The 226,177-nt window shown below is 46.1% G+C and overlaps 2 protein-coding genes across 3 annotated transcripts in view; one reads left to right on the top strand and one right to left on the bottom strand.

Moving 5' to 3' along the window:
• alpk2 (alpha-kinase 2) overlaps positions 1–12,079 on the bottom strand; it is an 85,528-nt gene extending 73,449 nt beyond the window's left edge. The window contains exon 1 of the mRNA XM_085974336.1: positions 11,874–12,079. The gene's annotated coding sequence lies outside the window, so the exon portion shown is untranslated. The remainder of the gene's footprint in view (positions 1–11,873) is intronic.
• Positions 12,080–49,503: 37,424 nt separating this feature from the next.
• On the top strand, positions 49,504–188,961 carry malt1 (MALT paracaspase 1). 2 transcript variants are annotated; one of them, XM_085974308.1, is made up of 18 exons: positions 49,504–49,816; positions 49,917–50,169; positions 66,861–67,027; positions 69,935–70,059; positions 73,851–73,998; positions 96,973–97,151; positions 98,472–98,568; positions 102,377–102,403; positions 116,754–116,807; positions 118,773–118,976; positions 134,023–134,200; positions 135,168–135,242; positions 136,729–136,856; positions 156,319–156,468; positions 161,327–161,484; positions 171,864–171,989; positions 173,760–173,852; positions 187,669–188,961. In XM_085974308.1, the coding sequence occupies exons 2-18, from the start codon at positions 50,018–50,020 to the stop codon at positions 188,254–188,256; spliced, it is 2,649 nt and encodes an 882-aa protein (XP_085830434.1). In that variant the 5' UTR covers positions 49,504–49,816; positions 49,917–50,017; the 3' UTR covers positions 188,257–188,961. The 2 variants fall into 2 exon arrangements, with proteins under 2 accessions (XP_085830434.1, XP_085830439.1); XM_085974313.1 differs by lacking the exon at positions 173,760–173,852 and having other exon boundaries at positions 49,510–49,816.
• Positions 188,962–226,177: the final 37,216 nt, after the last annotated feature.

The raw sequence follows: 226,177 nt of genomic DNA, 5'->3' as shown, positions 1-226,177 counted from the left end.
GCATAAACACCAATGTGATAATGACCAGTTAATCTGTTTTTTTTAAGCAATGTTGGTTGAGGGATAAATATTGGCCAGGTCACCAGGGAGAACTCTCCTGCTCTTTTAAGAAAGTGTTAAAGTTAGTACAGGCATAAAAAGTGATGCTATTGCACAATCACATCACCAACTGTTCACTTTTACTTCTAAAGTTAGGGCAAAAATATTTTAGCAATCTGCTTATTTTTAAAAATTTGTTCTCTGGATGGGATGATGCTGGTATGGTCGCATTTATTGCCCATCCCTAGTTGCCCTGTGAATGTGGTGGGCCTTCTGCTTGAACCGCTTGTGGTGATGGCACTCCCACAATGGTGTTAGCGAGGAAATTCCATGATTCTGACCCAGCACAATGAAGGAAGAGTGATATATGTCCAGGTCAGGATGGTATGTGACTTGGCATTGAACTTGGAGGTGATGGTATTCCTATGACAATGCTGCACTTGTTGTTCTCCGTGGTAGAGGTGACGGGCTCCTTTACGTAGTTAATTTGGCAGAATTTCTAGCATTTTCTATAAATATCCAAGAACCAGAACACACATAATGGACTGAATGACGTCCTTTTGCACTGTAATCTTCTGTGATTCATTATCTTACTGGTGCTTCTCATCACTTTGTGTTCTATCTCCACACTTCAGCATCTCACTGAAAGGAACTGTGTATGTTTATGTCTTTCATTGTACCATTCATCACTTACAGAGCTGCTTGCACTGAGCTGGGAGGTATCGTCTTACCTGGAATAAGATTTTTAACTTTTGTCTAATTTAAATAAAATTAAGCAGCAAAGATAATTAGCTGTGTGATAATCTGGTGGGAGTCGATGTCAGCGCCGCGCCAGGTCGCAAAGCTATTAGCGCCCGCCCCGGGGCGCTAACGGGAGGCGCAAAGGCACCCAATTTCACCCCCAAAAGCTACTTGTATAGGTGGCCCTCATCAATTAATACAAATAAGTACTTGACCATTACTTAATATTTCTATACCATAATGATTTAAAAATCAAACCAAATTGTGATCTAGAAAACAAGTTTTTATTTGTATCTTAAGCAGTAAAGGTGTTTTTTCTTTATTGACAACCCTAGGCAAAAGTAATCCATAGTGTAGAATATCACTAAGGTTGAAAAAATGTGACAGAAGTGGGATAAATCAAGAAATGGGGATTCTGAAAGCTTATAGATTGTTGGAGGACATGAGAAATGAGTTCAAAATTTTTTTGTGAGTAAGCTTAGGGAGTTTGACCTGAAATTGAGTGTGTGACTTGGTAAGTGTTAAATTCTAAGGGGGAAAAATTCGATTGCTAACGGGGCACAAAACAACTAACGCCCAGGCACGGCGCCGCCAATGCCTCTCACGAAATTCAGTGGGAGGTTAACGGCGGGTGGTAACCGTTAGCACCCCGTGGCGCTGCGCTGCCGGTGATGACATCATCGCCGTGCGCAGCGCCCCGCTCGCGCCCCGGCCACGATCTTCGGTAGCGCCCCCTGACTTACTGCTGGACACTATGTCCGACGGGGTCAGGGGGGCCTACCTGCGGCCGGGGTGGCGCTAGTTAAAGGGGAGGTGGCGGGCAGCCATTTTTGTTGCTGGCCGCCAGCCAGCACCTGCCCTCGTTGCCGTCCCCGGCCCCCATGAAGCCCCCCCACGGGGTGCCGGCTGCACTCCGTGAGCCCGGCACTCCTCGAGTGCAGGGCTCGTTTGCCGGCACTCCCGATCCCTGGTGGCCCAGCTGGGCGCCGTGACGCGCTGCGCCAGGCCCCTCCCCTTTAATAAGGGTAGGAAGGCCTTCAGTACCACGGCACGCAGCGCCGCGATATTGCCTCGCAGCGCCCCAAGAGGGAGGAGGGGCGCTTCCAGTAGCGCCCCTCCTCCCTCTTGGGATGCTATCTGGGAAAATCAGTGGTGGGGGCGCTAAAAGTAGCACCCCGATGAAGTTAGCACCCCAAAGGAGGTGCGACCCCAATTTTCCCCCCGAAATTTTGGATAGCTAGCTGTTAACTGGGTAGGTTTTTCTGGAAGTACTACAGGTACACTATCCCTTATCCGAAAGCCTTGGGACCAGCTGAGTTTTGGTTTTCGGAATTTTTCGGATTTCAGAAGGTATTATTATAAGACTGGGAAATTTGTATTTAATATAAATTGTAAAAGTTCAGGCTACCTCTTGCGACTGTTCCGTGTCTCATTCCCCTTCCTGCTTCTCTGGAAAGCCGGATATCGGCTGACTCCTACTAAGCTGGCCCGCAAATCAGGTCGGGGATCGGGTGGGGGGGGAGAAAAGAATACCGGACGGGCCGCGGTTCAGGTCGGGGGGGGGGTCGGGTCGTGTCGGGGGGTCGGTGTTCGGGGGGGGTCGGGGTCGGGGTTCGGGCGGGTGTCGGGGGGGCTCGGGGTCGGGGGGGGGGGCGGGGTCGGGGGGGGAAGAAAAGAATATCGGGCGGGCCGGGTCGGGTCGGGTCGGCGGGGGAGAAAAAAATATCGGATGGGCCGCGGTTTGGGTCGGGTCGGGGGGAGAAAAGAATATCGGACGGGCCGCTGTATTGTTGGGTTCACTCTCCCGGTACCTCCTTCACACTGCCCGGCTCGGCCTGCAATCTCCTACCCAGGAGGGAACTCTGTGACCCTCTGCCCTGCTCAGCGTAAGTCGTGCGCCACTCTGGTCATGTCGTGCGCACGACTTACGCTGAACAAAAAAAACTTTCGGTTTTTAGAGGTTTTTGGTTTTCGGACGTTCGGATAAAGGATAGTCTACCTGTAATTGGGCTGGCTTAATTGGCAAATTAGCTATTAATTAGGTACAAATGTGCCAGTGTCTGGGTGTGATTTTTCATTGATTGGTTATTTTGAAAGTGGCACCTGTTTTTGAATTAACTGTTTGCTCTTCTTTCTCTGTTGTTCAAATGAATTTAAGTGGACCGTCCAAGTGAAAAGCAATTGAGTTTTGAGAGGCCAGTCAAGTGAAGCTACTTTCAATTATTTGAGTTTCTGTCCATTTATTATGACAGCACTGCTAAAATCTGTGTTTTTGCAGAATTTGCATGATTGTGGGTGTTTCTGGAAACCACGAGATGTCCAGAACAGCCACAAGCTATGGTAAAGCTGCTGAGCTTAAGAAACCTTTGGAGACACTCACACTGGTGTAACAATTGTACCTCTTATGATCTGAACTGTGATATCATGGGGGTCAAACTGGTCTACGGCAGTAGCGCAAAACAGCCTCATAGCCAATCAGCAGCCCGAAGTTCCATTGACTTCAATGGAAAAGAAAATTGGGCTGTCAATTTGCTATGGGCCTGTTTCTTGCTACTGGCATAGCCCAATTTCACCCCCATGCCTTCACAAGCAGTTCTATAATCTTGCAGTAGTTTGGGCTGAAAACAATTTAGTGAGACAAGACCAGATTAGAATCGTAATACTGTTTTATTTTACAGATAGAAAGTGAATGCGCAGAGCGATAGTTATAATTGGTATTATTAATTCACTTCATTTTAAACTTCTCCGAATGAATAAGAAAAATAATAAACCATGCCACAGTACAGAACCTTGGTTAGACCACACTTCAAGTATTGTGCACAGTTCTGGTTTCCATATTACCAAAAGGATATAGAAGCATGGGAGAAAGTGCAAAAAACATTTACAAGGATGATACCAGAACTGAGAGGGTACAGTTATCAGGAAAGACTGAACAGGATGGAGTTCTTTTCTCTAGAAAAGGGAAGACTGAGAGGTGACCTGATAGAGGGTTTTAAAATTATGGACGTGTTTGATGGGGTAGATGTAGAGAAAATGTTTTTACTTGTTGGGGAATCCAAAACTAGGGGCTATAAATATAAGATAGTCACTAATGAATCCAATAAGGATGAATGAATTGTGTCTTGCTCAGTTGGGCTTGCTTCCAAGACTAATCTTGAACATAGATTTTCCACTCCTTTTTGTTACTTCTAACCACAGGAAGTAGGTGAGCAGTCCCTCTGATTTCTTTCCAGTTTAGTGATTTACCAGTAGGGCTGTCAATACAACTGGCTATTTCCCCCACACGCGTGGCTTCTCGGCAAAGATGCCGGGCTGAAGTGAGCAGGCCATCCCAACCATAACAGGTGTGGATGTTCGTTGTAAGCCTAAGAAATGTTAATGAATTAACTATTGCCTTCAGTTATGGTATTAACAGATCTTCAATGCCTGGCTCATTTACATAGAAGACTTCTCTTTAACTCAGTGGCTGCAGCATATGGCTGTAAGAAGAATTTTTAAACCTGTGTGGACGTGCCTTCATTTAAAACACACCACTTCCAAATCTTTTCCATGGAAAAGTGGTCAAAAAATCCCAAAACTTGATACAAGCCCTGATTTTAACCTGACCCGCCCGGCAGGAACGAGGCAAGTTTAGGTTGGAGGCCTGATGTACCCCACCATCCCCGTCTGATTTTATTCTCTATTGAAGTTAATGATTAGGTTGAGTTTGTGATTCTAGTGTCAGGTGGTATAGAAGTAGGAGAGGGTGAAGTCAGAGGCATCCCAGAGTTCAGTCGCAGTGCCAGCCTTTTCATGTTCTTTCTTCTCACTCTACTCGCTCACTGCCCCACAGGCAGTGGCTACCAAGGAGCTAGCCCGTCATAGCACCATGTGTCACACACTCCTACTGGCGTAAACACTGGTACAGATATATTCACCCTATGGAATTCAGATATTGAGGTACAGCAGTGTGCACTGGGTGAATCATGGAACACAAGTGAGCAGGAGTGGGTACTGGAGGCAGTGGAGGTGCAGGAAACAGATGGATGAGGGCCAGCTTAAATCCTGCCTCAGCTACACAGTCCTAGTATCCTAAGCTCAAGGGAGCTGCACTGAAAATAGGGATGCTACCGGAGCACCAATCATTTCTATAGTCATTATAAGATGCACCAAACATTCTGCAAAGTGTGATGGCAAGTGTTGAAGTGACTGCTGACTGCTACTGTGTAGTTATGCATGATCATTCAGAGTCCCTAATAGAGCACTTGGCAACTCCAAGGCCATCTGTAGAGGAGCTCCTAAACCGAGTCAGAGTATCTCTTGTGAATGCTCAGACTCCTGCTATAGAGTTCCAATATATAAGAGGCTAACCTGTCTGCTGGAGGATCAATTGGAGCAAGCTACTGTGCAGGGTTCATTTCTGCTCATAGATCATGCTTCTGTTCAAACCACTGGAAATGCTGAGGCAGAGCCCAGGAGCAAGGGCATGCCTGGAGAGTGCATTTATGAAGCTGCTGTCTCTCAGTGCGATATTGTATATGCTCCCTCCAGCCCCTCCCCCTGCTGCTACATAAACTCAAATTAAAGATGTGCTAAAAGCAGACAGGACCAAGTAGCTACCACAGTCAGCATATGTGGCAGAATTATTCGCAAGATCATATCATGACGAGCACAAATCAGTGCAAATGAGATTCCTTGACACCAACCAACCATCTCACTCCTTCCAATGGGAAATGCCAAGATTAGTAACTAATACATATGCAACATGCACCATGTGCATGCAAGTTCACAGACCTGAAACATGAACTCTGTTTTTCTCTCCACAGATGCTGCCTGGCCTGCTGTGTATTTCAAGCATTTTCTGTTTATATTTCATCATACAGGTAGACTATCCTTTATCCGAAAACCTCGGGACCAGCCATGTTTCGGTTTTAGGAAAATTTCGGATTTCGGAAGGTGCGCGAAAACACTTCGGTTTTCAGAGGTAATTCGGTTTTCGGGAGTGCGGATAAAGGATACACTATCCCTTATCCGAAAGGGTGGGATAAATAACGACTATAAATACTGTAGTTACAGGGATAAATACTGTAGTACAGTTTATTTGTAAGGAAAACATTCAGTACACTTACGCTGAGCGATTTCGGTTTTCAGAAGTGCGGAAAAATGCTACACTATCCCTTATCCGGCTAGGCCTGTAAGTCGTGTGCCACTCTGGTCATGTCGTGCGCACGACTTACGCTGACCGAAAAAACCTTCGGTTTTTAGAGGGTTTCGGTTTTCGGAAGTCCGGATAAAGGGTAGTCTACCTGTATTAGTGACTGTGACCGTGGACCAGCCAACTGGGACTCTAGTTTCATGAATGTTTAACTAAACTTCAACTATAAACTTCAACAGTCTGTTGTCCTGTACAGGCAGCTTTGGTCTCATATCAGCACAAAATCTGTGGTACATTTTTTTTAAATTTGTTTATGGGATGTGGGCGTCGCTGGCAAGGCCAGCATTTATTGCCCATCCCTAGTTGCCCTTGAGAAGATGGTGGTGAGCTGCCTTCTTGAACCGCTGCAGTCCGTGTGGTGAAGGTACTCCCACATGTTGGGTGCAAATTTACCAAAACTGACAACACTTTGTATTTTAGCAAGTGGATTGAGACCAACTAGAGGAGGTAGTCTCATACCACTTTTGCTTCTTACTGGGTGCAATATAACTGCAACGTGATATTAAAAAAGTTCCCATGCAGCTGATATTTAGTTTTAAGTGAGCTAATTGTTAGATCTATATATTAACACTGAATGTTTAACCAACAATTGGATGTTAGTATTGTTACATCGATTGACAGAGTTTCATCTTTCTCTAACTCAAAAGCAACACAGGCAGCAGAATCAAGAGGGGAAACCTTAGTTGATTTGTTTTCCTCGGGCTGCTGAAGAAAATTGCAGTGTCCTGGCCAATATTTATCCCTCAACCAACATCACTGAAACAGATTATCTGGTCATTCTCTTCTTCTTCTTCTTAGGCAGTCCCTCGGAACCGAGGATGACTTGCTTCCACATTAAAAATGAGTTCTCAGGTGACTGATGAGTCCAATGCGGGACCTACAGTCTCTGTCACAGGTGGAGCAGATGGTGGTTGAAGGGGCGGGTGGGTGGGGTGCTTGGGTTGATGTGCGCTCCTTGCACTACCTGCGCTTGGCTTCCGCTAGCTCCCGGCGAAGAGACTCGAGGTGTTCAGCGCCTTCCCGGATGCTTCTCCTCCACTTTGTGCGGTCTTGGGCCAGGGATTCCCAGGTGTCGGTGGGAATGTTACACTTTTTCAAGGAGGCTTTGAGGGTGTCCTTGAAGCATTTCCTCTGCCCACCTGGGGCTCTCTTGCCGTGCCGGAGCGCCGAGTAGAGCGCTTGTTTTGGGAGTCTCGTATCGGGCATGTGGACAATGTGACCCGCCCATCGGAGCTGATCGAGTGTGGTCAAAGCTGCGATGCTGGGGATGTTGGCCTGAGCAAGAACACTGACATTGGTGCACCTATCCTGCCAATGGATTTGCAGGATCTTGCGGAGGCAGCGTTGCTGTTATCCCATTATCCCATTGCTGTTTGTGGTACCTTGCTGTGCGCAAATTAGCTGCCACAGTTCCTACTTTACAACAGTGACTACACTTCAGAAGTACTTAATTGGTTGTAAAGCACTTTGGGACATCCTGCGCACATGAAAGGCGCTATATAAATGCAAGAGTTTCTTTTTTCATGTGCTACCCTGGCAGAGATTAGCTAGCTCAGCGTAGGATAGGAATCAAACCAAGGACCTTTTAGTCTGTATGTCCTAGTGCTAAGCAGCTTGCTGCTCATACCCACTTGTGAGCTAGTGTTCCTTCTCCTTTAATCAGAACTGATTTGGGAAAAAACGAAAATCACAGGCAGCTAAAAGGGCAAAATACGACTGTCATTGCTCCCTTGTTGATGTTTATTATTGCTATGTATACCTACTAAGTTAATCATACAATTTCAACATCATGGAAGAGGAAGATTTTTTTTTGCTGAGAAGATTATAGCTTATGCCAGGATCGTTATGTTCAGCTGGCAGGAAGAGAGTACTCTGCAGAAAATACCCTGGCTTAGAAATTGGATGATGCCACACCCGTTTTACAGGCCCACTCTCCAGATCACTTTCCCCGCCTCCCTCTGAATGGCCTCGCTCTCCCTCCCGATCACTTTCCCTCTCCCTCCCGATCACTTCCCCCCTCCCTCCCATTCGCCTCGCTCTCCCTCCCGATCACTTTCCCTCCCGATCACTTCCCCCCTCCCTCCCATTCGCATCGCTCTCCCTCCCAATCACTTCCCCCCTCCCTCCCATTCACATCGCTCTCCCTCCCAATCACTTCCCCCCTCCCTCCCATTCGCATCGCTCTCCCTCCCGATCACTTCCCCCCTCCCTCCCATTCGCATCGCTCTCCCTCCCAATCACTTCCCCCCTCCCTCCCATTCGCATCACTCTCCCTCCCGATCACTTCCCCCCTCCCTCCCATTCGCATCGCTCTCCCTCCCAATCACTTCCCCCCTCCCTCCCTCCCATTCGCATCCCTCTCTCCCATTCGCATCGCTCTCCCTCCCGATCACTTTCCCTCTCCCTCCCGATCACTTCCCCCCTCCCTCCCATTCGCCCCTCCCTCCCATTCGCATCGCTCTCCCTCCCAATCACTTCCCCTCTTCCTCCCGATCACTTCCCCCCTCCCTCCCATTTGCATCGCTCTCCCTCCCGATCACCTCCCTCCCTCCCTGACACGTCATTCTCCCTCCCAATCACTACCCCTCTGCCTCCCGATCACCTCACTTTCCCTCCCTATGACTTTCCCCCTCCCTCCTAATCGCCTCGCTCTCTCTCCCGATCACTGCACAGACAGAGAGTAATGGGTATGTACTCAAAGTGACTAGTGATGTCCTACAAGGATCTGTGCTGGGGCCTCAACTATTGACTATATTTATTAATGACTTTGATAATGCAATAGAGCGCCATATATCCATGTTTGCCGATGACATTAAGATTGTTGCCATAATAAATAATATAGACAGGAGCATAAAATAACAACGAGACATTGATAGATTAAATAGGTGGGCAAACCCGTGGCAGATGGATTTCAACGTAGGTAAGTTTGAGGTCATCCATTTTGGACCAAAAAAGGATAAATCCGAATATTTTTTAAATGGTGAAAAGCAAGTAGAGGTCCAAAGAGATTTAGTGGTCTATATACACAGATCACTAAAATGTAGTAATCAGCTACAAAAAATAATCAAAAAGGCTAATGAAATATTAGCCTTTATAACTAGAGGGCTAGAATAAAAAGGGGAGGAAGTTTTGCTACAGCTACGCAAAGCCCTGGTTAGACCACATCTGGAGCACTGTGTACACTTCTGGGCACCGCACCTTAGAAAGGATATATTGGCCTTGGAAGGACTGCAGCGCAGATTCACCAGAATGTTATCGGGGCTCCAAGGATTAGATCATGAGGAGAGATTACATAAACTAGGCTTGTATTCCCTGGAATATCGAAGTTTAAGGGGTGATTTGATTGAGGTTTTTAGGATTTTGAAAGGAATTGATAGGGTAAATAGAGAGAAACTTTTTCTGCTGGTGGGTGAGTCTAGGACAAGGGCACATAACCTTAAAATCAGAGCCAGGCCATTCAGGAGAGAAGATAGAAAACACTTCATGCAAAGGGTGGTAGAAATGTGAAACTCTCTTCCACAAAAAGCAGTAATTGCTAGCTCAATTAATAATTTTCAATTTGCGATTGGTAGATTTTTGCTAGACAAGGGTATAAAGGGATGTGGAGCCAAAACGGGTGGAAGGAGTTAGGACACAAATCAGCCATGATCTCATTGAATGGCGGAAGAAGCTCGAGGGGCTGACTGGCCCACTCCTGTTCTAATGTTCCTATGTTCCCCCCTCCCTTGCGATCGCCTCGCTCTCCCTCTCAATTACTTCTGCCCATCATCCCGATCACTTCCCTCCTCCCTCACATCACTTCTTCCCTCCATCCCAATCACTTGCCCCTCCCTCCCGATCACTCCTTCCCCCATCACTTCCCCCCTCCCAATCACCTCGCTCTCCCTCCCAATCACTTGCCCCTCCCTCCCCATCACTCCCTCCCCATCACTTCCCCCTCCCTCCCTCCCTCCCAATCACCTCGCTCTCCCTCCCAATCACTTGCCCCTCCCTCCCGATCACTCCCTCCCCATCACTTCCCCCTCCCTCCCTCCCTCCCAATCACCTCGCTCTCCCTCCCAATCACTTGCCCCTCCCTCCCCATCACTCCCTCCCCATCACTTCCCCCTCCCTCCCTCCCAATCACCTCCCCCTCCCTCCCAATCACCTCGCTCTCCCTCCCAATCACTTGCCCCTCCCTCCCCATCACTTCCCCTTCCCTCCCTCCCAATCACCTCGCTCTCCCTCCCAATCACTTGCCCCTCCCTCCCCATCACTCCCTCCCCATCACTTCCCCATCACTCCCTCCCCATCACTTCCCCCTCCCTCCCTCCCTCCCAATCACCTCGCTCTCCCTCCCAATCACTTGCCCCTCCCTCCCCATCACTCCCTCCCCATCACTTCCCCCTCCCTCCCTCCCAATCACCTCCCCCTCCCTCCCAATCACCTCCCCCTCCCTCCCAATCACTTGCCCCTCCCTCCCCATCACTTCCCCTTCCCTCCCTCCCAATCACCTCGCTCTCCCTCCCAATCACTTGCCCCTCCCTCCCCATCACTCCCTCCCCATCACTTCCCCATCACTCCCTCCCCATCACTTCCCCCCTCCCTCCCTCCCACCCAATCACCTCGCTCTCCCTCCCAATCACTTGCCCCTCCCTCCCCATCACTCCCTCCCCATCACTTCCCCCTCCCTCCCAATCACCTCGCTCTCCCTCCCAATCACTTGCCCCTCCCTCCCCATCACTTCCCCCTCCCTCCCTCCCTCCCTCCCAATCACCTCGCTCTCCCTCCCAATCACTTGCCCCTCCCTCCCCATCACTCCCTCCCCATCACTTCCCCCTCCCTCCCTCCCAATCACCTCGCTCTCCCTCCCAATCACTTGCCCCTCCCTCCCCATCACTACCTCCCCATCACTTCCCCCCTCCCTCCCTCCCTCCCAATCACCTCGCTCTCCCTCCCAATCACTTGCCCCTCCCTCCCGAGCACTCCCTCCCGATCACTTGCCCCCCCCCCCTCCCCGCGTGATATTGTTAGAACAGTGAGATTAAGCTTTGTTCTGCATTTAACCTTACTGTATCTGACCTGGGTGTGCTTGGTGCTAATAGGGCCACTGAAATTGTTGTATTCCCAATTACAAGCAGCCCTGACCTTGAGGAGCACACATTTCTTGGGGTAAAAAGGCAAGGGAAAAATTGAAAACGAGTCCAGGCTGTTTGCTGGGATCGTGTTTCAGTTTCTAATTTTAGGAAAAAGCTGACATGACAGCCGGCCCTTTTCTCCCATTGGAAATTTCACCAGTGGTTGGCGGCTGATGAGACAAACTCAGCACATATATTGAGGTACACGGGGCTCTGCCTTCCCTCACTGGAGTGCAGTGCCAATGAGGAAGTATAACTGCGTGCCGGCTGCCCACATGGTTCCAAAGCCACGACCAATTATCAAACAGTAACTGATTCAACTGCTGCATAAATATGGAGGCAACTACTTTACACCCTGTTGGTCTGGTTAGATTTGTAATAACTTTATAATCATAATAAAATGATCTGAAAGTAAATTCTACTAATCCTGGTCTTTCTTCAAAATATTTAAAACTTGCTTATTTAATATTTAAAAGTTGCTTTCACAGGTGATCCCTCACATTTCCACACAAGCTCTTCGCTAAAACTACAAAATAAAACCAGGCTGACGAGAATCCATTACTTTATGTACGTTTCTCAATAATATCTGCCAACATAAAAGACCGGAAAGTTGAAAAAAAATGGTATGATATCATTACACAATAAAATAATGTTATCACGGGTTAAAACAGAGAACGAGATACACTCGTTAGATGCTGGATATCATCATTAAATATATTGCAAAGCGGAGTTGGCGGCGAATCCCCCACAAATGAAAGATTGATCCGAGGCTCTCTACATACCTTATTTTACTTTCTCGGCGATGAAAAGGAAGATTGCCGGTCACATTAATCACACACGATGTGCTGAAGTGCATTGATCTATTTTTGTGCCTTACCCGGAGTAACTTGTAATTGACACGCTGCACACGCGCTCTGGGATTGATCATATGGATCTAAAGTAATACCCAAAACTTGGGCAAGGTAAGGCGGGCGAGGGAGAACAAACTTCAAACTCCATCAATGTCAGTCCGGAGCCAGCTGTTAATTCTGAAGATGTCTTAATCGAACATACTATATCAAGCTGCAGCAAGTGATTACTGAACTCGGATCCCTCTCCTCCCAGTGTAAACTGTGATTTTATATTTCTGATAATGTACTACATAAATTTCCCTACATTCTGATCCCCCACACAAAAAGAGTGGCGTCACGACAGCACCAGTAATTTCATTTTTTTGCGAGCTAGAGTCCGTGTTCCATGTGTATATAGAATGTATGAGGTTGCAGCCCCTGCTCCTCGATTTTTGGTTGCACTTCAGTCCCACGCTCCTGATCTTCGGTCACCTGGTGCGGAGGGGAGCGGGCAGGTCGGAGGACCTCCTCGTAGGACTGCTCCTGGGCCTGGCCAAAGTGGCCATTAATAGGTCCAGGCAGCCGGCGGTGGAGGGGGTCGTCCAGCCCGATTGCCTGCCTCTCTTCCGCAGCTATGTTCGCGCCCGGGTGGCCCTGGAGATGGAGCACGCGGTGTCCGCCGGCACACTTGAGGTCTTCCGAGACCGGTGGGTGCCGCGGGGACTGGAGTGCATCATCACCCGGGCAAACCAAATTTTAATTTGATTTGATAAGTTTTATTTAAAGTTCTATTTAATTTACAGTTAAGTTACAGTTAATTGGGTCTAACCAAAAGAGGACCAGTAATTTCATGCGGTATACCTTGGGTCTGAACACACTTCTCTGTATTAATCTGTCACCTGTCAACTTCACGTCCCAATGACTGAAGAGCAATACCAAAAAAAATGACAGCAAGCAGCGCTGACCAGTCTAATGACCACCAAAAAGAGTCGGCCAACATGACTGGAGAGGTACAAGGTGGTAACTGAATCGCCAGGTACTGATAACGAAAATCCATTTTCACCCAATCCCACCATTTATAATCCCATCAGAACCTCTCGAACATTTTGTACAATACCTACTGGCTTTATTCAATATGCGCAGTTTATATAATAATTGCTGACTTTACACAATTTTTCAGAAGGTTTGGGTTTGTGAGCTGTTGACATGTTTCAATTCCACGAGTATATAAATAATACATTCATCCAGAACACTTCCCCCATTGAACTACACTTCAAAAGTACCTCATTGGCTGTCAAGCACTTTGGGACATCCGGTGGTCGTGAGAGGTGCAATATTTTTTAAATTAATTCATGGGATGTGGCCATCGCTGACAAGGCCAGCATTTATTGCCCATCCCTAGTTGCCCTTGAGAAAGTAGTGCTGGTGAGCCGCCTTCTTGAACCGCTGCAGTCTGTGTGGCGAAGGTACTCCCACAGTGCTGTTGGGGAGGGAGTTCCAGGATTTTGACCCGGCGACAATGAAGGAACGACGGTATATTTCCAAGTCAGGATGGTGTGTGACTTGGCGGGGAACTTGGAGGTGATGGTGTTCCCATGCATCTGCTGCCCTTGTCCTTCTAGGTGGAAGAGGTCACGGGTTTGGGAGGTGCTGCCGAAGAAGCCTTGGCAAACCTTTATTTTTTTATTGCTGCATATATTTTTTTGTTATATGATTCTAGGGTTTTCACCGCCAAAACTCTGCTCAAAAATAGATTGGAATGTGAGTTATAAAATGTGATTTGAGGATACCGAAATGATATTTTGATTATTCAAAATTAGAATAGGATAGGGAAGATGCGTGGGTGAGAAAGGGAAAGTTTATTTTGCAGTGTGTTCAGGACTGTTTTCACAGTTAATCCAACATGGAAGGAAGAATTGCTTGGCTTTGCTCTGGTAATGCAGAAAAACAAATAGGTGACCTAAAAGTATGGGGGCATTTGGGAAGCAGTGACCACAATATAATTAGTTTCAGTATAAGAATAAAAAAGAGAAAGAAGAGTTGAGGACAAGGATCCTTGACTGGGAAAAAAAACAAATTCCAGTAAGATTCCCCAAATTAAAGGGAAGGACCACTTAACAAATAGAACTGTAAAACTCCAATTTTTTTCATTCTTTCCTGGGATATGGGCGTCGCCGGCAAGGCCAGCATTTATTGCCCATCCTTAATTGTCCTTGAGAAGGTGGTGGTGAGCCGCATTCTTGAACCGCTGCAGCGCGTGTGGTGAAGGTACTCCCACAGTGCTGTTAGGGAGGGAATTCCAGGATTTTGACCCAGCAACGATGAAGGATCGGCGATATACTTTCAAGTCAGAATGGTGTGTGACTTGGAGGGGAACGTGGAGGTGGTGGTGTTCCCATGCACCTGCTGCCCTTGTCCTTCTAGGTGGAAGAGGGCGCGGGCTTGGGAGGTGCTGCTGAAGAAGCCTTGGTGAGTTGCTGAGGTGCATCTGAGGTACACACTGCAGCCATGGTACGCCAGTGGTGGAGGGAGTGAATGTTTAAGTTGACGGATGGGGTGCCAATCAAGCGGGCTGCTGTGTCTTGGATGGTGTCGAGCTTCTTGAGTGTTGTTGGAGCTGCACTCATCCAGGCAAGTGGAGAGTATTCCATCACATTCCTTACTTGTGCCTTGTAAATGGTGAAAAGGCTTTGGGGCGTCAAGAGGTGAGTCACTTGCCGCAGAATAGCTAGCCTCTGACCTGCTCTTGTTGCCACAGTATTTATGTGGCTGGTCCAGTTAAGTTTCTGGTCAATGGTAACCCCCAGGATGTTGATGGTGGGGGATTCGGTGATGGTAATGCCATTGAATGTCAAGGGGTGGTGGTTATACTCTCGCTTGTTGGAGATAGTCATTGCCTGGCACTTCTGTGGCGCAAATGTTACCTGCCACTTATCAGCCCAAGCCTGAACGTCGTCCAGGTCTTGTTGCATGCGGGCATGGACTGCTTCATTATCTGAGGAGTTGTGAATGGCACTGAACACTGTGCAGTCATCAGTGAATATCCCCATTGATGCCACACTCGGTCAAATGCTGCCTTGATGTCAAGGGCAGTCACTCTCACCCCACCTCTGGAATTCAGCTCCTTTGTCCATATTTGGACCAGGCCTGTAATGAGGTCGGGAGCTGAGTGGTCTTGGCAGACAAACTGGGCATCAGAGAACAGGTTATTGCTGAGCAAGTGCCGCTTGATAGCACTGTTGATGACATCTTCCATCACTTTGCTGATGATTGAGGGTAGACTGATGGAGTGATAATTGGTCGGATTGGATTTGTCCTGCTTTTTGTGGACAGGACATTCCTGGGCAGTTTTCCACATTGTCGGACAGATGCCAGTGTTGTAGTTGTACTGGAACAGCTTGGCTAGAGGCACGGCTAGTTCTGGAGCACATGTCTTCAGCACGACAGCCGGGATGTTGTCCGGGCCCATAGCCTTTGCTGTGTCCAGTGGGCTCAGCCATTTCTTGATATCACATGTGTAAGATTCTCAAAATTCACAGATCCTCCAAAGTTAGAAGAAAACCCTAAGGAAAATGACTTTGGACTCTTTCTAAACAAGTTTCAGGATGATAAAATAAAAAGGCATGTTTGGACCTGTACAGGGAGAAAAGGCTGCAACAGGAAATGGGATCAACCTCTGTAAAGACAGTTTGGATATTGGAGTAAAATCAAATTGTCTGGAGAACTGTGTAACCTCAAGAAAAGGCTGCAACAGGAAATGGGATCAACCTCTGTAAAGACAGTTTGGATATTGGAGTAAATCAAATTGGGGAACTGTGTAACCTCAATTCATCCTAACAATCGATCCACAAAGGAGCAGTCCCCACCCAAAACACAGGACCCATCCAAAACATGCATAATGCAAATCACCTCGCCAACCTACATAGAAATCTCAGGCTCAGACAGGATACTCGAAACCTGAATATAACTATGACAATGAACTAGGCGATCAACAACTCATTAACTAAACAGTACAACATCCCGAAACCATTTTTCACATTTTTAATCAAGTTACCTTAACAAGCCCACCCAAATCAAACAATAAACCGGGACTGATTTGGCGCGCAGATTAGGAGGCCCCAATTAGTATAATTAAAGGCCTGTTTTCTAAAGAAGGTCAACTCTCCAGAAGTTCGAGACAACTCAAGAAGTTCTCTCTCAGAAAGCTCACCCCAGAAGCAACACACAAGAGAAACCGAAGCATCGAAACGGGGCAGCATTCTACCGTACACCCAAGTTCAACAGCTTCAGTGACCCAGGACATCGTCGGACACCCCGTGGCAACAAGAGCCTTACGAAACTACCAACAAAATATTACCACCAACCAATCCGGTAATATTGAGCCACCGCGACCAAAGAAAAACAACTCGAGAAAAACCGAAGATTCAAAAGTTTCCACTCTACAATCTATTCCTGACTCACCCCGGGTAAGATTTTTACTTAAAAGGAACTCTAAACCCTATCTCTACTGAAGGAAAGTGGGTACTCACCCTATAGATCCAAAACGCACCCTACCGCACTGACCAGCAGATAGTTGAAGTCCTCTACCACGTATGGGGTACGGCAGACACCGACCAACACATCCAGCGAACCCCGAAACCGCGAACCAACTCAACTGTCAAGGATTCGTTTTGGTGAGCATTATCCCTGGTCCTCTAGAGCCCAACTTAGCTAGGAAGTGGGATTGGGAGGGGTGAGGTATTTTTCTACTTTATTTTCCCTCGTATGTATCGAAATGTTCCCCATTTTTATTAGAGTAGAAGATTGCTGTGTTATATTTTCTTTCTTGAATAAAGATCAAAGTTCCTTGCACCAAAACCAGTTGTCTGCTGCACTTTTGTCACAACCCCCAAATAAGCCCAAGGTCTAGAATCAAGGGAGTGGAAGCGATTCGAACTGCTCAGAAGTCAGAGGGGAAGCTGACCCACACACCACCCCCTACACATGGAGTGAATTGAATTGGCTGAAGACTGGCTTCTGTGATGGTGGGAACCTCAGGAGGAGGCCGATATGGATCATCCACTCGGCACTTCTGGCTGAAGATGTTTGCAAACACTTCAGCTTTGTCCTTTGCACTCACGTGCTGGGTTCCACCATCATTGAGGGTGGGGATATTCGTGGGGCCTCTTCCTTCCGTTAGTTGTTTAATGGTCCACCACCATTCATGACTGGATGTGGCAGGACTGCAGAGCTTTGATATGATCAGTTGATTGTGAGATCTCTTAGCCCTGTCTATAGCATGCTGCTTCTGCTTTTTAGCATGCATGTAGTCCTGTGTTGCAGCTTCCCCAGGTTGGCACCTCATTTTTAGGTACGCCTGGTGCTGCTCCTGGCATGCTCTTCTACACTCCTTATCGAACCAGGGTTGGTCTCCTGGCTTGATGATAATGGTAGAGTGAGAGATATGCCGGGCCATGAGGTTACAGATTGTGGTGGAATACAATTCTGCTGCTCCTGATGGCCCACAGTGCCTCATGGATGCCCAGTTTTGAGCTGCTAGGTCTGTTCTGAATCTATTCCATTTAGCACACTGGTAGTGCTACACAACATGATGGAGGGTGTCATCAGTGTGAAGATGGGACTTTGTCTCCACAATGACTGTGCGGTGGTCAGTGCTACCAATACTGTCATGGACAGATGCATCTGCAACAGGTAGATTGGTGCCCTTGTTTCTCTCAGTGCTTCTTCCAAGTGGTGTTCAACATGGCGGAGTATTGATTCATCAGCTGAGGGAGGGCAGTAGGTGGTAATCAGCAGGAGGTTCCCTTGCCCATGCTTGACCTGAAGCCATGAGACTTCATGGGGTCCGGAGTCAATGTTGAGGACTCCAAGGGCCACTCCTTCCCAAGGACCCCTGGTGGGTCTATCCTGCCGGTGGGACAGTACATACCCTGGGATGGTGATGGAGGCGTTTGGGACATTGGCTGAAAGGTATGATTCTGTGAGTATGACTATGTCAGGCTGTTGCTTGACTAGTCTGTGGGACAGCTCTCCCAATTTTGGCACAAGTCCCCAGATGTTGGTGAGGAGGACTCTTATGTTCATTAATAAATAGACATTCTTATTATGAACACAGCTAGCTTTTGCTAGACACTTTTATTGAGCACATGTGGACTAGGTACAGTATCTGTAGAGGCATCCATCTTGACTGCTACCTTGTGGGTAGCCTAGTGCCTCATGGGTAATGTAGTCTTAATATACATACAGCTGGGTAGTGTAGTCTTATATACATACAGCTATATACAGCTCTACGGCTCCACCTAGTGTCCACTATAGAATGACATGTTATTGATCATTACATCCTCCTTTCTTTGAGGTTTAACAAAATCAATATCAATCAACTTTCAAGAAAACAATAAAGATAATATCAGTAACACTTTTGTTAGTGCTGTATAAACATAAACATTTTCAAAACAGTCAACACATTTTCAAAGCTTTACATTGTGCTCAAAGACTAAGTCTATCAGGCTTTTTTACTTCACGTGTGGATCTTCTCAACACGGGTAAGTCTGATGTGTCTTCATGAGATTGTTCTGGCGGTGAATGACAAGATGCAGTTGCGGCATTGTCATCAATCTGGTCTTGAATAGTCTCTTGTGTTTTTAGGAGGGAACGGCGGTTCCTCCTGAGAATCTGTCCTTCCTCAGTTCTAACAGTGTATGACCTTGGTCCTACTTCCTCAAGAACTGTAGCTTTCCTGTTCCATGCATCTGGATCCTCAATCCTGACAACACCATCCCTTGTCAATGGTTTTAGAGTTTTGGATGACTTATCATAGTATGATTTCTGTTTCAGCTTTAACAGTTGAAGTCTCTGTCTCAGTTCCTCACTTTGCTGTTCTTTTGCACAGCAGGGTAGCGTGGTGCGCAACTTGCGACCCATTAGTAGTTCAGCAGGTGAAGAACCACAGTCTAAAGGTGAGGCTCGGTAGCTCAGCAGGGCGAGATAAGGATCAGACTTGCTTTCTGTCGCTTTCTTCAGTAGCTGCTTGAGAACTTGAACACCTTTCTCTGCCTTACCATTTGACTGAGCATACAAAGGACTGGATGTGATGTGCTGAAAGTCATACTGTGCTGCAAACTGTTGCCACTCCTTACAGTTGAAGCACGGACCATTGTCGCTAACGGCAATCCTGGGAATTCCATGTCTGGCGAAGATGGATTTCACATGCATTATGACACTGCTTGCTGATGTGCTTGAGAGCAGCGCCATCTCAGGATAGTTAGAATAGTAGTCAATCACTATTAGATATTCTTTACCATTTAAATGAAAGAGGTCCATACCAACCTTTTGCCATGGTGCTGTTGGTAAGTCAGCTACTATCATTGGTTCCTTTGTTTGTTTGTTTTGGTGTTTCTGACATGTCTCACATTTGCCTATCATGTTCTCAATGTCCTTATTTATGCCAGGCCAATAAACAGTGTCTCTTGCTCTCCTTTTGCATTTTTCAATTCCGAGGTGTCCCTCATGAATCCTTTTGAGTACGTCTTGACGTAGAGCCTGTGGAATGACTATTCTGTTCTGTTTTAGTAGTAGTCCACTTGCGACACTCAATTCTGACCTTATGTGAAAATATTTGGGACAGGAACCTTTTGGCCAACCATGATGAATGTTCTCTATTACTGTTTGTAATACTGTATCTTTTACTGTTTCTTCTGCTATTTGCTTTGATTTTGTGTCTGACACGGGCAGCGCAGCAGTGACCATACTCACATGAACATCCACGTTTTCTTCAGTAGAGCTCACATGACTCATTGTGGGTGCTCGGGATAGTGCATCTGCTAACACTATGTATTTGCCTGGTGTGTAGATCAGTTCAAAGTCATATCTTTGCAGCTTCATCATGAGTCGTTGAATCCTTGGAGACATCTCATTCAGGTTTTTTTTTATGATGGCAACCAGAGGGCTGTGGTCTGTCTCAACTGTGAAGGTGGGAAGTCCATATATGTAGCCATGAAACTTTTCTAGTCCAACTACCAAGCCTAGACATTCCTTTTCAATCTGGGCGTATCGACACTCAGTATCAGTTATAGACCTGGAGGCATAGGCAACAGGCTTCCAATCTTCACCCTCTGCTTGTAGCAAGACCACACCTAGGCCATCTTTTGATGCATCCGTTGACACTTTGATTCTTTTTGTTGGGTCAAAGAAGGTGAGTACAGGCGTGGTTGTCAGCACTGTTTTGAGGTTTATCCACTCTTGTTCATGTCTTTCTGTCCATGCAAACTCATTTGTTTTATGTAGCAGGTCTCGCAGACAGGCTGTCTTGGCTGACAAGTTAGGAATGAACTTTCCAATGAAGTTTATCATCCCCATGATGCGTAGCACTCCTTTTTTGTCAGTGGGTCGGGGCATTTTGAGTATGGCGTTTACTTTTTCCATTTCTGGCTCTATTCCTGTACCAGATAGATTATCTCCTAGGAAAGTGACTTCCTGGATGCCAAACTGACACTTGGCTTTGTTGAGCTTCAGTCCATTCCGGCGTATGCTCTGTAGCACTTTAGTCAGTCTCTCATTGTGTTCTTTCAGTGTGGAGCCCCAGATGATGATGTCATCAACATAGACCCGAACTCCTTCCAGACCTTCAATTATGTGTTCCATCGCTCTATGAAAGATTTCAGATGCAGATATAATCCCGAAAGGCATTCTGAGGAAACAATACCTGCCAAATGGTGTGTTGAAGGTACAGTATTTGGTGCTCTCTTCATCCAGTTTTAGTTGCCAAAATCCTTGTGAGGCATCGAGCTTTGTAAAGTATCTGGCACCTGACATTTCACTGGTGATTTCTTCTCGCTTGGGAATCTGGTAGTGTTGACGTTTTAAGTTTGCATTTAAGTCCTTTGGATCCATGCATATTCTTAGATCATTGTTCTTTTTCTTTACACATACCATGGAGTTAACCCAGTCTGTTGGCTCTTCGACTTTCCTGATGACTCCTAGTGTGGTCATTCTGTCCAGTTCATTCTTGAGCCGGTCACGCAGGGGTGCTGGAACTCTTCGTGGAGCATGTACCACTGGCTGAGCATTCTCCTTTAGCTGGATCTTGTAAGTGAATGGTAGAACTCCAAATCCTTTGAACACATCCTGGAAATTATTCACTACAGAATCCACCGAGTCATCTGGTCTGCTTATGGCACAGGTTATACGGTAGACTCTCTTGACCAGTTCTAAGTCCTCACAAGCTTTGTCACCCAGTAGTGAATCAAGTCTTTCAGCCACTGATGTAAGCCCCCAAAGTGTGGACTGAGTGATATACAAAGTCGACAACACTGGCTTGTTGTAAGAAAGACAGACCCAATAATTGAAGTAAAAACGGTTTATTCAGGCCTGGGGAGCTGTGGCTCTTGCGTCCCAACACAAGGCTCCAACTCCACCGAATCTCTTGAGGTTTACACAGTTATACACATATTCCGAGACCTCCTACTCCAGAGGTCCAATCGATTTAAAAGTCTATACATTAATCACTAACTAGGTGTGTCTAACTTCTACAAGGTAACCAATAACATAAGCTTCACTTTTCACTGCAGGGGCCTGTGGACCCTCTGATTTCTTGGAAATGAATCATCAGGTCATGTGATTTCTGAGAAACGAGACCCTCTCTCTCTTGACCACTACTAAGTTTCGTTTTTCCAGAAAAGGGTTATGTCAGTGTCTCTTTTTGTAAGTTTCATCTCTCTAAACTGGTATGGTCATTTCTGCAATTAAACATACGAATAATTAGTACATTTCATCTTTAAACATTTTGCTGCGCAATTGCGTTCTACTAAACGTGCCCTGTTACGCTCATTTTTAAATCTTACTTCAGTCCCTCCTTTTGACCTTTTGGACAATTGTTCCAAAACAGGTCAACATGTATTTCCACTGCCTGGTGTCTGCCAAAGAGTGCACTCCCTGGCCTTCTACCAGTCTAGGTTATACATGTATATGTCTTATTAATTTGGAGGCCGACTTCCCCCCCTGTGGTATGGTGATCTTTCCTTTACGGTGGTCTTTCCTTTAGGGTGGGCTTTCCTTTATGCACTCCTTCCGGTGTAACCATTCCCGGGGCCCCTTAGACCCTGCACTAATGGTTGAGGCTTTTCTGCTCAAGCCTGTCCCTCATTCCCACGTGGGGTGTGTGACGTGCCAATTTGAGACTGTCATCACACACCAATCCTCATTCACCACCCTCCTTCTGCCACCCTCCTTCTGCCACCTCCATCTTACGGTTGGCCGGCCCGGTCTTTAATTACCATGCCCAATTAATCCCATATAATTTCAGGGCTTCCCATCGCGTCTTACACCATTTGCCTTGGAGAGGCGGGGGAGTTGTCCATTCTTAACATCGCTACCTGCCCCTCCTCAGGCTCTACTCCTTTCACCGCACCAATTTCAGCCTTACTCACTCTGGCACAAAGGCACTGGAGAAATAAAAATACACAATATATCAGAATAACAATCAAGAGGAATATCATTATGCCTTGTATCACTGAGGCGCCCACAGTCCCCGACCATCCTGGTCCCCAATTATCAAAATATGAGGAAGTGGGTGAGTTTCCTCTAATACGATAGCAAATTTCATTCACTTTGCCTCCAATTTCCACCCTTCCCTCACCTTCACATGGTCCATCTCTGACTCTTCCCTTCCCTTCCTCGACTTCTCCGTCTCCATCTCTGGGGATAGGTTATCGACCAATATTTACTACAAGCCCACTGACTCCCACAGCTACCTGGACTACACTTCCTCCCACCCCGCTTCCTGTAAGGACTCTATTCCATTCTCCCAGTTTCTCCGCCTCCGCCGTATCTGCTCTGACGATGCCACCTTCCACACCAGTGCTTCAGACATGTCTTCCTTTTTCCGCAACCGAGGATTCCCCTCTACCGTGGTTGACACCGCCCTCGACCGTGTCAGTTCTATCTCCCGCACCTCTGCCCTCACCCCTGCCCCTCCCTCCCGGAACCACGATAGGGTTCCCCTTGTCCTCACCTTTCACCCCACCAGCCTCCACATTCAACGGATCATCCTCCGGCATTTCCGCTACCTCCAAAGTGATCCCACCACCAAACGTATCTTCCCCTCCCCTCCCCTTTCAGCATTCCGCAGGGACCGCTCTCTCCGAGACACCCTAGTCCACTCCTCTATCACCCCAAACAGCCCTTCCCCTTCGCCTGGCACCTTCCCGTGCAAGCGGAGGAGATGTAACACCTGCCCCTATACCTCCCCCCTCCCCACTGTCCAGGGCCCCAAACACCCCTTCCAGGTGAAACAGCGATTTACTTGTACTTCTCGCAATCTAGTATACTGTATTCGCTGCTCACGATGCGGTCTCCTCTACATTGGGGAGACCAAACGCAGACTGGGTGACCGCTTTGCGGAACACCTCCGTTCAGTCCGTAAGGGTGACCCTGAGCTTCCGGTCGCCTGTCATTTCAATTCACCGCTCCATTCCCACTCGGACCTCACCGTCCTTGGCCTCTTGTACTGTTCCACGGAAGCTCAACGTAAACTCGAGGAACAGCACCTCATCTTCCGATTAGGCACTCTGCAGCCTTCCGGTCTCAATATTGAGTTCAACAATTTCAGATCATAACCTCGGCCCCTATTTCATTTTCACTTATATTTTTCCACTCCTTTCCTTCCCCCCCCCTTTCCTTTTGTTTCTCTCTCACACCTGGCAGCTATCTTTTACCCTGCCAGTACACTTTACACCTAATCACAGCCTATTACCATCTCGTCTAGCTTCTAATCTCTTTTACTTCTTTTGGTTCTTTTATTCTTTTGTCCGATCGCAGCCCTGCCTTCGATCTAGTTCCTTTTCTCTCCAGTTTTGAAGAAGGGTCAAACCCGAAACGTCAACTCAAATTTCTCTCCACGGATGTTGCCTGACTTGCTGAGTTTTTCCAGCATTTTCTGTTGTTATTTCGAGTTTCCTCTAATGTTGTACTAATGTCTTTTTGTTGTTTCTTTAAGCCTTCTTCTATTTTATGATAGTACTTTAAAATTTCCTTTGTTTCCTGCCGTAACTTCTGCCAAGCTTCCTCTAACTTAGGAATTGCCTTGGGCTCTGGTATGACATAAGTTTCAACCCTTTTTAGTAAGTCCCATATTATCAAATGACCAGGTTTTCCTATCTGTGTAGGTATCTTTAGACCAAAACAACGGTTTGGTTGGGGAATGGTATAAGCCATATCTTGATATTCATATTTCTGTTCAATTGTGGTGACACAACAGGTCCCATTGTTCCTTGATGCTACCCAGGTCCGGTGTATCCCCTTGGGTGTACCTCGAGGGTGCAATTGGTAATTTACGCAAATCCGCACTCGGATGTGTCTCCCTCGGTGGGGGGGTGTGTGCACACCCATGTCCTTCCCTTGTGGTGGCACCCGTCCACTACCACCCCCCTTTAGGTTTCATTCTTCTGTTTATTATCTTCATCCCTTTCCCAAAGCACCTTGGTAGGGACATCAGGATATTTAACCCACTTTCCCTTTGTACTTCTCCTATATTAATCACATCGTATCGGGGTTGTCCCCCTTCTGGGAATTGTGGGATGGCCAGTACAAAGCCAATCATCTTAGTCCATGGGGTCAGACAATCACCTGCCTGGTGTACTTGTCCCATTTTACATTCCTTACATAGGCTTTTATTTGTGTCAATCCAAGGTTCCAGATCCTTATTAGTAATCCAATCAGGGATCTGTTCATTATTTATTTGCCTCATGTTATGCTGAGCATTCGACAATAGCCATGAGCCCTACGTGGCACATATTAGTTCCTTATCGGTTTGGCGAGAAGCATTATTAAGTCTATCAATAATTGTATTGATTGTTTCTGCATGGGGGGCTACTATCTCTTCCACCCCCGACAATTGCATTATTGTTTGGTTTCCCTGCCAGTGTCAATTGCTGGCTATTTCCAGTAGCTTGTTTTAGTAACTTCTCTATTTTTGCTTGTAATTCTTCTACTCCTTCGTTTACTCCTTCTATGTCCAAGCTATTAACTGTTGCTAACCCGGCCGCATACCCTGCTCCGGTCGTTTCCAATACTCCCCGTTTCTTACATCTTTGTAAGATAGATTTTTTCTGTGGATCCTCTAATTGTTTTACCCACAGGGAGTTCCAGGTTTGTTTTGTATCTCAAAAGTACTCATATTAATGGCAAGCTTAGTAACTCTATGTGCTACACTAAAATACACCTCATCCTGTGTTCTCCTTATTACTAATCCCCCTCGATAATGGCAATACTTATATTTATCCCTAGAATCAAGGCGAGGACGCTCCATCTCATTCCGGACGTCCAATGTTCCTGTAATTACAAAAAGGGGGCTGGTCGTCACCAGCCAGTTAGAATTATTCTGCTCTTATCCATTTTATCAGTTCAAAATGCCGTACACCTGGTTCATTTCTTGTTCTGTGGCTCTGTCCCCAGACATACCTGAAGATGCAAACTATGGCATATAATATTATCATCATACACAGCCTATTATCATTGATATATGTAGTAACTCCCCTTCCCATTCTTTATATCTTCTAGTATACTCCTCACTCTGTCAAAAAGGGCACCATCTCTGGTTTACTCATTGTCTTTCTTATATATTTTTAACTGGGTCCAGTGTTTCCACCTTCCTTTACCCGTTCCAGACCCATCTACATGAGCACGTGTCATTATTCATTAATACTTCATAAGGTCCTGACCATCTGGGTGCTAGCCCTGGTTTGGCTGGTATTATTTCTGCTATCACTTTGCTATCTATTGCTAAGACCTCCTTCTGGTCGTCCCGTGTATCCTGTTCTCAATCCCGTATAATCTGTTGGTCTTTGGCCTCATGTCTCTAACTATCTGTCCAGATTTATCTTTGGGTAACAGGACAGCCTCCCCAGCAGTCTCCCGGCCGTTTGAGACGGTGCTGCAATTAGTTTATAAGATAACTTCCATTTATCAAATCCTAATTTTCCTTCTATCACTGTGGGGAAATATCAGCTTAACATTAAGAAACTTAAATTTAATAATGTCCAATATCTTTAAATTCTATTCAGTAATACTGAAGTTGTTGCTTGGTGAACTCAAACAGCTGTCAGTGGAAAGGGTTAACTCCTTCACAGGCTTTTGAAGGTGGAGCTAAACATTATTGCGTCACTCCACGCAACCCAAAAAACATCCCTGACTGAAAGACAGTTATGGTTTCACACTTTGATTCAACATGAACATTTGGGCTTCATTGGTCAGATTCCCTCTCTCAGTTGATCGTTTAGCTGCCCATCCTCTTGTGTGCTTTAATTTATTACTACGGACTCTTTGGGTAGGAGAGAGGTTCCTACTAATTCTTTGATTATATTCTTGTCTCTTACGGGTCTTCTCCTGGTGTCATATATCCCTGCCTACTCCCGCTATCATGTAATCAGACACCACCCCAAAGGCATTCCGACTATCTATATAGGTTTACACATTTTCCTTTGGCTACCCCCCTTTGATCAAATCCTGTATAGGCTGGGCCATTTCTACTTTGTTTCCCGGGCCTGCCTGTTTGTTTGACTTATAATCTGGGGGCCAGTACACTTCATTCGCTTTAGGGTCGACTAAAGCTCCTACTTCTCGCAGTATATCTATCCCTAGGATTGTTCCTTCGGTGTTCTCGCATACCCACAACTGTGTAGTTATTATTATACAGCCAATTTCTAGTAAGACTGTTTCGCTCTTATAAGCCCTGATTCTTCGTCCACCGATTCCTGCTATACTAACTGAAAGTTTCGTTCGGGGTAAGGGTAAGTCTGTCAATGAGATTGTGGCTCCTGTGTCTATTAACATTTTGCACTGTCGGCCCCCTACCAATGCATCAACAAACATCCTCGGATCCCCCTCCCCTCTCTGGCGCGGTCCCTTCCTGCTGCCATCCCTAGAAGCTTGCGAGCAATCAAAGCACACAGCCAGTCCTAATGCCCCTCCCATCTGTTTTTGGGCATTTGTCTCTTCCCTTGTGTCACTATGTATCCTAGGTAGACTACTTCATCCTTCCCTACCTATACCTTTCTAAGGTTTAACTCTAGTCCCGCCTTCTATAAGGCTTCCAGTACCATAGTCAATTAAATATTGTAGAGGGACCTGCCACTATCGGATATTCTTGCGGAGTTGAGTTATCTTATTCAATTTGGACTACACCAATTTACATCAACCAGAATTTCACTGTGGCCACAATGAAAGTCTGGGTTTAATAGGTTAATTTACCTCATAACTCCAAGGTTAGATCTTAGACTGAAACTTAATCTTTCATTAAACAAACTTTTTGTTGCTCTTCTCAGTTTTTACACTTCAGCTTAACTCAAATTGTAATAGGTTTTTTTTTCATTCTGAGGGCACAATCTTATTTGCACATTCTTAAACTTCCAAAATCCCAGACAAGACAAAGGGGTTAAATGCTTTTACTTTAACACAGAGAAGTGGGTGGAGCTACAACACACAGCAGACATTTCTTTTTCTTAACGGACAGATTTTCAGACAAAGGAATATTGAATCCTCTTAAACATTCCTAATCAGGAAAACAGCCACACTCACACATTTTTATACAAACTGTAATTCCAGCATATGTCTAAGGTTCCTTTCACTCAGCAAATCTCGTGTTTTACTTGTCTTGGTACAGATGCTAATAACTTCCATGTTGGTAAAGCTTTAAGTTTATCTTTTCCTTCCTTTTTAAACCTGTGACTCAACAGCTTTCCCTAGTTTCCAAATCCCTGTTTGTTTGTTTTTGCTGGGGTTTCAAATTGGTTCGCCTGCAAATTAGATCTTTTTCCTTCTTTATCTCTCCCTTCTGTTTCAATTCCTTACATTATCTGTTGCCTCTTTATCTTTAGCTCCTCCCCACCAAGCCTTTGGCTCTCTGCACTGTTTCTTTTTATTTTCCAGGAGTCGGGTTATAGAATCCAGGTCCTTTGAGGATTCTTCTTCCACCCTCTTAGTCATAACTAACTGCTATGTTTCACGCGTAATTCACGATGTTGAGGAATTAGGTTTGTACGCTACGTTGTTCGCCCCTATAGCGTCACCTTCATTAGTTTCTTGCTTTCTATTAGTCACTTCGTTTCGTTAGACACACACCAACCCTTTAGTCCCGAGGTTTTGGTACTGTGGGGTCTGTAGCTCCCGGCGTCCTACTTGATCCTGGCCGTCACGTGGGACTACTGTCCTCTTAATTCAGGCTCAGGCTAGGTGCTGGGGACAGACCTCACCCTTGTCCGTTCTAACCTTTTTAAGACCGTAGGGTTTTATCTCATTCACTCACCACGGTGCACCCATTCATTCAATTGTTGAGATTTCGCCGTCTCACGGATAAAGAGGATTTCCCGCCTCCCAGGGTAGGGGTCTTTCCGCCCCTGTCGGTTTGCCGCCACACGGCTAAATGAGGATTTCCCGCCTCCCGGGGTAGGGGTCTTTCCGCCCCTGTCGGTTTGCCGCCACACGGCTAAATGAGGATTTCCCGCCTCCCGGGGTAGGGGTCTTTCCGCCCCTGTCGGTTTGCCGCTATACGGCTTAGGGAACACCTTATCCCTATCTTTTTAACCGCCTTCAATTAAGGGTGTCTTTCTCCTTATAGTTCTTTTATACGTCGATTCTGACTCAATGTCTCGCCAGCGATTAACCCCTAATTTTACAGGTGGTAATTAAAACATACTCACCCGTCTTAGGTTAACGCTGTCCGAGAGTCTGGTTCAGAATGCGCATCCCATCCTCGTCGCCAATTGATGTAAGCCCCCAAAGTGTGGACTGAGTGATATACAAAGTCGACAACACTGGCTTGTTGTAAGAAAGACAGACCCAATAATTGAAGTAAAAACGGTTTATTCAGGCCTGGGGAGCTGTGGCTCTTGCGTCCCAACACAAGGCTCCAACTCCACCGAATCTCTTGAGGTTTACACAGTTATACACATATTCCGAGACCTCCTACTCCAGAGGTCCAATCGATTTAAAAGTCTATACATTAATCACTAACTAGGTGTGTCTAACTTCTACAAGGTAACCAATAACATAAGCTTCACTTTTCACTGCAGGGGCCTGTGGACCCTCTGATTTCTTGGAAATGAATCATCAGGTCATGTGATTTCTGAGAAACGAGACCCTCTCTCTCTTGACCACTACTAAGTTTCGTTTTTCCAGAAAAGGGTTATGTCAGTGTCTCTTTTTGTAAGTTTCATCTCTCTAAACTGGTATGGTCATTTCTGCAATTAAACATACGAATAATTAGTACATTTCATCTTTAAACATTTTGCTGCGCAATTGCGTTCTACTAAACGTGCCCTGTTACGCTCATTTTTAAATCTTACTTCAGCCACAACAGAAAACATGAGATGATGCACTTTGTCTTTGACTGTCACTTTAAGTCTGCATACACCTAAGCTATCTATTTTCTGTCCATTATAGTCCTTCAGTAGTACTGACTTTTTCTGTATTTTGGGGCTTTTCTTTCATATTGTTAATGTCACTCATACTGATTAAGTTTGCTTTTGCCCCAGTGTCTAGTTTCAAGGTAACTAATGCTCCATTTACCTGCAGTGGGATCATCCATTTGTCCTCTTTTACTGCATTAACTTTATGTTCAGCATTGTCCATTTCTGAGGGCTGCACATTTTCTGTATCCTTTTTGATATTGTCACATGACACCATTCCTACAAAAAATGTCTCACTTAAATCGGTGTCCTCAATTACATTAACTCGTTGCCCTTTCTTAGTTTGTACTTTTGAAAAGCATTGTTTGGCAAAGTGATTCTTTCCATTACACTTTGTGCACATTTTTCCAAAAGCTGGGCATTGTCTTAACTGGTGTTTGTAACCACAGCGTTTACAATTAAAAATTTCATCCTCCGATTGCTTTTCATTTCTGTTCTGCCCACGTTTCTTCCCCTTGTAGGACACAGCACCGACAGCAGCACTATCACTTTCTACAAACGCATCATTATTGACTTCACTGAAAGTCTTTGCTTGCTGTCGAGCTAGCTCGCTGGCTTGGCAAATTTTAACAGCATTTTCCAATGTTAGTTCGGTTTCTCTCAACAGACGTTCCCTGACTTTTTTATCATGAATACCAAACACAATCTGGTCACGAATCATGGATGCTTTCAGCTCAGAGAAATTACATGTCTGTGCTTTCAGTTTCAGATCAGTTATAAAGCTGTCAAAAGTCTTATTTTGCTGCTGTGTCCTTGAACAGAACATGTATCTTTCATAGGTCTCATTCTGTTTGGGAGAACAATATGCATCAAATTTTTTTAGCACATCTTCTAATTGTTCTCTGTTCTCCTCTGGATTAAATACAAATGTATTAAATACCTCTATCGCCTGTGGGCCTGCAACCGTAAGCAGCAACGCTATCTTCCTTGCGTCTGGCTTCGTACCGAATCCGATAGCTGCAATGTAGAGTTCGAATTGTTGTTTAAGAGTTTGCCAATTGTAGTCGATATTTCCTGTGAGTTTCAAACGCTCTGGTGGCTTCAAATTCTCCATGTCGCTTTTCACAATTTTCAGCAGATCTTCACCATCCTGGTACCATCTTATGTTCATTAATAAATAAACATTCTTATTATGAACACAGCTAGCTTTTGCTAGACACTTTTATTGAGCACATGTGGACTAGGTACAGTATCTGTAGAGGCATCCATCTTGACTGCTGCCTTGTGGGTAGCATAGTGCCTCATGGGTAATGTAGTCTTAATATACATATAGCTGGGTAGTGTAGTCTTATATACATACAGCTATATACAGCTCTACACAGCTCTACGGCTCCACCTAGTGTCCACTATAGGATGACATGTTATTGATCAAGGTAGACTGGGCTGGGTGTGCCATTGTCTTGTCCGTAGCCGGTGCCAAGGTCGAGGTTGGGTGGTCCGGTTTTATTATTATTGTGTTTTGTAGCAGTTTGTTACAACTGAGTGACTTGCTAGGCCATTTCAGAGGGCAATTAAGAGTCAACCACATTGTTGTGGGTCTGGAGTCAGATCAGGTGAGGACGGCAGATTTCCTTCCCTAAAGAACATTAGCGAACCAGATGTGATTTTACAAAAATCCGATAGTTTCATGGTTACCATTACTGATACTAGCTTTTTATTCCAGATTTATTTAATTAACTGAAATTAAATTCCACAGCTGCCGTTGTGGGATTTGGACTCACGTCTCTGGATCATTAGTCCAGGCCTCTGGATTGGAAACATTTAGACCAGAGAATGGAATGGATAGAAATAAAGTAACAAAGAAAGGGTCTATATCAATGGCTGGGGTTCCATGAATGAATGTGGAGATTTAGATCAAGTTTGAAACTAAAGAAGTATTCAGCACTTGTAGGGACAAATATAAAGAATATATAAAATAACTACAAAAAGGAAGATTAGTAAAACTGGGAAGGAAAATTAGAAAAAAACATAAAGAATAATAAAAAGGCTTTCTATAAGACATATCGGTAGTAAAAGAATAATAATGGTTGGGATAGGGCTGTTAAGAGATGGAAGAGGCAAGCTGGAGAGTGAGAGATTGGCAAAGACACTAAATAAGTATTTTGCCTCAATTTTCACAGAGGAGGTGGTCATTAGGTTATGGAACTACCAGAGGTAGGTGAAGAGCAGTTGGTGAAGGTTACTATTCATAGAGAAATGGTACTGAAGAAGTTACTCAAACATAAGGCAGACAATTCACCAACTAGATGGTTTACCTTCAAGAATCCTGAAGGAAGCTTGCAAAGAAATAGTGGAAGCTCTAACTATAATTTTCAAAAATTCTGGGAAAGGAAAATTGTGCCAGTGGATTCAGGGTGGCATACCTGATAACCCTCTTCAAAAAGGGGAAACACGGAAAAGACAGATAATTTTAGGCTATCTGACATTACTTCGAGCATTGATAAACCACCAGAGTCTATAAAACAGGAAGAAATTCTGCCAGGACCACTCAGCTCCAGACCTCATTACAGCCTTTGGTCCAAACATGGACAAAAGAGCTGAATTCCAGAGGTGAAGTGAGAATGACTGCCCTTGACATCAAGGCAGCATTTGACCAAGTGTGGCATCAAGGAGCCTAGTAAAATTGAGGTCAATGGGAATCAGGGGGAAAACTTTCCACTGGCTGGAGTCATACCTAGCACAAAGGAAGATGGTTGTGGTTGGTGGAGGCCAATCATCACAGCCCGAGGACATCACTGCAGGAGTTCCACAGGGCAGTGACCTAGGCCCAACCATCTTCAGCTGCTTCATCATGACCTTCCCTCAATCATAAGATTAGAAGTGGGGATGTTCGCTGATGATTGCGCAGTGTTCAGTTCCATTTACAACTCCTCAGATAATAGAAACATAGAAGATAGGAGCAGGAGTAGGCCATTTGGTCCCTCGAGCCTGCTCCGCCATTCAATAAGATCATGGTTGATCATCCAAATTCAGTCTCTGTCTCTGCCTTCTCTCCATATCCCTTGATCCCTTTAGCCTTAAGAAATATATCCAACTCCTTCTTGAATATATTTAATGAATTGGCCTCTACTGCCTTCTTTGGCAGAGAATTCCACACTCTCTGGGTGAAGAAATTCCTCCTCATCTCTGTCCTAAATGGCTTACCCCTTATCCTTAGACTGTGACCCCTGGTTCTGGACTCCCTGACCATCGGAAACATCCTTCCAGCATCTAGTCTATCTAGTCCTGTTAGAATTTTATAAGTTTTGATGCGATCCCCTCTCATTTTTCTAAACTCCAGCGAGTACAAGCCCAATCGACCCAATCTCTCCTCATACATCATTCCTGCCATCCCAGGTATCAGCCTGGTGAATAATGAAGTAGTTCATGCCCACATGCAGCAAGACCTGGACGATGTTCAGGTTTGGCTGATAAGTGGCAAGTAACATTCGCGTCACATAAGTGCGAGCAATGAACATCCCCAACAAGAGAAAGTCTAACCACCTCCCCTTGATATTCAATGACATTACAATCATCCAATCCCCCACCATCAACCTCCCGGGGGTCACCATTGACCAGACACTTAACTAGACCAGCCACATAAATACTGTGGCTATAGCAGCAGGTCAAAGGCTGGATATTTTACGGAGAGTGACTCACCTCCTGACTCACCTCCTGACTTCCCAAAGACTTTCCACCAGCTACAAGGCACAAGTAAGGAGCGTGATAGAATATTTTCCACTTGCCTGGATGAGTGCAGCTCCAACACCACTCAAGAAGCTTAACACCATCCAGGACAAAGCAGCCTGCTTGATTGGCACCCCATCCAACACCATAAACAATCACTCCCTCCACCGCCGGTGCACCGTGTCTGCAGTGTGTTTCATCTACAAGATGCACTGCAGCAACTTGTCAAGGCTTCTTCGACAGCACCTCCCAAAGTGCAACATCTACCACCTAGAAGGACAAGGGCAGCAGGCACATGGGAACACCACCAGCTCCAAGTTCCCCTCCAAGTTACACACCATCCTGACTTGGAAATATATCGCCGTTCTTTCATCGACGCTGGTTCAAAATCCTGCAACTCCCTACCTAACAGTACTGTGGGAGTACCTTCACCACACGGACTGCAACGGTTCAAGAATGTAGCTCACCAATTACGGATGGGCAATAAATGTTGGTCTTGCCATCGATGCCCACATCCCGTGAATAAAAAAAAATTAATGAGTGATTAGAGAAACAGGAGTTAATCAAGGCCAGTCAGCATGGATATCTAAAAGGCAGGGTGTGCTTCAGTAACCTTATATAATTCTTTGAAGAAATAACATGAAACAATAGATGAAAGGAAATGCAATGATTTATATGGATTTTCACAGTGCAGTACGTGGATGGGAGCAGGAAGTTACAAAGGAACATATACAGACTAAGTGAGTGGGCAAAACTATGACAGATGGAGTTCAATGAGGGTAAGTGTGAAGTCATCCACTTTGGATCCGAAAAAGACAATCAGAATATTTTTTTAATGGTGAGCAACTAGGAGCTGTGGGGGAGCAAAGGGATTTATGCATCCATGTACACAAATCACTACAAGCTAGTGCACAGGTACAAAAATGAATCAAAAAGGCTCATGGAATGTGTAAGATTTGCAAAATTCCCACATTTCCCCCAAGGTTATTAATAAAGGGACCCTATGGACAATTTAACAAGGGTACCCGAAAGATGGCGTCCGCACCTCATGACCAAAAGCCTGTAAGATTTTAAAAGCTTGGACTCCGCAGCACAGAACAAGCTGTTTTGGGAAATCGAAACTTAAAATGCATTTCTGTGAAAAAGGACTTTTGTGTTTGAAAACCTAGACAGTTAAGCAAACACTGAATATGCATTTCGTCGGATTGGAACAGATCACCCCAGTTAGGCCTAAGCGCAAGGCCATTAGTTTGTCTGCATGCATAATCGAAACAGCTTATGGAAGCCATCAAGGCTGCACAGGCCGATTAAAATGCATTAATGACAATACAGCTCGGACCTCAGGCCATTAGGTGCGATAAACGGCCATCTAAAAACAGTGGCCTAGAAATTGGGTTGGGGCGCCAAAGTGGCGCAAAAGTCGCCTGAGCGCAGGATTTAGCGCAGCGATTGGAGTGATACCGATTGCCAGAAATTCAGTTTCAGTGCCCCTCGAGGGACATGGGGCGAGGCTCGAGGCGCTCCGCGTCCCTCTTAGGGCGCTGAAACTGAGTATCGCAGCACAACGTGCCGCAGCGCCACACGCTGCAGCACGGCACGCTGCGGTACTGCAGGCCTTCCCCCCACTGTTAAGGGGGAGGTGCCTGCAACAGCGCGATCCCCGATCGCGAGTGCCGGCAAATGAGCCCGGCACCAAGGAGAAGTGCCGGGCTCTTGGGAAACAGCCGGCAATGCCACGGGGGGGGGGGTTTAGGAGGCCGGGGACGGAGGTGCTGGCAGGCGGCCGCCTAAAAAGCGGCCGCCCCGCACCTCCACCTTAACTTGCGCCGCTGCCGGCACAGTAAGGCCCCGTGAACCAGGCACGGGTAGCGAGCGGCGTTCGCTACCAAATATCGCGAACGGGGCACGAATGGGGTGCTGCGCACACCGATGACGTCATCGGTGGCAGCGCAGCGCAAATTCCTAACGCCACCATTAGCGCCCCTACTGAATATCGCCGGAGACGCAGCCAGTGGCGCTACAGCCACTGACTGCCTCTTTAGGCGCTAACAGATGGCGCTACTCACCCAATTTCTCCCCCAGTTAGTTTAGATTGGTGTAATCATTTAAAACAGCCCGCCAAAGTGAAACAATGAACTGACTTGTTTTGGTGCACAGATTAAGGGCCATCTGAAGGAGTATAATTGTAGGCCCATCAGTACCAATTTCTCTCTTGACTCTTGTCTCTCTTGCTCTGCTCTGACCTCTTGGGCTGCTGCCGCCCGCACTCATGCCCTGGCCTCGTGGCAGGTTCTCTTCTCGCTCACTGCATTGGGTGAATACAGCCAAGGACATCCATACCAATCGCGGAGAGGGGAACGAGACCCGAGTCCAAAGTCACCCAGGACACCCGGGCCACGAAAGAGGGCAGAGGAAATGAGGCGAAACGAAACGAGACGAAGACGAAGAACAAGGTAGAGACCTGACAAGAGCAGAGAAGGGCAGCAAAAGACGTATTGATAAAAGCCAAACGCCTAGTTATAAGCTGGCATTTCGGGAAGAGTTCAGACGAATAATACCGGCGTTCCAAGAATGGGTAGAAAAATCTAAGCAGTGAAGACTGCCAACCGCTCCATAAACACGACGTTACTGCCGACGACCGCCCGAGGGAGAAGAAGAAGAGAACCCATTGCGACGAGATGACGACGGTAGCTGAGGAGAGGAAAGGTGTGCCGCAGCAACAGCTCCAGCACCGCGCCCTGAGACCACGTGGCGACGGAGTACCCCAAAGGACAGGAGACCAAACCTCAAAACTCGCAACCATTAAAGCAACAGGCCTTGGATTGGTGAGCATGAATTCCTGGCCCCTCATAGCTTAATCTAGTTAGGTACAGGGGGTGGGATAAGGATAAGGGGATTGTTAATGTAGTTGTTTTCCTTGATGTGCTGTGTGTTCCCCATTCCCTGTATAAGTATAGATATTTGTTTATGCCTGTAATTGTTTACCAGTAATCTCTCATAAGACTGTTTTTTATTCCTGTTTTAATAAAATCTTGGTTTTCTTGCACCAAACCACTTGTCTACTCGATTTTTCTGTATCGCCGCCTGCACCTAAGTCCGGTGTCTAGAACCCAGGGGTGTGGGAGCGATTTGAACCGCTCACAGGCAGCCAGGGGCATAACTGACTGGGCGCACGCACCACCTGCCACCCCCTACAAATGTTGGCCTTTAGCTCAAGGGTTTGGAATTCAGAAGGTGTATGTAGCCTTGGTCAAAGAGTTAGGTTTTAAGGAGTGTCTTAAAGGTGGAAGAGAGATAGAGAGGCGGCGAGGTTTTGGGAGGGAATTCGAGAATTTAGTGCCTTGGCAGCTGAAGGCACGGCCACCAATGGTGGAGCAACTGAAATCAGGAATGCTCACGAGGTCAGAATTAGAGGAGCGCAGAGATTTCAGAGGGTTGTGGGGCTGTAGGAAATTACAGAGTTAGGGAGGGGCGAGGCTATGGAGGGATTTGAAAACAAGGAGGAGAATTTTAAAGTCGAGGCATTGCTTAATCGCGAGCCAATGTAGGTCAGCAAGCACAGGGGTGATGGGTGAACAGGACTTGGTACGAGTTAGGACATAGGCAGCAGAGTTTTGGATTACATCAAGTTTACGGAGGGTAGAACATGAGAGGCCAGTCAGGAGTGCGTTGGAATAGTCAAGTCTAGAGGTAACAAAAGGCATGGATGAGGGTTTCAGCAGCTGATGATACAAAGCTAGGTGGGACAGTAAGCTGTGAGGAGAACACAGAGGCCTAGAAATTGGGTTCTGGTCTTGCCAGGGCTGTAGCGCCAGAAAGTTTGCGCCAGCGGTAATGCGGCAGCGCCCGACGAAAATTCGGGTGCGCCGGGCCCAGACGGCGGCGGGCGCTAAAACCCTCCTTTAGCGCCTCAAAACGGGCGTGAACTTGGGTTTCCCGGCGCTAATCCCCCGCTGCGGCACCCGATGCGGTGCGGCAGGCGGGGGAACTGCAGGCCTCCTCCTCCTGTTAAGGAGGAGCTGCCTGCAGCCGACAACTGTCCGGCGGATTGACCCGACATCTGAGCCCGGCACCTCGGGGAAGTGCCGGGCTCGCATGAGACACTGATCAGGGCCGCGGGGGGGGAATGCAGGAGTCCGGGAAGGGAGGTGCGGGCAGGCGGCCGCCGGGAACGCGGCCGGCCGCCGCTCCACCTTTATGCGCCGGCGCACACTGAGGGAAGACTCTGTTGCCAGAGTCTTAGTTGCGCCTGCCACGGGCGAGGCGGGCGCAACTGAATTTCGGCTTGGGGCCGGGTTACCACGGCAACCGGGACGCTGCGCACACCGATGACGTCATCGGTGCCGGCGCAGCGCTACCGGTGCAACGCCGATTTAGGGCCCCAGGGAATTTCTCAACTGGCCATAACTCCGGCGCTAGGCCCTCTAGCGCCTCAAATGCGGCGCTAAGCCTACCGAATTTCTAGGCCAGAGTCTGCAAAGGGATATAGATAGACTGAGTGAGTGGGCAGTAAGGTGGCAGATGGAGTATAATGTAGGGAAATGTGAGGTTATTCACCTTGGTAGGAAGAATAGAAAAACAGAATCTTTTTTAAATGGTGAGAAACTTTCAAATGTTGGTGTTCAGAGAGATTTGGGTGTCCTCGTGCAAGAAACACAGAAAGCTACTACGCAGGTACAACAAGCAATAAGGAAGGCAAATAGCATGTTAGCCTTTATTCCATGGGGGTTGGAATATAAAATTAAGGAAGTCTTGCTACAATTGTACAGGGCCTTGGTGAGACCACACCTGGAGTACTGTGCACAATTTTGGTCTCCTTATCTAAGGAATGATATACTTGCCTTGGAGGCGGTGCAACAAAGGTTCACTAGATTGATTCCTGGGATGAGAGGGCTGTCCTATGATGAGAGGTTGTGTAGAATGGGCCTATACTCTCTGGAGTTTAGAAGAATGAGAGGTGATCTCATTGAAACATACAAGATTCTGAAGGGGATTGACAGGGTAGATGCTGAGAGGTTGTTTCCCCTGGCTGGAGTGTCTAGAACTAGGGGGCATAGTCTCAGGAGAAGGGGTAGGCCATTTAAGACTGAGATGAGGAGGAATTTCTTCACTCAGAGGGTTGTAAACCTTTGGAATTCTTTGCCCCCGAGGGCTGCGAATGTTGAATCTTTGAGTATATTCAAGGCTGAGAGAGATAGATTTTTGGACTCTAGGGGAATCAAGGGATACGGAGATCAGGCGAGAAAGTGGAGTTGAGGTCGATGATCAGCCATGATCTGATTGAATGGCGGAGCAGGCTTGATGGGCCATATGGCCTACTCTTATTTCTTATGATGTTCCGGAGGTCAAAATAGGCGGTCTTAGTGATGGCGCGGATATGTGGTCGGAAACTCAACTCGGGGTCAAATACAACACCAAGGTTGTGAACAGTTTGGTTCAGCCTCAGACAGGGAGAGGGATTAATTGGTGGCTAGAGAATGGAGTTTGTGGCGGGGACCGAAGACAATGGTTTTGGTCTTCCCAATATTTAGTTGGAGGGAAGTTCTGCTCATCCAGTACTGGATGTCGAACAAGTAGTCTGACAATTTAGATACAGTGGAGGCGTCAAGAGAAGTGGTGGCGAGGTAGAGCTGGGTGTCGTCAGCATACACGTGGAAACTAATGCTATGTTTTCGGATGATATTGCCAAGGGGCAGTATGTAGATAAGAAATAGGAGGGGGCCAGGGATAGATCCTTGGGGGACACCAGAAGTAACGGTGTAGGAGCAGGAAAAGAAGCTGTTGCAGGTGATTCTCTGACTACGATTAGATAGATAACAATGGAACCATTGCGAGTGCAGTCCCACACAGCTGGACAACGGTGGAAAGGCGTTGGAGGAGGATGGTGTGGTCAACCGTGTCAAATCAGGAAACGTTTTTCCATACAAAGCGTGGTGGAAGTCTGGAACTCTATCCCCTAAAAGGCTGTTGATACTGGGTCAATTGAAATTTTCAACAGTGAGATCAGTAGATTTTTGTTGTGTAAGGGCATCAAGGGATATGGAACAAAGGTGGGTAAAGTGATTTAGAGTACAGATTAGCCATGATCTAATTGAATGATAGAACTGCCTCAAGGGGCTGAATGGTCTATTCCCGTTCCTATACAAGTACCAGACAATAGACTTATGGCAAAGATATTGCCACATGGAATTATGTTGAATGCGACCAAATAGAATAATTTTTGGAGGGTAGAAAGCAATGGGTTGGAGTAAAATTAAGTTTCTTAAGTGTGAGGAGTGGTGTTCCACAGAATCTATATTGAGGCTCTTATTTATTATACCAGAAATGCTTCCCTCCTCCTCTGCAAGTCAACTGTGACCATTAACAAAGGTCTGACGAAAGGTCATCGACCTGAAACATTGGGGTCAATTTTAACTCAGGTGCGGGGAATTGTCGGGTTCCCTGAATTTAGTGTTTCCAACATGAATCTAAATGGGTCTGTGAGATTCATGCAATTTTAACTCAATTGGCCAATTGATTTCCAACGTGTGGGAACCCTTGGCAATTGAGTATTTCCAGTCAGAAAGTCGCAGAATATGATGTCATCATTGCTGCTGCTTTTAAGGTCCACAGCAAGCCCTGCATCTTCTGCAGGCTTCCAAACTTTATCATTTGGCATGGGAGCCTGCAGGAGCAATGGCCAGTGGGAGGGCAAGAGCTGCCCCAAAATTTGACGAGGCTTCACTCCCCCAAAATTTGACGAGGCTTCACTCCGGGCATTGCTGGATGGTGCTAGGGCCCACAGGGAGGTCCTGTTCCCTTCTTCAGGGAGGAAGAGGCCTCCCAGTCAGACCAAGGCTGTGTGGCTACAGGTGGCTGGGGAAGTCAACTCCTTGGGGCTCACACGGCGCACCTGGATGCAGTGCAGGAAAAGATTCCATGACCTTCATCGCACTGGAAAAGTAAGTATGAAGTTTCTATCACCCTCAATCTGATCCCCATTGCCTTTCCTCACCAGCACTCAGCTTTAGCAATCTCTTCCTCCACATCCCACTTGACACTCACATCCATGCACCCTTAGCCATTCCTTCACTCTCTATGCTCACATTCACCTAACTATTCAACCATGCAGCCCTCACACTCCCTCTCACTCTGATGCTTTGAACACAACTGACAACACACAGGGAGGGCCCTTGGTCTTGCAACCTCACTCCATCTTTGTCTCCTTCTAAGTATCTATGCTATGCAATCTCTACACTCACTCCTTCATTCTCACTCAACCTCCACTTATCTCCCTCATTGCAGGAAAAGAGAGCTCACAACAGGAGAGCGAGAGCCAGGACAGGAGGAGGGCCACCCTCATTAGCCCAGCTCACCCTCTGGGAGGAAGCCGTCCTGGAGATTGTCGGGGCTGACAGAGATGCGGAAGTTGGGGAAGGACAGACAGGTGCATCCCCGCAAGCTGGTGACAGAATAATTTTTCATCTCATTGGCATTGCATGAGTCGCTGATAATGATTTTGAAGCTACATCATATGGACTTATGATCATCTGCAAAATGCAATGCGCATGTAACCTTGGCATCACATCTCTAACTTTTTCCTTGATTTCCCCACAGGACCATCGAGAACCCCCGTCCCCAGTGTGCAGGAGGAAGAGCCTGAGATGCCAGACTCCTCAGAGGAATCCGCAACCTCTGAGGGTGCAGCGTCAGCAGAAATAAGCGCACCCAGCACCAGCGCAGACACTCACACCTCGGTGGGACCTTCGGGACATAGAGTAGAGTTGTCACCTGGTGTATCACAGCTCACAAGTGAGCATCAGCAGATTGTGGAGACAGGGACAGCAGTGGAGAGTCCTTGTCGGAGGGCGCAGGACTCTGCCAGCTCGGCTCAGCTGCATGTCGACCCTCTGCCTCTGGGTCCATCCGTAAGATCAGAGGTGATGGAACTCCATGCACAGATGCAGGAGTCTCTGGCAGGTTTTGTCTCCAGGGTTGCTGCGAGTGTGGAGCGAATGGAGGAGTCCATAGCGAACATGAGCAGAACCTTTGTGGAGTCAGTGGCGCATGAACACATGGGAAGGATGGCTACCTACGTGGAAATGATTGCTGCCTCCGTGGTAAGGCTGGCTGGCGTAGAGAGGATGTCTACGGTAGAGGAGAGGAGGACTATGGCCATGGAGGAGGTTAGTCGCCAGGGTATGGAAAACATGGTGAGTCTTCAGAATATATATTTGTACTCCGAGATCCCTTTGCTCCTCTACCCCACCCAGTTTTGCACCATCCAAGTAATAAGTGACCTCTCTGTTCTTCCTACCAAAATGTAAAACCTCACATTTATCTGTGTTGATTATTTTGCTTTTGTGACCATTTACCTCCTCTGGACCCATCTTTTGTTTCTATACTTGCCCCAGTATCATTTAATTGTGCCTTGCACCATCATCACCATTTAATCACTGCTACCCTCCGCACTATCACAGACCTTTCCCTTTTGTTCTTTCTCTGCCCCCTTTCCCCAGGCTCCCAGGTTCATCCGTAACATCTTTCAGTTCTCATGAAAGGCCATCCACCTGAAATATTAACTCTGTTTCTCGCTCCAGAGATGGTACCTGACTTGCTAAGTGTTTCAGGCATTTTATGTTTTGATCAATTATGTCCCGATTGATGTGTAGCTGCGTGGAAAGAGGGCAGTTATTAGACAGTAATGAGCTCCTGAACGCCTCTCCCCCCAAGTTCCTGACCTTCTCCCCCCTCCCTGAGTTCCTGACTTCCCCCCACCCCCACTCCCTGAGTTCCTGACATTCTCCCCCATCGTGTTCTGGACCTTCTCCCAACGCCGCCCCCCCTCCCCCCCCCCCCCGAGTACCTGACCTCCTCTCCCCCTCTAGTTCCTGACCTCCCCTCCCCCCCGAGTTCCTCCCCTCCCCCCTCCCTGAGTTCCTGACATTCTCCCCCATCGTGTTCTGGACCTTCTCCCAACCCCCCGCCCCCCCCCCCACAGTACCTGACCTCCTCCCCCCCCCCCCCGAGTTCCTCCCCTCCCCCCTCCCTGAGTTCCTGACCTTCTCCCCCATCGTGTTCCGGACCTTCTCCCCTCCCCAAGTTCCAGACCACCCCCCCCCACCGAGTTCCTGACCCCCCCCCCCGAGTTGCTGACCCCCCCCCGAGTTCCTGACCTCCCCCCCCCCCGAGTTCCTGACCTCCCCCCCCCCGCCGAGTTCCTGACCTCCCCCCCCCCCCGAGTTCCTGACTTCCCCCCCCGAGTTCCTGACTTCCCCCCCCCCCCCCCGAGTTCCTGACCCCCCCCCCGAGTTCCTGACCCCCCCCCCCCGGGTTCCTGATCCCCCCCCCCCCGGGTTCCTGATCCCCCCCCCCCCGGGTTCCTGATCCCCCCCCCCGGGTTCCTGACACCCCCCCCGAGTTCCTGACACCCCCCCCGAGTTCCTGACACCCCCCCCGAGTCCCTGACCTTCTCTCACCCCCCCCGAGTTCCTGACCCCCACCGAGTTCATGACCTTCTCTCACCCCCCCCGAGTTCCTGACCCCCACCGAGTTCATGACCTTCCCCCCCCCACCCCGTGTTCCTGACCTCCCCCGCCCCCCCCGGAGTTCCTGACCTCCCCCCCCCCCACCCTGAGTTCCTGACCTCCCCCCCTCCCACCCTGAGTTCCTGACCTCCCCCCCCCGCTGAGTTCCTGACCCCCCCCCGAGTTCCTGACCCCCCCCCGAGTTCCTGACCTCCCCCCCCTCCCCCCAAGTTCCTGACCTCCCCCCCCCGAGTTCCTGGCCTCCCCCCCCCAAGTTCCTGACCTCCCCCCCGAGTTCCTGACCTCCCCCCCCCGAGTTCCTGACCTCCCCCCCAAGTTCCTGACCTCCCCCCCCGAGTTCCTGACCTCCCCCCCCCGAGTTCCTGACCTCCCCCCCCCCCGAGTTCCTGACCCCCCCCCCCCGAGTTCCTGACCTCCCCCCCCCCCCCCCCAACCCGAGTTCCTGACCTCCCCCCCCCGGAGTTCCTGACTTCACCCCCCTCGAGTTCCTGACCTACCCCCCCCACCGAGTTCCTGACCTCCCCCCCCCCCCCGAGTTCCTGAGCTCCACCCCCCCCCCCCGAGTTCCTGACTATTATGTCCGTGTATGATTGAGACACGGACAGCAGGAGTTGAACAAAACAAGTCTTTACTGAAAGGAGTCAATTCGGAAAACTGAAACTACAGAGGCTTACTAGCGCCTTTCATACAGGGGTGGTCACTGCCGGTACTGCAGTCTGAGACCAGTTATTCTCTTAAAGGTACATACACAACAATTCCTCCCCTTTTAGATAAACAGTACATAACATTCATTTAACAACTAAATGATAACTAATTACAATCACAATTACGGTTGCAAGATACATTGGTTAAGTCTAAGCAATTATAAGTTCAGTCTTTGAGGAGGCTTCCTGATTCTGTCTGGATAACGCCTCTTTGGGGTATCAGGTTCCTCTGGCAAGGTTGAGTCGGGATCAATGTCGTTGTTTGGTTCATCTGCTTCCAATATCACCGATTCTGCGGTAGCTGCAATTGGTACGTCGATTTCATTACCAGGTGTATCAGATTGTGGTGTGGAGTTGACGTTTTCCAGTGACTCTAGAATCTGGTCAGCATGGCGTCTTACAATGCTCTCTCCAACGTCTACGGTATATATGAGAGGTCCTTGCCGTGTACAAATCGTTCCTGGCTGCCATTTCTCAGTGTGGTAGTCCCGGGCCAAAACTGGTTGACCAATCTTAAAACTCCTGGTCGGCCTTTCATTCATATTCTGAAACTGCCTGTTCCCCACATCTCTTCGGACGTTTGGCTTAACCAAATCCAAGCGGCATCGTAGTCTTCGATTGAAGAACATCATGGCTGGAGTTTGGTTGGTAACCGCATGTGTCGCATTCCGGTAGGCAAACAAGAAGTTGTCCACCTTGTGTTGCAGGGGTATATCTTCATTACACATTGCCTTGATAGCCTTCTTGAATGTTTGAACAAACCTCTCGGCCAATCCATTAGTGGCTGGATGATATGGGGCAGATGTGTAATGCTTAACACCATTGTTCTTTAAGAACCTCCGGAACTCTTCAGACACAAACTGTGGTCCATTGTCAGAGCATATCTGTTCAGGCAGCCCATTCCTGGCGAATATGGTTTGTAAAACTGTGATAGTTTTTTCCGTGGTGGTTGAGGACATTTTTATTACCTCTGGCCAGTTTGAATGTGCATCCACCGCAATTAAAAACATCGAGTCCATGAAGGGACCAGCAAAATCAATGTGCACCCTTTGCCATGGAGATGAGGGCCACTCCCATGGATGTAGAGGAGCTTGTGGTGGGGCGTTTTGGACCTTCTGGCATCCTGCACAGCTCTTGGTCATCTCTTCGATTTCTCTCTCGATTCCCGGCCACCACACAAACGCTCTGGCTAAGTTCTTCATTTTTACCCCACCCAGATGACCCTCATGAAGCTCATTGAGCACTCTATCCGTCAACTTAGGTGGAATTACCACTCTGGATCCACACATCAAGGTTCCTCTGCACACTGACAGCTGTTCTCTTCTCGGCGAGAATGCTGGCAGCAGTGGTTCGCCATGTGCTGGCCATCCCTTCACTGTTAAATCATAGACCCGTGATAGTGTCGGGTCATTCCGTGTTTCCTTTTCTATGTTTGCATTCGTCACAGGGAGACATTCGACTATGGTCGAGTGGAATAACTCCATTGGATCCACTGCAAGGTCTTCTTCTTCCACCGTCGGCAATGGTAGGCGTGACAATCCATCAGCATTCCCATGCTGTTTAGTTCCTTTGTACTCGATGTCATATTGGTGTGCCCCTAGGAAAAGGGACCACCTCTGCAGCCGTTGTGCTGTCATTATCGGTACGCCCTTCTGAGGGTTGAAAATGGAGACAAGAGGTTGATGATCGGTTAGTAGAGTAAATTTTTGACTGTGCAGGTAGTGATTGAACTTCTTCACCCCCCACACTAGGCTGAGGGCCTCTCTATCAATCTGGGCATAGTTACGCTCGGCAGAAGTTAACGAGCGTGACGCAAAAGCTATCGGCCTCTCTAAACCATCAAGGAATTTATGTGACAGTACCGCCCCAATGCCGTAGGGAGACGCATCACACGCCAGTCTGATCGGCAGTGCTGGGTTGTAGTGAGCCAATACTTCTCTTGAAGTGATTAAGTCCTTACTCTTCTGAAAGGCCCGCTTACAGTCATTGCTCCATTTCCATGCTACTCCCGTTTGTAGCAGGGCGTTCAGTGGGTGCAGGGTTGTCGACAAATTCGGCAAAAACGTATGGTAGTAATTCACCAATCCGAGGAATGACCTCAGTTGCGACACATTTTCAGGCACTGGGGCCTTAACAACCGCTTCAATTTTGTCAGGGGACTTATGTAACCCCTCTTCATCAATCACGTGGCCATAATACGATATCTGTTTCTTAAAAAACTCGCACTTGGGGCGGTTGGCTCGCAGCCCATGTTCCCGTAGTCTAGTGAGCACCTGTTCTAGGTTGTTAAGGTGTTCACTGTCATCTTCACCTGTCACAAGGATGTCGTCCAAGTAACTCTGAGTCCCCGGAATCCCTTGCAGAACTTGTTCCATCGCTCTTTGCCATATTGCCGGAGCCGATGCTACTCCGAATACCAATCGATGATACTGGTAAAGACCTTTGTGAGTGTTTATCGTGAGATACTTCCTAGAGGATTCTTCAACCTCCATCTGCAAATATGCTTGTGCTAGGTCAATTTTTGTAAAACGCTTCCCTCCAGACAGTGAGGCGAAGATGTCTTCTATCCTTGGAAGAGGATATTGTACTGTGTAAAGGACTGGGTTCACCGTCACCTTGAAACCCCACAGATGCGAACCTTCCTTGGCTCCTCAGACTTATTGCTTAACGTTTTCTTCATGACAGGAATGATGGGTGTCGCCCACTCGCTCCAGTCGACCTTAGACAACACGCCTGCCTTCTCCAGATTCTCCAGCTCTGCCTCGATGGCTGGGCGAATTGCATATGGTACCGGTCTTGCTTTGAAAAACTTGGGAATTGCATTCTCTTCTATTTTTAATGAGGCGGTTACGCCTTTAAGCGTGCCCAGTTCTTGTTGAAATACCTCTTTGGCATTAGCTAAGATTGTTGACAATCGTCCAGGAGTGACGTCTTCATCTTTTTTACCGTCCACCGTCATTGCATGAATGGAGTGCCAATCTAAGCTTATCTTCCTGATCCATTCACATCCCAATAACGGTGGTCCACCATTTTGCAGTATGTAGAGATACAATTTCCGTATTTTCTTGCCATTGTATTCGACAGGCACCCTTATTTTTCCTCTGGGGTATACTTTTTGCCCCGTATACGTCGTCAAGACGATAGATGTCTCTCTCAAGGGTATGTGTGAGAATAGCCGCTCGTAGTCTCGTCAATTCATGACGGTTAGCGCTGATCCTGTATCCAATTCCATTTTAACTTGGGACCCTGCTATCGTGAGGGTGACCCAAATGGTTCGGTGATCCTCTTTTGCGATTACATTGTGAAGTTTAAGACTGCTTAGTCTCCTGTTTCCGGATTCACTATCGCTCATCTGGTCTTCGGAACTACTGTCCGTCATCTTTTGTACTTTCTTGTACGGTTCCTTAGTAGCCTTTTTGTTGTCGCTGGTCTTCTTCCCAGACCTGCAAACTCGTGCAATGTGTCCCATCTTTCCGCATTGCCTGCATATTTTGTCCTTGGACCAGCAGTCCTTCTGGTCATGGTTAGTTCTGCCGCAGCGATAACATTTTGCAAATCCCCGTGTCATTTCGTGGGTGCCGTATTCCTGTGGCTTTTGTTGAATTTCCGCAGCTCCCCTGGCTGCTGCTTCGTACGATACTGCCACGCTGAAAGCCTTATCTAGCGTCAGCTCTTTCTCTGAGAGTAACTTCTTCTGTGTTCCTTCACTCAGGAGTCCACAGACAAATTTGTCCCGTAGTGTATCTGCCAGTCCTGCTCCGAACTGGCAGTGCTTTGATAGCTTGCGTAGTTCCGTAAGGTACTCAGCATTGCTCTCATCTTTATGCTGAGTTCTCCTGTGGAATTTAAATCTTTCGGCTATCAACAGCGGTGCAGGGTTTAGGTGTTCCTGTAGGACAGCAACAATTCTGTTAAAACTCTTCGCCTTCGGTTTGGCTGGAGTAATCAGGTCCCGCAATAGGCCGTACGTTCTAGCGCCCATTAAGTTTAGCAATACCGATGCCTTTTTCTCATCGGCTATTTTGTTTGCCTCGCAACATACCTCGACTCTTTCCACATACGTGGTCCAGTCCTCTATTGTATTATCAAAGGCAGTGATACAGCCAGTCTTCGGCATCTTGAAAATCTAAAATGGCGCCTCCCGCGCTTTGCCTTCTTCCCCGATTTAACAAAATGGCGCCTCCCGCGCTTTGCCTTCTTCCCCGTTGTTGCTAGCTTTCCGCGGTTTCCGTTGCAACCTGCAGCTCCTCGCGGTTTCCTGCGCGTTTAATATTTTTTTTTTTAATATTATTTTCCTGTTGTGGAACAACCCTGTGGGACTCTTGCCTCCCTCGTCTCGGGTCTTTACGCAGCCCGGCTTCGTAGTACCGGCCGCGCCCTGTGTGCTCCACCCTCTCTCTCTCCTCTTCCCGACAACGCTGCTCGGCCCAGTTGCAAGCCACCCGCTCGAGTTCGCGACCGCCGCAGCCCAGGAAGGATCAGTGTACTACCTGCCACCAGCCCGATTAGCTGAAGCACCGTCGACAGGAACCAGGCCCCGCTTTCGACAGCTTCTCCAGCAATCTTCAACTCCGCTAACACAGGGGCGGATGCCCACGGTCGACGCCCGTTTCTACTGCTTTCTTCCTTCTGGCCTCGACCTCTGCTCAATTCGCTGCAGGAATGGATCCCAGGAGGTGGTGCAGACTGTAGGTAAGTTCGTATCTGCTCGTCGCCAGTATTATGTCCGTGTATGATTGAGACACGGACAGCAGGAGTTGAACAAAACAAGTCTTTACTGAAAGGAGTCCATCGGGAAAACTGAAACTACAGAGGCTTACTAGCGCCTTTTATACAGGGGTGGTCACTGCCGGTACTGCAGTCTGAGACCAGTTATTCTCTTAAAGGTACATACACAACACTGACCTCCCCTCCCCCCCCCGAGTTCCTGAACTCCCCCCCACCGAGTTCCTGAGCTCCCCCCGAGTTCCTGACCTCCCCTCCCCCCCCCGAGTCCCTGACCTCCCCCCCGAGTTCCTGACCTCCACCCCCCCCGAGTTCCTGACCTCCACCCCCCCCGAGTTCCTGACCTCCACCCCCCCCCCGAGTTCCTGACCTCCCACCCCCCGAGTTCCTGACCTTCCCCCCCCGAGTTCCTGAACTCCTCCCCCCAGTTCCTGACCTCACCTCCGAGTTCCTGACCTCCCCCCCCCGAGTTCCTGACCTCCCCCCCCCCCGAGTTCCTGAACTCCTCCCCCCAGTTCCTGACCTCACCTCCGAGTTCCTGACCTCCCCCCCCCGAGTTCCTGACCTCCCCCCCCCCCGAGTTCCTGACCTCCCCCCCCCCCCGAGTTCCTGACCTCCACCCCCCCCATGAGTTCCTGACCTCCCCCATCATGTTCCTGATGTATTATTGTGTAAGCTGAGCTATATAATAATATATAATTCACCTTAAAAAACAGCTTAACTGGTCATTTATCTCACTTCTGTTTGTGGGACCTTGATGGGCATTTCACAACTACACAGTTATGCTTCAAAAGCATTTCATTGCTGGTGAATTCGTGGCGCCCTGAGGCCATGAATGGCGCTAGATAAATGCAAGTTCCTTTGTTTCTTCTGGAAGCATTCCTGGCTGGCCTCCCACATTCTACCCTCCGTAAACTTGAGGTGATCCAAAACTCGGCTGCCCATGTCCTAACTCACACCAAGTCCCATTCGCCCATCACCCCTGTGCTCACTGATCTACATTGGCTCCTGGTTAAGCAACACCTCGATTTCAAAATTCTCATCCTGGTTTTCAAATCTCTCCATGGCCTCGACCTTCCCTATCTCTGTAATTCCTTCAGCCGCACAACCCCCGAGATATCTGCGCTCCTCAAATTCTGCCCTTTTGAGCAACCCTGATTTATAATTGCTCAACCATTGGTGGCCGTACCTTAAGCTGGCTAGGCCCTAAGCTCTGGAACTCCCTCCCTAAACCTCTCCGCCTCTCTACCTCTCTTTCTTCCTTTAACACGCTCCTTAAACCCTCCCTCTTTGACCAAGCTTTTGGTCATCTGCCCTAATTTCTCCTTATGTGGCTCAGTGTCAAATCTGTTGTCTTTTAATACTCCTGTGAAGCACCAGGGGACTTTTACTATGTTAAAGGCGCTATATAATACAGGTTGTTGTTGTTGTTGAAGCCCAGTTTACATGAAGTAAAAACTACAATTCCCAGAGGTCTTTGCATCGAGTTTTATGGGGTGTGCCAATACTTCCTGATTCAGCATTGTATCGCCAAAAATATCAGGAAGTACCACTACTTGTGTGTAGATCACCAGTAGTAGGCACTTTCACAGGTCTTTTAGTATGCGTCACTCTGTTATCTTTATAGTTAAGCGGAAAGAGGGCAGTTATTAGACAGAAATGAGATCGCTCCCTACTTTGTTACTGGGAGTTGACTGTTTAAGTACATCAGCAAGATCACGCGTGAGATAAGGGCTCCGGCACTTGTTCGATTTATATTTCGAATAACTTTGTGAAATTCTTTTGGAATCAGCAGTTTGAAATCTGCATTTCCAGTAAGTGTTGCACTCCCCCCCCTCCTCCCTCCCTGTGTTTAGAAAGGTGTTTGATCGAGGTGATCTTTTGAAAGCTGACTGGACATGTTTTATTTGATAGGTGTTGTCTCTCTCCTAGCTGGGTGGTGGGTGCAGGCGGCTGCAAGCTGAAGCTCCGAGCATTCAATGACCGCAGCAAGGTCCTTTGCACTGACTTGAGCAATGGCAGAGTCCATGCAGGTCACGCCGTTAAACATCAACAGCCTGAAGGAGCCCACGCTGATCAAAATAAGCGATCTGCTGGACAAGACCAACAACCGCGGATGGAGGAAACTGGCAGAAATCGTGGGAGCTGACAAGCGTTTCAGACTCAGGTACAGTGTGAAAAAAAGTGTTGGACTTTGTTTTATAAACTATGACTTCCCCCAAGAATCGTTTATTTTTAAAATTGGCCCCTTTTATCTGCTCTTCTACTGAAGCTGACTCATATTGGGGTACAAGTTTATGGGCACTCCTCTCATGTCTTACCCAAGCAGCCATTATTTAATAATGAACATGAGTGCTCATAGGCTAATCAACTGTGATGGGCATCACGGCCAAGCCTCATCCTGACTTTACAAGTGCAATTTACAACAGATGTTAATGGATAGTGATCAGGAGCAAGAAACCTGACTGATTTCCCTTCTGCCTTGCCCCACCTGTAAGATATCACATAATAGAATAAGGTCAGAGCGTGCGGAGTCAGGGGACAAGTAGCAGAATGGATAACTAGCTGGCTTCAAGACAGAAAGCAGAGAGTAGGGGTAAAGGGTAGCTATTCAGAGTGGCAGAAGGTGGGAAGTGATGTTTCACAAGGATCAGTGCTGGGACCACTGCTGTTCACAATTTATATTAATGATTTAGACTTTGGAATCAAAAGAACAATTTCTAAATTTGCGGATGACACCAAATTGTGGGGGGTGTTAGTCAATACTGAGGAAGACTGCAACATATTATCATAGAATCATAGAATGGTTACAGCACGGAAGAAGGCCATTCGGCCCGTTGAGCCCGTGCTGGCTCTCTGCAAGAGCACCTCAGCTAGTCCCGCTCCCCTGCCCTGTCCCTGTAGTCCTGCAATTTTTTTTCCTTCAGGTACTTATCCAACTCCCTTTTGAATGATAAGATTGAGTCTGCCTCCACCACCCTTTCAGGAAGTGCATTCAGATGTTAACCACTCGCTGCATAAAAAAAGTTTTTTCTTGCGTCTTTTGTCAATCACCTTAAATCTGTGTCCTCTGGTTCTTGACCCTTCTGCCAATGTGAACCATTTCTCTCTACTCTGTCCAGACCCCTCATGATTTTGAACACCTCTATCAAATCTTCTCTGCTCCAAGGAGAACAACCCCAGCTTCTGCAGTCTATCAACGTAACTGAAGTTCCTCATTCCTGGAATCGTTCTCGTAAATCTTTTCTGCACCCTCTCTAAGGCCTTCACAAGTGTGGTGCCCAGAATTAGACACTGTACTCCATTTGGGGCCGAACCAGTGTTTTATACAGGTTCATCATAATTTCCACACATTTGTACTCTGCACCTCTATTTATGAAGCCCAGGATCCCGTAAGCCATTTTAATTGCTTTCTCAACCTGCCCTGCCACCTTCAACAATTTGTGCACATATACCCCCAGGTCTCTCTGTTCATGCACCCACTTAGGATTGTACCTTTTAGTTTATATGTCCCCCCCTCATTCTTTCTACCAAAATGTATCACTTCACACTTTTCTGCGTGCAAAAATTACAAGAAGATATTAATAAACTTGAAGAATGGGCATGTAATTGGCAAATGAAATTCAACACACAGTGAGGTATTACATTTTGGTAGGAAAAAAAGGGACGTCACATATTACTTGGAAAATACGAATTTAACTGGGGTAGAAGAGCAAAGGGATCTTGGAGTACAAATACATAAATCACTAAAAGTGTCGACACAGGTTAACAAGGCCATAAAAAATGCAAACCAAGCACTAGGGTTTATTTCTAGAGGGATAGAATTGAAAAGTAGAGAAGTTGTGCTAAACTTGTATCGAACCTTGGTTAGACCACACTTGGAGTACTGTGTACAGTCCTGGCTGCCATATTATAAAAAGGATATAGCGGCATTGGAAAGGGTGCAGAGAAGGATGATACCAGAAATGCGAGGGTATACCTATCCGGAAATAATGAACAGGTTGGGGTGATCTAATAGAGTGTTTCCACTTGTGGGGAAGAGCAAAAACTAGAGGCTATCAATGTAAGATAGTCACCAAGAAATCAAATAGGGAATTCAGAAGGAACTTCTTTACCCAGAGAGTGGTGAGAATGTGCAACTCGCTACCACAGGGAGTGGTTGAAGTGAATAGTATAGATGCATTTAAGGGGCGGTTAGATAAGCATATGGGGGAGAAGGGAATAGAGGGTTCTGTTGATAGCGTTAGATGAGGAATGGCCTGTTTCTGTGCTGTATATTGAAGGTAAGTCGAGAGGCTAATTTGTATTGTCTCTAATGCCACTCCAGTTGAGATCAGTTAAGTCAGTAAAACGTTAATAGTTGTAGCAGAAGGAGAAGTGGTGTGGTGTAATCCATGCTTTGGTGACAATGCACGCACACGTTTCATGGTGAGTTGTGCTGCTCACCAAGGTACTTGTGAAGGAGAGGTGGTGTGGTGTAATCCATGCTTTGGTGACAATGCACGCACACGTTTCATGGTGGGTTGTGCTGCTCACCAAGGTACTTGTGAAGGAGAGGTGGTGTGGTGTAATCCAATGCTTTGGTGACAATGCACGCACACGTTTCATGGTGGGTTGTGCTGCTCACCAAGGTACTTGTGAAGGAGAGGTGGTGTGGTGTAATCCATGCTTTGGTGACAATGCACGCACACGTTTCATGGTGAGTTGTGCTGCTCACCAAGGTACTTGTGAAGGACTTCTGGTACTTGCTGTCCATCTAATGAGGGCTCAAACATGTGCTTGTCTAATGACCAGCTATTCTTGGTGGGTAAGATAAGGGGGCATATTTGGGGTTAAGGTGGCTATAAGATGACATGCCTTTTTTGGAACCAAATGAATCTGTTGTGGCACATTTCGTATTCTGATACCTGAGGCAGGCAGGTGTGCGGTAATGGAACTGCAGACCTGTCACTGACACTGGGATTCTTCCCGTAGTTCCAGATAAAACTGCAAAACATTGCTCTAAAGGGTAGGGTGGCCCTAATTGGACGGGCAGTGGGAAGCTTACCAATGCTCTGTTTTGGTAAACTGTGTGGTTTTGATTGGTTAAGCTCCAGCAATACCTCTGCACATTCTTGGAGATCCCTAAGTCTTGGCTCTGCCAATCTGCTCCTAAACTCTCAGGATTTATGGAGAAAAAGTGTGAACTCCGTATTGGGAAAACTGAAACTGTACAGATATAAATTTCTCCGCTTGCTTTGGAGATTTTTCATCATGGTAATGGGTGTCTGCACATGTTCGATAATTGGTTGACCAGCAAGAAAAACTCAGCAAAGACTGGGAATGGACTCTGGGAGCTTCATGGTCCATTTGGCTCCATCCAACACTATTATGTTTTTCAGACTATGCGAATGCTTGCTGATCTGCAGTGCATGCTGATAGCAGCCTAATCGGTTGGTTGGGACATCCTCCTTCCTACTGCTCTTTTTGTTGGGAATTCCCCCTTGTGAGCAATCTCTGTAGATTGGTACCTACCCAATTGCCTGTTTCAAAGTTTGTGTATTGCAATGGCTGGTGCTATTTCCCTATCCCCTCTTTAAGAGGCAACATGACAGAGAGTCAGAAGTTTTATGAGGTGCAGCTCGATCAGGAGATGACTGCAAAGGCTGCAAAACCAAGATCCTGAAAAAGCTGCTGGTGTATTGTAGTGGAATAGAGAAAGGCAGACAAGTACCATAAGAGGGGAGGGGGGGGGGTGCTGCAGGGGGAAGATAAAGGGTCAGACAGTAGAGCAGGCAAATTGTAAAAGCTGGTAAATAAAGGAAAAGACTGAGTTGAGAATCTGAGGGGTAAAGACAGAAAGAAAACTAAGAAATCGGGTTGAAGGAGAATATGTAAGAGAAAACAGGATGATGTCTAGCCTCCGAGAACACACAAGACGAACTTGACAGACATGCAGTGGAAAAAATTAATTTGCAACAGTGAAAAAGTCAAAACTTGGTGTTCAAGAAGTAACCCAATACCAGGATAACCAAACTAACAACAGAAACTAGAGCAAATTTGAGATTCTAAAGCTTAAACAAGTAAAAATGGTGCTAGTTGGTACTATAGCACAAAACCACTCCTTATTTTGTGTAAATTAGCACAAGAATTGGCAATTTTATGCGGGTTGACCATTATGATAGCTAGAGTATGGAGTGGAAAAATTCATGCTGGTGCAGAAGAGGTTATTTTTCTGAGGCTGAGATTAAGGTTCCAAGTAGAGGAAGTTTTACGTTACATTGAACTGTGCTAAAGCTGACTTCGAATGCTGATTAAGCGTGGGTGGGGGAGTGGCGGGAAGAGATTTGCTGTGTTATTTGTAACAGAATCATGAATGTGTTCTTTATAATGTATGTACAATTTTTCTACAGATACTGAACTAAGGAAATATTTTCCCAGAATAATAAAAGTTTAAAAACAATACCATTCACCAGAAACCTGAATCCAGCAAATTACTGAAAAGAAACAAAAATCCAAGCAAAATGGAGTTTAAGAAAGATGAATACATATTAAAATCTGGCATGTGAACTAGTTTATGATTCAATTACTTAATTGAAAGTACTTGTTCAGTCATTTATTTTTTGGCCCAAAAATTCAAGTTCTATTCAGAACTTACTTAAGGTATTAAAGGTGAAGGAAAGTCTAAAGTAAATGCTTTTTGTTCAAAGTGCTCCCCCATTTTACTGTATGTTCAAAAGTTTTATTTCATACTTCTAAATATATATGATCAATTTTCTCCCCCCCACAGAAACCCATCTGTGTCAATGTTAATTGGAATAAAATAGAAAAGGCAGCAGATCTTGATTTACAAGAGGTTTGGGATAAGATAGCAGAAGCATTAACCATAAGTTTCCAAAAAATCTTTGGAAATGGGAATACTGTAATGCTAAAGGACTTGAAGGTGCCAATGTTACACCTCTGTTCAGGAAAGGGGAAAAGGATAAGCTCAGAAATTATAGGCCTATTAGTCTTGCCCCGATTGTGGGTAAACTTCCAAAGCCCAGAGAGTCAATAATATGGGATGAAATTGGTGACTATTTAGAAAGACATGGTTAATCAGTAAGAGACAGCATGGATGTGTAAAGAAATTTAAGGTAATTGGCAAAAGAACCAGAGGTGAGATGAGAATTTGTTATATGCAGCAAGTTGTTGTGATCTGGAATGCACTGCCTGCAAGGGTGGTGGAAGCAGATTCAATAATAACTTTCAGAAGGGAATTGGATAAATACTTGAAGGAGAAAAATTTGCAGGGCTATGGGGAAAGGACAGGGGAATGGAAATAATTAGATAGCTCTTTCAAAGAGCCGGCATCGGTACAGTCAGCCAAATGGCCTCTTTCTGTGCTGTATAATTCTGTGATTCTATGAGGACAGATTGTGTGTGATTAATTTAATTGAATGTTTTGAGTAAATCACAGAATGTATAGGGGATGTAATGGATGTTGTATGTATGGATTTTCAAAAGGCATTTGATAAAGTGGCACATTATAGACTTGTTATGAAAATTAAAGGACTCCTAGCCAGAGGGTGGCTTAGGAACAGAAAGCAAAGAATAGAGGTAAACTGAAGCTTTTTGAATTGGGGTAGTTGTGTGCCCCAAGGATCTGTGCTAGAACCTCTCGTTTTACATTTATATAAATGATTTGGACAAAGTTTGCTCATACCACCAAATTGGGGAGCATAGCAAACTGCAAGGAAGAATGCAAATGATTGCAAAAGAACATAAACAGGTTAGTGGAATTGCCAGGGTGGTAGATATAATTCACTGCGGAGAAATGTAAAATAGTATCTCTTCTGTGGGGGGGGGGGGGGGTGCGCAAATAGTGTATGAAAGTAAACCCCTAAACAGTAAGACTCTTAATAGTCTGGAGGAACAGAGGGGCAAGTACATAGATCAGTAAAAATGAGAATCCAAGTAGAACATGAAATTTATTGCAGAAAATGTGAGGTGATACATTTTGGGAGAAAAATAAGACATTATGCACTAAATAGTAACATTTTAAAAGGAAATAAGAGTTCAGATGCACAAATGTTTAAAAGTCAAAAAACAAGTTGATAAAAGAAAAATGGCATCCCAGGTTTTGTAAGTAGCACCATAGAGCACAAAAGCAAAAAGGTAATGCTAAACCTATACAAAGCACGGTTTGTAGATCGTCACCAAAAGAACAAAAGGAGAGGTGTTTTTTTTTACACAATGAGTTGTTAGGATATTGAATGTCCTACCGGACAGTAGTGGAAGCAACATTTATGATGGCTTTTAAATGGGAAATTAATAAATATTTGAAGAAAATTTAAAAGGCAGGTGACTGGGACTAAGTGGATAGCTCTTTAAGAACCAGCATAGGCATGGTGGGCCAAATGGCTTCATTCTATGCTGTAAAATTCAGTAATACTAAAATGCCATAAAAAGGCAGATGGTCTCTGGGTTGTACTGAAAGGGATATTGAGTATAAAAACCTGGAAGTCATGTTGGGTTTGTACAAGACATTGGTTAGACCACAGCTGGAAAATTCTGGGTATAAGAAGAATATTAGAACTATGTAAAAAGTATAGCAAATATTCCAGTCATGAAATATTCTAAAAATTGGGGAATGTTCAGTGGAATAGAGGAAGGCTAAGGGGTATCAAATGGAGATTTTCAAAATTATGAAAAGTTTTGGAGGAGTAAATTTTTTTTAAATTCACTTATGGGATCTGGGCATCGCTGGCAAGGCCAACATTTATTGCCCATCCCTAGTTGCCCTTGAGAAGGTGGTGGTGGTGAGCCGCCTTCTTGAACCGCTGCAGTCCGTGAGGTGATGGTACTCCCACAGTGCTGTTAGGTAGGGAGTTGCAGGATTTTGACCCAACGATGCTGAAGGATCAGCGATATATTTCCAAGTCAGGCTGGTGTGTGACTTGGAGGGGAACTTGGAGGTGATGGTGTTCCCATGCGCCTGCTGCCCTTGTCCTTCTAGGTGGAAGAGGTTGCGGGTTTGGGAGGTGCTGCCGAAGAAGCCTTGGCGAGTTGCTGCAGTGCATCTTGTAGATGGTACACGCTGCAGCCACGGTGTGCTGGTGGTGGAGGGAGTGAATGCTTAAGGTGGTGGATGGGGTGCTAATCATAGTAGTGAAAGATTGTTTGCACTGGTTGATGAATCAGCAACAAAGGGGCATAGACACAAGATTATCTAGAGGAACAAATGGGGAAGTTAGAAAAAAATTCCCTGCTCAGCTTGATTAGAACTTGGAATGCTTTATAAGGAGTCAACATTGAGACAGAACCTGTAACATAATTTAATATTTGAAACCACAAAATATAAAAGTGTATGTGAAAAAGCAGGGAAGTTATGATCCAGCATCAAAGCAGGCACAATGGAATGAATGACCTCCCACTGTGCTGTCAATCCTCCCACTGCTGTCAATCCCTGTGCCCTTGCTGTTAGACCATCCATAGCATTACTAACTGGAAGGTGTCTCCGACAAACCCCACAAACATTAAAAAAAGCAACCCCTGCCACCCCCACCATGCACTAAAATTCCAAACCTTCTCCAATCACTAAAAATCCAAACACCCACAAATGAGTAATTCGTGTCTCCATACGCTAAAAATCTATCCTGCATATTTTAAAAATTCAGCTGTCTCCATGCACTCAAAATCCAAGCCTCCTTGCATGGAAGCTCCAAGTCCCACATCCCCAAACAATTCGCAAGAATCCAAGCCCCTCGCATACACTGGAAAGACTCTGTACCAAAGTTAGTTTTTTGCCATTCACTTCTTGGTCTGGTCTGCTCTCCACTGCCCATTTCTCCCCCTTGGCCTGGTTCACTTCCACCTGCTCCTTGATGTTGCCCTTTGATGTCATCATTGTTGCTGTTGCCACCATTGCCATTCCATCTTCAATCACAGCTGTTAATATTCACACTGCACCCGTTGGTGCTATGTGTTCCTTGTCCAGCGTGCAAACTGATGTGTTGTCCTTGTCTGTTGCACTTTCCAATGAAGTGTTCTCCTTATTAGCTGCTATTCAGAAGGTCTGTCATGAAAACCATTGTCAAGGACAAAATTAATTCTCACTTGGTGAACCATGGGTTAATAAGGGACAGCCAGTATGGATTTGTTAAAGGCAAATCATGTCTGACCAACCTGATTGAGTTCTTTGATTAAGTAATAGAGGGTTGATGAAGGTAGTACAGTAAATGTTGTGTATGTATGGACTTTCAAAAGGCATTTCATAAAGTACCACATAACAGACTTATTTGGAAAATAGAAGCACATGGTATTAAAGGGCCGGTGATAACTTGGGTTCATAATTGGCTAAGAGATAGGAGGCAGGAGATAGTAGTGAATGGATGTTTTTCTGAATGGAGAGAAGTATGCAGTAGCGTCCCCCAGTGGTCGGTATTGGGACCATTGCTTTTTTCTTGTATATAAATGGCCTTGACTTGGGTATAGGGAGTACAATTTCAAAGTTTGGGGAAGATACAAAACTTGTCAGTGTAGTAAATAGTGAGCAGGATAGTAGCAGACTTCAGGAGGACATAGATAGACTGGTGAAATGGGCAGACACATGGCAGATGCAATTTAATGCAGATAAGCATGAGGTGATGCACTTTGAGAGGACGTATAATCTAAATGGTACTATATTGAGGGAGGTGCAGGAGCAGTGACCTGGGGGTGCATGTTGAAGGTGGCAAGGCAAGTTGATGAGGCAGTTAAGAAAGTGTATGGGATACTTGGCTTTGTCAATAGAGGCAATGAAAACAAAAACAAGGAAGTCCATGCTAAACCCTTACAAATCACTGGTTAGGCCTGAGCTGGAGTATTGTGAACAATCCTGGGCAGCACACTTTAGGAAGGATGTCAAGGTCTTGGAGAGGGTACAGAGGAGGTATACCAGGGATGAGGGAATTCAGTTATGTGGAGAGATTGGAGAAGCTGGGATTACTTTCCTGAGTCCAGAGAAGTTTAAGGGGGGACCTAATAGAGGTATTCAAAATTATGAGGGGTTTTGGCAGAGCAAGTAGAGAGAAACTGTTTCCTCTGGCATGTAGGTTAGTAACCAAAGGTCAGAGATTTATAATAATTGGCTAATTAACTCAGTGGGTTGTTAAGATCTGGAACGCACTACCTGAAAGTGTGGGGGCATCAAACTCCATAGGCACTTTCGAAAGGCAATTGGACATGTATTTGAAGAGGACTAATTTGTAGGATTTATGGGGGAAAGCTGGAGTATGGAACTAAATTGGACAGCTTTCAAAGAGCCAGCACAGGCATGCTAGGCCGAATGGTTCCCTTTTGTGCTGTAAGATTCTATGATTCTAAGTGCACAGTGTTGACCAAAGGACTGGCAAAGGCTACTTCCTGATTGGTGAAAAAGACTACTCCCTAGGAGACAGGCTTCGGTGCACCCAGACGCAAAACTTGAATGTGTAAACTAATAACATTTATCAAATATATACTTCGTTATGTATCATATTGGTAAATACTATGGGAGTTTTTCTTACTGGTCATTATGTGTGATTAGATCATCTAAGTTGTGCAATATGTTTTTTTTTGATAGGCAGATGAACCAGGCAAATAGTGTGATATATTTTACTTTTGGAGTTCTCCCGATGTTTTAGTTTGTGAAAAATACCTTGGACCTGAGCTGTTCCAACCAATTAGATTTCTGGTTTGATCCTTTGTCCTGCATTATTGGAGGTGCTGTCTTACAGACGAGACATTAAACTAAAGTCCTATCTACTTGGTCTATTGTTGCAGGTGAATGTTACAATTTGTTTGCATTCGAAGAAGAACTAGGAGTTATCCTGGCCACCATTTTTCCCTCTGCCAAAACAACTGAAAACCCATTAAGTGGTCATTCATCTCATTCTCTGTTTATGGGATCTTATTGTGTGTGAATTGGCTGGCATATTTGCCTGCAAACAACAGTGACCCACTATTTTAAGTAGTGTGACCAGTCTTATTTTTCCATTCTGTGGCTAGATCAGATAAATAAAGAGAAATTGTTTTTAATTTTTTGGAGATACTGTTGCACTTTCTACAGTAACACAGGAATTTGGCAATAAAATGCCACTCTGATATGAAATAAAAACAGTGCAGTCTTCACGCTGAGGTGTATGAGGCACAAACTACGTTGTGAGTTGTAGTTCACTCATGGAGTGAGCCGTATGTTCCAATATTCCTCATTATATATTGTTTATACAGAAATTACAAACCTGTAAGCCAAATATTCATGTCCAAATTGAGTCTTAACCCATGTGAAGTGTTCACTGCGTATCTAATTTAATAAAACTGATTAGATTTCTTTTCTATGGTTATAGAATATTCTGGTAAGTAGGATTTATGATATTCCAGATAATGAAAGGGCCCTGGATGTAATTGATTGTTTGCTCAAATTACATCTGACTAAATGCTGGAAAGTCCCCACCGGAAAGTCCTTCAATATTTGTACGTGACAAAATATGGGAAAGTCCCTCCAAAAACAAATTGTATTTCAGACTGTATAATTGTTGTGTAGTCACCTTAAGGGACCTAACCACTCTCAACAGCTGGTATAAAGATGGTTATGGCCATGGAAGGTGCATCCACATTGCGGCCTGCCAGACTGTTAATTAGCCGGTGAATCCTTCCACTGCTTCACACTGTTCTCCAAAGGGGAAGAGTGTGAAAATATGAAAACAGTGACAACCTTAAGAGGCCAATGTGCATGGTTTTGGGGAAAGTTGCTGTAATGTAAGTAAGGAGGCTGAAAAAATGCAGGATACGATCTAGCAAGTAATGCAATAAGATCATGCCTAAGAAGAAGAAGAAGGTCATGCTGTTTAAAAGAACATGCCATGAAAAGGCACCGTGATGACATTACTTTTTGGAAGACTCAAAGGTAACCTCTTCCTCATATCTAATTGAAATATATTTCAAAGTTTTTTTTTAAAATCCCCACAATCCTGTGATGAATCTCCTGATTAAGGCTGTCATATTTTGCTCTTTCTGATAATGGGATGCTGGAATTGTGGTGCTCCGCCTTGTCCGTAGCCTCATTGCCCCTCCACACTCCCAGTGACTTTAGTGGAGCAGGAGGATTGGTGTCAGTGCTGAGACTCGAGAGCTAAAATGTCATGTCCAACACCACAGCCTTAGAAATTACAGGTCAGAAAAGAAGAATAATTTTTGCATGACTACTTTGGGATATAGGCTGGAATTTTCCAGGGTGGTAGCGGGCATGATTGGTGGCAGGTCAGGTGGCAAAGTTGTTTTTTTGACAGCGGGTCGGGAACCTGCTGTCATCTCGCTCCCATGCGCCTTTCCCCTGGCATGTCTCTCATTGCAGAGCCGACACGACCAGCAGCGGCGGAGGACCCAATTGAGATGATTATCAGGTAGTTGGCAGGTACTTAAGAGCCTTTTTTCACTTATTTTAAATTTCTCTGCATAGTCACGGGATTCACGCAGCTTGGGAACCATGTCTGTCAACCTGAGGCGGGAGTTCCATGGCCATTGCTCCAGCTGATTACTTGACAGCATCAAATGTACAGTAAAAGCTTCGACCTGACAGATGATCACTTTCCTCAAGCAGAAGCTGTTGCTCAGTCCATTTCCAGCACAGATTCTGCAGGCTGCAAATGTTTCCAGTCAAAGTCTCCATCCAGTCTCACCTCATTGGAAGAACACTCTCGCCATTGACGGATTGCTTCTGTCATCTGTTCTTCACCTGCCATCTATTCCAACAACATGGGTGCCATTTATACAGTCTCACCTTAGTCCTCAGAATCTGACCACGATGAGTCCAAACACCAGCAGCACCAGGCACACCAGCAACAACAACAACACCAACCTTCTCCACAATCACCTGATGCTGCACAGGACAGAGGGCATCTGCACCCAACCACATTGCTGCCAGGGATGGCCTCCTCATGGTCTGATTTAGTTAACTTTACGCTGTACACCCATATTGCTGCCAGGTTGGCACCACCCCAGCACCCCAGACCAACACCATAAAGCATCCCTACAATGCCCAAGCCATTCCTTTTACACTCACCACCATTGCAAGGGGTACCGTTATGTCTCACCATTCACTGCAACTCACTAAGCCACTTCCAAAGGTTCACACAAATCTGTCCAATTGTTGAAAATAAAGATTTTTATGTTTGACCCCACATTAACGGAAGCTTTACATAAACATTGGATAAAACACCCAAGTGTGTTGTTAGTTGGTATGATTGCACTAGGATGAGGGTGATTGTGAGGGGTGGCTAGTGAGATGGGGATGTGATAATGTAGATAGAGAGGGATGGGTGGAGGTGTAAGGTAAGTTGGTGTGAGTAAGGATGTGCAGGGGTAGGGTAGGGAAGGCCGACTGATGGGGATGTGATGAGAGGCACAGCAGGATGCAGTTGAGTGGCTTTGTACTAACATTTCCTGATCTAATGAGATAATTGAAATGTATGTGGCACTGCACCCAAGTTCTCCTGACCACATCCCTGCTTGTGATCTGCTCTGCAACCAGGCTGTCTTGGTCTCCTGGGGAGGGATTTTCTGCCCGTTGGAAGGGAAGAGGATATGGAGGGAGTCATGGGAGAACCTGGGTGCAGCCCTCTGCCTCTGTGCAATCATTGTCAGTATTTGCAGCACTCCAATGCTGTAGTGCACTAACAGCACAATGTTAGATTAAACTTCAAATGCTCTGTGGCCATGGTCCCTTTAAAGATCCCGACTGATGACGCATCATGAATGACGTCACCAGACCTGCTCCATCTCATTGGGCCGGGTAATGCGCTGGGTGGGCTTAATAGACCCCATTAAGGTAAGTTCATTTTCTACAGCGGGATGGCGCCAGCAGTGGGGTTGCGACCTGACATGGCCACCGCCCGCACTGCACCCGCCAAGATAAAGAAAATTCTGGCCAAAGTCTTGTCCTGTAATAATCTTTGTAGTGTATGGTTTTGTAGACCGGATTACAAACCACAGTTTTGTAGTGTGTTATGAAAGTTAAGGTGTAAAATTGATTTTTATGTATGTAAATTAAGGGGAAGTACTTGCTGTGATGCAACACATTGGTTCCTTCATTACTGCATAAACTATTCAAAACACACAGAGGTATATTTCTCTTGTGTACAAACTTAAAGAAAAACTCTTGCTAAAATACTGTCAAGAAGCAATGAGAGTTAAGTAAAATAATTTTATTTTTAATTTCAGTGATCCTGTGCTCTAAACCTTGAGCTTCTCTTAAAGGGAATGCTGGTCAGAGATGGGGCAAAAACACCGTAGCCCTAATTCTCTGATGCATGCTAGGAGCACTGAATTTACAATGGAATAACTACTGTTAGGGACATTTGGTCATAAACATCTAAAGGATTAAATACAACCAAGTGATGCATGAACTTTCACATAGTTGAGAAAAGTGAAGAGGTAAATGCAGCAGAAGTAGACTTGGTCTAGACTCAGGAAAACCACTTGTCTGCCTGTCTTCCACAGGCATAAATAACAGAGTACTGTGGTGTAACTAATGCTGTACCATCATTTAACTCAAACCCATGGTAATCGCATCAGCCATCTTGGTTGGATGCTTTTGTGTTTGGAATGTCTTTCAACATTCAGGAATAGAACCAGTTATTTCTGTTTTTGACAGCACTGTCGAAGATCATGACTGGGGAAACACTTTTGCAATCAAACCATATCCGAGGTGTTGCAGCTACATATCGACCTCCTGTCTTAGTGCTAAATATCTCCATGGAATGCCAGTGGGAAAGTTATACACTGCTTTACCTACTGTGCACATTGTGACAAGTAGGGAAATTTCCATCTGCATTTCATACAGTTTTGAAATATCTTGTAAAAATGGAAATTGTCTTCCTTATCCTGGTTTAAAATGAAGGATGGGAGATGAATTGTCTTCAGGAACACTCTTACGTTGCTTGATCTGGAAATTGGGACAAAGCGGGTTTGTTCTAAATGCGAAAAAATGTATATTTTAAGGCCCTAGCAGCTATTTGACATTTGGAAAATGTGTGATAAATTGCTCATCATAACTGAGAAGATTAATAGAGTTGTTTAAAATTATGGAGGGCTAGGACAGAATAGATAGAAGCAGACTGTTTCAGCAATTTGAGGGATCCTGAATGAGGGGATGTGTATTTATAAAATGGAAGAGATTTAGGACAGAGACCAGGAGAACCATTTTTACACAGAGGGTTGTGAGACTGTGGAATGCACTACCAGAGTTAGTGATTGCAGCAGTGACCGTGTCAACATTTAAGAATAGGTTAGATTGGTGGTTGAAGGAAAGGAGAATAAAGGGAAATAGAAACAGGGCAGGCACATGGGATTCGGACAACTGTACATAAGAACATAAGAATTAGAAGCAGGAGCTGGCCAAACGGCCCCTCGAGCCTGCTCCACCATTCAGTAAGATTATGGCTGATCTTTGACCTCAACTCCACTTTCCTGCCCGATCTCCATATCCCTTGACTCCCCATGAGTCCAAAAATCTGTCTATCTCAGCCTTGAATATACTTGACGACTGAGCATCCACAGCCCTCTGGGGTAGAGAATTCCAAAGATTCACAACCCTCTAAGTGAAGAAATTCCTCCTCATCTCGGTCTTAAATGGCCGACCCCTTATCCTGAGACTATGCCCCCTAGTCCTAGAATCTACAGCCAGGGGAAACAACCTTTCAGCATCTACCTTGTCAATCCTCCTCCAGAATTTTATGTTTCAATGAGATCACCTATCATTCTTCTAAACTCCAGAGAGTATAGGCCCAATCTACTCAATCTCTCATCATAGGACAACCCTCTCATCCCAGGGATCAATCTAGTGAACCTTCGTTGCACCGCCTCTAAGGCAAGTATGTCCTTTCTCAGGTAAGGAGACCAAAACTGTGCACAGTACTCCAGGTGTGGTCTCACCAAGGCCCTGTACAATTGTAGTAAGACTTCCTTACTCTTATACTCCAACCCCTTGCAGTAAAGGCCAACATGCCATTTGCCTTCCTAATTGCTTCCTGTACCTGCATGCTAACTGTCTGTGTTTCCTGTACGAGGACATCTAAATCTCTCTGAACACCAACATTTAATAGTTTCTCACCATTTAAAAAATATTCTGTTTTACTATTCTTCCTACCAATGTGAATAACTTCACATTTCCTCACATTATACTCCATCTGCCGCCTTATTGCCCACTCACTTAACCTGTCTATATCCATTTGCAGGCTCTTTGTGTCCTCACAGCTTACTTTCCCACCTAGCTTTATATTGTCAGCAAACTTGGCTACATTGCACTCGGTCCCTTCATCTAAGTCATTAATATAGATTGTAAATAGCTGAGGCCCAAGCACTAACCCTTGCGGCACCCCACTAGTTACAGCCTGCCAACTGGAACCCTACTCTGTTTTCTGTCCGTTAACCAATCCTCTATCCATGCTAATATATTACCCCCAACCCCATGAGCCCTTATCTTACGTAGCAACCTTTTATGCAGCACCTTATCGAATGCCTTTTGGAAATCCAATTATACTACATCCACTAGTTGCTCTTTATCTACCCTGCTCATTACATCCTCAGAAAACTCTAATAAATTGGTTAAACATGATTTCCCTTTCATAAAGCCATATTGACTCTGCCTATTTCATTTTATGATTTTCTAAGTATTCTGTTACCACTTCCTTAATAATGGATTCCAGCATTTTCCGGATGACTGCTGTCAGGCTAACTGGCCTATAGTTCCATGTTTTCTTTCTCCCTCCTTTCTTGAATAGTGGGGTTACATTTGCTACCTTCCAATCTACTGGGACCGATCTAGAATCTAGGGAATTTTGAAAGATCATGTGGAGATAAACGCCAACGTGGCCTAGTTTGGCTAAACAGCCTGTTTCTGTGTTGTAATATTTATGTCCTTCTTTGTAATTAGTACTCTGCAATACTCTCTTCCTATTGTGTTCATGGGTGTTTGACAGCACTATGATTCTTCTGTAACCTTTAGTTCTGGTAAAAGGTTCATGGGTGAACTGGGAATGTATCTACAACATTGTACAGTATCTTGAAGTTCTATCCAAAAGTACTGTTGCTTATCATATTTCAAGAAATCTCTGCTGGAAAAAGGTACATTAATCCCTAGTGGACTGATCCAGTTTTATTGTTTTTAAGTGTTTATGCTGTTTCAGTATCTAGCTATACCTTTTTGGCTTCTATATATTTTTTAACCAATAATTTTTTTTAGCATGTAGCCTTGGTTTGCCAACATGTTACTTTCCACATTTTAGATGATCCAGAGGATTGAGGTGAGCATCCCAGGTGATCTCTAGTGAGTGATCTTCTGAGGTTCATGCTTTACCATGACATGCTAACACATGCAAGGTACATATAAGGACATAGATTTTTGGTTCAGACAAGTCTTTGGCTGCTTATGGAAAACTATCTTTCAACCATGCGTACAAGTAGAAAAGCCTGAATTGTAACAGAACCCCCTCTGATGCAGTGCTTATGCCAACAACTCTTGAACTTAAAATGATGGGTAACAGGAAAAGACCATTCGGCCCAACAATTTACCCCCTTTTGGATTGATTTGAACCATACCTACCTGCTTCTCACCATATCCTTCAATCCATTATTCTTCTACAGAAGCACATAGGTTGCCTTCTGAACACATTTGTACTAATTACTTCACAGCCACTCACGGTGACTGACTTAAGTATATTACTTTTTGGGCTTAAAATGTTTGCCTACCTTCCCTTCTTGCTTCTAAGTTATTAATTTTTTGTTATTTAAACCCTTTTCAATGATTAACAACTTACTGGATCCACTTTTTGTCAATTGTATTCATGATCTCAAAGACATATGCAAACGTTTTTTTTGCAGCTCTGAGGACTTGGATAAATGCTCGCTGAAAGTACTGGATCCAGAAGGAAGCCCCAGCCGAAGTTTGCTCCATGTGATGGGTAACCGGGGCGTGACTGTGAAAGACCTGCTGGAGTTCCTTCAAGCTATGGGACAGACTGAAGCCTTTCAGCTTCTGAAATCTTCAGGTTAGTTTCAAAACCTTTGCAATCGTATGTTCACTGTGTATGTGGGGCGTTTGTTAAACATTTTATAATCGACCCATTGGCCTGATTATCGGGGCCTTCGACTGGCAGGAACGGGGCAGCTTGGGTTCCTGTTTCAGATTTTTGAATTTTAATCTCTGACCCGACCCCAACCCACCTGTTTTTGGGAGTTAAGGTTCAGCCCTCAACCTCCAACTTTGGGTTTCCTGCCACCCGCCCAAAGTCCATCCATCATTTCTCAGCATTTCAAATAGTAGCTGTTAGTTACTTAGCTCACGACTAGTTTCTCAGAATTCTCTTGCACAAAAGAATGTGAAGTGAATGTCGAGTCTGCACTTTTGGTCATGCCAATGTAGCTTAAAATTTGCATCTCACTGATTTGAGGAGTCTATCCCAGTAAATGTAATTCAGGTTTCAGGGTATTTAGAGGCGGATAGTGGGTGCCTAAAATAGGAAATATCCATTAGGTGATTACCATAAAAACCCTGGGATTTTCTTTGACTGTTACACCTGCTGAAGGTTGGTCTGCTGAGTCATTTATTACAAAGTATTTACAGCACAGAAACAGGCCATTCAACTCAACACGTCCATGCCGATGTTTATGCTTCACACGAGCCTCCTCCCTTCTTCATTTAACCCCATCCCTTCATCGAACCCCATCAACATATTCTTCTGTTCCTTTCTTCCTCATGTGCTTCCCTTGAATGCATCTGTGCTATTGACATCAACTACTCCCTGTGGTGGTGAGATCCACATTTTAACTACTCACTGGGTAAAGACATTTCTCCTGAATTCCCTATTGGATTTATTAGTAACTATCATATTTATGTCCCCTAGTTCTGATCTCACCTGCAAGTGGAAACATCTCTAAATCTATCCTATCAAACCCTTTCATAATCTTAAAGACCTCTATCAGGTCACCCCTCGGTCTTCTCTTTTCTAGAGAAGAGAGACCCAGCCTGTTCAATCTTTCCTCTCAGAACCTCTCAGTTCTGGTATCATTCTAGTAAATATTTTTTGCACCTTCTCCAGTGCCTCTAAATCCTTTTAATATTATGGAGACTCGAACTGTTCACAGTACGCCAAGTGTGGTCTAACCAAGGTTCTATACAAGTTTAACATCATTTCTCTGCTTTTCAATTCTATCCCTCTAAAAATGAACCCCAGTGCTTTGTTTGCTTTATTTATGGCCTTATTAACCTGCATCACTACTATTAGTGATCTGTGTATCTGTACCCCCAATCCCTCTGTTCCTCTACCCCATTTAGACACTATGGGCTGGATTTTCATTCAGAAGTCGGGATGGAGGCGGGACTACAACTTTCGGGTTGTAGTCCCGCCTCCATCGAGATGCAGCCAATCCACACGATTTTCACTTGATTGACCTTGTTGAGCCCGCCCAGCGGGCTCAGCAGGCCAATTAAGGGCCACCCGGCAACAGGTGACGTCACAGACTGAAATTTCATCTGTCAAGACATGTTGACAGATGAAATATCAGTGCTTCACAGCTGCTTGAAGCTGTCAAACACTGACAGTCTGACTTCTAACCTGAGTCCTTCTACGCAGACTCGGTTAGAAATCTCGCCGGCACTGAAAGCTGCAGGCTGTCACTTTTGACAGATCGCAGCCATTCTGCTTTCTGTGCCGGCTGGATGATGGACTCCCGAAACCTAGAGGAAGGAAGGCTGTAAAGGTAAGTACAGGTAATATAAACTTCTTTACACACTTTAGACACACCAAACACACTTACCGCTGCACTCATGCACCCATCACTCACCTGAACACCGACATCTCGACCCCTCCAAGTCCTTCAATCCGACGGCCCGACTCCTCTAACCTGGCGTGGTTTGGAGCCGTCGGGAACCCCACTCGACACCCTTCAAAATAGGGATTAGGCTAAAAACTGCCTGTTAACAGGCAGTTAATTGGCACTAATCGCTTCCCGCCTCGGGTCGGCGCGTCCCAGTGCGGGGCGGGTACCCGCCTCCATGTAAGTTTCAAAGGAGGTGGGTTTTGGGCGGGATGGTGTTGGGACCCCCGAATTCAGGATTTTGGCCCCCCTGCACGCCTAAACGCCCGCCTCACGGCACACTGAAAATCGACCCCTTGGTTTCCAAGGTGTATGTGGCCTCCTTATTCTTCCAACCAAAATGTACCACCTCTCACTTATCTATATTGAAGTTCATTTACACACCCATTCTACATGTTTATTAATTCAGAACCTGTGATTTGCACCAATTATATTGGAAAATAAAGGTGGAAATGAAGTAAACTTTAAAAGTAATCTTATTGGGCATTTACTGCCGATCTCTAGTTGTGCTGAGAAGGTAGTGAACAACTAAGTGCCTCCTGGATCACTTGAGAGGCCATTGAGAGTCAACCCTGTTGTGTGAACTAGAGTCACGTGGTAGCAAGATTGGGTAGGGTTGGTATGTTCCATTCCCTGAATGACATTAGTGAACCAGTTGGGCTATTTACAATAATGTGGCAGCTTTTCTGGTGTTAGCCCACAAATGAGCAGTTTTATTGAATTCAGTTTCACAGTTTGTCATAGTGAGAATTAAACTCGGCCTCAAGGTTGCTAACTCCGTACACTAACTACTACACAATCACACCCTAATTTTTGAGTGATTTTTCCTTTGTATGTCAGTATAGCTAGGACATAAGTTTCCCTGAACTCAACTGACAGAAATAAACTGCATGGAATGATTAAAACATGCTCCCACATGCTGAAAAATACTGCATCTGAAATGCATTCAGTTCTTTCCATGTGAATATTGATTTGTGTCACAGTAAAGTATGTTAGTTTAGGAGGCAGCTTGCTGTATGATAAATATCCTAATGATTTTTGAAACTTTGCTTTTTTTCTTTGATGCCTTTTCATTTCAGCTTCATTGAAGATCCTCATTCAGCCAGTTTCCCAGGCAGTACTGGCCGGTCAGGCAGTGAGACTCTATTGCCAAGCAGCAGGACATCCGAATGTTGAATATCAGTGGTTTAGAAAGAATACAGAGGTAATGGATACAGAACAACCTTCCCCAGAAATGGCATCATTTAATTTAACTTTGTATTTTTTCAGTTCTCTTCCCAATCCTCCCCTCTTCTTCTGATGGCACTGACTCCTGCTGGGGTATATTTCCACCAGGGCCCTATGCTGCTTCATTTTAGTGGTCATTCTTTATGTGTGATCCGTGATAGTCCGCAGACTGTTCAGCTACGGGGAGTTACAGAAAAGCCAGGTGCTATCCTCACACAATGTCTGCACTTTCTAGAAAGGGTCACTGGATGGCGATCAGGAGTAAGACTCCCAGCTGATTTTTAAAAAAAAATTCTCTTTCCAGTCAGTGAGCCTTGAGGCCAATTGTAGCATCTCTCCTGCCACCCGGCTGAGATCATCTAACCAAGTAGAGACCAAAATTGGAGCCTGCACCTTCCTTTTTATTTGAAAGCCGTCAAAAATGTGAACTTTTATTTTCAATGATTTCAGTAACCCCAAAATCATTTCTTGGATTTCCACTAAAGTTTGTAATTGTTTTTATTTCACTGGGCTTTGGGTTCAATTGTAAATGAAGTCTATTGGGAATGTGTGCCTTTCTCTCCACCCATACTTGAACTCTAATTTCCAGCAGAGTAATTCAAAATATGGTGACAGGTTTTCACCAGTGCCCTGACTGTGGACATGGCCTTCGCTGAGAGTTCTCAATTTAAAAAACAAATTCACTGCTTCTTAATGTCGTGCAAGTAAGAGAATACTACTGAAACACGTTCACAGGATGACGTCCTGGCTGTTTATGGAGCGGTCAGTTCAGTAGTTACGAATGGGAGATGTGAGTTCGCCATAAACTACTCTCTGCAGTGATACACCTACGATCAGGAATGTGGTGGAGTAAAGGACTGAGCATACATCCTACTGCATTGTGACAAGTTATATTGGTGCTATAATGCATGGAGTAACTGAATTTTAAAATGAGCTTACTGATTTTAAAACCTTGACTCTGACCCAGTTTTACTGTCATTTTTCCTCTTGCCTGTGTGCTGACTTTCCTTAATTTGGTTTTGGTGTCTGTCCTTACTCCTTTGTTCGATCCCAGGTTGTCCCTAGTAGGGCAAATTCGGAGCTCTCAAGTCGATAGCCTTGCATTAATTTAGATTCTGCAAAAGAAAGCCTGCAGCTGATGCCTATCTAGCATTACCTTCCTGCTTTGTGTATCAGTTCCTACTCATGCCCCACATTCTGTTTTCAACAGTTTTTTGTCTAACATGAACAGGAATGCTTTTTAGTTCATTCCCTTAACTTTTCACGTTTGAATGTGGAGAGTTTATGTTAATCACTCATTGAGAAATATAATTGGGCCCCGAGTCCACTTTTTTGCATCGCAGTAGTTTCCACTTGGTAATGATACAATAGTAATAGTTTAACTTGAGTCATGCCCTAAGCTGACTAGCAGTGTGAGACCCATTTGGGGAGGCCATTTTACTCTATTTGACCTTGACACATTTTACCAGCCTCTAGCAGAGCTCTGCACATGAGTGTTTCCACACAAATGCAGAGCTCTCTCTTGGCTGCGAGAGTTGGATTCATAGCCAAGCAGTATAAATCAGAAATAAAAAGAGAAAATGCTGGAAATACTCAGCAGGCCAGGCAGCATCTGTGGAGAGAGAAACCGAGTTAACGTTTCAGGCCGATGACCCTTCGTCGGGTGATCGACCTGAAAAGATAACTCTGTTTCTCTTTCCACGATATCAATCAGATACGGTTAGCTGCAAATCAATTCAGTAGCTGCCAACCTGATAATATAATTGCAGCTACTGATCTGAGATATATAATGTAGTATAACAGCAGCCAAATCCTCATGTATAGAATTGTATAACTGCAGTGTTCGTTAGTTGAATCTTACTCATCATTATATTACAGGAACCATTAACAGATGGTTATCTTGGAAAGCTGAGTTTTTGTTCACTAAATAGTTTCTTACTTTGTTAGGACTATAAATTAATTTTACATTTTCACTGTGTTTATCAAAAATTCTCCAGACCTTTTTCATTTAGTCATATCCTTTATATTGTGTTTGAGTGCCTTATGAGAATTCAGAATGGATTAAAATTGCAATAATCCTGAAAATCTGGGGTTTTATTTTGTCAAGTTACTGACGGACTCATTTGCTTTGTTTGAATATCCTGAATCCTAATTTGGAAATCTGGAAAGACCTGTAGAATGTCAGCACCTCCAGAATAATTAGTTTGTATCTTCTGGCCATTTTTGTTTTATATTTCAGCTCAGAAACCACGAAGCAGAAAAATTGCTTAATATAACTGGAATAATTCTATCAAGCTTGTGGAATTGATTTATCATTGTAATATAAAATATATTTGGTTCAGTTAAAAGTAAAACAGTTCTAAAAACATGACCTTCTTTATTCCCCTCTCTGGTTGCCAACCTACTATCTATTTTCAGAGTCAGGAACCTCATCACTTGAAGTTGGCCTGCATGCCTGTGCCAGCTCTTTACTAGAATGAACCAAAATTAATCCCACTGCTCCAATCTTTTCCCATAGCCCCGTATTCGTATTTGCTTAAAATGTTTATCTACTCTTCTCTTTAAAAAATGCAATGGTCCCTGTCACATTGACACCTTGTGACAAAGCATTCCGTGCTTCAACAAAGAAATAAGCATAAAGAAATTTTGATCAACCTATCTCCTCTCTGTCTTAGTGACAATTTTAAGTTGATGAATCCTCCTCAATCACGCCTACCCAGAGGAAATAATCTGCGGTTCCTGTAGTTCACAAGATCTGTATGGATCAAGAAGGCCATTCGGCCCATCTTAATTCATCCATCCAGAATAACCCTACACTACTTCCATTGCTACATCTAATTGTTTCTTAAATGACTCGAGGGTTTCACCTCTGCCAGGAAGTCCATTCCATGTGTTGATCATTCTCTATGTAAAGAACTTTCTGGTATCAGTCCTAAAATCACCTTGTATTAGTTTGAACCTGTGTCTCCTTGTCCTACTCCCACAGTTTAATTTAAAGTAGTATCCTGGATTAATATTTTCCATACCATTTACTATCATGCACCTCTATAGGATCACCTCTCTCACACCTCCTTTGCAGGTATAAAAGCCCAAATCTCTCCCATCTTTCCTTATAACCCAGACCCCTGACACTAGCCTTGTGGGTCTTCTGCACTGCCTCCGGTGTTTGAATGTCACATTGCAATGAAGAAATTCCCCAAAAATGCTCCTGGCATGATCGATCCTCGCCCATCCCAGTATTTACCCAGAAGAATATGTAACATTAAATAAATGAAACAATGGAGAAACCTGCCAACAGCACGGTGGCATAGTGGTTAGCACTGTTGCCTCACAGTGCCAGGGACCCAGGTTCGAATCCGGCCTCGGGCGACTGTCTGTGTGGAGTTTGCACATTCTCCCCGTGTTTGCGTGGGTTTCCTCCCACAGTCCAAAGATGTGCGGGTTAGGTTGATTGGCTATGATAAATTGACCCTTAGTGTTAGGGGGATTAAATGGGGATATGTGTTGGTGTAGGGGTTACGGGGATTGGGTGGGATATGTGTCGGTGCAGGCTCGATGGGCCGAAATGGCCTCTATCTGCACTGTGGGGTTTCTGTGATCTGTGAACTTAACCATTACAGAATGAGGAACAATGAAGGACAGTTACAGAAGTGACACACCTATAATTTTTTCCCATTAGCAGCAATTCATTATCTATAAAAGTGGATAGATATTTTTGGAATTGGATAAGTATTTAAAAAAATATTTTTTCTGTTTGTTGATACCTAGGTTCCAAATGGCAACACCCCAGATCTTGTGATTAATCCAGTCACTATAAATGATACAGGGTGGTACATCTGCAGAGTGAACAGTGGCTGCTCTTTTGAATTTAGTCTCTGGGCCCAACTGGAAGTTTATAATTTCAGTGCTGCCTACGGTAAGTCACAAGTTCTATCAAAAATTACACTGGCTGTAGAATATGCTGTGTAACATATGCTGTACCCTATGGTTGAAAAAAATTAGTTCATTCTCAATATGATTTGTTGCGGCTGTACATTGATAATGGGAAGGACCCGGAGGTTCCCCTAATGACTTAGTTTGTAAGTGCAGTGCCCCATGTGGAACTAAGACATACTGACCAGGAAGGTCTCGGTGGAGTTAACTAATCTTAGCTAGGCAGTACAGGAAACTCTTTATTATCCGGCACCAACGGGACCGGCGTGGTGCCGGTTTATCAAAAAGTCCGGATTACAGAGAGGTATAGTTTTAAAAGGTACGAGAGCTCCGTACACAGCAACAAATCCAGGCTTCCCTGTTGCTTAGCAACATGTGCAGGAACTCCGGCCACAGACCAAGCATCCCGGTTGCTTAGCAACAAGTGCACGAACCCCAATTACACAGCCACAGATCCAGGCACTGCCACTAATATGAAGTAAAACTTACCTGAACCTACTCCTGAATTTTGCCGGTTAACCGAGATTTCCGGTTATTTAGGTGTCGGTTAAAAGAGAGTTTCCTGTAGTAGTGGTGCTACAATTGCCCTCTGAGTGAGGTGGGGAAAAAAAATCAGCCAGGCTTCCCAATCTTCATTGTTCCCTAATGACCTTGCTGGAAGTTGCATGCTCGTGGACATTGAGTGAATAAACGGGGTACGGTAACACAGTGGTAATGTCACTGGGCTAGTAATCCAGAGGCCTGGACTAATAATGCAGAGACGGGAGTTCAAGTCCCACCATGGCAGCTGGGGGGAATTTAAGTTCAGCTAGTTAAATAAATTTGGAATTAAAAAGCTAGTATCTGAGATCTGGTCTGGCCTATATGTGACTCCAGACCCACAGCAATGTGGTTGACTCTTAACTGCCCTCTGCAATGGCCTAGCAAGCCACTCAGTTGTACCAAACTGCTACGACAAAGTCAACACTGTGGGAGTACCTTCACCACAAGGACTGCAGTGGTTCAAGAAGGCAGCTCACCACCACCTTAAGGGATGGGCAATAAATGCCGGCCTTGCCAGTGACGCCCACATCCTGTGAATACATTTTTTTTTATTTTTTAAAGGACAGACTCTACTGTGCTGCCCCAGAGAGATGAGCACTTGACAGTTGGTCCAGGCCTTGACAGCACTGGTCAGTTGGGCACTCTACAGGAGTGGTGCCAGAGGATTGGAGAACTGCTAACGTACCATTGTTTAAAAAGGGAGGAAGGGATAAACCGAGCAATTACAGGCCAGTTAGTTTAACCTGAGTGCGCAAATTACTGGAATCAATTCTGAGGGACAGTATTTAGAAAGATACAGATTAATCAAGGACAGTCAGCATGGTTTTGTTAAGGGAAGGTTGTGTCTGACTAACTTGATAGAATTCTTCGAGAAGGTAACAAGGAGGGTCGATGAGGGCAGTGTGTTTGATGTAGTCGACATGGATTTTAGCAAGGCTTTTTACAAGGTCCCACATGGACTGATCAAAAAAGTAAAAGCCCATGGGATCCAAGGGAGAGTGGCAAATTGGATCCAAAATTGGCTCCGAGGCAGGAAGCAAAGGGTAATAATGGTTGAGGGGCGTTATTGCGACTGGAAGGTTGTTTCCAGTGGGGTTCCACAGGGCTCCGTACTCCGTCCCTTACTTTTTGTAGTATATATTAATGATTTAGACTTAAATGTAGGGGGCATGATAAAGAAATTTGCAGATGATACAAAAATTGGCTGTGTGGTTGACGGTGAGGAGGAAAGCTTTAGACTGTAGGAAGATATCAGTGGACTGGTCAGTTGGACAGAAAAGTGGCAAATGGCATTCAATCCGGAAAAGTGTGAGGTAATGCATTTGGGGAGGGCTAACAAGGCAAGGGAATACACAATTAATGGAAGGATACTGAGGTGTGGAAGAACAGAGGGACCTTGGAGTGTATGTCCACAGATCCTTAAAGGTAGCAGGACAGGTCGATAAAGTAGTTAAAAAGGCATATGGAATGCTTTCCTTTATTAGCCGAGGCATAGAATATGATAGCAGGGAGGTTATGCTAGAACTGTATACAACACTGGTTAGGCCACAGCTAGAGTACTGCATGCAGTTCTGGTCACCACATTACAGGAAGGATGTGATTGCACTGGAGAGGGTACAGAGGATATTTACAAGGATGTTGCCAGGTTGCTAGTCTGTCTAATCTATACCCCAGCAAGAATCACATTGTTGCTATTCTATGGTTTAGACACCACACCTATTGCATAATCAAACAATAATAGTCGGGGGCTTCCCATGGGTGTAAGCCCCCGACCTGCACTTACCTAGCACGCCGGCAGTTGAGCTGTAGGGCCCCGTGGAATTCCGATCCGGGGCCTGGCCCAGCTGCCGGCGCGCAGTGCTTGCGTATCCCAGGGGCGCAGTTAGTTCGATGCGTCCCCTGGGATCACGTGGGCCATGGGCAGCCAATCGGAGGAGGGAAAAGCCCATTCATAAGATTGACAGGAAGACCTGTCAAAACTGATAAATACTACGGCTCCAAAATAGCAGTAAACCTTCAAATACATTTTTTTTTTAAATCACACTTTTTAAATAAACTATAAATTACATTAAATAACTATTTTAAACAATTTAAATTTTTGAAAAAAATAATTTTATATTCTAACGGGGCTAAAAATAAACTTACCTTGCTTTAAAGTATTTAAAAATAATAAACCTGTGGAAAAAATGTTTTAATTTTAATTAATTGACCACTTACCTTGTAAAAAGCAGGCCTTACGCCTGCTTTTTACATTTCTAAATCTTGCAGGATTACGATCCCGGGAAAACCTGCAAGGAAAACCTGCAAAAAAAAAACCTAAGTTCGATGCGCACACGCAGACTCCCCTGCGCGTGCGTTCGACCTCTGAACCTCTTTGTTCAGAGGATCGGAAGTGCCGGTTTCCCGCGCATGCGCAGTGCATGCAGAAAACCAGCACTTCCATTCGGCCTACGGGTGAGTACCCAGCGCGTACTCACCCGTGGAGACCCGAATTTCTGGGCCATTGTCTCCTCACTTCCTTTCCCTGAACTCTGTATAGCCACTCAGAACAAACTGGATGCCTGGATAAGTACTCATTCTAACTGCAATTCAAATCACATGCTATTATAGCAGTCCCTTTCAAATCATGTGATTCAATTGTAGGAGCAGTTGCTGGTAACTATGACAACAATAGTTGGCTTAGAAAAAGATACCACTGTGTTGTCACTAGGATTCCATTAAAGTTAATGGTGTGCATGTCCACATAAATTGTGAAAAAATACTGAGCAGTGCAATTATAGATTTTGTACTTCCAAATATGGGTTAGATCTAGAGAGAACAACTTGAGCTGTATTTGCCTAGGGTGATGTCCTGGTGATTGAAGGCCTGTCACCTGTTGCTGCTAATGGTGAGTGAAATTTGAGGTGATAAACTAAAAGAAGTGTATTAGGACTGACATTAAGGAGTATTGGTTTAAATTCTTATGGTACCAACCTACCTCTGTGGCAATACTATTGAGTTATCTTCCCTCTACCAAGAACTGCAACAGTATAGATTTGTGTTGGCACAGACTGGATGTGTTTCATGGATGTGAAATAAACCTAGGGGTTCAGCAGAATTTGACTTAAGAAAAAAACCTCTCGCTTCACACTTCTAGTTTATGATGGCATCAGAACCCCTGAATGTGTGGCTGAATTGTAATATGTTCCATCCATTGCAAATCCTTGTAGTTCAAGCAGCTGTGGCACTTGTTTCTGTATAAAACTAAAACGCACAAATGCAGAACTCTCCGAGATACAGCATGTCAATATTATTGCATTTCTGCATCATGAATAAAGTTGGATTTGTAAGCAGTTCAGATTTTATAAGAACTATGTTTCAGTGAATTCAGAAATGCATTGGAATTGAAACCGATCTTAATATTCATCGTTGCCATAAATTGGTGCTGCAGTCAGTTCATTTTGTTTTCTCAGTTTCCTTCCCGCCTCTCCTGAAAGCACTGACTCTTGCTAGCATAAGCTTCACGGACATTGACAATCCCTTGTTATTTTGCCTCAATGACCGTTCTTTTTCTATGTGAGCCTAGACACCGAGGTCTAGAAATTTGTCTGCACAGCACCTTTTTTCTGGGCGTTAAATGGCTTCCTAAGCCTCCAGTATGGTGGGCAGGACATGAAAGCTCATTAGGAGCCGGAAGTGCGCCACCCAACATATTGGTAAAGGCCCAAAAATTTGGCATGAAGGGTTAGGTCTTTTGCATATGCAAATAAAGGGCCTAATGCCTATTTGTGGCCCCCACTACAAGATTGTTTAGCCCAGAGGCAGCTGGCGCTGTTGCTGGCTGCACTCGGAATAATCAGGCCTACTTGCGGCCTAACGGGCCGTCCTTCAAGAGACGACCTGTTAGGCTGCAACCAACAAGATAAGATTTTAAAATATACTTACCTGAGTGTGGAGCTGGGAGGAGTAGGAGCAGGAGTGTGCCCCTCAAAAATGGGTGCACCTGATTTTCTTATCCCGAGTCTCAGTCGGCTGTTCATTTATGAAAGGCATCACAATTTATCCTGTCCTCACCCAGTATATATGCACACTTAGCCATAAGGGGTTTCTGAATACTGATAAGGAACAGGAACATTGGCTTTCCCCATTCTGTCTAGTCTAGGACCGCAGAGGTCAATTGTCGCACCTTAATTGCAACTCCAGCTCTTCTGTGACTCATTCATTCCGATTTGAAACCCTGTTGTGAGGAAACTAGGCACAGATCTTAATCTGCCAGTTACGACATTTCAAGGATAGCTTTTACATTTATCATATTGCAGACATGACATAACCTAGTGCAGTAGGAACATGCTAACATTTCATTTCCGAGGAAATATTTTGCTATCGGATGAAATGGGATAGTTTGCCAAAGTTTTATTTTTGAAATCAGTTTGGACCATAGCATGTATTGCCTGTTGATGAGAACAGACTTAATTAGTTGGAGCAGACTGTCCTGAGAAAGATGATTACCCATAGGCAAAACTTTCAAGCAAATAATGGCCTGTGAAAACTCCATGACTTCCCTAGGCAAATCTCCAGTCAAGTACTGTAAATGTAATATTAGTACTTGTATTACTCAACCTTGACAAGTTGTATTGAAGCATGACTTTTCTATGACCCTAACAACACAAGAGCCATTGCATTTCATAGGTTACTTGATCATCTATCGCTGTACTTGTACTTCGAACCTTCAATCCAATTCTTAAGCTGATTTTGCTTTTGCTGCATTTTTATCCTTTGTTAATTTCCCCATTTAACACACACACACACACACACACACACACACAGTGTGAGGTTATGCACTTTGGCAGGAAAAATCGTAGAGCAAGTTATTATCTTAATGGCAAGAAACTGGAAAGTACTGAAGTACAAAGGGATCTGGGGGTCCTGGTGCACGAAACTCAAAAGGTTAGTATGCAGGTGCAGCAAGTGATTAAGAAGGCCAATGGAATGTTGGCTTTCATTGCTAGGGGGATAGAATATAAAAATAGGGAGGTATTGCTTCAGTTGTACAAGGTATTGGTGAGACCGCACCTGGAATACTGCATACAGTTTTGGTGTCCATACTTAAGAAAAGACATACTTGCTCTCGAGTCAGTACAAAGAAGGTTCACTCGGTTAATCCCGGGGATGAGGGGATGGACATATGAGGAGAGGTTGAGTAGATTGGGACTCTACTCATTGGAGTTCAGAAGAATGAGAGGCGATCTTATTGAACCATATAAGATTGTGAAGGGGTTGGATCGGGTGGATGCGGGGAGGATGTTCCAGATGATGGGTGAAACTAGAACTAGGGGGCATAGTCTTAGAATAAGGGGCTGCTCTTTCAAAACTGAGATGAGGAGGAACTACTTCACTCAGAGGGTGGTAGGTCCATGGAATATGTTGCCCCAAAAAGCTGTCGAAGCTACATCATTACATAAATTTAAAACAGAAATAGTTTCCTAGAAGAAAAGGGAATTAAGGGTTACGGGGAGCGGGCAGGAATTTGGACATGAGTCTAGGTTCGGATAGGTCATGGCCCTGTGGGTAGCGGAGCGGGCCCAGGGGCCGTGTAGCCTGATCCTGCTCCTGTTTCGTGTGTCTAATTCTGTTAGATTCAGGAGATAGTCCTGTCATAGTGGATTGGCGGTTAGGATCAGATCAGCCATGATCTTATTGAATGGCGGAGCAGGCTCGAGGGGCCAATTGGCCTACTCCTGCTCCTATTTCTTATGTACACACACACACACACACACACACACACACACACACACACACACACACACACACACGTGGTGCGTCACAGCTGCAGTGAATACTAAGGGGAACAAACCATTAGTGGGAGTGGTATATAGACCTCCAAACAGTAAGGCAGAGGTTGGGGATGGCAGTAAAAGGGAAATTAAAGAAGCGTGCAATAAGGGCACAGCAGTCATCATGGGTGCCTTTAAGCTACATCTAGATTGGGCCAACCAAATTAGTAACAATACTGTGGAGGAGGAAGTCCTGGAGTGTTTACGGGATGGTTTCCTGGACCAATATGTCGAGGAACCAACCAGAGATCAGGCCATCTTAGACTGGGTATTATGTAACGAGAAAGGATTAATTAGCAATCTTGTTGTACGAGGCCCCTTGGGTCGGAGCGATCATAATATGATCGAATTCTTCATTAAGATGGAGAATGAAGTAGTTGACTCAGAAACTAGGGTCCTCAATTTAAATAAAGGAAACTACGATGGTCTGAGGAGCGAGTTGGGTAGGATTGATTGGGGAATGGCACTCAAAGGGTTGACAGTGGATAGGCAATGGCAAACATTCAAAGACCGAATGGATGAACTACAAAATTTGTTCATCCCAGTTTGGCATAAAAATAAAACAAAAAAGGTGACTCAACCGTGGCTAACAAGGGAAATTAGGGATAGCATAAGATCCAAGGAGAGGACATATAAATTGGCTAGAAAAAGCAATAATCCTGAGGATTGGGAGCAGTTTAGGAGTCAACAAAGGAGGACAAAGGGATTAATTAAGAAAGGGAAAATAGAATATGAGAGTAAGCTATCAGGGAACATAAAAACTGACTGTAAAAGCTTTTATAGATATGTGAAGAGAAAAAGATTGGTGAAGTCAAGCATAGGTCCCTTACAGTCAGAATCAGGGGAATTTATAATGGGAAACAAGGAAATGGCAGACCAACTAAATACATACTTTGGTTCTGTCTTCACAAAGGAGGACACAAATGACCTCCCAGAGATGTCGGGGAACATAGGGTCTGATGAAAGGGAGGAACTGAAAGAAATCAGTATTTGTAGGGAAATGGTGTTAGGAAAATTGATGGGACTGAAGGCCAATAAATCCCCAGGGCCTGATGGTCTACATCCCAGGGTACTTAAGGAAGTGGCCCTAGAGATAGTAGATGCATTGCTGGTCGTCTTCCAGAACTCAATAGACTCTGGAACGGTACCCATGGATTGGAGGGTAGCTAATGTTACCCCACTATTCAAAAAAGGTGGTAGAGAAAAAGCGGGAAATTATAGACCGGTAAGCCTGACATCGGTAGTGGGGAAAATGCTGGAGTCTATTATAAAAGATGTAATAGCAGAGCACTTGGAAAGCAGTGACAGGATCGGACAAAGTCAACATGGATTTACAAAAGATAAATCATGCTTGACTAATCTGCTGGAATTTTTTGAGGATGTAACTCTTAAAATAGATAAGGGAGAACCAGTGGATGTGGTGTATTTGGACTTTCAGAAGGCTTTCGATAAGGTCCCACATAAGAGATTAGTGTGCAAAATTAAGGCACATGGGATTGGGGGCAAGGTATTGACTTGGATCGAGAACTGGTTGGCGGACAGAAAGCAAAGAGTTGGAATAAACGGGTCGTTTTCCGAGTGGCAGGCAGTGACTAGTGGGGTACCGCAAGGATCGGTCCTAGGATCCCAGCTGTTCACAATATATATTAATGATCTGGACGAGGGAATTGAATGTAATATCTCCAAATTTGCAGACGACACAAAGCTGGGTGGGAGGGTAAGCTGTGAGGAGGATGTTGTGAAACTCCAGTACGATTTGGACAGGTTGGGTGATTGGGCAGAAACATGGCAAATGCACTATAATGTGAGATAAATGGTGGCAAAAACAGGAAGGCAGATTATTGTTTGAATGGCAATAGATTGGGAGAAGGGGAAGTGCAAAGAGACCTGGGTGTTATTGTGCACCAGTCGCTGAAGGTAAGCATGCAGGTGCAGCAGGCGGTTAAGAAGGCAAATGGTATGCTGGCCTTCGTAGCAAGAGGGTTCGAGTACAAGAACAAGGATGTCTTGCTGCAGTTGTACAGGGCCTTGGTGAGACCGCACCTTGAGTATTGTGTGCAGTTTTGGTCACCTTACCTGAGGAAGGACGTTCTTGCCATGGAGGGAGTGCAGCGAAGATTCACCAGGCTGATACCTGGGATGGCAGGAATGACGTATGAGGAGAGATTGTGTCGATTGGGCTTATACTCGCTGGAGTTTAGAAGATTGAGAGGGGATCTCATCGAAACCTATAAAATTCTGTCAGGTCTGGACAGACTAGATGCAGGAAGGATGTTTCGGATGGCAGGGGAGTCCAGAACCAGGGGTCACAGTGTAAGGATAAGGGGTAAGCCATTTAGCGCTGAAATGAGGAGGAATTTCTTCACCCAGAGAGTGGTGAACCTGTGGAATTCTCTGCCACAGAGGGCGGTGGAGGCCAGTTCATTAAATATATTCAAGAAAGAGTTGGATATATTTCTTGAGGCTAAAGGGATCAAGGGATATGGGGAGAAGGCAGGGACAGGGTACTGAATTTGGATGATCAGCCATGATCTCATTGAATGGCGGAGCAGGCTCGAAGGGGCGAATGGCCTACTCCTGCTCCTATCTTCTATGTTTCCACAGGTGGCAATGGCCAGTTGCTACCTTGCCCAATTGGCCATTCTTTACATTTTGGTTGGCAATTTGGTCATGGTGGATGATCACAACTGAGCCCAATCCTGTTCTTCCCTGCCATACACAAACTTGCGATTCCAGCCAGGGTTGCTATGTAGACATCAGGGCCTATAAATTCGGTGACGCCCCGCCAGCACGTTTGCGCCGGAAATTTAGCGCCTGCCGCCGAGCCAGTTGTGCCCGCCCCAAATTCACTTTCAGCGCCCCAAAGCGGAAGCGGGCGCTAGTACAGGGTGTGCCCGCCCCGCTTGGGGCGCTGAAAGTGAATTTCAGCGCTGCCGGTCCCGCTGCACCACCCGATGCGGAGCGGCAGGCTGCTGTACTGCAGGCCTCCCCCTTCTCTTAAGGGGGAGGTGCCTGCAACGGCCGGAGCCCCGTTGAAAGTGCCGGCAAAAGAGCCCGGCACAACGGCGAAGTGCCGGGCTCCACGGAAACCAGCCGGCAATGCCGCGGGGGGGGGGGTGGAGGAGGCCGGGGAAGGAGGTGCGGGCAGGCGGCCGCCGAAAAAGCGGCCGGCTGCACCTCCGCTTTAAATAGCGCCTCTAAGGCTGCAGCACGGCCAGGTTTTCAAAACGTTGTTAGCGGCCGCCAGGGAAGAGGCGGCCGCTACTGAAGATGGGGATCGGCGTGGTTTCGGTCGGTACCGGGGCGCTGCGCACACCGATGACGTCATCGGTGCCGACGCAGCGCTACCGGCTTACGCCGATTTAAAGGCCCACCTAATTTCAGCGGCGACGCAACTTCCGGCGCAACCCACTCTTGCGCCCCTAAATGGGCGCAAACCCAAGGGAATTTCTAGGCCCAGGACTACTAACCATGGCTGCTTCGGCCTCCAAATCCTGGCGCTCTCGGGCCAATTGTCGTGCTTCTACTGCTACTGGGCTAAGATTGACTAACCCAGGGCTGACCAGGGATTGAAGCTGCAGATTTCCTGATCTGTGTGGCCTGATACTACTCCTGCAATACATTCACCCACTGAATTTTCAAGATCTACCATTTTTTTTAAATGACTGAATCAGCATAGTATTGATTACTTTTGGATAGAACTAATTTTACATCTGAAACTGTATTTAAAAAAAAAAAGTCTTCTATTCTCTATATATGCTTGTTAATTTTGTACTTCTAGTTTTACAATCACTGCTGAAGTTAAATAACTTGCTTTAACCAACATTATGTATAGTAGCACCTTAAAGCATTTTAATGTGTGCTTCATGTTCCCTCACTATTATCTTTTTAACAAAACAGTTGTTTCCCAGAATTATGCCTCCTCCCCCACCCCCCGTCCACCACCCCCAACGCAACAATACCCTTTTGAAGATACGATAGCCAAAACCGCGTGGTTTTTAAATGTGCCTTCAGCCATGAGTTATACAGGGCTAAAAGGACATGTTTCAATTTGTAATTAAACGCTCCCAATATTTCTCTCTGCATTCAGTAAGGCATCTTGAGGTGGCGGGGTTCAGGAAGGGAATTCCATACAGTGGTACCTATGCAGCTGAATGCACAGCCACCAGTGGCGGGATGCACAAGAGGCCAAAGACAGAGGAACAGAGTGTGGGTTGTAGTATTTGAGGTTCCAGAGATGGATTTAAGTATGAGGGTGACCACTTTATCTTTGAGCCATTGGGGACCAAGAACCAATGTAGGTCAGCGAGAGTTGGAGTGCAGGATGGTAGTGCAGGATCGTATAAGGGCAGCAGACCCTTTGGATTATCTGAGGTTTACAGAGGGTGGAGGATGCTAGGCCAGCCAGGGGAGCATTGGAAGCGACAAAGGCATGGATGAGGATTTCAACAGCCAATGGGTTGAGACAGGGGCTGAGGTGGCCAACGTTATAGGGGTGAAAGTAGGCGGTTGTATGGTGGAGAGAATAGGAGGTCAGAAGCTCCACTCTGGGCCAAACAGAATACCAAGATTGTATTTAGTCTGGTTCAGCCTACGATGGTGGCCAGGGAGGGGGATGGAGTTAGTGACATGGGTATGGACTTTGTGGCAGGGGTTGAAATGATGGTTCTGGTTATCTAATCACCATTGTATTCAATCGTCCTAATCACCATTCACTGGCTCACCTTCACATTGTGTGAACATACACGCGCACACACACACACAATCAATCCTAACCCCTTCTTCCCATTCCCACACTCAACCCTATGTTTTCACAGGCGCACTCACACACTGTTAAACCTATGTTCTTATGCATGTCTGCATGCACGCACACACAGCTAAACCTATGTTCTTAAGCATGTGCACACACCTGAGCACATGCGTGCACACCCTGCTAACCACGTGTTCACACTTGCAGATAGATTTTCCAAAACATAGGGACTTGTTATCTGTAAGGGCTAAACCTTTGTGTAGTGGTCTGTAAAGAAAGTCACAACAGAACCTTCAATGCCTCGTGAACTATCAATTGCAGGTTATTTTTGTGATATTGTAGTACAGGTAGACTATCCTTTATCCGAAAACCTCGGGACCAGCCGTGTTTTGGTTTTCGGAAAATTTCGGATTTCGGAAGGTATTTTATAAGACTGGGAAATTTGTCGGGGGGGGTCGGGGGTGGGGGCCGGGGGTGGGGGTCGGGGGTGGGGGTCGGGGTCGTGCGCACGACTTACGCTGAATGAAAACACTTTCGGTTTTCAGAGGATTTCGGTTTTCGGAAGTGCGGATAAAGGATACACTATCCCTTATCCGAAAGGGTGGGGGTCGGCGGGGGGTCGGGGGGGGGAGAAAAGAATATCGGACAGGCCGCTGCAGCTATCGGACGGGCCGCTGTATTGTTGGGTTCACTCTCCCGGTATACCTCCTTCACACTGCCTGGCTCGGCCTACAATCTCCTACCCAGGAGGGAACTCAGTGACCCTCTGCCCTGCTCAGCGTAAGTCGTGCGCCACTCTGGTCATGTCGTGCGCACGACTTACGCTGAACGAAAACGCCTTCGGTTTTTAGAGGGTTTCGGTTTTCAGAAGTTCGGATAAAGGGTAGTCTACCTGCAATACACATGTTAGTTACACAGATATGGTGGATTTTGGGAAGGTGTCATTTTCTATAGTTACATGAAGTGCATCTTACAGACGTCAGAAATAAAAGGGTATAATATAATACGGGGGTGTGGGACTAAGCACGACTGCTCTTTCAAAGAGCCAGCACAGACACGACAGGCTGAATGGCCTCCGTCTGTGCTGCAAGCTTCTATGATTCTATGATGTGGAGCAAAGCTACAAAGAGCAGTAGACACACTGCAAATTCAAATTATGATTCCTCTTTTTTCCATTAAATACAGAAACTGGTATTGTGAGTATGACTAATACAATTATGCAAAATAGAAATCTCTGTGTGGCAATACCCTAGAATGTCAGCTGCTTGAGTAATGGTGACAGGAATGAAGATGAGGATCAGGAATGCTTGTTGGTAACTGTGTGGGCTGCATATACTTCCCTGTAAACTACCTGTTGAATAAGAAACTTTTCCACCGTGATGGTAAATAATACAGACAAATTCTCTCAATTTCTCCCATTGAAATAAAAGCCAACAATCTCATTAAACAACATCGCTAATTAACAATTAGAGATGATCAAGGAAACAAGACAAATTGCTCATTATGGTGACGAGTTCAAATACCAAGGGAATACTAAACTAAAATTAAGTTAGAAGGGAAGCTGAGCAAAGCTTTTATACCCAAAGGGTAATGGAGTTGGGTTGTGCGATAAGTTACCAAGAAGGATCATTGAAGCCGTTGGTATAAATGGGGTTCAAGAGATACTTTTGTGCATTTCTGGAAATTGAGGGGTGTGCTGAGTAAATCTGGCCTAACAACATTTTCCTGTGCTTAAAAGATCACATAGAAGAAAACTACAAATGCTGACAATCTAAACAAAACACTAAATTCTGGGAATACACAGTCGGTCAGTCAGCATCGGAAAAGACAAAAGGCAGGTCATGCAGGTTCAGCTGTGTACCCTTCATAAAAACTGAAGACCAAAAGAGGAGCAGTCATTTTAGTAAGGTTAGAAAAATAAGAGGAAAAAGTGGAGGGGAAGAGGGGAGTGAATCAACGGGTATGGCAATTACGTGGCAGAGACCAAACGCAGATTGGGTGACTGCTATGCGGAACACCTTCATTCAGTCCGCAAGCCTGACCCCGAGCTTCTGGTCGCCTGTCACTTTAATTCTCTGCTCCACTCCCACTCTAACCTCTCTGTCTTTGGCCTCCTACACTCTTCCAATGAAGCTCAATGAAAGCTCGAGGAACAGCACCTCCTCTTTCGATTAGGCACTTTACAGCATTCCAGACTCAATATTGAGTTCAGCAATTTCAGATTATAATCTCTGACCCTATTGTTTCAGATGTCAGCTGTTGATGATTCTGCTATTCCCATTTACACCTCATCTAGACTCAAGGGTGGTGCTGTTGTTGTTTGGCAAACCGACCTCTACCTAGCAGAAGCTGAACGGCAACTCTCCGACACCTCCTCCTACCTCCACCTGGACCGTGACCCCACTACCGAACATCAAACCACCGTTTCCAAGACTGTCACTGATCTCATCTCCTCTGGAGATCTTCCCTCCTGCAGCCACCAACTTCATAGTTCCCCAACCCTGCACAGCCCGCTTCTACCTCCTTCCCAAGATCCACAAACAGGACTGCCCTGGTAGACTCATCGTTTCAGCCTGTTCTTGCCCCACGGAGCTTATCTCTTCCTATCTCGACTCTATCTTTTCTCCTCTTGTCCAGTCTCTTCCCACCTACATCCGCGACTCTTTTGATGCCCTCCGTCACTTTAACAGTTTCCAGTTTCCTGGCCCCAACCGCTTCCTTTTCACTATGGACGTACAATCCCTCTACACCTCCATCCCCCACCAGGACGGCCTGAGGGCGCTCCGCTTCTTCCTTCAAAAGAGGCCCAACCACCACCCTCCTCCACCTGGCTGAACTTGTTCCCACATTAAACAACTTCTCCTTTGACTCCACTCATTTCCTCCAAATCAAAGGTGTTGCTATGGGTACCCGCATGGGTCCTAACTATGCCTGCCTTTTCGTGGGATATGTGGAACACTCTTTGTTCCAGTCCTACTTGGGTCCCCTCCCTCACCTCTTTTTCTGGTACATTGATGACTGTATCGGTGCCGTTTCCTGCTCCCGCCCTGAACTAGACAATTTCATTCACTTTGCCTTCAATTTCCACCCTTCCCTCACCTTCACATGGTCCATCTCTGACTCTTTCCTTCCCTTCCTCGACTTCTCCGTCTCCATCTCTGGGGATAGGTTATTGACCAACATTTGCTACAAGCCCACTGACTCCCACAGCTACCTGGACTACACTTCCTCCCACCCCGCCTCCTGTAAGGACTCTATTCCATTCTCCCAGTTTCTCCGTCTCTGCCGCATCTGCTCCGACGATGCCACCTTCCACACCAGTGCTTCCGACATGTCTTCCTTTTTCCTCAACTGAGGATTCCCCTCTACCATTGCTGACACGGCCCTCGACCGTGTCCGTTCTATCTCCCGCACTTCAGCCCTCGCCCCTGCCCCTCCCTCCCGGAACCACGATAGGGTTCCCCTTGTCCTCACCTTTCACCCCACTAGCCTCCACATTCAACGGATCATTTTCCGCCACCTCCAACGTGATCCCACTACCAAACGCATCTTCCCCTCCCCTTTCAGCATTCCGTAGGGACCGTTCCTCCGAGACGCCCTAGTCCACTCCTCTATCACCCCCAGCACCCCTTCCCCTTCGCCCGGCACCTTCCCGTGCAAGCACAGGGGATGCAACAGCTGCCCTTATACCTCCCCCCTTCCCATTGTCCAGGGCCCCAAACACCCCTGCCAGGTGAAACAGCGATTTACTTGTACTTCTTGCAATCTAGTATACCGTATTTGCTGCTCACAATGTGGTCTCCTCTACATTGGGGAGACCAAACGCAGATTGGGCGACCGCTTTGCAGAACACCTCCGTTCAGTCCGTAAGAGGGACCCCGAGATTCTGGTCGCCTGTCATTTTAATTCACCGCCCCATTCCCACTCAGACCTCACCGTACTCGGGCTCTTGCATTGTTCCACGGAAACCCAGCGTAAGCTCGAGGAACAGCACCTCATCTTCCGATTAGGCATTTTACAGCCTTCCGGACTCAATATCGAGTTCAACAATTTCAGATCATAACCTCTGCCCCTATTACATTTTTACATATATTTTTTATCCACACCTTTATTTTGGCCCTTCCCCCTTTTTTTTCTCTCCCACATGGCAGCTGTCTCTCATTCTGCCAGCGCATTTCACACCTAATCTAGAGCCGTCTTTTGTCTCTCCACTGGTCCTATCACCATCTCGTCTTGTTTTGAATACCTCTTAATGTCTCTTCACTTCTCTTTTGTTATCTCATCCCCATTTCCTAGTCCCCAAACTGGCCTTTTAATCTGTTTCATTTCCTGTGTTTTTTCAGTTCTGATGAAGAGTTTCGACCTGAAACGTTGACTCTATTTCTCTCTCCACGGATGTTGTCTGGCCTGCTGAGTTTTTCCAGCATTTTCTGTTATTTTTCATCTAGACTCCTCTTTTGTTTCTTTACTTGTCCCATTACCATCTCCTTCTGCTTTGCACCATCATCCCTTTTATCTTTGAATCTCCCCTGCCTTCCACCCTATCACAGACCTTCCCTTTCATTCTATCCTCCCCTCCCCCTGCCCCTGCACTTGCTTAAAACCTGTTATATCTCTAACTTTTTCCAGTTTAGATATAAGGCCATCAACCTGAAAGGTTAACTCTGTTTCTCTTTCCACAGATGCTGCCTGACCTGCTGAGTATTTCCAGCGTTTTCTGTTTATATTGCCAATTGCAAAGATGGAGTTAATGGGTTGAATGACCTGCAAACTATTAATCGAAAACTGATTAGATGATATAAAAGATCATCATCAGTGAGGTGATAGACAAACATAAAGGACAAAATAACATGCAAATAGTTAGAAGGGTGACGAGACATAGGAGAGACCCACACCAAAAAATGGGGGAAATTGAGAAACCAAAGGAAAAGCTGTAAGTGCAGCAGATCAAAAATTAAAACAGGAAGTACTAGCAAAAAATAGTGTATCTCAAAAAAAAAAATGGGCATCATGGGTCAACCCACTGTTTCTCATTCACGCTTTTCCCATTGCTGGTCCCAGCTCCATAGAAACATAGAAGATAGGAGCAGGAGTCGGCCATTCGGCCCTTCAAGCCTGCTCCGCCATTCAATGAGATCATGGCTGATCATCCAGTCCTACCTAATGTTCTCGCTTCACTCCAGAAACACACTTGTGCCCTACACTGCAAGTAGAAATTCTTATCTGGCAAAAGCTATTGTGAGATCATGACTTCCTACCCACAATACAAGGTATCTCACTGCCACAGCAAAGGAAACGTGTTGGGTAGGAATGGAGCTGGGCACAGCAGTGACCTCCCAGCCAGTTCTTTGGGGCAGCAAAATCAGTTGTTGCAGGACGAGATCGCACTGTGCTGCTAATCTGGTCACTTGGAACACACTCCCCAAACCCCCTCTGCCTTCCTTCAAAAGCTTCCTCAAAACCTATATTTTTTACCATACATTTTGCCAGCTCCCCAGTTCTTTTTCTACCACTGCTCAGAAGTCCATCTTCACTTCTGCGAACTGCTTTGGTTAATTTTATTACATCAGTGGGATTAGGCTGGATAGCTTTTTTTTGGCCGGCACACACATGATGGGCTGTATGGCCTCCTTCTGTGCTGTAAATTTCTATGATTAAAGCCACTGTATACAAATGAAGTACAATTAAGGTAGACTCGGAGAAAGCATCCCAAGGAAATTTGAAATGAAAATGAACTGAACTAATCCTGAAAACTGATGTAAAAAAAATTCCAGAGTTGGTTAGCCTCTCCCTCTTTCTGCTGACTTGTATTGTAAAGAATAAAGAACACGAGCTATAGGAATGTACCACATGCCACTACATGATCCAAGAGTGGACTAGATATGCACGTCTACCAAATCAAGAAGTAGGCTTTAGGTCAACAAGGGGTTTTATTTACATCAGGCAAGCAAATGATCAGTAACCAACACAGCGAAATGTACACTTCTCTGCAGTCTTCAAATACAAAAAATAATAAATATGTGAATTGCTTTCTTTCTTAACGTAGACCTTAAACAAAAGGCCAGTTACTGTAAACTCAATTTAGCCCAGCTAAGTGGCACTGACTTTAAAAGAAATAGCTCAATAGATGTCGACTCTGAAACTGAAGCTGATTGACTGACTCTGGTTGTGGACTGCCAAAATATTTTTTTAAGGAGCAGTCTCCGACCGCAGTCAAGGACTCGATCCCCTTCCTTAAAGGTCTCGAACAGCTGCCAGTGAAAGTCACTACCCCAGGCTGGGGCATAGCCTTTGCTCTGTGTCCAGAGGACTTGTGACCATCTCCTCAGCTATTCTGAAACAAAAGCAACAAATAAATGCACCACTCATCACCTCAGACCAACAACAGCTTGTATTTATATAGTGCCTTTAATTAATGTAGTAAAACGTCCCAAGGCACTTCACAGGAGCTTTATAAAACAAGATTTGATGCCGAGGAAATATTAGGACAGGCGACCAAAAGCTTGGTCAAAGAGGTAGGTTTTAAGGAGCGTCTTAAAGGAGGAGGGAGAGGTAGGGAGGCGGAGAGGTTTAGGGATGGAATTCCAGAGCTTATGGCCTTGGCAGCTGAAGGCACGGCCACCAATGGTGGAGCGATTTAAATTCGGGGATGCTGAAGAGGCCAGAATTAGAGGAGCGCAGATATCTTGTGGGGGGGGTGAGGGGGGTTGCGATCGGGGTGGGGGTTGTGGAGCTGGAGGAGATTAAAGAGATAGGGAGGGGCGAGGCGATGGAGGGATTTGAAAACTAGGATGAGAATTTTAAAATCGAGGCGTTGCTTAACTGGGAGCCAATGTAGGTCAGCGAGCACAGGGGTGATGGTGTGAACGGGACCAGCAGTTATTCACAGATTATCCATTGCTTGGAATGGTCTAGTGAAGAAGGAGATTTCTTGTTGTCTGACTGTGTGCATATTAACTAGATCACCAATTTACACAAAAAAAGTCTCAAAGTAATTCTGAGAAACAATATTTTAGGTAATCTGTCAATGGCAAAAGGTGTTTGGGCTTGTAAATAATGACCTCCCAGGTTGATTAACTGATTTAACATTTCAGACAACCATTGTGTGGATATGAGAAACTCACCTTGAAGAAAATCTAGCAGTCAATCTTTGGCTTGAGCTGATGGTTCTTTGTTGAAAAAGTACTTTGTGTGACCCTGGGAGTTAACCGCTTACATGTTTTTTCTTGCAATGCAAATGACAAGTTAAAACATTGAATATAGGCAACAAAAGAAACATTTTTGTCAGGGCAGGCATATTGTAATAACGTACATTCTGCACCTCTACTCCAGACGGGCAAGGGAGCCTGCCAAAATTATAAAAACAATCCTGAGGCCACGAGATCAGCAGGGGTTCGGGCAACAGACCCTTTCCTGGACTTTCCTTCTGCTGGAAGTCTTCTATTGATGCCACCGGGCTGCTTCCATGTCGCCTGATCTTTGCGTTCCCATCCCTGCCCCACCAGCCAGCTGTCACTTTCCGCCAAAACAGGCGAGCAGCTTGCCGGCAGCATTCAAATGAGGGCTGGCGGTAAAATCTGCCAGGCCTCTGACGAAGACTCCCACGTGGGATTGCCGCCCCCTCCCGCTGGTTTATCACTGCCTGGAATTTGTGCTCTCTTCCTCTGACTATATTTCCCAAGGTTCAGTTAGCTTTCCTTACTGCTGCTGCATACTGTACTGTGTGTTTAAATGAGCTATGCCCCAATACCCCCACATTCTTGTCCTGTATCCTGAAGCTATTTTGTTTATACTCTCGCTGTTTATTTCTCTTACCTTTTCTCAATGGCCCAAAAATTGTGGTCGGTGGCGTTGCTACAGGGTATATTGCCGACCTGCGAAAAGAATACGAACTTGCTTTGTGCGAGGCCCAGAACAGATACTGGCTCTTCTGCGCTGCGGAGTTGTGCTCTGCGTATTACATCATGAAGGCCAGGAGCGCAGCGCACAGCCTATGCGTAAGGGAAGACACACCCACAAAATCTGTCAAAACTAAGCCGTGCCCGCAGGAACTTCGTTCGCTCTCTTGCATTAAAGTTACCTGTTTTATGTTAAATGTAAGTGTATTTTAATCTTTTTAAAGACGTTTTAGGGACTTTTAGAGACTTTTAAGGTGTTTTCACACCTCAAATACCCTGTCTCCAAAGCAGCCAGCTTGTCTCTTAGCCAACGATGAAGTAAGAAGTTTAATTTCTGTAGTCACTTTGAAGTGTTTAACTTTTTATTATTAACCAATTTAACATTACAACTGTTTACAAAGTAGAAAATAGCTAGTTAACAATTTGTATTTAAAGTCTTGCTCTAAGAACATCAAATAACTATCTACTGCAAAGTCCCCCCCTGACCTGTCCAGGCACCGGAGGCGTGATTTTAGAACCCCAATTGTCCTCTCCACCACTTGGCAGGTGGACATGTGTGTGCGGTTATATCTCTCCTGTGCTTCATTATTGGTCCTGCGGTATGGTGTCATCAGCCACGGTTTTAGCGGGTAGCCCTTGTCGCCCAATATCCATGCAGATCCTGGATGCCATGTACTGAGTGTATCATGTAAGTCTGAGTGCCGGAGGACGAAGGCGCCATGAACACTTACCTGGTGATCTGTATTTGCATTAAGGATCTGCAGTTGGGCATCACAGACAATCATTACATTTAAGGAATGAAACCCTTTCCTGTTGATATATGTAACAGGTTGGTGCCTTCAATGTAATATGGGTTCCATCGACAGCCCCAATCACTTTGGAGAAGCCAGTAATCCTGTACAATGCAAGGGCCCTCTCCCTTTGCTGCCGAGGGGACAGGTCGAAGTCGATGAAGTCAGAAGCCCTATGGAATATGGCATCTGTGACCTGGTGAATGCAGGCCCTTGCAGAATGATGTTGGAAATGTCGCTGGTGCCTGACTGAAATGATCCGCATAGTAGTTCAGTGCTGTGATTACCTTCATGGCCTCAGACCAGGCAGTGCGGGTCTTGGAACATGGCTGAAGGTTGTCCTTTAACATATCACATAGACGGCCGATTGCCTCTTTGCTAAAGCGCTGCCTCCTCACACATCACTCCTCCGACATTATCTCAAAAGGCAGCCTCTCCCTATCCGCTCTCGGGTGGGTAAAAGTTCCTCCTGATCAGGGGACGGTCATGGTTCCTGACTCTGTTGTTCCCTCGCATGTTGGAGTCTCTGTACCAAAATTACTGTACCAAGATCGGGGAAAAGTCCTCAAAAGGCATGTTTCTCCCTCTCAGGCTGCCTCTTTATATAGAATGCAGTACCTGTGGGGCGGAAAAATGGAAAGAGTTGTAAAAGTCATATTAATAAAGTGAGTAGGTCGGAATTCATCTCGGGAGGTGGTGAAAACGGGCGATATCGGATCGGCCGCCCATTATAGGCAGCACCTGATATTCGTGCAATGGAACTGAATATCACAGCCCGAGACGAATTTCTAGGACAAAAATGTTTTACAAAGTCATACGGATGCAAAAATTTTAAACAGCATATAAATGTTAACAAAATTTAAAAGATTCATATATTCTGGAATAATTATTTTAAAAGTCATGTAAATGTGAAAAAAATCATTTTTAAACAGTCATTCCAGTTTTAAACTGAAATCGAATTTGAAAAAAGGCGTAGCTCTTTATTTAATAGTCCACAGTTTAAGACGGCGAAGGGCAAGGAGTGTAATTGTTTCTCTGTCTGTCCTGCGCTGTCGAGTCTCAGTGTGATTTCATACTGGAGAAAGAGTTCCAAAAGCCCGCCCGTTTATATCATAAGCCCTCACAGGTGGCTGCTGAGCGCTCTTTTTGAGATTGAGAGCCTTTTCCAAACGTTTTCAGCAACTTTCAAAGTAGACCCGCTGTCGGGAACCCCGGCAGAGAACCTCGAGGTCTCCCGGGTTCCTTTCACATCACAGTGAAGCAGGATCCTGTGCCCTGCTTTCATTAACCGTAAGAAAAACGTCTAATTTCTGGGCAGTTGGTGGGCAAACAGCCCAACTCTGCACCAGCAGTTGTGATTTACAAGGCGGCGCAGATGATCTGTCGAGGCGTACCTTGACGGATCATAACTTCGGGATTTAGCGCATGCGCAAGCGTATGTGGAAATCATGAACTTGCGGTGTATTTCAAAGGCGGGGGTATACCTACCGCAAAACCCGGGCCATTATCTTGCATTAAATGTCATTTTCCACGCTCCGCATACCTTCCCAACGCATCCAAATTGGCTTGCTTGTTCCCCATTGTTTGAACCCCATCGTTTGAACCCCATCCTCTTCCTATTTGGTGTTGTCTGCACACTTCGACAGTTTTGTTTCTGTATATTTAGTTTGGAGTTAAATTTGCTTTTTTCCACACTTCCCCTTCATAAATCCATTTTGACTCTCTCTTACCATACAAGCCCCATCTAGATCTTTCAATCTCTCTCCTTCCTTGATACCTCATAATAATTTACCCAAACTACCCCTTGACATTTAATGGCATTACCATTGCCGAATCCCCCACCATCAACATCCTGGGAGTTGCCATTGACCAGAAATTCAACTTTGACAAGCCACATAAATGCCATGGCTGCCAGAGCAGGGTGTTCTGCGGCAAGTGGCTTACCTCCTGACTCCCCAAAGCCCCTCTACCACCAATAAGACATAAGTCAGGAGTGTGATGGAATACTGTCCAGTTGCCTGGATGGGTGCAGCTGCAACAACACTCCAGAAGCTCTACATCATCCAGTATGCTTGATTGGCAGCCCACCGACCACCTTAAACATCCACTCCCTCCACCATCGCTGCACCATGGCTGTTGTGTATCTACAGGATGCACTGAAGCAACTCATCAAGGCTTCTTCGACAGCGCCTCCCAAACCCTCGACCTCCACTACGTTGAAGGAAAAGGGCTGAAGATGCATGGGAATGCCATCACCTCCAAGTTCCCATCCAAGTCAAACACCATCCTGATTTGGACACGCATTACCGTTTCTGCATTGTTGCAGGGTCATAATCCTGACAAGCCCTATCTAACAGCCCTGTGGGAGTACCTTCATCAGATGGACTGAAGCGATTCAAGCAAAAAGCTCACCACCGCCTTCTCACTGGCAACTAGGGATGGGCAATAAATGCTGGCCTTGCCAGTGCCACCCACATCCTGAGAATGAATTAACAAATATATGTTGGGCCCTCTGCCCCTTTTAAAAGTTGATGTTATATTAGCTACTTTCCAATTCTTGGGCACAGCTCCTGTTTCTATTATAACAACAGGAAATGCTGGAAAAACTCAGCAGGCTAGGGCAGCACCCGTGGAGAGAGAAACCGAGTTAACGTTTCAGGTCGAGAACCTTTCGTCTGACGTCTGAAACGTTAACTCTGTTTCTCGCTCCACGGATGCTGCCCTGGCCTGCTGAGTTTTTCCAGCGTTTTCTGTAGTTATTTCGGATTTCCAGCATCCGCAGTATTTTGCTATCGTATTCCTGTTTCTATGAATTCCCTTAGGATAGTGTCAAGGATGTGACCGATTTCACAACCCACTTCTTTACGTACGAAATCCATCTGAGCATGATGACTTGCCTTCCTTTATCTTCCTCCGCTTGCGAGTGGCAGTCTTATCTGTAATTTCTATTTCGCTTAGTATTCCCTCCCCCCCCCCCCCCCCCCCCCACTCCTCCTTCACCCATCCACGAAATTCAACGTCTGTGGTGTGCACACGGCCTTGGTCCTAAAACTGTTACTTTGTGCCTATAAAATAGGGCAAGCTCATATTCATGGCTTTATAGTTGAAAGTCTAAGAATATTTGGTGACCAACTGCTGAAAATAGAATTGTTTTCTTTCCAGGAAGAAGATTCTATACCACTGAGACCAGGCTTCAGATTATAAATCAGCCACAAGCCCAAGCACTGATGGTAGGAGACACACTGGTATTGGAATGTACTGCAATTGGCATACCAATGCCACGTTATCAATGGCTGAGAAATGGACTACCAGTCAGCAATGGCTGTGAAAGGCACTACAAGGTAATTTCCAGTGCAGTAAGGCTCTGTTTCTTTCTCCCATCCCCCTCCAGATATATTTCTCTGGAAACTTGTTCTGATTGATGCATAATAGCTATCTCTGAGTCAGAAGATTGTGGGCTTGAAACCCACACCAGGACACCATCTAGCCTGATACTACAGTGCAATGCTGAGGGAGTGCTGCATTCTTGGAGATGCCGAGGTCCCATCAGCTTGTGCAGGGCGATGTTGAGGATCCTATTGCAACGTTTACAGAAAACCAGCGAGTTATCCTGGAATATTTTCCTCTGAATCAATAGCAATTGTTCATCTATTTTATAACGTATAACTTGCCTAATACTATAACCTTGTTCACAGCTGCCCCGGCCCGATCTTGAGGCCTCAATCCGGCTCGCTGAATTGGGACGCCTGTTTGGCGCCCCGCAGTTCACCTGCCAAGTGAGGCAAGGGCCTCAAAAGTTGCAGGGGCCTCTTCGCTGCCGACCAGCGCACTCCACCAATCGGTCTCCCAAAAGTCAAAATCAACCTCAATATGTTTTGTGAATAGTGTGTCCATTTTGGCTCAGTGGTGGCATTCTCTCTTCTGAGTCAGAAGATCGTGGGTTCAAGCCCTACTGCAGAGACTTGAGCACATAATCCAGGCTGACACTCTAGTGCAGTACTGAGGGAGTGCTGCACAGTCGAAGGTGCCATCTTTTGGATGAGACGTTAAACCTATGCCCTGACTGTCCCCTCAGGTGGATGTAAAAGATCCCATGGCATTATTTGGAGAACAGCAGGGGCGTTCTCCCCGGTGTCCTGGCCAATATTAATCTCTCAACAAATATCACAAACAGATTATTTGGTCATTTATGTCATTGCTCTTTGTGGGACCTTGCTGTGTGCAAATTGGCTGCTGCATTTTCTATATTACAACAGTGATTACACTTCAAAAGTACTTAATTGGCTGTAAAGCTTTTGGGACATCCTGAAGTTGTGAAAGGCATAAAGCCTTAGATTACATGCTAAAACCGATTTCCTAAGTTCAAGCTGCCTTTTTCTAAGGTTTAAGTACAGTACTATTTACTTATTTTATATATTAAAATTAATATATTCATTAGAGCCAATTTTTCATATTCACGCTGCTTGTCGGAGCCTCGCTTACCAGAAATGCATATTGGGAAATCATAGGCAGCACTCCCACAATTTCCCAGTTTGCACACCTGTTGGGTCAAGCTCTTCTCCAGCAGTGTGAACTTGAAAAATTGCTCCTGATGCAGGTGTTGTACTTTACATTTTGTTCATATAAGTAACTTATCCAAACACACCTTTATTTGAAAATAGATAAGTAAAATAAATCTGGACAATCAGGGATATTATCGTTGCCATGTGTTCAATGACAAGGCAGAACAATGGAGTATGGAAGCAGACATTATTATAGGTAAGGAGTTAATCTTATTGGGATTTTTGAGGGTAGCACCCTTGCCTCTTAGTCAGAAGGTTTTGGGTTCAAATTTAATTCCAGATGTTTCAGCACAATAATCTAGGCTGACACTCCAGTGCAGTGCTGAGGGAGTGCTGCACTGTCGGAGGTGCTGTTATTCGGATGAGACATTGAACCAAGGTCCCTTCTGCTCTCTCAGGTGGATGTAAAAGATCCCATGACTATTTCAAAGAAGAACAGTGGAATTCTCCCCGGTGTCCTGGCCAATATTTATCCCTCAAACAACATCACCATAAAACAGATTATCTGGTCATTATCACATTGCTGTTTGTGGGAGCTTGCTTTGCGCAAATTGGCTGCTGCATTTCCTACATTACAACAGTGACTACACTTCAAAAAGTACTTAATTGGCTGTAAACGCTTTGGAACGTCTGGTGCTCGTGAAAGGCACTATATAAATGCAAGCCTTTTTTTCTTATTCAAAAATTTGATTGAGAGTTGACATTGCACAACAAATGCATATAATCAGTATGAGCCCAGGATCCATTGGAACGTGAAGCTGTGTTTACTATAACCTTTACTGTATAAAACTACAATTTTTTGAATAGTGGGGTGAGAGAAAATGTTATCTTTTCATATACTACTTTGGTCCAAAGAGTATGTCTAAGCTTGTACTGTAAGAAAGCCAGAAACGAGTAGTATGATGGTTAAGCTGATTTTTCTGGTAGCTCAACCAGTTGAACTCTTGACAGGAAACTAAGCTCGTGAGTTCATGTACCGGTGCTGCCTGCTGCTGAGATTACATGGCTGTTCTAGTGGACTCCCACTGTAACTCTGGTAGAATGGTTGCAAACTGTACTGGGACCTAGATATGTCAGGCCCCTGTCTTGGACCAGATTTCCTGCGGGGCTGGGAGGGTCCAGGCTGGAATTGGGGGACATGGATTCTCAAAAGGGAAGATTTCTTTTAATGTTTGAGCAACTTCCTTAAAAAGGATGCCTGGGGGATGGGTGGGGGGGATGGAGCAGTTGGGGCTACTCCTCATTGTGTTTCTGGGGACTGTTGAGGGGGTCAGAACCCTCGCACGCCCCCCCCCCCCCCGACAACTTACACTGCTCTGTGCAGCCTTCTGTGGTGGGGGCACCCCAGATGTGTCCTCAGGTGCCAAATGCCCACTTTTTGCAGCCCTGCTCCCTGACCCTGTGAACTTTAGTGGGTCAGTGCCCATTTCAGGCCCCACTAGTTTTACTGAGTTTTGTTAGCTCTCTGCATGGTAACTGGATCAGGCAAGATACTGGAGTGTGGCCTTTCATGTTATTGGAAAGAAAACAGCTTTTCAAAAGAAATTTACATCTTTTTCTCCCTTATCCTGAATGTGTTAACTGGATTGTGAAATATGTTTCCACAAGACGTAGTCACCTTGCAGTACCTTGCCCAAATGATCATTTTTTATGTGTGAGCGTTGCCAATGAGTGATACTAAGCAATGTGACTACATGAACCTCGTAGCTGAGCTGGATCCTGTCCTTCAAAGCCCACACAGGTGCACTTATGGCAGGTGTTGCCGGATAGTGATCTGAAGCAGCAACTCTGGTAAATTTTTCTCTTCCTAACCCAAGACAGTAGAGCCAATATCCTTCTGTTGTCCCAGCAAAGATCAGATAACTTTGTGCAGGCTGGGCATTGAGCCAGGGATCATCTTGGACTGTTTGGCTCAGCTATCTCACTGAATAAATTCACTGACAGATTGGTGGAACTGGAAAAATGGACACTGGCTTTCTTCCCTTACCAGAGTGGTGCATCATGCTTGTCAATCTTGGAGAAATAAATACAGACATCAATAGCCCAGGCCATCCCAATGGTCAGTTATAGAGCAGGAGTTGCAGAGATCCATTGGCCTTAGGCTGTTCCACTGCCCAGGTCGCAGGGCTCTGGGCAGTGGAACAGCCTAAGGCCAAACTGATCAAAGTGCATACAAAAGCAAAATACTGCAGATGCTGGAAATCTGAAATAAAAACAGAAAATGCTGGAAATACTCAGCAGGTCAGGCAGCATCTGTGGAGAGAGAAACAGAGTTAAAGTTTCAGGTCGAAGGGTCATCGACTTGAAACGTTAACTCTGTTTATCTCTCCACAGATGCTGCCTGACCTGATCAAAGTGCATACTGCTCTGGTCAGACTTCATCTTGAGAACTGCATCCAATTCTGGTTGTTGAGACATTCAAGTATTCGAGGCAGTGGAGAGATGGGTCACAAGGTTGATCCCTGGTGGCAGAAGCTGAGTTATGAGGAAAAATTTGGAGAATCTTTTGCTTTTCAACCTGCATGGAGGGATGGTTCTGCCTGCAGGCATTTCTAAAGAGAGTAGAGGTTAACATTGCAGCGTGATGTCTATTTGAAGGCTGTGAGAAAGCTAGTTCTGTCCAGATATTCATCCGTCAGATGAATAAACCATGAGACTTGGATGTGGGTCGATAAGCACAGAACTGACTCTAATTTAGCACTAAATTAGCATTGTCACTTTTGTAGATCACACGATGTTGTTGTGCATAATGGAAACAAGGTGTTCTTCTGAGATTGGGATGAGGTATATTGTTGGGTAGTGTAGAGAAATTTCAACCCCCTCATTCTGATGAGTACAAAATTCACAAGGGAGGGAGATGGAGAGAAGAGGGTATCACAGTTCACATTTTAGATCTATTCAGAAACATGTACAATTATACGTTACAAATACTACTTCGTGATTTTCTCTCATTCAAATGTACTCTAACTGTGAAGGCCCATTTACAGTGCAGCAATTGCTGTGGAATGTGATGATGGTAATGTGTATATGAGGCAGCTAATTCTAACGCATGCCGGTTACTTTGCGATCCGTTCCTTCTCAAATGATTTCTCCAGTAGGAAATAGGAATGGGCTATTCTTCTATCCAAAAGAAAAAACAAACAAACCTTGGCATAGAATTCACCATTGCAGGATTTATAACTGATTTTAAAATTGCCACCGTATGTTATCTCATAGAAAAGCAAAAATATGATCATAGTAACATCTCAAAACACAATAGTTGTTACAGTCAATCAGAGATGGAGGTGGAATATGAATTTAGTGGAATTTGAATAAAGAGGCTTGTTAGTGTATGTTTTGCATCATAACAGCATGGATTGTTAGGATGAATATTATGATCTGGGTGGATTAGACAGAGATTTCAAAGTCGGTGCGTGTTCATTGCATGGCCTGGTTTAGTTCTCCAAACCAAACCCCAACCTGAGATGATTTGAAAATAATGACAATCATCTTCATATCATTTCTGGGCCATAAGGTAGAAATGTGTTAATACACGTGGCTTGCCTGCACATCAGGTCAATCAGCATCTGAAAGGGTTAATATTACTCTTCATCAGAACTACACTCCAGTTCTGATGAAGGCTCCCAGCTAAAGGTCAATCCATTTTTCTCCTTTACTGTTTATTTCTATAATTTTCCGGTTTTATTTGATTTCCAGCACTTGGCAATTTTTTTAAAAATCCGCAAAAAGAATATTTTAGAGCCCTGGGAGCTTCCAAATTAGACGGTTAGAATGAATTCTGGAGTTTGTTATTTTTGGTGATTGGCTGCTTTCCATCTGATTCTTGAGGAAAAGATTAATGATGGCCAGGTCCACTTTGCTTTAGCTGCTGCTGTTTTTCCTTTTTGCACGTATCACTTTAGCCTCTAGGTCAGATGAGATTTCTGTTAGATTTTGAATGAATTGAAAATAGGGACTATATTTTTCACAGTTACCAAACATTTTCTTTGCTGAATCTCTTTCAGATGATTTGAAGTTCCCTGAAGAAACAAGTAAGTTTTTTTTTTACAATGTGTTCCAGTCTCTACAGAAATGAGTATTCATGTTGTCAGATGTTGTGTGTGGGGTCCACAGATTTGGACTTTGTGGATCGCCCCCACAGTGGTGCTGTTATTCTCGCCGACAGTCAAACAGCAAATTGTCACAGCTCTGTCCCATTCTAATCAATGGCCAGATGGAGTTTGCTGAATTAATGCCAATGTGATTGCCACAGCCACTTCGACCATTACAGAGATAGTTCTGAAGGGCTGAGAATCAGTAAATCGTTCAATTGCTCAGCAGGTTGCTTGAGGGTAGGACTTGTTCTAGGAACTTCACTGAAATCTTAAACCTCTATTAAGTAATAAAATAAGTGTTTAGACAGCCATACATGTTAACTTCCCCTGATTGATATTATTTTTGTATCAATATTTATTGAGCTTGTACACTAAGCAATGATTGCAACTAGTAATGAAATATAGCTAAGTTAGCATGCAGTTCGGGAGACAATCCTATGTATACGAGCATCTTCTTGATATCGATTTATTTATCTATTCTGTTCCAGTACAAACTCATCAATCACATTAAACCCAACCTGGACATTTTGTCCATACGGACTGCGACCCATCATGTTATCAGATCGGAGCCATTGCTCCTAAACACATTCCTGTTAAATAACTTGTTGCTCCATTCTGTGTCGGGCCCCAGTACCTTGGATGTGAATCGGATATTGGCCACGCTTCTCCCGATCCACCCTTCTGCTCGCTGCAGAGTATTCTAATTATTTTTCCAGCAAATTGTGGCATGAATTTGCCACTGGAGGCTAGGGGAGCAGAACGGTCTAACTTACAGCATTCTCGCCAAGATTGACATTGCAGTGAATTCCGGGCCAAAGCTTGTCAACTGACTGTGGAGCATCACAGCTGCGCTCTGTCACATCCTCAACTGAAGCTCACAAACGAGCATTTTCCAGCAGGAATGAATAGGAATGGGAACCCTGCTCATTTTCTCCCCTCCTCTTCACTAGCTCAAAGGCATTGGGGCCAATGATATCAATCTTAACACTGCACTGGATAATATAAGTTTAACTCAGCGATGCCTAGGGATCAATATTGGTTCAGTATGGTTCAATTATACACTGGGCTATGCATTTACCAAACAGGGACAGTACAAGGGCAGTCTGATGGGGCCAACATGTTGGACCTTCTCGTGTACAGTGCAGTGGAATGATGGGACACAATCTGAGTGAATCTGGTGAGTTTCCCATCTGAAACACATCACTGGGGGGATCTGTTTGGTGCTTCCCAAGAGAGCAGGGGGAGGGGAAGGAATAACCAGAAGTATTTTGTCTCTGGTTATTTTTCTCCAATTCAGCATTTTGGACCATTCCCATAGGTGAGTCCTTACTCTTATGATCTGGAGTGTGCCTTTTCCTGTTTAACAATTTGTAACCGGTCCAAGGACTTGACTGGAAACCCTGTCCTCATGGAGAGGAACAAAGTTGAAGCCCATGGAATAAAAGGGACAGTCGCAGCATGGATATGAAATTGCCTAAGTGACAGGAAACCGAGAGTAGTGGTGAACGGTTGTTTTTTAGACTGGAGGGAGGTATATAGTGGTGTTCCCCAGGGGTCAGTACTAGGACCACTGCTTTTCTTGATATATATTAATGACTTGGACTTGGATATACAGGGCACAATTTCAAAATTTGCAGATGCCACAAAACTTGGAAGTATAGTAAACAGTGAGGAGGATAGTGATCGACTTCAAGAGGACATAGACAGGCTGGTGGAATGGGCAGACACGTGGCAGATTAAATTTAATGGAGAAAAGTGCAAAGTGATACATTTTGGTAGGAAGAACGAGGAACGGCAATATAAACTAAAGGGTACAATTCTAAAGGGGGTGCATGAACAGAGAGACCTGGGGGGGTGTATGTGCACAAATCATGGAAGGTGGCAGGGCAGGTTCAGATAGCAGTTAAAAAAGCATATGGGATCCTGGGCTTCATAAATAGAGGCATAGAGTACAAAAACAAGGAAGTTATAAAACACTGGTCCGACCTCAAGAATCTTCTTGACAGATCGGAAGTTCTGGGTTTTCGCGCACGTATCCCCGGGAAAGGGGCAGCCGCGGGCGGAGAGTTGGGCTATTTGCCCAACTCCTGCCCAGCGAATGCCTGAGAAATTCTTGCGCCTGGTAAAACCTGGCATAAGGCCTGCTTTTACAAGCGTAAGAGTTTGATAAAAATGTATTTATGTTTTTTTAATCATTTATACATTAAAAACCTGTACAATAAGGTAAGTTTACTTTTAGCCCCTTTAAAACATTTAGGGGGAGAAATTCGGTTGGTAGCGCCAGCGATTAGCACCTAAAGAGGCCGAGAATTGGGGTGTTACCCAATTTTCGGGCGGGCGCAGTGAACCCAGCGCCTCTTGCCATATTGAGTGGGTTTTAGCACCGGCGCTAAATCTTAGCGCCCGCTCGCGGGCGCAGGCAGATCATGACGTCATTTCAGTGTGCAATGCCTTTTTGGCGCCCCGGACCGGAAATTCAGTGGCGCCCCCCTCCGTTCCGACCGGCACTAATAAGGACAGCTTCCTGGAATGTTCCCCAGTCGCTCTCGGGCTTAGGGGGGCACTCTTTAAAGGGGACAGCACTGGTATAAAAGCGGCAGCCATTTTGGGAGCGCAACTTCTTTGAGATTTACACAGAGTAGCAAAGTTGAACTCTGAGCCATATCACTAGTGACACAGCGCTGCCAGAGGACCTTCAGCCTTCATACCATCACCCTGCTGCTGGTGAGCGTTTACACCCTATTTAATTTCTGGTGACCTATTATTATGGGGGCTGCTTTGGAGGGGAACGTCCTGCTGCTCGACCATCTGGAAAGGGCACGGGGACGGAGGGAGAGAGGGCCAGGAATGGCCAGACGGAGGACGGAGGAGGGCCAACAGACGTCGCCACACCAGACCTTGCGCTGCCAGGGTATTCAGGCAGCAGTTCTCTTACCTCAACATGTCGGAGGAGCAGTGTGTTAGGAGGCTGCGATTCAGGAAGGAGGTGGTGACTGAGCTGTGCCACCTGCTTCAGGCAGATCTGCAGCCGCAGATAAGGTGCAGGACCTCTCTGTCGGTGGCTGTGAAGATAACAGTGGCATTGAATTTCTATGCGATCGACTCCTTTCAGTCAGCAACTGGGGACATTGCCAACATCTCCCAGTTTGCGGTGCACAGCTGCATCCAGCAGGTTACAGATGCCCTGTTTAAAAGGCGGCGGCAGTACATCTCCTTCAATGTGACACCGTAGAAGCAGCGGGAGCGCGCAGAGGGCTTCGCGGCAATAGCGGACTTCCCCATGGTGCAGGGCGCCATTGACTGCACGCACGTGGCTTTGCGGGCGCCTGTTTTGAATCCTGAGGAGTTCCGCAACCGCAAGGGGTCCCACTCCTTGAATGTGCAGCTGGTCTGTGACCACCGGCAGCTGATCCTGGCGGTCAATGCACAGTTCCCAGGCAGCAGCCACGACGCATTCATCCTGCGCCAGACTTCAGTCGCTGACCTTTTCGAGGCCCCGGCTCTCACAGAAGGCTGGCTTCTCGGCGACAAGGGCTATCCACTGTGCCCATGGCTGATGACCCTGCTCCGTACGCCCAGCACCCCTGCAGAAGAGCACTACAACGTCAGCCATCAGGCGACGAGGAACATTGTGGAGCACACAATCGGCGTGCTGAAGCAGCGGTTCCGCTGTTTGGACCATTCGGGAGGCGCCTTGCAGTACTCACCAGAGCGAGTCTCCCACTTCGTCGTAGTCTGTTGTATGCTGCATAACCTCGCCAGCCAATACCAGCAGACATTGCAGGAGGAGGAGGAGGACCAAGACGGGTGGGTCCGAGAAACTGGAAGGGCCGTCCATCAGAGGCTGATAAGGAGTCGGTTCTAGGCCCCTCTCACGGACTGCTTGGTGCCATTCGAAGACCAGGAATGGAACCATTCGGATAACCCTTAGCCGATGAAGGCCAGTGTAATGAAATCTGCTTGTCTTGCCTGTATTCGTTTTGCACTCATGTATATTACCCTCCCCCACACGGTGTATAGTTTCACTTCCTCTTCCCTGACTAACCTGGAAGGTTCCAGGTCTTGGCTCTTGGCTCCACCCCTGACTTCTCTTACTTAAAGATCCCAGGATCTGTATGACTCATTCCTGTGAGCCAGTCAGTGTGATCAGTGTGTTGAGATGTTAGCTCTGATCTTAGTGATTAAAAGCCAACTTGTTAAAGTCTATAACTTCTAGTTTGGTGGTTATTGAAGGCACATCAGCCAGAATGATTGTAAATAGCAGACATGGCCAATGACATTAAATTTTTTTGTTTATTTTGAAAACTGTGCTTCCTTCCAACATGACAAAGCAATGGCAACAGAAAGCTTAACTAACAAACTAACACATAAGTGCCTCGCACACCCGGGAGACTATCCAAAACATGACTAACATTCAGACCAGCATCCACGGCCTTGATTTCTAGAAATAGGACGTCTCAGCTGCACCTTCTACTCTTTCCCCTTTGATGGTGATCTACTTCTCTTGCGAGAACGGCCCCTTCCCTCCCTGCAGCTCCTCCGTAATGGGACCCCAGTGGCTGCATGAAGGCTGGGGGACGCCTGCTGACTGTCCGAAAGCGCAGATGCCCCTGAGGGACGGCCTGGACGGACTCTGGGCTTGGAGGGGCCGGATGCTGACTGCTCTAATTGGGCATGGGTGGAAGAAGTCTGTCCTGCAGGTGGTGGCAGCTGCAGTGGAGACGTGCCAGCATTGGCATCAGGAATGCTGACATCCTGAGAGCGGACACCTGCTCCGTGGTCGGCCGACACACTGGCACTCTGACGGGGCAGCACCGCAGCATGCGCACCAATCGGCTGGTCCACAGATTGCTGGCCTGCTGTGGTGCTGCAACGGCCCTGGGTAATCCTGCCTGATCCATCGAGGGTGGCAGCAGTCAGTGCTTGTGTGGCCTCAATCAGCCTCTGCATGAGGCCAGCGAGGGACTGCGTGGCAGCGCTCAGCACTTGCGTGGCAGGTGCCAGTGCTTCGGTGAAGCCCTGGACAGTCCTTTCCAGTGATGTAGCGACGCCCTGGACAGTCCTTTCCAGTGATGTAACAACGCCCTGGGCAGTCTTTTCCAGGGCTGCCCCGAAGCCCTGGGCACTCCTTTCCTGTGCTGCCCCGAAGTCTTGCACACTCCTTGCCAGTGTCTCGATGGATTCAGGCATCCTTGCAACTGCAGCCATCAGCTCAGTGTGCCTGAGTCAAGCCTGGGCGCTCATTTCTGCGAGGGAACGCACCTCTTCTGCGCTCTGTGCAGCAGTCATCGTGGCCTGATGCGCCCTCCGGGGAGACGGCTCCTGATCTTCCCTAGCCCCCTTGCATTGCTGGAGGCCGCTGGTTCCTGTAACTGGTTCCTCCTCTGAGCCATCCCCCCCTGCTCCCTTCCAGGGAAGCACAATCCCCAGTCTGCAGATGGGCTGGCTTGCCTGAGGGTGGCACGGATGGTCCGGCTTCCTCCTGGTCGTGGCCTCCGGAGTCACTGTCCCTGGCAGCTTGATGGCCTGGCTTCCGAGCTGGTGATGCAGCATCTGAAAGCAGGGAGGTTGCAGAGTGGCTTTAGCGAAAGGACAGGGTGGTAGCTCCAGACTGAAAAAGCATGCTGGTGGGGGGAACAAGTGGAAGGAGACAGTTCAAAAAGGCGATGTCCTTACCATCGCTGTGCACAATGGGGTCGGCAGCTCTAGTGGTGACAGGACCACTCATCCGGCCTCCAACAATCTGGTGGACTCTTTCCTCCAGGTCCGTGAGTTCCTGCAGCTGAGGAGGGCCTCCTCCGGTGCGAATCTGTTCCCTCCGGTTCCTGGCCAGCTTGGCCTGCAGGAGAAAGGACGGGAAGTTATGAAACATGCTGCCCTGAGTTGTCATCTCATGCCCCCCCATGGTGGATCAGCCCTTCCATTATGTCCTGAGTTGTCATTTCATGCCCCCCCCCCCATGGTGGATCAGCCCTTCCATTATGTCCTGAGTTGTCATTTCATGCCCCCCCCCCATGGTGGATCAGCCCTTACATCATGCCCTGAGTTGAATGTGTGTGTGCGTTCCCAGAAAGGGCCATGGGTGCTGGCTGACAGATGGCCATTGGTGCATCGCGCACCCTCTGGCCATAAAGTCAGGTGCAGATGGAGGGATGAAGAAGATTGCCAATAAGCCACTCACCCTAACGACCCGAGTGAGATCGTTGAACTTCTTCCTGCATTGCACAGGAGTCCTGGGCACCACGCTGCTGGAGTTGACTCTTTGACAAACTTCCCTCCAAGCTCTGCGGTACTCGTTCTGATGAGGCCTCCTGCCATTGTCAGGGTACAGCACTGCTCGCCAGTGCTCCACTGCGCCAGCCAAAGCATCCAATGCCCTTTCGGAAAAGCGCTCCGCTCTCTGCCTCACCCTCTCCATCTGGTCAAAGTTTGTAACGCCTCAGAATGCACACGCCGATTTTGAGGCCTACAGGGTGATGAGTGTGGCTGCTGAACCTAAATGACCCGTCCCTTTAAGAGCTGGCCAGCGCCAGCATGTCTTTGTCATCGATTATTGACAGCACCTGTGCTGCGCCCGTCCTCCCAGATATTGAGTAGTGCCGCCAGGTTAGCGCCTTAGTCCCGTGCAGCGCCTAATTTTACGCCGCAATCTCCTTCAGGGGCGATGCAACCCAATATCGCTGGAGGTGGCAATAAGTTGCGCATGGCGATAAAATTTGCGCACCGCCAATTCTAACGCCCCAAGCGGGGCTATACCCAATTTCTCCCCCTTAAATTTATTTTTCAAGCAATAAATTTTTGCTTTAAATATTTAATTAAATGGCATTTTAATTAATTTTAAGTATGTAATTTTTTTTAAATTTGATGTCTAGTTGTATTTTTTGGGGGTATTCCCATTCATGCTTATGGGGATTCTGTATATACAGAATCCGCATAAGTATGAATGGGGATTCCATTCGTTCGGCTCGCCCACGTGATTTCAGGCGATTGCGAACTGCCTGCGCCCCTGAGATACGTGGGTCTCTACCCGCAGGGGCCCAAGACCGCGAATCTCCGTATCTCCCAGACCACCAGGTACACGGGCATTTTATTTGCGGAATTGAGCCATTTCCCTGCGGGAAGCCTCCGACCGCAAATTCAGGGCCGTTGTGTCTAATTCTGGGCACCGCACTTTAGGAACGATGTGAAGGCCTTGGAGAGGATGCAGAAAAGATTTACGAGAATGGTTCCAGGGATGAAGGACTTCAGTTACGTGGATAGACTGGAGAAGCTGGGGTTGTTCTCCTTGGAGCAGAGAATGTTGAGAGGAGATTTGATAGAGGTGATCAAAATCATGAGGGGTCTGGACAGAGTAGATGGAGAGAAACTGTTCCCGTTGGCGGAAGGGTCGAGAACCAGAAGGCACAGATTTAAGGTGATTGGCAGAAGAACCAAAGGCGACATGAGGGAAAACTTTTTACGCATCGAGTGGTTAGGATCTGGAATGCACTGCCTGAGAGGGTGGTGGAGGCGGATTCAATCGTGGCTTTCAAAAGGGAATTAGATTAACTGAAGGAAAAAAAAATTGCGGGAGAGTGGGACCAGCTGAAGTGCTCTTGCAGAGCGCTGGCGGGGGAGGCAATTTAAAATCATTAGTGGTTTGTTTACAGCTACTTATCAACGATTTTTTTCCCCAGTTTTTTGGATTTGACCGGTCGCCCACCGGTTTCCCGCTGTGCCTCGACCTCGTCTGTGAAGCTGAGGCGGGAGGTCAGTGGCCATTGAATCGGCTGATGAGTTGACCGCTTCAAATGTCAAATCAAAGCTCCCAGCTAATTGCGAAATGGGCCCCGATTTTCCTGGAGCCGTCGGGCGGGGTTTCAGGCGGGCGGGGGCTGAAAATCGCAGAAATAGGGGGTCGCGACCCCCCCCCCCCGCCCGATTCCCCGCCCCGCCCGACTTTCGCCCCCGTGTTTCAGCGCGACCCGAATCAGTCCCGCCCGCAGCAGGCGTCTAATGATCAATAATTGTCATGTTTAATTCTATTTTCAGGGGCCCTTGGAATTTTCAGCCTTTCCCCACGTAAACCACGCCTGGTGGGAACACCGCTGATGAAACCTGGCGTGAACAATGTCGGCTTGCTTGCTTTCAGCTGCAGGTCAATCAGGCATGAAGAGATTTAATCAGCCAGCATTTGTAGGCTGCAGGACCTTGTTGCTCAAGGCTTGGGGCAACTTGTTGTAGGCTTAGGCACAGCTGTGGAAGGTTAGAGTCTCACACACTTCTCCAGTGTGAGCTCCTGGGAAGCCCCTCTCAGCACCCTAACTCAGCGCCTCCTCAACGGAGGCATCTGCCAGAAGCATGGGAGGCCTTTTATTCCTTCCCTTCTTGGCATTAGAGAATCTCCAACAGCAGAGGAGGCTGCAGCAGATCCAGCAACAACAGCAGATCCAGCAACAACAGCAGCAGCACCAGCAGGAGCGACAGGCTGCGGCTCAGCCACTTGAGGCAGCTCAGGCCAGAAGGGGCCAGCGCATGGAAGGCCGTCGGCGCAGGAGATACCCCCCAAACTGGGTCTACAGACACAGGGTGAGCTACCTCAACATGACTGAGCAGCAGTGCCAAAGGCGGCTCCGACTTTCGCGAGAGGTAGTGACTGACATCTGCGCAATGCTACAGCAAGACCTGGAGCCCAGAGCACCAGGTCGACACTCCTTACCAGTGGCCATCAAAGTCACCACCGCACTCCACTTTTATGCCTCAGGCTCCTTCCAGGGATCAGCAGCAGACATCAGCGGCATCTCCAAGGCGGCCGCAGCACGGTGGCATAGTGGTTAGCACTGTTGCCTCACAGCGCCAGGGACCCGGGTTCGAATCCAGCCTCGGGCGACTGTCTGTGTGGAGTTTGCACATTCTCCCCGTGTTTGCGTGGGTTTCCTCCGGGTGCTCCGGTTTCCTCCCACAGTCCAAAGATGTGCGGGTTAGGTTGATTGGCTATGATAAATTGACCCTTAGTGTTAGGGGGATTCAATACGTGGGGTTACGGGGATAGGGTGGGATATGTGTTGGTGTAGGGGTTACGGGGATCGGGTGGGATATGTGTCGGTGCAGGCTCGATGGGCCGAAATGGCCTCTATCTGCATTGTGGGGATTCTGTGATTCTGTGATCTGTGACTTGCATCAAACAGGTCACCGATGGCCTCTTTGCCCTCGCACACAATCACATCCATTTCACCCAGGATCACGCAAGTGTGAGGGCGCGAGCGCATGGATTAGCTCAGCTGGCAGACTTTCCAAGGGTGCAGGGCGTCATTGACTGCACCCCATCGCAATCCAGGAGTTTTTGTCAACTGCAAGGGCTTCCACTCCCTTAACGTTCAGCTGGTGTGTGACCACAAGAAGGAGATTTTGCATGTTTGTGCCAAGTACCCTGGCAGCTGCCATGACTCCCTCATACTGCGCCAGTCTACTGTGCCTCCGCTATTCAGTCCACCAAATGAACTTCAGGGATGGCTACTTGGAGACAAGGGATATCCCCTGCAGATTTGGCTAATGACGCCGGTGAGGAGACCAGCTAACGAAGCTGGGGAGCGCTACAACTCCAGCCACATTTCCACCAGATGCATTATCGAGCAAACCATCGGATTGCTAAAGATGCGCTTCAGATGCCTCGATAGATCAGGTGGAGCCCTACAGTACTCATCAGCCAGGGTCTCCAAAATCATTGTGGTATGCTGTGTGCTTCACAACATGGCACAGTGTCGTGACTTGCCGATTCCATAGGGCCAAGAGGCTCCTCACAGAGCCACCTCGGATGAGGATGAAGCTGAGGAGGAGGACGGAAACGAGCATCCTGCAGAGGCCCATCAACCAGTGGTACCAGTGCGCGAGAACATTGCTGGGCGGAATGCAAGGAACGCACTCATCCTGGGCCGATTTGCGTAGCCTGGTACTTCAAACACTGTAGCCGCGCTGCTTCTTAACTGACTATGGACAGTGGTCCATCCCTGTGCATTTCTGCCTATTGGACCAGCTTGCTGACATCTGCAAGTAATCCTAAGGCCTCAATGTCAAATCCCCATTTGCCAAATGACAGACGCCACAACTCCAGCAGTTGCCACCAGATTTTTTATGTACAACAAAGTGATGGCATTAAAACTACATACAAGACTTCTCACCCAAGTGACTACCCTTGTGATTAGTGGTGCTTTATTTTTCTCTTAGCGTGCTCCTACATAGTGGTACCCCTGTGGCTTCAGCAGATGTGGAGGCCCCTTGCTGACTTTGCTGCTGCTCCTGTCTCGACACATTTAGCAGGCGTCCTCTGGGGTGGCGAGCCTGTGAGGGCTCGCCAGCAGTCTGCTGCTCCTGTGGCTGTGCAGGGGTTGAGACTCCTATCTCACTTGGGTGTGGACTCCGGCGGGGCATGGAAGTGAGAGCGCGTGGAGAGGAGCCCCCACTTCCTTGAGGTGTGCCAACAACCTCCCTCTCATGGGTCAGCTCCCCCTCAGTGCCTGCAAGTGGCTGGAGAGCACCTTGCTGCACATCAGGGGGGCCATGGGGACCCGTCTCTGCACTGGAACTCCTGCTCAGAGGGACTTCCATGAAGGTCTGGTTTCGGTGCTCAATCGATGCCCATCGCTCCTCCAGAGATGTCATTCTATTCTGAGCACTCACCATGTTTTCGATAACCTGGCGACTAAGCTCCTCCTCGGCCACAGCCCTCCTCTCCTCGGCCGCAGCCATCCTTTCCGTGGTGATGCTTTCATGCGCCAATGACTCCAATAAGGCTGTGCTCATGCTCGCCATGGACTCCTCCATTCGCTCCACACTCGCAGTGACTCTGGAGACAAAACCTGCCAGAGACTCTGTGCATGGAGATCCATCACCTCCTCTCTTGCGGATGGACCCAGAGGCATAGGGTCGACATGCAGCTGAGCTGAGCTGGCAGAGGCCTGCGCCCTCCGACGAGGACTCTCCACTGCTGTCCCTGTCTCCACAATCTGCTGATGCTCACTTGTGAGCTGTGAAACACCAGGTGACAACACTATTCTATGTCCCGAAGGCCCCCCCGAGGTGTGAGTGTCTGCGCTGATGCTGGTGCACTTACTTCTGCTGACGCTGCGCCCTCAGAGGCTGGAGCTTCCTCTGAGGAGTCTGGCTGCAAAGCCTCTTTCTCCTCGGCAGTGGGGACGGGGGCTCTGGATGGTCCTGTGGGGGAGTAAAGGAAAGAGCTAGAGATGTGATGCCAAGGCTACTTGCACATTGGATTTGGCATATGCTCATAAGTCCAAATGATGCAGCTTCAGAATCATATCAGCGACTCATGCTATGTCAATGAGAGAGATGGGAAAGTATTCTGTCACCAGCTTGCGGGCTTGCTCCTGTCTCTCCTGCCCCAGCTTCCACAGGCACGTCAGCCCCAGCAATCTCCATCACTGCTTCCTCACAGGGGCTCAGGTGGGCGATTGAGGGTGATCCTCCTCCAGTCCCCGCACGCTCTCTCCTATTGTGAGCTCTCTTTTCCTGCAATGAGGGAGACAAGTGGAGTTTGAGTGAGAGTGCAGGCGTGAGCGTAGAGATTGCATAGCATAGATACTTAGAAGGAGACAAAGATGATATGAGGCTGCAAGACCAAGGGCCCTCACACTGTGTTGTCAGTTGTGTTCCAAGCATCAGAGTGAGACGCAGTGTGAGGGCTGCATGGTGGAATAGTTATGTGAAGGTGAGCAAAGAGAGAAGGAATGGGTAAGGGTGCATGGATGTGACTGTGAAGTGGGATGTGGAGGAAGAGATTGCTGAAGCTGAGTGCTGTTGGGGAAAGGCAATGGGGATCAGGTTGAGGGTGATGGAAACTTCGTACTTACTTTTCCTGTACGGTGAAGGTCATGGAAGCGCTTCCTGCACTGGATCCAGGTCCGTCGGGTGACTCCCTGAGAGTTGACCTCTGCAGCCACCTCCATCCAGGCAGCCCTGGTCTCTTTGGGAGGCCTCTTCCTCCCTGAGCTAGGGAAGAGGACCTCCCTGTGGGCCCTTACCCCATCCACCAATGTCTGGAGTGAGGTCTCATCAAATTTGGCGGCAGCTCGGCCTCTGCCGCTGGCAGCAGCTGGTGCAGGCTCCTCTGCCATTCTGCAAGACTGGTTGGGAAGCCTGCAGAGGTTGAAAAGCTTGCTGGACACTTTAAAAGCACTACGAATGATGACATCATACTGTGGGGCTTTCTGACTGGAAATGGACAATTAGCAAGGGTGCCCACATGCTGGAAATAAATTGGCCAATTGAGGGAAAATTGCATGCAGCAGGCTGACCCATTTCGATTCGGGTTGGAACCCGACATTCGGGGAACCCGACAATTCCCCGCACCTTCGGGAAAATCGGGGCCATGTTCCCTTAACCACTAGCTTCTCTAAACTGCATTTCCACTACAGATTCAGGATGCTGCAAGTCTTCACACATGTCTCCATCCAGTCTGACCTCATTACTTCTCCCACCATTGATAGCTCAACTTCACCTGCTATCTATTCCATCAGCATGGGTGCCCTTGAAAAACTCTCACTTTGGTCCTCAGAATCCCACCACAAGCAGCAGCAGGTACACCAGCAGCACCAACAACAACACCAACCTTCTCCGCAATCAACTGATGCTGCACAGGACGCAGGGCATCAGCACCCGATCACATTGCTGCCCAGGAATCCTCACTATGACCAGATTTACTTCACTTGATGCTGTACACTTTGGCTGCCACATGATGCGCCAGGTTGGCACCACCCCACACCAACACCATAAAGCATCCCTACAATGCCCAAGCCATTCTTTTCACTCATCACCATTGCGGGGGGGGGGGGTGGTACCATTATGCCTCATCATTCATTGCAACTCATTAAGCCACTTCCAAAGGTGCACACAAATCTGTCCAAGAACGCAAAGTGTTGAAAATAAAGGTTTCAATGTTTGACACTACATGAACATTGCATAAAACACCCAAGTGCCTACCCTTTTGTGTTGTTAGTTGGTATGATTGGACTAGGATGAGGGTGAGTGTGAGGGGTGGCTAGTGAGATGGAGATGGGGATGTGATAATATAGATAGAGAGAGAGAGAGAGGGATGGGTGGAAGTGCAAGGTAAGTTGGTGTGCATAAGGATGTGCAGGAGTAGGGTAGGGAAGGCAAAGTGATGGGGATGTGATGAGTGGCACAGCAGGATGAGGTTGAGTGTGGTTTTGCAGTAATGTTTCATGATCTACTGAGATCATTGAAATGTTTGCAGTCTCCTGGGGAGGTCTCATCTGCCCATGGGAAGGGAAGAGGACCTCCCTGCGTGCTGTGACTCCCTCCATAAGCATATGGAGAGAGTTATGGGAGAGCCTGGGTGTAGCCCTGCACCTCTGTGCATTGCTTGTCAGAGTTTGCAGCACCTCAATGCTGTAGAGCACTGAGAGCATAAATGTTAAAATCAATTTGGACATGGTCCCTTTTAAGGGAACTGGCTGATGACGTCACCAGACCCGCTTCTTCTAATTGGACGAGAAACGCGCTAGGCGGGCTTAACGAGCCCCATTAATGGAAAGTCATTCTACAGAGCTGGCTAGAGCCAGCAATGGGGCCGCGACCCTACACCGCCCGCCCCAGACCCGCCGAGGTTTATAATGTTTATGATAATGTCTGGAGACTAGAAGGGTTATGCTTACCACAGCAAGGCCACGGTATTTTACGTGCATCTAACGTCGTTGATGTATGTTGAAGAAAATTTAGACTTGTGACACTGGGTTATGCAGTAGCCAGAGACTACCATATTAGGCAAGGCCAGTTCCAGTTTGATAAAACAGTGTATAAATATAAGCTTTACCCTTTATTCCAGCAGCACAAGAAGGAACTCATGCCTAAGTTCGCATGCTCTACTGTGAATATACCTCGCTTGTAAATTGCTTTTTATGCTGATAAAGAATAAAATGATTATAACCAGAAGAATGAATTTGTTACTACTCAAGTGAACAACAGAAGACTGTTTTAAAACAACAGTTAGTAATCATGAATCTTGCTCTGTCCCACTTACAATTGGGCAAAAAAATCCAAGCTAGTATTTTCGCTAAGGAGTCGGAGTTAGCTGGATTTACATGAATAGAAGAAAAATGGATGGTTGTAATAGAAATCATAAAAGTTAGCTGTTAAATCTTTACTGTAGTTATAAATATTGCCTTGACCTGACTACGATTGTGTCAAGACACAGTCGCTATAAAGAGCAGGGCCTTGAACAAGATAGCACTGCGATTAAATATTTAAAAGTATTAACTTTTTCTGACATCAGGTAATCCAGTTGAGGTTGGACAGCTAGACCTAGGGTTTAACCAAAGACATTATGGTGAGTAACGTTTCCTTCTTCTTCTTCTGTTCTCTCTGTGTAGATGTGATGCAGCTACAATAAATCAAGCTAGTGTAAAGCTTTACATTTTCTCCCTCTTGGTTGCGTCATTAAAAAAAAACACCCAAATCTTATTGATTCAAGTACATAATGAATGAGCATAATCAGTGGTCAAAGTGAGCCAGAGTGGTTCGGTATGGCATTCTGACCTTTCAATTTTTACCTGGCTCCATTCTGACTGAGTCCCGGATGTGATGTTCCTCTTTTTTTCCCTACCTAACTAACCAAACTTGGGTGTCTTGGACATCAGTAAATTTTAGGTTATATATACTTCTATAGTTGCTGTTTCCGCTGCGTACTGACGCAAACATTTCTAGGAAGCATTAGGAAAATATTTAATTTTGACATTAAAAATGATGCATTTAGGTTCATTTTAAACATACTTTTACTTCACAATTGATACTTTTTCTATCATTTCTTCGAAAAAAAAGTGTTTTTTGGTTAATCCATATTGAGCAGGCCAACTAGAACACCAGTTCCCAAAAAGCTACCTCAAAAGCCACTTTCCCCTCTTCGCAAATAGGCTCTCCTCCCCTTCACAGAAGTACTCACTCCCTCTGACTTCCTCCCTGAAGTTCAGAGGGATCTCGGTCTCTTAAACACCACACCTCCAAAAACACTCTGCCTCCTTGTTGTGGGTCCCAGCTGACGCTCCTAATTGCCAACTTTGTTTCGTTTTGGCATCAGAGACCAGGATTTCTTTCTTGCAGCACAGATTGCTAGGGATGGGCAGCAGCCAGGACTAGCAGCATGCCATCTTCGGGAAAGAGTAAAAAATGACCAACTGTTTTAAAATAGGCCTATGACATGATGTAGTTACAATGAAAATGCAGTGGGCCACAGGCTTGCTTTAGTTGCGGCTGAACCAATATTTCACAATTTGTATAGTGGAAGGTTGTGGCAAGAATTTCAGTGATTTCCCGCATTGTGGGACATTGTGGATATATATTAGTACTTTCTATTTCTGAACATGGATGTTAAGTTGTTTTAAAATTGTTTATATGGTTGCCACAGTGACACGGAGGCACCCTTCTTCCCACTGCACCAAATTCAAGAAGGCATTACTCTTCTTCCCCCTCACCGCCAGTTCAAGCTGATGCACTTTATTCCCTTTTTTTGCTGGTATTCTTGTTTCTCTTTCACCTCAATTCACACTCCTCTCGCTCAGTTCTTGCTGTCACTTTCCTCCAGCTGTGGTTCATGCTACACCTCTTCCTTCTCTGCCCTCAAATTCCGATGACCTCCTTCCCACCATTCAACTGACACTCATCTTTTCCCAAATCATACTAAAATAAAAACAGAAAATGCTGGAAATACTCAGCAGGTAGGGCAGCATCTGTGGAGAGAGAAACGGAGTTAACGTTTCAGGTCGATGACCCTTTGTCAGAACGCAAATCTTACTGTTCCCCTTAGGAACATAGGAATGACGTAGGCCATTCAGCTCCTTTAGCCTGTTGCGCCATTCAATTAGATCATGGCTGATCAGTATCATAACTCCATTTACCCGCCTTAGTTCCGCAACCCTCAATACCCTAGCCTAACAAAAATCTTTGCAAATCTCAGTTTTGAAATTTAAAATTGACCTAGCCTCAAAGCCTGTTTGGGGGAGAAAGTTCCAGATTTCCACTGCCCTTGTGTGAGTAAGTGAATCCTGACATCACCCCTGAATGACCTAGCTCTAATTTGCAGGTTATTCCCCCCTTGTTCTGGACTCTTGTTTTGGGCTGGGAAAAAGATGGCAGTGTTAGATTACTATTTTTAACATCTTCCATTGAGTGTTAGCAGAATAAATGAAGGTTCAGAGAAAAAAAATACTGTTTCAGTACTGTAAATTTCACCCAGATAATTAAAAAGGGTACATTTTTGTGCTATTAAAGTGATATTCTAAAATCGTTATCTTTGTAGCTACAGACAAGGTGGCTCTTCTGATTGGCAACATGTCCTATTACAACCATCCTAAGCTAAAGGCACCAATGGTGGATGTATATGAACTGACCAATTTGCTGCGGCAGCTCGATTTTAAAGTGGTATCTCTGTTGGACCTCACCGAATCGGAGATGCGTAATGCAGTGTACGAATTCTTACTCTTGCTGGACAAGGGAGTGTATGGTATGTTTGTTTACAATACATTTCAGTGTGCTCTGGCAGTTAAATTGTGTTACTTCAAAATGGCAGTTTCTGGAGGGAGGGGACTGTTATATTGCAGTCATGATCAAATTACTTGACACACTAGGCTTTTGAGGGGTCAGATTTATACTGTTATTCATGCTGTAAAACAACTCTCTATACGGTCTTATTTTGAACAAGGAATAGAAGGACTGCAGTTCAGTCAAATGAATATCCTTGGGTATGCGGTGGCTGAGTTAATAAATAGTGTGTAATTGTGTTATACAGACCAGAAAAATTCCATAATTCAATTTTTTTGCCTGTACTAAATTAGTTGATCTCAATTCACTTCATTACCCCCGGGCTATGTGGATTTTGACTCGTCAGTTGTGAGACACTGGGTAATTTTGACTTTGGGCAATAATGCAACACAGGCAATATCGGATCAGCTGCCATTATCGTCCATTTTACACTATCAGCCAAAGTCAGAATTACCCCCACAGTGTGATCTATAGACATTAGATTAGATCAGCATGCGGGTTCCTCTGTGTGTCTTGCATTAAAAAGAAAAACATGGAATTTGTGGTTTCAGGACTGAGGCTCACTGGACAATCACAGGACAGCCTCACAGATAGAGTTGAGTATTGTGTGTGCATCAAATGGGGAAAGGTTGAGTGTGTGCTGCACAAGGAGACATTTGCTATTTGTGTGTTATCATCGAGGGGAGATGCTGAGGGTTTTGTGCATTCTCCAGAGAGTTGTTGGCTGGTGTTTGTGCCACAGGTGGAGATGTTAAGCGTGTTACATGATCTGTGCTGAATTAGCTGATCTTGGCTGGGGTGATGGTCAGGGAGGATTCCTGCTCCTCATCATTATCTAGTGGCCCCTGATGGAAAGTGTGCACATGCCAGGTGAGGACTAGAGGACTAGGATCCAGCTGTAATAGTTTCCACAGTTGAATAGCCTGCTAACACGGGCCTCAATATTAACTGCCCCAAGATGGGCAGGAGTGGGGCGGTTAAGAAGTGAAATGCGTGGAATGTGACACCAACCCACCGCTTATTAATATATTTAAATAGGGCTCCTACAGTGCAATTTGGAGCTCGATTTGAAGTTAATTGTTGCTGCACGAGTTTCCCAAGGGTTGGGAAACTTGGCAGTGAAACAGAGGTGGGAGCTGCCATCTCCCCAAGGTAAGTTGCTGTTTAAGCACTCCTAGTGGGCCAGGAGGAGCGAGGGTGCACCCCCGGGCCCTTCAAGGAAGCCTTCGGCCTCCCCCAGCCCTGATCTCCAGCCAGCCCTCCTGATCACAGGTCTCTTCCCCACACGCCCCCCCCCCCCCCCCCCCGCCCCGATTACTGACATCATACTGTGGGGCTTTCTGACTGGAAATAGTCAATTAGCAAGGGTTCCCACGCTGGAAATGAATTGGCCAATTGAAGGGAAATTGCATCGATGTGGCAGACCCATTTAGATTCGTGTCGGAACCCGACATTCGGGGAACCCGACAATTCCCCGCACCTGCGGGAAAATCGGCCCCAGTGTATCTTTGTATCTGGATTCGTGGTAGAAGACACAAAAAACATTCTGGAAATAATGGGGAACCAAGGGTCTAGAGAGAATGAGGAACTTAAAGAAATCAATATAAGTAAAGATATAGTAGTGGAGAAATTAATGGGACTAAGTGGCGACAAATCCCCTGGACCTGACGACCTGTACCCTAGGGTTTTAAAAGAGGTAGCTGCAGTGATAGTGGATGCCAAATCTATTCCCTAGATTCTAGAGCAGTCCCTAAGGATCGAAAGGTAGCAAACATAACCCTGCTATTTAAGAAAGGAGGAAGAGAAAAAGCAGGAAACGAGAGGCTAGTTAGCCCTGACGTCAGTAGTAAGCAAATTGCTAGAATCTATTATTAGGGACGTGGTAACAGGGCACTTAGAACATCATATGATTAGGCAGAGTCAGGTTTTATGAAAGGGAAATCATGTTTAACAAATCTGTTTTTTGAAGATGTAACTAGTAGGATGGATAAGGGGGAACCAGTGGATGATGTGTATTTGGATTTTCAAAAAGCATTTGATAAGGTGCCACACGAGATTATTACACAAAATTAGGACTCGTGGTATTGGAGGTAATATATTAGCATGGATTGAGGATTGGTTAATGGACAGAAAACAACAGAGTAGGAATAAATGGGACTTTTTCAGGTTGGCAGACTGTAACTAGTGAGGTACCGCAAGGATCAGTGTTTGGGCCTCAGCTATTTACAATCTATATTAATGGCTTAGATGAAGGGACTGAGTGTAATGTATCCAAGTTTACTGCTGATACAAAGTAAGGTGGGAAAGTAATCTGTGAGGAGGACGCAAAGAGGCTGCAGCGAGATATAGACAGGGTGACTGAGTGGGTAAGAACATGGCAAATGGATTACAATGTGGGGAAGTGTGAAGTTATCCACTTTGGTAGGAAAAACAAAAAATCAGAATATTTTTTGAATGATGAGAAACTGGAAAATGTTTGCACTCAGCGGTACCTGGGTGTCCTTGTACATGAATCACAGAAAGTTAACATACAGGTACAGCAAGCAATTAGGAAAGCAAATGTTATATTAGCATTTGTTATAAAGGGATTAGAGTATAAGAGTAAAGAAATCTTACTACAATTATACAGGGCATTGGTGAGGCCACACCTGGAGTACTGTGTACAGTTCTGGTCTGCTTTCCTAAGGAAAGACATACTTGCCTTGGAGGGAGTGCAGTGAAAGTTCATTTAGACTGGTTCCTGTGATGAGGGGGATTGCCCTATGAGGAGAGATTGCGTAGACTAGGCCTATATTCCTTAGAGTTTAGAAGAATGAGAGGTGATCTAATCAAAACATACAAAATTCTTAAGGGGCTTGACAGGGTTAATGCTGGGAAAATGTTTCCCCTGGCTGGGGAATTTAGAACACGGGGTCACAGTCTCAGAATAAGGGGTCGGCCATTTAGGACTGAGATGAGGAGAAATGTCTTCACTCAGCGGGTGGTGAATCTTTGGAATTCTCTACCCCAGAGGGCTGTGGATGCTCAGTCGTTGAGTATATTCAAGAGAGGTCAATACATTTTTGGGAATGAAGGGATATGGGGATAGTGCGGGAAGGTGGAGTTGAGGTGGAAGATCAGCCATGGTCTTGTTGAATGGCGGAGCAGGCTCGAAGGGCCAAATGGCCTACTGCAGCTCCTATTTCTTATGTTCTTAAATGAGCACTTGGTTGAAGTACCAAAGATCTGCTATTCTGTGATACCGTGCTCCAGAAGAGAGAGGAGGGGGGAAAAAGGTGTGAAAATTGGAAAAAATAAACTTCATTGATTGAAACAACACGAGGCTGACTGCATTTAAATTGTGTTTTTTTTGTCTTATTATTTGTAGAATTCATTTTAAAAGCTCGAGTTAGTTTTCTGATTTTATCACTTAGTCTGTGAATAATCCAGTTGTGGCCAGTGCATTCCAGAAATTGCATAAATTAGTCAACTTCAAATCGGCAACAAAAGTTTTGTACAGTGGAATCGTTTTTCAAGGGTTTTGCATAAACATGGCTGTCAAAAATTACCTTTGTTACTGTAAAAATGTTTTATGATCAGGGAATGGAAAGTGTCATAAAAAAAAATGCATAGTAACCATTTCTCTGCTCAAATTCTTTTCACCCTGGGTGCATTTTCCTCTTGAGATGATACCAGAGAAAAAAATAAGTCAGCCTCGGTTTCAGCGTGCATTTAAAAAGTGATGAACTCAGGACAAGCCAAACGTAACAATAATGGCATAAATGGTGCAACAGAAGTTCTTTCTGTGTCACTGTGATCTCTTTTAAGCAGGGGCATGCACAAACACCCTACTAAATGTGATTGCAAGCAAGATAGCTGAATGCATGAAGTTGTGAGTCTGAGGTTGCAAGTGCCCGCCAACGCATCCTGTAACTATTGCTGAAAAGTCTTTTCGGTTGCAGACGAAAGTGTGATAAAAATCAGTCTACTTTTGACAGCAGAAATGAATATTGCCTCATGGTAACATGCTTTTAAACATGCTTGTAGAGAGCAGTGCAGGAAACTCCTGTATTTAGCATACTTTAAGTGGCAGAATCGTTTTCCGTTTAACCCTTTCAGTGACCTTAATGCACTCTATAGCTTTCTGTACTAAATTCTCTCTCCAAAATTGTCTACTCCTGACTTTAGGAGTTGGATATTACAACCCAGGTCAGAGGTAGCAGCAGTCGGAGCATTGGTCGTCTTCTGTTTCTTATCCAGGGATCAAACAGGTTTTCACGGCAGTGACTACATTCTCTCCACACCAGCGTACAGTGGAGACAACAGTTGCTGCTGCACATTATGTATGTTGGAGATGGAAGGATATGTTTCTGAGCTGCGTGCCTTAATTCCTAAAAGCCTTTTTGTACATGATGGACAAAACATTGAACCAGTGCACACTTTGAAAGCACCCTTGCCAACCTCCATAACTCCCTAGTCCATCTCAATGGGCCTAGAAACTCCCACTGGTCCTCCCATTTTACCTTCAACCCATGCAAGTGGCTAATAAGAACATAAGAAACAGGAGCAGGAGTAGACCATTTGGCCCCTCGAGCCTGCTCTGCTATTCAATAAGATCAAGGCTGATCTTCTACCACAACTCCACTTTCCTGCACTACCTCCATATCCCTTGATTCCCTTAATATCCAAAAATCTATCGCTCTCTGTCTTGAATATACTCGACGACTGAGCCTCCACAGCCCTCTGGGGTAGAGAATTCCAAAGATTCACCACCCTCTGAGTGAAGAAATTTCTCCTCATCTCCGTCCTAAATGGCCGACCCCTTATTCCGAGAATGTGATCCCTGGTTCCAGACTCCCCAGCCAGGGGTAACATCCTCCCAGCATCTACCCTGTCAAGCCCTGTAAGAATTTTGAATGTTTCAATGAGATCACCTCTCATTCTTCTAAACTCTAGAGAATATAGGCCTAGTCTACTCAATCTGTCCTCCATAGGACAATCCCCCCATCCCAGGAATCAGTCTGGTGAACCTTTGTTGCACTCCCTCTATGGCAAGTAGGTAATGAGATCAAAACTGTACGTAATACTCCATGTGTGGTCTCACCGGGGCCCTATATAATTGCAGCAAGATGTCATTACTCTTATACTCAAATCCTCAAGTAATAAAGGCCAACATAGCATTTGCTTTCCTAATTGCTTGCTGTACCTGCATGTTAACTTTCAGTGATTCGTGTACAAGGACACCCAGGTCCCTCTGAACATTAACATTTCCCAATCTCTCACCATTTAAAAAATACTCTGCTTTTCTATTTTTCCGACCAAAGTGGATACCTTCACATTTCTCCACATTATATTCCATTTGCCATGTTCTTGCCCACTCACTTCACTTGTCTATATACATTTGGTCCCCTCATCCAAATCATTGATATAGATTGTGAATAATTGAGGCCCAAGCACTGATCCTTGCGGTACCCCATTAGTTTACAGCCTGCCAACCCGAAAATGACCCGTTTATTCCTACTCTCTGTTTTCTGTCCATTAACCAATCCTCAATCCATGCTAGTATATTACCCCCAATCCCATGAACCCTAATTTTTTTTAATAACCTCTTGTGTGGCACCTTATCGAATGCCTTCTGAAACTCCAATACATCACATCCACTGGTTCCGCCTTTATCTATGCTGCTAGTTACAACCTCAAAAAACTCTAACAGATTCGTCAAACATGATTTCCTTTTCATAAATCCGTGTTGACGCTGCCCAATCCTATTATTATTTTCTAAGTGCCCTGTAACCACATCCTTAATAATAGATTCTAGCATTTTCCCTACTACAGGTAGACTATCCTTTATCCGCACTTCTGAAAACCGAAAACCTCTGAAAACCGAAAGTTTTTTTGTGGAGCGTAAGTTGTGCGCACGACATAACCCGACTGGCGCCAAACATGACCCGACGCGGCCGATGCTTTTCTGACCTGATTTGTGGGCCAGCTTAGCATAGGAGTCAGCTGATATCCGACTTTCCCACAACTGGCGGCGGCAGTCGAGCCCCAGACCCCTGCTAAGTCGAGGAATTCAGATACGGAGCAGGGGGAGCTGTAAACAGACTGGGAGCGGCAGCACAGAGAAGCAGGAAGGGGAATGAGACACGGAACAGTCGCAAGAGGTAGCCTGAACTTTAAAAATTTATATTAAATACAAATACTAATTACCAAATTAATTTAATGTTCAGAGTTTCCCAGTCTGAAATAATACCTTCTGAAATCCGAAAATTTCCGAAAACCGAAACACAGCTGGTCCCAAGGTTTTCGGATAAGGGATAGTCAACCTGTACTGATGTTAGGCTAACTGGTCTGTAGTTCCCCGTTTTCTCTCTCCCTCCTTTCTTAAATAGTGGGGTTACATTTGCTACCTTCCAATCCGCGGGAACCGTTCTAGAATTTATGGAATTGTGGAAAATGAAAACCAATGCATCCACTATCTCTCTAGCCACCTCTCTCAAAACCCTAGGATGTAGGCCATCAGGTCCAGGGGATTTATCAGCTTTCAGTCCCATTAATTTCCCCACTGTAACACTAAACATCCATACGACAAAGGTCCTCTACCAACTTGCCCCCGCCACACAGTACTGCCCCCCAATTATCAAAATCCACGACAAGGCCTTGGACAACGTGGACCACTTTCCATACCTCGGGAACCTACTGTCAACAAGGGCAGATGTCGATGACTAAGTCCAACACCGCCTTCAGTGTGCCAGTACAGCCTTTGGTCGCTTGAGGAAGAGAGTGTTTGAAGGCCAGGACTTCAAACCCAGCACCAAGCTCATGGTCTACAGAGCAATAATGATACCCGCCCTCCTGTATGCCTCGGAGACATGGACCATGTACAGCAGGCACCTCAAAGCACTGGAGAGGTACCACCAATGCTGCCTCCGCAAGATCCTGCAAATCCATTGGCAGGATAGGCGCACCAACGTCAGTGTTCTCGCTCAGGCCAACATCCCCAGCATCGAAGCTTTGACCGCGCCCGATCAGCTCCGATGGACGGGTCACATCGTCCGCATGCCCGATACGAGACTCCAAAACAAGTGCTCTACTCGGAGCTCTGACATGGCAAGAGAGCCCCAGAAGGCAGAGGAAATGCTTCGAGGATACCCTCAAAACCTCCTTGAAAAAGTGCAACATCCCCACCAACACCTGGGAATCCCTGGCCCAAGACCGCACAAAGTGGAGGAGAAGCATCCAGGAAGGCGCCGAACACCTTGAGTCTCTTCGCTGGGAGCAAACAGAAGCCAAGCACAAGGAACGCACGTCAACACAAGCACCCCACCCACCCGCCCATTCAACCACCGTCTGCCCCACTTGTGACAGAGACTGTAGGTCCCGCATTGGACTCATCAGCCACCTGAGAACTTATTTTTAATGTGGAAGCAAGTCATCCTCGGTTCCGAGGGACTGCCTAAGAAGAAGTAATTTCTCCAGTACTATTTTTTTAAAACTAACACTAATTTATTTCAGTTCCTCATTCACGCTAGACCCTTGGTTCTCCACTATTTCCGGGGGGGTTTTTTGCGTCTTTTTCTGTAAATTTCTCTGCCATTTCCTTATTCCCCATTATAATTTCTCCTGTCTCTGCTTGTAAGGGACCCACATTTACTTTCGCTAATCTTTTCCTTTTTACGTACGTATAGAAGCTTTTATAGTCTGTCCTTGTCTTTGTCTCTCGCTAGTTTACTCTCATATTCTATTTTCCCTGTTCATGTACTGGTGATTCAATACTTTGAGGGAGACGCTGTATCTCATTGCTGGTATAGTTTTCAATAAGGATACTGAATTACGAAACCTCTAACCTGCTGAGTACATAAAATTTGATCTCGTGCCAACAAAAACACTGCTATCATTACCAGAACCTCCTGGTGAATGACGGTTAAATCTTTATTAAATCAGCTTTTCTTCCATTTTCTCATACTTCATGCTAAGGTGCTTAATCAGCATGTCTGGATGAATGAACATCTAATTCCTTATACTAGTGAAACTCCCATGGCATTGCTCACAGTGAGTTGGAGCAGATGCTGTTTTATGACATGAATGTGCAAGATAATCAGGGGCACTGTTTTATGGTGACTGAATAATGGAAATTGCATTTTATTACAGAGTATTATAGGAGTGGTAACAGAATTTTCAGTTTCAAGTTATATGATTATGTAAATATTTTCATGAAGATTGTAAATCAGTGACCTTGGTTATTGTATGTTGACTTTTGCTCAATTTTATGTTTTTAAAGTTGAGGATACACAGGAAAGAATTAACAAACTTGCATTAATATAGCGGCGTTTAACAGCCAATGAATTACTTTTGAAGTATAGTCACTTTTGAAGTGATTGAGCATGCTGATGCAGAAAGGTTCCACAAACAGCAATCGGATAAATGACCAGATAATCTGATTTAATGTTGTTGGTTGAGGGGTAAATGTTGGTCAGGACACTTGGGGAACTCCCCTGCTCTTCTTTGAATAGTGGCATGGGATCATTTTTTCAATTTATTCTCAGGATGTGGTGTCACTGCCAAGGCCAGCATTTAATACACCATTATGATAGCAAAATACTGCAGATGCTGGAAATCCGAAATAACAACAGAAAATGCTGGAAAAACTCAGCAGGCCAGGCAACATCCGTGGAGAGAAATTAGAGTAATGTTTCGGGTCGAACCCTTTTTCAAACTGGAAAGGAAATAAAATAGATCGAAGGCAGGGCTGCGATAGGACAAAAGAAGTAAAAGAGACATTAAGAGGTATTCAAAACCAGATGAGATGGTAATAGGACAGTGGAGACAAAAGATGGCAAGATTAGGTGTGAAGTGTACTGGCAGGATGGGAGACAGCTGCAAGAGGCCAAGGACGGTGAGGTTCCACGGAAGCTCAACGTAAACTCGAGGAACAGCACCTCATCTTCCGATTAGGCACTTTGCAGCCTTCCGGACTCAATATTGAGTTCAACAATTTCAGATCATAACCTCGGCCCCTATTACATTTTTACTTTTTTTTTCCACCCCTTTGTTTTGAGTTTTCCCTCCCCCCCCCCCCCCCCCCTTTTCCTTTTTTTTTCTCTCTCCCACATGGCAGCTGTCTCTCTGCCAGTACACTTCACACCTAATCTGAGCCGTCTTTTGTCTCCACTGTCCTATTACCATCTAGTCTGGTTTTGAATACCTCTTAATGTCTCTTTTACTTCTTTTGTTCTATCGCAGCCCTGCCTTCGATCTATTTTATTTCCTTTCCAGTTTGAAAAAAGGTTAGACCCAAAACGTCACTCTAATTTCTCTCCACGGATGTTGCCTGGCCTGCTGAGTTTTTCCAGCATTTTCTGTTGTTATTTAACACACCATCCCTAGTTGCCTTGACTGAGCGGTTTGCTCATCCACTTCAGAGGGCAGCTAAGAGTCAACCACGTTGGTGTGGGACTGGAGTCACGTATAGACCAGACCGGGTAAGGACAGCAGGTTTCCTTCCCTAAAGGACGTTGGTGAACCAGTTGGGCTTTTACAACAATCCAACAGCTCCATGGTCACTTACTGATGCTAGCTTTTTATTTCCAGATTTTTTAAACTGAATTGAAATTTTCAAACTGCCGCTCACCTAAGAGAACAGATGGGGCCTTGGTTTAACTCGTCACCTGAAAGACGGCACCTCTGACAGTGCAGCATTCCCTTAGTATTGGATCATATGCTGATGTAATGGATCGCCACCCTTTTTTCCTCCACTACACCTGGGAAATTCTGATTTCCTAAGTGCAGTGGAGAGGCAAATTTACCACCCTCTGTAGTGCCATTGTGACTCTCAATGCTCTTTCAAGTATGCCCTGTCATGATGTACATTTGGGGGCAGGGGTGAAACGGTTCCCAATCCAATGTTGTAGAAAAGATCTGTTGTGCTGTGGACAGAGTTGACCGCTTTTTTCCTGAGTCCAGAACCAGGTAGGTAGCAGGATAAGGATCATATCTTGAGTTCTAGGGGGTACTTTTCCCAAGTTCACATAGCCGGTGAGGAGCCTTGCCTGCCTGCCATGCATAGCAGTAAATTGCGGCCACAATTCCCCATCATTAAAGTTAATAGAATATCGTGCACAGTTTGCCCTCCATTTCCTGCTGTGCATGACAGGTGGGCGAGGCTCCCCACTGACCACATGAACTCGGAAGTTCGGACCTTTGATGTCTTATTTACTGCTGCTGCTTGTTGAAAACCTTAGTAACTCATCATAAGATATAGATAATAAAAACAGAAAATGCTGGAAATACTCAGCAGGTCAGGCAGCATCTTTGGAGCGAGAAACAGAGCAACGTTTCAGGGTCATCGATACCTCACTCAAAAATCAGTCTGTCAATCCTAAACCAGACACCTATTTTTGCAGTCTTCCTGTTGAAAATCTTTAGACTGCTTCTGAGGAGCGCTCCATAACAAGGGGAATGGTAGAATGAGGGTGGGGGGACAATGCTGATTTACTAAAATTCGGGTGCAAGATCTTATTTCCATTTCCCAAAAGATAGTAGGCTAGATTTTCTGATCTGTGTTATTTAACATCACGGTGAACCATTTAATTCAAATGGTTTACCACCAACTTATTTTAAATGGGAAACAGCGATAGGAAAATCTAGGCTGGTATCTCAATCATCAATCAAAAGAAAGTTAGAGCACAAAAACATTGCCTCCAACTTCTAGCCATCTTAAAGCAGCTCCTGACTCACTGAAGGATTGTTGAATGCCTGTATTTTAAACGCATGTGTGAAAACACTTCATGTTGACTCATACGCATCCTAGTGTGTATGCGCAATGTATAGCATTTACGAAAGAGCAAAATGTAAAGCAGTATTCCAACAAGCTAATTAATCACATAAACTAGCTCAGAGATAGGTTTTGCCTTTTAAATCAGGATAATTATAGACACAGTTCTAAGACCGTGGCGCCTCTAGTCTTGACCTTGATATTTCTGTTGAAGGAGTTTTGAACTCTTCACGTTGCCACATTCCAACCTGAACAGATGCAAAGATGAAGCACTGGGGCATAAATAGCAATGAATGACTCTGGGTGCAGACTATAAAGGCATTTTGTTCCTACATATTGATAGTCTGTCAAGAAGGTGAAAATTAGGCCTGCTCATTGACATCGACAACAGCTTAGAGTCACTTGTCAGCAACGAGCATGATTCACTTGCATATCATTTACATGTTCGTATTCCCAAGTTTCTATTGACGTGTGAAGCAACGGGAGGCTCCAGCTTTTCGTTAACTAAAGCAGTTCCTCAACAGCTAAATTATTTTTTGTTACAATACCATGTATTATTAGATGTAAAGTGTACAGCTCTTTTGATAGTGATTTATACCTTCTCACATGACTTTGCTACTTTTTTTAATAAGGGCTATTTAAATGTAGGTAAAGGTGGCAGCAAATTTTTGACACAGAAAGATCCCACAAACAACAATGAGATAGTAGCCAAAGAACCTGTTTTAGTGATGTTAGTTGAGAAGTACCTGTTGATCAGCATACCGGGAGAACTCCCCTTCTCTTCAAATACAGCCATGGGATCTTTCACATCCACCTGAGAGGGTAGGTGGGGCCTCAGTTTAACGTTTCATCCAAAAGACCGCACCTACAACAGTGCAGCATTCGCTCAGTGTTAGTGAAGTGTCAGACTAGATGGAGTGCTCAGTGTCTCTGGAATGGGGCTTGAACCCACGACCTTCTGCCTCGGAGGTGAACGTGCTACCACCGAGTCGAGGCTGACACTTTGGATACAGTTTCCACACATCCTTGGAGACTGACTTCAGAGCCTGCATATAGATATGTTCCTCGAACATCCTTCTTTTCAGGCACACTCCCATGAGTTTTGGATTCCACAACTCCTCAGCCTGTGTTGGACAGGTGCATGGGGGTGAGAACATAATTGATGTAGGGGGTGAATTTAAGGGTTTTGGGGAGAGGAACATGAAGCAGGAGGTCCCTGCAGGAAATTGGTGGGTGGGTGGGAGTCCAAATTTATCTTCCTCTTCATCGTCATAGTTCACAAGGAAGTAGATGTGTCTTTGTTTCTTTTATTTCTCCTCCTCATGATCTTCCTCTTGCTGTGGCGATCTCCAGGAAAGGAGAATACGAGCTAAGTATGTGTGAGCATTGTGCCTCTTGGGACTAAGGAGACACAGAAGGGGGTGTAACCTTGAGACTGTGTGGTGCTTCACAGGGATGCCACAATGACGCCACAACGGCAGTGTAGGTGTCTAGTCACGAACCCGATGCTGGCGTTATTCCCTTGACTTTAACAAGTGCATTGTGACTTCCCATGAGCTCCATGGCCTTCTGATTGTAGGCCGTGCGGTGCTTCAAGTTAGGGATGTCCACGCCAGTGGCCTGCTTCTTGCGGGCAATTTCTCCTCCGACATGATTGAGTACATGAAGGGAAGGCTTGCAGCTGAGTGTGTGCCAAGTGACATGGAAGAGCTGAAGTAAGAGATGTGGAGGAAGGAGTTTTAGAGTTGCTGTTAGGGGAGTTGGGTAACCCTGCTGCAAGATCCTGCGTTAGTGCCCCCCATAATCAGACTACATTGCGCAGGGTTAGTTGTACAGTTGTTACTTTTAGCAGGTGATGAGTGTGCTGGTGCCCAGGGTACCCAAGGAAGAAGAGTATGGCCAGTCTGTTACATTGCCTGCCCTGGTCAGGTCAATTAACTTTTTATGGCACTGGTCTGCAGTCCTGGAGGGTGAGAGGTTAGCACTCAGTGCCAGTGCCACCTCCCATCACAACTCTTTTGGCAGGTTTTCTGCCACAGACACACCACAGTTTCACGTGTTCTATTTCATTGCAGAGGGTTTGCAGGCAGACTCTGTGAAATTGTGGCATCTTTTTCTCTGCCTCTGCATGATGTCCTGCTGCCTTCTATGCCTGCCTCTGCCAGCTTCTCCTGTGTTAAACATTCTTATAAAGTGGCAGAAGAAATAGTTGGGAGACATCCAGTCAAGCTATTTGACAGTCAACTCATTGAGCCAGGCATTGTTCCTTACCTGCTACTGATCCAGCCTGCTGCTGTAATCTTCAGCCAGGACTAGCTTTTTAAAGGCTGCCTTCTAATTTCCATGCACCCCAACACATTGGCTCCTGTTTTACAAGGATTTTGCTCCAGTAACTACTCCAATGGATATGCAATTCTGGTGTAAATACCTGTCCAGATCATTGGTAGGCACAGTTCATCTTCCATTGAGTATTGAGTAGACTAGGCCTGTATTCCCTAGCGTTTAGAAGAATGAGAAGTGGTCTCTTTGAAACATATAAAATTCTTAAGGGGCTTGACAGGGTAGATGCAGGGAGGATGTTTTCCTTGGCTGGGGAGTCTAGAACCAGGGTTCACAGTCTCAGAATGAATTTAGGACTGAGATGAGGAAAAACTTCTTCACTCAAAGGATTGTGAATCTTTGGAATTCTCTACCCCAGAGGGCTGTGGATGCTCAGTCGTTGAGTATATTCAAGACCGAGATCAATAGATTTTTGGATGCTAAGGGAATCAAGGGATATGGGGACAGTGCGGGAAGGTGGAGTTGAGATAGAAGATCAGCCATGATCTTGTTGAATGGCGGAGTGGGATGAAACGGCCAAATGGCCGACTGCAGCTCCTATTTCTTATGTCCATTGACTTAAAAGCAGTGCAACTCGCTGTGTGGAATTTCTAGGGAAGTGTCATCAGAAGAAAAATGGAGGGGGAGAATTAGTGCCAGGAGAAAAGGCAGTGGTCATTTAATATTAATAATACTTCCATTGGCACACTGTCAGTGGGGGCTGGGACTCCTCCCAGTTAATTCCATGTGACCCTACAAGCCAAAGGCCTAATGGGTAACAAACAAGCAGCAGGAAGTTTGGCAGTGCTTTGATCTGGAAGATGCATGGTTTTAGTTGGTCAAACTCCAGCAGTACGCCTGCGATCCCTTGGAGGGTCCTCACTCCTGGCTGTTGCTAGCCTGTGCCTCCGTTCTCTCGGGTTAGATAAATGGTGTGTCCCCCAAAAGAATAAAGTGTGACTCCATATTAAACAATTGTGGAGATTTCTCCATGGTTTGCCTTGGAGACTCCCAAGTGTGGTGACAGGTTTGCACTTGTGACAGACAGCCAGTCAACTACAGAAAACGATGAAGCATCTCAAAGCACTTGACACAATGAATTATTTTTTGAAGCACGGTGATTGTTGTCATGTAGGCACACATGGCAGTCATTCTACATCAGTAGCGTCCCCAAACAGCAGTGAGATGAATGACAAGCTGATCTGTTTTACTACTGCCACTGATGTGAAGCAAAGTGAAGTGAGAACACATTTTCGATGTAATTTTATTTGGGCCAATTCCAGCTCATACTGCCAGCTTTGTTCCACAGTTCTGACAGTACAGGTTAAAGCATATGTATTTTTTTTTCCTTTCTCCATTTTTGTATTCTGTTATCTGCACTTACCATTCACCCGCTGGTATTTCACCCTTTGAGTGAATGCAGGTAGGCTTTTTGACTATGGGTCATCAAAGCTGAGCCTGATCCTGTTTTCACCTGGGTTTTCCAGCAGGAATCACTGGTAATTGATCAGAAGCAGGAGCTTGGGTCTCCGTGAGGATGAGGCATTCCAACTACTAACCTGGTTGAGATTAGCTAACAACATAGATCAGGGAGCAAACTTCGGACCTTCCTGGGCTTCCCCCAAGGTGGGGGGCAGAATGCTTGTATTTGGAGCAGGAGCAGACACAAGTATTGGTCAGCCATGAAAATGGGATGGGAGTGGGCTACTGGGGCATCCCAACCCATCTAATTTTCCTCCAGGTACACTGGGCTGGCACCCTTTTACAGGGGTGCGCAAAGATGTAGCCTCAGATCAGAGAACCTGAGAAGGCCAGGCAAAGCTAGGAAGGCCTCAAAGTATGTCGAGCTTTCTTTTCTGCCTGATGCCCAATGAAAGTGTCTTTTCATAGTGATCACTGTGTTTGACTTAATGTATGTCTGGGTTAATTATTGCAGGTTTATTGTACTATGCTGGACACGGATACGAAAACTATGGAAACAGTTTTATGGTGCCGATTAATGCTCCGAATCCCTATAGGTCAGCAAACTGCTTGTGTGTGCAGAGCATCCTAAAGCTCATGCAAGAGAAGGAGACGGGATTGAATGTCTTCCTGCTGGACATGTGCAGGAAAAGGTACAAACAACCAGAGAAACTTGCACCATATTTCATTTAATAGGACTAAATATACTGCTTTCATTGTAAGCTTCCATCTGTTGCTCTCCATCTTTGGAGCCATCCCAAGGTCAGTTAGACAGTGACAGCCAAACCGCTCTAATACTGAGTTAGTTGGGACTGGGATGGGGGTAAGAGACCTACCCTAATGGTTTAGATACAACAGTAATGTTAACAACCTTTCACAGTTTTATAGAAGTGTTAATCTATTTGCAAAGGAGAAAAAAGTTTTTTCTTTAAATAACAATTTTTGTTTCTTACAAATAGCTTTGCTCATTTTATTTCACATTTCTGTCAGCCAAACTTACCAGGCCATCAAGTGATAGGTTGTGCATTTGTATTTCCGGTAATCCATGTACTGAAGCCGCAGTCTCAGCCATGCTTCCACAAGGAGATGCTGTGTTGAGCAGAGGCCACGGGAGGAAAATTTAAAGTGAGAGTTATCCCAAGTGTCACATACCAGTGTCAGAGTAGCATTGCAGGAGCTGAGAGGAGATCACCCACCTTCCCTCTCAACTGAGGAGAATCTGTGGCACCGGGAGGCAAAAGAAGGGGAATGGAGAGTTCCCCAGGTAGTGAGTAAATGCATCACTGTGGTTTTGCACCATAAAGACCAGGAATGTCTCTCAATTCTTGGTCTGTACTGAATTAACTGATCCATAGTAAGACACTACAGTTAGCCTTAGCACCAGTGAGGTAGGGAAATGTGGGCATAATGCACTGTGAGGGGTTAATGTGGGTATAATAGTGTGAGGAATGAATGTGGGTATAATGTACTGTGAGTGATGAATGTGAGTTTAGTACAATGTGAGGGGTGAATGTAGGTATAATGTACTCTGACTGGTGAATGTGGGTATAATACAGTGTGAGGAATGAATGTGGCTATAGTGCACTGTGAGGAATGAACTACCTGATTCTGTGTTTGCAGGAATGTGCATGATGACACCATTCCAAGTATGGAGGCCTTAAGAGTTACAGCCAATATTGTGTTTGGATACGCAACGTAAGCATTTTGTCGTCCGTCCTGACGAAGGATTCCGTTCCATTAACTATGTAGAGATTCGTGCTGACTTGGTCATTAAAATTGCTAAATTTAGGCAAATCAAAGTCAAAGCATCCGAGCGCTAGATAAGTCTCAATTGTTTGGTTTTTCTTGGATTATTAAACATGACAAATTAGAAGCATTCATGGTCTGGATACAGACTTCCTGTCACCATTGTATTTTGCAAATGCTGTGATATTGTATTTATAAAATGTGATCATAGACATCTGTAGGGTGTGAAAGTAGTACACAAATCTGAAAAAAAGGTGGAGATGCTTGAAATTCAGTTATTAATATTTCTGTTTCTAGGAAAAACAATAGCCACTATCATGTTGTTGTATTTTGATAATATTTATGAGGATGGAGGTGTTGAACACATAAGGGCCTAGAAATTATGCTGTACCGCGCTCGTTTTTCAGGTGCTAAAGCCTCCAATATGGCGGGCAGGAAGCGCACCATATTGGTAAAAGCCAAAGAATCGGCTTGCAGTGCTTACACCTGAAATAGACGTTGGGCCTTTGCATATGCAAATTCTCTGACCGCACTCCCTGTGAGCTTGGCTCCCCACTGCAACCTTGGGATTGTAATGTACATTTTCTCCCTTGCATTGTGTATCATATTTGGTTGGGAGGTGAGCAAGAAATCTGCTTCCAGGCCTGTGTCAATGCTGCCCCATCACCAGCTACTATGGATGACAGGAGAATAGGATGAGTCTCCCTCTGATTTTTACTCTTTTTCTCCGAGGATGTGTAGAATGTCTACTGGCGCAACTAACAGCCGGGCGGTCAGGATAGTCTCGATTAACGTTTGACAGGAGTCAGCTTATCAATATTCTGCTGCTTTTAAAGATGTCACTGCATCCTCTGTTCTTTGAAAGTCCTTCCATTGCCTGTCCTTTGAAGGTCTTGCTCCAGTTCCCTGTTGTTTGAACGTCTTCACTGTTCCCTTTGAAGGGCTCACTCCATTCTCTCTGTCCTTTGTTCTCTTTGAGAGTCCTGCTCCCTGGCTTATTGAGAAGCCCAACCTTTCGGCTTCCTCACCTTCCCTATGCTGCTCTCAATCAAACAACTCCAGTACTTTAAGAAGTAGAGTGAAAAGAAAACAGACAGAATGACGTTAGAAAGAGAATGTGAAAGAGAAAAAAACCTGAGGGGAAGAGAGAGAAGAGAAATACAAAAATTGAGAAAAGAGGTAAAAGTGAGAGGGAAGAACAAGAAATAGAAGTGGAGGAGAGTCAGAGGAACAAAAGCACCAAAAGGAGAGAAACAACAACTTGTATTTATATAGCACCTTTAACGTCACACACCATTGCTAGACCAAGAGAGTGGGCAGAATACCGAGCTTTTGTCTCTGCCACTGCTTAACTGTCTGCTATAAGCGATGAAAGGGAAAGGAAGAATTTTAAAAGATTATACATGTAAAATGTTTCTCTTTTCTATGTTTTAAGATGTCAAGGGGCAGAAGCCTTTGAAATTCAGCATTTTGGATTAGCAAATGGTATTTTTATGAAATTTCTGAAGGAACGTCTGCTGGAGGATGAAAAGATCACGGTGTTGCTTGACAGAGTTGCAGAAGGTAATTGCTTTATTTTGATAATAACTAGACTAGGTGCGCTTCTTTTTTGTCAACTGCATATTTGATATACATGGAAACTGATTGCAATGCTTCCATCTCCAAACCACGCTAGTGAGAAATCCATGCAGTCGAGACCCCTCTTGCCTTCTGAGTCAGATGGTTGCGGGTTCAAGCCCCGCTATAGACTTGAGCACATAAGCTAGGCTGACACTTCAGGGGTCTGGTGCATTGTTAGAGATGCCATCTTTCAAATGATACACTAAACAGAGCCTCTATCTCCCTCCTCGGATGGAGGCATGGCACTACTCAGAGCCGACCAGGGCGTTATCTTGGCCAACATTCCTCATTCAACCAACACCAAAAACAGATTACGATAGCAAAATACTGCAGATGCTGGAAATCCGAAATAACAACAGAAAATGCTGGAAAAACTCAGCAGGCCAGGCAACATCCGTGGAGAGAAAATAGAGTCAATGTTTCGGGTGAAAACCCTTTGTCAAGACTGTACAAGGAAAGTGTACAAGAGTCTTGACAAAGGGTTTTCACCCGAAACGTTGACTCTATTTTCTCTCCACGGATGTTGCCTGGTCTGCTGAGTTTTTCCAGCATTTTCTGTTGTTACACCAAAAACAGATTGTTTAGTCATTCATTAACTTGTTGATTGTGGGACCATGCTGCATTTGCATAACACTTTCTTATCTACATCCGTGCGAACATTTCCATTTACCACACAAGCAATCCTAATGGTTTTCCTAAATAAAGTTCCCAATTTTGTGACAAAGTGTACAAGATTGTGGCTATCCATTAGAACAATGGTTGATACGGTCCAAGACTTTAACCTTCAGCAGAGAGAAGAAACTTTCATCCCATCAGAACGGGCTGTTTAAATGTATAATCCAGGCGTTGCAATGTTATTATGGCCACAGCTCCACCAAAAGAAACAATTGACTTTAATGACTGCACTGAAAAGATCATGGCCTAGAAATTCGGGGGTTTACTGCCAACCGTTACCACTAGATTCGGGGGGAAAAGATGGCAGCGCTTTCGCAGGCTGCTGGCAGGTTCTGCGGTAGCCGGCATTTTCAGATGGCCGGCTGCGCTGCCGATGTCGGCGCTCCCCAAAGTTATGTAGATGATGCAGATCGTGACGTCAAGGAGTGTGCAGCACTCGCTTGATGCCCAACCTGCGAGCTTCGACTTCGCCGCTCCACTTACCGGCATGTCTTAAGTGCGATGAGCTGGGCAAGCATTGAGAAGCAGGAAGGAGGCTCCAGCAGCGGTATTTAAAGGGATCATCAGCAACAACTTGCCCCTGATATGTTTCTGCAGTTTGACTGGCTCTGTGCAACTCCAGCAGCTTCATAAACTTGTTTCAAGATTCTACGGTAACGGGGCGTGTTGCTCTCAACAGGAGGCCTTACCCACCTAGGGACTTCTGAGAGCACTTCTCTTATATCCACTTAGCGAAGAGCAGTGTATTAGGAAATTCCACTTCACCAAGGAGGTGGTCGCAGAACTCTGCCACCTCCTGCAACCAGACCTCCAGCCTCAGACCAGGGTGACCACGGCTCTCCCAGTGGCTGTCAAGGTCACCATGGCCTCAATTTCTTTGCCAGCAGATCCTTCCAGTCTGCAACAGGAGACATAGCTCCCAGTTTGCCGTCCATCGCTGCATCTGGGAGGTCTCTGAGGCTCTCTACACCAGGAGAAGGAACTATATTTTCTTCTCTCTGAGCAGAGAGAAGCAGGACGAGTGGGTATGTGGCTTTGCCAGGATAGCGGGCTTCCCCGTGGTGCAAGGCGCCATCAACTGCACCCACGTGGCTTTATGAGCACCGCATACCAACCCGGAGATCTTCCATAACCGCAAAGACTACCACTCACTTAATGTGCAGTTGGTGTGCGACCACGCCCAATGCTTCCTGATAGTCAATGCCTGCTATCCTGGCAGTAGTCATGAAGTCTCCATCCTGTTGTAGGAGGTAGTGTGTGCCCAGTCAGCTTCGCCTCTGAGCAGTTCGAATCGCTCCCACACCCATTGGTTCTAGACACCGGGCTTAGGTACAGGCGGTGATACAGAAAATCGAGTAGACAAGTGGTTTGGTGCAAGAAAACCGCAAATTTTATTAAAGACAGAATAAAACACAATCTTACTGAGAATTACTGATATAGTTACAGGCATGAACAATTACACTTATATGGGAATGGGGAACACACGGCACATCGAGGGAACAAACATATTAAAATCCCCTTATCCTTATCCCACCCCCTATACCTAACTAGATTAAGCTGAGGGGCCAGGGATTTATGCTCACCAATTCGAAACCTGTTGACTTTTAATGGTTGTGAGCTTTGGGGTCCGTTCTTGCTGTCCTTTGGGGTACTTCGTCGCCACTGGTCACAGGGCATGGCGATGGAGTTGTTTATGCGCATCACCCTCCTTTTCCTCAGCTAACGTCGTCGTCGAGTCGCGATGGGTCTTCTTCCTCGGGCGGTTTAGGCGCTGACGGGTTTTTAAAACGGTTGGGGCTCGGTTGGCGGTTTATATTGTTAAACTGATTTTACTACCCATGCTTCGAATACCAGTTTATTCATTATGGACGCTGCTATCCATGCTTCAGACGCCAACTTATTCATCAAACGCCAGCTTATAACTAGGCGTTTGTCCCCCAACGTGTCTTTCCGCTGCCCTTCTCTGCCTTTATCGGTTTACCGTATTCTTCGTCTCGTTTCGTCTGCCCGTTTGTGGCCTGTGTGTCCTGTGTGTTTTCGAATTCGGGTCTCGTTCTCCTCCCGCGTTCGGCCCTCGGTGTAGTAATGGGCGTCCTTGGTGTTGAGCGGCACGGGGAGCGAGAAGAGAGCCCGCCATGAGACCAGGGCACGAGAGCGAGAGGCAGGAGGCAAAGGCCAAGAGATAAGAGGCAGGAGCAAGAGAGCGATCACTACCGATGAGCCTACAATTATACCCGGTTCTTCATTCCTTATCTGCGCGCCAAATCAGGTCAGTCCTTTGTCTAACTTTTGGCGGGCTCGTTTAAAATGATTACAGCTATTTACTTTAACGGCTTCTGGGGTGGTTGTCTCCTGGTTTAATGGCTTCGCTGTCCTGGCTGTTTGTCATTTATGAAACTTAATCGGGTTTCTTGGCTTGGCAGCTACCTGTGAGCTGTTACCGATTATTTATGCGAAGAGTTGATGGCTTTCAAATTAGAGCCATCCTGGCTTGATCTGTTCCAAGGTGAAGAATGCATATTCTGTGTTTACTTATCTGTCTGGCTTTACAAAGTCTTTTCACAGATTCCTGCATGTTAGGTTTCGTTTCGGGGCCTGCCTTTTTGCAGGGCCTTGCTTTTAAAATCCTGTTGGTTTTGGTCACGAGGTCTCAGAAGCCATTTTGGGTACCTTTTTTTAAAAATAACTTGTCCATACAGGGTCCCTTATCCATAACTTTGGGGAATGTGGGAATTTTGAGAACCCTACACTCCCCCTTGTTGATACTAAACTCGCTTTAAGTATCATCCTGATAAGGTGAGCAAAATTTCCAGCCCTCCATAGTCAATCTTCCCCCGTAATTACCTATCTAAGATACCCATGACACATGCATTTCCCATTCTGTAAAAATGTAGTGTACATAAGCATACATAGAATAATTACAGTCGTTTACACACATCCAAGCATGGAGGGGGTCCAACACCCCTGCACCACTTGGTACACATACATCTTTATTAAAACAACACGTCGAAAATCTTTATTGAAAACAACAAAAACACAAAAAAACAGTCTTATTCAGAAATACAAAAAACTCACAGGTGTATCTCCCTCCACCTTCACATAATGTTCCTTCCAGGTCCTTTGGTTTCGGAATTCTAGTATTTCAATTCAATTCAATTTTATTTGTCATATATGCAGCAGACGTGTGTACTGCACAATGAAATGTTGATTATTACGAGTCCTCCCTTTGACCCTTTCCCTTGCACTGAGTGCATGCTAGGTACAATACTATCCCCAGCTGGCAAACCACGAGGATGTGGGAAGCCAGTCTAATCCACGAAGGGACCTCTATATTCTTGAAAATGTCCCACCAAGGTGGAATCACAATGTCCAATATCTTAGCCCCTATCTCTACCGTCTTTTGCTCTAACGTGTAGAAATGTTTTGGCGAGACTATTACTGCTTTGAGTATTTTGGTAAGATGTTCAGGGAGAGGGGGAATTTCGTAGCTGAAATGCGCTACGTACTTCTGCAGGTTGGTGAAATTCTCTTTTACAGTGAGGTGAACAGTGGAGGGTTCAGGAATGGGGACAATTCGTTCCTGGGCCACTTGAACTTCTGCCTTGGGTTTAAAGCAGAAACTGCTGTCACTTACCGGACACCAGCTATGCTGTCCATGCTGGTAGTGGGGCGCACCTGTGGTGACACAATATGTCCCACCTCCTATATATGCTACCTGTGGGGGAACATGGCCTTGTGCCATTGCCTCCATGGTACAATTTATAGGTTTTGCGCCAGCAGCTCTAAACCTGCACTGTGGTTTTGAATAGGCGTTCAAGTGCTGGGGACACAGTATTATGTGTGCTCCCCAGCTCCGGCACCCCGAGAGGTCAGTACCTGTCATAGCGTGCTCCCACTTTATGACGTAAGGTGGGACCGCTGTGAAACAAATGTGTGCACCCCCTTGAATGACTCCAATGTTCTCTACCCTGTATACCGGCGCGGGTCGGGCTGTCCTTCCCATGACTGGCATCCTTACTACTATACCCATGCTGGTGTGGTTGGACCGTCCACAATCCACTGGGACTGGGTAGGCCTCCGAAGCTAGCCGGAGTTGACACGGGCTTAAGGCATTCTCAAACAGATGGAGGGCTGCGAGGTGTTTGTTGCTGATCCAGGAGGGGATTAAACCCTGTTTTAAATCACCCAGATTACTGCGGCCCTCGCCCAGCAACCGCGCCCTGTACAGCACGCACACCTCGTTCTGCGCAGCCTGATCCGAAGCATTTCTGTCCTCCCTTATGAGGGTATATACGGTCTTGGCGTATCTTTCCAGCTCTGCTATAATTTCTTTTAAATGGACCGTCATGGCCTGGTCCTCATGTAACTCCGAGCTTACTACCTTATTCTCATCCAGCAATATTTTCCTTAACTGTGTTTTTAAACCGTTTATCTGGGTCTGCAGCTCTATGTCATCCAGACCGTTGATGACAGAGGACCCTGTGTTAAACGCAATAAAAACATCATTCCATGCTCCCCGTCTTTGTCTCCCTGTATTACCAAAGTACTCGTGGTGTGTGGTGTACAGTTCGGTTTTGTCTACATTAGCGAACTCGAACTCGTAAAACTTCCTAAACATGTCCTTTAACAGGGCCTGGTATAGCTGTTCTGTCTCTTTGGGGCACCACTCAGGTAAGTGTACCTCGGTGAGGTTTAGAATCACGGAGGCTACCGCGTAGTGTACCCCCTGGTATAGCACCTGATCCGTAGGCACTAGTACCTGCCCATTCCCTGGTCCCTTGGTGGTGGCGGGGCACCCCTCCCTGTGTGTTCTTGCTGCCTGGGTCGTGGGCAGGGGCTTTCGGGGGCGGATCACAAGTTCAGTGGCATTCACTGGGATCGGGGAGTATGGGACTGCGCACGCCTTCAGGCTGGAATCTCACTCCACCCCCTCCCCGGCGTCCTGCCACTGCCGGTGGAAAATGATGGATATGCCTGAGGGGCAGGCCTCCTCTGACCCCCACATACAGACATAAATCCCCTGATCCGGTTCCCACCACTTGTCCCAGCACACACTCAATCCCCCGTGAGTCCCTGCAATCGTCCGATGGGTATTGTTCCCACCTGACTGCGGGGTTTCCCATGTTCTTGCTCAGTTTCCTGAGCCGCCACCACCTATCCAAAGGAATCCTTCCCTTGCATGTTAAACATACCCGTTTCCCTACGGTGACGCTGACCCTTGTGGCAATGACCTGTACCCTGGGGCACAGGAGGGAGGCCTCCCCGTACGTGAACCCGGTCTGGCTGGAGTACTGAGTCGAATTGGACCCCAGCCACCCTGGCCACCTTCCCTCGTGGAAGTAAGCGGCGAGCTCCTCCGCATCCCGTTCGCCACTTCCGTCGGTAACTATAGGTGCTCTCCCTCCCGAGCACCCATAGATGTGGGAGTCCTCCACGTCACCTCACTTTCCAATGCTCATCCCTATCAGGGCGAGTAGGAGTACACCCCCCTCCATTCTGAATCCATTCCTGCAAAGAAACACAAGAGCACATAGCCAGGTCCCGAGGAGATTCTCTGGCTTGGGTGAAGCATAGTCAAGTCTTGCAACCTCGACTCAAATACAAACATTCTTAAAAATACTACTACTTATTAAAACTAACCCATCACCTTATTTAAACTTAAATTAAACACCCAAACTTAACAATATAACTTACGTTACCTAAACTGTGTACATCCACCGCCTGTCTCCGGGCAGCCAGGTTAATCTGTTCGGGCTGCGGCACGCCGCTCCCTTCGGCGTGGCCGCACTGTCCTGTACTGTCGGCCCCTCGCAGCCTGTGGCTGCTGGCTGGGGACCTCAGTCCTTGGACTTCCCCCTAACTCGGGAGGCCGTCCCTTTTTAAAATGGGGAGCTGGTGACCATGGTTTCCTTGGCTGGGACGTCCGTGGGGACCTTCTGAGGACTTTGGCGGATGGGGTTTTCTTGGCTGGTGGGCCTTTAACCCGAATGCTGCCCCCTCCGGTGCGGTCTGTGGGCTTACCACTACCACTGGCTGGGGGTCCTCGCCCTCGGGTCCCAAATCTGGGTCCGGGGCGGGGTCTTCGATCTCGGGTCACTCCTCCTCTAAACCTGGGTTAGGGGCGGAGTCTTCACCCTCGGGTCCCTCCTCATCTGGATCCCAGAAGAGTAGGGGAGTGTCCCAATCGGTGGGCAGGATGGCTCCTCCCCTTAAGCAAGCCACAGTGCCTGCCTGTGCAGTCTGTGAACTCGCTCCCGCTGCAGGCTGAGGATTTCTATCCTCAGACCTTACCCCAACTGGCTGTTCTCTCGGGCTTAAACAGTTTACACTGATTAATATGGAACCATTTGGTGCGCCGAGGCATCTGAGTGGCGTATACCATGGGGCTTGCCCTATCTACAATGCTGTAGGGCCCCATGTATAATGGTTCCAGACTCCCTATCCGAGCAAAATTCCTCACCATGACCTGATCCCCTACCTCCCACTCGTGGTGTTTTCGGGGTTCTAACAGCAATCGGTTACTCCGATGCTGCTTTCCCATGTTCCCAGCCGCCTGCTCGTGGATCTGCTTAAGGTGCTCGAAGAGATTTCAGGCGAACCTGTCCTGGTTTACCTCCCTAAGCTGACCTTCCGTGAGCACCGGGGCTAGTACGTGGGTAGGGGTCCACATAACTCTGCCAGTCATCAGCTCGTACGGGGAGTACCCCATGCTTTTTGACTGGCTGGCCCGGATCCCCATCAGGACCAACGGTAGGACCTCCGCCCATTTTCTAGGCGAGTCCACCGTCTCTTTCCTCAACCTTTCTTTTAAGGTCCTATTCATTCTCTCCACAATCCCTGATGACTGTGGGTTGTGGGCAACGTGCCACTTCCCCTCGATGCCTAGCAGCATAAGGGTATTCTGTATTACCTGTCCAGTAAACTGACTCCCTTGGTCGGACTCCACATACTGTGGTAGCCCCCACCGCGAGAACACTTCCCGGACCAGGATCCTGGCTGTACCCAGAGCTGTGGCTGTTCTGCAGGGGAAGACTTCTACCCATTTCGTGAACACATCTACCAGGACTAGGCAGTACTTATAGCCTCCCTGGGCGGTGGGCAGGGGCCCGATGTAGTCGACCTGTATCGACTGCCATGGTCCCTCTACCCTCCTGATGTGTTCCATAGGTACCTTCCTTTTGTGGGGGTCAGGGTTGTTAGCAGCGCACACCAGACAGCCGGCGCAGAACTCGCGGACATCTTCCCTGAGTCCTGGCCACCATCCCGCCTGTTCCACCTGCTGCCAGGTGGTCTCGGGCCTGGGATGCCCCGCTCCTGGACCCTCATGGGCCAGTTGAAGGAATTCCCTCCGGTACTGCTGCAGCACAACCCACTGTTCCCCCCTGAACAGCATGCCTTCTTTCACGGAGATGGCTGCTGTGCCGTAAGGACCCTCTACCCTTTTTCCCTCAGTCACTGCACTGAGGACTGCCTTGAGGACGGCGTCTTGGGCTTGGACCATCTTAAGGTCTCGGGCTGAAGCTACCCCTGCACTCCATTGTGTCCTGTCCCTACCTCTGACTGCTGCCATAGGTCTGGACCCGTATGGGTCCCAGAAAGTGCCGGTGCAGGCACCCTCCTTAGCTAGCATGTCAGCCTGCTGGTTGCCTTGACTACGGGGTTCTGTGGAGGAATGGGCTTTCACCTTATGGATGAAAACCTCCCCTTCCTCCCCCACTGCTGCTAGGATCTTCTCCAGCAGGGGTTTCAGTGTGAGGGGTCTCCCGTCGGCAGAGGTGTATCCGCGGCGGGACCATATGGCCAGGTACTCTGTACACGAATTGCACGTGAACATGCTGTCCGAGCAAATCGTGTATGGGGTGGGGAAGATTTCGGGGTGTGTAATGACGTACACTACCGCGGACAGTTCAGCCTGCTGGGCGCTCATGGTGCTGGGGAGCTTAATTGCCAGGGCAGTGTTTGCCGCCGGGTCATAAACTCTACACCCCATGAGTCGCTTGCCAGCAGATACCGTGCTGGAGCCGTCCACATAGATTTCACGGCCTGTGGGGTGTATCCCGGCCCGTAAACCTATGTCCACTTCCCAAACCCCTTCTATGGAACACCGGTGGGCTGTTCCAGGATATACCAGGTTGGCTGTGAGCTTAGGCTCGCAGAGACCCTTCACCTTGAGGTCCATCTGTGAGAGGAGCAGGGTCCAGCGAGCACTGCTCACCGTCCCATCCTTCATCCTCCCATCCAGGAGCATCTGGCTGGGTGTGTGATGGGAGAGGTGCCTGTGAAAATCAGTGATCTTTTCACAGCCCAATGTGTGGCCAAGAGGTGCCTCTCACAATTGGAGTAGCTCCTTTCCACATCTGTGAGTATCCTGGAGGAGTAGACCACTGGCCTCAGCCTGCCATGCCGCTCTTGGAGCAGCACAGCACTCGGGCTGTCCCCGCTGGCTGCTACCTCCAGGAAAATCTCTTTTCCCCCCATCTATGGCCCCTAGAGCTGGTGCGGTCTGCAAGTCCTCCTTGAGCCTGACAAATGCTGCCTGGCAACCCTCATCCCAAGCCCACTCCACTCCCTTGTGTAGGAGTCGGAGCAGAGGGGCTGCTGTGGCTGCATAGACTTCAATAAAGTCCCTGCAGTACCCGGTTAGCCCTAGAAATGATCTCACACCCGTGACTGTGTTGGGGACTGGTAACTCCTGTATCGCTTCCCTCCTAGCCTTACCTATGACCCTTTCTCCAGCGCGTACGGTCAGGCTTAGGAATTTCACCTCCTGCTGGCTGATCTGCGCTTTCTTGGGATTTACCTTAAAACCCTTTTGTCTGAGCAGCTCCAGTAGTTCGGCCAGTTAGTGGGCCATGCTCCTCTCTCGAATTGGTGAACAGGAGCAGGTCATCCACATATTGTACCAACTGTCTGGGCTGACTGAAATCCTTTAAACTGTTTGCCGTGCACTGATGGAAAATGCTGGGGCTGTTGTGGAAGCCCTGAGGCAAACAGTTCCAGGTGTACTGTTGCCCTTTAAAGGTAAAGGCAAACTCGTACTGATCCTCCCTCCTTAAAGGGATGGACCAAAACCCGTTGGAAATATCCAGCACCGTGAAGGTGTTCGCCGATGCTGGGATACTTCTTATCAGGTTGGCAACTGCTGCTACCGTGGGTGCACAGGCTGGGATGTTACTGTAGAGCACCCAATAGTCCACCGTGGCCCTCCAGGAATTGTCCGGCTTTCTGACCGGCCACAGTGGAGAGTTTACGTGGGTAGCTATCGGTCTCAGGACTCCCTGCTGTACCAAGGAGGACATGGCTGCTTCCATGTCTGGCTCCGCTTCCCTAGGGAAGTTATACTGTTTCTGTGGTCGGGCCATGGGGTCCCCGTCTACGCTGACCTCAAACCCGTTGACCCTCCCGCAGTCGTGTTTGTGTGTGGCAAATGTGGCCAGGTGGGCTTGCACAAATGCCTGGAACTCCTTTGGGGTATTACTGACCATGAGCTCGAGGTTATAACCCTCTTTGGGTTTCATGGTGCACAGGGTCCCCTTCCCTTCTTTCCCTGGGATAACTACTACCTCGCTGTCCTTTCCTGTGCTTGCCCCCCATAGGCAATGATTTCTTAAATCGACCAGGATCCCGTGGCCTACAATAAAGTCGGCTCCCAGGACCCCTCTTCCACCCTCCACTTCCCATCTCATTAGGACACAGGTCCACTTGGAGCGGAGTGGTCCTAAACGAATGGCGAGCGGGATGGAAAACGAGCCGGCCTGTTCTTTGCCTGTGAATCCCGACACACTGTATGGGACCCCGTTAGATAGAGATGAGGTGGTGAGGTTAGCTGAATGGACCATGATGCACAATGCCCCCGTGTCCAACAGATAGGTCCCCTTCACCTTTTCTACCTCCATCTCCACGAGGGGTCTCTTCCATTCATCATACCGGAGAGAACACAGGTAAACAGGCTGCGCTGGCTCTAGTCAGGGCTGTGGGTTGGATGGGGCTGACTGGGTCAGAGCACCAGTAGCGGCTGCTACTCTCCCGTGGCCAGTCAATAAGGACCTCATGGTGTCCAAAAATGACTCGACCGCGGCGGGAGGGATTCCTGCCTCTGCCTTTTGGGCTGGGGCTGTGGAATTCTTTCCCTTGTTATCTTTCCACGGGTTTTTGCACTCCTCCCTCCAGTGTCCATCCTTCCCACACCCGTAGCAATTCATCTTCGTGCTGGAAGGGTTATTCCCTTCCTGATGCCACTCTTTCCTACCCTGTTCGGGTTTTACCTTATGCACCTTCCCCTTAGGTGGGTGGGCATCGGTTCCACTACCGTTCTTATAGTCTAGGGTCAACTGTCTGATCACCGTAAGTTCGGTGGTCTGGGGATTCTTGGGGTCGAACCAGACTTCCGCCTTGGCCCGGACCTGTGGCAAGCTGTTTGCCACCAGGCAACGGAGCCAATGGGCCAGCTGACCCTGGTTCAGGAATGCCCAGTTAGGCGCCCCAGGACAGGCGCTCCTATAAACCGGCCATAACCTGTCCGCGAAAGCCTGCAGGGTTTCCCCTGTGAGCTGGACCGTCTTCTCCACACGGGAGAAAGGACTTCCCTCATTCAGCCCCATGGCCTCCAGAACTTCATCCCTGAGCTCCTCATACCCGCTCTGCCCCCTCTTACACTCATCAGAGGGGGACTGGAGGAGCCTACTCTCCAGGGAGAATAGCAGCATTTTGGCCTGCTCAGCACCATCGCAGTCGTTGACGCTGGCTGCCTGCTCTACTTCCCTGAAGTGGATCGAGGAGTCCCCTTTTTCGGAGAGCTTTGGGATATGGCTCACCATAGCGCAATCCAGTCAGTCCCATTCCCCCGCTCTATCCCCGTAGCCCTGCAAGTTTATTTCCCTCAAGTGCCAATCCAGTCTCCCCTTGAAAACGTTGAGTGTCTCCGATTCTACCACTTCCGTCGGCAGCGAGTTCCAGGTCCTCGCCACTCGCTGCGTAAAAAAGTTTTTCCTCACATCCCTCCTGTATCTCTTGTCCAAAACCTTAAATCTGTGTCTCCTAGTCCTTGTACCATCAACTAGTGGGAACAGCCTATCCAAACCCGTCATAATCTTGTACACCTCTATCAAATCACTCTCAACCTCCTTTGCATTAATGAAAACAAATCCAGCTTCTCCAACCGGTCCTTGTAGCTAAAATCCCCCATCCCCGGAACCATTCTAGTAAATATCCTCTGCACCCTCTCAAGGGCCTTCACATCCTTCCTAAAGTGTGATGACCAGAACTGGAAGCAATACTCCAGTTGTGACCTAACCAGTGCTTTGTAAAAGTTAAGAATAACTTCTCTACTTTTGTACTCTACCTCTATTTATGAAACCCAAGATCCCATATGCTTTGTTAACCACTCTCTCTGTCCTGCAACCTCCAGGGACCTATGCACATTAACTCCCAGGTCCCTCTGTCCCTGCACACATTTTATAACTGTGCCATTAAGTATATATTGCCTCTCCCTGTTCCTTCTGCATCACCTCACACTTCTTTGTATTAAATTCCATCTGCCCATTCTGCTAGCCTTTCTATGTCCTGTTGCAGTCGATTGGTATCATCCTCACTGTTTTCCACACCCCCAAGTTTGGTGTCATCGACAAATTTAGCAATTCTACTTTGTATTCCAATATCCAAGTCATTTACATATATCAAAAAAAGCAGTGGCCCCAGCACTGACCCTTGGGAAACACCACTGTCTACCATCCTCCAGTCTGGAAAAACAGCCATTTACTACAACTCGCTATTTTCTATCCTTAAGCCAATTCCTTATCCAAGCTGCCATTGACCCACCTATTCCATGAGCCTCAATTTTGTTAACCAGCCTTCTATGTGGTACTTTGACAAACACCTTCCTAAAATCCATGTAGACAACATCCATTGCATTCCCTTCATCAATCATCCCTGTTACTTCATCAAAAAATTCAATTAGATTAATCAAACACGATCTGCCTTTTACAAATCCTTTTTGGCTCTCCTTAATTAGCTTAAACCTCTCCAAGTGCCTGTTAATTTTTTACTTGTTTATTGTTTCTAAATCTAGCAAGAAATATAAAAACTGACAGTAAGAGCCTCTACAAATATATAAAAAGGAAGAGAGTAGCTAAAGTAAACGTTGGTCCCTTAGAGGACGAGACTGGGGAAATAATAATGGGAAACAAGGAAATGGCAGAGACGTTGAACAAATATTTTGTGTCTCTCTTCACAGTAGAGGACACTAAAACATCCCAGTATTAGTAGAAAATCAAGGGTAAAAGGGAGGGAGGAACTTAAACAATCACTATCACTAGAGAAGAAGTGCAAGGCAAACTTATGGGTCTAAAGGCTGACAAGTCCCCTGGACCTGATGGCCTGCATCCTGAGGTCTTAAAAGAAGTGGCTACAGAGATAGTGGATGTATTGGTTATAATCTTCCAAAATTCCCTTGATTCTGTAAAAGTTCCAGCGGATTGGAAAACCGCAAATGGAGAGAGACAGAAAGCAGGAAACTATAGGCCAGTTAGCCTAACATCTGTCATTGGCAAAATGCTTGAATCCATTATTAGGAAGTAGTAGCAGGGCATTCAGAAAATCATAATACAATCAAACAGAGTCAACATGGTTTTGTGAAAGGGAAATAGTGTTTGATAAATCTATTAGAGTTCTTTGAGGAGGTAACGAGCAGGGTGGATAAAGGGAAACCAGTAGATGTAGTGTATTTGGATTTCCAAAAGGCATTTGACAAGGGGCCACATAAAAGGTTACTGCATAAGATAAGAGCTCATGGTGTTGGGGGTAATATATTAGATTGGATAGAGGATTGACTAACAGAAAACAGAGTTGGGATAAATGGGTCATTTTCAGATTGGCAAACTGTGGGGTGCCACAGGGATCAATGCTGGGGCCCAAACTATTTTCAATCTATATTAATGACTTGGATGAAGGAAGTGAGTGTATTGTAGCCAAATTTGCAGACGATACAAAGATAGGTGGGAAAGCAAGTTGTGAGGAGGACATAAAGGGCTGGATTTTCATTCAGAAGTCGGGAAGGAGGCGGGACTACAACTTTCGGGTTGTAGTCCCGCCTCCATCGCGATGCGGCCAATCCACACGATATTAACTTGATTGACCTTGTTGAGCCCGCCCAGTGGGCTCAGCAGGCCAATTAAGGGCCACCCGGCAACAGGTGATGTCACAGACTGAAATTTTATCTGTCAAGACGTGTTGACAGATGAAATATCAGTGTTTCACAGCTGCTTGAAGCTGTCAAACACTGACAGTCTGACTTCTAACCGGAGTCCTTCTACGCAGACTCAGTTAGAAATCTCGCCGGCACTGAAAGCTGCAGGCTGCCATTTTTGACAGATCGCAGCCATTCTGCTTTCTGTGCCGGCTGAATGATAGACTCCCGAAGCCTAGAGGAAGGAAGGCTGTTAAGGTAAGTACAGGTAATTTAAACTTCTTTACACACTTTAGACACACCAAACACACTTACCTTTGCACTCCTGCACCCATCACTCACCTGAACACCGACATCTCGACCCCTCCAAGTCCTTCAACCCGACGGCCCAACTCCTCTAACCTGGCGTGGTTTGGAGCCGTCGGGAATCCCACGGGACAACCTTCAAAATAGGGATTAGGCTAAAAACTGCCTGTTAACTACCTGTTAACAGGCAGTTAATTGGCACTAATCCCTTCCCGCCTCGGGTCGGCGGGCCCCAGTGCGGGGCGGGTACCCGCCTCCTTTGAAACTTACATGGAGGTGGGTTTTGGGCGGGATGATGTCAGGACCCCCGAACTCGGGATTTTAGCCCCCCGCACGCCTAAAAGCCCGCCTCACGGCACACTGAAAATCAACCCCAAAGAGACTACAAAGGGATATAGATAGTTTAAGTGAGTGGGCAAGAATTTGGCAAATGGAGTATAATGTGGGAAAATGTGAAGTTATCCACTTTGGTAGGAACAATAGAAAAGAAAAATATTATTTAAATAGAGAAAGTCTACAGAATGCGGCGGTACAGAGGGATTTGGGTGATCGTACATGAAACACAATAAGTTAGCATGCAGGCGCAGCAAGTAATTAGAAAGGCAGATGGAATGTTGGCCTTTATTTCAAGGGGGATGGAGTATAAAAGTAGGGAAGTCTTGCTGCAACTGTACAGGGCGCTGGTGAGACCACACCTAGAGTACTGCGTACAGTTTTGGTCCCCTTATTTAAGGAGGGATATACTTGCATTGGAGGCAGTTCAGAGAAGGTTCATTAGGTTGATTCCTGGGATGGAAGAGTTGTCTTATGAGGAAAGGTTGAGCAGGTTGGGCCTATACTCATTGGAGTTTAGAAGAATGAGAGGAGATCTTATTGAAACACATAAGATTCTGAAGGGGTTGGACAGGGTAGATGCTGAGAGGATGATTTCCCTCGTGGGGGAATCTAGAACGAGGGGGCATAGTCTCAGAATAAGGGCTCGCCCATTTAAGACAGAGATGAGGAGGAATTTCTTCTGAGGGTTGTGAATCTTTGGAAAGCTGAGTCATTGACTATATTCAAGGCTGAGATTGACAGATTTTTGAGCAACGGGAGTGAAGGGTTATGGGGAACAGGCAGGAAAGTGGCGTTGAGGCCAAAATCAGATCAGCCATGATCTCATCAAATGGCGGAGCAGGCTTGAGGGGCCGAATGACCTGCTCCTACTCCTATTTCTTATGTACCCACCACTGTTGTTAAACTGACTGGCTTGTAGTTACTAGGATTGCCCTTGCGCCCTTCCTTGAACAATGGTGTCACATTTGCCACTTTCCAATCCTCAAGCACCTCCCCGTATCTAGGGAAGATTGGAAAATTGTGGCAAGCCCTTCCGCTATCTCCTCCCCCAATTCCTTAGCAATCTAGGATGCAAGCCATCTGGACCAGGCAACTTATCCACTCTAAGCATACCCAGCCTTTCTAGTGCATCCTGTCTATCAATTTTCACCCCTTCCATTGCTTCTACCTTTTCCTCTGCTACCGATATTTTGTCAGCATCTACCTCCTTAGTAAACACTGATACAAAGTACTCATTGAGTATTCTAGCCTTGCCCTGCGCCTCTAAGCATATAATGCCTTCTTTGTCGTTAATAGGCTTCACCCCGCCTCTTACTACCCACTTACTGTTTACAAGCCAGTAGAAGATTTTTGGGTTCCCTTTTATGCTAACTGCAATTCTACTCTCATATTCTCTTTTTGCCAATCTTATTTTCATTTTCACATCCCCTCTCAACTTATTGTATTTGGTCTGGTTCTCCCTTGAAGAATTCACCTGACATGCATCATACACCCTCGTTTTTTTGTTTCATCATCTTCTCTATCTCCCTCGTCATCCCTTACCCTTCCTTCTTGTTGGAATGTACCTAGCCTGTACTTGGAATATCTCCTCCTTAAAGATCACCCATTGTTCCATTACAGTTTTTCCTGTCAGTCTTTGGTTCCATTTTACCCTGGCTAGATCCTTTTGCATCCCATTGAAGTCGGCCCTATTCCAGTTTAGAAGTTCCACTCTAGATTGTTCCTTGCTCCTCTCCATTGCTAATCTAAATCTTATGATACGATGATCACTCTTACGCAAGTGTTCTCCCATAGACACTTGGTCGACCTGGTCCGCCTCCTTCCTAGTTAGGCCAAGAACATATTGGTCAAGGAAATTCTCCTGAACACATTTCAGAAATTCCTCCCCCTCCTTTCCCTTTACCCTAGCATTATCCCAATCGGTATTTGGGTAATTAAAGTCCCCCAATATCACCACTCTATAGCTCTTGCATATCTCTGCGATTTCCCTGCAGATTTGCTCCTCTACCTCCCTCTTACTATTTGGAGGCCTATAGAATACCCCTAATAGCGTGATCATACCCTTTTTGCTCCTCAACTCTAACCAAATGGATTCTGCCCTTGTCCCCTCAAGAACATCCTCCCTTTCCAACACTAATCAATGTCTTCCTTAATCAGCGCTGCCACCCATCTCCCTTTATTCCTTCCCTATCTTTTCTGAACACTTTGTACCCTTGAATATTAAGTGCCCAGTCCACACCGTTTTTAAGCCATGTTTCCATTATTGCCACAACATCATATTGCCACATGGCTAATTATGCTTGTAGCTCACCAGCCTTATTCACCACACTTTGTGTGTTTATGTACATGCATTCTAAACCCATTTTTGAATTTTTCGTAGTCTTTCTTAGTCTGCTCATATCTAATGTGGTACAATTCTGCCTCTAGTACTACTTTCTTCTCTAGCTCTATCCAACACACTCACTCTTTTATGCACCTTAACCCTCTTTTCTACCTCTATGCTGGTGCCCAACCCCCTGCCAAGCTAGTTTAAAACCTCCCCAACAGCACTAGCAAACCTCCCTGTGAGAATATTGGTCCCGGCTCTGTGGAGGTGTAACTCATGCCCAGTACTCAAATAATGAGAGCCATGCTTCCACTAGGAACATCATCGCGCTGACAATCTGGCTACTGAAGCAACGGTTCCGCTGCCTTGACTGCTTGGGAGGAGCCCTCCAGTACTTGCAGAGCGGGTGTCCCATTTCGTGGTGGTCTGCTGCATGCTTCACAACTTGAGGGCGCAGCCCTTGCCACGAGGGATAGTGGGACCGCCTCAGGAGGAGGAGGAGGGAGAGAAGGAGGAGATGTAAGAGGAAGGGAGGAGGCAGGCAGCCAATTCCCCTTCCGGACGGGCTGTCCATGAACGCTGCATCAGACTCAGATTCCAGTGAATGAAACCCCAGATCTCCATTGCTCGCCACTTCCCCATCATACCATCCCTCTGTCACGGAACATCACAGCGTCCTCCTGCACACAAAGCTGAAATGAGGGACACCACAAAGGATTCCAAACAAATAAATAAATTTATCAAAAATCAGTTTACACATACAATATGAACTAATCACCCTTGTGCAATCCTTTAGTGCCTGTCATTCGTGTTCCTTTTCCTGATCATCTGCTCCTGTGAAGTGCTCCCCCAGTAGCTGCAGCAGGCTGGTGGAAGGCTGCTGAGTTTCCATGGGGAGACTTCAGATGGCCTTGACAGGGCAACATCGAGCAGCTCTGCTCCTAGAAGGCCCGTTTGTAGACTGCACCACCTCGGCATGGGCAACAGCAGTCTGGGCTGGCTGGATAAGGGCTATGGCGGAGTGGCAGTGGTGGGAACAGGAATGCTGTTGTGCTGAGAGGACAGCAGGATCCTGCTCCACTGACCCACTGCCAGCCCTAGCAATCTGTTGGAGCACAGATTGCTGGCCTGCTATAACATCCTGCAAGCCTCGGTCGACCATGGTAAACCCAGCCACAATAGCAGCAATCTGAGCTTGGGTGGCATCACACTGAGACTGCATGAGAGTAGTCTGTGCTTCCGCCGCAGCACTGAGCACTTTCCCAGGAACGTGGATTGGGGCAGAGGTGGATATGGAGGGTTGGGTGGAAGTCCTGCCTCGAAGAGTAGAATTTCCCCACCCCAGATCTCGGTGGCTACTGTAAGTGAGTGAGGAAGTTGTGATTAGATGACACCAAGTTTAGATTGTAGGAGAGAGGGAAGACATTCAACTACAACAACAACAGCTTGTATTTATATAGCACCTTTAACATAGTAAAACGTCACAAGGCACTTCACAGGAGTGTTATAAAACAAAATTTGACACTGAGCCACATAAGGCAGATGACCAGGTTTTTAGGAGCTTTTTAAAGGAGGAAAGAGAGGTAGAGCGGCGGAGAGGTTTAGGGAGGGAATTCTAGAGCTTGGGGCCTAGGCAGCTGAAGGCATGACCACCAAAGGTGGAGTGATTAAAATCAGGGATGCTGAAGAGGCCAGAATTAGAGGAGCGCAGATATCGCCAGGGCGGGGGGGGAATGGTTTGTGGGGCTGGAGGGACAGAGCTAGGGAGGGGCGAGGCCATGGAGGGATTTGAAAACAAGGATGAGAATTTTGAATCGAGGCATTGCTTAACCAGGAGCCAATGTAGGTCAGCGAGCTCAGGGGCGATGGGTGAATGGGACTTGGTGCGAGTTAGGACACGGGCAGCCGAGTTTTGGATGACCTCAAGTTTACATAGGGTGGAATGTGGGAGGCCAGCCAGGAGTGCGTTGGAATAGTCAAGTCTACAGGTAACAAAGGCATGGATGAGGGTTTCCGCAGCGGGTGAGCTGAGGCAGGGGCGGAGACACGCGATGAGGTGGAAATAGGTGGTCTTTGTTATGGCGCGGATATGTGGTGGGAAGTTCATTTCAGGGTCAAATATGACCCCAAGTTCCACTATTATGCGGTCCTGGCAAAGGAGTTACATTTTGCGATGGTGTGACGTGTCTTCATTTCAGCAGAGTGAGGCTGAAATAAATAGAGAAAACTTATTGGACTTGAAGCTTCAGCTGGTAGCGTTTAAAATACCGACCCTATTTTAAAATGACAGTAGCAACAGCTTCCTAAAGGTGATGAAACAAACAGGACCTTTCGAAAAATAATAGGTTTAAAACTGTGAAGTGGAGCTTATTTGAAGATTGTTGATTATTTTTTAATTATTAAACTCGCCTACCTCCTTTTTTCTAGTTCAAATGAGAGGTTTCTACCCAAAATGGTAACTTTTATCTTTTTAGATGCTGGCAGGTCTGCTGCTTATTTCCAGCATTTTAAGATTTTATTATAGATTTTTTTTTAGTGTTGGCAGTTTATTTAACGTAACACTGATCTTTTAATTGCAGATATGGGAAAATGCGACCTCACTAAAGGGAAGCAAGCTCTGGAGATTCGCAGCAGCCTGTGTGAGAAGAGAGCCTTGACCGACCCGATCCATTCATCGGGCTGCTCCGCTGAATCTCTGGCACGAAACCTGCAGTGGGCAAAGGCTCACGGTAAAGTATTCCTCCTATCTGGCAGGGGCTCAGGGTAGTTCGGGCTTGGCCTGTGGCCGCTCTAGTTGTTGTCCAGTGATTTCAAGTATGCAATAAACATGGAACCTGAGCCGGTGGAGGAATGCTGACAATCTGCATCAGTGATTGCGGGGGGCAGTGCGGTGGTTTCGATTTCACAAATCAGCTCTCCCAGAGCTTTGTGTGGCAAGAGTGCACGTCAAGTATTCGGGTGCAGGGTGAGCCTCGCATGATTTTCCTCCCATTAATTTTTCTGGATGGAAAATCACGTGAGGCACAACTAACCTTCGCAGCTAAATTCCCAACATGCACTCCTGCCGCACAAATGCTGCACTGCGAATGTTAATTTGTAAAACGTACCCCAAATATCATCAACTAAAGAGCTCGACTGAAGGTGTATGCAGATACAGCTCTGCAGTCGGCTCTTTATTGTTGATTTTTGTAAAAGTCAATTTAATCGATTTTGCCTCTTGTTGATGCAAGAATGGCAGTGCTAAAGCTGGGAATGTTTTCTACTATTGGAGTTGGGGTTAAGATGGATTGTGAAAATGCTTTACATTCCTCCAGCAATGCTTCTCAGTTCGGGGTCGAATTTCATCCGGGCCCGACTTAGCACTGTGGAAGCTGCACTCGGCCACTTGCCTCGCCAGCAGCGGCCCATAGGGAGGTTGGAGCGGACTACTGTGGGTGATGGGGGGGGGGGATAGTCGATCGTGACACATGTGGATTCAGGGGAGCACTCCTGGCCCTTGTGGCTGCACAGGAAAGTTGGTTTTTTAAATAGTTTAAAAAAAAACTTACTTAGGCCTGACGAACGCCTGCGCAGATAGAAAAATGGGCACAATGTGTACCAATTTCTACCCCGCCCTACCCGCAAATCTAGGGAATTGCTAAAGTCACTTGTAGATATATTGCTTAGCTTCCAGATCATGATCACTCTTTCCCCCATTATTCCTTTTGTGAATTTTTTTCTATTTTTCCCTGTATGCACACAAGAGTGGAAGTGTACCAAGAAAAAATGGAAACAATGATATTTTATGTGTCCTAATAAAAGAGTATTGCTAATATTGCTTTGAACGAAGCAACTGTAGAAATTTTAGCTAACATTAATGAGCTAAAAGTTGATAATACTGCTGGACCCAATTCCATTTTACACGGGGTGTTAAAGGAAATGTATGTGAGCTGCTGGCTCATATATTTAATAGCTGATTAAGTTCTGGATTGATTTCTGTAGACTGGAGGATGGCTTATGTTGTCTCATTATTCAATAAGAGTCAGAAATCAGATCCTCATATTTATAGGCCTGTGAGTTTGTTGCTGGTTAGAGGAACGCTGTTGGAAAGTATTATATGAGCTATGATTTATGATCACTTCTTCTTAGGCAGTCCCTTGGGACCGAGGATGACTTGCTTCCACATTAAAAATGAGTTCGCAGGTGACTGATGAGTCCAATGCGGGACCTACAGTCTCTGTCACAGATGGGGCAGACGGTGGTTGAAGGGGTGGGTGGGTGGGGTGCTTGGGTTGATGTGCGCTCCTTGCGCTGCCTGCGCTTGGCTTCCGCTTGCTCCTGGCGAAAAGACTCGAGATGTTCGGCGCCTTCCCGGATGCTTCTCCACCACTTTGTGCGGTCTTGGGCCAGGGACTCCCAAGTGTCGGTGGGGATGTTACACTTTTTCAAGGAGGCTTTGAGGGTGTCCTTGAAGCGTTTCCTCTGCCCACCTGGGGCTCTCTTGCCGTGTCGGAGCACCGAATAGAGCGCTTGTTTTGGGAATCTCGTATCGGGCATGCGGACAGTGTGACCCGTCCATCGGAGCTGATTGAGCGTGGTCAGAGCTTCAATGCTGGGGATGTTGGCCTGAGCGAGAACACTGATGTTGGTGCGCCTATCCTGCCAATGGATTTGCAGGATCTTGCGGATGCAGCATTGGTGGTACCTCTCCAGTGCTTTGAGGTGCCTGCTGTACATGGTCCATGTCTCTGAGGCATACAGCAGGGCAGGTATCACTGCTGCCCTGTAGACCATGAGCTTAGTGCCGGGTTTGAGGTCCTGGTCTTCAAACACACTCTTCCTCAGGTGACCGAAGGCTGCAGGCTGCACTGGCACACTGAAGGTGGTGTTGGACTTTGTCGTCGATGTCTGCCCTTGTTGACAGTAGGCTCCCGAGGTATGGAAAGTGGTCCACGTTGTCCAAGGCCTTGTCGTGGATTTTGATAATCGGGGGGCAGCACTGTGTGGCGGGGGCAGGTTGGTAGAGGACCTTTGTCTTACGGATGTTTAGTGTAAGGCCCATGCTCTCGTATGCTTCGGTGAAGGTGTTTACGATGGTTTGGAGTTCGACCTCCGAGTGAGCGCAGACGCAAGCATCGTCTGCATACTGTAATTCAATGACAGAGGATGGGACGACACTGGATCTGGACTGGAGGCGACGTTCAGTAGTTAATACTTGGACGTTCAGTAGTTATTAAGGATTCCCAGCATGACATTTGTTAATTTTGGTCCCATCTCACTAACCTGATTTGAATTCCGTGTAGAAGTTACTATACTAGAATGGTGGATGAAAATAATTCTGTTGCTGTCGTATACTTCAGATAGCAGATTATTTAGACAAGTGAATGGGCCCATATGCAATAAATGGCATTTAAAGCGGACAAGTTGCAGTGTTATGTACTTGAGGTTAACAAACTCCAGGCATATTTATACCATCCAGCTGTATTCGTTAAGTTAATGGAAAAAGAGGGTAATAGTTAATAGTTTGTTGAAGGTGCACAAGCTGTGTGTGATGGTTGTAGGGAAAGGAAATTGAGTATTGCATTGAGTACAAAGCGAAGAGTACTGTACTTAGACTATATAAGGTTCTTGTATGTTTGTCATTGAAGTGTTGTGTTCAGTTTTGGTCTCTGTGTATATGATGAATAATATTGAGGTTCTGGAGAAGGTTCAGAGGATAACACCTAATCTTTGAGTTGTGAGGACGGGCCCCATGAGAGTGGATTAATTACTTTGGAAAAATGTTGGCTTGGAAGAAATGAGGTTTTAAAATTATGACGAGATTGGATTTGGACTGGTTAGATAGGTCATTAGATGACATTCAGGCTTGGACTGATAAGTGGCAAGTAACATTCGCACCACACAAGTGCCAGGCAATGACTACCTCCAAGAGAGTCTAATCATCACCTCCTGACATTCAATGGCATTACCATTGCCGAATCCCCCACCACCAACATCCTGGGGGGTCACTATTGACCAGAAACTTAACTGGACCAGCCACATAAATACTGCGGCTACAAGAGCTGGGTATTCTGCGGCGAGTGTCTCCTGACTCCCCAAAGCCTTTCCACCATCTACAAGGCACAAGTCAGGAGTGTGATGGAATACTCTCCACTTGCTTGGATGAGTGCAGCTCCAACAACATTCAAGAAGCTCGACACCATCCAAGACATAGCAGCCCGCTTGATTAGCACGCCATCCACCACCACATTCACTCTCGACGTACCGTGGCTGCAGTGTGTACCATCTACAAAATGCACTGCAACAACTTGCCAAGGCTTCTTCGACAGCACCTCCCAAACCTGCGACCTCTACCACCTAGAAGGACAAGGGCAGCAGGTGCATGGAAACTCCAACAGCTCCAAGTTACACACCAACCTGATGTTGCTGGGTCAAAATCCTGGAAGTCCCTCCCTAACAGCACTATGGGAGTACTTTCACCACGTGGACTGCAGAGGTTCAAGAAGGCGGCTCATCACCACCTTTTCAAGGGCAATTAGGGATGGGCATTAAATGCTGGCTTTGCCAGCGTCGCCCACATCCCAGGAACAAATAAAAAAATGTATAGTGTTACTCTGTTGCCTGTATACTAACTCGCACCAAATCCCGTTCATCCATCACCCCTGTGCTTGCTGACCTACATTGGGTCCCAGTCCGGCAATGCCTCAGTTTTAAAATTCTCATCCTGGTTTTTAAATCTCTACATGGCCTCGCCCCTCCCTATCTCTGTAACCGCCTCCAGCCCTACAACCCTCCAAAATCTCGGCGCTCCTCCAATTCTGGCCTCTTGTGCATCCCTGATTTTTATCACTACACTATTGGCGACCATGCCTTCAGCTGCCTTGGCCCAGAGTTCTAGAATTCACTCCCTAAACCTCTCCACCTCTCTATCTCTCTCTCCTCCTTTAAGACGCTCCTTAAAACCTGCGTCTTTGAACAAGCTTTTTTGGTCACCTGTCCTTGGATCTCCTGCGAAGCGCCTTGGGATGTTTTATTACATTAAAAGTGCTATATAAATGCAAGTAGTTGCTGTTGCTGCTGTAGGACTGGAGATCCAGCATATAAATTCCAAAGGGAAATAGTTGGATTAGATTTCTGTTTTGCAAATCGTCATCGCCCTTTGGAACAAACTGCCAAAAACTGCGATGGAAAAGCAGTTGCTGGAACCCTTTTAAAAGGAAACTTGACAAGGGACAAATCATATAATGTTAGTTAGCTGTGATTATGAGGAATATAATGGGCTTTGACAGTGTCCTGGACATTTGTTTGATTGCTTAAGAGTTGGAGAGGAATTTCCCAGAGCTTTTCTTGAATTGCCGTGGCTTTTTTCTTTTTTTTTGTTTCTCCCAGGAGAGAACATGGTTAAGGGTTCGGCTAATGGTGTCCAAGGTAGCACTGCTCTCTGGGTGCGGTGGGTTTCGTGAGCCTGATGGTCCTTCCTCCCCATTTTGTTTTCATATTTTCACATACATTACTTACAATCTCATGTACTTTTGGGATAAGTAAATTGAAAAGCTGATGTGCTGTCTACGAGCCATTAACTGTCATCTGATATTCGTGTGTTTTCAGAGCTACCTGAAAGTATGTGGCTCGAGTTCGATTGTGGTGTCCAAATTCAACTTGGTTTTGCTGCTGAGTTCTCGAATGTCATGATAATTTACACATGGATTGTGAAGAAACCGAAAGAAATTATTATGTGCGAGGCATATGTCACGGATTTCCCACCGGTAAAATTTGTTTTCTTTCTCCTAAGAGTTTATTGTTGTACTTGATAGTTGGCTGCACTGACACAGTTTAAGTGATGATGAATCACAGAATGTTCTGTTCCAAAGGTAGTCAAGACAAATTCTTGATTTCAGTTTATGGAACTGAAGGGAAGTGGACAGGCAACATGTTAATGAGGCCTGGGAGTTAAAATAGCCTGGGCCTGTTTTCTGCGTATTTAAACTCGCACCAAGCCCCGTTCACCCATCACCCCTGTGCTCGCTGGCCTACATTGGCTCCCGGTTAAGCAGCGCCTCGATTTTTAAAATTCTCATCCTTGTTTTCAAATCCCTCCATGGCCCTGCCCCTCCCTATCTCTGGAGCCTCTTCCAGCCGTACAACCCTCAGATATCTGCACTCCTCCAATTCTGGCCTCTTGCACATCCCTGATTTTAATTGCTACACCATTGGCGGCCGTGCCTTCAGCTGTTGAGGCCCTAAGCTCTGGAATTCCCTCCCTAAACCTCTCTGCCTCTCTTTCCTCTTTTAAGATGCTCCTTAAAACCTACCTTTTTGACCAAGCTTTTGGTCATCTGCCTTAATATCCCCTTATGTGGCTCAGTGTCAAATTTTATTTGATAACGTTCCAGTGACGTGCCTTGGGGCATTTTACTACGTTAAAGGCACTATATAAATGCAAGTTGCTCTTGTTGCAGCAGCGGGTGAGTTTCTAACTCGCCTCACCACCCTTCCACCCAGAGTTAAAATCAGGCTCTTCATTTTGTTTTAGAAGGAAATTATTAGGAAAAATAGGATAGCATAGATTAGGTAATAATATGGAAATAGAACAAATGGGAAAAGGGGCATTGTACAAAAGTACCCAAAGGCACAAAAAGTTGTGTAGATGGAAGCAAGAAGTTACAGAGGGACATATACAGAATGAGTGGGCAAAACTGGCAGATGGACTTCAATAAGGGGAAGTGTGAAGTCATTGGGGTAGATTTTGCCGAACCTGTCGGGAAGAAGGCGGGACTTCCCCTTTCGGGTTTTTGACCCGCCTACTTCGACGTTCGGCCAATCCGCACGATTTTCCCTTGAGTGACCTTGTTGAGCCCGCTCAGCAGGCCAATTAAGGGCCACCCAGCAACAGGTGACGTCACAGACTGAAATTTCATCTGTCAAGAGTCCTTGACAGATGAAATATCAGCGTTTGACAGCTGTTTGAAGCTGTGAAACACTGACAGTCTGAGTTCTGACATGAGTCATTCTACACAGACTCAGTTAGAACTCACACCGGCACTCAAAGCTGAAGGCTGTCACTTTTGACAGATTGCAGCCATTCAGCTTTAAGTTCCGGCTGAGTGATGCGCTCCTGACGGCTACAGGAAGAAAGGCTGTTAAGGTAAGTACAGGTAAGTAAAAGTTCTTTATACACTTTAGACACACCAAACACACTTACCTTTGCACTCATGCACCCATCACTCACCTGAGCGCCAACATCGCGACCCCTCCAACTCCTTCAACCCGATGGCCCGCCTGCTCAACCTGGCGTGGTTTGGAGCCGTCGGGAAACCCACACGAAACCCCTCAAAATAGGGATTAGGCTAAAAACTGCTTGTTAACTGGTAGTTAATTGGCACTAATCCCTTCCCGCCTGGTTTCGGCGGGTCCCAGTGCGGGGCGGGTACCCGCCGCCCCTGAAACTTACGTAGGGCGGGGTTTTGGGCGGGATGGTGTTGGGACCCCCAAATTCGGGATTTCTCCCCCCACACGCCTGAAACCCCGCCTGACGGCTCCCCGAAAATCTAGCCCATTAACTTTGGATCTGAGAAAGATAAATTGGAACATTTTCTTAATGGTTAGATAGGAGCAAAAAGATTTAGGTGTCCATGTGCGCACGTCGCTGAAAGCTATTGGACAGGTAGACAAAACAATCACAAAGGCTAATGTAATGTTGGCCTTTATCGCAAGAGGGTTGGAAGTCAAAAGTGAGGAAGTGATGCTTCTCATGGATGCGCTGTCCAATATTTTTCATCCATTAAAATGAATGGCTGGAAAATTGTGAGCTGTGTGCCTGTGATTTCCCAGCATGTCCGGAGGGTGGGTGAGGTTTGATATACCTATCAATTCATTCCATGAAAAGCGACGAGTTAAGATAGTAACTATAGGTTTTTATTGGCTAAATAACAGAGCCCACCCTCGTGGGTGATCGGTTCCAACAAGGAAGAATACTAGCCAAGCGGTCACCTTTATACCTGGGCAAGCAGGCGGAGCCATGGGCGGAGTCAGCTGAGGTATGCCTAGGTATAACAGCGTGCGTGGCAAGAGGTAACCTTGTGTAGTGATAACAACAGTGTAAACAGTGATAACAACAGTGTAACAATAGTGAACGGTAACAGTGGTTTACCACAAGGTTCCCTGCTGATAACCTGGATTCAGAAATTTATCCCTATTGTACATTTTGTTCACGTAGTATTTGTCAGAGCATTCATTAATGCATGGGTCTGGCATGTACTTCAGTAATGCTTTATATCTAGGCTGACACTCCAGGGCAGTACTGAGGGAGTGCTGCACTGTCAGAGGTGCCATCTTTGGGATGAGACATTAAACCAAGACCCCGTCTGCGCTCTCGGGTGGACTTGAAAGATCCCGTGGCACTATTCAAAGAAGAGCAGGGGAGTTATCCCTGATGTTCTGGCCAATATTATTCTTCAATCAGCATCACTAAAAACAGATTATCTGCTCATTATCAAATTGCTGTTTGTGGGAACTTGCTGTGTGCAAATTGGCTGCCGCTTTTCCTACATTACAACAGCGACTACACTTTTATAAGTACTTCATTGGCTGTAAAGCGCTTTGGGACGTCCTGAGGTTGTGAAAAGCGCTATATAAATGCAAATCTTTCTTTTCTTTTTATACTAAAGATCGACTTATTTTGTGGGTAGGGGTACAGCAGGTATAATTGGATGGGGGTATTCAGGGTCCTCGTTACCCAGCCTTGGGCTAAGTGATCTTTCAAAACTACGGGACCAGCATTACAGTGTGACAGCAGAGACTTTCAACATGTAGCGAGCTGAATATATTTTGTAAATATAATCACGCACACTTGCTTTTGTATCTTCAGCATCTTAAAATAGCATAGATGGCATTTAAATCTGTAAAGAAGTCAAAACCGGTGGATGTACTGCACTTAGATTTCCAGAAGGCATTTGATAAGGTGCCACATCAAAGGTTATTGTGGAAAATAAAAGCTCATGGTGTAGGGGGTAACATATTGGCATGGATAGAAGATTGGCTAGCTAACAGGAAACAGAGAGTAGGCATAAATGGGTCATTTTCTGATTGGCAAGATGTAATGAGTGGTGTGCCACAGGGATCAGTGCTGGGGCCTCAACTTTTTACAATTTATATAAATGACTTGGATGAAGGGACCGAAGGTATGGTTGCTAAATTTGCTGATGACACAAAGATAGGTAGGAAAGTAAATTGTGAAGAGGACATAAGGAGGCTACAAAGGGATATAGATCAGTTAAGTGAGTGGGCAAAGATCTGGCAAATGAAGTATAATGTGGGAAAATGTGAAGTTGTCCATTTTGGCAGGAAGAATAAAACAAGATGCCTATTATCTAAATGGTGAAAGATTGCAGAGCTCTGAGATGCAGAGGGATCTGGGTGTCCTAGTGCATGAATTGCAAAAGGTTACTATACAGGTACAGCAAGTAATTAGGAAAGCTAATAGAATGTTATCGTTTATTGCGAGGGGAATTGAATACAAAAGTAGGGAGGTTATGCTTCAGTTATACAGGGCATTGGTGAGACCACATCTGGAGTACTGTGTACAGTATTGGTCTCCTTATTTAAGGAAGGATGTAAATGCATTGAAAGCAGTTCAGAGAAAGTTTACTAGACTAATACCTAGAATGGGCGGGTTGTCTTATGAGGAAAGGTTGGACAGACTAGGCTTGTATCCGCTGGAGTTTAGAAGAGTAAGAGGTGACTTGATTGAAACATATAAGATCCTGAGGGGTCTGGACAGGGTGGATGTGGAGAGGATGTTTCCTCTTGTGGGAGAATCTAGAACCAGGGGTCACTGTTTAAAAATAAGGGGTCGCCCATTTAAGACCGATGAGGAGACAGAGGGTTGTGAGTCTTTGGAACTCTTCCTCAGAGGGCGGTGGAAGCAGAGTCTTTGAATATTTTTAAGGTAGAAGTAGATAGATTCTTGGTAAGCAAGGGGGTGAAAAGTTATCGGGGATAGGTGGGAATGTGGAGTAATTGGATCAGCCATGATCTTATTGAATGGCGGAGCAGGCTTGAAGGGCCGAGTGGCCTACTCCTGCTCCTAATTCGTATGTTCGTAAATCTTGGGTCTCTTTTACATTCAGTGTCCCTCCACATGATGAGCTGTCGATCTCAACCGGACCCTCAGACTAAGTGCAGAGCAGAGCTGGCGTGCCTAGCTAGCGGGATTTGGCAATGAGCCCAGTTCTGTTCAGAATTCCCGCAGAGTGGAATGGATATTGTCCACAATATAAAACCATCTGTCAACCTGACCATTTTTTCAGTTGAAGTTCAGGGTGGGGAGAATGGAAAAGAAGTAAATTACATTAAATAAAATGAAAGTAAGATCTACAGAATATCTTTTTGAACATATGCCAGGCATCGGTAATACTATGGAAAAAACACAGAATCGGAAATCAAATCTTGAAAAATGAGCGAAGAGGTAAACCATAAAATAGTTCAGAATCTATATGATTTGGGAAATTGAAAGCCTTTCAGATTTTTCAGAGAACGTTGAGAACTGCTAGTGTTGTTTTATTGCTAAAAGCACAGATTAATCCAAGGTTTAAATAAGTGAGTGACATAATTTTACTTCAGTCATAACACATTTCTGACCAATGTTGCATTTGTACTAAATTCCTCTGACTTTTTTTCACAATCATTTACCCATTTAAAATAGCCAGGCTAATTAATGTCATTCAGTACGACTGTGTTAAAGTGTCCATATAAGAACAGCATGTCAGAAAATATACCCATTGAGGGCAGGAAATACTAAAATAGATGCCACTTACTCAAACCATTTACATAGAAACATAGAAGATAGGAGCAGGAGTAGGCCATTCGGCCCCTCGAGCCCGCTCTGCCATTTAATGAGATCATGGATAATCATCCAAATTCAGTACCCTGTCCCTGCTTTCTCCCCATATCCCTTGATCCCTTTAGCCTTAAGAAATATATCCAACTCCTTCTTGAATATATTTAATGAATTGGCCTCAACTGCCCTGTGTGGCAGAGAATTCCACAGGTTCACCACTCTCTGGGTGAAGAAATTCCTCCTGATCTCAGTCCTAAATGGCTTACCCCTTATCCTTAGACTGTGACCCCTGGTTCTGGACTCCCCTGCCATCGGGAACAGCCTTCCTGCATCTAGTCTGTCTAGTCCTGTTAGAATTTTATAAGTTTCAATGAGATCCCCTCTCATTCTTCTAAACTCTAGCAAATATAAGCCTAATCGACCTAATCTCTCCTCATATGTCATTCCTGCCATCCCAGGTATCAGTCTGGTGAATCTTCGCTGCACTCTCTCCATGGCAAGAACATCCTTCCTCAGATAAGGTGACCAAAACTGCACACAATACTCAAGGTGTGGTCTCACCAAGGCCCTGTACAATTGCAGCAAGACTTCCTTGCTCCTGCACTCAAATCCTCACGCTATGAAGCACGGTGGCATAGTGGTTAGCACTGTTGCCTCACAGCGCCAGGGACCCGGGTTCAAATCCAGCCTCGGGTGACTGTGCAAACTCCACACAGACATTCTCCCCGTGTTTGCGTGGGTTTTCTCCGGGTGCTCCGGTTTCCTCCCACAGTCCAAAGATGTGCGGGTTAGGTTGATTGGCCATAATAAAAATTGGCCCTTATTGTTAGGGGGGATTAAATACGTGGGGTTACGGGGATAGGTCTTGGGTGGGATGGCTGTCGGTGTAGGGACCGGGTGCTAGGGTTTGGATGATCAGCCATGATCTCGTCGAATGGCGGAGCAGGCTCGAAGGGCCGAATGGCCTACTCCTGCTCCTATCTTCTATGTTTCTATGTAACATACCATTTGCCTTCTTAACCGCCTGCTGTACCTGCATGCTTACCTTCAGTGACTGGTGCACAAGGATACCCAGATCTCGTTGCACTTCCCCTTTTCCCAATCTATTGCCGTTCAGATAATAATCTGTCTTCCTGTTTTTGCCACCGAAGTGGATAACCTCGCTTTTATCCACATTATACTGCATTTGCTATGCATCTGCCCAATCACCCAACCTGTCCAAATCATACTGGAGTTTCTCTGCATCCTCCTCACAGCACACATGCCCACCCAGCTTTGAGTCATCTGCAAACTTGGAGATATTACATCTAGTTCCCTCGTCTAGATCATTTATATATATATATTGTGAATAGCTGGGGTCCTAGCACCAAGCCCTGCGGTACCCCACTAGTCACTGCCTGCCATTCAGAAAAAGACCCGTTTATTCCAACTTTTTGCTTCCTGTCTGCCAACCAGTTCTCTATCCAAGACAGTACCTTACCCCCAATCCCATGTTTTTTAACTTTGCACGCTAATCTCTTATGCGGGACCTTATCGAAAGCCTTCTGAAAGTCCAAATACACCACTTCCACTGGTTCTCCCTTATCTATTCTACCAGTTACATCCTCAAAAAATTCCAGTAGATTAGTCAAGCATGATTTACCTTTTGTAAATCCATGTTGACTTTGTCCAATCCTGTCACTGTTTTCCAAGTGCTCTGCTATTACATCTTTTATAATGGACTCTAGCATTTTCCCCACTACCGATGTCAGGCTTACCGGTCTATAATTCCCCGTTTTCTCTCTACCACCCTTCTTAAATAGTGGGGTTACATTAGCTATCCTCCAATCCATGGGAACTATTCTAGAGTCCATAGAATTTTCGAAGATGACCAGCAATGCATCTACTATTTCTAGGGCCACTTCCTTAAGTACCCTAGGATGTAGATTATCAGGCCCTGGGGATTTATCGGCCTTCAATCCCATCAATTTCCCTAACACCATTTCCCTAGAAATACTGATTTCATTCAATTCCTCCCTCTCATTAGACCCTATGTTCCCTGACATCTCTGGGAGGTTATTTGTGTCCTCCTTTGTGAAGACAGAACCAAAGTATGTGGGCAATGCCATACAGTAATATTTTGTCTGATGAATTCTGTATCAATGTAATGGTGTAGTATGTTGAAGAAGTGTCACTATACGTCTGTGATAGGAACATGAATAATTAGCATTTAATTGTATTCCACTTGTACGTTGAAATACACTTCAAAGGGAAGCATATGTTGGACATGTATGATATTGAGGAAATGGGAATAACTGAAGTGATTGTGGAGACTTTGGTAAAATATTTAGGAGCTCTGCAAATACAGGAGCTCTACCCGAGGATGGAGAACAGCAAATGTTGTTACAGTATTCAAAAGAAAGAGAGATGAATCAGGGAATTGTAGACCAGTTAACCTAACATCTGTAGTGGGAACAATGTTCACTAGCACTGTGTGGCATGCTATTGATGCTCATCTCAAGAACACAAAAGCCATCACACTTCGAGTTCTGTGCACAGTTTTTGCTTTCCATGTTATAAAATTGATAGAGGCACTGGAGAAGGTTTACAAGAATGATTCCAGAACTGAGAGGTTATACCTATTGCAAAAGATTGAATGGGCTGAGGTTCTTTTATCTATAAAAGTGAAGGCTGAGGGGTGGCCTGGTAGAGATCTTAAAGATTATGAAAGGGTTTGATAGGGTAGATGTAGGGAAGATGTCTCCACTTGTGGGCAAGACCAGAACTAGGGGCCATAAATATAAGATAGTCACTAATAAATCCAAGCGGGAATTCAGGAGAAACTTCTTTACCCAGAGAGTGGTTAGAATGTGGAACTCACTGCCACAAGGAATAGTTGAGGTGAATAGCATTTAAGGGGAACCTAGATAAACACACGAAGGAGAAAGGAATAGAAAGTTATGCTGATAGAGTTAGATGAAGAGGGGTGGGAGGAGATTTGTGTGGAGCATAAACACCAGCATAGGCCAGTTGGGCCGAATGGCCTGTTTGTGCTGTACATTCTATATAATTCTATGTAATAAGTAAGGCAAATAATTTGCTGCTGTGAAATGTCTCACTACTTCCTGCAAATTCCTACATTTGCCAAATCGGAACATAGGAGTAGGAGTAAGCTATTCAGCCCTTTGAACCTGTTCTGCCATTCAATTAGATCATGGCTGATCCTCAATTCCATTTATCTGCCTTTGCCACATATTACCTAACAAAAATCAATCGATCTCAGTTTTGAAAATTTCTATTCACCCAGTATCCACAGCCTTTTGGAGAGAGATCCAGATTTCTACTACACTTTGTGTGGAGAAAGTGCTTCATGATTCCACGCTTAAATGGCCTACCTCTAATTTTAAGATTGTCCCCTCTTGTTCGTGATTCCTCCACCAGATAATAGTTTCTCTGTATCTACCCTGTTGAGTCTCTTAATCATTTTAAACACCTCGATTAGATCACCCCTCAACCTTCCAGGGAATACAAGCCAAGATCATGAAACCTCCTCATAATTTAACTCTTCAAGCCCTGGTATAATTGTGGTGAATCTGCACTGTAACCCCTCCAAGGCCAATATACCTTTCCTGAGGTGTGGTGCCCAAAACAGAACACTGCCAAGGCTGGGTACAGTTGAAGTGTCATTTCCTCAAGTTAAACAAGTGGGATTATCCAGTGGATATAGGGGTAGATTTTATGACATAATGCTCCAGGCACAGAGCTTCATGCAACATGAGTGAATGTTAGGAATTTGGGTGCAGAAGTCAGTGCCCTCATCATGATTGTCTACCCATTAATTTTAGTAGGCAGAAAATTGTGTAGATGCCCATTCAGTCTGAATGAAGCTGTAATGAATAAACCTGATCATGTAATCAGGTGGACCTCTAGGCCACTTCACTATAGGGTAAATTCAGCAATACTGCCCTCTCACTAGAAAGATTTGCTTAACGGGAGCACCCATGGAGATGAGGATACTATACTATAGAACTGATTATCTGCCCCACGGTCTCCTTGAGTGAGACGTCCAGCTGGGAGCAAAGGATTACTGAATGAACCCTTATAAGTCAGAACAAGATGTTCTAATTCATATAGATCATTTATGAGACCACTACTGGAATCACAGAAACCCCACAGTGCAGATAGAGGCCATTTCGGCCCATCGAGCCTGCACCGACACATATCCCACCCGATCCCCGTAACCCCTACACCAACACATATCCCACCCTATCCCCATAACCCCATAACCCCACGTATTTAATCCCCCCTAACACTAAGGGTCAATTTTTTATCATAGCCAATCATCCTAACCCGCACATCTTTGGACTGTGGGAGGAAACCGGAGCACCCGGAGGAAACCCACGCAAACACGGGGAGAATGTGCAAACTCCACACAGACAGTCACCCGAGACCAGATTCGAACCCGGGTCCCTGGCGCTGTGAGGCAACAGTGCTAACCACTATGCCACCGTGTGTTATGTGTAGCAAAATCGCAAACACATTCTTTGTAAATGGGCTTCGTTGCACATACTGTACAGAAGAAATAACTTCCCCTCCCCCATTGTGTGCAGTTTTTTCAAAAGGGCATTGATGCCTTGCTGATTAGTTTGGAGAAGAACAAATGGGGTTGATTCCTTAATCAGCACAAAAGTGCAGCTTAAACATTCTATGGCTATTCTGTTGAATTGAATTGAATTGCCTTTGATACAGAATGTTTTTGAGTTCTGTAACAATTTCAATGAAGAGGTTTTTAAGTGTTCTGGTGAAAATCAGGTGAAATCTGTTTTATGAAGCAGAAATGCAGTTTGTCAAAACATTTTGCTGAATCAGGCAGAGCATAATCTGATCACACCTTGTGAGTTTCTTTAAATCACAATTTCATCATAGGCAGCAGTCTGTTAATCTCAGATTTTCACTGTATTTGACAATGCCACCGCATAGAACATTCAGTTCATTGCTCTAAAGTTTCACTGTCAGCCCAACAAAGATCCTACCCACTTCCAGCTTTTCAGTGTTTTATCTGTAACACATACAGCAGCAAATGTGATCTTTTTCTTTATTTCTTAATGATCATAATAGACATCCACATTATAGACCATATTTAGACTTCAGGCAGATAAAGTAGTAATATTTTCATATCACCTCTTATTTATTTTTGAAATTGAAAGCTAACCTGCTGCACCTAAAACTGCGCGTAACCACATAGTGAATAATTGGCATTTATTTTCAACATGATGAGACAAGTAACCACAAACTACTTCTATTTATGATTTTTTGTTATGCAAACAGGACCTAGACATAGATCCTAAAAAGACAAACAAAGGAACGCCGGAAGAAACCGGCAGCTACCTACTCTCTAAGGATTTACCAGAGCAATGTCTATATACCAGACTGAGCGCCTTACAGAAACTGAAGGTAAGAGGTTCATACTTTGAATGCAGATACGAAACCATAGAACAGTAATAGATGATGTCTGATTCTTATTCCACACTATTTAAAACCAATCTGGTACAGTGTACTGCTCTTAATTTTAAGTCAGTTTGCTAGCCCACTTTACACCGTGATGGTAGTTCACTGGGGGTGGGAACCAACAGTGTAGGAAGTGCCTACCTCAAATAGGCGGTGCCTCATTTCAGCTTTCCTTTGGGGACAGGGATATGCTGCTACCATTTCCCGATGCTTTGGCATGCAGGCAATAATTTCTAATCCATGCCCATGGCGATACAGCGTTAATAGGAAATCAGCTGACTTAAAAGGCACAGGTAAACACATTGACATGCAATATTTCAGCCATATTTTCATTATTTTGGCTTTTTTCTTTCTATTGATACTTGGGTTCTCATGGGCCTTTGCGCCAATTGTTATAGTTCTTTTCCACCACAGCACCATTATTTTCACCAGTTAGCTTCCTAATGGAATTCCCCTAGTTGAAGTGTTAGAAAGAAGAAACTCCACAACAACATGCATTTATATAGCACCTCTAACTTAGTAAAACGTCCTAAGGCGTGTCTCAGAGCATTATCAGACAAAATTTGACATCCAGCCACATAGAGATATTGGGACAGGTGAGGTAGGTTTTAAGTAGCGTCTCAAAGGAGGAGAGAGAGGCAGAGAGGTTTAGGGATGGAATTCCAGGGCTTAGGGAGTTGAAGGCATGGACAGCAATGGTGGGACAATGGAAACGGGGATGCACAGGAGGCCAGAAATGAAAGAGTGCAGAGATCTCGGAAGTTTGTAAAACTGGAGGAGGTTAAAGAGATAGTGAGGGGCGAGGCCATGGAGGCATGAGAACACAAGGGTGAGAATTTTAAATTTGAGGCATTGTCGGACCGGGAGCTTAATGTAGGTCAGCAAGTCGGAATCTGTGCTCATCTACCAGTCTAGCTCCTCGAGCCTATTCCATTCAATCACATCATGGGTGATCTGTACCTCAACTCCATTTACTCCTTTGCTCCATATCTTTTGATACCTTACCCAACAAAAATCTATTGATCTCAGTCTTGAAAATACCAATTGACCCAACATCCACATCCTACTAAAGACGGCTGTGAGTGGGCTATCTAACTAGCCTATTGGAGAAGTGTCAAAGTGCAGAAAATAAAAAAATACTGAGATTCAATTTCTGGCCTTCACAATGGATCGCCCGAGCTGCTAAGTTGTCTCTGGTGTATTCCATACTTCAAACAAAACCGAGCACTTTTTGTCACACAGTTATTCTTCAGTTTGGATTCAGACATGCCAAGGGAAGAAACCGAGATGGGCTTACTAGGAAACAGCTTTAACTTTGCACCTGTTTGGCTTTCTCATTCATGTCAACTGGCATACTATCCATGATGATATGCTCCTGGCTGCAGCACTATAAACATGCTTTGAACTAGGTCACACAGAGACATATGAAACTAAAATATTACAAAAACAAAGTTCCTCTCATTCTCTAATAACATTGTTCAGTATTTGTAAATGTTTCGTTAACCAGGCGTAAACAAAAATAAAAGCTGACCTTTCCATTTATAGATTCAGAGATCTTGTACCAATGGAATATATGTAGCTGTGCATGTCACTCTTTTGCCAAAGCTTTTTTCTCTGGTGTTTTCCTAGGTTGCTGTTGCATTTAAAATATTTTAACCTTTCCAGTCTGAGGGAGAGGTTACATTCACCCTTCATACTTGTTGCCAATCTTCTCAGCCCGCAGGACATCGCTGCAGGAGTTCTTCAGGACAGCTTCCTTGCCCAACTATCTTCAGCTGCTTCATCAATGACCTTCCCTCCATCATAAAGGTCAGAACTGGGGCTGTTCGCTGATTATTGCACAGTTTTCAGTTCCATTCACAATTTGTCAGAAAATGAAGCAGTCCATGCCCGCATGCAGCAAGATCTGGACAACATTTAGGCTTGGGCTCATAAGTGGCAAGCAAAATTCGCGCCACACAAGTGTCAAGCAATGACCATCGACAACAAGAAAGAGCCTAACCACCTCCCCTTGATATTTAATGGCATTACCATTGCCAAATCCCCCACCATCAACATGCTGGGGATCACCATTGACCAGAAACTCAACTGGACCATCCACATAAATGCCATGGTTACTGGAGCAGGTCAGAGGCTGGGTATTTTGTGGCAAGTAGCTCACCTCCTGACTCTGCAAAGCCTCTCCACTACCTACAAGGCACAAGTCAGGAATGTGAGGGAATACTCTCCAGTTACCTGGATGGGTGCAGCTGTAACAACACTCAAAAAGCTTGACACTCCCTTGACATTCTGGCACTCCCTATCTAACAATATTGTAGAAGTACCTTCACCACACGGACTGCAGCAGTTGAAAAAGGTCCACCGCCACCTTCTCAAGGGCAACTAGGGATGGGCAATAAATGCTGGCATTGCCAACGATGCCCATATCCTGAGAATGAACAAAGAAAATGTTCTATGAGGATGTAAGAAACCATGACCCAACAGAACCTGTTCCTATCACAGGCCTGGTACAGTTTGTCCTGCCACAAACTCCATCCTATCTAATCAATGGCAGAAACAAATGTATACATAAATACACCCTAATTTGTCAAGATAATCAAACAAAACTCTAGAGTATTAATCCATCCCGATATCCGAACTGTGCAGACAACATACCCTCTGCTCCTAGTAGCACATTGTGGTAAACCACTGTTTGTATTCCTGTTTGTCCTGTTTGTATTCCACTGTGTACATGCCTGGACATGCCTCGGCTGACTCCTCCCACAGGTCCTAGTATAAAGGTGACTGCTCCCCAGCCCTTGGTATCCTGGACCGGTCGACCACTCGAGGCAGACCTCCATTCTGTTGTTAATAAAAGCCTTTAGTCACTCTTCTAACTCTGTCTTTTATGAGTAATTGATAGCGCATCACACATAAACTATTGATGCCCCGTGGCATATTTGATCATCTCAGTCCATAACTAAAGGAAGAAGAAGGAACTTTCATATATATCATTGCCTTTCACAACCTCACAATACTTTTTGAAGTATAGTCAGTTGTAATGTAAAGAAATTTGCAATGCAGCGAGGTCCCACAAACAAAAGCTATCTCTATAACCTTACCACCAGCTCTTTACACAGGATCGTTCACTAGAAGCACGTCCACATAGCCACCCTGTGATTGGCAGGGAGGAGAGGAGAATTCTTCCAATTTCTTGCCTTTCTGAAGCTATATTAGTTTTAAATCTGCCCTCCCAAAAACTGCTTACCATCATAAGCGTCACCACCTCCACATCATGAGCAAATGTTCCTGCTCGAAACTTTGTGCCCATCAAGCCAATTCCATCTCTCCTCTGGCTGCTTTCTAAGAATGAACCCAAAGGAGTGCAGTCCCAGCATCCTACCTGACCCTGGCCTGAGCTTCAAAAACCCCACATTTGGTCCATTGCCAAGAGCACTTACTTTAAACTCCATATCATTGCTCATCTACACCCTTAAACAACGACCACAACCACAAAGCTTCAATTGCAGGTTTGATTTCTCCAATGTTCTCCTTACTGGGATTCCAGTTATCCAGAATTCTGCAGTCATTTTCGGGTTCGGATCTCATTTTGAATGCTGCCGGCAAGGTGTGGGCACAGCTGCTGGGTTTGGGAGAGTGGGTAATCGGCCGTCCACTCTGAGCCGGCTAGCGGGTTGGGCCCATCTGAAAGTTGCAAAAGGAGGGCCTTTAGTGTCAGTGGGCTGGCCAAGGTTCACTCTGTCTCCCCCTCCCACCGCCGCCCGCTTTTGAGGTGTGAAATGGATGTCCGGCAATTGTAAATCACCCTCCTACTGTCTATCTTTTCCCACTGTACCAACTTCTAGAATTCTCATCCTTGTTTTCTGACCTTTCTCTGTACTTGCTTAACCCAATGTATGTTGTGCATGATTTTATGACCATCAAAACTAATATGCACTATTTGTGAGCAAGGCTTTCTGCCAGCAAAGTGAAGTTGGACATTTACCCTTTATATAAATGTAATTTGTTGCTGTTATTGCTGAAGAGAAAGCTTTAATGCAGGGAGGTCCATGGATTGGGGTCTCCTCAACCACTGAGAATAATATTCCATAGACAGCTGACACAAAAAACACTCCCATATGATTCTCCAATCAATGCCCTGAGGAAGGGTTGTCTGGCCTCATCCCAGCTGTGGCAGATGACCTTGATAAACAGCGTGGGTTTACTATAAATATTGGATTAGGGTATTATGGGGCAACCACTTCGCTTCACTAAAACTCAGGAGCCTAATGAGCCTAGCACCTGCTTGCACACGTGCTCCCAGCCCTTTGCACTTGTTGCCCATGTTGGGACATGCTGGGCACCTCAGGTATGTTGCAGGCTTCAGACACAGTGTCCAGGAGAATTTCTGCTGACGTGGTGGGACACCTAGAATTTTGGGCCCACTTTGGTTTGTAAGAAAAACATTGCCGCCTAGCTTTTCCAGTAGGTGAAGTTAGTCACAAATGGCTAGAAGCAATTATATGGGTTGAAGATATATATGTTGCCCATGCTACAATCTCAAAGGGCTGTGAATCCACATGTGATACAGGAGTCAGCGATTGGAAACCTATAGCCCATTGATTGTTTCAACTCTCCTAGACAAACCTGGGCTAGAGGATAAGAACATAAGAAATAGGAGCAGGAGTAGGCCATTTGGCTCTTCGAGCCTGCTCTGCCATTTAATAAGATCATGGCTGATCTTCTACCTCATCTCCACTTTCCTGCATTATCCCCATATCCCTTGATTCCCTTAATATTCAAAAATCTATCGATCTCTATCTTGAATATACTCAACGACTGAGCTAAATGGAAGACCGCACTATTCGGTCCCCAGAAAACAGCATGAAACTTCTCCCCTAGAGCAAGATATGGGGCAGGATTTTCCACTGCTTATCATTGCAGCATCAATCAGGCAGCTGGAGTAGCAAATGGTCACCAGTCTCACCCCAATGGAACTGCAATTCGCTGGTAAATTTTTATCAGAAAAGGGTTCCAAAGTGACCAAGGCTGAGAACTGAATATTCAGGGGTATTTGCCATTTCGTAAGGATAGGCAGAAAGGAAAAGGAGGTGGTTAATAAGGGATGAGATCAATGCAGTAATGATATTGGCTTAGAAGATGTTTGGGTGGAGATGAGAAATAATATGGGTAAGAAATCACTGGTGGGAGTGGTCTGCAGGCCCCCAAACAGTAGCCACACTGTAGGACAGAGTATAAATCAAAAAATAATAGAGGCTTGTAAGAAAGGTATGGCTATAATCATGGGAAATTTTAATCTTCATATTGATTGGACAAAGCAAATTGGCGAAGGTAGACTTGAGGAAGAGTTCTTAGAGTGTATACGGAATGGTTTCTTGGAACAATACGTTGTGGAACCAGCCACGGAGAAGACTATTTTAGATCTGGTAATGTGTAATGAGGCTGGATTAATTAATGATCTCGAAGTGAAAGATCCTATTGGGAAGAGTGATCGTAGCATGGTAGAATTTCAAATTCAGTTTGAGGGTGAGAAAGCTAGGTCTCAAACTAGTGTCCTGAGCTTAAATAAAGGTAATTACAAAAGGTATGGTTTCCTGGAGTGTTTACAGGATGGTTTCCTGGACCAATATGTCGAGGAACCAACCAGAGATCAGGCCATCTTAGACTGGGTATTATGTAACGAGAAAGGATTAATTAGCAATCTTGTTGTACGAGGCCCCTTGGGTCTGAGCGATCATAATATGATTGAATTCTTCATTAAGATGGAGAATGAAGTAGTTGACTCAGAGACTAGGGTCCTCAATTTAAATAAAGGAAACTACGATGGTCTGAGGAGCGAGTTGGGTAGGATTGATTGGGGAATGGCACTCAAAAGGTTGACGGTGGATAGGCAATGGCAAACATTCAAAGACCGAATGGATGAGCTACAGAATTTGTTCATCCCAGTTTGGCATAAAAATAAAACAAAAAAGGTGACTCAACCGTGGCTAACAAGGGAAATTGGGGATAGCATAAGATCCAAGGAGACGACATATAAATTGGCCAGAAAAAGCAATAATCCTGAGGATTGGGAGCAGTTTAGGATTCAACAAAGGAGGACAAAGGGATTAATTAAGAAAGGGAAAATAGAATATGAGAGTAAGCTTGCAGGGAACATAAAAACTGACTGTAAAAGCTTTTATAGATATGTGAAGAGAAAAAGATTGGTGAAGTCAAGCGTAGGTCCCTTGCAGTCAGAATCAGGGGAATTTATAATGGGAAACAAAGAAATGGCAGACCAACTAAATTTATACTTTGGTTCTGTCTTCACAAAGGAGGACACAAATAACCTCCCAGAGATGCCAGGGAACATAGGGCCTGATGAAAGGGTGGAACTGAAAGAAATCAGTATTTGTAGGGAAATGGTGTTAGGAATATTGATGGGACTGAAGGCCGATAAATCCCCAGGGCCTGATAATCTACATCCCAGGGTACTTAAGGAAGTGGCCCTAGAAATAGTAGATGCATTGCTGGTCATCTTCCAGAACTCGATAGACTCTGGAACAGTACCCATGGATTGGAGGGTAGCTAATTTTACCCCACTATTCAAAAATGATGGTAGAGAAAAAGCGGGGAATTATAGACCGGTAAACCTGACATTGGTAGTGGGGAAAATGCTAGAATCTATTATAAAAGATGTAATAGCAGAGCACTTGGTAAGCAGTGACAGGATCGGACAAAGTCAACATGGATTTACAAAAGGTAAATCATGCTTGACTAATCTACTGGAATTTTTTGAGGATGTAACTGGTAAAATAGATAAGGGAGAACCAGTGGATGTGGTGTATTTGGACTTTCAGAAGGCTTTCGATAAGGTCCCACATAAGAGATTAGCGTGCAAAATTAAGGCACATGGGATTGGGGGCAAGGTATTGACTTGGATAGAGAACTGGTTGGCGGACAGAAGGCAGAGAGTTGGAATAAACGGGTCATTTTCCGAGTGGCAGGCAGTGACTAGTGGGGTACCGCAAGGATCGGTCCTAGGACCCCAGCTGTTCACAACATATATTAATGATCTGGATGAGGGAATTGGATGTAATATCTCCAAATTTGCAGACGACACAAAGCTGGGTGGGAGGGTAAGCTGTGAGGAGGATGTCGAGAAACTCCAGTACGATTTGGACAGATTGGGTGATTGGGCAGAAACATGGCAAATGCACTATAATGTGGATAAATGTGAGGTTATCCACTTTGGTGGCAAAAACAGGAAGGCAGATTATTATTTGAATGGCAATAGATTGGGAGAAGGGGAAGTGCAAAGAGACCTGGGTGTTCTTGTGCACCAGTCGCTGAAGGTAAGCATGCAGGTGCAGCAGGCGGTTAAGAAGGCAAATGGTATGTTGGCCTTCGTAGCAAGAGGGTTCGAGTACAGGAACAAGGATGTCTTGCTACAGTTGTACAGGGCCTTGGTGAGACCGCACCTTGAGTATTGTGTGCAGTTTTGGTCGCCTTACCTGAGGAAGGATGTTCTTGCCATGGAGAGAGTGCAGCGAAGATTCACCAGGCTGATACCTGGGATGGCAGGAATGACGTATGAGGAGAGATTGTGTCGATTGGGCTTATACTCGCTGGAGTTTAGAAGATTGAGAGGGGATCTCATCGAAACCTATAAAATTCTGTCAGGCCTGGACAGACTAGATGCAGGAAGGATGTTTATGATGGCTGGGGAGTCCAGAACCAGGGGTCATAGTCTAAGGATAAGGGGTAAGCCATTTAGGACTGAAATGAGGAGGAATTTCTTCACCCGGAGAGTGGTGAACCTGTGAAATTCTCTGCCACAGAGGGCGGTGGAGGCCAGTTCATTAAATATATTCAAAAAGGAGTTGGATATATTTCTTACGGCTAAAGTGATCAAGGGATATGGGGAGAAGGCAGGGACAGGGTACTGAATTTGGATGATCAGCCATGATCTCATTGAATGGCGAAGCAGGCTCGAAGGGCCGAATGGCCTACTCCTGCTCCTATCTTCTATGTATGAAGGCAGACTTGGTTAAAGTGGACGAGGGAAATATATTATAGGGTAAGACTAGAAAAGCAGTGGCAAACATTTAAGGAGATATTTCATAACTCTCAAAGATATATTCCAGGGAGAAAGAAAGACTCTTGAGAAGGATGAACCATCCCTGACTAACTAAGGAAGTAAAGGATGGTATCAAATTGAAAACAAAAGCATACAATGTTGTGAAGAATAGTGGAAAGCCAGAGGATTAGGAAAAATTTTTAAACCAGCAAAGGACGACTAAAAAAATGATAGAGAGAAAATAGCTTATGAGAGTAAGCTGGCAAGAAATATAAAAACAGACAGTAGGAGTTTCTACAGGTATATAAAAAGGAAGAGAGTAGCTAAAGTAAATGTTGGTCCCCTAGAGGAAGAGTCTGGGGAATTAATGGGAAACAGGGAAATGGCGGAGACTTTGAACAAATATTTTGTATCGGTCTTCACAGTAGAAGACACTAAAAGCATCCCAATAATGGATAATCAAGGGGCTATTGGGGTGGGGTGGGGGGGATTAAAACAATCACTATCACTGGGGAGAAAGTACTAGGCAAACTAATGGGACTAAAAGTGGACAAGTCCCCTGGACCCAATGGCCTGTATCCTAGGGTCTTAAAAGAGGTGGCTGCAGAGATGATGGATGCATTGGTTGTAATCTACCAAAATTCCCTGGATTCTGGAGAGGTCTCAGCGGACTGGAAAACTGCAAATGTAACACCCCTATTTAAGAAAGGAAGAAGACAGAAAGCAGGCAACTATCAATCAGTTAGCCTAACATCTGTCATTGGGAAAATGCTGGAGTCCATCATTAAGGAAGTGGTAGCAGGACATTTAGAAAATCATCATGAAGTCAAGCAGAGTCAGCATGGTTTTATGAAAGGGAAATCATGTTTGACAAATTTGCTGGAGTTATTTGAGGATGTAACGAGCAGGGTGGATAAAGGGGGACCAGTGGATGTCGTGTCTTTGGATTTCCAGAAGGCATTTGATAAAGTGCCACATAAAAGGTTAATACACAAGATAAGAGCTCACGGGGTTGGGGGTAATATATTAGCATGGATAGAGGATTGGCTAACTAACAGAAAACAAACAGAGGGTTGGGATAAATGGGTCATTTTCAGATTGGCAAACTGTAACTAGTGGGGTGCCGCAGGGATCAGTGCTGGGGCCTCAAATATTTACAATCTATATTAATGACTTGGATGAAGGGACCAAGTGTAATGTAGCAAAATTTGCTGCTGATACAAAGATAGGTGGGAAAGCAAATTGTGTAGAGGACGCAAAGAATCTTCAAAGGGATATAGATAGGCTAAGTGAGTGGGCAGGAATCTGGCAAATGGAATATAATGTGGAAAAATGCGAGGTTATCCACTGTGGTAGGAAAACTAAAAAAGCAAATTATTGGCCCAGAAATTCGGGTCTCCACGGGTGAGTACACATGGGGTACTCCCCCGTAAGCCCAATGGAAGTGCCGGTTTTCTGCATGCGCTGCGCATGCGTGGGAAACTGGCACTTCCGTTCCCCTGAAAGAAGGTGTTCAGAGTTCGAACGCGTGCGCAGGAGAGGCTGCGCGTGCGCATAGAACTTATTTTTTTTTGCAGGTTTTCCCGGGAGGGTAAGTCTCCAGAAGTTAGACATTTAAAAAGCAGTCGCAAGGCCTGCTCTTTACAAGGTAAGTGGTGAATTAATTAAAATTAAAACATTTTTTCCACAGATTTATTATTTTTAAATACTTTAAAGAAAGGTAAGTTTATTTTTAGCCCCGTTAGAAAATTAAAAAAATTTCAAAAATTTAAGTTATTGTTTAAAATAGTTATTTCATGCAATTTATAGTTTATTTTAAAAATGTGATTTTTTTTTTAATTTATTTGAAGATTTAGTGATGTTTTGGGGCTTATAGTATTTATAAGTTTGACAGCCCTTCCTGTCAAACTTATGAATGAAGCATTCCCTGCTCCGGTTGGCTCTCCATGGCCCACGTGATCCCAGGGGACGCATCGAACTAACTGCGCCCCTGGGATACGCAAGCACTGCGCGCCGGCAGTTGGGGGAGGCCCAGGATTGCAATTCCACGCGGGCCCACAGCACAACGGCCAGCGCGCAAGGGAAGTGCAGGTCGGGGGCTTACACCCGCGGGAAGCCCTCGACCCGAATTTCTGGGCCATTATTTAAATGAGGAGAAATTACAAAATGGTGAGGTACAGAGGGATCTGAGGGTCCTTGTACATGAATCACAAAAAGTTAGCATGCAGGTGCAGCAAGTAATTAGGAAGGCAAATGGAGTGTTGGCCTTTATTGCAAGGGGGTTGGAGCATAAAAATTGGGAAGTCCTGTTACAACTGTACAGGGCGTTGGTGAGACCACACCTGGAGTACTGCGTACAGTTTTGATCTCCTTATTTAAGGAAGGATCTTCTTAGGCAGTCCCTCGGAACTAAAAATGTGTTCTCAGGTGACTGAAAAGTCCAATGTGGGACCTACAGTCTGTCACTGTTGGAGTTGTCCATGAGGGTCCTGATGTTTCAGGTCCCGAACTTCATTTTAAAGGGTGGAAGATGCCTGTGCGTGAATTCTTTTAATGTGGGGTGGCCGTTGCACACCAGCTACCACACGGGCTTGACAGAGCAAGGTCTTGGTCCAATGGCAAGGGGATCCAAGACGATTGGAGACCAGGCTCTGTTACAGTGGCCTAGCACACAACACACTCCTCCTGTCCTCCTCCCTCCTTCCCGCAGGTCCTCTCTGCCTGGGTTTCATAGGCTATAACCCTGTAGTAACAAAGGCATTAAACATTAAAAGATGCATCAAATGTTAAACTCAACCAGGTGCTTCCTGTGGAGTCCAGCAGATCTACCCTAGTATTGAGTATGAGGCTTCAGGAAAGGAGAAGAAAAGAAATTGGGGTTGGGAAGGGCAATTTTAACTAAAATATGGTTGCTGAGACCAATTTGAACATCCCTACTGCCGATGCCACATTTGAAAGCGGCAACCTCTGCAGAGACCAAACATTTTCAAAGGAATACATTCAACATTGGCCTTTATTGCAAGGGGGTTGGAGTACAAGAGAAAGGAAGTCTTGCTACAATTGTACAGGGCTTTGGTGAGACCACACCTGGAGTACTGTGCACAGTTTTGGTCTCCTTATCTGAAGAAGGATATACTTGCCTTAGAGGCAGTGCAACCAAGGTTCACTGGATTGATTCCTGAGATGAGAGGGTTGTCCGATGAGGGGAGATTGAGTAGATTGGGCCTATACTCTCCAGAGTTTAGAAGAATGAGGGGTGATCTCATTGAAACGTACAAAGTTTTGAAGGGGCATTGACAGCGTAGATGCCGAGAAGTTGCTTCCCTTGGCTGGAGAGTCTAGAACTAGGGGACACAGTCTCAGAATAAGGGGTCGGCCATTTATGACTGAGATGAGGAGGAATTTCTTCACTCAGAGGATTGTGAATCTTTAGAATTTTCTACCCCAAAGGGCTGTGGCTACTGAATCGTTGAGTATGTTCAAGGCTGAGAGATAGATAGATTTTTGGACTCTAGAGAAATCAAGGGATATGGAGATCGGGTGGGAAACTGGAGTTGAGGTCGAAGATCAGCCATGATCTTATTGAATGGTGGAGCTGGCTCGAGGGGCCGCACGGCCTACTCCTGCTCCTAATTCTTATGTTATGAGCACTGCTCAAGCCTTATCTGCATAATTAAGAAACTCTGAACCCGCCCTCAGATTACTTACATTTGCAATAATTTTCTATTGCTCCTTTGACAAATCCAACTACATAAGGAATAATCCTCGTTAAAAAACGAGGAAATACACAAGAATGAGACAATTATATAAAATACCTTGAAGTACCTATCTCACACAAAAAAGGACTGAATGACTCGCTGCTGTGACGACCTGCAGCATCGGAAATGCAGGTTGAGTACAGCTTTCCCTTCCTAACCACAAGCACTTCCTCAAAACCATGCCGCTGTATGACTAATAACTGCCCAGTGCTTCAATATCCTTTTAGTATGGAGACCAGAACTGCGCACAGTGCGCCAAGTGCGGTCGAACCAAGTTTCTGTATAAATTTAACATTAACTCCCTGCTTCTGTAGTCTAACCCTACAGAAATAAACCCCAGTACATTGTTCACACTCTTTGTGGACTTATCAACCTGTGTTGCTACTTCTAATAATTTATGTATCCGCATTCCCAGATCTCTCTGCTCCTCCACCTCATTTAGTTTCTTGCCTTCCAAGGAATAAGTGACCTCCTTATTCCTCCTACCAAAATGAACCATCTCACAGTTTGCTTTACTGAATTTCAGTTTGTCATTCATCTGCCCACTCTCCAAGCCCGTTTATGTCTTCCTGTATTTCGATGCAGTCCTCCAAGTCATTAACTATATACCCCCCCCCCCACCCCCCACTATTATCTTCAAATTTCAGCACTGTACCTCCAATTTCTGCATCCAAATCATTATAGTATATGATGAACAATAGTGATCCCAGCATGGATCCCTGTGGGACACCACTTCCCACTTTCTACCAGTTAGAGAAACGTCCCTCAACTCCTGCCCTTGGTTCTCTTTTTTCTTATAACCATCTTTCAATCCATTCTGCTATCTGGCCCCGACTCCTTGCTCCCCGACCTGTCAGGTGTCTCTAATGCGGCACTTTATTGAAGGCCTTCTGAAAGTCCATGTATACCATATCTGAAAGGGTGGTAGAAGCAGATTCAATAGTAACATTCAAAAGAGATTTGGATAAATACTTGAAGGGGAAAAAATTTAGAGCTTTGGGGAGAGAGCGGGGTAGTAGGATTAATTGGATAGCTCTACCAAAGAGCCGTCACAGACATGATGGGCCAAATGGCCTCCTTCTGTGCTGTATCATTCTATGATTCTATATCCACTGCATTGCCCGTGCCTAACCTTTCTGTTACTTCTTCAAAGAATTCAGTAAAGTTGGCTAAACACGATCTTCCTTTTAGAAATCCACGCTGACTTTTTTATTTATATCCTCCGTCTCTCGATGTTTGGTTATCTGATTTTAGCAAAGATTCTAGTGACTTGACGTCAAGCTAACTGATCTTTCATTCCCTGGATTAGTTCTACCTCCCTTTTTGAAAATAGGAATTACCAGTCCTCTGGCACTATTCCTTTTTCTATTGAATGTGTGTGTGTGAATACCAGTGCCTCCACTATCTCCTCCCTAGTGAGTATCCCGCAGGTGCAATCCATCTGGACCCGGGGCTTTGTCCCCCTTAAGTTAGTTGGTCTAGTATCTCCAATTGTTCCACCTTAACTGTTGTAATATCCCTCTTGACTTCCTCTACTATCATTTCCTCTTTGGTAGTCTCTTCAGTGAAACCGGAGGTTAATATCCCTGATATTTCAATATCATCTCCTGAGAGTTTCTCTCATTCATCCCTTAGCAGCCGTTTCTTAATTCTTCATTTGTTACTCATGTGCCTATTCAATATTTTTCCTACATCTTTTATATTCTTTGATATTTTCATTTTATATTTCCTCTTTGCCTCCCTAATTGTACTTTAACCTCTTTCCTCAGCTCATCATATGCCCTTCCGTTATCATCTCCTTTATTGTTTATGTACTTTACGTTCTTTAGATTCAATTTGATCCTCACCTCTTTATTTGTCCAGTGCATCTCATCCTTGACTAGTCTGTTCTTATCTGTAGTGGAACATATTTCTCCAGAACTCTATCGAGCTCCCCTTTAAATATTGCCCACTGTTGTTTTACTCCTTTGTCTGTCAATACTTTTCTCCTGTTTACCTTCCTTAGCTTCATCCTCATTTCCCTCATGGTTGGCTTTTTTCCAATCTATTTTACCTTTGCACGATGTACTACCTATCTCTCTCAATCATTATCTGACAGCACTCCCTAGATATTTGCCTATGCTTACTTCTTTTATCTGATCATAATCACAGGGGGTAGGGGGGTGGATTTCAGTTCCCCCCAAATAGACTGGCAGGGAGAAAGAGTGACTGACCTGAGGACAAGGGGATGGAGTTTTTGCGATGTGTACAAGATTTATTTCTGACCCACAGGGAGGGAGGTGGTTTTCCTACATTACAACAGTGATTGCACTTCAAAAAGTGCCTCATTGGCTGTAAAGCACTTTGGGAGGTCCGGTGGTCGTGAAAGGCGCTATATAAATGCAAGTCTGCCTTTCTTTCAATATGCAAGAACCCCAACAAGGGAGGAAGCGCTGCTTGACCTAGCAATGGGAAATGCAAAACTAATCCCATTGTCCTGCTCTATTCCCATAGCCCTGAATCTTGCTCCGCATCACAAATTCATCTTTTCCCCCCTATACGTGCATTGGAGGCAGTTCAGAGAAGGTTCACGAGGTTGATTCCAGAGATGAAAGGGTTGTCTTATGAAGAAAGGTTGTGCAGTTTGGGCCTATACTCGTTGGAGTTTAAAAGAATGAGAGGGGATCTTATTGAAAAATATAAGATTCTGAAGGGACTTGACAGGGTAGATGCAGAGAGGATGTTTCCCCTCATGGGGGAATCTATAACTAGGCGGCATAATTTCAGAATAAGGGGGCACCCATTTAAAACACAAATGAGGAGGAATTTCTTCTCTGAGGGTTGTGAATCTTTGGAATTCTCTTCCCCAGAGAGCTGTGGAGGCTCGGGCATTGAATATATTTAAGCTGGAGATAGACAGATTTTTGAATGGTAAGGGAGCCTAGGGTTACGGGGAGCGGGCAGGGAAGTGGAGTTGAGGCCAAGATCAGATCAGCCATGATCTTAATGAATGGCGGAGCAGGCTCGAGGGGCCAAATGACCTACTCCTGCGTCTTATGTTCTTATGGTATCCAGCGGGAAGGAGCAAAAATGGGTAAATGGAGTTGAGGGTACAGATCAGCCACAATCTAATTGAATGGCGGAATAGACTCCAGGGGCTGAATTACCTACTCCTGTTCCTCTATTCCTACAATTGTTTTGCACTATGATGCAGTTTCCTGTGGTGGGGGGACTAGGGCGGTGGAAATGCCCGTCTCAAACTAGTGGGCACTTCATTTATTCAAATTAATTTAGAGAATGCTAATCTTGCATGCTATTTCCCACCATTCTGACCAGCAGGAGATAAGACATTAATTACACCAATATGAAAAGGGTATCCCAGAGTTGCGAGGTAGTGGTAAGTACACTGGAGGTCATGGAAAGTAGACATTATTATTAAAGTGAGTTTATTTTGGGCACAAAGTCAAAATGACCCCCTTTGAATGCAGATCTAAATATATCAGAATTTAAACATTTGTTTTTCCTGACAGAATGTCCTTATTATAATATCACTTAATCTGTAACAACCACAACCTATAGTCATCTTTTGCAAGTTGAAAAACATGGCACAGGGTTATAATACTTCATTTGAACAATTCTCCATTTGGTAATATGACGTAATATCCTATTCACATAGCCTTTTCAGGAGGCCTGTATTCTCATTATTTCGTAACATTTGCAGGTTTACACCAGTTTCCTGCTTCAACTTGTAATCTGTTTGTAGTGTTTAGTTTCTTGAAATAAAATGATGGAGAAGAAAAAGATCTCAATTCATGTTCTTCTGTTGCAGGAGCGGCTGGTGTTCACAGCCTGCCTTCGATACCAGTACCAAGGACTCGATGAACCTGTAGAAGAAGCCAAGGAGGTAGATGTAGGCAAACCGCTCATCGCAAAGCTGGACATCCACCGTGCCATCAGGAGGAACAGCTGCCTTGTGACCTGTCCCATGCCTCACAGTCCATCGCACAGTCCAGTCCACAGCCCGTCTCACAGTCCAGTGCGAAGCATGGTTTATAGTCCAGAATTTGAGCATTACCACCACCATCACAACCAGCATTATCAAGATAACTCTCATCTCGGGGTCTACAACCCAAATTCGGCCATGATGGGTGCTACGGGATGCACCATTCCTTCTGATAGCTGTAACTACACCACATATACACACATGTCAGACTGGGGTCAAAGACCCCACTTCTGTAGTAACAACATAAGGCAGATCAATGTCCCTGTTGAGAATGATATCAATGATCTGCAGTCTGATTTCACTGACTGCCTGCAGTTCACTGAGCATAAATGCACAAATAGTTATTCTGAATATACTGAAGAGGATTTTCCAGTGGAGCAACGCTGGCTCCCCGCTGGAAGTAACAAGATGTAGAATACATCCACCCTAATGACACGCCAGTGATCGGAATACATCATCCAACGTATTCCCCATCATTTGCACACTAGTAACACTGGGTATTAGGAAAGCCAAGCATCCGGAGTTGCTAGGGATGTAGAGGAGAGTTTTTTAAAAGTTAAAGAGCTGCCTTAGTCGATGCAGCTGAACGCAGGCCGATCAACTGCATAGGTTAAGCGAGTTTTGGTCAATTTTTAAAAAAAATAATAAAAGGAGCAGCCTCATCAGCCATTTTTCATCCCTCCCCGGACAGACACCCCATTGGTGGCCAGGGTCAGGTGTGCAGGAAAGGGGCAGGCAGAAAGCCTACTTCCCCACCCCCCACCCCTCCCCTCCCCACTGTCCCCCTTCTCTCCTATATGCTTCTCTCATGCCAGTCAGGTAGAGTTACAAGTGGACCCTGTAATCTTTGTTCATTAATATTTAACCCAAACTGTTGTATAATTGTTTGAGCCTAACGCTTATGGAGAAAGCCAGAGCTATTAAATGTTAAAGCTGCAGTATTTAATGCTTAAAAGCTGTTTTGTGCACTGCATTATACTGAGGAATGTAAAGTTAGAAATTTCCACATGCAGTACTACCATACAAATGTGCTCATGTGGCTTTTCTTTGCCATTTTAATGGGGATTTAGATCTGTTTACAATAAAATGATTAATGCCTGTATTAAAATAGTAAACCAAGTCATGTTCTACTATTCCCATTAAGCATTTGTACACTAATATCACACACCATAATTTTTATGTTCTCACTCATGTTAATGAGCCTTTCTGGTAATATGTATTTTTTTGCATTTCTTCTATATCAAGTTATTCAGTAATGTACGTAAAGGCACCTACTTACCACCGTTCCCGTTAATTTTTGTTTGGGTGCACTGCCCCTTTAAGGGGCTGCACGGCCCATTCAAAATACCGCGCATGTATATTTTTTTTCCATTGAAGAGCCGGCTGTGCGGGAAGTCCAGCGAGCCGCACAGCTTAAAGGAAACATTGCTGCTTCGAGTCATAATGGTACAGAAGGAGGCCATTTGGCCCATCGCGTCCGTGCCCACTCTCTGTAGAGCAATCCAGTCAGTCCCATTCCCCCGGTCTATCCCCATAGCCCTGCAAGTTTATTTCCCTCAAGTGCCTATCCAGTCTCCCCTTGAAAACATTAAGTGTCTCCGCTTCCACCACTTCTGTCGGCAGCGAGTTCCAGGTCCTCGCCACTCGCTGCATCAATAAAGTTTTTCCTTTTTATAAAGTAATCATACCGAAGAAAAGTGCTACCAAATCAACTGCTGAGACTCTCGAGGACTGATACTTTATGAATAACAAATTAATTACTAACATTTGCTGCTAAATTCGCAGAGTAAGATAGAGAAAAGATGATTAGGTCTGAACATGTTCCTAATGCATATGCTTCACAGACTTCCTTCTTTTCTTGCAATGCTGATCAGTATCAGTAAGGAATGATTTGTTTGCTTAAGGCTCTGGCTTTGGCCTGTGGGTTTTGGCCTGTGGCTACTGGGTCCAAGTTAACATTTAATTACGCTCCAACTGACTGCCATAAAGAACTTTGATTATGGGTCAAGTTATTTAACTCTTACCTTCCTTATATTTAATATAAAATTTCCAAGATCCATGGACTGCAGCAGTTCAAGAAGGTGATTCACCACCACCTTCACAAGGGCAATTAGGAATGGGCAATAAATGCTGGCCTTGCCAGTGATGCCCATATCCCATGACTGAATTTAAAAAAAAGAAAATACTAGCTCTTTCATTATTTGTTTCTATTTCTCAATGGGTTTGCACAAAGTTTTCAAACATTGTCCCTGCTGCATTAATCAAATAGTTATTTTATTACACATTGCACTGATGTATTTTGTAAAAATGTACAAGCTGCATTATTGTTGCATACCCAATAGAAAAACGAAGGACTCGCAGCACTAGAAGCAATACTACTACTGATTTTTAACCACGTCAGAACTGTTGAAAATGTGCAAATTTACTTTTGTATTCTGAAATGTTTTCTATATACAATAGTTGTAATCTAGCATTCTTTAACCATATAATGACTCTGTAATAATGTGCCAGAAATTACTACAAAGGCACATCTTGCAATGAGTGATGTTAATTGGACTTTTTACAGAACAGCGAAGCGATTTCAATGTCACATCCGGGACCTCATGAACGCCGCACCCAATGGTCTTTCTCCTTAACCAATGAAAGAAAAGGATGGAGAAGGAAATAGGGTGAATTGGAATCAAACCAGATACGGAAAGAGAAATAAAGAGAGTGCATTAAGTGAGATAGAAGAAACAGCCAGAAATGAAAAGTAAAAAGAACAAACAGGAGCAGAGGGACATTGTAACCCAGTTGTGCTTGGGAACTGATGTATTTGGTCGTTAAGAAGTTAATGAGTGAATGGCAGGGTAGTTGTGCAAAATGTAGAAACATTGTTGAGCCATGAAGTATTGAACAGCAGCCCCGTCCAGCATGATCTGGAAGAGTGGAACTGCTTTCATAGGAATTGCTAGACGAAAAAAGACCACGGTTCATCTGGTTCATCTTCTACCATCCTGGTTATCGCATGATATAATGATAAAGTTGTTGACTAATCGTAGCAATTGATCTCTATCAATTAGTCTGCAGCAGACCCAGAAATGACACGAGGAAAACCACAGTGGGGAGAGCTTTGGAAACCGTAGTTCCTAAGCAAAGTTCCCATTATTTTTTTTTTTTAGGTGTGTGGCCCCTTTAAGGGGCCCATTCAAAATACAGCGCATAGGCAGTTTTCCCCATTGAAAAGCCACGAGTCGGGAGGGCCAGAGAGCTGCATGGTCACGCAGCTTAAAGGCAACATTGGTCCTAAGTCACCTTCCCCTCCCAAGCATGCTACACTTACCACATCATGACTCAAATTCTGTATCTACCATCATTGAGGATGGCGGTGTTCATGGAACTTCCAACTCCTGTTAATTGCTTAATTGTCCACCACCCTTGGATGTGGCAGGACGGCAGAGCTTTGATCTGCTCCATTGGTTGTGGCATTGCTTTGCACTGTCTATAGTAAACTGCTTCCACTGTTTTGCATGCATGCAGTCCTATATTGCAGCTGCACCAGGTTGGTACGTCATGTTCAGGTTTGCCTGGTGCTGCTCTGTGCATGCTCTTCTATACTCATTGAACCAGGGTTGGTCATCTGGCTTGATGATGATGGAGGAGTGAGAGATATGCCAGGCCATGAGGTTACAGATTGTGGGGAATGCAATTCTGCTGCTGATGGCCCACAGCACCTCCGATGCCCCATTTTGAGCTGCTATATCTGTTCTCTATCCCACTTAACACAGTGGTAGTGCCACACTAGACCGTGGCGTGTCTCCTCCGTGTGACAGTGGGACTGGGTCTCCACAAAGACTGTGCGGTGGTCACTCCTACCGTTGCTGTTGTGGACAGATGCATCTGCGACACGTAGATTGGTGAGGATGACGTCAAGTAGATTATTCCTTCGTGTTGGTTCTATCACCACCTGCTACCAGCCAAATCTGTCAGTTGGCTATGTCCTTCAGGACTCAAGACAGTTCGGTCAGTGGTGGTACTACCGAGATAACTCTTGGTGATGAGCAATATACTAGTGATGTAAATTCTGGTGATGTACCTGTGGCATAACTGCGGCTTAATAATGCAGTAATGTTGGGAATAGTAACTTCTGGTAGCGCAACACTGACATCAACAAGAGTTTAGTGGTACTGCTGCTAGTTGTGATATTATAGTCATAAAAATATGGTTACAAATTTATTTTAATTTTGGAAAAACAAAATATTCATTTTTGGGATGTCCCTGGGCTCGGACTCAATAAAAGGAGAGTTTTCATAGAATGATAGCCATTACACTGCAGGAGGGGGCCATTGTGCCACTGCGTTCTCTCCTGTAACCCCATCCCCACCACAGATCCTTTTATATTACTCCTTTTCAAATATTTATCCTATTACCTTTTAAATAATGTTCTAATCTCTACCTAGATAGGCGCTTGTGGTGAAGCATTCCATGGTCTGATAACCGTTAGTTTGGAGAACCTTCTCCCTTTCCCCATGGTTTTTCCAGTGAGATTCCTTGGTTTTTATCCCCTTGTTCCCCATTCACCCACCAGTGGAAACAATCTTTCACTATTTACCCACAATAAAACCCTAAGGTTTCACTCTTTCCTTAACTAGCTACTCCTCTCTCACTGCCAATCCCACTCACCATATTGCTTCTGCTCCTGGTTCTGCAGGAATTGAGGGGCCTCATGCCCACCCCATTTCCCAGGCCCCTCTCTTACTGACCTGAACCCAATCCCTTTGACACCATGTCCCTCTCTCCCTCCGAGCCCCCAACCCCAGTATGGCTCACCTTGACTCCCCAAAGCCTATCCACCACCTACAAGGGACAAGCCAGGAGTGTGATGGAATACACAAAGCTCAACACTATCCAGGACAAAGCAGTCCAGTTGACTGGCACCCCATCCGCCAGCTTAAACTTCCACTCCCTCCACCACTCGCATACCTTGGCCATAGTGTGTACCATTTACAGTTTGTATTGCGGCAATTCACCAAGTCTTCAGCAGCACATCCCAAACCAGTATCCTACAACACCTAGAAGGACAAGGGCAGCAGGTGCATGGGAACACCATCACTTCCAAGTTTCCCTTCAAGTCACACACCATTCTGACTTGGACATATTTCAGTGTTCCTTCATCATCATTGGGTCAGACTCCTTGAACTCCTGCACCACATGGACTGCAGTAGTTCTAGAGAAGGCTCACCACCCCCTTTTCACTGGCAACTAGGGATGGGCAATAAATGCTGGCGATGCCCAAATCCTGAGAATGAATTAATAAAAAACACCAGTAGCTATGTGATCTCTGGAGAAATGCAAAAAATCAGATTAAAAAAACCTGAGGCCAATTTAGGGTGAAAATAAATCTGGAAAATTCCTCTCCAAGCCCCTTAGGTGATCAAAATTAGTCCAGGAGAACCTATTGAGCATGATTTATATTACTTATTATTCCTCCTACCTTTTGTATGCTGTGATTTCCACCCCAGCCATAACTGGTCCAGATCTCTTATGACGGTATGCTGCGAATCTGCACTCACCGCACAAGCCGGCTGCTTGTTGCATTGGTCTACTATCCTCTGGGAAAAGAAGGACCTCCTGATAGCTAACCTAGTTCTACCCTTATATAAATGCAGAACACCTGGTCCTACCTAACCCATGTAACTGAAATTATTGATTATCTAACTGAAATAATTGATGTATGTGAACACCGTTTCGTCCCTTTATTATTTTAAACACCTATCAGATCCCCCAGAGTATACACTTTTCTAAAGTAAATAGACCCAGCTTTTTAAACTTATTTGGGTAACTAAGAGATTTTAAGTTGGGTATCCCTCGCCTGAACCTTTCCCGGAGCCTCTATATCACTCAAAGTTTCAGATGTGGCCAAGACAATCTCCAATACATTTTTAAGTGTCAAGGTATGAAGGGACTGTTGATGGAACAGCATGCTCACCAGCGGCCCACAGAAGAGGCCGCCCTTTGGATGAGTAAACCCAGCTGTGTTATGCAGAATGCTGAAAATGAAGTTTAGGTTATGTACCCTCAATGAGAAAAAAATTAGCCATGTCATTAGCACCTATGTTTCAGGTGTTAAAACTGTAATCGGCTATCTTTTCTTCTGTTTGCTAACGTTAGTGATATAACATGCGCGATTGTAAAGTGGGTTCTTAAAGTTTGTGTCAATTCTTTTTGCTAACATTAATGAATGGAGGGTATGGGGGTGATTTTAACCCTACCCGCACAGCAGAAACCTGGCGTGTGGGTAGTTAAAATCGCCCTGGCTCTTGCCTGTCCGAAAGCCGCCATGATCGCAACATCAGCAATTTTAACCTGCTCTCCTGAGCAGGCAGCAAGGACTCGCGCCCAGAGCCAACAGGGTCCTTCTTTACATATGCATGTTTCGGCCCGATGACATCATTGAGACCCGACTGTAATTTTAACTCGGGTCTGAGTGAGGAATCCACCTGGAGTGGTTTTAAAGAACAGCCCTGTAGCTATATTCCTGAAGTATTAGACTGTTGGCTGAGAGACCTGAATTTGAATCGTAGTCTTTGTACTTTGACTTCCGATTAGGGGCAAATATATCAGTTATGGAGAGAGAAGAGAAAATGATCGAGAGGGGCTCTTCCAATATTGCTTAAAAGCAAATTTTTTTTATTGAATTGCTGTGTAAGTGCCAATTAATGTAATCCCTGCAAAGAATGCCTTTGATTGGCATGTTAATCCTCCCATTTAATGTTTTCAAAATGTTGATCAAAAGTAACTGTACAGTAAGCATTTTGTGTAAAAATTCTTCTCCAGTAATCCATGGAGCGCTGTGGAGTAACAAGTGAGTGATATCACTGAACAGTGTCCTTGGTAGAAATATTGGCATCTCACTAGCAAGGCATCTTTCCCACTAGGTGGCAGCAATGTGCCAAAGTTGAGACAAATAAAGTTATCTTCGGGTTCCAAGGTTTGGTCAGCAGGATTGGAATGTCAGTACTGAGATTCCAGATTGAAGAGTCAGGGAACAATAACCTTTGGTTAAGTGATTATCTGAAGATTGTTCTTTACATTTCTTCATTATTAGTGATACATACCCTGTACTAAAAAGTTTTTAAATTTGTTCTCACGATGTGGGTGATGGTCGCATTTATTGCCCATCCCTAGTTTCCCTGAGAAGGTGGTCGTGGGCTGAAGATAAAAACTCTTTTCTGGGTGTGTCTCACATGTGATTCTACCCCTACCATGAATAATTAACATGCACTGAAAGGCAATATTTTTTTTATAGTGCTGTATATTTGATCACTATCTAATTCTGTTTGTGGTACTGGTGCTCCCACAATTATGTTAGGTAGGGAATTCCAGAATATTGCCCCAGCAAAAGGAATAGCAACATATGTCCACGTCAGGATGGTGTGTGACTTGTAGGGGAACTTGGAGGTGATGGTGTTTCCATTATATTGTTGCTCTTGTCCTTCTCAGTGATCATATCCTAACTCGCACCAAGTCCCGTTCACCCTTCACCCCTGTGTTCGATGACCTACATTGGCTCCCCGTTAAGCAATGCCTTGATTTCAAAATACTCATCCTTGTTTATAAATCCCTCCATAGCCTCGCCACTCCCTATCTCTGTAATCTCCTTCAGCCCCACAACCCCCCCAAGATATCTGCGCTCCTCTAATTCTGGCCTCTTGAGCATCCCTGATTATAATTGCTCAACCATTGGTGGCCGTGCCTTCTGTTGCCTAGGCCCTAAGCTCTGGAATTCTCTCCCTTAACCTCTCCGCCTCGCTACCTCTCTTTCCTCCTTTAAGATGCTCCTTAAAACCTACCTCTTTGACCAAGCTTTTGGTCACCTGCCCTAATTTCTCCTTATGTGGCTCGGTGTCAAATTTGTTGTCTTTTAATACTCCTATGAAGTGCCTTGGGCCGTTTTACTATGTTAAAGGCGCTATATAAATACAAGTTGTTGTTGTTGCCGTTGATAGAAGTAATGGTGCTGCTGAAATAAAAATAGAATATGTGGTTGCGTGGTGTGTAGTCATACAACTTGAACTAACCTCTGCGTCATATGATCACTCACTAAAGTAAGAATTCCTCATGAAGCAATAGCAAAGGGCGTTGAAACATCGTTGAATCTTAACTTTCTAATTGCAGTATGAAGAATATTAAGCTGTGAATCATTGAAGTGTGAATCATTATTGAGACAGTAACAGGACATTTGGATAATCATAATTTAACAGGACAAAGTCAGCATGGTTTTATGAAGGGGAAGTCATGTTTGACAAATTTGCTGGAGTTCTTTGAGGAAGTTACATATAGGGTGGATAAAGGGGAACCAGTGGACGTAGTGTATTTAGACTTCCAAAAGGCATCTGACAAGGTGCCACACAAAAGATTATTGCTTAAGATAAAAAATCACGGGATTGGGGGTAATATTCTGGCATGGATAGAGGATTGGCTATCTAACAGAAGGCAGAGAGTTGGGATAAATGGTTCATTCTCAGACTGGCAATCAGTAACTAGTGGTGTTCCGCAGGGGTCAGTGCTGGGTCCCCAACTCTTTACAATCTATATTAACGATTTGGAGGAGGGGACCGAGTGTAACATATCAAAGTTTGCAGATGATACTAAGATGGGAGGGAAAGTAGTGAGTGAGGAGGACATAAAAAACCTGCAAGGGGACATAGACAGGCTAAGTAAGTGGGCAGAGATGTGGCAGATGGAATACAATACTGGAAAGTGAGGGGTTATGCACTTTGGCAGGAAAAATCGTAGAGCAAGTTATTATCTTAATGGCAAGAAACTGGAAAGTACTGAAGTACAAAGGGATCTGGGGGTCCTGGTGCACGAAACTCAAAAGGTTAGTATGCAGGTGCAGCAAGTGATTAAGAAGGCCAATGGAATGTTGGCTTTCATTGCTAGGGGGATAGAATATAAAAATAGGGAGGTATTGCTTCAGTTGTACAAGGTATTGGTGAGACCGCACCTGGAATACTGCATACAGTTTTGGTGTCCATACTTAAGAAGACATACTTGCTCTCGAGTCAGTACAAAGAAGGTTCACTCGGTTAATCCCGGGGATGAGGGGATGGACATATGAGGAGAGGTTGAGTAGATTGGGACTCTACTCATTGGAGTTCAGAAGAACGAAAGGCGATCTTATTGAAACATATAAGATTGTGAAGGGGTTGGATCGGGTGGATGTTCCCGATGATGGGTGAAACTAGAACTAGGGGGCATAGTCTTAGAATAAGGGGCTGCTCTTTCAAAACTGATATGAGGAGGAACTACTTCACTCAGAGGGTGGTAGGTCCATGGAATATGCTGCCCCAAAAAGCTGTAGAAGCTACATCATTACATAAATTTAAAACAGAAATAGACAGTTTCCTAGAAGTAAAGGGAATTAAGGGTTACGGGGAGCGGGCAGGAATTTGGACATGAGTCTAGGTTCGGATCTGACACGGCCCTGTGGGTAGGGTAGCGGAGCGGGCCCAGGGGCTGTGTAGCCTGATCCTGCTCCTATTTCGTGTGTCTAATTCTGTTAGATTCAGGAGATGGTTCTGTGATAGTAGATTGGCGGTTAGGATCAGATCAGCCATGATCTTATTAAATGGCGGAGCAGGCTCGAGGGGCCGATTGGCCTACTCCTGCTCCTATTTCTTATGTTCTTATGTATAACTTTTGTTAAATGATATGTAACAGCTAACCAAACCATGAATGTATCATGGATGAATTATCTTGTCCAGACGTGATTGTGATACTGGCACTGAACAAGTTCACTGATCCACAGGTAGCGCAACTTTATTTGACACTGACAAATTTCTTCAGTGATTAACTTGGTGATGTCTTTGATGTAACGAGCTCCATCTTTGTACTTCTGGACATCAATTGGCAATTGGGAGTTTGTTTGCCAGGCAATTTTATGGCTGTTGCGCATACGTTCAAAATGGACAGCTGAAGCCAGTAGGCAGAAGCATAAAGGTAAATAAAGTTAAACTTATTGGCCTCAAAATTCCAATTACACTGGAGTTGCACCACTGAGTCTGGAGTCGCACCCGTCGATGATCTGCAGGGCTGAATTCTACAGAATTTTATGGGTTGGCACATTTGTATATCGAATGGTGCAAATCTCATGTGAAATGGGAGTACTCTACTGGGGTGTTTGGAAATCAAAGTACAGCCTATAAAAATTCAAGCCTTGCAGCAGCCAGCTGGAGCAGCAGCAAATAAGTAGGGAAATGCTTGGATCACTGAGTTCAGTCAGGTAATTGCACTGGAGGGCTAATGTGTGTTTTCATCCCACTTTTCAAGATTATCTTCCACAGGAGGATCTAGCTCAGACAGCCCAAAAGTGACAAAGGCATTGGAAAGAGCAACAGAAGTAGTCACGGGGTGAAATTCATTTTCGGCCAGGAATGGGCGCTAACTTCGGAAAAATTTGAGATTTAGCGCCAGGCGATAATGAATCTGGCTGCACGCAAAATTCAGTGCCATCGCTCAAAGAAAGGATGGGAGCGATAAATCAAGCACTAATGACCTAGCTCAGTGGTGTTAGACTCAAAGCACTAAGCAATTTCAGATGCAGTCTAATCGCTAGTCATCATTGCCACAGGTTCTTTCCAGTTCTTAAAGGGGAGGCTCAATCATGCTGCAGAACCTCATTCTCAGCATTGCTGGTTCTGCAGCTGTCTCAGCAAGCAGCAGAAGGCCAAGGAGAAGGGACCAGACCACTGAAGGAGGTGTCTTTATGGCAGATCAACAGCCCAGGGAGAGAGCTCGCAGATTCTGCGACCAAGAATTGGAGGCGTTGGTCTTCGCTGTGGAGAGACGGAGGGCAGTGCTCTATACGGCAAGTGGCAGGAGACCCTCACCACAAGTCATCCGCTCCTTGTGGATGGAGGTAGCACTGTAGTCCCCAGGACCCACACATAGTGCAGGAAGAAATTTAATGACCTCACTCGGCTGGTCAGCGTGAGTCAATGCCTCAACAAATGCTGCATACCACCGTCTGAACCACAGTCTGCACACACTGCCCAAAGCACCACGCCCCCAGCACTCACCCACCAACAATCTCTACCTACCAACACTCACACCCACATCTCACACCTTGCACACAATGACAGCTATTCAACTATGGCAGGCACATCACACAAACACATTGCTCCACACTCACTCACGCACTTTCCTTTCTCTTGCAGGCCAAGGTTGCTCACAACAAGAGGGAGCAGGAGCGCACAGGTGGGGGAAAAGCCAACAACCAACCACTTCCTGAGCTGAAGGAAAGAGTGCTGCAAATCATTGGGCACCAGGTAGTGGGCGCCGTGGCCACAGGCGACGTTGACCCCCTTGGGGACAACAACGATATGTTCATCTCTACTCCTTCTTCTCACATCCCACTTCCCCCATCTCCCACAAGCCTTTCCCATTTTCCAGCTAATCATGTTGTCTCCATACAGTTCTCCCTTCCTGCCCCCCTCCCCTCACCTTAACCTGACTCTTGTGCCTTTATGCTTTCAGATAATGAGCAAGCAGCTGAGCAGCCTGTCCCTGAGGGCACCGTAGAGAGCGAGGCAGGGGAAGAGGAGGAGGAAGAAGACACTGCGTCACTGCATCTCTCACCCACAGGCACCAGCTCAGATACTGGCACTATGCGTTCATTAGAGGCTAATATAGTAGCAGGATCTGCACAGGGCGATGCACCGGGGAACGGAGTGGGCTGCAGCAAGGCCAGGGGCAAAAGGTAGCTCGGGAGTCAGCTCCCTGGAGGGCGAGTTTATGAGCGAGTTCTGCTGCACAGGACTCAAATGAGGACTTCGATGGGGAGGCCTTTAGAAGAAGGGTGATAGGCATGCACACGATGATGATAATTGCAATGGCAAGGGTGCCTGAGAGCTTCTCAGCAATGGTAAGGAGCATGGAGGAGTCCACCTCCAACATTGCACAGAGCTCTGTGCACAACATGGAGCCCATCATTTCCAGTCTGCAAAGGATGGTGGACTCCCAGAGAGACCGTGGTGACCCAGACCTGATGCCGCATGTGACGGGCGATCTGGCAGCTTCCATTACAGCACAGGTAGAAGTGATGCAACATTTTAGTGCTGTAATGCAGTCTATTCTTGGTGGCATCCAATCTCAGACTGCTCTCATGCAGTCTCAGCTTGATGCCACGGAAGTTCTGACTGCTGCCATCGTGGCTGGGTCTACCACCGTCCACCGGGGTTTTCACGGTGTCGCAGCAGGCCAGTAATCTGTGCTCCAGCAGACTGGTAGTAATGCTGAGCTGCTGCCCCGGGGGAGTGGCATTGGCTCAGTGGAGCAGGAACCTGCTGTCCTCTCTCAGGATGACAGCATTCCTGCTCCCACCGCGGCCACTCCGCCATTGCCCTAGTCGTTGCCTGTCATCCAGCCAGTCCAGACTGCTGCTGCCCATGCTGAGGTGGTACAGCCTACAGCCGGGCCTTCCAGGCCCAGAGCTGGTGAAGGACATCTGCAAGGCCATCTGAAGTCTCCCGCATGGACACTCAGCAGCCTTCCACCAGCCCTGCTGCAGCCACTGGGCCAACACCTCATAGGAGCACTCGAGTAGTCAAAGGCACTGTAACGAGGGGCACTAAGGGATTGCACAAAGGTGAATAGTTAATATTGTTGTTGTAAATATGTGTTCACTGATTATTTATAAATGTATTAATTGGCTTTGGATGACTTTGTGGTGTCTCTCATTTCAGCTTTGCGCTGTGATGTAGCCTGCGACAGGGATGGAATGATGAAGATGTGGTGAGCAATGGGGATCTGGGGTTTAATTTATTGGAACCGCAGTCTGATGAGGTGGTCACGGGCTGCCCTTCCAGAAGGCCAATTGAGTGGCTGCCTCCTCCCTCACTCCTGTTCCTCCTCCTCCTCCTCCTCATATTCCTCGTCCTCATCCTCCTCCTCTTCCTCTTCCTCCTTCGGAGGTGATCCCACAATCCCTGGTGGCAAGGACTGGGCTGTAATGATGGCCAAATTGTGGAGCATGCAGCAGACCATCACGAAATGGGACACCCACTCTGGCGAGTACTAGAGGCCTCCTCCCGAGCGGTCAAGGTAGTGGAACCGTTGCTTGAGCAGCCCGATGGTCTGCTCGATGATGTTCCTGGTGGCAGCATGGCTCTCATTATATTAGTGCTGAGCAGGAGTGCTGGGGTTACGGAGGGGAGTCATGAGCCAGGTGGAGAGCGGATAGCCCTTGTCTCCGACCAGCCAGCCGCGAGCTTGATGTGGCGGCTGGAAGAGTGCTGGCATGCCGGTCTGGTGCAGGATGAAGGCATCGTGGCTGCTGACAGGATAGTGGGCATTCACATTGAGAATTCGCTGTCTGTGGTCACACACCAACTGCACATTAAGTGCAGTTACAGAAGACCTCAGGATTGTTATGCAGTGACCGCAAAGCCACATGGGTGTAGTCAATGGCGCCCTGCACCATGGGGAAGCCCGCTATCCTGGCAAAGCCACATGCACATTCATCCTGCTTCTCTCTGGTGATGGGGAAGGAAATATAGTCCTTCTCCTACTGTAAAGAGCCTCCGCAACCTCTCGGATGCAGCAATGGATGGCAAATATATCTCCTGTTGCAGACTGGAAGGAACCGCTGGCGAAGAAATTGAAGGCAATGGTGATCTTGACTGCCATTGGGAGAGCCATGGTTGACCTGATCTGAGGCTGGAGGTCTGGTTGCAGGTGATGGCAGAGTTCAGCGACCACACCCTTGCTGAAGCAGAGCCTTCTAATACACTGCTCCTCACTTAATTGCAGGTAGGAGAAGTGCTCTCGGAATACCCTGGGAGGTTAAAGCCTCCTGTTGAGAGCCCTGATGGCCCTCCTCCTCCCTCTGGCCACATCTTGCAATCTTCCTTGCTGCCTCCACTCCCTATGCAGTAGATCCTGGAGGGCGCGGTTGACTGCCAATACAGCCCCCATTAATGTAACGACGTGTAGCACTAAATTTTGTCAGAATAAATTTAACAAATTTTTAGTTGCCACAACACTCCTGATATTAAAGAACCTTTAAATGCCTGAATTAAACACTTGCACACTCGCAAACTGACAAGGAAGCAGTGAAACAGTACTAACCTGACAGCTGCGACTCATCCCTTTAAATATCGCCCTTGGAGCAACCATCCGCCTTCTTCATGCCTCCTCTTCCTGTCGTTGTCGGGGCAAGGTGCTAAGGCAGGGGGCAATAATCAATTTGGCAGATTGGGCGCTCAATGAGCGTTGCACGCTCACTGAAATCATGATCTGCCTGGCGCTAAAGCCCCAGGTGCTAACTGTTAGCAGCAGTGCTCAGGGTCGACTGGATTTGGTGTGCGGCGCTGGATTCGCCTCGCTACTTCATTAGTGCTCCATTAGTGCCCCTGCTAGGCGCTAACTGTGGTAAACCACTGTTATAGTTATCACTGTATATTGTTCTCACTGTTCTCACTGTCACATCACTACACGAGGTCGCCTCTTGTCGCACTGTTATACCTGGGCTGACCACCTCCGACTCCGCCCATTACCTGCCCAGGTATAAAGGTAGCTGACTGGCTAGTATTCCTCCCTGTTGGATCGGATCACCCACGAGGGTGGGCTCTGTTATTTAGCCAATAAAAACCTTCAGTTACGTTCTTAACTCGTCGCCTTTTATTGGACTAATTGATAGGCATATCAATTTTATTGACTAAATTTTAAAGATGTCTGATAATGAACAGCAACAGCAAGGAGCTCACCCAGCAGCACAGCAACAGCAGCCTCCAGACAACGGGCCACACCAGCCGGCTTGGCTGCAAGCCTTGAAACCACCATACCTGGATCTAAACCCACAGGCACCAAACGCAGCCCTCAACTTCAAACACTGGCTGGACTGCTTCGAATCCTACCTGGAAGAATCCGGCGCCCCGCAGAGATCCAAACTAAGACTTCTGAACGCCCAAGCGAGCCCGAGAGTATACGCACTCATACAGGACACGACTACGTACGAGGCCGCTATCAACCTACTGAAACAGCAGTACCGCAGCCCGGTAAATTACATGTACACCAGGCACCTCCTAAGATCCCGCCCGCAACAGCCAGGAGAGTCTGTAGCTGAATTTTTACGGGCGCTAAGAGCACTCGGCAGGAACTGTGACTTTAAAGCGGTGACGGCTGTTGAAAATACGGAAGATAATATCCGCGATGCCTTTGTGAAAGGCCTACGGTCCGACTACTCACGGCAAAGACTGCTTGAAGCTAAAGACCTCGACCTGGACAAAGCTGAAGCCCTCGCTCTCTCCCTGGAGGTGGCCCATCAGGACCAGGAGGCGTTTTCCAGGTACTGCTCGCGACCCTGGGACTCGGGCCCGACCCCTACCGCAATACCCTTCGCAGCGCCGCCCCCGGGACCTACCTCAGCGTCGGCGTCCCGGACCCGACCGGGCCCGCCACCCCCGGTACCGGCTCCGACATCGGGCACCCGCGATCGGGCCGCCGGCTGCTTCTTTTGCGGCCAGGAGAAGCACCCGAGGTCGCGCTGCCCAGCCAGGAACTCTACCTGCACAACCTGCAGGAAGAAAGGCCACTTCTCTAAGGCCTGCAGGAGCGGATCTTCAGAGGCCAGCAGTGCCTCATGCGAACTGTGGGGGCGGCCATCTTCTTTCACGGCAACTGAGGCCAGTATCCCCACACGTGAGTCATGGGGGCGGCCATCTTTGATCAAGGCAACCGACCCCAATAGTGCCTCATGTGAGTTATGGGGGCAGCCATCTTCTCCGCCATTTTGTCCTACCTCGTGGGAGATGCCATTTTACACACCACGCCCGACTGCCACCGGGCCCCCGGACCCGACGACCGCCTCGCCCGCAGACGACAACGACTCGCTTACCTACACGCTAGCCTCCGTCACTCTGGATCAAGCCCGCCCACACCACCTGTCCAAGTCGATGATGGACATCAAAGTAAACGGCCACGCCACGACCTGCCTGTTCGACAGCGGAAGCACGGAGAGCTTCATCCACCCAGACACGGTGAGCCACTACTCCCTCCCTGTCCTGCCAACGCGCAACCGAATCTCGATGGCATCGAGGTCCCACGCCACGGACATTAGCGGCTACTGTGCTGTGACCTTGTCGGTTAAGGGTACAGAGTATAAAAACTTTAAACTCCTCGTCCTCCCCCAGCTCTGCGCTGCCGTCCTACTAGGGCTGGACTTCCAATCCCACCTCCAAAGTGTAACCCTAGCATACGGTGGACCCCTCCCCCCACTCACAGTCGACAACCAGCGAAGGTTAAACCGCCCACCGCGTAACACCTGCAGCCTATCCACCCTCAAGGTGCCGCCACCTTCCCTGTTCGCTAACCTCACCCCCGACTGCAAACCCGTCGCTACCAAGAGCAGGCGGTACAGCGCTGGGGACAGAGCTTTCATTAGCTCTGAGGTGCAGCGTCTCCTGAAGGAGGGCATCATCGAGGGGAGCAACAGCCCCTGGCGTGCCCAGGTCGTGGTCGTTAAGACCGGCGATAAAAATCGCCTGGTCATCGACTACAGCCAGACCATAAACAGATACACCCAGCTGGACGCATACCCCCTTCCCCGCATATCTGACATGGTCAATCAGATTGCACAATACCGCGTATTCTCGACCATCGACCTTAAGTCGGCCTACCACCAACTCCCTATCCACCCCGAGGACCGCCAGTACACCGCCTTCGAGGCGAATGGGCGCCTATACCACTTCCTTAGGGTCCCCTTCGGTGTCACCAACGGGGTCTCGGTCTTCCAAAGGGAGATGGACCGGATGGTTGACCAGAACGGACTGCAGGCCACATTCCCCTACCTAGATAACGTCACCATCTGCGGCCGCGACCGGCAGGACCACGACGTGAATCTGGAGAAATTCCTCCGTACGGCCCAACGGCTGAACCTCACCTACAATAAGGAGAAATGCGTGTTTAACACAGCGCGCCTTGCCATCCTTGGCTGTGTAGTAGAGAACGGAGTCATCGGCCCCGACCCCGAAAGAATGCGCCCCCTCATGGAGCTACCCCTCCCCCACTGTCCAAAAGCACTTAGGAGAACCCTGGGGCTTTTCGCCTACTATGCCCAATGGGTACCCAATTATGCGGACAAAGCCAGACCCCTCCTGAAAACCACATCCTTCCCCCTCACGGAAGAGGCGTGCGCGGCCTTCTCCCTCATTAAGGGAGACATAGCCAAGGCCACAATGCACGCAGTGGATGAGTCAATCCCCTTCCAAGTGGAGAGCGATGCATCCGACTTCGCCCTAGCCGCTACCCTTAACCAGGAGGGTAGGCCGGTAGCCTTCTTCTCAAGGACCCTACAGGGCCCCGAGACCCGACACTCGTCGGTCGAGAAGGAAGCCCAGGCAATTGTGGAGGCAGTACGGCGCTGGAGGCACTACTTGGCAGGCAAACGATTTACCCTCCTCACCGACCAACGCTCGGTTGCCTTCATGTTTAATAACAAGCTGAGGGGCAAGATCAAGAACGACAAAATCTTGAGGTGGAGAATCGAGCTTTCCACCTATGATTATGAGATCTTGTACCGGCCCGGTAAACTGAACGACCCCCCTGATGCTCTTTCACGCATTACATGCGCCAGCGCGCAAAGTGATAGACTTCAGACCCTCCACAATGACCTCTGCCACCCCGGAGTCACCAGACTCTACCATTTCATTAAGGCCCGCAACCTGCCATACTCCATCGAGGAGGTCAGGACCATGACCAGGAACTGCCAGATCTGTGCTGAGTGCAAACCGCACTTCTATAAGCCGGACAGAGCAAGCCTGATCAAGGCCACCCGCCCCTTCGAGCGTCTGAGCATCGACTTCAAGGGGCCCCTACCGTCATCCGACCGTAATGTGTACTTCCTCAACATCGTTGATGAGTACTCCCGTTTCCCCTTTGCCTTCCCCTGCCCAGACATGACCAGTAACACGGTCATTAAATGCCTGAACAAACTCTTCGCCTTGTTCGGGTTCCCGAACTATATACATAGTGACCGGGGCGCCTCCTTCATGAGCGAGGAACTCCGTCAGTTCCTATTGGAGAGGGGTATTGCAGCAAGCAGGACCACCAGCTACAACCCCCGAGGGAACGGCCAGGTGGAAAGAGAGAACGCGACGGTATGGAAGGCCACCCTCTTAGCCTTAAAGTCTAAGGGCCTCCCAACCTCCCGCTGGCAAGAGGTCCTCCCGATTGCGCTGCACTCCATCCGGTCACTACTTTGCACTGCCATTAACACCACCCCCCATGCCCGAATGTTTGTCTTCCCCAGGAAGTCGACTACGGGAACCACCCTACCAACCTGGCTGACCTCTCCGGGACCCGTCTTGCTGCGAAAGCACGTGAGGGCCCATAAAACGGACCCCCTGGTCGAGAAGGTGAACCTCCTGCACGCCAACCCCCAGTACGCCTATGTGGCTTACCCAGACGGACGGGAGGACACTGTCTCCTTACGAGACCTCGCACCCTCACCCCCCCCTCCCAACCCCCCGAGTCCAGCCGAGGTAGACGGCATGCCGGAACCCCACGAGCCTTTGCCGACTACGCAGACACCAGCTTTAACACCGGATAATGTAACACCGCCGCTGCGACGATCGGAGAGGCTAACGAAGCCTCCGGACAGACTGACATACCAGAGCTGGTAATACACTTCACCCCGCCGGACTCTAATCTAAACAAGGGGTGAATGTGGTAAACCACTGTTATAGTTATCACTGTATATTGTTCTCACTGTTCTCACTGTCACATCACTACACGAGGTCGCCTCTTGTCGCACTGTTATACCTGGGCTGACCACCTCCGACTCCGCCCATTACCTGCCCAGGTATAAAGGTAGCTGACTGGCTAGTATTCCTCCCTGTTGGATCGGATCACCCACGAGGGTGGGCTCTGTTATTTAGCCAATAAAAACCTTCAGTTACGTTCTTAACTCGTCGCCTTTTATTGGACTAATTGATAGGCATATCACTAACCAACCACATTTCTCCCCCACAATTTTAGTGAAGCTGACCCCCAAACCCTCCTCATGAGGAGATAGAACACCGGCAGACTGTGTCTTGTTTTGCACACTTTGTACAAAAATAATAAATTGCAGGACAATGGAGTATTACAGTTTAAACTCTTTTAATGAAGCATCAGGTCTGTCTGACTCACAGCAGTACAGCACTGTGTGGACAAGATGGAGTCAGGACCCTGGGTCCTCCAAAACAATAGCAGTCCTTACAGATGCCTGCAGGCCAATGACAACTCAGCATGTGATCACGTGAATATAATAGGTATTCCTTACAGATGCCTGCGGGCCAATGATAAATCAATATGCAAATGTTGCAGACTGCTGGGTATCTGTGGGAAGAAACCTCAAAAAAATGTCTCTCGTGCCATTTGGAGGGAGGTGGCAGTGGTACTAAGTGCCAATTCTCTCACCACAAGAACACTGCCGCAAGCAGCACATTGATCTGACTCGAGATGATAAAGTAACACACTGGACTTCAGCCAGCCTGCTGATCAGTGGGGACACAGATCCAGGGTAGAGTGGAATGGTGATGGCTGGAAGTGACCTGCCTGTGGCTGCCATTTCTCAGAACAGCAGCATATCCCAGGCCTGTTGCCTTCTCCCTCAGAGTACCACACAAGTGACAATTAGGAGGTGACACCAGGCTGGCAAGTCACAAGTTGCGAAGATGCAGCCAGCAGCGGCTCCCTCCCAGGCACAAGCTGCCAAGAGAGGCGGCCCACCGCAGTCCAGTCCTCTTTCGTAGCAGAAGAGCAGCACTCACGATACAGGCCCTCAGGTTGCACAGAGAAGAAGCATTAGGATCGGTAAAAGAAAAGCACATTTACCCACCCAGGGGAAGCACGGCGTTAGGAGAGAGCAGGTAGTCTTTTGATCACTTTGAAGTTTATTGTTTTAAAAGAAAATGTGCACTTATTTATGGAGATTAGAGTCTTTTAGGAAAGGGTACATTTATTTTGTTAAGATTTATTCAATGAGCCGATTAATAATGGCATTGACATGTCGGGGCAAAGTGGTCTGATGTGTTGTCATGTTGTAGGATGGGTATGAAAGATTGGTCTTCTATTTGAAGGTGGGAGACAAGATAAGGCAGTGGTGACAAGGATAGACTGTGTTAAAGAGAAGCAAAGCCTTAAGTGATCAGTTGTGCTCTGATGTCCTTTGCAGCAGTTACTGAGGAGTCCTATAAATGACAGTTATCCTGATGCTCTCCTCCATGTACTTCTGCTTCCAAAATTGCCAGAGCCATTTACCCAAAAATGGCCAAAACCAGGCCTTTTTTATGGTGATGTTGTGCAGGGCAGAGCAGACTTCAACTATGTGTGGCACATGAGCTGGAGCATACTGTGGAGTCCCTCCTGTCAAGGCAGTGAAGTGTCACTTTAAGACTTTGATGGTCCCCTTGATAACCACTTTGGCGGAATATCAAAGGATGAATGCACTGTTACAACTTCTAGCAAACCTCTCCTTAATGTGTACAATCTGTACATTCAGGTGGTGGAAGCCCTTTCTACTAAAGAAGTTGAGGAGGTTTTATGTAGCCTTGCAATGCAACGTGGGTGTAATCTATTGCACCCCTGGGTCTTGAGAAAACCAGAAACTCTGTAAAACTGGATGGCCCCATCTCATTGCTGCCTTGTTGTGATGCCAAAGACGAAGAGTTCCCCAGCTTTCCCGTAAAGTGTGCCAGTCACTTGTCTAATGCATTCCCATACAGCAACCTGGCGGATATTACAGAGACCCCCTTTGGCTGCTTGAAATGACTCTATGCCATAAAATTTGAGCGTAATCGTCACCTTCATCGTCACAGAGAGAGCAGTGCAGGCAGATGGTCATGACTGCAGTTCCACATGCAGTAGGTGGCAGCCCTCTCCTATTGCCTCTTTGGTGAAACAATACAGAGCTACTCACTAAGGTCCTCATTGGACATGTATTGCCTGTATATTCTTCAGGGGAGGGGAGGGGGTAATATCGAGCGGGGTACATCTTGCTTAAATGCTGCCTCACGCTCCTTCATGCTTCTCCATGATAATGGCATGTAAAGCTATGTCAGTAGAGAATGCACTATTTGATCCCCACTGGAGTGGAGCTAATTTACAGAACAAACGGGAAACTGTTCAACCTCCGTCGCCTCTAGTCCAGATCCAAGGTCATCCCATCCTCTGTCGTCGAAATACAGTATGCAGACGACGCTTGCGTCTGCGCTCACTCGGAGGTCGAACTCCAAACCATCATCAACAGCTTCACCGAAGCATACGAGAGCATAGGCCTTACACTAAACATCTGTAAGACAAAGGTCCTCTACCAACCTGCCCCTGTCACACAGTACTGCCCCCCGATTATCAAAATCCATGACAAGGCCTTGGACAATGTGGACCACTTTCCATACCTCGGGAGCCTACTGTCAACAAGGGCAGACGTCGACGACGAAGTCCAACACCGCCTTCAGTGTGCCAGTGCAGCCTTCGGTTGCCTGAGAAAGAGAGTGTTTGAAGACCAGGACCTCAAACCCGGCACTAAGCTCATGGTCTACAGAGCAGCAGTGATACCCGCTCTGCTGTATGCCTCAGAGACATGGACCATGTACAGCAGGCACCTCAAAAGCACTGGAGAGGTACCACCAACGCTGCAAATCCATTGGCAGGATAGGCACACCAACGTCAGTGTTCTTGCTCAGGCCAACATCCCCAGCATCGAAGCTTTGACCATGCTCAATCAGCTCCGATGGACGGGTCACATTGTCCGCATGCCCGATACGAGACTCCCAAAACAAGCGCTCTACTCAGAGCTTCAGCGCAGAAAGAGAGCCCTAGGTGGGCAGAGGAAACGCTTCAAGGACACCCTCAAAGCCTCCTTGAAAAAGTGTAACATCCCCACTGACACCTGGGAATCCCTGGCCCAAGACTGCACAAAGTGGAGGAGAAGCATCCGGGAAGGTGCCGAACACCTCGAGTCTCTTCGCCGGGAGCAAGCGGAAGCCAAGTGCAGGCAGTGCAAAGAGCGCACGTCAACCCAAGCACCCCACCCACCCGCCCCTTCAACCACCGTCTGCCCCACCTGTGACAGAGACTGTAGGTCCCGCATTGGACTAATCAGTCACCTGAGAACTCATTTTTAATGTGGAAGCAAGTCATTCTTGTCCGAGGGACTGCCTAAGAGAGAGATTTGATCTGAGAAATCCTCACCGTGGGAGGGAGGAGGGGAGTCAAAATCTCACAATCCCAGAGGCAGTCCGAAACACGTCCAAGGGTGTGTAGACAGAATGCCAAAAAAAAAAAATCGCTACAAAATGTCATCCCTAGCTGCAGTAATCGCTGCTCAAACTTCCAGCAATCTTCAGGCACAAAAACACCTCACCTCCCCCCGCCTGTCTCAGCAGTTCCTGGTAACAGATGTGCCTTGTATTTTTCATCTTAACTTATACCTCGTGCATTGGAAGCGTGAAGTTAGGAAATTTTGGCCATCATCACTGTCCTCAATTCCAAATGTTAAAATAAGCTGGCTGGGGTCTCGACGGCAAGGGGGGGAGGGAGGGATCACAGGAAGAGCCAATTGTCATTAGGAAATTCAGGGCAACTGATATTGGGATGGATAGCTAGTGGAACTGGCTTCTGCCCCAAACTGCGGCCCAAGAAAAAAAGATGCCCCAGATTTTACACCGAGAAACACCGAAAAGTGTGCGGAATTTTGTGGCCATTTCTTTTAAGAAAAAAGGCTCAAGAATAGATCAAGTTGAAAGTAAAGTTATAATAACAGTAGAAGTGTGCACAAATGGGGCAGAAGAAAGAATGAGGGAACAATGTTGCTTTGATTTAAAATTGTAATTTAAAAAAAGAAAGAAAAGACTTGAATTTATATAGCGCCTTCCACGACCACCGGACGTCTCAAAGCGCTTTACAGCCAATGAAGTACTTTTGAAGTGGAGTCACTGTTGTAATGTGGGAAATGCGGCAGCCAATTTGCGCACAGCAAGCTCCCACAAACAGCAATGTGCTAATCTTTGTCACCGCTGCTATCACTTTCTTATTTCCAGATTTTTTAAACCTGCCATGGTGGGATTTGAACTCCCATCATTAGGATTATTAATCCAAGCCTCTGCAGTACTAGTCTAGTATTACAATGACTACAGTACCCCTACACCAGGTTATAAATTATAATATATATATAAATATATATATTCTGATATTTCAAGATTTAAAAAGTGATTTTTTTTCTAGTTTTCTATAATGACTGTTAAACTTCTCACCGTAATGACATTGAGCACATTACTTGCTGAACAATAATGCCACAAGATTGTGGGATTATTACACCACAAGTGGGTTTTGTTTCCACCGCTCCTATATCAGAGCTGTATTGTTTAAGTAAGAAATATTTTATTGGAGTCAGAACAAAAATAATTTACAGTTACAACGCACACGGTCAGATTACAATTTTTGTGTATGTCAATTTTGCTGAGAACTGACTACAAAAATGTTTTAAATTTAGATTGCCGATCTTCAACAATATATTTTTCTGTAAATACCAGCAGTATTTTACTGACTTCAGTTTTAAAAACTGGGGGGGGGGTGGGGGGTCAAGGTTAATAAACAACACTAATATCAATCATAATAACTGCTACCAATAACTTTATTACATGACGTTGTGTCCCAAAAGCGTGACTTTGAGATTAATGCCACTTCTGACGCACATTTACTGAAAGACCTCCTTTAATGACATTTTTTTGAAAATTGTCCTTTGCACAATTGATTATTTTGTCACAAGGGATACAATTGCAGTCTGAACTGACTGCTCTCTGCATATCACAGAGTATGAGAGGCTCCAAATTATTCTTAGCAGATTACTTTGTACCAATCCTTCAGAATCTTCTACACTTTCCACTGAAGTTACCTCAGTGCTACCATTTATTAATAAGAACATAAGAAATAGGAGCAGGAATAGGTCATTCGGCCCCTCGAGCCTGCTCTGCCATTCAATAAGATCATGGCTGATCTTCTACCTTATCTCCTCTTTCCTGCACTATCCCCATATCCCTTGATTCCCTTAATATTCAAAAATCTATCGATCTCTGTCTTGAATATACTCAACGACTGAGCCTCCACAGCCCTCTGGGGTAGAGAATTCCAAAGATTCACTACCCTCTGAGTGAAGAAATTTCTCCTCATCTCAGTGCTAAATGGCCGACCCCTTATTCTGAGACTGTGACCCCTGGTTCTAGACTCCCCAGCCAGGGGAAACATCCTCCCTGCATCTACCCTGTCAAGCCCTGTAAGAATTTTGTATGTTTCAATGAGATCAACTCTTAGTCTTCTAAACTCTAGAGAATATAGGCCTAGTCTACTCAATCTCTCCTCATAGGACAATCCCCCCATCCTAGGAATCAGTCTGGTGAACCTTTGTTGCACTTCCTCTATGGCAAGTACTGTATATCCCTCCTTAGGTAAGGAGACCAAACTGTACACATACTCCAGGTGTGGTCTCACCAGGGCCCTATATAATTGCAGTAAGACGTCTTTACTCTTATACTCAAATCCTCTTGTAATAAAGGCCAATGTAATAATTTGTTTATTTAAAATTCGATGTCTCCATTAATTCAGAACTACCAGGAATCCTGAAGTGGAATTGTGCTGTCTGTGGTTGCGGTTTCTGCTAATTGTTTCCAGCATTTTCTTTTGTCTGTTAGTGTACTTTGTACTGTCAAAGCTATCCCCTGTGGAGTATAAGCATTAAGATAGCTGTATTGAAAATGAAGGCAGTCAGGAAGATGCAATAACTTCTTTGGTTGGAAGGTGATAACGCTGAGAGGTTTATTTTTAAATGTTGGTATAAGCAATCATTATGACCCCAAGATTCCTCACTGTTTTCAACATTTCTGAAACCTAAAATCGAAGCAACTGATATTACTGGCCTGCAATTCGGGGCAGGAATGATTTCTGCTGGTTTGCAAGCCCGGAATTAATGGACGGGAATTTCCTGGAGACTTGCGCCATTGTAATCTATTTTGTAGGACCTGTTTTACAGCGTAAATAAACAATAACAACAACTTGCATTTATATAGCATCTTTGTCGTAGTGAAACATTCCAAAGCATTTTACAAGAGCGCCTTCGCGCGTCATAACTTACACTGCGCCATAATTTCCTGGGACTTTTGTACCACTCCGCTGATAACCTCGCTGAAACAGTGAGAAGTCAATTATCATAGTTCCATTGTCAATGCTGTTGTGTTTGTACCGCTATACACAACTACATAAAATAATAAAGTAGCAGAGACTGAGAGTAACTTCAAGTGATCTTTACTGGTTAACTGGAACTTCGGCTCTGATATACAAATCGATATGCGTCTGTTATACACGCTCGCAACTAAGGATGTACATCCACAAAACAAAGTAGTCCCTTCAATGTTGTATACATTACACTTCCTCCCCCTTTAGTTTAATAGTATATTAACGCAAAATTTCTATAATTAACATACAGAGCCTGTAGTGTCCGTGTGTAGATAAAGACACTGAAGACAGGAGTTGGTTCATAGGTATTTACTAAGCAAGTCTGGGGGGGGGGGGGGTTTCTAAAGGATATACACAATACACAGGCTTATATAGCCCAAGTGGCAATTACCGGCATTACGCACACCTGGGGCTCTTAAAGGCACATACACCACAATTCCTCCCCTTCTAGCTAACTAGTACATCATATTTTAAGTAATTATTAATTACATGTTATATGCAAAATAATATACATTGCTGTATTAATTCATTATAAGTTAGTCTCTCAGGAGGCTTCCTGACTCGGTCCGGATAATGCCTCGGGGGTGTAGTAGTTTCTGGTGGTGTAGTAGGTTCTTCTGGCAAGGCTGATTCGGCTTGAAGGCCAGTGTCGGGTTCATCGGGCTCCAGTATCACCGGGTCGGAGGTAGATATGGGTATCTCTACTTCATCGTTAGATGTATAGAGTGGTGGTGTAGGTTGTCCCTTTTCGGATGACTTGATGATTTGGTCAGCATGGCGCCTTATTATGCTGTCTCCGATGTCCACGGTATACATCAGTAGTCCTAATCGTGTGCAGATAGTTCCAGGCTGCCATTTCTCGGTACGGTAGTCCCGGGCCAAAACCGGTTGGCCTATCTGGAAGGCCCTAGTTGGCCTTTCATTCATGCCCTGAAACTGCCGGTTCTCCACGTCCCTTCGGATGTTGGGCTTGACCAAATCCAGCCGGCATCTTAGGTTTCTATTGTAGAACATCATGGCGGGAGTTTGGTTAGTAACCATATGCGTTGCATTCCTATATGCAAATAAGAAGTTATCCACCTTGTGCTGAAGTTTTATGTCTTCATTACCCATGGCCTTGATGGCCTTCTTGAAGGTCTGGACAAACCTGTCAGCCAATCCATTGGTGGCGGGATGGTATGGGGCGGACGTGTAGTGCTTTACCCCATTGTTCTTTAAGAACTTTCTGAATTCTTCGGACACAAATTGCGGTCCATTATCAGAACATATCTGCTCCGGCAGCCCATTCCTGGCAAATATGGTCCTTAATACTGTGATGGTTTTTTCCGTGGTGGTGGAGGACATCTTTATTACCTCCGGCCACTTGGAGTGTGCATCAACTGCGATTAAGAACATTGAGTCCATAAATGGACCAGCAAAGTCGATGTGCACCCTTTGCCAGGGAGATGAGGGCCACTCCCATGGATGTAGAGGGGCCTGTGGCGGAACATTTTGGACCTTCTGGCATCCTAGGCAGCTCTTGGTCATGTCTTCGATGTCTCCATCGATACCTGGCCACCATACAAACGCCCTAGCTAGGTTCTTCATTTTCACTCCACCCAGATGCCCCTCGTGAAGCTCCTTTAGCACTTTATCCTGGAGTTGGGGTGGAATCACCACTCTGGATCCACACATCAAGGTTCCTCGGCACACTGACAGCTGTTCTCTTCTTTGCGAGAATGCTGGCAACAGTGGTTCGCCATGTGCTGGCCATCGCTTCACTGTTAAATCGTAGACCCGTGAGAGAGTAGGGTCATTTCTTGTCTCCTTTTCAATGGCAGAATTTGTCACCGGTAGACATTCCACTATGGTAGAGTGGAATATCTCTACTGGGTCTACTGTAGGTGCCTCTTCTATCGTTGGCAACGGTAGGCGTGATAAACCGTCAGCATTCCCATGCTGTTTTGACCCTTTGTATTCAATGTTGTATTGGTGTGCCCCTAGAAAAAGGGACCACCTCTGTAGTCTTTGTGCCGTCATAATGGGGACACCTTTTTTAGGGTTGAATATGGAGATGAGGGGTTGATGGTCAGTCAGCAAGGTAAATTTTTGTCCGTGTAGGTAATGGTTGAATTTCTTCACTCCCCATACCAGGCTGAGTGCTTCCCTGTCTATCTGGGCATAGTTACGCTCAGCTGAGTTCAATAAGCGTGACGCAAAAGCTATCGGCCGTTCCGAGCCATCAGGGAATCTATGGGACAATACCGCTCCTATGCCGTAAGGGGATGCATCGCACGCCAGTCTGATTGGTAGTGATGGGTTGTAATGAGCCAAAATTTTCTCGGATGTGATTAAGTCTTTACATTTATGGAAGGCACGTTTACAGTCTTCGTTCCATTTCCAAATCACTCCTGTCTGTAGAAGATCATTAAGAGGGTGTAGAATAGTTGATAAGTTCGGTAAAAATTTATGATAGTAATTTATTAATCCCAGGAATGACCTTAATTGTGAAACATTTTCAGGTGCTGGGGCTTTTATAACTGCTTCAATTTTTTCAGGTGACTTATGCAACCCTTCCTTATTAATTATGTGGCCACAATATGATACCTGATTTTGGAAAAATTCGCAGTTGGGGCGATTTGCTCGTAGGCCCCGTTCTTTCAGCCTAGTGAGCACCTGCTCCAAATTGGCAAGGTGCTCGTTGTCGTTTTCTCCTGTTATAAGGATGTCGTCTAGGTAGCATTGAGTCCCCGGAATCCCTTGCAGGACTTGCTCCATAGCTCTTTGCCAGATAGCTGGAGCTGATGCTATTCCAAAAACCAGTCGATTGTACTGGTACAGGCCTTTGTGTGTGTTTATTGTGAGATACTTTTTAGAGGTCTCCTCAACCTCCATCTGTAGATATGCCTGTGCCAAGTCAATGTTTGTGAAACGTTTCCCTCCGGATAGTGAGGCGAAAATATCTTCTATCCTCGGAAGAGGATACTGTACCGTGTGAAGGACCGGGTTTACAGTCACCTTAAAGTCCCCACAGATGCGAATTTTTTTCTGTTCCTCAGAGTTATTTTTCAATGTTTTTTTCATGACTGGAACGATGGGTGTTGCCCATTCGCTCCAATCTATTTTGGATAATACGCCTGCCTTTTCCAAATTCTTCAGCTCTGCCTCGACTGCCGGACGTATTGCGTATGGCACCGGTCTTGCCTTAAAAAATTTTGGAATTGCTGTATCTTCCACTTTTATTGAGGCGGTGATGCCTTTCAAGGTTCCTAGTTTCTCTTGAAACACTTCTTTGGCGTTGGCCAAGATGTCTTTTAATCGTTCAGGTATGATGTCATCATTGTTTTTTTCCTTACTGGTCACCGTCAGTGCCTGAATGGAGTGCCAGTCTAAACGTATCTTCCTTATCCATTCACGTCCCAACAACGGTGGACCACCATCTTGTAGAATGTATAAATACAACTTTTGTATTTCTTTGCCGTTGTATACCACAGGCACCCTTATTTTTCCTTTGGGGTAGACTTTCTGCCCCGTATATGTTTTTAAGATAATGGATGTGTCTTTTAGAGGTATATGCGAAAATAGCCTCTCGTAATCTCGTCGATTTATTACGATTAGAGCTGATCCTGTATCTAGCTCCATTTTAACTGGGGACCCTGCTATTGTGAGGGTAACCCAAATGGTTTGGTAATCCTCTTTGGCAAGTACATTATGTAATTTGAGACAGCTTAGTCTCTTGTTTCCGGAGTCGCTATCGCTATTCTGGTCTTCGGGGCTACTGTCCGTCATCATTTGTACCTTCCTGTACTTTTCTTTATTGATTTTTTGTTTTCTGTCAGTGGATTTATTTTGTCCAGATTGGCATACCCGTGCAATGTGTCCAATCTTACCACATTGCCTGCATGCTTTGCCCTTGAACCAGCAGTCCCTCTGGTTATGGGTGGATCTGCCGCAGCGATAACATCTTCCGAACTCCTGTGTCATTTTATGGGTGCCGAAGTCCTGTGTCTCTTGTTGTATCTCTGCAGCTCCTTTTGCTGCTGCTTCGTATGATACAGCCATACTGAAAGCTTTGTCCAATGTTAAATCTTTTTCAGAAAGCAGTCTTTTTTGTGTTCCTTCACTTAAGAGACCGCAAACAAATTTGTCTCGAAGATAATCTGATAGTCCTGCTCCGAATTGGCAGTACTTTGATAGCTTTCTTAATTCGGTTAGGTAATCAGTGTTACTTTCATTCTTGTGTTGATTTCTCTTGAAGAACTTGAATCGTTCTGCTATCAGCAGCGGTGTTGGGTTTAAATGCTCCTGCAGGGTATCAACAATTTCTTTAAAAGTCTTGTCCTTTGGTTTGGCTGGAGTGATTAAATTTCGTAACAGCCCGTATGTCTTCGCGCCCATTAAGTTCAGAAGTACTGAAGCTTTTTTTTCATCTGTTATTCCATTTGCAGTGCAATAAACCTCTACTCTTTCCACGTATGTGGTCCAATCTTCTATTTCGCCATCAAAAGCCTCAATATTACCAGATTTAGGCATTTCAGAAAAGATATGGCGCTTCCCGCGCTTTTTTTTTTCTCTGTAGCAACGATATGGCGCTTCCCGCGCTTTCCCGCCGCTGCTACCGATAACAACGCTGTTTTACTGTGGTTTCCGTTTATTCACTGTTGGAGACTCGTTCCCGACGGAGGTCTAAACGCTGACCTGCTTGCCGCGCCGGCCGCCTCTCGAGTGCACCCTCCCAGTCCGTTATTGCTTGCCTCCGATTTCGCTGCCTGTCTCAGCTGTAGAGCCCGCCGCTGGAGCTCCAGCCTGACGCCCAGGAAGGATTAGCGCAGTACCTGTCACCAGCTTGGCCAGCTGGTGAAACCACAGTTTCTCTTACTTCCTTGAGTCTTCTGGACGCTGGAGGAATCGATGTCCTTGAGGTGCTGCCGAATTGCAGGTAAGTCCGTTTCCACTTCGTCGCCACTGTAGTGTCCGTGTGTAGATAAAGACACTGAAGACAGGAGTTGGTTCATAGGTATTTACTAAGCAAGTCTGGGGGGGGGTTTCTAAAGGATATACACAATACACAGGCTTATATAGCCCAAGTGGCAATTACCAGCATTACGCACACCTGGGGCTCTTAAAGGCACATACCCCATAATTGCTCTTAAAGGCACATACACCACAGAGCCTGTCTTTACAGTAACCTTTTTGTTTTCTTAAAAGTAACAAAATTCAAATTCCAACATAACATTTTATTTTGTCAACAGCCCTTTTACAAGTCAAGTCTCTGGGGAGGCCTCCTCTGCCTCTCTGGGTAACGTCTCTCCAGACTCTTTTGCTTTGGGGAATGAGACTGTACAGGTACAGTTGCATCAGATGAGCTATCAGCACAGGTAGAGCTCTCAGCTGTGGATGAGGCTGGTGCTGATGCTGATGAATCAGGAGTGTCTGTTTCCATGTCAGGTGAGTCTGGGCGAGGTATAGGGGTGTTTTCCACCTGAACATCCAGAATTTGGTCCACGTGACATCTCAAAACGTTCTCTCCCACATCCACTGTATACATCAGTGGTCCCTCTCTTGTGGATATTGTTCCTGGTTGCCACTTTTCCGTCCGGAAATCACGAGCAAGAACTGATTGTCCCACACTGAAGCTTCTTGTTGGCTTAGCATTCAAATGTTTGAACTGTTTGTTCTCTACATCACGACGTACATTCGGTTTAACAAGGTCCATGCGAGATCTCAGGTTCCAGTTCAGAAACATCATCGCTGGAGTCTGATTAGTGGCTGCGTGTACTGCGTTCCGATAAGCAAAGAGGAAATTGTCTATCTTGTGTTGCAGTGGTAGATTCTCGCTGTACATTGCTTTAAAGGTCCTTCTTGAAAGTCTGTACGAATCTTTCTGCCAAGCCATTTGTAGCTGGATGGTACGGGGCAGATGTGTAGTGCTTGATTCCATTTTTCCTCATGAAACCTTGGAATTTGTCAGAGACAAATTGTCGTCCATTGTGCAGATTTGTTCTAATAGGCCATTTCTAGCGAACATGGTCCTCAGAACTGAAATGGTCTTTTCAGATGTGGTTAATTTCATTTTAATGACCTCGGGCCATTTGGAATGTGCATCGACTGCAATCAAGAACATGGAGTCCATGAACGGTCCAGCAAAGTCGATGTGCACACGTTGCCATGTTGATGAGGGCCATTCCCATGGATGGAGAGGGGCTTGTGGTGGTGCGTTCTGGACCTTTTGACATCCTGAGCAGCTCTTTGTCAGGTCCTCGATCTGTTTGTCAATTCCCGGCCACCACACATATCCACAGGCAAGGCTTTTCATCTTTACCGTACCTAAGTGGCCTTCATGCAGTTCATCTAGCACTCGGTTATGAAGCTTGGGAGGAATCACAACTTGTGAGCCGCACATCAGTGTTCCCCGACACACTGATAACTGCTCCCTCCTAGCTGAGAATGCTGGAAACAATGAGTCACCATGCGCTGGCCATCCCTTCACAGTGATGTCATAAACTTTTGACAATGTAGGGTCATTGCGTGTTTCTCTTTCAATGAGGGAGTTTGTCACTGGTAGCTGCTCAACTATTGTTGTGTGAAATACCTCTGCTGAGTCAATTGTTGTAGTTCTCTCTGAGGTCGGCAGTGGTAAACGTGACAAACCATCGGCGTTGCCATGTTGCTTGGTCCCCTTGTATTCAATGTCATACAGGTGAGCCCCTAGGAAGAGTGACCATCATTGCAACCGTTGTGCCGTCATCACTGGAACGCCCTTCCTTGGGTTGAAGATTGAAACGAGAGGCTGGTGGTCAGTTAACAGTGTAAACTGTTGACCATACAAGTAGTGGTTGAATTTCTTGACTCCCCACACAAGGCTGAGGGCTTCTCGGTCAATCTGTGCATAATTGCGTTCAGCTGTAGTCAATGATCTTGAGGCAAAGGCTATTGGTCTTTCTGAGCCATCTGGGAATTTATGTGACAACACGGCACCAATGCCATGGGGTGAAGCATCACATGCCAGTCGAATAGGTAAGGATGGGTCAAAGTGAGCTAGCACCTCTTCTGAAGTAATGAGTCTTTTACTCCCTTGAAAAGCTTGTTCACAGCTGTCACTCCACTTCCATTGTGACCCTGTCTGTAGCAGTGCATTTAGTGGATGTAACACTGTGGATAGGTTGGGCAAGAACTTGTGATAGTAGTTCACCAGTCCAAGATATGATCTCAACTGAGACACATTTTCAGGTGTTGGTGCATTAATCACAGCTTCAATCTTGTCTGGAGACTTGCTTGTGTAAACCGTCCTTGTCAATCACATGTCCACAGTATGAGATTTCCTTTTTGAAAAACTCACACTTGTCTCGGTTCGCTCGGAGCCCATACTCCCGTAACCTGATGAGCACCTGTTCGAGGTTGGAAAGGTGTTTGTTTCATTCTTGCCAGTAATGATGATGTCATCAAGATAACACTGAGTACCTGGGATCCCCTGCAGGACTTGGTCCATTGCCCTTTGCCAGATTGCAGGAGCTGATGCTATTCCGAATACCAGCCGATTGTACTGGTAAAGGCCTTTGTGCGTATTTATTGTCAGGTACTTCTTTGATGCATCATCAATTTCCATTTGGAGATAGGCCTGGGCCAAGTCAATCTTTGTGAAGCGTTCCCCTCTTGACAGGGAAGCAAAGATGTCCTCAATGCGAGGCAATGGGTACTGTACTGTGTGGAGGACTGGGTTAACAGTCACTTTAAAGTCTCCACAGATGCGCACTTTTCTTGGCTTTCCTGGTTTTGTGCTGGAGGTTTTCTTCATCACTGGAACTATAGGTGTGGCCCATTCACTCCAATCCACCTTGGACAGGACCCCTAACTGCACCAAGTTCTCCAGCTCTGCTTCTACTGAAGGGCGAATTGCATAAGGCACTGGTCTGGCCTTGTGGAACTTTGGATTTGCGTTCTCCTCAATCTTAATTTTTGCTTTCATGCCCTTAAGTGTTCCTATTCCCTTCTTGAACACTTCCTGAGAGTCAGAGAGTATTTGTGACAGTCTCACAGGAGTGGCATTGCTGTCCTCCTTTGCTGACACAAACAGTGCTTGGATGGTGTGCCAATCCAACTGTATTTTCCTGAGCCATTCGCGTCCCAGCAATGGGGGTCCTCCATTTTCCACTACATAGAGATTCAATTGCGGTATTTTTTTTTCTTTGTATGTCACTGTCACTTTTATTTTACCTTTGGAGCACACTCTTTGTCCAGTGTATGTCTTTAACAGTACTTTAGTTGGCCTTAGCGGTATGTGTGAAAACAGTCGTTTGTAGTCATGTACAGAGATCACTGTTAAAGCTGAGCCTGTGTCCAACTCCATTTTCAGCCTAACTCCTGCCACTTCTGCAGTAACCCATATTATTCTGTGATCCCCTGTCTCTTTTACACTGTGTAGTTTTAGACAAGCCAGATCCTCTTCCTCTGAGTCTGTGTCACTTTTTACTTTATCTGAACTGTCTCCAGTCACGTAGTGTACCTTCTTGTATCTATCTTTGAAAGGTTTCTTGTTTTCAGTCACTTGATGTACCTTTTTGTTACTCTGTATTGTATCAGTTTTCGGCTTCTTACTTGCTTTGCAGAGTCTTTCAATGTGCCCTTGTCTGCCACATTGTCTGCAGTCTTTGGCCTAGAAATTCATTAAGGCGCTGCCAGCTTTGCGCCCAGTTAACGCCTAAAGAGTGATTTTGCGCCAGAAATGAGTTTGCGCAGATATTCAGCGCAGCGGTATTGGCGGCGGTAGCCGTTAGCGCTGCGCCGGCACCGATGATGTCATCGGTGTGCGCAGTGCCCCGGTTCCGCCCCGAAACCAGCCCGATCCCCATATTTAGTTGCGGCCGCCTCCTCCGAAGCGGCCGCAAACAGCGACCAGAAAACGGGGCCGTCCTGCTGCCTTAGTGGGGCGCTTTAAAGCGGAAGGTGCGGCCGGCCGCTTTTTCGGCAGCCGCCTGCCCGCACCTCCTTCCCCGGCCTCCTCCACCCTCCCCCCCCGCGGCATTGCCGGCTGCTTTCCGCGAGCCCGGCACTTCTCCGTGGTGCCGGGCTCATTTGCCGGCACTATCCAGCGGCGATCTCCCCGTTGCAGGCAGCTCCCCCTTAAGAGAAGGAGGAGGCCTGCAGTACCGCAGCCTGCCGCTCCGCAGCGGCTGGCGCAGCGGCGCCAAGAGCGCTGATATTTAGTGTCGGCGCCCCAAGCAGAGGCGGGCACACCCTGGTATAGCGCCCGGTTCCGAATTGGGGCGCTAACCATGAATATCTGACGATCGCTATAGGCTTCCCGCCCAGCGCTAACTTTTGGGCGCTAGCCAGCTGGCGGGGCCATAGTGAATTTCTAGGCCTTTGTCTTTAAACCAACAGTCATTGTGGTCATGTGACATTTTGCCACAGCGATAGCACTTCTTTTCTTGTTTCAGTGACATTTTATTAGTTGAATATTCCAGGGATTTTTGTTGAATTTCTAAAGCGCCACGTGCTGCTGCTTCCATTGATATTGCAATACTTAGAGCCTTCTCCAATGTGAGGTCTTTTTCAGACAGGAGCTTCTTTTGTGTGCTTTCACTTTGCATGCCACACACAAATCTGTCCCTCAATGCGTCTGATAAGCCCACTCCAAATTGGCAATGTTCTGATAATTTGCGCAACTTTGCCAAATATTCAGAAATGCTTTCATTTTTGCTCTGGATCTATTTATGCAATTTAAATCTTTCGGCTATGAGCAGTGGTTTGGGGCTTAAATGGTCTTGGAGTGTGTCCACTATTTGTTTGAATGTTTCGTTTGCTGGCTTTTCAGGGGTTAATCAACTACGTAGCAGCCCGTATGTCTTTGCGCCCATAACACTCAGCAAAACAGTGGCTTTCTTTTCTACCTCCACTCCGTTAGCCTCACAGTACAACTCCACTCTTTCAATGTAAGTTGCCCAGTCTTCAATGCTGCTATCAAATGCTGCAATCGTGCCAATCGTCGCCATATTTTTTTCCAAACCCGTTTTTCTTTCTTTACTAGTTAGCTAGCGTCATGCAAGTCCTGTGCACTTTTCACTTGACTTACGTATCCCCTGCCTAGCTTAGCAAGCGTGCTCCGTTTTCTCTACCTTCTCGCTCCTTTCTTCCAAATTTCGGTGTCCTCTGGATGCGATGCCAGAATGGGAAGACGTAGGTTCATAATTCTCGTCGCCAATTTGTTGTGTTTGTACCGCTATACACAACTACATAAAATAATAAAGTAGCAGAGACTGAGAGTAACTTCAAGTGATCTTTACTGGGTAACGGGAACTTCGGCACTGACTATACAAATCGATACGCGTCTGTTATATACGCTCGCAACTAAGGATGTACATCCGCAAAACAAAGTAGTCCCTTCAATGTTGTATATACATTACAAATGCCGATCATGAATTTCCTGAATTTATGTGATTTATGGATTTAAAGAATCCAGCAGCAACTCAAATTTACTCCTTTTGAAGCAAAACTGCAGGAAATTACTTTGGCTGCTTGGGAGATTTTTAGGGATATCATCAGCTCTAAAAATCATAAAATGGTTCACGTTATTTAGAGTTCCCAAGCCATCATAAATTAGCAGAACTACAGTAAATGAAATAGTCATTGAGCGCTAAATTTGGCTTACTGCCCTGACAGGAGCAATCTCGGGCGCTCCACTTCCTGGTGGGGCGGTAACCAAGGCGATGTTGGGGCGTGATCGGCGTGATGTTGAGCCTCTGCTGCCGCGTTTCAACGCCCCTTCCCTTCCATTAAAGGGGAGGGCCGCTGCGCACTCTGCAGGGCCTCCAATGGCCCACGCTAGGCCACCAGGGCGGCGTGGTGCCATAGCAGCAACCCAGTGCTGAGACGCGGTGCCAGGCTGCGTGATGGCAGCCAGGAACATGCCATGGTCCACCACGGAGGGCTGACCTGGACGTCGGCCAAAGAAGAAAATGGCGGGACGGGTCGCAGCCGCACTTCCCCTTTAAATACTGCCCCGCGAGTGGAGGTCGGCCTGGCTCGCAACCCGCAAGGCTGACGCTGACAATGCCCGCGGCAACCTCGCGAGGAGCAGCCAAATTTCTGCCGCGGGGCTGTAAGGGGTCGTGGCGGGGCGCGTCATCGGGTAGCGCCTCAGCAACGCCCCGGCGTATTTCTCAGGATGCGCTTTTTTTACTCCACCCCCGGCGATAAGCCCTTTGCGTCCAGTTAGCGCCCACTGGAGGCGCTAACGGCAGGTGCAAAGGAGCCTAATTTCTAGCCCTTAAAACCTACTACTTTGAGCAACCTTTTGGTCACTTCTCCTATTAGCTCCTTATTTGGCTCGGTGTCAATTTTTGTCTGAAAATGCTCTGTGAAGCCTCTTGGGATGTTTTACTATGTTAGAGGCGCTTTATAAATTAAAGTTGTTGTCGTATGGACCTAGAGAAGCGCCGACAAAGTGCGAGTCTGACAGCATAGAAAAAATCGTGGGAGAGACACATTGCAGCACTGAGGCTTCCTGGAGTCCTCGTTGGGGATAAAAATTGAACATGACAGTATTGGTAGCGGTGACCACCGCACAGTCTTTGTGGAGACGAAGTCCCATCTTCATACTGAGGACACCCTCCATCGTGTTGTGTGGCACTACCACTGTGCTAAATGGGATAGATTCAGAACAGATCTAGCAGCTCAAAACTGGGCCTCCATGAGGCGCTGTGGGCCATTAGCAGCAGCAGAATTGTATTCCACCACAATCTGTAACTTCATGGCCTGGCATATCCCTCACTCTACCATTACCATCAAGCCAGGGGACCAACCCTGGTTCAATAAGGAGTGCAGAGGAGCATGCCAGGAGCAGCACCAGGCATACTTAAAAATGAGGTGCCAACCTGGGGAAGCTGCAACACAGGATGACATGCATGTTAAAATGCGGAAGCAGCATGCTAGAGGCAGGGCTAAGCGATCTCACAATCAACGGATCAGATCAAAGCTCTGCAGTCCTGCCACATCCAGTCGTGAAAAGTGGTGGACCATTAAACAACTAACGGGAAGAGGAGGCTCCATGAATATCCACGTCCTCAATGATGGAGGAGCCCAGCACGTGAGTGCAAAAGACAAGGCTGAAGCGCTTGCAACCATCTTCAGCCTGAAGTGCCGAGTGGATGATCCATATCGGCCTCCTGCTGAGGTCTCCACCATCACAGAAGCCAGTCTTCAGCCAATTCAATTCACTCCACGTGATATCAAGTAATGGCTGGGTGCACTGGATACAGCAAAGGCTATGGACCCTGACAACATCCCAGCTGCCGTGCTGAAGACTTGTGCTCCAGAACTAGCCGCGCCTCCAAGCTGTTCCAGTACAGCTACAACACTGGCATCTGTCCGACAATGTGAAAAACTGCCCAGGTATGTCCTGTCCACAAAAAGCAGGAAAAATCCAATCCGGCCAATTACCGCCCCATCAGTCCACTCTCAATCATCAGCAAAGTGATGGAAGGTGTCATCGACAGTGCCATCAAGCAGCACTTACTCACCAATAACCTGCTCACTGATGCCCAGTTTGGGTTCCGTCAGGACCACTCGGCTCTAGACTCCATTACAGCCATTTGACCGAGTGTGGCATCAAGGAGCCCTAGTAAAATTGAAGTCAATGGGAATCGGTGGGGGGTGGGGGGAACTCTCCATTGGCTGGAGTCATACCTAGCACAAAGGAAGATGGTTGTGGTGGTTGGAGGTCAATCATCTCAGCCCCAAGACATCGCTGCAGGAGTTCCTCAGGGCAGTGTCCTAGGCCCAACCATCTTCAGCTGCTTCATCAATGACCTTCCCTCCAACATAAGGTCAGAAATGGGGATGTTCGCTGATGACTGCACAGTGTTCAGTGCCATTCGCAATTCCTCAGATAATGAAGCAGTCTATGCCTATATGCAACAAGACCTGGACGACATTCAGGCTTGGGCTGATAAGTGGCAGGTAACATTCGCGCCACACATGTACCAGGCAATGACTATCTCCAACAAGCGAGAGTCTAACCACTGCCCCTTGACATTCAATGGCATTACCATCACCGAATCCACCACCATCAACATCCTGAGGGTCACCATTGACCAGAAACGTA

The sequence above is a fragment of the Somniosus microcephalus genome, chromosome 2 (assembly GCF_052327205.1).
Source record: "Somniosus microcephalus isolate GS21.2 chromosome 2, FLI_Smic_1.0, whole genome shotgun sequence".
In the NCBI taxonomy this organism is placed as follows: domain Eukaryota; kingdom Metazoa; phylum Chordata; class Chondrichthyes; order Squaliformes; family Somniosidae; genus Somniosus; species Somniosus microcephalus.
Note: the sequence above shows the minus strand (reverse complement) of the source record. Positions and strands in the feature narration are given on the sequence as shown.

Excerpts from the sequence above, each read along its gene's own strand:
- malt1 (XM_085974308.1), top strand. The coding sequence starts at position 50,018 with ATGGCAGAGTCCATGCAGGTCACGCCGTTAAACATCAACAGCCTGAAG. Across the intron at positions 67,028-69,934 it reads TCAGCTTCTGAAATCTTCAG|CTTCATTGAAGATCCTCATT; the intron begins GTTAGTTTCAAA and ends TTTTCATTTCAG. Across the intron at positions 136,857-156,318 it reads GCTTGACAGAGTTGCAGAAG|ATATGGGAAAATGCGACCTC; the intron begins GTAATTGCTTTA and ends TTTTAATTGCAG.